General features: G+C 50.3%; 1 protein-coding gene across 1 annotated transcript; it reads left to right on the forward strand.

Moving 5' to 3' along the window:
- The first annotated feature begins 30117 nt into the window (after nucleotides 1-30117).
- On the forward strand, nucleotides 30118-213419 carry GRM4 (glutamate metabotropic receptor 4). Its single transcript, XM_065403414.1, has 9 exons — nucleotides 30118-30645; nucleotides 79727-79943; nucleotides 141478-141613; nucleotides 147475-147629; nucleotides 153947-154087; nucleotides 182485-182685; nucleotides 187936-188072; nucleotides 195788-196723; nucleotides 213063-213419. The coding sequence occupies exons 1-9, from the start codon at nucleotides 30118-30120 to the stop codon at nucleotides 213417-213419; spliced, it is 2808 nt and encodes a 935-aa protein (XP_065259486.1).
- Nucleotides 213420-286807: the final 73388 nt, after the last annotated feature.

Consider the following 286807-nt stretch of genomic DNA (forward strand, 5'->3'; position numbering starts at 1 on the left):
AGGGGAATGAGGTTTTCTGATGGAATCCCTGCCTTCACTTTCGGGTGTGTGGGTTTGCAGAGATGCCGAGGGTGTGCTGGGTGTGAGATGTGTCAAGGTTTGTGAGTGTAGGGCGTGTGCGTCGGCCTTTATGGATGGGTGTAGGATGGATGTGAAGTGTATTTGCACACACGATCCTCTGATTCTCCCCCCCCACACACCCCACGCACACACACGCCGCCAAGGTGTACTAGTGCTTTAAAAGGCTGGCCAAAATCCGAGCCTGGGGCTTCACCGCAGCTCCCAATGCAAAACTTCCAAGGCTGGCTCGCTGTCGCTGGCTGCTGTGCATGCTGGTGAGCAGATGTTATCCGACTGAATTTAGTTTAGCGTGACTGCAGCTCCCTTCCTCTGGCTCATCTCCTACATCTCTCTCTCTCTTTTTGCAGTGCTTGGGGGGGGGGGGGGGGGGGAGGTGCATGGACCGTTCCCTCGCAGCTGATCTCTCTCGTTCTTTCTGGAGGACCTTTGAGGTTTTCAATCAAGCACTGACGGACAGCAAGGATTCTCCCTTTCCCCCGACGCCAGCCAGCAGCTCCCTTTTCTCTCCCCTCCCCGGCGGCAGTTCCGCCGCCTTATGCGTCAAATTTAAAGGGTTTCTTTTAAATTAATAAAGCAATTGGATGATGCGCGCTGGCGGAAGCGGGTTCAGCCTCATTGCCCCTGGAATACAGCTTTCTTTCAGCAAGATCTGGGGTGGATAACAGAGCCCCCTTCCCGCCTGGCTTTGGAATCTCTTTCAGCACCATGCAAGTGGGCAGCTCCTCCGGGTGAGCCGTGTGTATCTAAACCGGCTTGTCCAAGGGGGTCTGTGTGTGTGTGTGGGGGGGGGGGGAGGATTGGTACCCCCCACAAAACAGGACCGAGTCTGCATTATTCCTTGCTATCAAGGCGTGGAGTGGAGGAAGCCGGATCTCCGCTGCAGCCCCGGGGAAGGGCTCGGAGATTACTATTGCAGGAGAGGGGGAACTGGCCGTGCCCAGGTAAAACAAGCCAAAGAAATTAGCCACCGCTTTCCAGGCTGCCCTGGGTGCTGGGGGAAGGAGACGAGTGAAAACTGCCATCGATTGAGCTGCAGGGCAAAAGGCAAGCGGAGGGTGGGAAGGCAGCCAGAGGCTTCAGCACCACAGGATCCGTGGACAGCTCCTTGCGAGGCTGCTCCGGGCAGCCAGGGGCTTGGAAAGCGCCGGGAGGATTCGGATTTCGCCCAACTTGGGTGCGGAGGGGTAAGTTCAGTTTCTCTCCTCTCCCCCCCCCCCCCCCCCGACCCCCGTCGGTGCGTTTCTCGTGGGGCGGGGTTTTCAGTCAGGTCCGGACGGGGCTCCTCACCGTGAGCCAAAAGTGGCTTTTAAGGAGCAATCCCGAGGACCGATCACCTTCTCTTCAAGACCAAAAATGCCCCCTCTGGAAACCGTCTGACCTGCAGGGCTGTAATGAACAAGGTGTGTGTAGGGGGCGCGGGGGGGAGCCTAGGTCCCATCCAGCTATCCTATCCTTACTACTCTTCCGATGGAACGAGGGGAGAGGAGTGGGAAGACGGTTTACCTTTGAATTGGGGGCTTTGCTTGTTGGAGGACATGCTAATGAAGCCATCAGCACAGCCAGAGTCCTGCTAATGGGTTGCAGCGCATCATTGGGATTGCAGGAAACGGGTTGAACAGGAAGGGGACGAGGGTGGGGTGGGGGGAACCTTCCTTCTCCTGCCATAAATATAACAGCACCCAAATACCACAGGGGCAGAGAGTTGCAGCAGAGGGTCAGGCACGTAAGACCTTAAGTCAACATGTATCTTCCGCAGCAGGCTGGGTTCTGTTCCCTCTCCCCCTTGTTCTTTTAATGTGGCATCTGCATAAATACTGAGGGATTGTTTGAACCCCGCTAACATTTTTAAAGGGGGGGGGGAGGCAGACTGCGCCGATCTAAGCTGCCGCAGAAAGACTTTAAACAAGGATTAAATCAAGCCCAGCGTGAAGAAAGATGCTTGCCGGGGGAGCAAATGAAAGGAACCAAGGAGGAAGCGGTTGAACCTGATCCGGACACTGGCGGGGTGAGCCGCTGCTAAGTGAGCCGGATTCAATGTGCTTTCCGAGGCTGCTTGGTTGTTTCAATTTCACTCTTTCCTCAACTAATTTGCATCGTTAGTAGTTTGCATCCGCAGCGCCCCCAGTAGTGCTGGGGACTGTCTTCCCCCTCCCTGCGGGTCTTGTTGCTTGGCTAATCCTGCCTGGTAATTAGCCCCACCACCTTCCCCAGAGCGTGACTCTGGGACTGGAAATCAGTCTCTGGCTTTTGCTAACCGCTAGCACCCCCTCGCCCCCACATACACACGCTGCCCTCTGGTGCTTGCTTGCTTCTTGTCTTGTCTTGCACAGTCCGTCTAGCGGAGGCTGGACTCCTATTACAGCTGTTAGGGGAGGGGATGCATTTCCCAGTGCTCTCTGCAGGGGCGAATGCGAACGAAGGCTAGGGAAGATATTGCCAATGCCAGAGCAGCGGAGTGTGACTCACAGCGTGGACCAGTCCAATAGATCCAGGCACCTGTAGTTACTGGTCAGGCTGTCTCTCCCCTGGCATCCTCTTTCCATTGCTGCCCTGCTCTCGAGCCCTCCCGGCTTCCCGGGAGAGATGGAAGAGACTGGAAGGACTAGCTGCTCGGGCTTCCACCCACAGCAGAAGGGCAAAGGTGCGTGTGGCCATCGCAGAGGAAATAGCAGCTACCCTTGTTAGGCCCGTGGAGTTGTTGTAAATGGAGTGTGAGTAGGTGAGGAGGCCGTGTGTTATCTCGGTTGTCTGTAAAGATCAGGGGCATGAGGCTAGCTTCCCAACAGCCTTTACATTTCCAATAAGCCAGAGGTGTTGGTGCTCTGTAGAGGAACCCCTTCAGAAGGTTGGATCCACGCCTTGCCTGTATCCTGGGTACAAACACATCCATGTGTAAAAAGAACAGGAGTACTTGTGGCACCTTAGAGACTAGCTAATTTATTAGAGCATAAGCTTTCGTGGGCTACAACCCACTTCTTCGGATGCATAATAAATTTGTTAGTCTCTAAGGTGCCACAAGTACTCCTGTTCTTTTTGCGGATACAGACTAACACGGCTGCTACTCCTGAAACATCCATGTGTGTTTCTTTTGGGGGCTGTGGCCCTCTAGTCAGAGTTGTTGTAACAGCAGAGCTGGGGTTTCTTTTTAAGAGAAAATCTGATTGGTATCTGACAGCCCAATGCCCAAGAGTAACATGTTGGATGCCCCCCCGTCCCCCACCTTTCTATTATGATGTATTTTAAATGTCATAAGTTTGTTGTGCTCAACTCATCCCTAGCAGGGTGCTTTTGCCTCAGAAAACCACCACCATCATATTGCTTGTGTCTGCACTTAGGAGGCTCAGGGATGAGTCATCCTTGTTGCTGGCTGACCTTTGGCTCTGGGTTTGAAGAGGGAACAATACAAGGCTGGGTTGGAGGAGAGAAGTGGAGTGGTGGAGAAGGTCCCATGCACTGGCTGGTTGCCCTAGGCACAGCCTGTGGGTGAAGAGAGACCATCAGATCGGTTGAATGCCTCCAGGAGCTCAGGGAAATACCAGTAGTTAAATCAAGAGCTCATCTCACTTCTCCGTTCCCCAAACAGCATCTTGTTTCCTTCAACTACCAGGGACAGCCTGAGTTCAGGTCTCCTTCCTTGCAGAAGTTCCTGCTGCTCAGGGGGAGAGAAGGCATTGGACTGGGAAAAGGCTCACCCCTGCCTTGCAGTGCAGCTCAGGACTGAAGGTGTCAGGGTGAGGAGAGAGCCCCCCTCCTCTCTCAATCCCCGCTGCAGTTTCAAAACAACATGGTCCCAGATGCAGTGCTGTCTGTGGGGAAGTTTTTGCAATTGCTCCTTTTCTTCTGCCAGGAATACAACACACTTCTCCTTCATTCAGATATCGAAGCCAGTGAGTATGGCCCTGGGGTGGGAGCTCTCTGAAGGGAGTGAGGGGTAAATCACAGGAACATAGGTCAGACCACGGGTCCTTTCCTGTCTCCCACAGTGGCCAGCACCAGTTGCTTCTGAAGAAGGTGCCCGATGCCCCTGCAGTTATAATAAAACCTCCTCTGAAGGCAGGTTCTCCCTGACCCATCAGTTTGGGCAGCCTTCCTGCTTCTAAGAGAAAAAGGGTGGCCCCATGGTTAGTGTGCTAGCCCTGGATTTTGTAGATCCAGCTTCAATTTCCTGCTCCATGTGCCCTTGGGCAAGTCTCTCTGTGCCTCAGTTCCCCATCTGTACAATAGGGATAATAGCCTTCCCTACCTCACCGGATAAATGATTGTGAGAGGCCCAGATACTCTGGTGTTGGATCTAGAGATACAAAAAGCAGAGAGAGAAGTGAAATAGAAGTTTACACTCAGAACAAAATCCCCCTTCCCCGCACCCTGATGATGTTCCTGGCAGTCCCAATTCCCCAACTTCCCTGACAGCTTTCCATGGCCTCAGTGCTTAATTTGTAATGAACGAGATGCTGGGGCTCAAGCAATTTTTTTACTTTGATAACTGACGCAGCAAGCCCAGAGGTGCCGGGGCTCTGAACTACCAAGCCCAGAGGTCCCTGGGCTCTGAACTACCAAGCCCAGAGGTGCCGGGGCTCAGCTCTGGCAAGCCCTGGCATAAATTAAGCCCTGCATTGCTTCTTGTCGATATCAGACTGGCAAGTGCATGGGGCTATTGGGTGACAGTTCCTCTGTCAGCCGAGGCTCAGAAATATTGTCACAAAATATCAGGCGGAAAACTGTGCTTTTCAACTTTTACATTGCTTGCCTGATTGTCTTTCGCTCTCCTGAATATTTGAAGGTGGTGGAAGAAAATCAGCATGCTGAAAACAGCTTCACCTAATCATAAGCCACCATAAAATAAGAACATAAGAATGGCTATACTGGGTCAGACCAAAGGTCCATCCAGCCCAGTATCCTGTCTACCGACAGTGGCCAGTGTCAGGTGTCCCAGAGGGAGTGAACCAAACAGGTAACGATCAAGTGATCTCTCTCCTCTCCTCTTCTCCCAACCTGAGTAGTCTTCTGCTAATTTTGTGCTGGCCCCTTAATCTTGCTGTTGCTGCTTGGCTCGCTCAGGCTCTTTCCCCGTAGTCTTGTAGCAATAAGGGTGCCCCCTCTCTGAAATGTAACTACTTTACATGCACATGCATTACACATCACGGCCCAGCAAGAAGCCCTTCTGGGGACATCAGGATATGCTCCACTGAAACTGCCTTGCCTATCTGCCAGCACTGAAGACTTCCAGTGATGGCTGGTTGGAAAAGGGGTGTGTGGATGGCGGGTTGTCAGTTATTAGTAGAGTGATATCCTGGGACTTGCACATGAGGTGGGGGCGATGAGCCCGTGCATGTGGCAAGATCCTGGGCCCCTGTTTGCAGCTGATGATTTCTGATGAGATGAAAACTGGGCAGTTCTGTCATTCTACGCCTGAGCTGCCCCAGTTAGTGAGTGGTTATCAAAAATTAATGTAAAGGTTTCATTGCATTTGTACAAGCAGAAATGAAGACCAACTTCTTCCAACCCCAATGCTTCAGTTGGGATTGTTTATTAGTACAATCAATGCTGGTTCAAATCAGAAACCCTGCTTTGTTTCTCTGCCTGTCACTCTGTCAAATCCTCTGATCTCTGGCTGATACGTTCTCCCAGTCCTCCTTGCTGTTCCTTTTTGGTGCGATACAATCCTTGAAAGCGAGGGATTAAGACTGGCTCTGTTTTACAAAGAACAGGAGAGGGAGAACTTGCCTGCAGTTACATATATTCAGATGGCCTGATCCAATGCCCATTGGGAATCTCTTTCTATTGACTTCAACGGCCTTTGGGTCAGGTCCCACGTGAGGGGGAGAATAGTTTTATAATGACCTAAATGAAGGCTGATACTTCCCTTTGGAATGTTGTGTTATTATTTATGAACTTTATTTATTATGAACAGTATGTTTCAGAGATTTCTACTTAGTAGCGCTCCGCTTTCCTTTAAAAAATGAGCATGCAGAAGATGTTGCCATTAGCTGGACCACATCCAATGGAGGTAGATATTAGCTCTCTTTTAATTGGGTCATGATTATGTAAGAGCTCATGGTATTGGCCTTGCTAGTTAATCCAGACATCATTGAATTGGGGCCTTATTTTAATTAAATGTTTTTTTGTTTAAGTACAGGGCCTGTGTTTTTCTACTAAGAACTCGCTCATAGCCCTGGGGCTACTTTTCTTGCTTAGGCAAACAAATACTGGGCAACTTAACCTGAATTCTTTAGGCTTCCACTTTGTTTAAGCCATTTCTTGACTACTTCTCCCTCCCCTCGCCCCCATTCTGCTGTACTTAACACAGGCTTGGCAGCAAAATCTACAGCCAAAGCAAAGTCCCCCATAATAGCCTCTCAAGTGGGGAAAAACTAGTGCAAGCTAATTGGACTATTATGCTGTGATAAGACTGTCCTCGCTCTCCAAAGGATTAGCAGGTGGAGAAAAGGGTCTTGCTGTTGGTTTAAACTCACAACAGCTGAGCAGCAAAACCAAGAGAGGATCTCTCCTTGTTGAGCTTTTGCACTGGGGAGTCCATGCTAGTTAGGATTAGTGGATTTTAATCACTTCATTGGCAGTGCCTCTTTCCAGTAGGGAGGAGGAAATGTGGTTTAGGGGTTCGAGCGGGGGACTGGGAGCAGGGGCGTAATTTGCTATGGGTCAAGGGGGGCAGTTGCCTCCCCAGACCTTTAGTCTGGCACTTCCTCAGACTTCTGACAGGTCTATATGCTCCACTTTTTGCCTCCCCCGATGTCGCAGGAAATAACATATTCACATATAATTTTCTATACGCTGACACATCTTTTTGCCCCCTGCTGCCCCAATTTTTTTCTGAAATGGTGCCCCTGCCTGGGAGGTAGGACTGGTGGGTTCTCCTCCCCAGCTCTGTAAAGGTGTGGATTAGTGGTTAGAGCAGGGGACTAAGAGGCAGGACTCCTGGGTTCTATTTTCAGCTCAACAGGTGACTTTGGTGGGTGAAGTCACTTAAGAACGGCCAGACTGGGTCAGACCAAAGGTCCATCTAGCCCAGTGTCCTGTCTTCCGACAGTGGCCAGTGCCAGGTGCCCCAGAGGGAATGAACAGAACAGGGAATCATCAAGTGATCCATTCCCTGTGGCTCATTCCCAGCTTCTGGCAAACAGAGGCTAGGGACACCATCCCTGCCCATCCTGCCTAACAGCCATTGAGTTGAGCAAATCATTTCAATCGCTCCATGCCTCAGTTTACCCATATGTAATTTGGGTGCGATCTTTTCCTTCCTACCTTGCACGGGTGCTGGCGAAGCTGAATGAATGCCTTTACAGCCCTCTGAAATCATGGGGCGGTGGGCTCATCCGTGCAGTGTGACCGTGTTACAATACAGCTCCAATAAACTCAACTTTTGTATCACAGAGCTGTTACGGTGACCTAAATCATAACCGTTTGGGAACCCCAGGCCAAATTCTGCTCCCAGGTACATGGATGTAGCTGCATAGAAATCAATGCAGTTGCACCATTCAGAGTAAGAGTTCGTCCCCTCTTAGAGCTGGTATGTAGCATGCAAAGAACTGCCCCGATGTTGTGAAATCCTGTGATCTCTGCATGCTACAATTGCCCTTGCTTTCCCTTTGGGTATGATCTAATCCTTGAAAGCACTAGGAGGACCATTTGGCTTATGGTGTTGTGGAAGAATTTCACTTAACTGTTCTGTAATGAGGACCTCTAACCACTTCTGGTCCCTCGCTGAATTTCTACCCCCCTAATTCGAAGGCTCTGCTTGTGCCCATTTCACTTGTCAGGCAAACAATGTGGCTTCAGTATGGGTGTTTGTATTTACACCTTAAGGGCCAGATCCTCAGCTGCTGAACATTGACATGCCTCTAGTGAAGTCAACAGAGCCCCATTCCTTTCCATCAGCTGAGGAACTGGCCCAAGATTTTCAAAGGGGCTCAATCCTGCTTCCATTCACTGCTGAACTTCCACTGACTTAAATGAGACTAGGATCTGGCCCCATAATTCTCGCTCCCGTTACTGGGAGCTCTGTGGTTGGAATCCCAGAGTCTCTTTGGCAGCTCGGCAGTTGCAGTGTGGCTTCTGCTCCAGGAAGTCTGATGTTGTGGGGGTGCGATATTTGTTGTCTATGCCAACATACCTGTGCCAGTACAGTCTCCGTAGCATAGACATACCCTCAACGATTGCCAGACCAAATTGGCTCTCTTTACAAGTCAAAAGTGGATGGCCTCTTGCTGCTGAAACTGCCAATTCCAGCTGAGGTCTGAATAACCCTGCCAGGTGTCTTCTGCTTGGTACAGCAGGGCCGGCAATAAAGACTCTGGAATTGGAGTTTAACTGTTAGTGGTGGCTCGGGGGGATGAGCAGTACAATCTGCTTGAAATCGCATGGAAAAACCTTTGTTGGGAGCAGACTGGTCCCTTTAAGAATAGTTTGACTGAAACCTCTGCAGACAAGGCACCACAGGCTTCAAGTGTTTCACCTTCGTGCCACATTTGCTGAGTTGATGGCTAAAAAGACTCCCCCCCCCCCCCCCCCCCGCAACTGGCAGCCCTGAAAATTCATCCTAAAATCTGGGATTCAAGCTGGGAGTGGGGGTGGGGATAGAGGTGGTATCTTTATTACTCATGCAGAATTATCATTGGTAACAGAGTCTGTAGTCAAGTGGTCATGATAGGGTTAACTGGGATACCCAGAGTATTTTAGGGTGGAGCTATGTTCCACCTTTCCCTTACTTCCTGATTTAGTCCCCCCGCCCCCTTGTTGTGATGCAGTTTAAATAAAGCAGCAAGCTCCCAGCCTGCAGTCTTGAGTAGACTTAATTTTGCTACCCTGAGCGGTCCCTTTACAAATGATTCCATGGGCCTGTCTGCACAGCTCCAACGCAGGGCAGAACTTGGCTCGGCAACGAGAACTCTGCCAACGATTTTGGTGCCGCTGCATGAGCCGGAGTGGAATCCGCTTCCCTCTCCCAGAGCTGCGTTGGCTCAGCTGGCTTAACAGGAGGAAAAAAGAAAGTAACTGCTGACGTTTGTAGGTCCTACAGGGAGGACGGCATTTGTAACGTGGCTGCTTTTCAGAGCAGAACCCCACTTTAATGGAGACCCCTATAGCCAGCTCAGAAGGTGTTCGGCATGAATTCAGCCTCTGTTGCAGAAGTTGGAATATTTTCCAGCAGCAACATGGGAGCGGGAATGTGCCCTGAGTCTGTCTGTAGGATACAGTGATACAAGCCAAAATCTGCTCAAACTGCACGTCTGCACCCTTGTTGACTTCAAAGTGCCTTTGGGCTTTGAGAGCTTGGATGAAAGTGCCCTTGAAGTTGCCCTGTAAGGAGTGTACTCAATTTAAATTGAAGGTGGAATTTGGCCTGGCAAGTTGATGTCTCGCTCCGTGGCTTAAGCACGAGGATACTGTGACCTAACCATTTCCCCTGGCTCTGAAGTGCTTGTGCTGCACTGGGAGTGGAGGATGCCTCTTCTTGTGATGATATCTTTGAATCTGAGGTAGCCGGGACAAGCCACAGCTACCGTCTAAGTGCAAAGCATCAGCCACTCACTTGCATTGGAAGCCTCGCTGCCCAAGATCTGCCATGATTCCCACCACCAGCTTCTGACTTATTGATACCTTGGTGGGTTTGCCTAGCACATCGCGACTTCGGAAAGCTGAGCAAATGGAAGGTGCGGATCTGTTAACAATTGTTCCCTCTTTGTCCCACTCACCGTATAAAGCTGTCCATGAGGGAAGCAACCATACTGCAGCCAGGACAGAGCCACTCACCCAGGCCACGTCTCACTGCCCTTTATTGAAAAGATTACGCAGGTGGAGCGAGGTTTTCAAAAGAGCCCAGCACCAACATAAGTGGTCAGATTTTTCACAAGAGCTCAGGATGCTGGGTGCTGAGCTCTTGTGAAAATCCGGCGGTTGGTGTGACGACGCCAGCTGCTGGGAGGGCCAAGCTCTCTTAGAAATCTGGTCTTTCTTTAGGTGCCTAAATGGGAGGAGAGCTCTTGGGGGAATCCAGTCCTATTTATGGATGTTGAATCCTTAAAAGTGTGGCCCCGAGGACCCTGGAAATCAATCCCTGTTGGCCAGAGATGCTGAGTGGCCACACCATCAACTGATTTCAGTGGGGCATGGAGCATCGTAGGGCCAGATTAACTTGGTTGCATAACACCATGTCTCTGAGTGGGTCTCACTGGCAGAGGGAATTGAACCCACGAGCTCTGGTCCGAAAAGCAGGAGGCTTCTATTGCCTAAGCGAAAAGACCCGACTCTGCTAGCTAAGGCTGTAGCAGGGTCTGTATCTGCAGCCCTGGCCTCCGCTAGAGGGTGACAGAGCGCCACAGTGGGCTACAATTGCACCATTTGTCAGTGATGTAGGAGCCCCCTAGAATCCAATAGGGACAACGTAATAATGCTTTGTACCGAGATGGCAGCTTTCAGCTGGAGATCTCCAAGCACTTCATGAGAGGTAGTGGTGTGTTAGGAGGGATGGGTATTCTGTTTTACAGATGACTAAAGAGAGATCGCCTATCATTCTCGGGAGGTAGGTGAGTAACCAGTCCATTATAGCAATGTACATAAGCACCATTGCCCTGTATTGGATGCAACTGTGTGACATAGGTCCTGTATGGTGAACAGCTAATGGAGATTCTCCGTCACAGAGGAGCAGGGCTTTTGGAGCAGGAAGGTCTGGGTTCTACTCTCACTGTCGTGAAGTTCCCAGTGGCCACAGGCACAGGGGGTGGCATGGTGACAGCTGTGAACTACTGGGTGGCCATGGGTTTAGTATGATATTCCTATGTAACAGGGGTGTGTGTGGAGGGGTGGGGAACACAGAGGCTGTTGTCATGTCTATGCTGCATTCAGATGTGTGATTGCAACATGTGGAGACATGCCCAAGCTAGCTTTGATCTAGCCAGCTCCAGCAACAAGAGCAGTTGAGGCAGCATGAGCTAGCCTAGAGTACATACCCCGGGTGGGTTGTACAGCCCGGGCTGCCATGGCTTCATGCTATTGTTACTCAAGCTAGCCTGGATATGTCTAGGCTGCAGCCACACCTCTGCTTCTGGTGCAGACAGACTTTAAGTGATGGGCCTGAGTGAGTCACCGGCAAAGCCAGGCGGAGAACGCAGGAGTCCCAGCTCCTGATCCTCCAGCTATCAGACAACACTCTTGCTATGGAAACCATTGATTGTAGGCAGCTGGCAGAGACAGCTCTAGAGGAGCTGGGCAGTCAGATGCAAGCAGGGAAGTCAGTCATGTAAGGGGCCTACAAATCAGGCTGGGAAGTACGAACCCTCTAGAGCGACAGCTGTAAACCACCAGCACTTAATGCACCACAGTGTTTTATTTAAAGCATCCTGTGTTCAAGGCCATTGCAATCAAGCTGAGTGAGAAATGATGCCACGTAAAAATGGGTCTGAATACATCGGGATGACGCCAGTGAGAGCCAAGGTGCGCTATAGAGGACGAGTTGCAGGCAGGATGCCAGGGCTATATAGACTAATGGACAGTTAGGGCCAGGTCCTCAGCGGGTGGAAATGACCAGAGACCGACTGGAGTCAAGGCGGATCTGACCCAGTGTAAAGATGGACTCAGACCCTCAGCTTGAGGGTGCTCAGATCCTTAATGGGTTGGGCCCATAAACCCTAGCTACATTGCTATGAGGTGGGTTAGTATTTTTCTCTTCATTTGGGGAAACTGAGGCAGAGAAGGGCTGGGAGTTGTCTTAAGTTTCTGCAGTGAGTCACTGGCAAAGCTAAAATCAGGGCGAGAGTGTTCCTAGCTGTGTGCTCTGACCACTAGATACCGCTGATTCTGCCCTGCTCCCCCGCCTCTTGCTGTCTTATGGCCAAGACACAAGTTCCAGGTATAATTCAGTCTGCAGCACAAGGCAGCTTGCAGACGAGCTACCACCCTCGGCAGCTTCCCTGTGTAACGGAGCGAATGACGCAGCGGTAATATGGATGCGCTGCCCTCTCCATCCAAAGACAGGCCTGAGCTATTCATTTAACACCTTTAACACTGCCCAGGCACTTTTCCAACTCATCATTTTATGGCAGTGTCGGCAGGAAGTGCCACCCAACTGTGTGCTGGGGGCACTAAAGCGGGCCGTTAAAAACTCCATAATCCCGTGCTTCCATCTCCCTTCGTGGGATAATGCCATCTCCCAGCCAAGTGCCATTCGCCCACTGCTGGGCCCAAGAACTGCAGCGTGGTGCTCTCAAGGAACAGGCACAACCAATGCAACTACTGCTGAGAAGCACTATAGAAGCGGGGTATTTTTGCAGTTGGACATGTCAGGTCTCAAAGACCACACCTGTGGTGGTAGCCGTTATGGAGGCTGTGGGGCTGGCAGGACTCAGGTGGGCTCAGGTTAGATGACCACGTGTTAAAATCCTAAATCCTGTCTACACTCCAGCCTGTGCCAGTGGAACTGCACCCATTGGGAATGAAGGGTCCAACCCTCCCTAGCCTAAGGTACCATTCCCCCACATCACCTTTCCTCCGCTTCCCAGGCGAGCAGATGACACTAACAAATGCTAATTAACGGCTCAATAACATTAAGCTGAGCCGCTCTCCGAATGCTTCCATTGATAATCGAGTTACAGAAAGCCAGCCCAGGAGCGGGGTGCTCTGAGCGGGGTAAGTGGACTTGGCAGTTCTTTCCGAGCAGGATAGATGGAGCAGGCAAACCAGAACTGGCCAGCAGCATTAATATCCACTTGTGAAAGTCCTGATGTTCGTTAAGTGGGTTTGACTCGGGCAGAGCGATAACCAGAGCTGGGGATTTACGGCCCAGGAACCTGGAAATGCGCACATCATCCGATTAGTTACCGTGCCTTTTGCCAGATTTCAGATCCAGCCTTTGGAGTGTGTGTGTGTGTGTGTGTGTGTGTGTGTGGGGGGGGGGGACGAATCTCTCATTTGAAATAGAATGAGCCATCAAGACGGGCTCATTATGTGCTGATAAAGCGCTCGTCTGGCGTGGAGAGGCTGGGGTTGTGCTTTGCTTTCCTCTTGCTTCCGTGAATAAATCCCAGGCTCTCTCGCTGTCCAAATAGCTCAGCTGCAGCTGAGCTCAGTGGAAACGGCGAAGGGGAAATGCACCATCGCACACTTTCCGTGTGTTTGCAGCTCTGTGGTTTTTTGGTAACTGAAAACCTGGGATTGGAGGAGGGGGAGATGGGGGACACAATATTCTAGATCTGTGGATGTAACACTTACATGGCCATTGTTCCTAGAGGCTTCAAACAGATCAGGGCTCTGTTGTGCCAGGTGCTGTACAAACACGGATGCTGTATTTTGAAATGGTAAACAGGAAGGTGGGGGGGGGGCTCTATCTTTTGATTTAGCCACTCAGTCCCATGTAGTGACTCATGGGCTGTCACATACAGCTGCCTGTGTGGATCCTCTGGTGGAATGAGCAGAATTACCCTTGAACAGCTGCTCCTGTATCGTTTTGGCAAGCGCTGGGATAGGTGCAGAGCATGAAGATGGGTGGATCTGTTTATTTAACTTGGATTTTCTTTCCTTTTGCTTCTGAGTGGGGTGGGTGCCCCGGGGCTAGAGCCGCTGCGCTGCAGCATCCCAATGCCTTTGAACCAGGATTCCCCCCATCTTAATTCTGCAGCTCAGACTCCCCTCCGAGTCCAGCTATTTAGGCCTTGCTGTGTGCAGGGGATAGCTGAGTGCTTTTCAGCCGGAGTGAAATACCTACAGAGCTAGGCTGACTTGCACCAGCTGAGGATCTGGCCCCTGGCTCAGTGGAATTGCCGGCTTGGGTATCTAGATGACTGTGTGCCAGCTTTCGGAGGCGAGGTTCTGTCTGCATGGGGATTTGGGCATTTGCCTCTTTGCCATGTGTCTGCATCCAGAGGCACTTTTTGTGAGAGCGGGGATTTGCCTCTGTATCCCGATCCAAAATACCTCCTCTCCCACACCCCCATTAGCATGCTATGTGCTGTGCAACTGCCACCACCCCCCACCCCAGAGGTGGGTGCATTTCAGTGGGGGTGTGATTCTTGTTTAAGTGCTTTGGGATGCAAGTTGCCAGCTAGATGTAAGATACAGTTATGTAAAAGGGTAACCTAGCTCCAGGGGAAGAGTCCCCAGGCCTGGAGGATGCACCAGTAAAGCTGTTAGCAGCTGAATTATTCATCCACTGAGTATGTTAGGCTTCCCGAGTCCTCTCTCCCCATCCTCCCCACCCAGTGCTGCTTTTGTCCTCGTTCAGCTTTCCGGGACTGCAGGAACCCGTGGGAATGGATGGGGAGAGCGATGGGTAACAGCCAGGTAATCGGGACCCTTTGCAGAGCCTGAAGAGAGGAAATCAGCTAGGGCTCTGAAGCACATTGGTCATTTTAGAGCTGGGGGTAGGGGGCAGAAAGTCACTTTCTAATTTTGCCTGTTTGGACTCAAGATTGTATCAGCTTTTTGGAGCAAGAGGAGAGAGGGGTGTGTGTGTGTGTGTGTGTGTGTTGGGCGGAGGGGTGGGAATCACTCCTCTCCTGCCCCATTTCCAACACACTCCTTGGACCCTCTCTGGCTCCTTGTAGCATCTCACTTGAGACCGGGAGGGGGATTCAGGGGAGTTCTTGTCCTCTCATTATTTGCACCTCTTCGTTACCTGCTGTGATATTTTTACCTTCAGCTCATTCAGATCATATGATCAAAAGATACATGAGAGGGGGAGAGAGAGAGAACAGGAGGGAAATAATTTTATTTTAAAAGAGAAGCCGCTCCCAGGCTCTCTGGGTGCTCCAGGCTCTGCTGAGCTTTACTGCTGGGCCTCATTCCAGGGCTGTGATATTTCCCTTGTGGTTCCGTGGCTGATGTTGCAGAAGCTGGGACCAGCTGAGCAGGGTGTCTCCCCTCCCCCGCCCAGCCCTGCCCAGCCCTCTTTGCACTCTGCAGAAATGTTCTGGCTCGTTGCATTTGCAGTCTGAGCCGGTGAGATGGGCTTTGGGTCACTCAGTCCTCAAAAGGAAACCCACAGAATGGTTGGCTGCTGAGTGGGTCTTTACTCAAAGGGCGAGCTGCACGGGGATGCTTTAGAGAGCGCTAGATAAGGGATTTCAGGACCCTTCCAACCCCTGCATTGTGGCCCTGTCCATGCTTAGCAAGGGGTTACAAGATGGTTGGTGGGAGGCTGGGGGAATCTCTTCTTCCTAGATCACCACCCCTGCTCTTCTGAGTGTCTGGGTTTCACCGGAGGAGGAGGAAGACTCTGCACTTGCTTCTCCAAGCAGAAAGCACTTCTGCTTTCTGGAGCAGAGAACGCTGCACATGTGGGTCCCTCGCTGCTCAGTGTCAAGGCCCTTTAGCACCTGCCTATTGGATCTAAGCCTTAATCCAGCCCTGTGCTTAAACCAGGACGTGGCCTCAGCATAGGGTCCGTTCTTTATATTGCAGTGTTCTAGGCATGTCCCGGTTTGATGGGCTTCAGTATCTGCCATGGTGCCAGCTCTGCTCTGGCCTGATTCTCAGCTCCGTGCAAGTCAGCTGGGGGAGGCTGGGAACAGGCTGTGTATTGAGAAGGCTGCCTTTGCCAGCAATGGGAGCTGGAGACGTTCAGCATCTCTCCTGGCGGGTTCCCTTCTACAGGATGGCAGTGCTCTGTAGATCGCACCAACTCCCTGGGGGGCAGTTCAGGGTGCCCCCACTGATCTTTGATACCCTATATGGTTTGGGTCCTCGTTGCTGGAGCCCCTCACCCCTGTCATGCAACTGGACGTCGGCTGATGAGCTCTTGCTAAGAGTCCTGAGATGTAAACATCTGGGGCCTGGATGGGTGTGGGGACATGGGGCATATCTGGTCCTGCAGCAGCCAGCTTCATTGGCCATCAGTAAAAAGTGCACAGCTCTCCTGGGTTTTGCCTGTGGCCTTGGGCTAGGGGCTACATGTATTGGTTTTCTTGTTACAGGTCGAGGCTGTTTTACTCGATTAGCACCTATTCCTGTCGTTTTGCCTTGTTGCCCAGAGAGGCAGTTCAACACGCTGGAAATCAACACTTGTCCTCAGGGCTTGGGGACCTCGTCTCGGGCTCCACCCTGACTGGATTTGAACCTGGCTGTAAAAATCCGCTGGCGTGTCTAATGCAGCAGCAGCAGCAGAGGGCGAGCGGAGTGAGCAGCACAAAGCCTCTCATTAAGGACCGAATCCTGAGTTCCTTTCCCAGCTTCTGCCCTCGTACGCAGGCTGACGGAGCTCCATTTGAGGTCAGTGGGCCAAATCAGGAGTGATCTGATTCCTATGCAAGTCCATGCCACTGGGATGAGGCCCTGGGTCTTCACTCAGGGCACGTCTATGCCAGAGGTGTGATTTCCAGCTCGGGTAGACGTACCCAAGTTAGCTCTGATCGAGTGAGCGCACTAAAAATAGCAGGGTAGCTGTGGGCAGCGGGATGGGCTAGCCGCCGAGAATGTCCCTAGGGTCTCGGATGAGATGGTGTTTGGGGCAGCTAGCCGTTCCCGTTGGCCGTGCCTTTGCGACTATGCTGCTATTTTTAGCACTCTAGCTTGATCGAAGCTAGCATGGGTAAGTCGAACCAAAAAGGAAATGACACCTCCAGCTCCAGGTGTATGCATACCCTTCGTTTTGGCCTTAATAAGGGCTGAGTTCGGAGCTCAGGATTTAGCCCAGGGACTTAAGCGGGTTCTAGCTTGTGCATTCCTAGTGTTAAAACCAAACCCACACTTGCTAGTGTTATTAACTAATAGAACAAAAAGTTGTTACGTTTGGTTCAATGCCAAGCTCAAGCTCCTTATCCGCTCCAGAAGTGGCTGCATTTTGGTGGGGGAAGAAGTGGTTCCTGTATATTCACAGAACGTATAAGGAAGCCCCCCCCTGCTTAAGTACAGGTCCCTAAACAGGCCTGAAAAGTTCTGATGAGCCTGCAACTGCTGCATTTGTGCACCAAAATGTGGGTTTGAACGTGAGAACCAGGTGTTTGTGCATATGTGTGCAGAGATAGTTACCTGTGTAATTACCCAATCTGTGTGCCCACACCAGTGGGTTTGGGCAAGGTGCTTAAATGTACAGAGCAAAGATAGCTTAGTGGTTAAGGTAATGGGCTGGGACTCAGGATATCTGGATTCTGATCACTTGATATATTTAGCTCCTGTTCTGGGTTGAGGTTTCTAGGCACTACCAGAATATAAATAGTCAATAAGTGTTGTATGCTTAGCTTAGGCATGTGCATAGAAACGCTTTGTTCTGTAGCGTTCCAGGAGTTATGTACCCGTGCAATATTTATTATTCAGATCGAGCAATGAATATTTATCTAGCTCAGCATTGCAAGAGTGCAAGGACAACATACCGGTCCAGGCACGGAATCTCAACTGCCCTTTTACAAGGACGCTTCAGCGATGAAGAAAAAACTAATTTTGTTCACCTGTCTCAAAAATATTATGGACCCAGGGTGAACTGCGTTCTACAAGGGTGTATTACCTAGACGTGGATCCCAAGCCCAGTCAGCGTGGCCAAGTAGCCACTGGTTGTACAGTCCTTTGTGGCAGGGGAGATAGAACTTGGCAATAAGAGCAATTCTTTGAGGCTGCTGGACACAGACAGACCCCCGAGGTGCTCCCTGGAGCCCTAATTGTGTTGTCTAGTCTCACTGTCTATGGTTTCCTGCAGTCATGGAACAGACCGCTAGCCACTCTCCTTTAGCTCAGGAGTGAGGAGAAATGGGTCTGCTCCCCAGTGATTGGCTCTGAACGCTAAGCTTCCCTAAAGGTTGGGAATGTCTAGGTCTGGGGCTTGGGCCTATGGCCATTTCTACTGGTGATTAGTTTTTTGGGCCTGATTCTCCATTTTCCTGGACCCTGCCTAGTTACTTGCATTGCCGCAGAGGGAGTGTAAACTGCTACCAGAACAGAATGGTAGCGTTTATACTCCTTGGGCACTGGTGCAAACTGTCCCGAGCTGATGTAAAGAGCTGCACAAAGGAATCCACTTGCAGCGTGCAACGAGAAGTTTTATGGGTCCTGCAAAACCCAGTAACTACGCTACATGTTCTGGAGCACCATCTGCTGGCAACTTACTAGTGACATCTATACACATCCAGAGCACTCTTGTAACATCAAGGACAGCCCATGAGTCCTGGTAGAGAACTGGACACTCTGCCTAATGCAGCAATAGGGTGGATCCCTCAGTGGGAGAAACACCACTTCAGACTTCATCCCTGTGAGAAGTGCCACTATCGCTGCTTAATTAAATCCTGTCCTATTGACAAGGCTGCTCTGAAGTGCAGGCCTGGCCGGGGTAGCTCTGTCAATCGAAACAATTGATTGTTGTAAATTAATCTTTGGCTTGGGTTTCTTTTGTGACCAAGATTTAGGTGTCAATCCTCATTATACAAGGACAACATTCCTCTTTGGCCAGTCAGTGTGGTGATGCGTGTATAGGACAGTAATGAGAGTATATGGCTCGTTCCATTCATGGGTCTGAAAGCCAGGTCAAGTATCACTAGCCACGTTTAAAGGTGGGGAGACTGAAACAGTGAGAGGCTAATGGCCTGATTTTTTTTTTTAGTCTAGTGAGCACTGGTGTCCATTTACCCTTGCAATGAGCCCAAGAGCTTGTGTGTGGCTAAAGCATACCTCCCAGAAAGGCAACCGGCCTGGATTTGAAGACCTCTGGAGAGAATCAACCACTTCCTGTGCTAATTGTCCTGGTCACCTTTCACTATGTACCTTCTTTCTTAATTTGAATGTGTATGGCTTTAACTTTCCAGCCACTCTTTCTTGTTATGCTTTACTGTAAGAGCCCTTTAGTACCTGGTATTTTCTCCCCAGGAAGGTACTTACATTTAAGTGCTCAGCACTTGTGAAAATCAGGCCCTAAGGGATTTTCCCAGAGTTCAGCACCAAGTCAGTGGAAGACTGGAAAAAGAACCCAGGAGTCCTGACTCCGATGACCCCACTGGCCTGTGCTGTCTGGTCCCAGCGTTGCAGAACTTTGTTGAGGGTTGAAACTCACAAACCCCTTGTCCTGGGTGTCCAGGAGTTCTGGATGTCCATGGTTTTGGATCACTGGATTCTCCATACGGTGCTGGCTGACCTTTGAGCTAAGCCTCCCTTGCCTAGGACCATGAGGCACTGTTATGATGTGCTAAGCACGTCTTCCCAGCACGTGAGATCCAGGGCTTTCTGGCTGGGAATTTACTTTGAAAATACAGCAGGGGCAGCCTGGGAATCAGAAGCTTTCATGCTGCAAAGCTCAGATGCTCCTTCACTTCTGAAGCAAACAGCTTGACTCTGGGTAATTCTGATTGCTTAAAAGCCCCGGCTGTCAGAAATGCTTTGGAAATTGGCCTTCAGAGCAGTGTTGACAGGCGGAGACGTACATAATTTATTGGGGTTAGTTCAGGCAGGGCCCCTCCCATCTGGGAAAGCCACAGATCAGCTGTATCCTCAGCTGGTGTAAATGGGAGGCGCTTGGGTGACTTCAGCGGAGCAGTGCCCATTTACATCAGCTGGGGATCTGGCCCGACATAGCTAGCTCAGATACCAAGTTCTGTGTTTAAAACAAGATTCAGTTAAACTATTTCCTTGTGCTAAATAGTCAAGAGCTTCCCGCTCAGGGAATGCATTTGCCTGCTCCGCCTTTCTGTTTTTCTGTGGTTTGCATTAATAATGCACTGTCCTTAGAATAGCCAGCAGCTCTCATCCCCGTATCTCAGAGGCTTTGTAAAGATGGGTGAGAATCATTGGCCCCATTATCCAGATGAGGAAACTGAGGCACAAAGATGGAGCGTCTCAAAGGCAGCTAGGGCATTGAGCTACACAGCTCCCAATGAAATAAATAAGAATTGGATGGCTAAATGCCTTAGATAGCTAGAGGATTTGAAAATCTATCTTTCTGCTTCAGTTTAGCCCCTTTCTCCAAGGGGGCTGATGATATTGCCTAGCAATTAGATTGTGATCTTCATCAGTAGATTTCAATGTGCTTTGCAAAAGAGGTCAGCGTCCTTATCCCCATTTTATAGAAGGGGAAACTGAGGCACAGAGGCAAAATGACTTGCCCAAAGTCACCCAGTAGCCAAGGGAGAACTAGGACTCAGGTCTCCTGAGTTCCAGTCCAGTGCTGTAGCCACTAGGCCGGAAGGGCTGTGGAGACACATTGATGTTTGAGGTCCATGGATGCATGAATATCAACGAGATAAGGAGGGCAATAAACCCCCTAGTGGGTTTTGAGACTCACAACTGAAGAGGTCATGTGACTTGTCCTAGGCTACACAGTAAGTCAGTGGGCAGAATCAAAACCAAACTTAGCGCTCCTGACTCCCAGACCGTTGTGTTAGCCACAAGACCCTCCTCCTCCTCCCGTTATAATATGCTAAGTATATGATGGGCTCTTTGGCCCACAGCTTTGGGGCCCTTGCTGTGGCTACCCAGGACAAACCTCAGCTAGGTCAAGTACTATCTCCACCACACAAGTGGGGAAACTGAGGCACAGAGGTGAAGCAAGTTGTCCAAGGTCACATGTTGAGTCAGTGTCAGAGCTGGGGGTGAGTTCTGTCTCCCAGCCCCCTGCGTTAAGTCCTAGACCCCATTGCCTTCTCTAGATGGGGCTCGCATACAGTGCAGTTTGAGTGGGCTGGACTTAAACAAGGGCATAAATGAACCTAATGGGGGAAAGAGGGCAGCCTCTGGTTGAGGATGGAGGAGTGCTTAAAAAGAAAGCAGGAAATAGCTTTATAATGGGAGGAGTTTCGTGCAGCCAGGGATCCTTTTGAGAGCCTCCAGATCACCCCAGGTGAAACCTAGCTGCTACCGTTGAGGCTGCCTCAGCCGTCAGCCCCTAGGGTGATCCATTTGTGTGTCAGGCTTTGTGAACCCCGGGGGCTTTGAGAACCAATGGGGAGAGTCAGAACATGCAATTATGCCGCAGCCTTCCCTCCCCCGCCCCCCCCCGTGTGCCAATACCAGCTGGGGAGGTGGGGGGAAGGTGGGACTGAGCCGGGGCTTCTGTAGCTGCACAGCTGTCAATGCAGGTAATGGGGAAAGAGGGACTGGCTCGGGGGAGATCTCTCAAGGGGGATACCATTTGCATGTGTAGACTGCTGGAGCGCTCTTGCGAGGCACCGCAACCCAGCTGGCAGGGCGAGGAACAGTGGAATGTGAATGCCAGAGAAGGCTTTGGCAGTAAGGATGCATCTTCCCTACGTTCTAGCAATGGTTTAAACGCTAACCGTTGGGTGCACTGTATCTTCCCTCAGAGTCAATGCCCCAGCATGGTGGGGAAGCGCACTGCTCTGCACCGGAGGGCTCCTCTTTCGCAGGAGATGTGAGGTGGATCTCCTGATCATTTGTGGCCATTAAAGAGCCCGTGGCCCTTAAGAGTATGGGCCTTTGGGGCTAGTGCTTTGATCCGATTCTGGTAACTCCCCATTCTGCCTCCCTAAAATGAATCCTTGTCATTTCAATGTAATAAAACCTCGTTCATCGCTTCCTGTCCTAAGTTGCTTGGTATGCCCGAGAGGTGGCTACCTGCTATGCTGGGGCGTGTAGACAGATAATAGGCTTGTAAAGTGCTTTGGGATGCAAGGTGCTGGGGCAGGGGGTTCTCGAACTTGTTTTCCGAGGGCGGGCTAATTCTTCCCAGAGAGCCGGTCTTGTGGACACCTTCCTCCCGCTCCCCTGTTTTGCCTCTTTCTCTGCTACCTGGTCCCCTGCTCCCCCTTCCCACTGCAAGTGCTACCTAGACACCCTATCATCTCCCTTTGCTCCCCGGGATCATCCTCTCCCTCTGGCAGCTTCAGTCCCCCTAGTGACTCGTGTGGTGGTCTTTACATTCCAAGCTATGAATGCTTTTGAACAATTACATTATTCTTTTATTCAAACATTATATAGTCCAGTAGCCATAGCCTGCTGTTCTGATGGTCCCCACAGTCCCTCCGCCTACCAAAATGGAGGCCCCGCCCACCTGTGGTCTCTGCAGCCGTATTCTTACCCGCAAAAGACCCCCTGCTCCACACAGGCCCTGCAGGGGAGCTCCCGTTTCCTCCCCTTCCCCGTGAAATGGTGTTCCCAAATACGGACAGCTCGGGTAGCTTCTCCTTATTTCCTGCTCCTCCATTGAGGAACTTGGAGACCTGCAATGGCAGCCCCATGTGGTAACTAGCTGGCTCTCCCTGCACCATCAGCCCATGTGGATCACTGTACTGTCACACTGCAAGATATTGTTGTGAAAGCATAAGTGCTAGTGACTGCTGCTGGAGTATTGTGGGTTGGTTTGCTTGCCCAGGGATACGAACAGCTCTCTGTGTACGAGTGGTGTAAGCAGGGCAGCGCCTACATTTTCTCACAGAAAACGGCAATGGAGCAGAAAGCACCGAGATCTGGGCTCCCGTTAGAGCGGTGCATGTGAGAAATGATGAACGGCCATGGGACTTGGGGAGGCAGCGTGTAATCGGAAGTTGGTGCAATATTTTGATGTGTGTGGTTCAGGCATGAAGGAATGAGTCTAGCCCGTGGGAAATCGAAGCTATGGTAAGGGATGTATGTGTGTGCAGGGAGTCTCGGTGAATTGTGCTTTCATGAAAAAGACACCGAGAGAGACCAGCATCCTAGATAATTTCACACTCCACATCTCATGCCCATTTGCCAGCCCAGTGTCACTTTACAGGGGAAATTTGAGAGCACAGATACAAATTTCCCTCTACATGCAGTTAGCATAGAAATGAATTGGAGAAACATTGACGTAGCTGGATGGAGACAGAGGAAGTGGGGTTTGCATGACCCAGAAAGACAACTCCCCTGGGGTTGCAGGCGAAGCCGATTGTGGTAGCGTAGCACTGTCTCTGTTTGTATTCCGATAGCTTCTCGAGGTCTCATTGTGCTGGGGGCTGCATGTACACAGAGTGCGAGACAGTCCCTGTCCCAAAGGCTAAATAGAGCAGACAGAGAGCGGGAGGAAAACTGTGTTATTAGCCCTGCTTTACAGAGGGGGAGCTGAGGCACAGAGAGATGAAGTGACTTGCCCCAGGTCACAGAGAGAATCTGTGGCAGAGATCGGAACTGAACCCAGGTCTTTTTGCATGCCAGTCCACAAGACCAGCCGTCCTCTCTCACCGCTTTTGACAGGCTGAGCTGGTGGTCTCATGGCAGTCCTTATGTGGAATCTCTTGCTCCTTGGGGGTTCAATCCTACAAGGTGCTTGATTTCAATGATAGTTGGGGGTACTCAGCAGCACCAGGCGTTGCTCAGCTCCTTGGGGAAGTGAGCCCTGGGTCAGCAGGGTCTGGGTGTGCTGTGGAGACAGGCATGGGAATGCTTTGTATGGCTTTCAAGAGGCCTCCTTTAGCCATGCTCTGGGAGGAACTGAAGAGCTCTAGCAGGACCAGGGTCCAGCCCTATTGAGGTCACGCCGGGCACTGGCAGAGCTGGCCTTTCTGCTATGAGGCAGTGTGGGAATTAGCCAGGGAGGGTCAGGATGAGGCGGCCATTTTGTCTCGCAGCTGCTGATGAGCAATTGGTCGGACAGGAGCATGGGGTGCAAGGAGCCATGTGAGTCCGCAGCAGCTGGAAGGAGGGTGGGGTGCAACCGGGTCCCTCTGGGAGGGAGACTGATTTGGGAAACAGTGGAGAAAATGGGGGATCCATTCTCCTCCTCCCCTGCGATCTCCCACACATTGATGCCACCCTCAGCCAAGTGTTAAAGAAGACCCAATCCGGGAGAAAGAGAGGAGCTGGAGCCTGGATTGTGACTGATGGAGGAAGGAGCGGTTCCTGGCATGCTCACGCAGCAGTGCAGGGTGGGGAGGGAATGCTGTATTGCTTCGGCATCACTTAATAGCAGCTAAGTGCAGCCCAGGTCACAGTCACTTGAAGATCTGAGCAGGGACCAGACAGAGGCAATGGAAGCAAGGTATGTGGTGAGGTGTGAAACCGTCAGGTCCATACAAACCGACACTGCTAAGGGAAGTGGCAGCAACAGCATGGCCCCTTAGATCAATGGGCCGAGCACGGGCCCCTTAGATCAATGGGCCAGATTCTGCTTTATTCTCAAGCACCTCAATGTAAACGTGGAGTGACCCCTCCAGCTTTGCTCGAGTGAGCTGGATTGTTTACCTCACTGTACAACTTGCATTGTACTGGTTAGTGCAGTGTTCAGGAATTGGGGAGTATCCCTTTAAATAGCTTGTGAACCCTCTACCGGTGCTCACTGCCTTCTATGCGTTGCTCTTCTGGGAGCTTCCCATGTGTATATGGGGCAAGGCCTGATGTGTTGTATATAGTCAGTAAACATGGGGATTTGGATGCTGCTGTGCCCATGTGTCGAGAGCAAAAGACGCAACAGCTCGTTTCCTGCTAAGTCACTGAATCGGGAAGAGAGACGGTAGCCGCGGACACATGTAACCAATAACCAGCCTGGTGCGGATGTGGAAATGGGGATTGTCCCGCTCCTGTTCGCCCTGCAGAGCCAGCACGGCTGGGAGGAGAGGGAGTTGGGTTCTAGCCTGGCTCGTGCATCTTCAGTGCAGGTGTTAGTAGTGTCCTAACTAGCAGAAGCTGTCCAGCACTGGCAGTGGATGGAGATGGGGCGGTGGGGGAATCTCGGGCCACACCTGGCAAGAGGGTGGGGGGTGGAGCTGTGTGGAAGCCCTGCCTTACCCAAGCCAGGGATTGGGGGGGGGTGGCTCCCCTGTTTATAGCACGGGAGGGGTGGCTGTGCTTCCCTTCCCCATTCCCTCTACTTAAAATGCCTGGCCATTGTATCCCCTCATGAGGTAAAGACCTATGGGGGTGGGAGCCCATGGGAGAAGTAGACTCTGAGGCTCTCCTATGTGGGCATGGAGAGGGGGGAGGGCACATTTTCACACACACCCTCCCCATAGTGGAAAAGGCCATGAAGCCAAACGTGGGGGATCCCAAGGGATCTGTGGAAGGCCAGTGCCCTCTATCTGGAGGCCTTGTGCCTCCACACTAGGCTTTGATCCACAAGCATCCTCATCACCATTCCCTAGCCACACGGCTCCCCTTGGGGGTTGGGGTTGGCTCTATGGGACAGATAAAACAGCCCTAGGCTTGGGGACGGTGTGTCCCCTGCCACCCCGTCCACCCTTCCCCCCCCCCGACTCATCATCTCTGTCCTCCTCTCTCTGTGCAGACCTCCAAGCTGTGCAGGGCCTCAGGGGTCTGCAGTGCATGAGGGGTAGGGATGGGGGCAGTGCTATGCAGACAGCTGAGCCCTCCCTTCCCCACTGGAGGGCCAACGTCGGCGTCCCCTCTGGGCCTTGTTCCGAGGGGACAATCCAGGGGAGGGACTCTGCACCCCTGGCGACGGTGCAGGTACCACAACGCGCCGTTTGACTCCTGCAGCCCAGGTAGAGTTTGTGGGGCTGGCCATTAGTAAAACCATTCCTCCCCCCCACCCCCGGTGTAAACTGAACAAATCTAATCTGGAGTTGCTGAGACAATAAACCTGGAACCCCAGAGTGCTATTTTCAATGGGCCGCTCTCCAGAACTGAGCTGCTCTTTAATTACGTCTCTTCAGGGGGACCAACTGTTAATGCTAAAATGGTTCCAGTTTGATGTTTCTTTTGCAGACTTGTTTGTTTTGGTGCTGGAATGGTAATATTTCATTTTCTCCTATCTCCTCCCTCCTCTTGATGTTGACTCTGGGCCTATAGATCTGTGAGCAGATGATATAATGGGAGTCAAATTCTGCAGTCCTCCCTTGAGCAAAGCTTGCAGCAACTCCATCTCCAAAGTCCAGGCCTCCAGCCCTAAAGAACTGCTCGTGCCCTTTTGGGTTCTCGCTGGAAGTTTCTTGCAATCCAGATGCTCTGCTCAGTTGCAGGCAGATTCTGTCCTGGCAGCTTTACATTTCAAGCAGCCCTCCAAAGCCTCACAAAGGAGTTTAAGGCCAAAGTGAAATTAGCTCGTAGCTAAGGCCAGTCCTTTTTTCTCTGTCAATACTTGGCTCTAGACACTGCCAATACCTGATGCTTTCAAGGAAGGTGAATGCTCTTTAGAATACACCTGGCCAATTGTACCAGGAGATACGTGGAGACGTTTGAAGCAGTGTTGCACATTGGCCATTTTTTGGTGTGTCCCCCCCCCCCCCGAAACTTTAGCTCCTGGAATCATGTTATTACATGACCATCTTAGTTCACATTTAAAAAAAAAAGTTTCTAGCCCTTGTGGGTTGTGGAGAAAAGCTCAAGAACATGAAGTCTAAAGGCTCAAAAGGCCAATAAAAGCCTCAGACATATTCTATTTTAAAATCCCATAGGGCTTGTAAGCCTGATGAATGATTTTTGAATGCTGGGGAGAGGCAATGCTATAGGATAGAATAGGCAATGCTCCTCCACAAGCCCTACAGTTCCAGTTGGTTCCCTGAAGCCTGAGATTGGATCACCCCATCCTCAGTTCTTGAATAGCTACAGCTGTTGCTGTGGCAGATGGACAGTTGCTCTGTAATAAATTTTTATGAATCCTGTGTGTGAGGGAATCATGGAGCTGGACTGTCTAGCTAGATTGCGTTTATGCAAGTTACCCGCCATCCATGACCCCTTGTTCTTGTAGGGTGGAGCCGTGTAGAAGGGAGGCCATGATGAGTTACATAGAGCCAGAATTTCTGAAACACTCAGGCCTGCCTCAGGTACCAGGGTGCTAGGTGCAATGAAAAGAACTAGACTAGGTAGATCAGATCGAGGTGTGAGTCTCAGGGCTGGGGTACGTGAGCATTGCCCGACTGAAATCAGAGCTACGTGGATTCATAGCAGCTGAGGACCCAACTGTGTGCATCCATCGTGGATATACTGAGTGCCCCTTGCCTCCCCTCTTCGGATTTGTGCCAGATGTGGTGGTGGAATGCATCTAGAGCATAAAAGGGTGAATTTTTCTGGGCTGGAGGAAGAGTGCTTTCTGGAACAGAGGCGCAGCAGCCTTCGCTAGAAGAAATTTCAGAGGCTGCGTCCCTTTGCAAGACATGTCCAAGTCTGTATATGTATTGTCGCTGCTTTAGGAACCCTTATCCCCTCGGATGGGTTGGGTGCGTGGGATCTGATTAGGATCTGGTCCAACAGTTGTAAAGATAAGAATGACACTCCCAGCAATGACACCTCTTCAATGGCACCAGCCAAAAAGAAAGAAATGAATAAAATCGTTAATTAAAAAAAAATTCTAACCCTCAAACCCTGCCCCAAGCCAAGCTTTTACCCTGCAAATGGAGAAGAGCCAGAGACTCCATGGAGTCTGCTAGGGACTTCGCTATTGCTATGGATTTTACAGGGAAGTCGCTCAGCTACTATAGCGATAGGCAGCAGGATAAAACTCTCCGACAGACCAATAAAGCAGCCCTATGGCTGGTGCAGTCGCCCCCAGGAGACCGCCTTCTGTAGAGCATTACATAGCTGCCTCTTTTGGGATTAGTAGCAATAGAAATCAAAATCAAATATAGCAGGAGGAATATTTCCATTGGGTGGAATTCACCCCTCTACACAAGGGCTGGTCCCAGAATTGATTTTCACCTCCCAGTGAGCAAATGTTTCCTCTGATGCTCTCGCTTTCTGCGGAAGTCTCGAGACTCGACCCTGGCTTTCCCCGGCGTTGGCGCACTGGCAAACACAAGGGAGGGCGTGAATCCCTGAGGATAGGGGTGATCCGATTCTTTTGCTCTATTCGCCCAGTTCTGTTTGAGGCCTAGAGTGACCAGATGTCCCGATTTTATAGGGACAGACCCGATATTTGGGGCTTTTTCCTTTACAGGCTTCTATTACCCCCGCACCCGCGGTCCCGGTTTTTCACACTTGCTATCTGGTCACCCTATTGAGGCCGGTCACCCCGAGGTGCTTTGGCAGAGCTGTGCGTTTGCCGCTCAGGACTGGGAGGGCAGAAGGGGCGGTGGGCCAGAATGTGAGGTGCTTGGGCAGCACGTGTGCGTGGGAGCTCAGGATGGTACAGCCAGGAACGCTGCAAAGCAGGCCGAATATAAACCAATAATTCAGGCCGTGCCATTTTGGGTGACTTTATTTAAAAAAAAAAAAGTACTTGGAGGATTTCTCTCTCCCTTGTTGTTGTTTACCCGGCTGTGATTAGAAAGAAGGAGCTTGGGTAGATCTGCTGTGGAACGGGGAAGTGTTGCAGGATTGGAACTGCAGACCCAGCTGCAGGTCAGGGGCATGTGTGCGTGAGTGCCGATTGGATCCTGGCTGCACTCTGCTTGGCTCTTATCCGCCTCTCAGCTCCATGATTGAGGAACGTCACCATTTGTTCCCTGTACGCAGCTCTGCCCCCTCCCTCCAGTCCCCAGGACCCTGGATCTCTGCTGAGGCTGGGGGAGATGGGTGACACAGTGGAGGGAGCTGTTCGCACACTTGCGTGGAGTTGCTCTAGGAAGGAGGGAACAGAAGGTTGTGCCCTAGGATTTGTGTTCAGCTGTGACTAACAACTCCTGGAGGGGCTTTCTTTGCGGACAGATGTGTGTGACTCTCTCTCTGAGGTCAGGGTTGTACCATACACCAATCCTGTTCCTTCTGCTTCCCTGCTCTTCTTTACATCCAAGTGGATTTACTATGAGGCGTCTGTGGCCCCAGAAGCCCAGTCCGCAAGGACTACCGCTCCCAGCATACATTGCTTCCTCTTGATCTGAGTAGCCTTGAGCAGGGGAGAAAATAGACTAGAGGAAAAGAGCTGGCTCTGGAGAGCTGGTGGGTGCCCAATAGAACAGACCGAGGGCAAATGCCATCCCGATGGGTGGAGGGAGGGATGCATTGTCCCAGCTCAGCAGGTTAACTCCTGTAGCTGACATGGTGCCTCTTAGGCCTGGTCTACACTACCCGCCTGAATCGGCGGGTAGAAATCGACCTCTCGGGGATCGATTTATCGCGTCCCATCAGGACGCGACAATCGATCCCCGAATCGACGCTCTTACTCCACCAGCGAAGGTGGGAGTAAGAGCCGTCGACGGGAAGCCGCGGAGGTCGATTTTGCCGCGGTCCTCACAGCGGGGTAAGTCGGCTGCGATACGTCGAATTCAGCTACGCTATTCGCGTAGCTGAATTTGCGTATCTTAAATCGACCCCCCCCTGTAGTGTAGATGTAGCCTTAGTAAATGGGGCCTGACCCTGTAATTCCCCAGCCCAGCGAACTCCAGTTAACATTGATGTAATGCATGCACCCTCCGGCCTGACAGCCGTGAGGATGCATTTCCTAGTGGTTAAAGCATGAGGCTGGGGTGTGAGACATGGCTTGCACCCATCTGTCGCCAGCTCTGCGTAACTGTCGTCCAGTTGCCGCCCTTCTCCGTGCCTCAGTTTCCCCATGTGTAAAAGGAGGAGAATGTTTTCCTAACAGAGTCAGGCGTGAGGCTTAATTAACGCTTTGAGATCCTTGGCTGTAGAAAAGCCCCTCCCAGAGCAGTCAGCATCTCTTCCGTGGCTGCTGAGCCGGGGTCAGAATTTAGGGAGAGACCCAGCGCGGTGCCACTGGGCAGCACAGGCTGGGAGCTAGAGAGAACCACAGGGTCTAGCATGTTCATTTCTGTTGAGCTCCCTGATGAAAGATCTGAATAGCTGATGTCCTCTTTATGCCTCTATTTAATTCTCTCTCTCTCTCTCTCTCTCTCTTTTTATCCCTTTCAAGGATTGTGGAGACAGGAACAGAGGGTTTTGGTTGGTTTGTTTCTTCACCCTCTTCTCCTTCAAGCCCAGCACCTTCCTCTGGCTGCTCAGCTGGGATCCTCCAAAGGGCTGGGCAAAGGACCTCGTAAAAACCAGCCCACCTTAGGAATCTCCTGTATTTGGCCGCCTGCCGTGAGATGGATTCTGGAGCAGACCAGAGCTGCTGATGGGAAAGTGACCGAGAGGGGAGAAGGAAACCATGCTGCGTCCCCTCGGAAAGGCTGCAGCCGGACTTGACGCTGCCTTTTCCTTGGCTCTCTGAGACGCTACCCCCACGCTCCCTCCTTGGTAAGTCTTCAAGGTGGAGCCGGGCTGCGGAGCCAGGGAGGCGAAGGGGGCTCGGTGCCGCATGGCTCTCTAGGCTGCGTGTCGGGGCAGGGTTTGGGCGTGTCATTGGCGATGCCTGGGAAGAGCCGGGGATATTTTTGCATGGAGCAGCTCTCCTTCTGCCTACTCCTGAGTGCTTGCAGCTGCTGGTGGAACCCGGCCAGCTCGGCTAAACCAAAGGGCCAGGGGCATCCACACATGAACTCCATCCGCCTCGACGGGGATATCACCCTGGGAGGGCTCTTCCCCGTGCACGGCCGGGGCGCCGAGGGCAAGGCCTGTGGTGAGCTGAAGAAAGAGAAGGGCATTCACCGGCTGGAGGCCATGCTCTTCGCCCTGGATCGCATCAACAACGACCCCGACCTGCTCCCGAACATCACCCTGGGCGCTCGCATCCTGGACACCTGCTCTCGGGACACCCACGCTTTGGAGCAGTCGCTGACCTTTGTCCAGGCCTTGATCGAGAAGGACAGCACCGAGGTGCGGTGCATTAACGGCGGGCCCCCCATCATCACCAAGCCGGAGCGCGTGGTGGGGGTGATCGGTGCCTCGGGTAGCTCCGTCTCCATCATGGTGGCCAACATTCTGCGCCTGTTCAAGGTAATGTCCCATGCTTGCCATCCCCTGCCCTGCCCCTGAGGGGAACCCCTCCCGCCTTCCCTCCACCCCTTTTGTGGCCGGGGAAAGGAACACGTGGGGTGACTGATGGTTCAATCTCTGCTGTACCGGCTAAAATAACCCACCAGCAACTGTTAAGAACAAAGTATTGCAGGCGTTTTAACAATAACGAAATGCACTAACTGCTCCCTCCCAGGCAGGGGAAGCTAAGAGGGTGGGCGGGAGGGGAGAGCAAACTCTTTGCGGGTGTCCAAAGAATCCCCCGTCTCTCCAGGGGATTCTGGTTCTGCCCTTCCCCACCCCACACTCTGCAACGATGATGCCTTTAGTTAAAGGGCTCCCCCCACCCCTTCGTTCTTTCCTTCACGTGCCCCTGATTTTAATGCGATTGGATGCTCTGCGGAGGGCACGGGGAGGGATTATTGTAGGGCTCTCTTTACAGATGAGAGAGATATGCATGCTGCTGGGGTGGGTGGGTGGGGGGAAGGGAACGGGAGGTTTGCTGTGTGAAAGGCATTCCTCACCCACAGGAGGAGGGAGATCCCTGCTCCATGCGTGGGGTAATTTCCTTCGCCTTGTGAGGGCAGCTTACCTGGTTCACTTTTCGTCGTCCATTTTAGAGGCAGAAGGGAGGACCTTGTGATGGAGATGTGAGGGCCACTGATTGGCTGTGTGAGCTTGGGCAAGTCCTGTCACTTCTGAGTCACAAATTCCTTTGTAATGACACTCGAAGGCTGGCCTACTGGTTGGGGCGCTAGCCTGGGCCTTGGGAGACCAACGTTCAATGCCCAGCTCTCCCAGACTTCCTATGGGACCTTGGGCAAATTACTTAGTGTCTCTCTGTACCATGGGGTTAATAACACTGCTGGGCATCGCAGGTGAGGATCAATACAGTAAAGATTCTGAGATACTGATTAGATGTGGGGCAATATAAATTACAAACATTTGCCTCTTCTACCATCTGGGGCAGTGGTGCTGGAACAGTTTGTATAGTGCAGGTGCTGGGAACCATGGAAGCAAACTGTAAACCCTGTATATGATGGAAACCACGTCAAGCCAGGGGGTGCTGGTGCACCCCTAGTTCCAGCACCCCTGGTTGGAGGTAGAGCTCTGAGCCTCTCCTTTCCAAAGCTCCCAGTGCTTGAGCTACAGGCGAATCACAGGTGGTGGTACTGGGCCTGTGACACACAGATGATCAGTTCTAATTTCCTCCACTAGAGGGCAGTGACCACACACACCAGGTTGGTAATAACCTCCAGGCAGCAAAATTAACTCACTGTTTGCAGAGCACAGTTCCTGCTCCCTGATAGAAGGCGCTATATCAGGGCAAAATATTGTTACCGTGTGGTCCCATGCTGATCTGGTCCTGTGGTCCCTCCCTCTCCACCCAGAATGAGTATCTGAATCCCACCCCTCCTGCCTGCTTGAACACGCTTGCAGCATCTCCTTTCTCTCAGGACAATTGACTGAGCAAAGCCCTGTTGGGTTATGGGTGGAATGTACTAAGCGTGTTTGGTGTCCCTCTGGAAGAATACTCCCATGTTCCTCGTGGCCTTGCGGCTTCATTATTGAGACAACTGGTCTTGGGACACTTCGGGAGCCTAATCAGAGCTGGGTGTCTGGGGGGACATGCTGCCGGTGGATGTGAGAGAGAAGGAGACTGATGATGAAAGGGATTTGGAAGGCCAGTTTCAAAATAGAAACACTGCTCTGCTGCCCTGGGGGGTGATCTCCCAAGCTGAACAGGTGCGGGATGAGGGACCCTAGGGAAAGCCTGGGCGCACCATAGGAAATGGAATTGGGGGCTCAGCGGATGGCACTGATTAGTTCCCCACATTCCAGCAGGATTCCATGCAGTGTCAGCTCCCGGAGCAGGTGTGAAATGAGGTCCTGACCTCTCAGGTCATTAAAGTTCCCGTGGCAAGTTTTGAAAGAGTTATGGCCAAATTCCTAATGATTTATAAATGGGGGATGATAGCACTTCCCCACCTCCCAGGGTGCTGTGAGGATGGTGAAGCACGGTGTTGCTAATGGAGATTCTCCTTTAGCTCCAATTGCAGGGGTGTGTGCTTTTAAGAGTGGGAGGTCAGGGGGGAGATCAGAGACCTACTGCTAAGTGACCACAGGGTGCAACCTAGTAACAGCTGTGAATTTCCTAGGGGATGGGGGGAGTTTTGTTGCACTGCACAGTGCAGTGAGAAAAGTCGGTACCTCGTGTTGAAACCCCCTATCTGGCGATACCGCTACGCTGTCAGGGGACAACATGCAAATTCCTCCCCTGACTCCTTTCTAATCTCCTTGCCATGCTGCTGCTTGGTTGCATTTCTACTGCCTGGGGCCATGAACTTGGCAGCTCTCCTGAACTAGCAGGCTTGTGTGTGTGTGTGGGGTGGGGTGGGGTGGGGGGACACAGGACACCTCCAAGGGAAACCCAGGGTGCTGCAAGGGGGCTTGATTTAGCAGGGTGTGCTTTTCCTCTCACGGTCGGTAATGAGCTAGTGCCCCACGCTGCCAGAGATGCCTTCTTAGGGGCGACACATAAAATTGAGGTCCTGACCACGAGTTCTTCTAAAACAAAACAACAGAAGCCAACAAACCCGGGGCGCTTTTCATAAAAGCAGGTCTGTTAGCCCCAGTGGCTAAATTCCAACCCAGGTAACCTTTTCAGGAGCTCAGATCTCATCTGGTGGAGACTGGTTTGCTAATATGAACAAATTGCACAACAGAAATCAACCTAGGAGTCACTTGCAGGAGTCCTTTTTGCAGAATGTTGTCAGAGCGTTCTAATGGCCAGTTGGAGCTGTTCATCACTCAGCTCTTAGTCATGCATGGATTCCAGGGAGGTCATTGGCAGGGTTTTTAATAAAATACTGTTCCACTGAGTTCTTATGGTGACTGCTTGGCAGATGGAGGGACTTGGTAAAGTCTATACCTCGTCCTAGGAGAGAACAAGCATGTCGGAAATGCTTCCAAACGGCAAGACGTGTTCTACTGTGCCTATGATGGCATTATGGGATTGGGTCCCACTGTGATAGTTGTACAAGTAAAGGACAGGCCCAGCCCAGCAGACCATGCAGGGTAAATAAAGGTGGACTGTAAAAGGTGGGCGTGGCGGAGAGAGAAAGAGAACCCATGGCTAAACAGACTGGCTGTATAGACTATATTGTAATGCATGTGCGGAAAGGGACAGACTGAAGATTGCAAGGCCAGCCTAAATGCTGGCATTTCTAGCTTGGGAGTGTTTGACTTTACAGCCTATGTAATTATTTGTATGACAGAAGCCCTTCGGGGTACGTCCATGCTGCAGTTGGGGGTGTAATTGCAACATGGGTCAACATACATAGGCTAATGCTACCCACGCTAGCCTGGCTAAAAATAGTAGTGCGGCCACAGTGGCGTTGGTTGTACAAACCTTGCAGGGACCCTGCGGGCATACTCGCATCGCTAGCCTGCACCGAAGCCCTTGCTGCTTTGTCTAGGCGGCTACTTTTAGCCCTGCGACTTGGGGTACGTCTACCTGTGGTGCAGTAGTGCCTCAGATTGCAATATAGACCTACCCGTAGAGGCCCCGAATATACACATAGTCCCTTCCCCAAAGAGCTCACCATCTGAATAGACAAGATGAGCCAAGGGTGAGAGAAAGGAAGGATTATCATCCCCATTTTACAGATGGGGAACTGAGGCCCAGAGAGATGACGTGACTTGACCAAAGTCACCTCGGCCGTCTGTGGCAGAAGTAGGATTTGAATCCAGATCTCCCAAGTTTGAATGCAGAGCCCTAACCCTAAGATGATCCTTTCTCTCTAGCTAACTGTGGGGATTACAAGTGCTGTGAAACAATTCTGCTTGGGCTCTGTTTGCTCTCGCATTCTGTGGGCTGATAAGCCCTTCCCATCTTTCATGGTTGTGATGGCATCAGTCAGATGAGTTCGAGACTCCCTCCACGCAGTTGTCATCTATAGACTGATGCTCTCAACTCATCTGCCTGCAAACAGATAGCACACTGAGGCATTTTAATGTATATCATCATGACACCAGTTATTGCAGATGATTGGATAATGGGCTATGGATTATATACCCAAAGCTTGAGATCATATCTTCCCTTAATTCCTGAGGAGCAGAATGATTGCTATAGCTTGACGTGTTTATCATTGGGAGATGAAGGCAGCTATCTGTTACAGAGTCATGGTAAGGACACCATTATGAAGACTGCAACTGTACTCCAGGGGATTCACGGTATCCTGTAGCTCTTAGGATTTGTAGCGTATGAGGGTGTTGTGGGAAATGTACCCAAGGCTTGAATAGTCACATAATGGACTGATGCTTCTTGGCACCCCTGTGTTGCTGTTGTGGGCTAAAAGCTTGTGGCTCCACCCGCAGGTGCAGCATGCCTGCTGGGAGTTGGCTGAGTAAGGTCAAAAATGGCATTTTGGTTCTACTTCGGTCTAGCTTTGTCCCTCTGAAAGGCCAGGTATGAACTAGCTCGGTTCCTATGGCTCAATACCTCCTGTTGAAAATTATTATTTACTTTAGGTCTCTAAGTATCCTACCCTTCCTAGTTCAACCTCGTAGAGGATTTTTAGCAGCTGATCTGACTGCCTTCTCTCTCACCTGGTGTGTTATCTTATTGCCAGGCTTAGTATTTTACTCCTGGGGGAATTCTGCACCAAAAAAATAAACAATTCTGCGCACAGTATTTTAAAATTCTGCATGTTTTATTTGTCAAAATAACACAATATAATCATGCCAGTTTTCAATAATTTTGGTCATTTGCAGACCAAAAAAAAAAAAAAAAATCAGGAAATGTTTTTTGACAAATAGTTTCCTTATTAGGTATATTAATACATAACTTTGAGTAATTCATTTAAATTACAATACAGAAATGTATTTCCTGCACCCTTCAGAAGCAGTTCAAAGGCTTGAGGGAGTTGGGGCAATGGAGGAGCTGAGGGAGAGGTATGGAGCCTGGGAGTGAACCTGGAGGGTTGTTGTGTGTGGGTGGGAGAAGTATGGAACAGGATTTTTTTTTGGGGGGGGAGATCATAAGGGAGTTGGGGAGCCTCCCCCATGCAGATGTTGGCTGACCCCAAGCCTCTCCCATTGAGTCAGGCATGTCTGCCCCATCCCCATGTGGCCCTGCAGTCCCCCCTCCCATTCAGCCCCTGGCTCAATGCTGTCACCCTACTAGCTCCTGGGTCTGCACCCCAGTCTGTCCCCTCACTACCCTTTCTGAATCCCAGTCTGTGACCCCCAGGTGCCCCACTCTGTCTGTCGTAACCTGGCTCCACGGGGTCAGGGTGCTGTGATGAATGCAGCTGGCGCTGGGCTGTTCTGGCACCAGAACGGCTTCTGGCGGGTGAAAGGCAGGACTGCAGCACTTCTTGGCTCAGTGTATTTTCTGAGGGGGTGGGGAAAAACTCTGTGCCTGACATGAATTCTGTGCACGTGCAGTGGCACAGAATTCCCCCAGGGAGTAGTATTTGTTAGCCATTTGGTCTAGCCATTTGTGTGGCTGGCCTGTTGGTTGATGTATAGGATGTGGCATTACCATAGGAACCTCTGGGTTCTATGCCTGGTTCTCCTGTGAAGCCTTTGTGTGACACTGAGCAGCCAGGTGGCTTTTCTGTGCCTCACTTTCCTCATATGTAAAATCAGGATCATGACGTGGCCTAGTGGATAGAGCACTGGGCTGGGACCCAGGAGACTTGGGTTCTATTGCTAGTTCTGCCCCTGGCCTTCTATGTGACTTTGGGCAAATCATGTCATTTCCTCATGCCTCAGTTTCCCCATCTGTAAAATGGGTTAAGGATACTAGCCTCCTTTATAAAGCACTTTGAGATCTATGGATGAAAAGTGCTAGATAAGAACTAAGCCTTATTAGTATTACTTGTCTTGTCCCATTTAGATTGTAAAGCATTTCAGGGAAGGGTCTGTCTCTTACAAAAGTGGGGTGGACGGTCATGGTGTTCTGGAATCCTAGATGCCACCATAAGACAAATAACAATGAAGAGTCTTGAAACTCTGATCCTTCTGGGTGATCAGGGCTGTCTCTAATGCACAAAGTTCTGTTCTGATTTTTGTCCCCACCTCCATGTAATCCCAGTAGAATTCCAAGGACTCTTTAATTACTTTCTTTTTTGCTGAGCACTTATTTATACGCGGTAATGTCCCTGGGCTAGAAAGTGTGTTTGAACAAGAGCCCCCTTAGCAGCAACTGGCAGAGATACAGGGAAGCGCGTAGATAAATGTAAATATAATGCAAATGCAGAAGCAGCTGCAGTGGAATATCTACAAGCAGAAAACGTGGACCAAGAGCAAACTCTTCACCTGGAGTGCAGGTTCCCAGCTCTGGTTCACGGCATCTATTTCCTTCCCCAACATCTTGGAACCCACTGTCTTCTCTCCAAAATTTTTTTTTTGTCCCCCTCCTCTCGGTCCCTTTGCCCCGCAATCTGCAATGAGTTTTGTGCTCTCCTGGGAGAGCTGGAGGCTGTTAGCTGAGACAGAAAAACAGATCGCTGATAGAGTTTGATTTTTTCCTGGGTCCCTTTTTAAAACGCGTTAATGTTCCAGGCGATGAGCGAGAGGGCTCTTCAATAATTAAAATAATATAAGTTAGAGGGAACGGGAGAAAACTTAAAAGCCATTTGCTGAGACAAAAAAGATTGAATGCATTTGCTTCAGAGAGGAATGGGGAGGGAGGGGGAGAGGAGGCAAGAATGAGAGACAGGTGGAGAAGAGAGGAAAAATGTTCTTTAATTTTTATTATTTTAACCTCAGTCCATTTTTATTTTTATGCAAAGAGCCATGTAAAAGTGGCAAGAAGGAGGCTGCACAACCCTATCTAGGTTCAGTCTGTTTTAGGTGCTTATCCAGCCTCTGTCACCATAGTGTAATCTGAGCACCTCACAATCTTTTAGGTATTTATCCTCACCACTGCCCTAGGCAGGGCAGGGCTATTACCCCATTATACAAATGGGGAACTGAGGCACAGAGGCGCTAAGTGACTTACCCAGGGTCACATGGGGAGTCTGTGGCAGAGCAGGGAATTGCACCTAGGTCAGTGTGTGCCTTGGCTACACTGGAAAGTTTTAATGGTTCTACTGATGTTGTGATACCAGTGTAAACCCCTGTGTGGATGCTTATTTTGATCTCAATGGATTTTTTTCTATTTAGCATAACCCCTTTTCCAAGCTGCATCTGCTACACTAAAGACAAGCACTTTGATGCTGGAATAAGAGTGTCCAAATGGGGGGTTATACTGGTATAATGATATACGTTTAAAATTACATCCCAGACTGCAACATTTTTTCTCATGTAGGCAAGGCCTAAGATATGGCTTTGACAGACCTTGCAGGAATGAATCTATTGCTTTACCTATGCTAGAGGAACACAGGAACTGTCACACTGGACCAGACCACCTAGTCTAGTATCCTGTCTCCAACAGTAGCCAGCAAAAAGCTGCCTCAGAGAAAGGAGCAAGAGCCCCCTGGAGGAGCCAGAGGTGGGATAACCTGCTCCCAGGGGAAGTTTCTTCCTGACCCCCAGTAGTTGGAGCCTACCCTGTTAAGCTGGGTAACCTGCTAAGGTCTAACTGGTAGGTTTCGATTGCTCCCCAAACTCTTGGTGGTTTTTCATCTGTCACTGTTAGAACTCTGGATATTCTCATGATCCATATACACATCCAGTCTTTGTATGCTGGTAAGTTTTTAACCCCCCGTGTTCTCTTGTGGCAATGAGTCCCACAGGTTGATCATGCATCATGTGGGGAAAATCTCTCTCAACTTTTCATCTGGTTTAAATTGGGTGCTTAAGTAGCCTTAGTTCCCTCTAGCATGATTGTGGAATAGCCCTTTCTCCCTGTCCCTGTACATAATTTCCCCAATTGGTTAGCAACCGTGCTACATGCACTGGGGTATTCTTAGGACTCAATATCAACTCGAACTCAGTCTCAGTATCCACCTGTGTCCTTTTAGCGACAAAAGAGAAAGTGGTCCTGGGTGCAGTAGCACAACTAGTGTAAATGGTTTTCCTGCTGCTGTCCCACATTGCCCTGGTTCACGGCTGAGGGGGCTTGTGTGGTTTCCTTTCTGATCTTCATTGCACTGGAAAGAACTGGGCACTTTCCAGTACAGTGTTGCATGCGCCTGGTCCCTCTGTGGTGACCAGCTTCTATTGGCATTGGCCTGTGATCTGACCTAGAAAATAACCATTGTTAGTAGCCACTCTTCCTCTGGGACCAGGGTTGCGTCAAAGAAATCTGGTCCCTTGCAAAGTCATGGGCTCCAGTCCATGGAGAGACCCAGATTCCACTTGTGTGAAGTCTTCTCCTTCTGCCTGCCCCAAACTCCTACATCATGCAGTGTGTGTGTGTGTGTGGGGGGGGGGGGTATTGGGCCTTGCAGTGCATGAATGTATCCCAGTGTGCCTGTTATGGCTGTCTAAAACGGGGCTGTAGTCTTGGCATATGAGGAGGAACAGGCATGTGACCTACAGGAAGCCAGATGTAAGGCTTCCTGCTTCTTAGGCAGGGGCAGCAGCCACAAGAGGCCCAAGAATAAGGGAAACCCTGGGTGTTTCATGTATTCATGGGAAATAACATGGAAGGACTCCATGCTTGTCAAATGAAACTGTCTCTTCGTTAAGAGAACTGTTTACAGAGATGCTGCAGCTGCAGCAAGCATTCTAGCCATGTGCACACAGACTGACTTCCCCTGGTACCTTCTGCAAACGCATCCCCCCTGCAACCTGTATTTCCCTCTCCAAATTCTGTGCAGAATTGATACACCGGGGGTAGGGGTTGGGGGAATCTCTCCATAATAGCCAGCAATGGCTATAATAGAGGGAGGGTGTGTCCTCCCAGCTGGGAAACCCTTGGGTGGTTAGTCTCCGGTATCTGAGTTTATTTGGCATCTTGTTAGCTGATGATAAAGTGAGTCCGAAGCCAGGGCTGGTGCAAGGATATTTTGCGCCCTAGGCGAAACTTCCACCTTGCGCTCCCCCCCCTCTTCCCCTCCCCCCGGAGCATCGCTTATTATAAACTTTCAAAAATGAATACTGCATAATGTAAAAAGCAACAGAGGGTCCTGTGGCACCTTTAAGACTAACAGAAGTATTGGGAGCATAAGCTTTCGTGGGTAAGAACCTCACTTCTTCAGATGCAAGATGACTTGCATCTGAAGAAGTGAGGTTCTTACCCACGAAAGCTTATGCTCCCAATACTTCTGTTAGTCTTAAAGGTGCCACAGGACCCTCTGTTGCTTTTTACAGATTCAGACTAACACGGCTACCCCTCTGATACTGCATAATGTGGCATTGTTCATTAGAATTAATACAAGGGGGTCAGAGGAGATGATCACAATTGTCCCTTCTGGCCGGGGGAACCTATGAGCAAGGAGGAGGCTGAGAATGCCCCCAGCTCACAGCGTCTCTAAACGTTCCCAGGCTCTGAGTACTTCGCCCTCCGGGGGGGACCCAAGGGCAAGGAGGGCAGAGCCAGGCTCTTCCAGGGAGCAAGTGAGGATCTCCCTGGGGATTAGGGCCGGCTCCCCACATTGGCACAGTGCCATGGGGGGAAGGGGGGAGTCGGTGTTTTGAAGCGGCACCTGCACCAACCCTTTCCCCTCTGTTGTGCTGTGGGGTTTAGTTTCACTTTCCCTCACCCCAGGAGGTGGCTGCGCCAGGCCCCAGACGCGGCGTGTTGGAGGGCAAAGCTCAGCTGAGCTCAGGACCGCGTCCTGCCTTCCCCAACGGCTCCATCCCTCGGCCGCGCTGGTCGCTGCGCCTGGTCGGCTGTCTCCTCCTTGCTCCGCCGCAGGCTCCCACTGACCGTCCTGCATGGCGCCCCTCACTGTGGGGGTGGGTTTGTTATGGAGGCCTTGCTCCCCGCCCTGCCCCACTCAGCTGACTCCTGTGACGCCGGACACCACTTTTTGGCGCCCCCAAAGCTTGGCGCCCTAGGCGGCCGCCTAGTTCTCCTAGTGGTTACACCGGCCCTGCCCCAAGCACGGGGACTTGATGTGCCTTGAAGTTGGCTCTTTATCTTTGCTCCCGGCTGTTTTGAAGTTGCATACCAGCATACACTTAAAATGTAGGGGTTTACAGGGGGGGGAGAGAATATAGGGGGCAGGCAAGCCCCCTGTATCTAGAATCAATGGGACAGAACCAGAGTCCTCCCGCGAGGATCAGATTGCGTGACTGAGTCCTGAGCAGAAAACTAACATTTCCGGGCGGTGAAATGACACTGAATTTTGCAGGTCTCACCTTAGAATTTCCGTGTGACTCTAACCACCCTCCCGTCCCCCATGATCTTGGAGCCTAGGGGATTTTTAACGGTGAGACCACGCAAAGGTCGGACAAGTGTCCCTTGTGCTGGAGAGCATCCTGCAGAGAGAGTTGCTGATAGAGGAGCCCTGTGGTCTGGTGCTAAAGTCTGCTCAATCAGTTGGGATGTGTGGGCAGCTTGTGGTGGTAAAGGGGTTGTTTATGCAGATGCAAGAATTTTGTCTAAGAAGACATTGACTGAAAATAAAACGGAAAAGGAAACGTGAGGGAGGGAAAGAGAGAGAGAGAAAAGCAAAGCTTCTAAATGGAGCCGTAAAACCAATAAACAAAGCCTAATTATTGTACAGCTAAAAGCGAGATCTTAAGGAGGCAACTTCCTCCTTTTGTTCCAGGGAGAGTCTTTTGTGGTGGCTTAATTAAAAACAAGTGCTTGGTTTTGTTTGCAGTGGAATCTGAAGGCTCCGATTTGTGCTGGCACGTTGGTTCCTAGCCGACCTGGCAGTCCTTGGGAAAAGTTGGCTATGGAGGAGCTGGGTGGATTACGTTTGGTGGAATGGGCGTGTGGGAAGAGGAGAGGACAGGATGGAAGCTAGCGCTGGAGAGACTGGATAATTAAGAAAATGATGATGAGGGCAGAGAGAAGAGGAGAGGTGGAGTAGAAGGAAGGGTGGCGGAGAATGACTAGGCGAGGGGTGGTGGTGGACTGAAATGATGGGGTGGTGGGAGACCCTGTTGTATAGACTGCAGAGAAAAGCTTTGCTAGCAGAGCAAGGCTCCTGTCCCGCAAACTGCTCCATGTGTGCTAAGAGCGGGTGTGAAGCCATTCTGTAGTGCACCACGGGTTTTATCAGGCTTGCAAAATCCAGCATCTACAAGACCCATTCTTAAGCACCACCTTCTCCATTAACCAACTACTTATCTGTGTACAGACACTGAGCACTCTGGTAACACCATGGGGAAGGGATCCTATGACCAAGGGCTTTGGTGGGGCTCGGTGTAGGTGCAGTCCCAGTGCCTGGAAGCCTATCCCATTAGCCAGTTCTTCTCTTCTGGAATGCAGCGGGACTACTTGCTAATCTTTTAATCATGCACTTTGCTGGCTCGGGGTCCCCAAGAGAACGTGAGCAGGATGTCAGCTGTTCCTTCCATGCTCTGCCATCTCATGGAGGCTTCTCTTCCTCCCGGTATCCACCTTGATCATAGCCAGCAAGGGCGGGATGAGGAACAGAGCTCCCCACCTGAACTAATTTCAAACCCTTGCTGAATTCTCCCCTTCTCTGACAGCCAGTACCCCCACCCCCCGTGGCTGACAGACAGACAGGTGTGGTAGCTTAGCTTGGATACGCTCGCTAAGCAAGCAGGCCTCTTGTTTTGTATGCACGGTACCTAAGGAATGTTTATTGATCTCAGAAATTTGGCTGCAGCATGAGGTTTCCTCGAGGCCTGGGCGGCAATCCCTGGGTGACCCATTAAGTGAGGTTTGCATTCCGGGAAAGGAGGAGTGCATGTGAGTGACAGGTGGGGCTTAGCATTGAGTCTAGGCATTGTTTGTTTGGCTCCAGGGCATATGCCGCACCAAATGCTGCAGCTGTATTTCCTCAGAATTAAACTGTTCGTGAATTACACTTGCTGCTGCTTTCGGGGCCGAGCCAAAGCTGTTGGAGATAATTGCGGCGAGGCCCAAGATGGGCTTTCTCCATAAGGGCCCCCTCTGAGCAGGGCCGGTGCAACCTATTAGGCGACCTAGGTGGTCGCCTAGGGCACTAGCATTTGGGGGGGTGGCATTTTCTTCGGTGGTGACCGCAGCGGCCGGATCTTTGGCCGCCCCGGTCGTCATTGGCATTTAGGCAGAGGGAGCGGGGGCAGGGGGGCGCAGGGAGGGCCGCCTGCAGCAAGTAAGGGGGGGCGGGGGGCGGCACGCAGGGGAACTCCCTGCCCCAGCTCACCTCTGCTCCGCCTCCTCCCCTGAGCACACCGCCCGGCTCTGCTTCTCTCCCTCCCAGGCTTGCGGCACCAAATAGCTGATTGGTGCTGCAAGCCTGGGAGGCGGGAGAAGTGGAGCAGCGACGGTGTGCTCGGGGAGGGGGTGGAGCAGAGGTGAGCTGGGGTGGGGAGCTGCCGCACGGCTCCCCGGGCGGGGGGGGGGGAGCTGCCACAGGGGTGAGGGCGCCTCAGGGTGGGGGGGGGTGCCTCAGGGTGGAGGGGGAGGTGGGGAGCTGCCGCAGGGCTCGAGGAGGGGGCGGAGCAGAGGTGAGCTCGGGTGGGGAGCTGCTGCACGGCTCCCCGGGCGGGGGGGGAGCTGCCATGGGGGAAGCGCCTCAGGGCGGAGGGGGGGAGCTGCTGCGGGGGAGGTGCCTCAGGGCGGGGGGGGGGAGGGAGCTGCCGCAGGGCTTAGGGAGGGGGCGGAGCAGAGGTGAGCTGGGGTGGGGAGCTGCCGCACGGCTCCCTGGGCCGGGGGTGGGGGTGGGGTGGGGAGCTGCCGCAGGGGGTGCGCCTCAGGGCGGGGTGGGGGGCAGGGAGCTGCCGCAGGGCTCGGGGAGGGGGGAGGGCGCAAGGTGGAAGTTTCGCCTAGGGCACGAAACATCCTTGCACCGGCCCTGCCTCTGAGGCAGGCTGAGGAGGGTAAATGCCCCCCCCCACAAGGTGCAACAGGAGCAGGTTCTTTGCACTCAGAGTATGTCCATGGCATGGCTGTGGCTGGCCCAGGTCAGCTGACCTTGGTTCGGGCTGCAGGGCTATAAAATTACTGTGTAGATGTTCAGGCTCGGGCTGGAACCCAGGCTCTGGGACCCCGTGAGGGGGGTTGGTTTGAGGGCTGGAGCCTGAGCCCAAATGTCTACATCGCAATTTTTAGCCCCGCAGCCTGAGCTCTGGGCGCTCGAGTCAGCTGACCCACGATCTGAGATTCGGTGCCATGGGGGTTTTATTGCAGTGTAGATGTACCCTGAAAGGATGGGCTCTGAGCTCAGCTGTCTGTCTCTCTCTCGAACGCTGACTTTCTATCCAAGCCATTGCAAACACGAATGAGTCAAACCTCCCAGCCCCCTTCCTCGAGGGGCAGGTTAGTGTCAATATCCCCATTGCGCAGATGGGGACCCAGGATAGACCCTCCGTCAAAGGGCCTGCAGCCCTTAATTGCTGACTTCACTGGGACTCCTCCCATGAGCACGGCGCTGTCGGCGACCTGCACCAAATCACGCAGAGAGGCTGTGGCGGAGAGGAACAGAACACAGGAGTCCTGTTCCCCAGACCTGTGCTTGTAAGGTCATAATTTCTCTCTGCCCCTGACAATCTCTGACGCAGAGAAGTCAGGAAGGCATCTCTCTCCGGTAGGCCAGGAGTGGATACATACACTCAGTCAGGTGCATTGTGGCAGCGGATCCCAGGTTTGATGGAACTTATATCCCTGATGCTCCCTCTGTTATAGCTGGGGAGTAAAATAATGGGTCTGGCTGCGAGAGTTTAATTCCCTTCCCCATCACTTCCTGCTCTGCACTGCCTGGACTAACCTAACTCGTAGCAAGAAAGCACCAGTAAGAGCCTCTGATTGGATCCAGCAGACAGTTTGGATCCAACTTAGGGGTGCTTCTGTTGAGAGCATTATACCTCGCCCATCACAGCATCGCTGAGGGTAATGTCTATGCAGCAATTGGAGGTGTGTGCTTGCAGACCGTGTACGCATAACCCAGCTAGCTTGAATTGACCTAGCTCGGGTACCAGAACAGCGATGCTTCAGCACAGACTCGCCGCCCAAGGAACTACCCAGTGGCCCAGGACTAGGAGAGCTCACACTGAAGCCTGCCGTGGCGTCACTGCTCGCGATACTTTAGCTAGCTAGACAATGCTGAGCTAGCTCTCATGTGAGCTGCAATCACTGCAGGGGAGACATACCCTGAGTGCTGCCCGGTACTGTTCCCATTGTACGTGGATCCAATCACTCGCTGTAGTAGCGCGCGCTGTTAGAACGCTCCCTCTGTTATCACTTTGTCTCAAAAGGCCACTCTTGTACCTTGGACCCTGTTCCAGTCTGTCCGTGTAGAACTTACTCGACTTAGACATGTCTGCCAAACTCATCACCATGGTGTCTGTGGGCCCTTATGAGAGGCCGTCTTTAGACAGTGCTCAGCCCACTTGGCTGGCATTTTATGCGGGTTGGCACCAAGGAGAAGGGGCCAGTCCTTCTCCCAAATGAGGTTTTCCCCAAACCATACCTGTTCTTGACCTGTTGTGGGATATTTGACACACTCTCTCATGTGTCCAGATGTCATCTTCTAAGCGTACTGCCCTGGAAACCAAATGGAAGAGCCTACGGATTCCAGGCAGAATTGCCCCCTTGATTCAGGGCTGGGTGAGTGTGCGCACACCCGCTACAGCCCTTTTGATTTGAAGAAAAGCACCTGTCCCCTGCAGCCAGCAGAGCTTGCTTTCCTTGGCATCAGACGCGGCTGCATTCACTTCTGAGGAGCTGGATGACATTGGCATTTTAATGCATGGCCTCGTTGTCTTTCATCTCCTCCTTCCTTATTTCATTTAGAGGCACTGCTGCAAGCTCCTTTGATGGCAGAGCGAACACCCTCTGGAGGTTACTCCAGTCACGTTTTTCCTTTAGGCCCATCTGTCCTGCTGTATGTTGTTCCACTCTATGGAAATACAACTCCCAGCCCACCCCTGCTCTTGCATCAAAACTGTGAGAGTTTGCTCCTTCCCTGCAATCAGGACCAAAGAACAGAGATGGCCCTACGTGGCAATGTCCCTGTTCCAAAATCAATCACTGCTCTGTTCTTCTTTCCTTGGGTCAGATCCCAACTCAGCTGTTACTCAAGATTTACTATATTGTAGCGCAAGCAAAATTCCCACTGTAGCCAATAGGAGCTTGAATGAGTAAGGCTGGAGTAGAATCTCCTTGAAGGATGTCAGGATTTTGGCCCTTTGTCTGTATAATTCCCTACTTCAAAAGGGTTTCCCTATTTCTGCTCAGTGGGGCAGGGTGGATAGCTGGAGTTCCAAATCTGCTCCGAAACCATGTACAATAAAAATGAGCCTTTGGGGGCCTGATTCAGATTTCACTCCATTGACTTCACCTACCCCTGATTTACATCAATGGTTATGCTGGTCAATGTTTCACTGGAAAAAATTTTAATGGAAAAATCGCTTGTTCATCAAAATGGAAAATCCCCCTGGAAATGGCCGATTTCAGCTCATATTTTTGGGTGGTTTTAGTTGAAAAAACAAACCCTGAAACACTTTAGGTTTTGGGCAGTTGAAAATTTGTGGCAGAAAACCACTTGCATTTGGAACTGGATTCCATTCGGAATCCTGGCTAGTTCTAGGCACATGGCTGCCTTTCACGGCCGCAGCCTGAAACATGACCCTTGCGTTTTGTTCTTGCTGGAGGAAGGAACCCCTCCACGCCTACAGTGAACACACATGGGGTAGTTCTATTGGGTGCGCCGTACAATCGACAGTGCAAAAGTGGCTGTTAAAATGTACAGCACTTGCCATCAGCAGCTTCTCCCTTCTTCCCATACCCAAACCCCCTATGAACCTTCATTAAAACACACCACTGACGCAAGTTCTGTCTGAACTATACGGCTGGAATCCTGTAGTCCTCACACAGGCAAAACTCCCATTGACATCCATGTATGTGTATATTCGAGATGGGGCCCCAGACAACTGCCTGCATCCAAACCACACCCTGTGTGGAGTCCGGAGCTGAGAAGGAGCACAGAGAAATGCACCAGACACTGGACCTGGAAGCAGAATTGTCTCTAAATGGGGAATGTGATGCCATGTGCACTGCAAAGGCCCAATCTTGCGATGCACCGAGTGCCTCCCGATGCCTGTATCAATGACAGCTGTGACTGAAGGTGCTCCACATGTTGCTGGATCGGGGCCCTACTTGGCCCAGTAAGGAAGGGCAATGAGAATGGGAAGCTGAAAAGGAAGAGGCCTCTCTGTCCTTGGGGCCAGATCCTTTGCTGGTGTTAATTGGCCTTGCTGCATTAAATGGAACAGAGGCTAATGCTGATTTATACCTGCTGGGGATGTGACCCCTGTATTTTATAGGAAAGCCCACAGGATTAAACCTCCACTGTTCTGGTTACATTTTGTTATCCCCCTGCCCTCTCCTGCTCCTTGTGCCAATGGAGGGCATCCGGGCTATCTCCTGTATCAGATCCATGCACTGCCTAATCAGCTTCACCAAAGCAATTAAAAGGGGAAAGAAAAAAAACCCCACCCTAAAATGCACCTGCCAACAGCTCAACTTTCCTGAGAGTGACTGATTCTCTGACACAAGCAGCAGGAAACACAGGAGACCCTGAGAGCTTTTAGGAGACATTTGGGCTGCTAATGATGCTGAGCAGCAGCCTGATGTATTAGGCAGTGGAATGGTCTCCTAAGGGAGGGCCTTTTATAGTCAGCCTGGAGAACAGACTGCAGGGAATGATCCTGCACTCACAAGGAGAGAGCTCTTTCCCACTGCTAATGTCTGCAGCTAATTCGGCTGCCTTCACTCATGTTGAACAGTGCTTACTTGCCCTGAGCTCAATGGCTCTCCTTGCATGAGTAGTGATGGGGTTGGGGCTGGTTCTGTACTGGTCCCAGGGTCCATTAGTGCAGCCTTGAGGCTGCTCTAAAGTACTCTAGCTGGTAATGGCTTAAGGGGTTGTGAACGGGCTGGGGAATGCTGGAGCACAGTCGTCTCTGGCCATGCCCCTTTGCGCTCCTCCTCTGTGCCTGCTATGCACCTTGGGGGAAGAGAATGGGGTCTGGCTCCTGTGCAAGCTGGTGTGCCCCCCCACTCTTTCATTGTAGAAAATCCTTGTCTGTGAAGATGTGTCCAAGTTATGGCCCATGTTTTGCCACTGAAGCAGTGCAAAGGGGCTGTATCGAGGTAGAGGATCCAGCCCACAGTGAAAAAGGGATGGAGAGTTGGGTAGGATTTGTGAAGATGGGGGAACAGCAGCCGGTAATTACCGAGTGTAAGATGTATCCAGGGGGCTTGAATGGGATGCTGTGAGGGCAATGGAAACATTAAAATGCTCAAAGTATCAGAGGGGTAGCCATGTTAGTCTGGATCTGTAAAAAGCAACAGAGGGTCCTGTGGCACCTTTAAGACTAACAGTTAGTCTTAAAGGTGCCACAGGACCCTCTGTTGTTAAAATGCTCCTTTGTCGTAACACCTACAGAAAGCTTGACTTTGGTTAGGCTGCTAGTGTGTAGAGACCACTGCCTCGCATGTTGCCCACTACTGTCTCCTTGTACTTCCTTGCCTCCCTGTATCCATCTGTGGTCTGTTGTCTCAGATTGGTAGCTTTTTGTAGCAAGAGCTGTGAGTTTGTACTGCACCTAGCACAGAGGGGCCCTGGTGCATGACTGGAGCTCCTAGACTCTTCTGCAATACAAATAATGTGACAAAGTTCCTCCTCTATCTTGGTGGGTCCTGCGCTTATTGGCGGATTTTCTTGCCTCAGAGATTCACCATGTGGGTTGGGGAACAGCCCAGAGACCTTCCCCTCTGGAAGAACCCACAGTCCAGGTCAACTGGGAGGTTTGGGGAGAACCCGGGCCCGCCCTCTACTCCGGGTTCCAGCCCAGGGCCCTGTGGACTGCAGCTGTCTATAGTGCCTCCTGTAACAGCTGCATGACAGCTACAACTCCCTGGGCTACTTCCCCATGGCCTCCTCCAAACACCTTCCTTATTCTCACCACAGGACCTTCCTCCTGGTGTCTGATAACGCTTGTGCTCCTCAGTCCTCCAGCAGCACACCCTCTCACTCTCAGCGCCTTGCGCCTCTTGCTCCCAGCTCCTCACACTCGCCCCACAAACTGAAGTGAGCTCCTTTTAAAACCCAGGTGCCCTGATTAGCCTGCCTTAATTGATTCTAGCAGCTTCTTCTTAATTGGCTCCAGGTGTCCTAATTAGCCTGCCTGCCTTAACTGGTTCTAGCAGGTTCCTGATTACTCTAGTGCAGCCCCTTCTCTGGTCACCCAGGGAACAGAAAACTACTCATCCAGTGACCAGTATATTTGCCCTCTACCAGACTCCTGTACCCCACTGGTCTGGGTCTGTCACAATAATAAATAATAAGAAGAGAGCCACAGCCTGAAGAACAGAGGAATTCAAGTGGAAACAGGGACATGAAAAATGAAATAACCCTCTCCTCTAACAAATATTACCTGTCAAAGGATAAGGCCTGTGAGTCCATTCGACCCCTTTCTTTTCAGCGTGTTTCCTGGTTACGGCCGGGTGTTGAAGCTTAGCAGCTGGACGGGGGATTTTATAGGAAGTGTGAAGTGCTGGGAAATGTTAAGTGGCTTATAAGTACTTTGATTATTTTAAATGGCTTAAGTGCCTTTCTGAGATGGTCGCCAGGCAGCCCGGTAAGCGACACAGACACAAAATCAATTACAAAGTACAACAAACTCATTTCAAGAAAACCGGATTCCTTCCCTTCTCCCACCCTCCAATGTTCTGTGATTTGAGAATTCTCAGCCAGACGGGAGAGGTTCCCGGAGCCAGCTTTTATCAGCCGATTCTTGAGCTGTGTTGGGAATTTGCCCCCTTCCCATCAGTGCCAGGAACGGGGATAAATTTCATAGGTGCAAATGGCAGCTTTGTCTGTCTGCGTGTGGGGTTTGCATTGGTGCAGCTATGAAAACCCAGAAGGAAGAGAGATGCCATAGCAAGCTAATCTAGTAACAGCACCAAAGAATTTCCCTTACAGACATTTGATCCAGATCCTCATCTGAGCCATCTTTGCACTCCCTGGATCAGCTATGAGCCAAGCTACTTTCCTGATACAACTTCCCCTAGTGGTGATTCAGACAACTGGGGATTGTTGCTGTACAAGGAAACCTGAAACACACCCTGTTTCCTATAGCCAGGCCTCTTGAATAGCCCACAAGGAGAGGGTAGGGAGGTAGGAACCACTACACCAGCTCTAGACCACAGGGAGGTCTCTCTAGCATTGCAAGCTGGTTGTGTTGGCTTTGCAGCTGCTTTTCCCCAGTGGCGCTGCAAGAAGCAGCCCAAATGCACAGGAGGATCCGGGTCCTTGGTTTCCAATTGCTGTTTTTAAATATTTGGGGGTGCATTTTAGATCTTATCAGAATGGGAGATTCAGCCAAGTTCGGTGCAGGCTGTTTTCACACAGCTCTGTCAGTGCACCTCCTTTATGAGCTACAGTTCCACCCGTGTTCCAGTTCTGAGCCCTCTCCCCTGCCTGTCACCTTCACTATTCCAGTCCCAGGTCCCCTCACGCTTGGCTAATGCACCTGGCTCATGAAAGACAAACCTCTCTGCTGTCCCAGAGGCCCAAGAGCTCTTCTGATGCATTTCATTCCTGATCGGCAGCCCTCCCAGTTCTGCTAGTCCGGGGGCCCATAGCTCTGCCATGGGTGTTTGTATTACCATAGTGGGTAGGAACCTGAGTCGTGGACCTGGATCCTGCTGTGCTAGGTGCTATACCAACCCAGATGAGAGAGACTTTCCCTGCCATTGTTCATCATTCATAAACCATAAGCTCAGGGCTCTCCTAGCACTCTGCTAATTCAGAGCTGCCTCACTTGTAAGTCAGTCTTGCCTTTTACTTAAATGCCTCCCACCTGTCCTCTGCGTTGTCACTAGCTCTAGCTTGCAGGAGCAAACACCATTTCTACGCTTCCCGCCAGCACTTTAAATATTTGATGAGCGGTTTTTAGCTGCTGTTCAGAGTGTGTTTTGTCATTTTGTTTCTATATGAATAAATAAAGTGCCCTTTATTAGATGCCATGGACTAATTAAAGCTGTACATCAGCAGAACAACTTACAGATGTGGAGCCTCTTCTGCATGCTGGTTTGATCAGCCCTGGTGGTTTGATATGCAAGAAAACCTCATAGGATGAGAGAGCTCGCAGTCTCCTGTCTCAGCTGTTGCTTGCTCACTGTCACTCCCCCAATGCACGCTCCCCCTCCAGCCAGCATCAAAAACACCTCCTTCCCCCAAGTCTTCTTGCTTGACACCCTCAAATGCCCCCATCTCACCACACTCTCCTAATCCCAACAGTGACGCTGTCAAACAAGGAAATTCCCATGCCGAAAACCTCCTTAGCGGAGGGTTCAGGTTGCATGCGTGCCCTTCCGCCACACAGGGGAACAATGTAGGAATTCATGCGCTAAGGCAATTTTAACACTGACCATCCTGCTCGAACGCCCCCTGCAGCGCCGCTTCTCACTAATGGATAGCAGCTGAGCGGGATGGGGAGAAGAGCACTTTCAGAAACAGCTGCGGTGAGATTGTATCCCTTGTGTCAGGAGCAGTGCTGTGGTCTCTGGCTGGTGCTGTTGGTACGTGCAAATGGGGCAGGGATACGGGGGGAGAGGCAGTGGTGGGAGTGCTGCTGTTTGCAAGCAGGGCTGACATGGTCCATAGCAGCACTGGGCTAAAAAGGCCAGATGGGGAGAGGGGCCACTGATCCTGCTTTAATGAGAGCACTGTTGCCTATATGCCAGGCCTCTGTGTCCAGCAGGGGTGAGGCCTCAGATGGGAACACACTAAGCTCCTTGTTGGTACGATGAGCCACGCTCAGCCTGGGTCTCCTCAGCCAGAGATCTTGTGGGTCAGGCACTAGACTCGTACTAAGATGACCTAGGTTCTGCTCCCAGCTGTTCTACTGATTTGCGATGTGACCGTGCCTAAGTCACTAAGCAGATCTCTACGCTGCAATAAGAGACCTGCAGCATGGCCACGCCTGGTTAGGTGGATTTTCAAGTGGGGCACCTAGCTCCTATTGAAGTCAATGGGAGTTAGGCACCTAACCTGCTTTGGGACTTTGGTAAAATCCCACTAGATGCCTATCTGTGTCTTTAGGCACCTAAATCCGACGAAGTGGGCATTCACCCACGAAAGCTTATGCTCCAATACATCTGTTAGTCTTAAAGGTGCCACAGGACTCTCTGTTGCTTTTTACAGATCCAGACTAACACAGCTACCCCTCTGATACTAAATATCTTTGTCTCTCCGGCCATTAGTCTCTGTGCTTCAGTCGTCTATCTGCAAAAAGGAGATAATGATTCCATTTTGTGTATTGCAACTGTAAGTGGTTCGGAAAAAAGAATGTCTTATTGTGGATATGGACAGCACCTGGCACAACGGGACCCTGATCTCAGTTCGGGCCTCTCGGTGCTACTGTAATAGACATAACACAGTCCCTTCCTACTTGTGCTTTTATGGGAGCAGATGTGCATGGGGTTTGGGACTGTCGGGGGGGGCATGATGCCCCGTGCTTGCCCTTGTGTACCTGTGCCCAGGTGTAACCTTCCCGGATACTATCCTTTTGCTGCATGACGTGGATCAAGGCCAAGTGATGGCCTCGCTCTCTCGTGTAGGTTTGTAGCTTTCCTCCTCTAATTTTTACCATTTGAGCTGTAATTTGCTGCTGTCTGCAAAAGGCAGGAAGGCAAGACCGATTTCCGTTTTCCGCTGGTGTCCACCACTGTGAATGTCACCCAGCCCTGAACTGCAACAGTGCCTGTGGTTTCGAAGAACCCCCCGCTTAGGAGGTGCTGTCCGCTGTTCTGAAATAGCTCACATTCCTGCTGTTGCCATTGCCATGAGGCGCAGAGACAAACAGGCAGGCTGTCAGCCGGACTGGAAATGGGCACAGATCCCTTGATGTCCAGAACGCTCTTGCGGGGGGAGAACGTGTGTCTTAGGAAAACATGTTAGACAAATAGACGCTCTTGATGTTTTAATTGAAGCCTAGAGGGAACTGCTATCTTTAGCATTGCTAACAATGTATGGAATAAATAATTCAGCTAATGGAGGATTTGCCGGCTGTCTGCATTCATGGAGGTACACACTTTTGCTGGAAGATTTTGTTCAGGGATAGAAGGCTAGTCTGAGATGCAACATGGCCCGGTGGCTAGGACGCTGGCCACAGATCCAGGAGCCCTGCCTTCTATCTCTGATTCGGTATTTGCCTGCTGGTGACCTTGGGCCAAGCCACTTCCCCTCTCTGTGCCTCAGTTTCCCCTCCCAACCTTTGTCTATTTGGAGTGCAAACTCTCGAAGGGCTGTGTCTCACTATGTGCACTTACGGCGCCTAGCGTGAAGGGGCCCTGACCTCCGCTGGTGCTGCTGTAACACAAATAAGTAATAGTCAGGGCCAGAGGCCGAGCTTTGGGTAGGATGTAGACACGCTCTGGTTCATCATACATGGAGGGGTTAGGAGTGGAGTGACAGAAGGTTCCTTGTAACCAGCACCCTCCACTTCACTACCGGGAAAAACTGCATGAGACAAAAGCAGCTTCGTTCTCCATGGTGGCCAGCAGCTGTCCTGTATGGATTCATACTTGGGCTGTTCGTGGTGCACCCCGTTGAGGGAGTAGCTGTGAATGCCTTCCTCTGCCTTTATAGGGACTCCTGCTGGCAAAGGCTGGGATTGGCATAGCCGGGAGCTCACCAGCACCTGTGCCCCCACACTGTGCCCTGCAGTGTCCTTCTGGGCGAGGCTGGGAGGGGAGTAGCTGGAAGCTCTCCAAGCCAGTGTCCCTAGTCTAGTTGCTGTGGGTGCTCTAGCAGGGAGGGGCTCTGACTGGCAGCGCTTCCAGGCTAGATGGTCTTGCCCTGCATGTACGCAGGAAGGTGGTGCTTCTAGGTACGATCCCTGTTCCTGTGCTGCCAGCTTGCAAGGAGTGGGTGTGTGGAAGTGGGGCAGTCTAATGGTGTAAGTGGTGCTAGGAATCCCATGGAGGAGCCTGAGGGACCCTGGGGTATGATGGGGGTGGGAGAAGGAGTGCACCCCAATGCATAGATTCCAAGGCCCAAAGGGACCATTGTGACCATCTAGTCTGACCTCCTGCATAGCCCAGGCCAGAGACCTGCCCCACAATAATCCCTAGAGCAGCGCTAATAAAAGGGTGTAGCAGGGTCCACTCCTGTACATAGTCCCTCCTCCACCTGATTGCCGGCCTCTGGATGTGGCCACGTGCCTGCAGCCCCTCGCCCCCCCTCACCCTTTCTCTCTCCAGGCTTGCAATCTCGCTCTGCTGCAGGGGCCTGGAGGAGCCCGCAAAGGAGCGTCTGTGCTGTTTTCGGCGGGTCTCGCGCAGCGAGCGCAAACCGCGGGAGCAAACTGCCTGCCCGCCCCCTCCATTGAACATGTTCAGGGGCAGCATTTGAATAAACCCCCCACCCTGCCTCCCCTCAGATTCTGTATAGAGAGAATCCAGCCAGACGTTTAGCCTCACTGGGAACAAGGGAGGGAGGAGAAATAACGTAATTCAAGTCCATGTGGTCTCACTTAGCGGATAAATAACCTTCATTAAGACGGGAAGGTGGAAATCGGACAGGGAAAACTGATTAATCTCCAGCTCTCTTCGCACTTGTTAATTTCCTTGCGCTTCACTGGGATTATTAAAACAAATTGCAGCTGCCTTCCTCCCCCCCAGGCTGCTCCAGCGAGCCGGCCTCCGCACGCAGCCCCCCCAAACCTGTTCCCTTGCAACTTTCGTCTTGCTTTTGTTTTCCCCTTCTTCCTCCCAACCAGTTGGTGACAAACAAAATCAGCCTGCATGGCTCCGGAAAGCCCCCATTCCCTTTGTGGGAAGCCTTCCATTCTCTCCCCCCCCCCCCGCCACTTGAGATCCTGGGGCGCATAATCAGACAAAGAAGAATAAGGGCCTGATTAGCAGGGAAACAAAGCAGATGGCAGCCCGCGCGACGCACCGCTCCAGAACATGGGCCACGTGTCTACCGCCTCCATCGCTGCTGGGTGACCAGGTGTCCTGCTTCTGTGGAACAGAGCCGTCCAGCTACACTGGTTCCATTTCTGCTGTGTCATCCCCTTGTGCCACTCTGCCAGTGCAATGGGGCTGACAGCTTCTGCGTTCTCTCCCTAGCAGCCCCTCATATGGGGCTCGGGAGTGGCCATGGCTGGTGAAATGGCCACAGGGGCCGTAGCCAGCGGGTGTAGTTTAAAGCAGCCCTGAGACTGCTCTAATCTATGCTGGAGCCAGCACAGCATCTGCTCCAGAATCAGGAAGAAGCCACAGCCCGTTCCTTTGTGGCTACTCCTTTCAGCAGATACGAGGCGGCACTGAGAATCTGGCCTGTAGGATTTGCCCAGCCATCTGATACCAGGCGCGATAGCTGATGTGTCAGCAGAAGACCGTCCCTTGCTCCAGAACGTGCCTTGCCGATTATTATGGGGGTGCCCAGAAATGGCTGCCTGCCCCCTGCAGGTACATCCTGAATCATGAGACGTGATGGCCCTTAGCTTAGCTCGAATAGCTGCGTATGTTAGAACTGGCCATAAAACAATCCTAGCCAGTAGAGCCAGGAAGGTTAATAGATCTGCCATCCCTTCTCATAGGGATTCCTTTCAGCGCACTCATGAAATATGGATTGGTTTGACACATGGGAAATTCATCCCTTTGTTCGAAGCTGTTCCTTTTACCTGGCTGGCTTTTCTAATACAGCTTCCCCCCCTGGTGTGGTGGGAGGGTATTTTTATGACTGGCTTGTCCATTTCTCAGTTAGTCATTTAAATGGGCCCTCACTTGCATAGCGGGACTTAGCACTTCCATGGTGCATTTCATCTTCGAAGCACTTTGCAGCGCCAGGCCCGTGTCAGCACAAGCACCAGGGTCCCAGCAGCAGAAAGGCCGAGCTTGCAGTGGCAGAAGACTCTGCCGGCGGGAGACCAAAGCAATCTGAAATCTGGGGAGGAGTGGGCAGGGAGGAGTCAGTGGCTGCCCTGGGCCCTATGGTTGGAATTAAAGATCCTTTTCATAGTAGAGAGATCTTCCTTCACCCCCCTTCTTGAAACTCCCCTTTGCCCCACCACTTACAAAAATCTTGGCATTGATTGGGGGTGCTGAGACCCTGGCCCATCCTGCCGGCCAATCCTGTCTCATTGTTTCGTTGTGCTCCCCCTGTCTGTCTGTCCCCACTTGTTGTCTCTTGGGGGCAAGGGCCATTTTTCTGCGGTGTTTGTACAGCGCCTGGCACAATGGGGTTCTGGGCCAGGACTGGGGCTCCTTCAGGGCCACAACCAGTATGTTCCTAAGGCAGGGGCGCAGAATACTCCCACACTGACCTCTTGCCCTGCTGTTCCCCCATGCCTAACAAAACTTTCTCACACTGTCTCTCCACCCAGACCCACGTTCTTCCCCCTGCATCTAGCTCCACACCTGCTCCCCTCCTGGTGCCCCACACCTGTCTCTGCTCTTCCTCCCTCTTCCCCCCCCAGCTCCGTGGTCTCCTTGCCCCACGCCCGGCCCTGAGCTCTTACCCAAAGAGGCTGTCAGGCTGCAGAGCAAACCCCCAGCAGATGCCAGGCAGTTCTGGGAACTACGTCTCTGCTTCCCCAGGAAGCACTAAAAGCCCAGATCCAATCATCCCATTCTCCTGGGACCTGGGGGTTCCTGGCCTGCTGCTCCCCAGGGCCTAGGAGTGCCCTGCACCCATGGGCACTGGAAGGATTGCAAAGGTTGGGGAGGGCAACCAGGGGTTTCAGCACTACTCAAATTTGGTCCAGTTGCCCCTCTGTCCTGTCAGCAGGGAAGGGGGTCTGCCATTATGCCCCTTCCCTCCCACCCCTGTTATGTCCCTGGGCTCCAAGGCACTATGGCAATACAAATACATAATAGAGAACTTGGGGCAGGGAGATGCTGGGAGCATCCACCGCCCCTGCCCAGGGATAACCCTCCCTCTGGCTCACCTCCCTGCGCTAGGTTCCGTGAATCATCCTATTGATTGTGTTCTGTTCACGTTCTCCTCCCGCCTTCATCACCGCCTAGCCCTCTCCAGTCGTGCATTAAGTGCAGTGACTAATATCTGTCATGTGTGTCTCTCTCTCCCGTTGCTCCTCAATGGGAAAATCATGGGAGGGGAGTTTTGGTTTTAAATATTATTCGTGTGTGTGTGTTGTATGGCTTCTGTGCTCTGTGTTGTTGAAGAAGGGTTCTATGCACTCAGAACTTCCTCCTCCTGGGGGGGAGATTATGGGTCTCCGAGGCAGGGGGAATTACTATTATTTGTACAATGGAAGCATCTAGGGTCCTCTGTTATGGCCCAGAACCCATTGTACTAGGTACTGTGTGGACAGAGAACAAGTCATAGTGGTCCACAAGCTAAATATGAGTGAACACTGTAACCCTGCAAAAAAAAAAAAAAAAAAAAAGAGGTGAACATCGTTCTGGGATGTATTAGCAGGAGTGTTGTAAGCAAGACACGAGAAGTAATTCTTCTGCTCGACTCTCTGCTGATTAGGCCTCAACTGGAATATTGTGTCCAGTTCTGGGCACCACATTTCAGGAAGGATGTGGACAAATTGGAGAAAGTCCAGAGAACAGAAACAAAAATGATGAAAGGTCTAGAAAACATGACCTAGGAGGGAAGATTGAAACAATGGGGTTTGTTTAGTCTGGAGAAGAGAAGACGGAGAGGGGACATAACCATTTTCAAGTACATAAAAGGTTGTTACAAAGAAGAGGGAGAGAAATTATTCTCCTTAACCTCTGAGGACAGGGCAAGAAGCAATGGGCATAAATTGCAGCAAGGATGGTTTAGATTGGACATCAGGAAACACTTCCTGACTGTCAGAGTAATTAAGCACTGGAATAAATTGCCTAGGAAGGTTGTGGAATCTCGGTCACTGGAGGTTTTTAAGAGCAGGTTGGACAAACACCTGTCATGAGGGATGGTCTAAATAATACTTAGCCCTGCCATGAGTGCAGGAGACTGGACTAGATGACCTATCGAGGTGCCTTCCAGTCCTACAATTCTGTGATTTGATTAACAAAAAGATGGCCCCTACCCCAAAGAGCCGACAACCTAAATGACACGAAGCAACCCTCCCAAGGCAGCAGCAGCAGGATTTGTTGTTGGAGCTGGGATGACATCTTGGGAGCTCCTGGCTGCCAGTCCTATGCTCAGGACGCTGGGTTGTGCCACCTCCCTTCATGCTTGACTGGAAAATGTGTGCTCTAGATACCTGGGTGATTCTTATAGCCCTCACACCTCAGCTGGGCTCCCATCTTTTAGCTTCACTGACTCCATATCGTACTCCTGGTTTAATGTACTTTGCTTTGCATTCAAGTGGCATCGCTCAGGAAACACTACACAAAGTTGCTTTGCGTCTTGGGTCTGTCAAGCTCAGCTTCTCCTCTCAGGTTGGGCTCCCAGGCCGGTTTGGGTTCGATTGCACCCCCTTCCCCTCCCAACGTCTGCACCCAGAGAGAAACAAAAAATCCATTTCCCGAGTGCTGTAACCAGAGCCCATTCCAGGTGGGCACCTCCAGTCCACGTCTTGCTTCTAAAGAGCGAGCTGAGGAATTCTTCACCTCTATAGCTCTGGCTCTGGATTTCTGCATATAGCCCCATGGAAAGGGGGAAGGAAGGGAACTGGATTTCTGTGGCCACCTGGAATGGACAGCAGCACCAGTTCCCCAGAGCTCGTTTAGCTCTCTGCTCTTTCAAGGGTGGGGTGGGAGCGGGCAGAGAGCAGCTGTCTAATCTCCCATATTTATATAGCTCCAATAGCCGCTGTGTTGAAATGCTGGAATATGAGCCAGAAAGAAAATGGAGGCATTTTGAAAATGGGAAAAGGGTGTGAGGGTGAACACAAAGCAGAGGCGAAGTCGGAGTCTTTTCCAAGGAAGGGAGAGCGCCAGAGTCTGTACAGCATTATCGACCAAATAATAGGCCGGCTGCAATATCCAATTACCTTAGATCTTAATGATCGATTGCACCATAGCAAAAGCCGGTCTCCATACATTAAAACACAGGCTAAGCACTGGTGCATGGTGACTGATGGGGAAATGGACAGTCCTCATTGGAAGGGAAAGCAATCTGCACGTGTGCGGAGAGCCCCCAAGAGACTGGAGGCTTGAAGGGTGTGGGTGGGTGGAGTTTTGGTCCTGTTTTCCCTGCATCTTTCTTGATCTATACCCCGCTTGGAGCTTGGTGGATCCGCCACGTTCCTGCCAGTCGATCACCTCACTTCATTTGCCTTTTGCACCAAGAGATGACATGTAGTCCTGGCCATGAGCATAATCCATCCTCTCCGGCTCTCTCTGCCCCAGCTGTGCAGCGAGCGAGCACCAACAAATGCCCAGGGGCTGGAGATAATTGCTCCGGGCTTCTCATTAATTAACAACCTCCCCCTGCCCCTGGCTTTTATTTCCCCTTCCCTCCTGGAGGGCCGAACAGAGGAATGATGAGCTGCTGGGCCAGGTCAGCCTATTGTTGCATGAAGCCGGCCTTCAAGAGGGGCTAGTAGCGGATGCTTTGCAGGAAGATGTAAATACTCCATAGACAGATGATGGACACTTCTGCTGTTCCTCCTTCTAGTCTACAGGTGTTGGGAAAGTCATGTTCTCCGAGCAGGCTGAGGCAGCAGCTACCTCCAGCTGTAAAGGAAAGTTGGCACCGTTTTTATGTCCGCATCAGATACCTACTGATGTGCAATTTCACGGTCGACACCGTGAGCGTAAGCCAGGGCTAGCAGATGGCCCCATGCCCTGCAGCAGGTGTGCTGGTGGCTTTAGAGAGCTTCTCGCAGCGGCTACAATGGTTTGTGCTTTCTTTCTTTAGTAGGTCCCCTATAATTCAGTGAGGCAATGCAGGTGCTCGGGGCCAGAGCCCCAGCTGGTGCAGAGCGGCATTGGAAATGCGCCAATTTTACACGGGCTGCGGATCTGGCCCTCACGTCTTCACTGGACTGGAGGAAGATGATAAAAGTAGCAGTCTCTGGGGCATATTTAAAAGAATTGGATCAATCAACTGTGCGGAAAAGATGATTTTTGTTGTTGTTGCTTGCACATCTATTTGCCCACCCTCTCAGCAAGGAGCTCCAGGGTTGGATTTACCCATAACTGGTTAAAAACCCCTGTATTTGGTAATGAATTAGCCCAAAGGCACAACTGATTACAGTGGGATAGAGTCATGGGATACAGGACACTTCGGTGCTTCCTCCCCATACTGTGTATGTCTTACACAGCTGCCGTGGTCCATTCCACAGGTGGCTGCTTTTCACTGCTGGGTAGAGCTGGGTGAATTAATTATCTGTGATACTTGTATGACTTCCCCATTACCACAGTATCTGGGCATCTCATTATCTTTAACCTACTTCTCCTCACAAGCCCCCTGTGAGGCAGGGCAGAGCTGTCCCCATTGTGCAGCTGGGGAACTGAGGCACGGAGAGACGGAGTGACTTGTCCAAGGTCACACAGGCAGTCGGTGGCAGAGCTGGGAATTGCTCTCGTGCTGCCCTAACTGCACTCCACAGTCCCTAATTGCCTTCAAAACTACCACAATAGCTTCGGGTGTCTGATTCTTTCAGAGGCACTGAGGGCTGAAGTCTGTGGAGCTGCAGAGGGTTCACCTTTATTGCAGATCAGGCCCCGGGTATCTCCCTTTGCACAGGGTGGCCGATGTGATGCATGGGGGTTCTCTCCCCACCGCCTCCCTGGATCTTGGTGGGGTGCCAGGCCTAGAGGTTAGCAATTTCCCTTTGCTCACCTCTGAGGAGTCCGATAAGGAGGAGGACCAGACGTATTAGAAGAGCCAGAGGGGGAGATAAAAAAGCAAAAGGGGCCTGGAGAGAGCTGCAGGGTAAGAGAGGAGAGAGCGAGCGAGCGAGAAAACGGATTAAGCTGCCTGACTCTCCCCTGGAGAATGGGAAGGGTGGAAGGAGGTGACAGCTGCCTTCCTACCTTGCCTTACGCCCTGCCCATGTGTTTCTTCTCTGGCTCGGCTCCCTTTCCTGGCTTGGCATCCCCCTTTCCTTGGCTGATGTATCACGCTTGACAAGGTTATGGAGTCAGCATGTTAAACCTCGAAAAGTGAGTGTAATTTATTGATCTACATTTCGCTTATGAAATAGGACAAGTGCTGATTTGAGAATCTTGTTTCCTCTCTTTCTCTCTCTCCCGTGCGCGCTCGCTCTCTCTGTTTCTCTTATCTTCAGTAATTCCTCTGAGCTTGCATCAAAACTCCCTGATCCTTTTGTTAGCCTTTTCGATTCAGCGGCAGAGTCTGAGCTGTCTATTCTTCCCCAGCCGCCTCACCTTATCTCCCTTCCCCTCTGCCACCCCATCTCTTTTACTTCTAAGAAAACACATAGGGGGGCCAGAATCATCCCTGCTGTAACTTCGTTGATTTCGCTGGCATTTGCGCCAGGGATAAATCTGGTTCCTAATGCTTGAGCGAAGGGACTGAATAAAGTGGTTTCGTGTGGAATTAAGGCCCAATCCTGCAAGCACTGACTCTTGTGCGCAGCCCTTGCTCGTGAGAGCAGCCTTATTAAAGTCAACAGGACTAACCTGGGTGAGTAAAGGCTACTCAGTCGAGTAAGGGATGGCAGGATCAGGCCTATATTCATTCAATAGCCTATCCTTGAAAACATCTGGGCTCCCTGGCAGAAAACATAATTTCGCCTTTACTCAGGGCCAGGTTTGGCTGTCAATTACGCTAGTGTCAATCGGGAGTAACTCAGCAGCAGCTGGTCTGTGGGCATTAATGTATGCGTCCGGCTTTTCTCGTGCAGGGGGGTGGATCGAGGGCCTGTCAAGGTTTAGGAGACCAGATTCTGACCTCTTCCCCCCCTCCCCCCACACACAGCTGGAATGACTCTACTGAATCCAATGGAGTTGCTCTGGATTTACACCGGTGTCGCTGGGTTCTTATGGCCTACCCTGTCCTCAGGTCATGGGCGATCCTGCCTTTCCCCAGAGGGTAAGGACATCTAACTAACTGCTCCTCCCCCTCCTCAGGCTAGACACCAGGACCTGCACCTCTTTCTGAGAGGAGATTGAAAGCTCCGCTCCCTGCTTTGGGGATGCTCCTGATCTGGCAGGTGAAGTATCAGAAGTAATCGAGGAGGGTGGGTTGGGAAGGGAGCGTTTGTGAAGGGTGGCACCAGCAAACAGGCTGCTTTGTGACTAGGGAGGCGTGGCCGTGGCGGGTCCCGTAAGTCCAGTCAGGTGTGGAGTGGGGCGGGTGCAGGAAGGCTGTACCCACTGCGTAGCCTGCTCTCTGGTTGAGACTCTGGTGGGGATACCCAGGTCCAGCGTGCTGGAGGGAGATGGGGCTGTTTCATGAAAGTGGTCCCTAGGCCCGGCATGTGGCCCAGCAGCTGCAGTTCACCATGCTGCCATGGCCCCTTGGCTCAGTGGCCTAGCTAATCCCAAAAGGGGCTACTGAGAATCCTACCCTACCTGGAGCACTGTGGGTGTGGACAGTGGCTCTGGGGTATGTCTACATGGCAGTGAGGGCTCAGGGGAGTGACTCAGTGGATAAACATCCCTTGCCTGTCTCTGCAGGGCACTCTCCCTGGCCACCCATAATAGTTTCCTGAGGTGGGCTGGGCCCTGGGAGGTTCCCCTGGGGGGAGGCACAAAGGGGTGTGGAGGTCACTCTGGTCTTGCGGCTCAACTGGTGGGCCAGGGCCTGTAGGGTGGAGACACCCAGTGCTGGGGATCGTGGACCCATCAGCAGTGACTACAGGAACAGGTGCATTAGAAATGATGCTGGCGGGGAGAGCAACATGAGGCTCCCATGCATAGTCATAGAGCTTCTATCCCTGCAAGGAGGGGTTCCCGGAGGACATCTGTCTTGAGCAGATGCTGGCCACCACGTGGGGTCAGGAACAACCTTCCTCCACCAGCCCTTCCTCCAGCACTGAGCAATGAGGTCCCTTCTCTCATGCCTTTCTCGGAAGCACCTGGCACTGGCCAGTGGCCACCTGGGGCAAAATATTCACTGCACGCTGAATTTTTTTTTTGGGTGCCTTTAGATTTTTGGAAGTTCAACTGGAGACAGCTGGGGGGGGGGGGGGCTGATTTTCAGAAAGATCTGGGCACCCACACCTCCCTATGAAGCCACAGGTGCTCAGCACCTATGAAAAATGGCCCCCTAAGGTGTCCCAAGCTGGGCCCCCAAAGATCAGCGGTCATATGGAAAAACGTTGACTGGGCTGGACTGACCTGCTCTTCAACAGCATTGCCCAGGTCACAGGACCTGAAGGTGGCCCCATCTGAAGGTGCTCAGATGTTGGGTGGTGATGTCCCTAGACAGAAAGCTCGTATGTGCTTGCAGCCTGTGGTCAGACTGGCTCTGCCTGGGCTGCTGATACCTTTATTCAAAGGGTTCTGCTGGCCACTGGAACAGCCATTGCGAAACATCTACTGGTGAGACGTGCGCATGGGGATTCCCTGAAGGTGGCCTGAAAGAGTGGGGTGTGCAGTCTGGCCTGTCGCGCTTCACAAGGCCAGATTTACCACCCCATATCTCCGGCATATCCTGCGGGGAGTTGGTAGGGGTAGTGGGTTGTGCGAGGAGACTGCCTTACCTCCCAGCACTGATTAAAAAGGCCAGCAGGCATCTATTAGAAACCCTTGTTCCAACAGCCCCTGCGGTTTATTACGCTACCCTAATTAAAAGCTCCGATCCAAATGGCTTGATGATGGAAATTCTAATTAAATCAATCCCATCTTCTCTGTGAACCAGAGGTTAGTATAAGATAAGCATGAAATTAATAATTATGTTTAGGAATTAGCTGCTCCTAAAACCATATCTGGTACACATCCTCCTCCCGCCTCCCCCTTCGCTTCTGAGGGGGGGAAGATAATTGTAGTCTGACGTGTTGTAACCAAGGAGGGGCGGAGAGAGTTAATTGAACAGAAGGGAAGAGTCCTCTCGGAGGAAGGGGGAGGAGATAGAGAAGGGGTCTTATTTTTCCCTGCACCGGTGCAGAGCCCTGTGCAAGGAGTGACTTCCTGGGCCGTTTGACACCCCAGCTCCTAAGAGCTGTCCTCACTTGGACTCAGCTGCCTAAGGTCTCTACAGACCTTGTAGCATCCAGGGAATAGCCAGGGCACAGAACCCTCAAGCCACATCGTTGCATACACCATGGAGGTCTCCCTGGCTAAGATTCCTAGATTCTAAGACCAGAAGGAACCATTATGGTCATGTCTGACCTCCTGTATTACACAGGCCATAGAACTTCACCCAATGATTCCTGCATTGATCCCATGAGATCTAGGACTCTAGATTAATGCAGAGGCATTTGTTGTCACTGCTGGAAGACTCTTTCTGGACTGGGTGGTTGGAACAAGCAGGGCAGTAGAGTTGCTGTTAGTTAGTTCATTGGCCTTTTGGGGCTATTGGCAGCTTCCTGATCCTCAGAAGCTACTGGGAAACTGCAGCTAAATGGCATAGATATTGTAATACTTGCTTACAGAATCATGTGGATTTACTGGGATGCTGCCACTTCCTGTTAACACTCCAGGCCAGATCCACATCATCATAAAATCATAGAAATGTAGGGCTGGAAGGGACCACGAGAAGTCAAGTTCAACTCCCTGCACGGTTGCAGGACCAGGTAAACCTAGACCACCCCTGACAGGTATTTGTCCAGCCTGTTCTTAAAACCCTCTAATGATGGAGATTCCACAACTTCCCTTGGAAGCCTATTCCAGAGCTTAGCTACACCTACAGTTAGGAAGATTTTCCTAATATTAACCTAAATCTCCCTTGCTGCAGATTAAGCCAATTACATCTTGTCCTACGTTCAGTGGACTTAGATTGATCACCATCCTCTTTATAACAGCCCTTAATATATTTGCAGACTGTTGTCAGATCCCCACTCAGTCTTTTCTAAAGACTAAACATGCCCATCTCCCCCCCCCCTTTCCAGTAGGTCAGGTTTTCTAAACCTTTTACCATTTTTTAATGCTCTCCTCTAGATTCTCTCCAATTTGTCCACAGCCTTCCTAAAGCGTGGCATGCAGAACTGGACACTGTACTCCATCTGAGGCCTCTCCAGTGCCGAGTAGAGTGGGACAGTTACCTCCTGTGTCTTACATACAACACTTGTGTTAGTACACCCCAGAATATTAGCCTTTTTCACAGCTGCATCACATTGTTGACTCTCGTTCATTTGTGATCCACTATCACCCCAGATCCTTTCCAGCAGGACTGCCATGTAGCCAGTTATTCTCCATTTTGGAATTGTGCATTTGATTTTTCCTTCCTAAGTGAAGTACTTTGTGTGTGTGTTTATTGAATTTCATCTTGTTGAATTCAGACCAATTCTCTAATTTGTCAAGGTTGTTTTGAATTCTACTCCTGTCCTCCAAAGTGCCTGAAACTCCTCCCAGCATGGTGTCGTCAGCAGATTTTTATAAGCATACGCTCTACTCCATTATCCAAGTCATTAATGAAAATGTTGACTAGTGCTGGACCCAGGATTGACCCCTGTGGGACCCTACTAGATAAATCCTCCCAGTTGGACAAGCCATTGAGAACTGCTCTTTTTGAGTATGATCTTTCAACCAGTTGTGTACCTACCTGTGACGGTGTTGGGACTCACCACCTGGCACCTCCTGCTGGTGACTTCCGGGAATTAGCTCAGTCCAGTGGAGTGCCCTCTTCTGGTGGTGTCCCGCCCGTTGTCTCGCCCTTGGTTGGCATCTGAGCCCACGTCGCTCACCAGCTCATGGCGTCCTCTTCCGGACTACTGCCCTCCGGCAGTGCCCCTCAGTCCATCCACACCCCCTTCTGGGGGGGGGGTTGACCAGCAGTCTCTCTGCGCCCCAGCCACCATGTACAACCACACACCCCAAAGTCTAATCCCTCTTGTCAGGGATCTGGCGTAGTCTATAATGGCCGCTCCCTACGGCCGATGGCTGGGTGTACTGCAATGGGGGGGAAGGGGGGACCCAGGCCTGCCCTCTACTCTGGATCCCAGCCCAGGGACCCTCTGGCAGCAGCCTCACTGTCCTCCTTCTCTCCCCTCATCTGTCCGCTTCCCTGGGCCACTTCCCCTACGGCCCCTTGCACCCGCTAGGCCCTTCCCCTCAGCGCCTGCAGCCTGGCAGACACTGGGCTGGAGTTCCCTTCTGCACCCTGAGCCTGGCCAGCACTGCTCTGTCCGCGGTGCTAGTCTCCCTGCTCTGGAGACAAACCTTCCCCTGTCGAAGGCCTGGGACAGACTGCCTGCTCCCTCACTGAGCAGCCTTTTTATAGGGCTGAGCCGGGCCCTGATTGGCTGTCTCCAATCTGGGCCCCGATTGGCTCCCAATAAGCCCTTTTCTAATTCACTGTCCGTCTGCGCAGGCCCACTGGCCTGCTGCAGCCCACACTCTCAGGGAGTGGGGCAGTCTGCCCCACTACACTACCTTTATTGTAAATTAATCTAGACCACATTTCCCTAGTTTGCTTATGAAAATGTCATGTGGGACTGTGTCAAAAGCCTCCTTAAAGTCAAGATGTATCAAATCTACTGCTCCCGCGTCCACTAGGCCAGGAACTCTGTCAAAGAAGGAAATAGGTTGATTTGGCATGATTTGTTCTTGACAAATCCATGCTAGCTATTCCTTTTAACCCTATTATCATCTGGGTGCTTACAAATTGATCTTTAAAATAATTTGTTCCAGTATCTTTCCAGGATAGAAGTTAGGCTGACGGGTCCATAATTCCTTTGGTCCACTTTGTTTCCCTTTTTAAAGATTGGTTCTATGTTTGCCCTTCTCCCATCTTCTGGGATCTCACCCATCCTCCAGGAGTTCTCAAAGATAATTTCTAACAGTTCTGAGATTGGTTCAGCTAGTTCCTTAAGTACCCTAGGATGAATTTCATCAGGCCCCGTGGACTTGAATATGTCTAACTCAGCCACATATTCTTTAACCCGTTCTTCTCTATTTTGGCTTGCGTTCCTTCCCCCTTGTTAATATTAATTGTGTTGAATATCTGGTCACCATTTACCTTTTTAGTGAAGGCTGAATCAAAATAGGCATTAAACACCTCAGCTTTCTTCATGTCATGAGTTATTATCTCTCATTCCCTGCTAAGAGGACCTACGCTTTCCTTTGACTTTCTTTTGCTCCTAATGTATTTAAATAACTTCTTACAGCCTTTTATGTCCATTGCTAGCTGTAACTCATTTTGTGCCTTAGCCTTTCTGATTTTGTTCCTACATGTTTACGCTATTCGTTTGTACCCTTCCTTAGCAATCTGTCCATATTTCCACTATTTGTAGATTCCTTTTTGAGTTTCGGGTAATTAAAAAGCTCCTGATGGAGACATATTGGCCTCTTACTATTGTTCTTGTCTTTCCTTTGCGTTGGGATAGTTTGCAGTTGTGTCGTCTCTTTGAGAAACAGCCAGCTCTTCTGAACTCCTTTCTTCTTCCCACAGGACCTGACTTACCAGTTCTCCGCATTTGTTAAAGTCGGCTTTTTTGAAGTCCATTGTCCTTGTTCTGTTGCTCTCACTACTTCCTTGCCTTAGAATTCCTTTGCATTTAATGATCAGTTTCACCCAAGTTGCCTGCCAACTTCAGTTACACTACCAATCCAACCCTGTTGGTCAGAATCAAATCTTGGCTTCTTCCTCCACTTTCTGGAACGAAACATTGTTCCCAGGACATTCCAAGAACTTACTGGACATTTTGAGTTTTGCATACAAGACAACAGCTTAAGATAATGTTTTCACCCCTCAGCTCATAGAGGTATAGCACCATCTACCAGTGGAGGTGCTGTCTACACTAATCATTACAATATTTTGGGATTCTATTAAGGAAACAAGACATCCTTGGGATTCTCTTAGCATGACCAGGTGTCCCAATTTTATAGGGACAGTCCTGATATTTGGGGCTTTTTCCTATATAGGCTCCTATTACCCACCCCCCCACCCCCATCCCAAGTTTTCACACTTGCTATCTGGTCACCCTAGATTCTCTGGCTAGGTTTTTTAGGAGTTGCTATCACAGTATTGATCAGACGAGATCAGGACTCCACAAAATCCTCCAAATGAGTCACGGAAATAAGACGGGTCGCTTGACCACTGTTCATAATGAGGATGACAGCCCTCAGGGTCTCCATGACTCCAGATCCTGTTCTACAGGGAGACTTTCCCTCTAGCTGCTGTGGCATCTGGTCCATTTCCCTTTAGAACTTTTGTGTGTGTGTGTGTGTGTGTGTGTGTGTGTGTGTGCGCAGCTATTACAGCTCTGGCTAATTGTGCTGGGGCTCAAATTGATGGTTTAAGTTCAAGAATTCCATCCCTGCAAACCTCAGCTGGTGGGATAACAGAAAATTGCTGTCTTTGTCTAATTTTCTTCAATCTGAAATTGATTCAGTTAAATTGGTGCCTTCCACTGTTATTAAATAAAAACGGTCTATTAGCTCATAAACTGGCAGGAATGAAATACATAAGAAATCAAGGCACCTTTGCATTTTGACTGTCAGGAGGGAGAGGCAGCTTTTAAGGTAGATCACAATGATCCTTTGATAGGAAATGTTACCCATCACTTCACGCCAAAGACGACTTGCAGTCCCCGGGCCTCCCTACATGCTATCTAACTCTGCAGCTGAATCTGATGGGATTCCCAAGGCAAAGGGCCTTCTGTAATAATCTTCGGTCTGTTCTGATTAAGATAAGGAGGGTCCAATTCTCCGTTCAGTTGTTCCCAGAGTAACTCAGTTGACTTCAGTGTATACTGACCACACGGGGGGGGAGGGGCTGGTGTAACTCTGTGAGGCCTGATTCTCAGCAGCTCCACTCGTGTGCTTGGGACAGGGGCGGAGGGGAGGGCTGCAAAAGGGGTCTTTGTACACTGGCCATCCCCAAAAGATGGAGAGCACAGCCTTAGGGTCACTCTGCTTTGCACAGCTCCGCATGGCAAGTGAAGAATAGTGCTCTCCTGCCAGGCCCTCTTCCCACCCTGACATGCTGTCTATGCTAGGAGCTGGAATCAGGGCCACTGTCGATCTCTTATGCCAGCAATATATCAGCCAGGGAGGTCCCCAGCTACCAGCATAAAGGGGCCTTGGTGTTACTGAACATTTGTGCCGTTGACTTTAGTGGAATTCCTCACACCCCACCTGGGTATCTGGCCCTGGGAGTGGATGGCATCTGGTCAGTTGCTGATTACCCGACACCTCTGTCCCTCAGGAGTGCGGAACGGGGAGGGGAGGTGATCGGGAATTCTCCTCATGGAACCCGCTCATCAATATCTCTGTTTAATAAAGATAAGCGGAGGATGGGGGCGGCAACAGCTGCAAGGCCTCCTTTATGCATCCTCTGCTCTTAATGGGAACTGAATGGGGTTTTCCCCACATCTCTCTTCTGGCTTCCGGGGGAATAGGGAATCGTGTGGCTGCTGAGAAACCGGGAGAGGAAAAGAGTGTCAGCCCTTTCTGACGCTGGGACAGCCGTTCAGGAGGATCAGCGTTCGGTCGTGTTGTGAGACAGGCTGGATTTCAGACGCTGGTGTGTTTCAGGTTTTTTGGGGTCTCAGGAGGTGCTGCTTCTATTTGCAGTAGAATTGTCTTTCCCCCTTCGTTCTTTTTCTTTTAAAAACTTTGAATTCCCTGCCTGCAGTTGCTTTTATGTATCTAAAAGCACTTTTGTCTTTCATCTGAGAAAATAGCTGATGTCGGGAGTTAGGCTATTGTAGAACAAGAGATCAAAAAGGAAAAAAAAAAATACCCGGGCAGAAGAATTGTTATGAAACTGTCATTTGGGAACTGGAAGCTTATTTCCCTCTCCCCCCCCCCCCCCCCCGCACATCCAAAGCAGGCTATAGAGGAAAAGTCCCTCTGTTGGTTTGCTCAGTAATTTAAACTAGAGCTTACAGTTTGTAGCTTGCAGATCAACAGGCATTTCCTAGGCTCGGTTTAGTAACAGGCTAAAACAAAATCTGCAGACCAAATTCTCCAAAAGAGGGACTTGACTCATGGCATTTTAGCTAAAGGGAGGCATAGCTCTGCAAACTCCTCTGCAGTCCTGCCATGCACTTCAATCCTAGCTCTGAGTACTCTCTGCTACACCAGTACTGAGGACTCCTGCCCCCCAACTTTCCCAGTGCACCTTAATCTTGACCTGCAGCACCCTCTGCTATTGCAGTCCTGGGCCACTCGTATAGAGAACACCAGCTGTACGTAGCAAATCCTGCTCAGTTTGAGGTGTGAACAAGGGACTCCTAGGAGCTAGGTTGAGGTCACTGAAGTTTGTGATCAAAGTCAGGTTTAAATCCAGCTGTGTTGAGGTCAAAGGTTATCTTGGCGTATACCCATTGATCTTCCCTCTGACCATCCATATTCCATATGGGAACCGTGTGAGGATTTGGGTTTCCACCTTGTGTATGTACCGTGTGTGCATGTGGCATGTCTGTAGATGTCCGCGGGTGTAATACACTTGTACAGTTTGTGTTGTCGTGCCTGGCCCCTCTGGCTATAACAACCTGCTATGTACTCACAGCTAGGGAAGGTACTCTTTTGACTCCAGTGGTAGGGACTTGCCCGCAGGGCCGGCTCCAGGCACCAGCTGAGCAAGCAGGTGCTTGGGACGGCCAAGGGGAAGGGGTGGCACGTCGGGCTCTTCGGCGGCAATTCGGCGGAGGGTCCCTGTCCCTCTCGGAGGGAAGGACCTGCCGCCGAATTGCTGCCGAAGAAGAAAGCGGCGTGTTGGAGCTGCCGCCGATTGCGATCGCGGCTTGTTTTTTTTTTTTTTTCCCCGCTGCTTGGGGCGGCAAAAACCCTGGAGCCGGCCCTGCTTGCCCGTGAAGAACCAGGGTTCAATCCCCAGCGATGCCGTGGTGTCTCTGTACATAGCTGTGATTCCCTTGTCATGCAGGCACCCATATCGCACATGGGAACTGCGTGTGTGGGCAGGTGTACGTGCCCTGTTTGTATATGCATCTATGACACGACTTGCAGCTGAGAAGACACAGGTCTCCCCGCTAATGAATATAAAGGGGATTGTTTATTGAGGCTACAGGACACAGACAGACTCAGGCTCTATCTAGCTCCTAGCCTGGGCCTCACTACACAGGAGCTCCTTAAGTCCTGGCCTGGATGAGGCAATCCTCATCCAGGGGGGGAGGGATAGCTCAGTGGTTTGAGCATTGGCCTGCTAAACCCAGGGTTGTGAGTTCAATCCTTGAGGGGGCCACTTAGGGATCTGGGGCAGTACTTGGTCCTGCTAGTGAAGGCAGGGGGCTGGACTCGATGACCTTTCAAGGTCCCTTCCAGTTCTAGGAGATAGGATATCTCCACTAAAAAAAAATAAAAAAAAAAAATCCTGGAGTGGACTGGTGTGAATTCTGCTAGTGCTGTTTCCCAAACCCACTTTGGGAAGCTAGACCAGCCCGGTGTTAGTGGGTGAATCTCAAAGTCTGAGGCTGAACCCTGGAAGCAGCAGGCAGGTTCAACCAGGGCATTTTCTTTCTTTTCCTCGCCCCTGCTCCCGCAGCCTCCCCCTTGGGAAGAGGGATGCTCTTGTTTCCGTCTGGCTGGGTTTTGATCTGAAGAGACACAAGCAGAGCCGAGCGGCTCTCTGAGTGCCAGGGTTTTGTGCTGGCTCCTGCTCATGGGATCAGGATCGAGGCACAATGCACAATGAGCTCCAAGTTGATGGATGGAAGATGAGGCTGCCGCTGGGAGGCAGATGCTGGAGGGTGGGGGGAAAGGCTGGGAGCCCAGACTCCACTGCTCAGAAACTCATCTGGATTCTGAGACCCTGGGGATGCGTGAGATAGGATGGGCCCACTGTGAACGTACTGAGTCTGAGCAGCCCATGGCCACTAAGCGCCCAGGGCATACTGAAGTCTATGGGTGAGATGACACCTTCAGGGGAAGGATGGTTGAGTGGTTAGAGTGCTAGCCTAGGATGGAAAGACCTGGATTCAGTTTCTTGCTTCCCCATGGGCTCCCTGCGTAACCTTGAGCAAAAGTCCCCTAGCCTCTCTCTCCAATGGGGGATAATAGCATTGCTCTATCTCACAGAGGCAGTGCGAGATAAATGCATTGAAGGTTGGGAGATGCTCTGATGTGACAGTGATGAGGGCCAGGTAGATATCTTACAGGTTGGGGACGCTGACACTCATGATGTTGGGTCTTGGTGGAGCAGGATGAAACTTTTTCATCTAAAACTTTTTTTGTCAAAAAAAATGTAGATTTGGCGACACTGAAGCATTTTGCCACCTGGTCCCGTTTTCGCTGAATTGCTCCTTTAGGGAGAAACCAGCAAAAATTCCGAGGAGTTGAAATGTTCCATTTTGACATTATCAAAATGGGAACATTTGGATTTTTCAGCCTCAGCATGACTCTTGGTCTTGATTTTTCCTTCCGTTTGATTAAAAACCAGAAAAAAAAGTTCGGTTTGGCCCCAAACCATTTCCCCCCCCCCAACTATACGATTTGCTGAAATTTAAAAAAAAATTTGGTTTTGGGGCAACCCAAAATGACACACACGCCCCCTCCCACACACACAAAGTTTTTGGAATCGCCTGCCAACCACTAATCTGTTTGCGCAGCTGTAGTCCTGGGTACCAGCACAAGGCTCCTTCTTTGTTTTGTGCCCGCCTCCCTAACTGTAAATCTCTCTAGTGTCCGGGGATGTTAAAAAGAGGCCCTTTTACAAAGGCAGAGTTCAACATGGGTCTCAGGGGAGCTGGGAAGCCTATGAGCAGCTTCAGAAGGTGGGAGCTGCACTCCATTAAGCAGCTGTGGGCCTGGTGAATTGGTGCTTGGAAGAAAGATGGGCAGCGGATTGGATTTTGCAGTGTCTTTCCATGATTCCCCTGCTCTAGGGGGTGACCTGACAGCAGGGACTTTGACGTTACCAACCCCACCTCTGCACTGGAACAGCCCTACCGCTCTCACGCACTCTGACACACTCATCCGTGGCACATTCTAATCCAGATGCACACACCTGCACACACTCATCCGTGGCACATTCTAATCCAGACGCACACACCTGCACACACTCATCCGTGGCACATTCTAATCCAGACGCACACACCTGCACACACTCATCTGTGGCACATTCTAATCCAGATGCACACACTCACCCAAACTCACACAGGCAGGTGTTCTCACAAACACACATAGGCATGCTAACCCATGTGTAAACTCACACTCACAAGCACTCACCACTGCACACACTCCAATGCCCACGTGCCCTAAATCAGCTTCACAGCCATTCCTTCCTTGTTCACTGCGGCACACATGCAAAGTCACACCCATGCGGAGGCATTCACACATGTACGCCTGGACACAAATACACAGGCCTACTCCAGCACTGCTTCTCTGTCTCTCTCTCTCTCTCTCTCTCACCCCTTCCCCCCCCCCCCCCACGTTCTTGCAAATCATGCAATGCCTCTTGTGTATGTGTGTCATTTTTGACTGCCCAACTTCCACCCTCTCTGTCTCCACGAGAAAGGAAGGAAGAAGAAATGGAGACGGGCAACAACCCCCCCTGCACACACACACCAAAAACCAGTTACAAGATGAGCGCTTCATTGGCTGAGCAGAATTTTAATGACGCGTCTCACACAGACACACACTCTCTCTCCTGGTCACAGATATCCAATAAGCAGATCACAGCCTCTTGGAATGGAGCACAAAGCAGATTGTCACACAGAATAATCCTATTTGTGCCCTGATAAAGATTCTGTCCCTCTCCTCTCTGCAATCTCTCTCTCTCTGTCTTTTTGCAGGTAGTTAAAAGAGAAGCCACCACTTTACAAGGGCCTTTTAACATTCTGGTGGAGTCGTGGGTTTACAACACTGGCATTACATTTAATAGAGAGAGAGGGACTAGAGTGAAAGAGAAAAGCAAATAAATAAAGAGAATCTGAGAGATGCAGCGAGGGGAAAAGAGCCAACCAGAGCAAGAAAGAGAGGAGGAGGAAGAGGAGAAAAGAGGGCTCTGTCCACAGGGAATGCTGTGTGTCAGGGGAGCACCCACTATGGGATTTGGTAGAAATGGGGATTTGCCATCTGGGGTTCTTTACGTGAGAGCTTTCTTTGTGTGCTGCCCCCTTCAGGTCAAAGGCAAGAATGCAGGATGCCGGGGTGTTCCTTTGCAGGATAGCGTCTGACGGCCATTCCCCTCTGTTCACTGGAGTGAGACCCTCAGCTGGGCTTTTAACCCCTTAGCGCTGGGATGCAGACACCCTACTGTGTCAGTCCTGGGGGTGCATTGCCGGAGGACTTCAGTGGGAAGCCTGCAGTCCTTGCTGTGTTCTTCTAACAGATCACAGCCCGTGTCTGCTGTTCCCCTCTAATGGCTCTGTGAATGCCTTGGGTCTTTGTTTTCATTTGCTGGTGACTCAGCCAACAAATAATTTCTATTCGTCTATCAAGGACAACATAAACACAAGAAAATATGAGGCTTGTGTGCGTTGATTTTTGGGAGGGAAGAGTGCCTGCTTCTGTGCAAGTCCATGCTGCCCTTGAGCTCCAGGCCATGTACCAATAGGCTTCTCGGTGCCAGGGTGTTTGGGTGCCCCACTTAGCACAAGTCTTCCTGACAGCTCTGCCAGGCTACCTCCTAGTAATTGCCTCATCAGGAAGGTGGCCTATAGATTCCTGGTTTTGAAACACATGGGCAAGGGCGGCTTGTGGGTGATCCCCCTAAAGAGCACTGGGTTACACCACTAGTTATGCAGGAGCAAACAGATTCATGTGTACCAATAATTAGAGGGAGGGGTATAATCAAGCTTAGGGCCAACACTACAATTGCTTGATCTTATAGCTTTCATTATGAACAGCCTAGCGTGCAGCTTCTGGGCATCAAATCTGCTCCCCAGGCTCAGGTCAGACTGACCTATCCCTCCCTCTGCCTCTGCTTTTAGGCTGTGGGCTACCGGATTGCTTGATACAGGTGTTATGCCTCCTTCAGATTGAGCACAGCCTGTGCCAATTTGCCTGCATTCAGCATATATCCAAGAAGCCTGGGCTGATTGCAGCATTGCTATAACCTCTAGCAGTATTATGGGGCTATTCCCTGTTTTTGAACTATATGGAGTGGGGGACAAAATTGGACAAAAGTTTAGGTTGTAGCTCCTAAACTGATGGTTTTGGTAACCCAAGTCAGATTTGACTCCTGGTTTCCAGAAGGGAAAGATGGGTTTAGGTAATATTCCCTTGCTACCCCTGCTCTCAATCCGTTCTGAACCATTGCTCTAGCATGGTGTTAGAGGGCACTGTACTGCCAGACCATCTTTCAGATGAGATGCAAAACCCAGCTCCTGATCCTTTTCACTAAAGAGTCCCGAGCAATTCAATTTTTTTTGGCTACAATAGGAGTGATACCCTCGTATCCTGGCAACACTCCAATTCAGGTAACTACATTCCCCCTGGTCTTTTAAAATAAAATAAAATAAAATAAAATAAAAAATCCCCTGAAGTTTTAATTGGGCTCCACTGTTGTTCTTCACTTCCTGCCCTCAAGTGCTGCACTGTATTATTGTGTGCTGTTAGACAGCTGTTGAATTCCACCCCAGAGGTGGCTGCATTTAAGTGGTGGAGGGATTGATTCCTGTACGCATTGTTTGCAAAGCGCTTTAGGAAACCAGGTGTGGTAGCAACATAAGCCTGAAGCGAACAAAACTGTAGCTGAGAAAGCGCACTACCAATTTAACATTGGATACATCTTCTATACGGGAACAGCGGGTTGGTGAGGGGAGAATGGACTTGATTTAATAGGCCTTTTCTATCTCTAAGATTAATTAATGTCTGCAGAGCGTTTTGAAGTGCTATATAAGTGCTAAGCAGCTCAAGATCATAAATCATTCTAATGCACCATTCAATGCAAGGCAGCTCTGATTAATTTAAAAGGCATATTTATTGCTTTGTTTGGGGAGAATTTCAGAACCCACACCCAGCAGAGGGTGAAGTCAGGGCCCTTTCGCTCTCCCAGGCTCGCTTGGATGGTGGACTGTGCCAAAACTAAATCCTGGAGAGGCTCTCTAAGGCTATGGGGCCTTGCTGTCATGGTTGGCAGGCGGAGTTCCTCTTGGCATTGTCTGGGATTCTCTGTTTGGCCGCTCCTCCTGGTTGCCTTATTTGGTATCTCTGATCTTCACCCCATCCCTGTCTTTTCCATTGGTTATCCCAAGTAATCAATTGATTTCTGCGCTCTGTGGCTCCTCCTTTGACTGAGGGGGGCGGGCCTTTTGTTCTGGTGGACTCCGCCCATCTTCCCCAGAATTCAAATAGGCTGCCTCCACTCCGGTCCCCTGGCCCTTTTCTTGGTTATTCCCCCTCATATTTAGTTAATCTTTGTGGTTCCTGATAGGGAGCTGCTGCTGTTCTTGTGGTGGAGTTCTTTCCCAGAGGCCAAATGGAGGAACCTTCTCCCATCCGTGTCCCCCTTGAGTTGCACCAAGTTATCAGTCCACCCCAGTCCCTTTTGGGCTCCTCCCCTTCTCTGAGTGTGGGCAAGGTCATCTCGGCAAGAGGAGCCTTTTGGGGGCTTTTCCTGCCACCGCGGGCTGGTGGTGGTGATATAGACTGTACTAAGGCCGGGCCTCTGCTCTCTGGGGTTGTACTTTTGCTTCCAAGCCTTGTCAGTTGAGAAACGGTCCTAAGCTTGACTGGCGAAGAATGCTTACCCTGTCAAGCATGCAGAGAGCACACAGAGGAGATCAAAGTGGCCTGACAGGCCAATGCAGAGCATACTATACACAGAAAGCGGTAGGGTGGGGGGGTGCGGGAGGTGTTAACCTCTCTCTGCCGGCCAGCCAGCCAGGCACATGCTACTCCAAAGGCAATCAAAGAGACTTGTTGATAGCTCAGTTGCTCTGTGGTCTCCCCCCCTCTTCCGGGAATTTAGGGCTGTCCCCTTTGAAGATTGACATAATTAGGCTCAAAGCGTGGGCGGAGGAGAGGCTGGTGGGGGGAAAAGAGGAGATAAAAAGAGGGAGAAATTAAAGCATCACAGAACCGTTTTGCCAGCTGTTTAGGCAGCATCGAACCCAGTTGACACAAGCCCTTTAGTTCCTCTCTTTTGCGGCAGGGCCTGGGAGAAGGGTTTAGAATTGATCTAGATTTGTTGTGTTCTCTTCTTTCCTCTTGTATTTTTCAGGAGAAGAGGGTTGGCTTCTTTTCTTCTAGGGGAGACTCCAGAGCCTCCCCTATCTGCTTGGCTCTATTGCAAAGCCAAGAACTTTTGTGGGAGAAAATACAAAGCAGCAACAGTTTCCCCACCTGTAAAACAGGGGCAATGATACAGGCCTGCCTTTATGAAGGCCCAAAAGCAAGCTATTCCGCTGGTTAGGAAAGATAGAAAATGTGGCAAAAGACCACCTTGGCTTAACCACGAGATCTTGCATGATCTAAAAAATAAAAAGGAGTCATATAAAAAATGGAAAGTAGGACAGATTACAAAGGATGAATATAGGCAAACAACACAGGAATGCAGGGGCAAGATTAGAAAGGCAAAGGCACAAAATGAGCTCAAACTAGCTACAGGAATAAAGGGAAACAAGAAGACGTTTTATCAATACATTAGAAGCAAGAGGAAGACCAAAGACAGGGTAGGCCCCTGCTCAGTGAAGAGGGAGAAACAGTAACAGGAAACTTGGAAATGGCAGAGATGCTTAATGACTTCTTTGTTTCGGTCTTCACCGAGAAGTTTGAAGGAATGCCTAACATAGTGAATGCTTATGGGAAGGGGGTAGGTTTAGCAGATAAAATAAAAAAAGAACAAGTTAAAAATTACTTAGAAAAGTTAGATGCCTGCAAGTCACCAGGGCCTGATGAAATGCATCCTAGAATACTCAAGGAGCTAATAGAGGAGGTATCTGAGCCTCTAGCTATTATCTTTGGAAAATCATGGGAGACGGGAGAGATTCCAGAAGACTGGAAAAGGGCAAATATAGTGCCCATCTATAAAAAGGGAAATAAAAACAACCCAGGAAACTACAGACCAGTTAGTTTAACTTCTGTGCCAGGGAAGATAATGGAGCAAGTAATTAAGGAAATCATCTGCAAACACTTGGAAGGTGGTAAAGTGATAGGGAATAGCCAGCATGGATTTGTAAAGAACAAATCGTGTCAAACCAATCTGATAGCTTTCTTTGATAGGATAACGAGTCTTGTGGATAAGGGAGAAGCTGTGGATGTGGTATACCTAGACTTTAGTAAGGCATTTGATACGGTCTCGCATGATATTCTTATCGATAAACTAGGCAAATACAATTTAGATGGGGCTACTATAAGGTGGGTGCATAACTGGCTGGATAACCGTACTCAGAGAGTTGTTATTAATGGTTCCCAATCCTGCTGGAAAGGCATAACAAGTGGGGTTCCGCAGGGGTCTGTTTTGGGACCGGCTCTGTTCAATATCTTCATTAATGACTTAGATATTGGCATAGAAAGTACGCTTATTAAGTTTGCAGATGATACCAAACTGGGAGGGATTGCAACTGCTTTGGAGGACAGGGTCATAATTCAAAATGATCTGGACAAATTGGAGAAATGGTCTGAGTTAAACAGGATGAAGTTTAACAAAGACAAATGCAAAGTGCTCCACTTAGGAAGAAAAAATCAGTTTCACACATACAGAATGGGAAGAGACTGTCTAGGAAGGAGTACGGCAGAAAGGGATCTAGGGGTTATAGTGGACCACAAGCTAAATATGAGTCAACAGTGTGATGCTGTTGCAAAAAAAGCAAACATGATTCTGGGATGTATTAACAGGTGTGTTGTGAGCAAGACACGAGAAGTCATTCTTCCGCTCTACTCTGCTCTGGTTAGGCCTCAGCTGGAGTATTGTGTCCAGTTCTGGGCACCGCATTTCAAGAGGGATGTGGAGAAATTGGAGGGGGTCCAGAGAAGAGCAACAAGAATGATTAAAGGTCCTGAGAACATGACCTATGAAGGAAGGCTGAAAGAATTGGGTTTGTTTAGTTTGGAAAAGAGAAGACTGAGAGGGGACATGATAGCAGTTTTCAGGTATCTAAAAGGGTGTCATAAGGAGGAGGGAGAAAACTTGTTCACCTTAGCCTCTAAGGATAGAACAAGAAGCAATGGGCTTAAACTGCAGCAAGGGAGGTTTAGGTTGGACATTAGGAAAAAGTTCCTAACTGTCAGGGTGGTTAAACACTGGAATAAATTGCCTAGGGAGGTTGTGGAATCTCCATCTCTGGAGATATTTAAGAATAGGTTAGCTAAATGTCTATCAGGGATGGTCTAGACAGTATTTGGTCCTGCCATGCGGGCAGGGGACTGGACTCGATGACCTCTCAAGGTCCCTTCCAGTCCTAGAATCTATGAATCTATGAATAAGTGCTTTCAGATGTGGATGGAAAGTTTCTGTACAAGAACACTCTTATGATCTTATGGCACCTAGCTGCATCTACAAAACACTTGTCCACTCCCTAGCTTCACCACCCTTATTGCTCAGGTGCTGGTAGAGAGCTGGGAAAAACTTTCGGTGTTCTGCTGGCATTGAGTTGCTTGCACCGAAGAGCCCTCACGATGCTGTGACTGAGAGAAGCCCAGATCAGATTCCTGAAGAACTGCTGCTGGAGGGAACACTGGCGTATCCCCTGGTAGCATGCAAGCAAAAGCCTTAGTTTTCTTCCTTCCCAGCCCCCTTATTTGAAGGCCAAGGCTTGGTGAACATCTCTTAGTGCCCAGGAAGGTGCAGTATTGTTGGGAATCTAAGTCCTGGCTTCTATCTCTAGTGGTGACCGATGGTGCACTTATTCCAATAGCGAGAAAAATAGGTTTAAAAAAAATAGGACTCGTGGGTTTTAAAACACAAGGGTAGACAACGATTGTGAATGTGAGTCGACAATGCTCATCCCTTGGTACATCAGATATCCACAACACCCCAGTCTTGCCTTCTTCAAATGTTGCACCTGCTGTGTGATTTGTGTGCCTTCTCTCAAGCCGTCCCGTGTCATGCCAGTGAGACGGCTTGTGGTCTAAGGCTCCTGCAATTTGCTCCTCTTTATTTCAGTGACCTTTCTCTCCTTGCCCCCGCAGATACCCCAGATAAGCTACGCTTCCACTGCCCCCGACCTGAGCGACAACAGTCGGTACGACTTCTTTTCCCGCGTTGTGCCCTCCGACACTTACCAGGCCCAAGCCATGGTGGACATAGTCAAGGAGCTCAAGTGGAATTACGTCTCCACCTTAGCCTCCGAGGGAAGCTATGGCGAGAGTGGGGTGGAGGCCTTCATCCAGAAGTCCAGAGAGGATGGTGAGTGAACTTCCTGCCGAGATATGGGCCATGGGGTTGAAATGGGGTCTGGGAGCAAAATACATCTGGATCTCTTGGGGGTGAGCTGCATTATGGATCATGGTGTCGGGAACGGCAAGGAAGTGGGGGATAGAACATATCTGGATATAGCTGGGGTTGAGTTAGTGAGGCTAGTCTTTAAGCTTGGACAGCAACATCTTCAGTTTAGAAGCTGAAGGACAAGGGTTCTAGGCCCACCTCTAATATCTCTCAATCATTGATCCATCCATACGGCTGAATACATCAAGCAGGTGAGGAATGGCCCTTCTCTGGCTAGCTAGCAGAGAAAGTGGTGATGACTGGAGGGGAAAGGGCTGGTTTTTATGAAGCATCTTGTGTGTTAAGGAACATCCTAGGGGCACTTGTCCTCAAGTGCAAACTGTGTGAGGCAGCTGTGACTCGATCTGCTGTGGTAACAGCTGCCCATTGGAGGGTGCTGCATTAGCCCGCACCCAGGCCTCTGCTGTGTTACCAGCATGGCGGAATCGGGAAGCGCCTGTTAGCATCTGGGAAACAGCGACCGCTGCGGCCTGTCGGGAGAATGTTGTAGCTTCCTGAGGTCCATCTGTGGCAGTGGGGGTTAGGCTGCTTTTGAACTGGGGGGGCAGCCTGTGGGGGACTTGTGTGCTAATGTGACATCAAGCTCTGTCCACGTGGTTAGGCTAATACAATTCAGCCTCAGTCGTGATCCACCCTAGGGGGTCTTAGGGTCCGGTGCACGACCCAGGTGCAATTGAGAGATGCTAGTGTTTGGCACGGGGCATGTGAAGAGTCAGGCCGAAGGGAACAATCAGCGTGAAATGCGACTAGAACACTGTCGATGGAGAGAGGAAATGTATGTGGAATGGGATGGACTGAAATGCGACTAGAACACCTGTGATGGAGAGAGGAAATGTATGTGGAATGGGATGGATCCTGATGTCTTTGCTTGCTCAGGATTGGGCCCATTGGAGTTTCGCCTGAACAAGGGTCTCTGGATTTATCCCTGTTTCCACCTCATCCTCTTTCCCTGTGCTAAATCCCCAAATAGCCTAACGTGTGCGTTCTCCCCCTGTGAGACGAAGGGAGGCGTAGCAGTCCAGGGAGGAAGAAGCAATGCGGGATGGGGATGAAGAGGAAAGACAGCCCTCTCCTTTACTCCTCTTCTCCCCTTCCAAGGGCTTTCACCCTAATGGAGGGGTCACCCTTTCCGAGGATGGAGATAGACCCTAGCTCCAGCACCAAAAGGTCCCCTGGCTCAGAGAGAGGAACCACTCTCCTGGGAAGAGAGGGGGATTTCAGTCTCCTGTTCAGTTGTTCCTGGTCCTTGCCCCCACTACTCAGGGGCCCTGATCCTGGCTCGGGGGCTCTGCAGCCTTGTGGGGTGATGGGACAATTCAAGCTTTATTTATTTGCTTCTGCTGTGGGCATCTCTTCTCCAGGCACATATATAGGCCCCAACTCATCCCTGGGCATGTGCAGAGACCACTGGGATGGCAATGCCCCTCCCCTGGTGCAGCCCCTGGCACAGGTGAGAGTAGTATTGGGGGCAGACTTAACCTGTCTGCAGCTGCTTAGCCACTATTGGAGTGACTAGGAGTAGCCGCCCCTCCCTCTCCTGCCCTGACGCCTCTCCGGCTCCAGGGTGGTTCCTAAGGGGCATGTGCCAGTGGGGATATTCCCCATGGGGAGTGTTGCCTGGCTGCCTTGTGGCCCCCTTGCACCGTCACAGCTGACAAACAGACCCAGAGTGTGGGGCTGCATCTCCCCCCATCCGTGGAGCATTGCATCTCCTCTGTTAACTCTGAACTCTCCTTCCAGCGGGGTCTCTCCCCAGGCAGCCCCCAGTACCCGGGCACCCTTCCCTGTCGCTAGCATGGAACAGGTAGCCAGCCAATCACAGCAGCGCCCGTCTGCTAAATGAGGTTTGATGTTTCCAACGTCTTTAGCTGCAGTGCAAGAAAAGAAGGGAGAGAGGCGCCGATCTTCAAATTGAAATCTGAACGGAACGGCTGTGGGCTGCTACTGACGTCCCCCTCTGCAGCCTAATCCTTCTGCGAGATTAAAGATGTCTTTGGCCACATATTGTATTGATTCATTCCCTGAAGTATAAATCATCCCTTTGCAGGCTGGCAACCAGTGACTACAGCTGGGGGATTTAAAAAAAAAAATGATTCTGGACCAACGATGAACCAGGCACGACATAAATTTCAAAGCCTTGATTAAGACTCTGTTTGTGTGAGCTGTGCTGCCTGTTGCTCCTGGAGGCCAGTGAGATGGGGGGATAGGATGCTGAGGAGGAACATTAGGGGCTCAGGGAGAAATTGTCTGCAAGAGCAATGCAGTCCTTTGTAGTTTATCCCCATCGGGTACTGTGTGATCCAGGCCAGGACTCAGAGGAGACCTGGTGTTGGAGTCTGAAGTAGCAGAGGCTGCTTTAGTCTGGGAGTTGGCGAGCCAGAGAGAACCACAGGGATTGTCAGTGTCCAGCAGCCTCATTGGATCACGCCTTCATATTCACTACGGCGGAGCCCTCTCTCCCTGTGTGTCCACGGGGCTGCAGACTTGTGACAGCGTCCTGAGACATACAGCCACGACAATGCAGGGATGCAAGGTCATCGCCCCAGCTGTTGCAGTGGGGAAACCTTCCCCCACCCCTTCCCTTTTGTGCTGAAACAAGCTCCCTGTGACCCAGGCTGGTCAGGATGCTAGGCCCCATCTTGAACTTGCCATGACAACACAAGTGCTTTCCCCTCTCTCCCTCCTCGTGGCATTGGCAGAATGATGCCACCTCTGCTGTGGTATTACTAGCTCCCCCTTTCAAGAGAGGAGCCCCCATGGCTGAAATTGAAAGAAAACAAGGGTGGAGAGCGTGACTCTCTCAGTTAAAGATGTATGTCTTGTTTCCAGTCTGATTGCTGGTGCTCAGTTGCCAACAGAGATGCCCCAGCTGTTTTCAAGTTGGCGATGGCATGCACACAACACAACACGTTTTATCTCAAGACACAGGGCCAAATTATTTGCTGACTTTTCCCATGCTAGTTGGGTTATACAAGGGGTAAATCAAGCCAGAATATGCCCTACAGAGTCAGTGACTCCTGTTGTTGTTATGGTTTGTACTGGGGTAGCACCTACGAGCCCCAGTCATGGAGCAGAACCCTATTGTGCTAGACACGGTACAATCACAGAATGAAAAGACAGTCCTTGCCCCAAAGAGCTTACATCGCTACCGGGGGGAGCATGGTCCATCCTTTGGGCTCCAGCAAGAGATCTAGATCTTGTTCTCCATCACTGGCAACTTTAGAATCAAGACTGGATGTTTTTCTAAAAGATCTGGTGTCTGAACTTTTTGGGGGGCAGCTCTATGGCCTTTGCTATGTAGGAGTTCCAGGGAAGGATGGTCCCTTCTGGTCTTGGAATCCATGAGTCAGTCCACAGCAGTTTCTGGACCGTAGTGTCTGCTGGCTGCAGTTCTTTCTGTGTAAGTGGCTAGGAAACGCATTCGCTGTGTGTAAGGAGACTTGGAATAAGTTGGGGCTTTGCTGTGGCCCAGCCAGTGAGCCTATTCCAACTCTCCCGGCCTTTCCAGATCAGTCACTGTGCGGGGCACTTTCCAGGAGAGAAGACTTTTTCCAAACACTACTAGGTTTTAACGGAAAATAAAGTTGGCACCGTTGCTTGGTTCTCCCAGTTCAGTGGAATTATCCCTGGGGGCAGGTGCTTTAACTTGTCTATAGACTTTGGACAGCCTGAAAGTCTGTGCTCAGCAAAACTCTTTGCAAGGATTTGTCAGGAATCGGAAAGCATTCTGCTGACGGGTGCCGCCGGATGCTTAGAAAGGATTATCGCCAGTGGGAGTAGGGGGAGAGCGCCGGCTGCATTCTGGGAGCTTGCAGCTGCTGCGGCTCCAGCCTCCCCCAAGAGGGGCTGCTGTGGAGAATAAAGCGGGAGTCCTGGATTTGGAGGGGGAGCTCTGAGCCACACCAGTGCTAGCCTCCCCCACCAGGAGACTCTGAAAGGAGTGGGACAGGAGCCCTAGCTGTGGGGGTGAAAATTAGGTCTTCGCCTCTCCCAGAACAAGCTCTATAGGGAAACCTGCAGGAGCAATGAGAGGGGGTGGGCAAGGGGAGAACAGAGAGCTACTCCAGTCCCAGCCTCTGTCAGTAGGAGGCGCTGTTGTTAAGAGCTGATATGGCACCTTATCCACTAACTAACTATTGACATACATGTGAATACCGAGCACTCCTGTAACAGGCGTGCAAGTTCACTAGCTGGGGGCCATCTCACAGCTACTCTGCACCCAGCCTCTCCCGACAGAAGGCGCCATAGGAAACGGTGGAAAGAGCTGCCCAGGCGTGGGAAGTCCCAGCATCTCCCAGCAGGAGGCGCTGTGGGCAGCGGTGCTGCAATACTGTCTGTGGGGTGCTCGCTCGGTGCTAACCTCTCTTAGCAGGAGTATGCTACAGGAAATGATGTAGGACTGGCAGTGGGGAGAGCTCGGCTTGGCCTATCCCTGTTCTGCGTTTCTTTGACTATCTGCTGCATAATAATCCATGGAGAGATGAGAACTAAAGAGTGTTTTTGGAGGCAGTTAGAGTCCTGCCGTGCACCGACTGCTGCCTATTACTAATTTAACTGTATCTGAATGGCACATTAAATTCTGGCAAGATCTGTGGGACACCAGTCCATCTAGCGCAAGTCAAACTGTGTTACGGCCTTATAAATGGATAACGGGAATAAAAACTTCTAGGTGACGAGCTTCTAATCAAAGCCCTATAAATAGGAACTGCGTTAATCCAATGTCTCTGTAATGCTGTGGCTCTGAGAACCGGCTGTGCTTTTAGTATGCAGAAGAGTCCGTCTAGGGATTCAACCGGGAATCGCTGCTCTTTAGGATTTTAACTTGAAAAGCAGAATGTTTTGGCAGGTCTGCAGTCTTACGTGAGTGCGTGTGTGCTTCAGAGCAGGCAGGTGTGGCTGTTCCTGGATGCACTTGTACTTGTGATCATGTGGGTGTACTTTGTGTGTATACACCTGCATCTGTGCATGCGTGAGCGGGTCTACGGGTGTTACTCAGGGCAAAGGTGGCCACACCTAGCACTGTGTGTACGTGTTGATTGTCTGCATATACCTGGGGGTGTATGACCTGTGGGTGTGCGCATAGGGGTGTGTGTGTGTGTGTGTGTGTGTATGTCTGGGTGCATCTCTGTAGACCTTGAACGTGCATATGAATGTTCAGAGATATGTGGCACATAGCAGTCAGAACATGTGACTAGACATACCTGTGACTCCATAGCTGGGGGAGTGACAGTGCTTGTGTGTGTATCTGTGCCTGTCTGGATGCAGGCTGTGTGTGCATGAGAAAGGGGGAGGGAGGCAGGGAGTGTGCTGTTAGCGTAGAAAAAGGGTTTTTCTTGCTCTCCATTAACAGCTTAGCTGCTAACCCGAGTGGGGTTTGTCAGTGCTAAGCAGCAGCCCCATCTGAACCCTAATGATAACACGACTCATCTGACAACCAGCAGAATAAAGGGGAAAGTAACTGGTTTTTGTTGTCGCTTTGCATTCTCTCTCACACCGATTTGCCATCCAAGAGAAGAGCTCTTTTCTGCCCGGCTTGCACAGGTTGGGGGGGCTCCTATTCCCCTGGTGCTGTGTGAGTGCCCGCCCTGGAGCTAGACAGTCTGTCATGCTGGTGGTAGGGGCAGTGGTAGAGGAGGTGTTAAGAATACTGGATTTGCAGTACTGCGTCAGAGCGCTGATCCGTCAAGTCCAGCATCCGGCCTCTGCTAGTGGCCACTGACTGATGCTTCCGTTCCTGATGGATGTGCCTGGAGCAAAGACTTTATTTTAAAGGCAAATGGCACCTGGATTCTATCCCAGCAGGGTGGCTTTGCTGTCCTGTGGCTCAGGCCTGTTCCCCCAGTGCGGTAGCCCTTTCTTAGAGATCTGCCTCCAATACGGAGTCTGAGGGTGTGTCTACACTGCAATTAGACATGCCTGGCTGGCCTGTGCCAGCTTGGGCTCATGGGGCTACGGCCAAGGGGCTGTTTAACTGCAGTTTAGACAGTGCAGCCTGAGCTCTGGGACCCTCCCACCTCGCGGGGTCCTAGAGCCTGGGCTCCAGCCCGAGCCTGAATGTCTACACAACAATTAACCAGCTCCTTAGCCTGAGCCCCGCAAGTCTGAGTCAGTCGGCATAGGCCACTTGCGGGTTTTTAATTGCAGTGTAGACATACCTGAGCGAGTGGCATTTGTTATTGATAGATTTTAAGGCCAGATAGAAGGAACCATTAGATCATCCAGTCTGATCTCCTGCATAGTGCAGAGCAGAGAATTTCATCCAGTTACTCCTGTACTGAGCCAGGATGGATGTTTGACTAACGCATATCTCCCGGACAAGACTCCAGGCTTGATCTGAAGACTTCAAGAGATGGCAGATCCACCACTGCCCTTGGTAATTAGTTCCAATGATTAATCATCGTCAGTGTTAAAAATTAGTGCTTTATTTCTAATTTGAATTTGTCTGGCATTAACTTATAAAATCATAGAACATCAGGGTTGGAAGGGACCTCAGGAGGTCATCTAGTCCAACCCCCTGCTCAAAGCAGGACCAATCCCCAACTAAATCAGCTTCTAGCCATCGGTTCTTGTGCCTTTCTCTGCTAGTACCTGTTATTTTCTCCCCAGGAACGTACTTGTACACGGTAACCAAGTCGTCGCTCAGTCTCCTTTTTGACAAAGTGAACCGATTGAGCTCGTTAAGTCTCACTGTAAAGCATATTTTTGTTTCTAGCCCTCCAGTTGTTTTTGTGGCTTTTGTCTGCACACTCTCTCCAGTTTGTCAATAACCTGTTAAAAATGTGCACACCAGGACTGTATGCAGCATTCCAGTATTGGCCTCACTAGTGCCATATCCAGAGCTAAAATCGCCTCCTCGCTACCGCTCAACATGCCCCTGTTTACACGTCCGAGGCTCACATTAGACCCGGGGTTCTCAAACTGGGGGTCGGGACCCCTCAGGAGTTGCGAGGTTATTACATGGGGGGTCGCAAGCTATCAGCCTCCACCCTAACCCTGCTTCACCTCCAGCATTTATAATGGTGTTAAATATATTTAAAAGTATTTTTAATTTATAAGGGGGGGTCGCACTCAGAGGCTTGCTATGTGAAAGGGGTCACCTGTACAAAACTTTGAGGACCACTGCATTAGACCTTTTAGCCACCGCATTCCCTGGGCACGCATGTTGAGTTGCTTGCCCACTTTGACCCCTGCTTTCCAGGATATACCCCCACCCCCATGCTGGAAGTGTGGCCTGCATTCCTTGTTCCTAGATGTATGACCTTGCGTTTGGCTGTGTTAAAATGTAGTTTGTTTTCTACCTGATGACCCGAGTTGTGGGAGCTACAGTTTCCTCTTGGTGGTTCCCTCCTTTCTCTGGGGCTGGGTTCTGACAGGGTTCTCAAGGTCTATAAAAATGTTCTTAAGGGGTGAACTTCAATGGGAGTTGCAGGTGCTCAGCACCTTGGAAAGGTGGGTCAGAGGGGTTTCTCGACTCAGGGCAGACCCTGGCAGGATCAGTTGGCATATTCGAAGGGCTTTGTTCGGAGAGACTTCACAAGGTGGTGCTGGGTAATTGCTCTTTTGCCCTTAAGGAGACACTATTGCAAGAATCTGCAGAGTTCCAGAAGCTGAACCTGGTTTTGTCTGTTAGGGTTGAGAGATGACTGGTGTGTCACTGGGGCAAGCTGCAGCTCTACTTAGGGTGGACTGAAGCTAAATGTAGCTCCAACAGATTGACTTGCAAGGACCCTGTGTTGTTCTTGGTGGGAGCTGGGGCTGCTGGAGGAGGGCAGGGAGAGGGAAATTCTGCTGGATAAGAACGTTGTTGGATGTTCCTCCTTGAGGGTTATGGCATCAGACCATGAGGCCTGGATTTGGTCCTCCCTAAGGACTTGATCTGAAGTCAGCAGAAAGACTCCCGTAGATTTCAACAGCTTTTAGATAAGGCTTCAAATCTGGCATTTTTCTAGTTGAGGCACTAAATTGCCTATGGATTCCCAATCAACCTAAAGCCAGGAGGAACCCAAGGTTACAGTTCTGCTTCACCTTGGAGGTTGTGTGTTCAGCCCCTCACCTGCCTCCTCCATCCATCAGCTTCATCCTCTGCCACAGAGAGGTCTATAAATCTTTTCAGCACCACCTGTCCTTGCTGCATCACGCTGCCACGGCCAGAAGAGCTGTCTGCTCCAACGCAAATTCAGCACAGCAAGGGGATGGCTCTGAGGAAAGGCGTGCCCGATTTCAAGGGGCTTCTGAGGCTGGGATAGGGGCTGAGGGAACCCAGGTCTGCATCCAGGTCATAACTGCCTATGAAAGGTTTCTTTTACCTTCTTCTGAAGCAGTTATTACTAGCCACCATTGGAGACCAGATACTGGACACGCCAAGGGCTAGACGGACCGTGGGTCCGATACAATATGGCAAGTCGTCTGTTTTCATTGCTGTCCCCATGGAAGGGCTCTGGAATGAGGGGGATATTTAAGGGGCCAAATTATTTGCCTCCCCTGGGTTCTTTGCTTTGTTCCAGAGATCAAGCAGGTCACATGACCCCACAATGACTTTGCTCCCACTAAGCAACAAGTTTGACCTGATGTGAGTGCCCACGTGATAAGCTGAAATAGGATAGTGATTAGACCTGGTGAGCCAGCTGCATGAGGGGTGAAGTTCACTCCTGTGCAGAGGGACTGTTTCGCTGAGCCCTGGGATGTAAGTAATGCCTAGGCCTCATGCCTGCCTCCCCGGCGTCGGGGGAGTTTCACCTTAGTTGCAGATGCCACTCCACTGAATGTTCCGCCCAATCACTCAACGGGGAATCCAGCCAGATGTTGAGGGTTGGTGTGGGGTAGACTTGAGGCTGTTTTAAGAGATGATGTGATGGGAACCACAGAAGTGAGAGTCTCTTTCCTGAGCAACCCAGCTGCAAAGCTGTTTCTATTAGTCTCATTTCCCCATTGGGGGAATGAGAGACAGAGCGGGAAAGTGACTGGCTTAAAGTCACAAAGTGAGCCAATGGCACAGTCAGGATAAGAACCCAGGAATCCTGACTCCCCCTTTGGCTTCCCAATACAATGATTATAATGACTTAGAGTCATCCTCCAAATCTAGCGTGGCTGTGGTTTAAGACAAATGAATTTGTGATAATTGCAGGTAACTGGACAGTTAACTATCTGACTTAGCAATTACAGTGTAAATTAATGTACTTGGAGTCTAGACACATATGTATTAACCGAAGACCGAGCGCCATAATTCGTTTATACAGTTAACCTTATGGTTATGTGAATTAGTGTTAATTTGGTTATCAGAGAGCCTAATTACACTGTAATTACAGTATAACTGCAGTGTAATTAGTCACTGTATTATCAGAAGTAACCCTGCTCCCCTGCAGTAACTACTGGAACACATTTATTTACGGAGCAATAGAACGCTACCCTACATTACAGGCCAGGCTGTGTCACTCACCACAGTGAGCAGTTACTCAGTGAGCAGTGCTGCTGCAGTATTTACAATCTGGCCTACAGCTACTGGTGGAGTAATATGGCTGTATACAAGATACATATGCATCAAAGGGCGTCAGTGGAGGGAGGGATAGCTCAGTGGTTTGAGCATTGGCCTGCTAAACCTAGGGTTGTGAGTTCAATTGTTGAGGGGGTAATTTAGGGAACGGGGGTAAAAATCTGTCTGGGGATTGGTCCTGCTTTGAGCAGGGGGTTGGACTCGATGACCTCCTGAGGTCTCTTCCAACCCTTTTATTAAAAAAAAATATATGGGGGTGGAGAGAGAGCTCAGTGGTTTGAGCATTGGCCTGCTAAACCCAGGGTTGTGAGTTCAATCCTTGAGGGGGCCACTTAGGGATCTGGGGCAAAATCAGTACTTGGTCCCGCTAGTGAAGGCAGGGGGCTGGACTCGATGACCCTTCGGGGTCCCTTCCAGTTTTATGAGATGGGTATATCTCCATATAACAGTGCTTGGGTCATCAAGGAATGTGTGATCAGCCCCAAGATGCATGTCTGTTTCGTCTTATTTGAGTACACGTTTTCAGAAGGACTCAACACCCACAGCTGGGTTGAGATATTCAGGAGAGCGCCACATGTTGGGTGTATGTGCAGCTCTGCCCAGAAGTGTCCCTTGAAAATCTGGCCCTTATTTAGGGGCGTAAATGGGAGCTGAGCTCTTCTGAAAAACCCGGCCCTTGGACCTTCTAGGTAGGATTGGGATTTTCAAAAGGATTCAGTGTTGGTCCAGCTCTGGAAGCCAATGATTCAGAAACTCCCATTGACTTCAATGGGGGCAGAGTCAGGCAGATTTTCAAGAGCGCAACGTGCGCCCAACGTGCTGAGCGTCTACACAAAGAAAATAGGTTGGGCCTGATTCTTCTTTCTCTTATACTGGTGTAAATATGGAGTGGCCCCATTGAAGCCAGTGGAGTTACAGTGGTGTCAAACCAGATTCAGTGAATGAAGAATATATAAAAATATACATAGGGGCCAGGTTTTTCTTTACTCTAAGGCCCCTTTGCACCGCTCTGCTAGTATAAAGGGGCATGTAATGTATTCCGATGTCAAAGCCCCTTTACGCTGCCGGAGCGGTGTGAATGAGACTCTGGCAGTTTGTCAAGCCACAAAGTTTACCTGAAATCAGCTTGCATCAGTATATTACGCCTCAGTCAACAGCCGGCTTGCTTTCCTTGGAATAATCAAAGCGAGGCAATGCTGCCTTTTCCTGGCATCTTTCTCAGTGAAATATTTAAAATTAAAGTCCCAAATTTCTTGGTGTGCCTTTATACTTCCTCTGCATGTGTGCAGGCCTGCCATCTCCTCCATAACACAGCTGTGCTTCAATTCTTTATGCCCGTCCTGAGTCTTTGGAGTACATTCGTATTTTCATAATGTGATAATGTTCATTATTGTAGTTGCCAGTAAGCATTCAAGCTGTTTTCTTTCTGGTGCATTATCAACTTGACCTGCCATTACAGTATTTACCAAAGTCTCGGATTAATGCTGTTGCATGTACATTGCTGCCTCAGGGCATAAACCTACTAACGAGCTGAGAAGAAGCTTCCCCTGGGGGCAGACTGTCCCATCACTGAAGGGTTTTTTGCACCCACCTCTGATGCAGATGGTACTAGCCACTGTCAGAGACAGGGCATTGGACCAGATGGACCATGGGTGCAAGACAAGGATAAGATAAACTTTGACCCAGGGCTGGCTATTAAAAAGTCAATATTTACCAGTAGTTACCAGCAGTAGTACAGTTGATTTCCTATATTGAGAAAGCAGCATTGGTATATGTGTAGATAGATGAGTATTGAGAGAGCACCATCTATTGCCATGTAAGTATAGGGTAATTTGTGGTGTTCGTAAGTCTGTAGGTTCAATAAAGTTGTTGTGCATTTACGACTGTCTTGTGTGCAGCTTTTAACAGCTGCCACTTTATCCTAGTGCATCTCGAGTGCTTTACAAAGGCAGCTGCTATTTCTCATTTTGCAGGCTGGTACTAAGATACAGGGGTGTGTAAAGGTATCCACCTAAGGCTCCATGGGAAATTAATGGCAGAGCCATGGACAGTGGGTGAAGTTTCCCCTGAGGGAGGCTAGTTCCCCATTCCGCCTCTTCTGCCCACGGCCCTGCCCACACTCCACCTCTGCTCCGCCCCATGCCCCGCCTCCTTGGTCCCCTCCCCCACTCCCCATGTCCTTCCTTTCCTCCCCCCCTCTCCTGCAAGGCTCCCTCTGCCCGCAGGGACACAGCGGGTGGGAGGGGGTGTCTCGCGGGGAGGTGGGGTGGAGGAGGATTGATGCGGGGAGTGGTGGGGAGCTATAGAGGAGGGAGGTGGAGTGGAGGACAGGAGGGACTCACCAGGCAGTGGTGGGGGGCCTCGGGGAAGGGACAGAGCAGGGACGGGAAGAGGCAGAGCGCAGGCAGGGCCACCACAGCGCAGGCATCCAGCATCCTCCCCGGTCTATTATAGGCAGTGTGTATGGGCAGACCCAGAAGTTGGGATGCCTTCCCAGCCCCCTCTTCTAGTCATATCCAAGTCTGTCTCTGATCCCAGAATAGTTGACGCTGCTTCAAACACTCTGGGCTGGGAAAGGACGAAGCCTGCTTGCAATACCATAGGATATGCAAACATGCACACTCTTTGGCCTCTTCTCGCTCCATCACCAAACACATTGAGATGAAATATTAGCTTTATATTTATGTAATTTAACCGGTGTGCAACACATGTTATGCAATGCTTCATAACGTGCAGCTCTCTATTTTGTGAAGAGGGTAATATTTCGAGCCAAATGCAAGATTCCTTAGTCATCTGTCTGAATCAATTTCATATTGTCATTTTTCTCTCTCTGTCCTGTTTTATCCTTCACTGGGTTTTCTATATTTTTCCTCAAGAGGCCAATATATATTTATGATGCATTTGTTCATTACTATGTGATATTCATGTCTGTCTATTTCCAGTTGAGCTGGGTTCATTACTTGTGCTCGGTGCCTCGGCATGTCACATAAAAGAAGTGACTCAGCTAGCAAGAATGTAAAGAAGGTTTGGATAATATTAAATGGCGATTTCAGCTGCTCTAACGTTTTAGGGTATAAATGAGATAGGAGAGTGTTTGCAGGTCAGACTTGTGCATGCAAATTGGGAGATTGCTAATCCGTCACTTCCACAAACAACCAGTGTGACGATGCATGCAAAGGTGTGGCAGGATCATTTGTTTCACTTTTCAACATGTGGTTGCCCACCTGATGTAAAGATTGAGCACTTAAATTGTCATTGCTGGAAAAGGTGACGATATAAAAATGACTTCTCCTTATTATTGGTATTATGGTAGCTCAACCAAGATCAGGGCACCATTGTGCTAGACACCCTACATACACTTAGTAAGAGACAGCGCCTGCCCCAAACAGCTTACAGTCTAAATAGACAAAGGGTGTGAGGGAAAAAAGACATGAAGAGGAAGGGAAGTGACTATAAGGTGGATAGAAAGCTGGCTAGATTGTCGGGCTCAACGGGTAGTGATCAACGGCTCGATGTCTAGTTGGCAGCCGGTATCAAGCAGAGTGCCCCAGGGGTCGGTCCTGTGGCCAGTTTTGTTCAACATCTTTATTAATGATCTGGATGATGGGATGGATTGCACCCTCAGCAAGTTCGCAGATGACACTAAGCTGGGGGGAGAGGTAGATATGCTGGAGCGTGGGGATAGGGTCCAGAGTGACCAGACAAATTGGAGGATTGGGCCAAAAGAAATCTGATGAGGTTCAGCAAGGACAAGTGCAGAGTCCTGCACTTAGGACAGAAGAATCCCATGCACAGCTGGGGACTGACTGGCTATGCAGCAGTTCTGCAGAAAAGGACCCGGGGATTATAGTGGAGGAGAAGCTGGATATGAGTCAGCAGTGTGCCCTTGTTGCCAAGAAGGCCAACGGCATATTGGGCTGTATTAGTAGGAGCATTGCCAGCAGATTGAGGGAAGTGATTCCCCATTCCTCTATTCAGCACTGGTGAGGCCATGCCTGGTGTATTGTGTCCAGTTTTAGTCCCCCCACTACAGAAGGGATGTGGACAAATTGGAGAGAATCCAGAGGAGGACAATGAAAATGATTAGGGGACTGGGGCACATGACTTACGAGGAGAAGCTGAGGGAACTGGGCTTATTTAGTCTGCAGAGGAGAAGAGTGAGGGGGGATTTGATAGCAGCCTTCAACTGCTTGAAGGGGGGGTCCAAAGAGGATGACTTGAGCTAGGCTGTTCTCAGTGGTGGCAGATGACAGAACAAGGAGCAATGGTCTCAAGTTGCAGTTGGGGAGGTCTAGGTTAGATATTAGGAAACACTATTTCACTAGGAGGGTGGTGAAGCACTGGAATGGGTTACCTTGGGAGGTGGTGGAATCTCCTTCCTTAGAGGTTTTTAAGGCCCGACTTGACAAAGCCCTGGCTGGGATGATTTAGTTGGTTTTGGTCCTGCTTTGAGCAGGGGATTGGACTAGATGACCTCCTGAGGTCTCTTCCAATCCTAATATTCTATGATTTGCACAAGGATGCTCAGCTGATCAGGAGCTGGGATGAGAAACCTGGTCTCAGAAGTGCCAGTCTAGTGCCCTACCCACTAGATCATGCGGCCTTGCCTTGATCTTTATCACAGCAACAATCAGTGCAATCTGAACGGGAGGTTTCTCTGTTTTTCCACATGAAGACTCTTCAATCCACAATTCCTAGTTCTGTAACTTGCGCCTAGATGTTCTAATGAGAAGTTCATTGGAAATGCGTCTGTAGATAATCAAGAATGGCATCTAAGACAAAAAGAACACAGGGATTTTCAGATCGCAGGCTGAATTTGTGGCACTGGCAGTTAGCAATATAATCTTCAGACTTGTAAACTAAGTGAATTAGGTCTGGTAATCATTGGATGGGTCTAAATCCATTCCCTTTCAATGGCTCTCTTTTTCAGTGTCTCTTTTCAGAGTGTAATTACCAAAGTGAGCAAATACTGGAAACATATTTCCCATGCATATTCATTTAGATTTTCAAATGAACCCCATATTCACAGCCCTGTGGCATTTGTTCCCTAAAAATGCTTGTGCAATCTGGCTCTTAACAGCATGAATGCTTGGTGGAAAGGGAATGTGCGGGAATGATCATTTAACTGATGGGGAAACTGAGGCACACAGCAGCGAGTGACTTTGCTCAAGGTCAAGTAACCAGTTCATGTGGCTCCCAACCCAGTGTCTTATCCATTAGACCACACTGCTGCCTCTACTTTTATTAAAACCAACCTATTTTCCTTGCATAAGACAATTTGTTGCAACATTGTTCAGCGAATGCACTTAAGGAGGGCTGCTCAGGTACCATGGTGATGGGTGGCAGTACAAAACCAGAAGGTGGGTAGGAGCAAAACAAAACACCCCCCAACTTTCCTTTGTGTTCTAATTACACTCCGTTGGATTTCAGAGCGGCTTGGAGTAGTTCATTGCATTGATGGCAACTCAGGAATTCATTATTAAGTTGGCTTTTAAAGGTGCTTTTGTTTTGCAGTGCACAGCTGTGAAATCTCCATCTATCTAATCACAAATGTACGGAGGTTTGCTTCGGCAGATAAATCTTGTTGAGATTAAAATAAAACAAAACTTCCATGCACTTGACCTTGGTAAACAGCCTTGTGCCAGGGTTACAGGAGGCAAATACAAATAGCTGCAATTATAGATCAGGCAGATAGGACAGCTGGGATGAATGGAGAAGAGGAGCAATCACCTGGAGCAATGCACATGGTGCTCTCCTTTTGTCAGCCCAACTTTTTCTGGCCCACCAGCAAAGAAGGTAGGAATTGGAGTGCACAACCCACAGCCTGATGGCGAAAGAAGGGTGTCGTTAGCAGTATTGCATGGTGGGGGGGAGCAGCTGGCTCCCTTTCCTCTCCAAGGATTGCTGTTCTTGTGCTGCCAGCGCTCAATTACTGAGTCTCGCTGGAAGACGGTTTGCTGCAGGAGCTGCTGCTGTCCAGCTGAATTCAGCACCCTGAGGCTAGGTCTACACTGCAGCGGGGTTCCGACCTAAGATACGCAACTTCAGCTACGTGAATACCGTAGCTGAAGTTGCGTATTTTAGGTCGGCTTACCTAGCGGTGAGGACGCGGGAAAGTAGACCGCTGCCGCGCTGCCGCCGACTCCGCTGCCGCCTCCTGCCGAGGTAGATTTCCGGAGTCGACGGCAGAGCGATCAGGGATCGATTTTACCGCGTCTTGACTAGACGCGGTAAGTCGATCCCCGAAAAACCGATTGCTACCCGCCGGATCGGCGGGTAGTGAAGACAAAGCCTGAACAGAGCTGTAATTACGCTGTTGCCGGTGCCTGATCCACACCCTGGTGGAAAGGCGCCTGCTGATTTCATTGGGCTTTGGAGCAGACTCCCAGGTGAGCTGAGGGTGCTCCAGGATTGGGCCCATAAATCTGTCCGTTGGAGGCTAGGCAACCTACGCGCTGTACAGTGGGGGCCATCTCAGCCACTTGTGGGACTTGAACCGGGTTGGGAGCTGACCAGGTCAATTAGAGACTTTAATATCCCACTTTCAGGGCCTGGAAGAACACCGTCTGGGGTTGGTATCGTGCTCCCTCGCTCATTGCCAGCTTGGCCTGGGGTTTGCTGCTCCCTCCTTCTCTCCCTCTCCCAACACTGCCACGGCCGAGCGCCCTGATGGGTGACATGCTTAGCGAGATATACGAGGACTGTGGAGCATCTTAACCTCTCCGGTGTTTGTTCCGTGGCCTCTGTCCTGCTGCCGCCTCACCCATAAATTAGCGCCAGCTCTTGCTGGAATGCGGCTCCTGCTTGTTCCTGTTAATGGCTCTGTGTGAAAAGGCGACTTCCCCTTGGCTTGTATAACAGGCTGATAGGAAATTACCGTAATATGCCCACGTGGGAGCTTCTGGAGAGAGGGAGGATGCTGCATATTGATCACCCTCAGCCTGTTAATACGGTAGAGTCAGTGGGCAAAAATTCTTATTCACTTAGGTCCTGATCCAAAGCCCACTGATGTCCAGGGAAAGACTCCCATGGACTTCAGTGGACTTGGAATCAGTCCCTTTGCAACCAAGGAGCTTTGAGCAGCTGTTCCTCCTGTCACTGTCTTTGCTCCCATTGACTTTAATGAGACCTTGCCCGAGCATGAGCCTTGGGATTTGGCTCTAGTATTAACACAAAGGCCTAACTGCTTTATCCAGTGGATCTGCGCTGGCGGGGGATGACCCTGTATTACTTACATGGTTCCAGTGGGCTAGCCCAGGGTGGATTGGGCCTTGGATAGACCCTTCATGGGGTGGGTGCTACTCCAGTGGTTCCAAAGTCCTAGTGAGGAAGCCAGAGTGGGGTCTTTGCAGGGTGTTATGTGGCCTTCCAGAAATCACATTCATTCGGGGAGAATATTACCTCCACTTCTAGTGCCGTTTGTCCGAGGACCCTGACGCTTGGCAGTATATCTGAATGGTGCCCCTGCCAACAACCTGCTCCAAGCAGCCCTGATGGGAGGGAGCATTGTCCAGTGTGAATAGACGGGCAATCAGACATCAGGACTCCTGGGTTCCATTAACCGTTTCCTTGCTGTGTTGGGAGCTACCGATGCTGCACACTCCTGAAAATCTGGCCCTTATTTAGGTTCCTACATGGGAGCTGAGCTGTATTGAAAATCTGGGCCCAGTTGTGGGGGGACCGAGCCCTTGAAAAACTGGCCCCATGTGTTTCTTGGGCTCACTGTCCCTACCTGTAAAACAAGGTAATACTTTTCTAATGCAAGGAGTTGGGGTTTATGAAGCTCAATGAATGACGGTGATAACATGCTTGGAGAGGTGTGGATGGAAGATACTGGTGAAGGGCTTGAATCCCTTGATCTTCCACAGCAGAGAAATCTCTCATTAATTACCCCACTGGTAATTAATGAGAATTCAGAGGAGAGTTCAGAGGCAACTATCCTCCTGTCTTGGTTCTGGAGGGGCTGGGAGCCTTCAGCTCACCATCTCAGGGAGCAACTGTCCTCTTCCCTTGCCCCCTGGTCTCATCTATCCCTCTCGCAATGTGTACGCTGCACACGTAGGCATACCTGCGATAGCTTTGACCTAACCAGGACTTTTCCTGCCTCTTTGCTCTGAGGCTCAGAGGCCCCATTTGCAGAGTAAACTTCAGTCAGGGCAGAAGTTCCTCTGGCAGCACCTGTCTCACCCCCACCCCATTCCTGGAGCCGGCAAGCAGGGCAGTGCCTCTTGCTCAGGCTCCGTGACCGTGCTGTCCAACGGAGAGGATGGCAGGACATGCCAAGCCGTCAGCCCCTTTCTTTCTGGCTGCGAAAGGGGCGTGCTGCTTCTCTTTGTGCTCTCTCAAAAGCCAGGCCAGAGCGCGCTGGTAGATAAAGGTTATGCGGCAAGGCAGTGGAGCCAATGTGCTCACTCGGAGAAGGGCGCTCAGCAAAGGTCGCTCGGCTGAAAGAGGAAGATTATGTTTGCCGAGCGTGGCTGGCGGAACGGAGCCTCCGCTGAGCATCCTTTGCACAAGACGCTTTATCTTACAGGTGCCAGCTGGGTGATTTATGGCCCGGCGGGCGGGGAAGCTGCCTCTGCCTCGATGCAGCTCATTTGGCCCTGGTTTTGGGTGGTGCTTAGAAAAGTCACATTCAAGGACACCAGGTGCGGGGCTGTCCATCAGCATGAGCGGAGTAGGGCAGGGACATGGCTGGCTTGCAAGCTGGCCCCATCTCAGTCAGTAGACTAGAGAGTGAGGCAGCCTGGCGCCCCATCTTCCTCTCCATCAGTAGGACCAGAGCAAGAAGCAATAGGGAGAAAATGAGCAAAGTCACCAAAACGGGCAGGTCAGGTGGCTAAACCGGCGGGGGGGTGGGGATGGGGGAAGAGGGGAGGATTAGGGATAAGACAGAAGCTGTGGAGCCAGAAAGCTAAGAGACCAAGTAGAGAACAGGAAGAGACTCAGGGGAGTCCAGGAGGGGCTGATGGGTGAGAGCAAAGCCCGGGGGATGGGGGTTGAAGAGTGTTGGAGCTTGAGGAGGGAGACAGACAGCCACCCTCAGGCAGGAGGGGCTGTGCGCAGCTGGAGGCTGGGGTGGAAGATGGTTTTTGTGTTTGTTTTGGACTTGGCAACCCCAGAAGGGGTGGACTTGAACAACCTAGTCACAGGGCTGAGCCACATCAGCAACCAAACCAGGCTGGAAGGTCTGGAGAGCCAACCGGAGTGAGGGGAAACTGAGGCACCAGCTAGCCCGAAGCCACGTCGGCTCGGTGGTGTCACACCAGCTCTCCACATCACCAGTCAGTTTAGCAAATCTTGGCCATGTGTGTAGACCCAGTATAATGGTATCCAGTCATTACCCTAGGAAGGTGTATATGTGCAGGTACAGTATACAGACTTCTTTGCTATTCTGATTGTTATTACTGTATTTAAAGCGTGGTAGGACCCATGGTGTGTGGCTTTTCAGGATGCTGGTATTTCTCATTAATAGATATTACAGCAGCTCCTGCCTCTCTCCAACACTTTTCTGTGCCTGACTCAGTCATTCATTTCTATTATAAATGACCTTGCTCTACTCTCGGGAGCTGTTTGGTCTCTTTTCTCTTGTCAAGCTTCGGGGGGTGGGGGGAGAGAAAGGGAGTGGGAGGACATAAGTGGCCTTGAGATGGGGACCTGTGTGAAATACACTGCTTTACTCAGGCTATCACAGCCAAGGTTTCACTGTGTCACCTGGTTATAGCAACTGGGGGACATGCAACTGCCTAGTTAGACCAGCGCTGGTGACTAATATTGCAAAATATTGTTATTACAGGAGCACAAATGGTCGGAGCCCCATTGTGCTTGGTACAACAGACACCCAGTGAGAGGCAAGACTGCCTCAAAGAGCTTAAAACAAAGTTAAGATAGAAGAAAGGGAAGGTTTTTAATCCCCATTTTACAGAAGGGAAACTGAGGCACAGAGTGATGCCGAGGTGTCACAGGGAGTCTGAGCCGCACACTGGTGTCATAGCTACCAGGCCATCCTTCCTCTTGGGTGGGTATCTGGAGGCCAGCCGTAGGGTTGGCGTGGTACTCTTTCCTTCATACTTCATTTCCCCCCTTTGGCTGCTTGTGAAAATAGCTCTGCCAGGCAAGGGAGGCTGTTGCTGTGTGAGCTTCCTCTGCACTCCTCAGCCAGTGCACCTGAATCGGGACCTGCAGCCCCGCCCCCCTATTCATGCAATTCCAGGCCCCTGCATGCAGTCCTGCCAATGCACTTCGATCGCGGACTGAAATTCCTTCTGCATACTGTCCAGCCCTGGGCCTCACTTGAGAGAATGCCGCTTGTCCTGTGGCCTGTCAAGAGAGGGGAATCGCCACTGGGTGGAATAGGTGGACACTTGTCACTCACTAAAGCCATTTCCAAGTTCCATCCTAAGCCAGCCTTGCTGAAAGATCTCCTAGGTTAGTTTGCGAACGTCCCTTGTCTTGCTAAGTTCTCCCTAATGCCCCTCTCTCCTGCAGGACACTTGCTTTGAACCAGCATGTAATCAGCTTTTAAAAGACTATTTTAAACGCCATTCAGACAGAAATAGGCCCTAAGATGTAGGGCAGCCCGTTCAGGAAAATGAAGCGTACGGAACAGTTATAAAACCAGGGCAGTGTTAGTAAAATGCTGACTTTGGCGCCTGTCACAGAGACACGTGAGAAGCACTGGAGTTGGATAGTTGTAGTCAGATTGGGGAAGGGAATGGTCAGGACAGTACCACTGGCTCTCTGTGGGTCATTGGGCAATTCACTTATCCCTCCATGCCTCAGTTTCCCCATCTGTAGCATGGGGTGGAGCTGACCTGAGGATGGCAGTTCTGTTCTGCAACAACTCCCGAGGGTTTGAAAGCTCTTTCCATTCCACATGGGAATGAAACTGAACATTTCAGATATGCTGTTGGGAAGACGGAATTGCGTTGAAGTGTCTATTTTGGTAAGAGGTGGCATAGTGTTAGAGACCGTGTCCCCGGCTGGCGGGTAGAGGGGTAATTTGGCATAGGCCAAGGATGTGGGAGACCTAGCTTCAAGGCCATGCTCGGCCTGATTCCAAGCAGAGTTTTCCTTCCTAGATCACTCTGATTCAGTCAGAGCAGGGACTTGAACCTGGGTTTTCCACATCCCAGGGCAGGATCCCAACTACCCAGCTAACAGGGTGCGTGAGAGAGGGGACTCTCTCCCCTTCCCCAGACCCAAAATATCATTTGGATAAAGTCTGAATTGAAGCCAAAATGTTCTGGTTTCAGCGAAATTTCATTGTCAAAAACATTCCACTCAACTCTAGCCCAAGGACCTTCCCTCCGAGGAGTTGTGAGGTTTAATGTATTAATATGTGTGAAGTGCTTTGAGATCCTCTGATGGACGGGACTAGGTGGTGGGGGTGGCACAGTGGTTTCAGTACTGCTCCGTGCTCCTTCATCATCCTCATTCTCAGGTCGTCGTATGTCTCTGATAAGGGAAGTTATCAGCATCACTGGCAGAGATCTGCAAATCGCCTCCACTGTGCAGGTCTGGTGCTTTAAATGGCATAGATCTTTCCCGTTAACTCAGCTGCTTAGTATCATGCCTTAAAATAATTCTTTCTTGTGTTAGAGGTAGAAAAAGATGAGGGTCAAGGAGGTACCACTAGAGCTGGCTGAGGCTGGTGCATTGGACTTAGTTTGGAGGAATCCAGGGGAGTGTTTGGCTTCAAATCCAGATGCATTAAAATCCCACAGTTTATGAAATACGGTAGTAGCTAGGAGCCCACCAAGAGTGGGGCCCCTTTTGTTAGGTGGTGTACGATCAGAGAGTAATAGTCCGGGCTCTGAAGAATTAGCAATCCAAATCTAAGCTGTTTTGTAGAGTGTTCAGACACATTAGAGCCAGGAAACAGATCCCCTTCAGGTTTTGGTTCTGACCCCGATCCAAAAAAAAAAAAAGATTGAAGAAGGATCTGGGGGCTTTGAATCGGAATGTTTTATGATTTCAGCTGGGGATTGAATTTAATTTTTTGACCCATCTTTAGATATAAAATATACAACTTGCATAAATACCCCTGAATAAATGGATCATGCAAGAGTGATGGTCACACTAGCTCATGCGTCCCTAAACAGACACGGGAAGAAAGAAATAGAACCTTAGCGTAGGCTGGCTTTTGGGTGTTTTAGGTGACATGGGTTGGCAGGTCTCAGCCTGGTTACTAATAAACTGGTGCCCCCCATCACAGAACCCCCCACCCCAGTTGGCACTAATTGGCTCTGTGTTGCTAATACCAGAGCACAGAGAATGAATGTCCTTGTTGTCCAGGTAGTCAGTCCCTTGAGAATAAGCTTGAGGTACACTGGAAGAGCAGCGTGTGGAAAGATGTGACTGCTACCACCTGTGACCCATCTCATTGGTCTCCGACCCTTCTCAGCAGCTTTTGGAAATTCAGATGTATTACTTCCATTTTACACGATTGTGTTACGGTAGCATATAGAAGCTCCGACCAAGAGCAGGACCCACTGGGCCATGCTTCGCATAAAACACCCCACAAAAGACAGCTCCTGCCACAGAGAGCTTACAACTGAAACAAACATGGCAGACAAAAGCAGAGGAAGAAAGCAGCATTATCCCCATTTTACAGTCAGGGATCAGAGCCACAGAGAGGTGGTTGTTATACTGGTGCTTCCTAGGGAACAACTGAGAATGGCCCTGTTCTGCTAGGTGCTGTACAAACACAGGGTAGCGCGCGGTCCCTGCCCTGAGGAGCTGACACTCTGAGTAGACAAGACATGCAGGGATTGGATAGATAGGTTGAGTGAAGGATTTGGAGGCAGCAAGTGACTTGCTAGTGGAACGTGAGGCTAAGTGGAAAGTGGAAAGACAAGGGCGGTTTTACCAGCTCTCACGATCTTTATCGTGAGGGTTGAAGGTTAACGTTGTCAGATCACCCCCGGGAGGTGAGAGTGGGCTCCTCATTCTCTGGGCAGCTGCAACCCTGTGGTCTGGTTCTGGGGGATGGGGTTCAGTCCTCCAGCTGTGCCTTCTAGAGAGGCTGACCCCTTTCAAGTGATATACAGCAGCCCGCACCAAAGGAAAATACTCCTTTGTGCAAGGGAGAAGGAAGCGAGGTCTCAGGCCTGGCAGGCAGTCTCAGTCCCTACTCCTCAGTGCAAGTCAAAGACAGGGATTGATCCTTGGGGTCCTTCAACAAAGCAAACCAGCCCAGCTCGTTTTCTGCCTGAGAGGGCTTGGGCCGGTGGCATTGTAAGGCAGGGGTCAGTTAGTGCCACAAGGACCCCAGCCTGGAAGCTCTGAACCTGGGCTCTGTTTGCCACATCTGCTGCCCTGAGTTCCTCCTTTGAAGGGCAAATCTCTCAGATGCAGCAGGCTGGGGCTGATTGCAGCCACAGGATGTTCCTTAACCATGCCAGGCTGCTGCTGGTGATGGTGGGGTCATCTGCCGCACCATGGTGATTCTCGCAATATTTGCTGTTTTCCTTAAAGCCTCAGCTCCTGGAGTCATGTGATTAGGGGAGAATTTCAGCTTTCATCGGGGGGGGGGAGTTTAAAAGGTTGGAAATGTGAACCACTTGTGCTCTAAAGACTCAGACGCCGGATGGCAAAGAGAGAGAGAACCCAATATTTTAGTAACTTTTTAAAAGAAAAATCTCATCGTTATTTGCGGCCTGACCTGTGATTTTTTTGAACTCATGGGGTTGGCGAGACTGGAGTGGAGCAGGGTGAGGGGGACATATCAGAGGAGGGTCCGTGGATCTGGTGAAGTTGCCTTGGAGGGTCTAAGACAGAAGCAGGGATTGAATTCAGGGCTCCTGGGTAGAGCTTAGTCACAAGACCATCCTTCCTCTCCAGTCAAAATCTGTGTGAAATTTGAATGTCGCACGCGAGTCCCATCTCGCCGGGCTGGCGTGTTAAACTCAGGTTAGCCTTTGAGCCACATGCCACCTGCCATCCCCAGGCTTTCCGCTGAGGGGTTTTACGTTTCAGTCGCCTCCTTTTTATTTTTTGCAAATTCATTCATTACTGATTTAGTCGAGCGACGCAGGCAGTTGAAAAGCAGGCGAAATTGCCCAGATTCAGAACGTCTGATGAGATTTCAAGACACGAAAAGAGCAGCAATTGAACAGGTTCCAGAGAGAGGGAGGCATAAGATGCCAGCGATCTGTCTGTAACCAGTGATGAGAGGGAGGGCAGGCAGGAGGGAGAGGCACGTGGGTAGCTCAGCATGGCTGTAGTGCACCTCATAGTTAGCCTTATTTCCCCAGTTCTGTCACTCTTTCCCTCCTTCCTACTGAACCTGTGTTGCTGCATTTTCCCATGCAAAAAGGCACTAATGGAAGGTCACTCTGGGTATGTCTACGCTGCGTTGCAAACCTGGGTCTGTGGGACCCGGGCTTGTGGACTTATTGTTTCCAAGCATCCACACTGCATTGTATACCTGGGTTTACAATTGCTGGATCCGGGTTTCACAGCCGCACTACGGTGTCCATCCTGCACTAGGCAGACCTTCTGACTCACGTCTGCAGCTTCACCTGCAAAATGACGGGGATGGGCCCTGAGTCTCAGCAGGACTTGGGCTCTGACCCACCCCCCAGCAGGGTGTCAGGACCCGCGTCCTGACTGCCGGCTCACCCACGTCCAACTGATTTATGTGTGGACGGAAGCGGGTCTTCGGCTCAAACCTGAGTTAGAGACGGGGTTTAGTGTACAATGTAGACATACCCTCTGGAGCTAGATTGGGAGAGACATTTAAGGCCTGATTCTGTCCCCCTTAGGGTGTGTCCACATTAGGAAGAAAGGTGGTATCTTACCACGTGTTAGCTGGTGAAGACAAGGCAGTTTGTAGTTTCCTCACGTTAGCAGGTCAAAGTAAAGCCTGGGGGGGGGGGAATAGGGTTTACCTGGGCCTACTAACACATGTTAACACTACAACTCCCTTGTCCTCACTGAGCTGTCACTGCCTGTTAGCCAACACATGGTGAGAACACACTTTCTTTCCTAGGGATGCTGACTACCCCACTCATCCCATGGGACTCGCTGGGCTGACTTGTACATTAGTGCTACTCCCTCCTGGCGGTATGGGGTGCGTAGCTGTACAGCTTTAAAGACCACCTTTTTGCAGAATATGAGCAATGAGCAGGAGGTTGGGTTGCTGGTAGCCCTGGTGGCATGGAGCCGGAGATCTGCCAGGCAGCCAGACCCACCCTCAAAAGTCCAGGCTTGCAGATGTTTGCAGCTCCCGTTTCCTGGATCATCTGTGCTGACCTGCTAAGTGGGCAGCCTCTTGGAAAACCCCTGCAAGCGACCCCCACACATGCAGTGCTGACCACCGGAAAGGGTCTTGTCGGGGGGCCGAAGGAGCTGGGATTTCAGGACTTCTCCATTTGTTTCAATTTGGAGAATGAGTGGGATGCACAAGCTCTGGTGTGTCACGAGACCCTGATCTCCAAGAATTGGACCCTGAGCAGCTGTTGAGAACCAGCAGTGGGGTCAATGGGATCAACTCCAAAATCCTTACTGGGGTTTTTCCACACAGGCCCGACTCCCAGTGAAAGCCTGATCTTTCCCCACTGGAATCAACCCCAACCAGGAAACGGCCGAAACAGTCAAAGTTAGGGCTACCCTGCCATTTCCAGCATGGCTGGCACCCCTGATATAACTCCCTCCGGTTCTGATCATCCAGGAGTCCCACTCACTTGAGATGCTGAGATGGGAAGTGAGTTGGAACTGGGGGAGCCATTTGGCAAATTCCCAATGTTGAATGTAAATCCATGGAAATCTACTCCCAATGCAGGTCATGGGGTAGTTCCTTGTACTCCTCTTGGTCTGTATCCATCTTCTCGGATACTTGGATTGTCCGTTCTTTGGGGCAGGGACTGTCTTTGTTCTGTGTTTGTCCAGTGCCTAGCTCAGTGGGGTCCGGGTCCGTGACTGGGGCTCGGAGAGGCTAGTGCAATACACATGATAAATAACCGTAATAAGAAAGCAGTGGCTGAAAGTCATTCCCATCCAGTGGCTGTTTGGGGGCCTATGCTTGTCCGAATCCTTGTGGAGGTATGCCTGCATCACCCAAACCAATGCCACTTTAGTCCCCTTGCTGGGGGTCTCGGTTTTGAATGGGCCATGGAGACTGACTCACAGCTAGAGATGGTTCCCCAGGAACCATTTGTAGACAAGCATATATGGACACCACCTGTATTGTGCCTGTAGCTCTGATCCTATGATGCTTTTGGTTTTCTATGCCCTGTGCATTTCTAAGGATGATCCCTGGGTGCAGAGTCCAGCAGCCATTGTGTTCTCGGAGTGGGTTGCAGTATGTTCGGGTGTGTCTTCACTGCATTAGCTCCAGTTATAACTCGAGTTTTGCCCCTAACCCCGTCCGCACACAAAAGTCTCTAGCTTGAGGTAAGCAGTGGTTTAGGCTTAAGCTAGCTAAGGTAATTGGTCATGGACCTCAAATGCTGCCGAGCCAGTAATGCAGTTGGGATACAGCAGCTCAAGTTTACCACAACTCATGAGCTGCTAATCCAGTCATAGAATCATAGAAGATCAGGGTTGGAAGGGACCTCAGGAGGTCATCTAGTCCAACCCCCTGCTCAAAGCAGGGCCAATCCCCAACAGGACCAATCTGATCACCCTCTGCTAATGAAATCACTAGCCACAGGGCTGGCTTTAGGCCGATTCCCTGGAATCGGGCCCCGCGCCTTAGGCGCCTTTTAAATTTTTTTTACTCACCCCGGCGGCGGTCCGCTCCGGGGTCTTCGGTGGCCCTGCTCCCCTGGCCAGAGTGTCGTCCAAAGCACGGCAAGCCCCACGGCCCCGCTCTCCCGGCTGGAGCTCTGGCCGGAGTGCAACAGCCCCCCGGCCCCGTGACCCCGGCTGGAGTGCCGTGGCCCCCGCGGCCCCCCTCCCCCGGCCGGCAATCCGAAGTGCCGCCGAAGACTGGGAGCGCCGCCCGGTGAGTACAAGTCCCAGGAATCGGGCCCCGCACTTGCTATCGCCGGCCTTGACTAGCCAGATCACTCCAGCTTGTTTCACAGGCTGGTTACTCTCTCTCCACTCTCAGGGTATGTCTATACTTTAGATGCTACAGTGGCCCAGCTGCAGCTCTTGAATGTGGACGCTCACTACAGCGGCAGGAGAACCACCTCCCCGAGGGGCGGTAGCTGGGTCGACATGGCTGCTGAGAGACAGTGGAGGGATGCTGATGTCAGTGTTCAGGGTAGCGCAGCCCTCGCTCTAGCTAGGCTGACATGAGTGGAATAACTTGAGTGTGGTAAGCCGAGTGAAAGCGCTGTCTCCCCAGCAAACGCAATGGGCTAGCCTGCGGCCTGCCTATACTACAGGGCCAGGGCAGGCTCCAGGCACCAGCCGAGCAAGCTGGTGCTTGGGATGGCAGCTTGTAGGAGACAGCATTCCGCCCAATCCTAGGGCGGCACGGCCACTTTTTGTTGTTGTTGTTGTTCCGCTCTGGCCGCCCTGTAGGGGGCAGCGGCGTGGAGGACGGGAGCGCCCTGCAGCAAGCCCGGCAGGGCAGCCAGCGTCCTTCCCTCCCCGCCAACCGGAGCGGTGTGGAGCCCTCCCGGCAGGGGGCACGGCGGGAGGGGCCGCGTGGCAGCGCCCCGCTGAAGCCCTGGCCGCCCCCCTTCTCTCTCTTCCCCCTGCTCCCTCCCCCTGCCCCCGCTAGCCGGGGCACATCTGCAGGGCAGGGAGTCCCCCTGCACCCTGGCTCCGGCCGCGCCGCAGGTTTTTTTTTTGTGCTTGGGGTGGCCAGAAAGCCAGAGCCGGCCCTGTACAGTGCTGAGTCGACTTGAGCTGCCTTGCGTCGACCTAACTGTGGAAGCGTCTTCACTTAAATTTGGCGTCCGCTGATGTAAGTGCCTCTCTATAGCACCCTACTCCCCCCACTCCCCGAGCAGCGTAGAGTCACGGTGAACATAATTAGGTCGCCGCAGTATCAGGGGAGACGCTGTGTTGCTTACGTTGACCATTGCTGGCTTTCGGGAGCCGTCCCACGATGCCCCACGCTGACAATACAGTCGATATCAGAGCTTCTGGTGAGAACACGCCCCACCCACACAAGGAGCCAAGTGGGCACGCACAGGCTATTTGATAACTGCGGTGGCTGTGTGCTGACGTAAGTAGGTTGATGTAATTTTGTAGCCTAGGCGTGGCCTGTCTGCGCTTGGTGGAAGACAGTGCAGCCTGCCCATTGCACCACCAGCTCCGATTTTGCCATCTCTCGGGTGCTCGTCCGTCTGGCTTTGCAGGGAAGTGAGTTGGCCGGTGGGGCGCCTCTGCAGCAGCAGGCGTTCAATCTGGGTATCGCTCTCATTGGGGCTTGGAGGGAAGAAAGGAGGGATCAGAGCAGCGCTTAACGTAGGGCTTGAGCAGCTCGTTGATTGTCCATTTGGTTTGTCTCCCGCTCTGCTCTGAGCGGGACAGAGGAAGCACGTTTGCCAGGCAGTGGCAGAAGCTGCCACCTCTGGGTTCTCCCTTCATGTCCATCACTGGGTCCGTAGCCTGATCTGTTGCAGAACTGTTCCCAGCCGCCTGCGGCTGTGTCCAGCTGTCCTCCAGCAGGAGAAAACAGGGCCCTGTCCTGAATTCCTTACCTGGAGCTGGATTGCGTAGTTGACACACAGCCCTGCGGGGGGTGTTGTGGAGTTCCTCTGCCCCTTGGGGAGCACTGGGAGAGATTGCATCCAGGAGACGCTGCACACAGGGGCAATGCACATGGGCTGTGCCATCCATTCAGCAGCGAGCTGGTGCTACTTTGCAGGTCGGAGTGGTGAAGCGGGGTAGGGCGATAGCCTCCTCTGCTCCTCCCCCCCCAATTCCCTTGTCCTTTGGGGCGATTTGTTCCCTGGATGGTGCAGTCCTTGCTCATGGGGACGGCTATCGTGATCAGCTCTTGCATGAGCCGTGCAAGGAGTGGGAGGCTGTGTGGGCACCGGGGCTATTCACAGTCTGGCCCTCGTCTTCACTCCTGCAAAACTCAATAACGCGGAAAGATGAAGGGCTTGATTCTGCGAGCCCTGTTTGTGTCTGACTCACCGGGGTGAGTAACCCCACTGCATTCAGTGGGACTGCATCCCTCCGTAAGGCTGGCAGTGAGATTCAGCACTCAGCTCTCTTCTCCCCCCTCCCCCCCAGCTAATTCTGTAGGAATAACGTGGGAGAAGGTAAGTGGTCAGCAAAGGGCATTGCTGATTTGTCTACAGGAGGAACGTGGGTAGGGAAGAAGCGTAGCTCCCAGAAGACTAAGTTGAGGGCTAATGATTAGCTTAGTTGGTGTCTAGCCCCCAGGTTCCCTCTGTGGTCTGGACAGGCTCTGGATATCCGGGATGGTGTAGGTGGGGAGTGTGAGTCAGGAGACAAGCCCTTGTGATGTTGTTTCTGGTCTGGAAGCAAGGAAGCCGTGTGAACCTCAAGCTCGGTTTGCCGGACATCTCCAGCTGAGCAGTGCCGGCCCCACGAGGTCCGGTTTGTTCAGCAAGGACACCTGAGCTTCTGGTGTCTTTTCTGAACATCCCAGCCTCCCCCAGGCTGTCACCCTGTTTCAACTTCCCATGGCTGCTGTGAGAGCCGGTCCTGCCTGGGCGAGGTTAGGGAGGAGGAGACTCCAATACAGGCTTTGTCTAGGCCAGGATTTCTGCCACAGGCCCTGCTGCACTGGTGCAAAGCCCTAGCCTCATCGTGGTTTATGTTGGTGCCCCGTGACTTGCAGCTGGAATCCCAGTGTGAATAACACTGGAGTGTCTCCCTTCCCGGGCCCTACGTTCTTTGTGCATTTGCAATTCCAGAACTGCCCCCGTCCTGCAGTTCTTGCTGTCAGGCAAACTCCTGCTGACTCCAGCGGGAACCTGGCTGGTGTAAGGGCAGCAGGATTTGTCGCCGGTGCCGTCTTCTCTAATGAGTTGGTTCCTGGAGGCTTTGAGGTGACATGAGTGATGAATCCCGGGGCAGGGAAGCGTGAGCCTCGACTTGCCAATTAAAAGACTCTGGGCTTCAAAATCTAATTTAAATGGACCCATTTAGGAAGCGAGGGAAGGAGGTGCAGGGAGTGGAGGGGGAGGGAGCCCGAGACAGGGCAGGGAGCACAGGTGCTGGGGAAAGGAGATTAAATCCACAGTATTAGCTCCCGGTTGCTTTGCGCTACCTGATTAATGTGATGTGATGGTGCCAAGGGAGAAGCCGGATGTTCCCATTGGCAGCTCCGGCCTGCGGGTCCACTGCTGGGCCCCAGCACTCAGTGACGCAACAGACCACTGGCCAGGACTGTAAATAACCTGTAAATAACACACCTAGCTACACCCCCCCTCCCCGTATCACTTCCTGGCTGAATTTCTTCCCATGCATATTTGGGGACCTGTCTCTGGAGAATCTCCCCCCCCCCCGTTTGTTCCCATCTGTTTGCGCTCCCAGCGTGCAGTGCTACCTTCCCTGGCCAAGGAGGGCTGGGGACAGCCACCTCGACTGCCTCCCCTAGCTCTGCCAGCCGGGGCACCAGAGCAATAGGAGATGCACCCCCTTCTCCCAGGGGCGTTCACAGGAATAAATATCCCGGCCACCGGTTTAGCCAGCACACTGGGGTTGAGCTGGGGATCTCCAGAGAGATAAGCATGGGCCTGCATAGCTGGCGCTAAAGAGCCAGCTGCTGCTGTTAGGGGCTGTAACACATTTGCATCCACTGTGGATCAGGCATTGAGGGAGACCCGTGGGTTTACGCAGTCACAGTTTGCAGGCACTCCGGCTGCTTACAGTGGGGTTGAATTTGGTCCCCACTTGACTGTCCTGAGGATTGCTGAGGTGCATCCGTCCTATTGGTCTGGGTTGCTTCTGTTCCTATTTATTCCCTAACTCCGTCTCCCAGGTTCAGCTGTCTGCAATTGGGCCCACACATGTACCGTCTGCAGCTCGGAGATGATGCAAGCATTCCGGGCACTGGCTGTCCCGCCCTGACTGAAAGAAATCTGCTTTTGATCCCGGGGGTGTTTTCCCAGAGCAGGGGGCGATTAACCTCCTTACCTTGCTCCGCGCTCAAAGAGCAAATGAAATCTTCCATCTGCCTAACTTTCCTTCTAGCCTGAAAAACAGTGAATCAAGAAAGAACAAAAGCAAAGTCCTCACAAGAGAGCGCATGCTGTTCTGAGACAGTCTGCATGGTGGTCAGTGTACAATGCTCTCCTGCCTCTGCAGATGGCAGAGGACTTAGTGTCTTTAAAGGTGCAGCACACAGAAAAACAAGAGCATAACCGTTCTATGCTGATGTCCTGGGCAAAAAAATCCAGGCTGGTTCCTGGTTACATGCCCTAAGCTGTGCAGTGGGTTTGCTGTGCGCAGTTATGTTCCAACCCAGATGTGCCAGCAGTGCAGGGTTAGATGGGCTCACCTGCCAAGCCACTCCAGTGCCCCCTCCCAAAATTGCTTGCGTACACACATGCACATGTGTATCCATGCCCACAAAATGGCTTATCGGTCGCCGCTCTGAGGATCGGGAAGCCTCTTACAAAGCGCTGCCACAACCTGGCTATGTGCAGCCAGTCGGAAAAGCTAAATTGCCCCCTGCTAGGCACAGCTATGTGGGACAAAAACAAATGGCTGGTCCCCCTGGGTCCTTTCCTGCAGTGACAGCTTAGTGCAGGCTTCTCTGCCAGCCCCCTGGTACCAATCCAATTGAATTTCTGCCCCCTCCCTCCCATGTCCCCCTGACACGGTGGCCTCCCCAGGCTGTTTGATTGCACTGCCTTCTGCGGGGTTCCTCACGGCAGGGAGCCTGGACAAACCCGTCCCTGATTGATGGTGTCTGTTAGAGACAGCAAAAGCTTATTATCTACCTGCAATCAAGAGGGCACTTCAGTGGTGAACTTCTCCAAGCAGCGGCGGCTCCCACAGAGCCCATAATGCTGAAGATTAAACCCTGACCTGTGTTTGACAACACACATTAACCCCACTTTAATGAGGAGAATCCCTGGAGCCCTGGCTCGCAGAGTCTTTAGTGGCACAGCAGAGAGCCCCATCTTAATGGCTGGGGGAGAAAATTACAGGAGCCACCTTCTCAAGCACAGACAAGCCTCAGAGATTTCTATACCTCTGCATGCTGAGCTGGGAGACTCTCAGTGCTGGGGAGGGTTGACAGCCCCAGCCCCCAGGTGCAGGGAAGTGTCACACTCCAGTGTGCTCGTGCAAGGGATGACAGCCCCAGCCCCAGCCCCCAGGTGCAGGGAAGTGTCACACTCTGGTGTGCTCGTGTGAGGGTTGACAGCCCCAGCCGCTAAGCACGGTAGAATTCACTTGCCAGCACACTCATGCCTGGGATCATTCCCCGGCGTCTTGAACCTGCACACCATTGCACGACTGTCAGGATCCACATTCCCAGCTTCTGCCGGATTCACGAGCGGGTGCATTAGTGCCAGGCTCCTAGAGTTCATCTTCTCCAGCTCCTAAACACAAGCGGGATCCTTGGAGCGCTAGCATTGGCATTTGGACACCCATGTGATTTTTAGCCCTTCTGAGTGTACAGCCCTCATTGATCTCAGGACTCTCACTCCCTCCTATTGAAAATTCCATGCTCTATAGGTTCTTATGCTGTGCTCGTCACCATAGTATCTGAGTGCGATCCAGTCGTGCACTAAGCCAGGCGAATGTAAGGTCTATGGAAGCCAGTGGAGGGTGGGTCTCACTGTTGCGGAGGAGACACTGCAGCAGCGTTCTGTACTACCTGGAGTTTCCTAAGCCCTGAAGGCTCCGTGCCCAGGTATATTGCATTGCTTGCAGTTCTTAGCTGGCGCCATCCACATCCCAGGGCACCAGTACCTGGATTTGCACAGAGCACAAGAGCTGTGAAATTAAAAATCATTGTATGTGAGTTGGATCGTTTCTGAGATCATCATTTTATTGCAGTTTTTTTAAAAGTGTATTGCTCTACCCCACCCAGCTATGCCATTCATTTTCTCCAGGCTCGAGGCCTGGGGCAGGCTGGGAATAGTAGTAGTAATTTGTATAACAGTAGCAGTTCTGGTCCATGACTGGGGCTCCTCTATCTTGTACCATGTGCTGGGTAGTCACATGAGAGGACTCCATGCTTGTGAAACCAAATTCTCTTTTTATTAAGAGAGCTATTTACAGCGTGCATTCCAGCCATGTGCACACAGACGGACTTCCTCGTACGTCCGTCAAACTCTTCCCTCCTGCAACCTGTGTTCCTCCGTCCAAGTTCCATGCGGGTGGCTACTGACCAGGGCTCCATGGTGCTAGGTGCTGTGCAAACACAACAAAAAGATGGGCTCTTCCCCAAAGAGCTGACAATCTAATCTAATATATCTAACCTGTTTTGAACGAATGGATATTTTGATCAAAAGCAGCCTGGAGCAAGCAGGTGTGGCTCCCATGGAAGCCTCCGCTAGCACCAGCGGCTTCTCTGTCTACACAGTCTGCGCCTTCTCCTCCAGCTCCAGTTCAGTGGAGCTATTCCATAAATGATGGTGTAAACTGGCCAGAAAGTGGGAGTTAATGGGCATAGGTGGCTAATGAGTGTAGCTATCCCGACTCCAAGCGATTGCGGTTTACAGGCCAAAGGGTGGAGTGTGACAGGAGCAATGACTAACAGGGGGGTGCCAGCTAAAGCAAAACCTCACATATAGCCACCGCTGGAGCCTAATCGGGACCCTGGTGTTAATAGGCACAACTGCCTTTGACTTCAATTGGAGTGGCTGCTGCCTATATGGGCTGAATTGGATGTCTGTCTCGGCGCCAGCTGTGCCGATTTTGCATGACCGCCTGCACCACTGGTGCCAGCTGCACTGCCTTTGCCACTTGCACCTATTTTCTGCCCAACTGATGCCCATGGGCTCGATTTCTGCAGCTGATGCTATATACAAACAATTCCAGTCACCTGGAGCCGCTTGCATGCAACAGCTGCAAGAATCTGTGACGTGCTACTTGCATCTCTGCCGAATATGGCTCCTCGTACTGAAGCTCTTTCTCATCTAGCTCTTGGTGCAGGTGAGCTCTCAGAGGGACAGATGCCCACCTGGGTCTGTGTGTGTGGACAGGCGTGGGGATCTGGCTTCCTTTTCACCCGATGGCAGTTTGCTTTTAGACCAGGGGGCAAAGGGGGAAGGGAAATAACTTTATTAGCTGATGTCCACTTGTTAAGCAAGTCATTTCATGAGCTAGATAAAGAGCTTGCCTGCGGCCGGCTGGCTGGGAGACATGCTTGGCCTCCTCTGGTAATTACATTTCCAACATTTCATTTTGCTTGTCAGTTTCCACTTCTCGGGATGTGAGCTCCTGAATATTTCATCCACCGCTAGCACCAGCAACTTCTCTCTCTACAAAGCCTGCACCTTTTCCTCCAGCTCCACGGCAATGTGGATCCCTCTAGCCAGTCCCCCGCCCTCCTTCCAGAGGCATGCAGACAAGAGAGGGGTCAGAACCTGAACCCCACATTCAAATGCCTCCAAACTTGGGAAAATTGTGGCTCTGGAGCCGAACTTCATGGTTGGCCCACTGTGAGCTCAACGTTGACCCCCAGCGGGGTCCTGAGCCTTGCTCTTGCGGTGAATGCTCCAAACCTGCTCGGGAAGCAAAATACTGCTATAGGGGGGCTTAGTGATAGCATACCAGCTCAGGGAGCTAGAGGTCCCTGGTTCAAATCCCCTTCTGGGTTCTAGCCTCAGGCATGAGCCTTGATCCCAGAACCCCCCCAAACATTGGGAAACCCTGGATCTAAACTTGGGGTCTCAGTCCTGTCTCCAGCATGACTAGCTTTGAGTGCTTCACTGAACAAAATCCCTCACCCTTTGACGTTCTCCTCTTAGTAGTAGTGTCTACTCCTCTCCCTGGAATTGTGGGAGCGGGGGATGAGGACACAGTCCTTGAGAGGGAAAAGTTTTCTGGGAATCGTCATCTCCTGGAGAATGAGATGTGGCAGTTTAGAGGTGGGGCTAGAAAGCAGGACCCTGGAGTTGGGAGTTTTGAAGTTTGAGCTGAAAGGTCTCGTGCTAGTTCCACTGAGGGAATCTCTCTCACCCCTGAACCACGACCTTGTGCGTCCCACCTCTACGGCAGGAAGAGCAGTGGGATGCTCTGTATAGAAAGCAGTTTAGCTCCTGTGTATGTGAACCGGGGGGGAAGGAGCACTCAGCCCCCAGTCACTATTATTCATGTTCTTCAACAGCTTCTACATGGATTGGTGTCGTAACAGGTCAGTTTCAGCCTGGCCGTGTGCACTTCTGTGTAGGGAAGCCTGTGTGGAATACCCTTCAAATCCCTGAGGAAGCTGGGGGAGTGTTGCTGCCAGTTCAAATCCAGCCCAGGGCTAAAATGTTCAGAGGTGACTAATGATTTTTGATGCCCAGTTGGAGATGCGTTGAAGGGCCCTGATTTCCAGAGGGGCTGGTGAAAATCAGGCCCCTTTGAGGTGTGCCAAGCTGTGTGCCTAGGTCACTGTGGAATTTTTGGCCCTCTATGGAGCGGGCTCTATTAATTGAGCTTTCTGGGCCTGTTCTGTCCTGAACAGGGGTTGGCCACCACTTCAGTTAGCCCCGGTGCCAGCAGAGAAGCCCAAGTTTGGCTGGCCATGGGGCCTGAGCTCCCCTCTCAGCCCTAGCTGGGGATCGCTCCAGGGCAGAGTGCTCTGTGGCTGGGCATGCTCCGGGGTAACCAGAGCACCGTCAGGGCTGCCAGCCTGGCACCTCTCCCCAACAAGATGCTGACCCCCTCTCCCAGCCCCCTGCAAGTCCCCGAAGCAGCGAAGGGAGAGGAAGAGCTAGGGCAGGTCTTTGCCTTGTGAAGAAAGGAGGATTTGAATCCCACTCGCCTGTTTGGTTTTTCAATAAGGGGAAGAGAGAGAAAAGGGGGTGTGTGAAATGGGTCCCTCCTCCTCCTTTATTTCTCTCTCTCGAAAGAAGTGTTTTGACTAAATGGGTTTTGTGCTAAGTTATTAGGAACATCGCTCAGGAAATTCCCCTTCCTGGTGTGGCGCCGAGAGGCCATGAATAATGCAGGCGTTAGAAACCTCGGCTGCTCTAGGTAAACGGGCTTGCAAAGATGAAATATTCTGCGCTTTTGTTCTGCTTTGAGGACGGCCCCACCTGCCCAACTACCCGCCCTCCCCTGCCGCTGACCCCACCAGCTCCATCCATCCGTCCCTCCCTCGGCACCTGTCACCTTGGTATCTCCTGCCCTTGCCTCTGCATGACACCCCCACTCTGCTATTCTCTCTGTGCACCCTGCCTGCCCCAGTTCTACCTCCATAGCCTCTGACCGTGTCTGCGCAACACCCCCCATGGCCTGAACCCGTAACCTTCTCCTCTGCTCCTTCCATGACACCCCCATCTGCCACTTCACCCACCTGTGCGCCCCCCATCTCCAGTCCTGTCTGCACAGCATGCTCCCCCCCCATGCTGCCCCACTTGTCCACTCCCCCCTCGGCTCTGTCTGTGCCACACTCCCTACCAGTGTTCCCCAGCCCATCTGGGCACGGAAGCTGGGAGCGCTTAGCTGCAGGTGCCTGGGTGTCTGGCAGCAGCTTGCTGTGTATGTGATGGGGGGAGGGAGGAGCAGGTTAAGACACCCAGTGCACTCTGGGACACAGGTGGAGTTGGACACTGCTGGATACCAGCTCTCTAGACCGGCTTCCCTTCCTGAGACCTTCCCCTTTCCCCAAAGCAGCAGTCCTGCTCCCTCCCGAATAGGGAGGCTGCATGATTTATCCATTTATTTTGATTCCTTTTTCTTGCAAGTGTGGAGGTGTGGCATACTGATTCCCATGGACAGCTGGAGAGTGTGTAATTTCCATTGAGAAAACGTGACCATTCTTCACCCAATGAAATCCTACGGGGCGGTAATGTTTGATGTTAGTGCTACCTTTTTCCACCGTGGCATTTATCAAAGTGACGTGAGTGACTTCCATTCTGGGGCTGCTCCCTTGATCTTTGCACTGACAGCTCCCCTCCCTGTGCACCCCAGTGCTTGCTGGCCAATGGAAATCCAGAGTACAGAGCCACAGTATCCAGTGTGTATACTGATTTCCCCTGCTGCAGGCTTTGCCCTTTCAACAAGCTTCCCCCATGTTGTTAGCTGTGTGGAATTGGAGTCCCTGAATCAGCAGAATCCAGTACGCAGTGCCCTCATTCCACAGCCGATGTTTGGGTTAGGAAGAACTTTCCCTAAGGGTGGGTTAGTTTTTTGACTAACCTGGTCCGAATTTGGCGTTTACGATGTGTCTCCGTCTTTATAGCATCTATGGCTGGAAGTGACCGTTGTGATCATCTACTCTGACCTCCTGCCTAACATGGGCCATAGGACTTCCCTGAATTAATTCCTGTTTGCTTGGTTTCAGAGTAGCAGCCGTGTTAGTCTGTATCCGCAAAAAGAACAGGAGTACTTGTGGCACCTTAGAGACTAACACATTTATTAGAGCATAAGCTTTCGTGGGCTACAACCCACTTCTTCGGATGCATATAGAGTGAAACATATATTGAGGAGATATATATACACACACATACAGAGAGCATGAACAGGTGGGAGTTTTCTTACCACCTGTTGGTAAGGTGCCTTCCCACCTGTTGGTAAGACAACTCCCACCTGTTCATGCTCTCTGTATGTGTGTGTATATATATCTCCTCAATATATGTTTCACTCTATATGCATCCAAAGAAGTGGGTTGTAGCCCACGAAAGCTTATGCTCTAATAAATTTGTTAGTCTCTAAGGTGCCACAAGTACTCCTGTTCTTTTTTCCTGTTTGCTGTAGCTCAGAGCTCCATTTAGAGAGAGAGGGAGGGAGGGAGGTGTCCGTCCGTCCACATGGCTCTGACCAGAAGGGAATGTTTGCCCAATCCCCTGCGAAGTGAAGCCGCTGAGTTCTGTGCTGTTCTGACAACAATCTGGATATTTTTACACCTCAGAAGTTTTGGGCTTGTGGTTCAGATCCATTTTAATTTGCTAGCCCTTAACAATGGATGGGCTTGGGGATAAGCTTCTAGGCTGGGACTTACAGGAAGCCAGTGGCAGAGCCTGTGACCTTGGGTGAGTCACTTACTCTCTCTGCCTTAGTTCCCCATCTGTATAATGAGGTAATAGCCCTGCCCTGCCTCACAGGGTTATGTGATGACTTTGAAGTGCTCAAATACACTGAGGATGGGGCCGGATGAGGACCTAGATAGGTACTCAAGATGCTCACCTCGTCTACCTACGCAATTTATCCAGGGTAGCCAAGAACAGGAGCAGAACATGAGTTACTCTGAAGCCGGTACTTCTGTAAACCAGTGCCAGCAAGAGAAAGAGAAAAGCTTCTGCAATTGAGAGAATGTTCCCGCAGATGCTGATCGAGTGATCCTTGAGAGAGGGATAGGGAAAAATTCCCCTGCTGCCTTTACCACTTACCCACCCAAAAAAGCTGCTCTCAGTTGAAAGAGTCCTTTTTATTCTGTGAAACTTTCCCGGTGTCTTTAGAAGATCAGCTGCATCTATTCTGGAGAGGAATGACTCACTCTGGAACAATACGAGCCGGAAGCCTCGGCACTCCCGCATTGAGAGTTTTGGGGGCAGCTGATGGGCACAGATGATCTCGGATAAAATTACAGACTGGTTAGAGCTGCAAAGCTGGGGTGTGGAGTTGGGCTGGTCTGAAGGTCAGGATGAAGTGGGGGTTGATGTTCAGAACTCGTGTGTGTGTGTGTGTCTCTTTATAAAGAGAGACACTGTTTTCAGAACCTGGCGTCTGATTTGCAGACTCCAAAATTTGGAGCTGGAGTTGGAATGCTCCATATTTCGGGGAAGGGGAGGCAATGGTGAGGGGTGCTGGGGTGCAGAACTTGGGGGAGGAGGGATGGGTTATGAAACAGGCATCGTTTTCTAAATCTGGGGCCTGATTTTTGCATGCTCCAAAATGTGATGTCGGGAGGGGTGTTGGTTTGGACCATTACAAAGATAGGCTCCATTTGCCAAATTTGGATCAGGTGGGTGAGATTTCAAACACACCCCAATATTGGGAGGGTGGGGACTTACATCTGGGGGTTTGGTTTGGGCTCATTTCTAAATGAAACAAGAACGGACTCAAACTCCAAACCTAAACGAAACCCAGCCCTTGCTGAGGGCCCAATAACACATGACGACTCCCTCTGCCTGGCCGTATCCCCCAATTTAAGCTTCCCTCTTGTTTTTCATCTTTGCCGCATGCCTCGGTGCTTCCTGGATCCAGACAGAGCCAGACACATAGAAATGCCCCCAGAAAGGCAGTCCCTGTGATAGATCCAGCGGGAATGACTGGGGATCTTGTTGTCAGCCTGCTTCAGTGTGATTTCTATGCCCCTGTTTTGCAGACTCAAAAGATTTAGATAAAGCCCAGGTTCAAGACCATCTTCAAGATCTGGGAATACAAATCCAGGTGCTGCAAATGGCCCCTGACCTTCCAGCGAACTGAGTCAAAGCCGCACCTGCATGCCCCCCCAATTCCGCATATGAATGTCATGTCTTGGGCTTCTTTCTGCTTCTGAGCCTTGCCCATCTCCGCATGACCACTATGCCCCGACTTTCCCCCGAGCAGGTGCAGCCTGGCTGCCCAGCCCTGGTTTGTTGAGCATATCTAGGGTGTGAAGTGCTACTTCATGAAAATCCCTCCTCTGCAGCTAAGGGGGAGACTCAGAGATTTCTCTAATACTAATTCTCTGTTCCACCAGTGAGCTGGTCAATAGCTTCTAGCCCTTCTGGAACATTTCCTGGCTCTGGGAAGCTAGAAGGAAATGTGTCCCTTTAACCCTTTCAGATCACAATGCCAGACCCACTAGCTAGTCACTAGTTTTTGCACAGACAGCATTGCCTTGCTTGGATGTTCTGTGGTGCTCGGACATAGGGCGCTGTCTATGTGGCATGTGCCCGCCGATTGCCATGCACTGGAATCAGCAATGCTCTCCCCACACAGTCCCTGCCAATGGTTGGTTAGACAGGCTGTGTGTTTATTTCACCGCAGCTGGGAGGCTGAAGGGGAGTTTGGGGACTCTAAGGCAGCTGTTTTGTAAGCGGAGTGTAAACTGGTGGGCAGATGTGCCAGCGCGGGCTCCCCCACGCTCAAGTATAGGTACATGGCACTTGCCTCGGAGCGGGTTTATTAAGCGTCAGAAGAGAAAAAGGCTCAAAAAATAAGAAAAGGCCCCTAGGAACAGACCTTTCCTGCTTTCTGCAGCTACAAAGCGGGAGGCCTGTCCTTCCCCTTTGGGTAGCCCTTCCTGGCTACTGGGGAGAGCCTGACCCCCAGCTTAAGAGGCAGGAGGCCTTCGATGGGGCTTCTTGTAGGGCACATGACTAGAGGCAAGCTTGTGACCTGCAGCCACGGCTCCCAGTTTGAAAGGGTCGTGACAGCCACTCTGGGATGCATGAGCCCCAAGGCCTTGCGCCCTGCACAGTGAGGCTAAAGGGAGCTGCCTTCAGATGGCAAAGGTCAGTGGGGTCATTTGCAGCAGAGGCCAGCTGACATGAGCAAAAATGTCCTACCCCTCCATCCTGCTGAATGTCATGACGGGACGCTAGTCCCTGGAATATCTGCTCTCCTCCTCCAAATGGGGTTCTGGGCTCCAAGTCCATCCACAATGTGCCCGGAATCTTTCTTTATAGCCCTCTGGGCCCAGTGCTGTTCTTGCATGCCTGGGTTCCTTTGCCCCCTGCTCCCAGGGCAGACTCCAATGGTGGGTTTGACTTGTGGATCTTTTAATGCAAACTTCTCCTTCTCCCAGTAACTGGGCAGGTTCTGCGCTCCCCTCCCACCAGCCCAGGGAGTGAAAGGAGTAGAAATGGGGCCCCTCCAGTGCCACCCAAGATTTCATGGCTGTCACTAGACTGTAACAACAGGGGACGGAACGGATTAGATTGGCAGTGACCAGGGTGGGATGGGGGAGGGGGGGTTGCCTTCCTCTGCAGTATGGGGCATGGGTCAATTGCTAGAATTGCTGGGCATATCTCATTGAATCACTTCCCTGCACCTCGCTCGCTCCTGTTCTCTGCCTGTGGCATGTAATAGTTTAGCTCCTGAGGGCTGTAACGCTTTGGTCTAATTCCAGTTGCTGGATTTTAGTGGATGCTGTTCGTGGCCTGTGAGATGCAGGAGGTCAGGCGAGATGATCTGGTGGCCCCTTCTGGCCTTAAACTCTGACTCTAGGAGGGTGTGAGCTCACGCTTTGAAAACGCAATCCCCCGATGCATATGCCAAAGGAGAATCTTTGCTGGGTGTTAGCACTGCAGGGCCTATGGGATGCAGTTGAGCAGATCCGGTTCCTCCCAGCAGAGGGCAGTGGCACACACATTCCGGCTAGTTTATTGCACAGTAATGAAGCTGGGAGGAGGGAGTGGGTGGTGCTTGGCCCTCGTGGAGAAGAATTTCAGTCCTTTCCCTGGTAACAGCAGCATCTCTTTAACAGGAAGAGTCTCTCCTCTCTGGGAGGGGATCGCAGCAGCAGACAGATGCCTGACAGCAGGAGTCAGTTTCCCACTCCTGGCCCCATTACAGCCTCTGTGTTAATTTTGAGACTCGGGAGCTGATCCAGCAGCAGCAGCTATATTTAGAAGGTGCTGCAGCCTCCTTCTCTTCCTGATGCCCTGCGGCGGTTCAGCTTTAGGGCAGTTGCTGCTTTTCTCAAGTTCCCAGGAGGGGAGGGGGAATCCAAATGGGCAGATCATCCGAGTGGAAAATTGTGGCTGGTTTTATTTGATGACCTCCTGCCTCAAACAGCAGTGCTGAGATGTGGGAGCGAGCAGACCCCTTCTCTCCACCTGCTTCCCGCCCGGCTGGAGGAAGTGTGTTGTTTCTCTTAAAATGCAGGGCCTGTGTCTCAGTTATTGTGCTCCAGCACTTGGGGCAAGGGCAGAGGGGAACGGCTTGATGCCACCTTTGTCCTGCTCATATTTTAGGGTGGTGCCGGGGCCTGCTCATCTCCCAGGATAAGTTAGAGCAGCCTCAGGGCTGCTTCACCTCTTGCGGCCCTATATGGGCAGCAGAAAACAGCCATCATGCGCTACACTCTGGCTATGCCTCTTTGCTGGTGAGGCTGGGAGCAGAGCCACCTGTTAGAGCCCTTATCCCAAACAGGGAAGCCCCCAGTGCAGGGATTCTTCTCAGGGGGCCATCACCACTCTTTTTGTGCTCTCACAGCACAGCAGTGTAAAAGGGCCTTAGCATGACCGTGGATCAGGCCCATAGTTTTGGTGGCAGGGAGTCCCGAGTGTCTGAATGGGAGCGGGCCAGGTCCTGCCCTGTCCACCCCTGATAACACTCCTCCTCTGGGGGAGCGGGTATAAAGTAGTGTGGAGCTGGCTTTGTGCCAGCTGGGATTCTCCCCGTGCTAGTATAGCTGTGCATTGCTAACTGTGTTGAGGGGGAAACTGCTTAAGGAGCAGAACTGAATGTCGGGAGACCTGGGTTCGAATCCAACCAGTGCTGTGGATGAGTCATTTCATTTCTCTCTGCCTCAGGTTCCACACCTAACTTACATGTGGGGTTGTGAAATTGAATTACTTAAGGCTCTGTTTTCATTACAGGCTCATGGTGGAGAGTGTGTGTGTGTGTGTGTGTGTGTGTGTGCATGCTTATGGCAAATGGCATCCAAAAAGCAGATATACATTACGTGCTTCTGAATAACCATCTTTGTTTCAAAGTCCAGAGGGGATGGCCTTGGGCTACAGTCATACTCAGAGATAACATGCTGAAGAGAGCTAGTAACCACTAATCAGCACCTTCCCACACTAGGAAGCTCCCTGGGGATTGTTGTGATGTGAGGACTCACAGCCCTCCTTACGGAAGAAGTGTTTTGTTAAAGAAAACAGCTGTAATTGCAGAGCCAGAAACAGGCTTGCATGTAGCTCGAGTGCCAGCTTTGTCTTGTGTTTACCAGGGGCCCCTCAGTGCCTGGAACTCTCTGCAGCACACAGGGACATCTGGTGGCCGAATGAGATAATGGCAAGTAAACATAGTACAGGGATGGTGTCTACGAGCAAGTTTTCTGGGCAACTCTGGAAATGAGTGGGGGAAACAGGAGAGAACATGCTGATTGCAGTGGCTGCTCTGAGACACACCTACATTGGTTCCATCTACACAGGCAATAGATGGGGGACTGCCTCTGCCATCCTTTCAGCTGGACACTGGCTGCTCGCCTTGCTTTTCTGTTCTGAGTGAGTTCTGCTGCAGGCAATGGATGTGGTGCTGACTTTAGTAATCTAGAGGATGCCAACAGAGATGCTTTCCAAACAGTCTCTGAAAACAACCGACCTTGCTTGTCGCCCTCCTATATTCCACCTCCCCCCCACTGTCACTTTACAATTTGTGGCCAAATGACACACGTGGTCACGTTTCGTGGTCTAAGGCACCGCTCCTGCATGCTGGCTGCTGTGCAGTGGGGAGGCGCACCACTGACCCCTGGGAGTTGGGCAGCTTGGAGGGGCATGTGTCTCGCTGTAATTCTTCATGCAGATTTAGGATTGGGTTTGCTAGAGCAGGAGGGCTGCAAAGCTTCATGGAGGCAATCATGGGGAGAAAAGAGAGAGATGAGCTCCCTTCTCTGTTCTCACTTGCCCTTTGCCATTGTACAGTAGGCACTGGTACAGCCAGCAGATACCCAGGTCAGCTGAGTGCTGCCAGTTTTGGGGTCAGACAGAGTCCTGGGTATCTCTTTCTCTCTCTCTCATATCTGTGTTGCAGCTGCCAGCAGGTATATCCCAGGGCACTTCCCTAGTTCTGCCTGATCCAGTGCCCAGGGTAAGCTAGAGCAGCCTCATGGGCTGCTCTAACTTATGGCTGCCTCTGGGCTGGACCAGAGCATGGATTGATACACCTTCTGTCCCTGCTCTGCCCCCCTTGGCCAAGTCCTGGTATGGTCCTACCCCAGAGGCTGTGGGGAGAAGTAGGGTAGGGCCAGATATGTGACCCCACCCCGTTCCTGCACTGGGGGAATTCCCCAGGCATTCTCTCTGGCCCCTTTGTGCCACAGGAGCTGTGTAAAGGAGTTATTGCAGGGACCAGAATCTGCCTCCATGTAATTATAGGTATGGATGGGGACAGATTCTGGCCCTTAGAGTAGCCTCTTTACACTGCTCCCCTGGAAAGGGGAGCCTGGGAAAAGGGATCCATTCTTGCCCCTTATTTATAGGGGGTGTGCTGGTTGAAGGGCTGGGTGGGCACAGTGCCCTCTACTGTTCTAACCCATGCCAGGTGTATAGAATGAACGGCAATGCTGCGGGCGGAGGATCAAGTCTCTTCCAAATGGGTCCTCTAGCCCCACCCCATTTACCCATCGCTTTCTAGTTGGTTCCTTCACTATTGAGTGGCACCTCCCCAGGATCAGGGTTTGCATGAGCATCCCAAAGACCGGGATGTGATTTTTCGCCCCTTGGGTGTTTCCCAGCTGTACAGCATTACAAATTCCCATCCAGTTTGCTGACCGCTCTCATCCCTAGGTCACCGGGGGTGTTACAGCTGTCTGAGCCTCTCCTTCCGATTTGAAATGGCTACAGGAGTGAAACTCGCTGGCTGGAGGTCAGACAAGTTGATCTAATGGTCCCTTCTGGCCATAAAAATCTGTGAATCCCTGGATTATTTTTCTATTTGTTCACATTTCTCCAAGACTGAGAAGCTTGCATTTGATTTCCGGTTGTGTCCTGCCAATACAGCTAACTCCCTAGGTCCCTTTGCTCATCTGTCCTCACCGGGCCTTGCAACACCTCAGTTTAATCTCATCTGCAAACTTGATTAGCCCGCTGCTTGCCTCTTTTTCCAGGTCATTAATAAAGAAGTTAAATAAAACCAGTCATAGCACCTGTCTCTTGCATTTGCCCCACGGGGCATCTCTCTCAGCTCGCCACAGTGCTGCCTAGCATTAAAGAGTTTACATTCCTTCTGCTAATTTCCAGCCTGTGCGATGGTACTTATACCCCAGTCAATTTCGAATTAAATTTCCAAGTAAAATTATGTGAAGATCTATAATTAAACTTTATTAAAAATCTGGAAACATTATGTCTTTTACCCATTAAGGCGTAGATCCTGCAGCCACTTAGCATGTGCGTATCTTCCCTCATGTGGATAGTGCCATATGGAGGCAGACTGATAAGATAGGGACAGTTGAGCTTAGAGGAGACATGATGAAGACATACTAAATAACCAGTGGGAGAAATGTTAAATCAGGAACTTATATTCATCCTTTTTCATGATAAAACAAGGGGACATGTACAGCATTGCCAGCTCTTGCATTTGTATTGCAAGCTTTGCAATATCTGGTGTTTTTGTTAAAACACCATCTCCTGGAGTCATGCAATTATGAGAGAATCTCAGCTGTCATGTTAATATATTAAAAAAAAAAGTTTCTAACTCTTGTAGTTGCAGAGAAAAACTTTAAAATGTTGTCTCAAAACCCAGCAGACCAAACAAACAGAAGCCCACATTTGTTATTTTAAGAGCTCACGATTTTTAAACCAGTCTCATGATTTTGGGGGGCCTGACTCATGATTTTGGCATGCTGAGGGTTGGCGATGCTGCCTTCAGTGAAACTGAAATGAAGCTCATTTTAAGGGGAGCAAAGGTAATCTTTCCCACAATGCGAAGTTGGCCCGTGGAACTCCTTGCTGCAAGGCATCATATGGGCCAAGAACTTAACAATTTTTTTTTAAAGGATGGGACATTTATATGCATAACAAGGACATCCTGAGTCACCATAGTAGATAAATGAAGAGCTCCGGAAGGGCTATAAACCCTACTGTTTCAGGGCACAAACAAACCCCTAATTAATAGGGGACAGGAAGAATTTTTTTCCCTGGGGGCAGGTTATCCCATAGCTGTCCATGCAGGGTTTCTTACAGCTTCCTGCAAAGCAACTGGTAGTGGCCACTGTACGGGACTGGATACCAGATTATACAGACCGCTGGTCTGACCCAACCCGGCAATCCCTATGAATTCAATGGGGCTTCTCTATTGAGTAAAGTTACTCAACTGCTTAAATGCTTGGAGGATCAGGCCCTAATTCTGTTGTTCAGCCTGTGTTGCAAAAGCTTATCGACTCTCTGGTATGAGCTGCTTTTTACGAGCCCTTCCTGTGTATTTTGCATTGGATACCGTCTCCTCTTTATCCTGATCAGTTACTTTCTCTCTGAATATTTAACGGCTCCCTTTTGCTAAGGGTTGGCATTAGATTAACCAGGCAGTAACCGCCAGGCTCAGGCCTTCCCCTGTTTATTAAAGATTGGTACTACTCTAGTTTTCCCACCCTCTCCTCTGCTGCCTCCCTCTGAGATGCAGCCAATGGCACAGTAGCTAATTTTCCTAAGGCCTTGCAAGGTGCATCACCCAGAGCTGCTGCTGTGTAGATATTCAGTTTCCCCTGTATTCCCTCACCTGTTTCCTATCAACTGCCCCATTGACAAGGTCTTCCTTACCCCCTAATTGTCCATATCCCGTTGTGTTGTGTTAGGCTGATTTTAATTGAGCTCCTCAGCAGCTCAACCATTTCAGAATCACTATTGATTTAGTCTCCCTTCTTATTTACTAATGGGTCTACGGCCGCCGAAATATTTGAAGAAACACTTCACCCCCACAGGTAACCTGGCCTCGCACAGCCTCTCTTGGGGCCCTTCTCTCTCTGGCAAACCTGACTTGGTGACAGCCTTGTTTGGGTCTTTGCTCCCTGTAAAACCACAATGCCATCACATGGTCCTGCTGACAAGTCTCTCGGGCTGCGCTGTCTACGAAACGCTTGACAACAGCGAGGCAGCTGGTCTGCTCTCATTGCTGCTTATTACGTCATTCAGGCTCCTCGCCTGTGGCCTTGTTACTCCTAAATCCTTGCTTCCTCTGTTGATGTCTTCTCCTTTCATGTGAACCTGCCTAGGTGTGTAGGCTGTCTCCTGTAGCTTTCAGCTTTGGGCTCTCTCGGGCATCGCCCCTCAGCTTGCTCTCTTCTCACCACGGCTCACTGGAATTGCCGGGCCTTGGCTGTTGTACTTGGCTGAGCACCCCCATGTCGGTATCCTTCATGGTCCAGACTGGACTTGGCTGTAGTGAATATAAAGGGGATTCTTTACTGTGGCTGCTGGATACAGACAGACCCTGTGGTTCTCTCTAGCTCCCAGTTTGTTCTGCCTATGTCACTGCACAGGGTCCCCTGTGTCTAGCTTGGACTGGGGAGGCATTATTATTTATTATTTAGTTGTGTTGTGGTAACACCTAGGAGCCCCAGTCATGGACCAGCACCCCACGGTGCTAGGTGCTGTACAAACACAGAAGGATATATCTTCAATGCAGAGTCAACCTAGGCCCTTTACCTAGCTTTTAGCCTTAATCCCCCTACTGTCCACACACAAAGCTCCCTGGCTGGGGTGTGGAGGTGTTTTAAGCCTGGGCTATCTGAGCCAGCTGGGGAGGCAGGTGAGAACCTGAGTTGCACTTTAAATGATGCTGGAACCTGCCCACTTTGCAGTGAGGATGCAGGGAAATCACTCCAGGGCTGAAAGTCCTCCAGTGCCTTCCCACAATTCCCCTGCAGGTCAGACAATTGATACAATTGACTGGGAAGGAATCCTAGAGCATCTCAGCATAGAGAACCATCGGACGTGCCCCCGGATACACATGGAGGAGTGCTGCACCAGTGAGGACAGAATAACACGGGTAGGGCTTGGCAGTGTGGACGCTCATACTGGGGCTAGGCTCACCTGGCTGTTCAGAGCCCAGTGCCAATGAGCCAGGCTAACTGTGCAGTGGAGCCAGACCCAGAAAGACAGTCCCTGCTCCAGAGTGCTTCCAATCACGTGAAGAAGGCATGGGATGGATCACTGATTCTGTTAAACCACTCGCCGCCACCCCTGCACAGGGCTTCCAAATACACACCCGTCATTAAACAGCTCGGCCAGCTCCAAAATCCCTCCCCTCCCCCGCTTTAATTGGCTCTGCATGAAACTGCCCTCCCCCTCAAGGCCGCCGGCGTCATTGGCCTGATTCCCTTTGGTCACTGCTGCTTCCCTGATTATTTTGCTGCGTTGTTTTCAGCGCTCAGCCGTGTTAGTCACTCTGCTCCTTTCGCCCACTCAGCCACACCCACCTCTCGCACTGTGTCTGTCTCATGTGGCTTTCTCTCCCTCCGCTCTCAAGGCCTCAGTAAACCATTCGGTCCCTCCCCACACGGCCTGCTATGCCAGTCACGGCAGCTCCCATTCCCACTCCACCCCTTCAGCAGGCTCGACTTGCACGTGATAACAGGTCCCCCCCGATTCACCCTGTTGGTGCAGTTGCCGTCCGCCGCATCGCCGTTCTCTGATGTAACGTGGGACATACGGCGGCCGGCCACTCTTTTCCAAAGGAGCTCCCCCTCAGACCATCAGGGCTCACTCGACTGATGCTCACTCCCGCTCTCCTCGCAGCGCTCGGGTGACGACTGACAGTGGATGGGTGAAACTGACACACACAGGGTGTTTGGAGCAGGTAAAGATCATGCCTGATCTGATGCAAAGGCTGTTATTTTGGACACTTGCCTTGCCTGCCCTTGGGAGCCTGCACTACAGAATCGAGAGCAAAACACATGCTGCGTTCTCTAGTCTTGTTGGGTTTTTTTAAACCCGCCAGTTTAATTACTTTTTTTCTTTCCTAATTTAGTAGCAGTGGGACTTGAACCCATAGAGGGAGGAGCGTAATGGGAGGGGGAAATCCCACCCTGTTCCTTGGATCTCTGCCAACCGCTGCTGTAAACAGTGTGATCAGGGCAGCACTAGCCATGGTGGAATCAGAGTTTGAGCTGGTTAGTGTGTGTGACAGCTGGGGACGACAGCAAGGAGTTAGAAGTCAACGGAGTAACATGCCGCTGAAGATTAGAAGAAGTCCCTTAGGTCGCCGATGTCGTGCAGAAGGAGAGAGAGGCTGGTCTCTTGCCAGGCTTCGACCCACATGGCTTGTGGGATGGTGCTGATGCTGCTTGTGTGGGGTTAGCATACACTGCCCTGTCCTATATCCTCATCCGGCAGGTGCTCAGGTTTTTGCATTGGGTGATCAGATATAAGGCGACAGCGTTTCCCCACCGACGTGCCCTGATATGTGGACTCAGCCTCTCAACCCCTTGTGGGGACGGAGATAGGGTGATGCTCAATCCCTGGGTGTCGGGATAGGGCAGGTTCTCATCACTCAGGAATGCAGCTCCCCAACACAACCACAGCCCCGCCCAGACCCAATGAAGGTGGGAGACCTAAAATGTCTGGGCTGCCTATGGACACTCTCTGTATTGGGGGAAGGGTATGGGTCTCCAGGGGCATCCCGTGGCAACCTGCATTTCAGAGCCCTGGACTCGCCTCTCTGCCCCGATGTGCAGGTTGCGTTGTGTGTATATGGCAGCGCTTGTGTGGGTAGACAAGTGACTTTGGGAACGCGGACTTATGAACGTGTGAATGTGTGTGTGGGAGCGTGTAAATACAAATGTGTGTACATCCAAGTGTGATTGTGTGTGTTGGTGTAAGTGTGTAAATACAAGTATGTGTACATCCAAGTGTGATTGCATGCATGCGCCAGGACTTTATGAAAGACTCTTATGTTTGCAAACTGCTCCCTATGTTGGATTTTCTCTCTTGATTGCCATGGAAACAGTAATTAAGCTGCGGCGGCTCCTTAAAGAGCTGGTGTCTCTGATGCCTAAGCAGGTGTTAGCCCCAGCCTGTCCCGGCGGGTCAGCAGCCATGCCTGGCGGGCTAGCCAGTCCCCGATAACTCATCATGGGGCGGATCATCCAGTATCTGTTGACACTGCCGGGTGCTGTGTCTGTGGTTTTGCTGGTCTGCCTGCCTGTCCTGGAGTCTGTTTATCCAACTTCCTCCTCTCCATCCATCTGCCTCCCCATATGGGAAACAAACATAAAATTGGCCCAGTTTCCTCCCATAAAAATAGCCTGTACTTGGCAATATTTGAAGAGTATCAACTCTGCTGATTAGACAGGAAGGAGAGGCTTGTGGTTCAGACGCTGGCCTTAGGGTTACTGCAGCTGGAGGTATAATTTCCAGCTCTTGCAGACATACTCATACTAGCTTTGATTGACCCAGCGTGCTAGAAATAGGAGTGTACCTGCAATGGCACAGGGGGTGGCTTGGGCTAGCTGCCCAAATACGATCCCGACGGAGATCCTTGCTATGTACATGGTTGCTGTGGCCACACTGCTATTTGTAACACGCTCGCTCATTTAAAGCTAGCGTGTGTATGCCTATCTGAGTTGGAAATGACTCCTGTGTCTCCAGTGTAGACGTACTGTACCCTTAGAGTCTAGAGACCTGGCTTCAGCTCCTGGCTCTGCCAGCAACGCCCTATGGGACCTTGGACAAGTCACTTAATTTCTCTGGGCCTCGGTGCACCCATTTGTAAAATGAAGCTAATAATACACTTTGTCTTGTCCAGCTAGATTGTAAGCACTTAGGGGCAGGAACTGTCTTTCACTATGTGTTTGTACCGTGCCTAGCACAATGTGGCCCTGATGGCTACTGGTGCTTCTAGGTGCTATGAAGACTAATTTATATTAGACAGGTCTTTTGGGCTGTGATTCTGGTCCAGTTGAATGCATCTCTCCTGTATTCCACAGGTGTCTAATATACTGGATGGGCTATATGGGGGAGGGGGATACAGAGACAGCTCGCATTATCTGGGGATCTGTGTGTCTGCTGGTAAAACCCTTGTAGATTTGTCCCTGCAAACGTGTTCCCTTTCTGAGCATGCAAATCCCGTTATTTGTGAATGGAGATAATATATCTCGCCTCTTTCCATCACCCCCCCACAGCTGCAGGTGGAATCCTCCTGTTTCTGCCCAAGTGCCGGCTATGGGGTGCAATCTCTGTTGGAATTTGGGGCTGGGAAGGGTGTACGATTTGACGGTCGGGCAGAGTCCGTGTCCTGTGAAAAGCCACGTGTGGGGTGGTTTTGGGTTTTTTTTGGTCTGTTGTCATGGCAGTGTAAATCCACAATAACCCAGTTGAAAACCATGGAATTACAGCAGTAAAACACCAGTATAAACTGTGCTTACACTGCTCTACAGCCAAAATGCTTCTGAAATAAATGTAGTCAAACTGTACTAATTCTGGGTCACTGAGAACGAAAATGATGCTTAAAATTGTTGATTGGCTCTAGTTTTCAAGATATGCTATTGGATCAGTATATACGACCCTTGACTTGGGAATGGCGAGGGTAAGTGAGTTATAAAGGGAAGGGATCTCAATTTAAACCAGAAATGACTAAAATACATCTTTGACTGGATCTATGAATAAATCTATGACTGGGTTTGGACAGTACTTGCTTTTTAGGCAAAACAATGAATGATGCAATCTGAAGCTGGTATTGCGTCATACGTGATATGAATTGCATCATGTTATTCCTAGAAATCATGGATGATGCAATCATAACGAAGCTTACATCACTCTGCTGAACAAATTGCCCTATATCAGCTCTAGAAATCATACAGTGTCGTGCTCTCTTATTTGTCAGTGTTTGATTTTGCAAAGGGACACATTTCTGTTTAGCCAAAGTGAGCAGAGATGCCTCGTACTTGTGTAAACAGTGCAGATAACTTCTGCTATGTTTGTGGTGAAGTGGCTTTTGCATCACAAAAGCGCAGTATAACCACTATGGTTGAGAGAGCCTATCACCTTTATTTTGGCTGCAAAATTGGAGATCAGGACAAGAGGTGGGCCCCACACATATGCTGCAACACTTGTGCAACAAATCTTCGCCAGTGGTTGAACAGGAAAAGGAAATCTATGCCTTTTGCAGTGCCAATGATTTGGAGAGAGCCAACAGATCATACCAGCAATTGTTACTTCTGCATGGTGCCTCCAGTTGGGAAAGGTGTGTCAAAGAAGAAAAAGTGGACTGTGCATTATCCAAACATTCCATCAGCTATACGCCCAGTACCCCACGGAGAAGGACTGCTGGTTCCTGATGCACCAGAATCATTCTCACTTGAGTCAGACGAGGAAGAGGAAGAGGATGAAACTTCTGGTCCTGAACCATCAATGTCACAGGACCCACATTTTCTCCCATCCTCCTCCTCTGAACCACACCTCATAACACAAGGTGAACTGAATGACCTTGTCAGGGATTTGGAACTACCCAAGAGTAAGGCAGAGCTGTTGGGCTCCAGACTACACCAGTGGAATCTCCTGGCAGGTGAGGTTAGGGTTTCCATGTTCCGTGACCGTCAAAAGGATCTTGTCCCATTCTTCTTCATGGAAGGTGATCTTGTAGCCTGCAACATCGATGGTGCGATGGCAGCCCTCAACATCGTTCACGATCCAGATGAGTGGAGACTGTTCATTGATTCATCGAAGACGAGTCTTAAAGCTGTTTTACTGCATAATGGCAATGTTTTGCCATCAATTCCAGTTGGTCATGCAGTCCATATGAAGGAAACCTATGACAACATGAAACAACTTTTGAGGTGCATAAACTATGACCAACATCAGTGGCAGCTTTGTGGCGATTTGAAGGTTGTTGCTCTCTTGCTTGGTCTGCAGACTGGATACACAAAGTACTGCTGTTTTCTCTGCGAATGGGATAGTCGTGCAAGAGATTCCCACTACATCAAGAAAGCTTGGCCACTCCGACAGTCATTGGAGCCTGGGAGGAAAAGTGTTCAGCATCCACCACTTGTTGAATCAAGGAAGATTTTGTTACCACCCTTACACATCAAGCTGGGTCTGATGAAGAACTTTGTCAAGGCCATTGACAAAACACAAGCAGCTTTCAAGTACCTCCGTGGAAAATTTCCAAGGTTAAGTGAAGCTAAGATAAAGGAAGGTGTCTTTGTTGGTCCTCAGATTCGTGAACTTCTTCGAGATGATGCATTTGACCATGCACTGTGTGGCAAGGAAAAGACGGCATGGAAAGCCTTCCAGTTAGTGGCAATAAATTTTCTCGGAAACAACAAGACAGACAACTACAGGTTGTTGGTGGAAAACCTCCTCAAGGCATACAAAAGCCTTGGTTGCAACATGTCACTAAAGATACATTTTTTGCACTCTCATCTAGATTTTTTTCCACCGAACTGCGGAGCAGTGAGCGACGAGCACGGCGAGCGATTTCACCAGGACATTGCAACAATGGAGAAACGCTATCAGGGCAAATGGAGCCCATCAATGCTTGCAGACTATTGCTGGACAGTGACAAGAGATGCTCCATTTAATGAATACAAGAGACAAGCCAAGAAGCGCCAAGTCGACACTGAATAGGACTAAAGTATGTACAGAATAGTTTTTTGCCTTTTGTTTCATAATAAATTTTATTTATATAACTCTTTTGCTGATTTTTAAAGTGTTACATAAACAGGACAGGTGAAATATTATCATGTAAAGCAACCATAAACACATGAAAAGACCTAGGTTTACAATTTATGATTAAAACTCTACTATCTACACAATATACATAGACATAAAATGTAAAAACTTAAATATCTTAGAAACAGTAGCCAATCAGTTGTTTTAATTGTCATATTTGAATTCAGCACATCAAAATACATAATAAATAGCACATTTTATCTCTGAAGCAGACGACTTCTCAAAAATTGTAGACCAGTGTTATTTATTATGTGTATTGCAGCAGCTGCTACTGGCCCCAGTCCTGGAGCTGGAGCCCATTGTGCTAGGGGCTGTACAAACAGAGACCCAAAGAGATGGTCCTTGTTCCAAAGAGTTTACAATCCAAGTAAATGAGATCAGACTTCAGCGGGGGGATGGGTGTGTGTGTGTGTGTGTGGTGGTGTCCGGTTTGAATTCCATGCCAAAAATTCCCCTCCAATATCTTTCCTGAAGGGGTGTATGTGCGTGTGTACATGGAATGCTATTTCACCAACTCGCTTTCCAAAAATATTCGGGAGGACAGCATGTGCAATACATGTGCCTTTTTTTTTTTTTTTTTTTTTGGCATGGGCATGTGCAGATGTGTCTGTGGATGGCTGTGTCTATGTGAGTGTGGTTGTGTTGGTCGGGAGCTTTTCATATTCAGCAAATTCCACAGTTTCCCAGTAGAATATTTGCAAAGATCTATTTTTTGTCACTGTTCAACCAGAGTTTTGAGTGGGTTTGTACACCTGCATATGTGTGTGCACGCACACAATGGTATGTTAGCTGTTGTATACCTGTGTGCGTGTGCAAGTATGTGTGTTTGCATGCAACAGGGCTGGCCACCTGCTGCACACCCCCTCATGGCCAGGGGTGGCTCTGTGGCACCCTGCCTCAATTTCCCTTTTCTCTCAGGGCTCCCCAGTAGGGGAGTTGCTGGAGGATCCCAGGCTGGGTTTGGAGTGGATGACTCACTGCTCTCTGTAGCATCTGCTGGCCTGTGATCCTGTAGCAAACAGGAATTCCCATTAGGAGAGGAAAGCCAGATGAAGCTCTGCATACACTGGAGTGTCCCTAGCTTGTTTGCTCCCTAGCTTTGTGTAGGCAGCTGACAGGAGGAGAGAATCATAGATACTGTGTAGTTGAAAGCTTCCCTGCCTGTCAGCCTGAATCAAACCGAACGTAAGAGGATGTGGCATGACTTGCCATGCGCTATGTGTTGTTAAAAGGGGTGCTCAGAAGTTCCAGGCTTAGAGCCTGGTGACAGACAGCAGGTGTTGGGACTCGAACGGCTCCTAAACCAACCTCCTGCTCTCTGACGTCTCCTGGCTGGGGCTGGGTGAGCCAGGCTGGAGAAGATACAAGGAGCTGAGTCGCGTTCCTGAGCTCCAGCTGGGGATCATTCCCGAGAGCTGGAAAATATCTCAGACCTCTGAATGGCAGAGGGTGTCTCTGAATGTGAACCTTACAAACCTTTGAGGGGTCACCCGGGACTAGCAGTCACTCACCTTGTTGCCACGCAGCGATTAGCTTTCTGAGGGAGCAGCAGCCAAGCTAACACGTTCAGACCTTCCTGGGCCTGATTGTCAGCGAAGCTCTTCCTGCAAGACACCTAGGCAGCTTTCTGGATTCTGGGCGCTGGTGGTAACCTGGGGTGGCATCGGAATTTCTCAGACCATGCCCGCCACAGGCCATTCATGAGGTGATGGGGCAAAGCCCAGTCCAACATCTACTGCAGCGGTTCTCAAACTTCATTGCACCGCAACCCCCTTCTGGCAACAAAAATTACTACAGGACCCCAGGAAGAAGGACCGAAGCCTGAGCCCACCCAAGATCTGCCATCCCAGGGGGGCAAAGCCAAAGACCAAGGGCTTCCGCCCATAACCTTAGCCCCACCGCCCAGGGCTGAAGCCCTCGGGCTTGGGCTTTGGCCCTGGGCCCCAGAAAATCTAAGCCAGCCCAGGCAACCTCCTTAAAATGGGGTCGCGACCTACTTTGGGATCCCAACCCACAGTTTGAGAATGGCTGATCTACTGGATTCCCAGGGGAGAGGGAGATGGCTTTATATTAGGCAGCACCATGCCCTTGAGCTGAGTAATGGAAGGAATGGAATGAAGGCGGGATTTGTCCTTCTCTGCTGCCCCCATGAGACTGACGCTAGCAGCCAAGTCCTCTCCTGGCCCTCGGATCCGTGTCTCTTTTCCAGGGGGGAGTGAGAACACAGGGATGACAGAAGCAGCTGGTGGATTCCTGCCGCTCACGCTGCCAGACACAGTCAACGTGGTCCCTGGCAAAGCTGGGCGGGAAACTGTTTTCACATCCCACAAAACCATTTTGGGATTTCAAATTTAATAAATAAAATCCTGATTCAGGAAGAAAAGTCAAAATCTGGAAAATTTCCGCAAACCGAAAATCGTGAAACACAAAAATTGGGTTTGGGTCAATTAGAAATGTTTCATTTAGATGATTCTGGAACATTTTGTATCACTGTCAAATTGTTGTAAACTTTTTTTTAATATAAATTAACTTAAATTTTGAACTGGAAACTCAAACATTTATGTTTTAACCCCTTTTGACAATTCCAAAACACGTTTTCCCCCTAGTCCGTCTGAACTGATCCTTTCTCACAAAAAGTTCTGGGTTTGATGAATTGGCATTTTTTGACAGAAAACCATTCTGTGGAAAGATGCCCGACCAGCTCTGGTCCCTGGAAGCAACCTGCTATGAAGGGAAGGGAGAAATCTCTCTCTGTGGAGTAGTGAGTTATGGAAAAGTGCAGAGATCAATAATTAATTATGACTCCTTGTTGGGGAGCCTTCTGGTTACCATGGCTCCGTGGCCAATAACACGTGCAGGGGGTCGGGATCTAACAGTTACTTAGGGGCCTCTGAGGCATTCCTGGTTGAGCCAGGCTACCCATTCCTGCCTACGCTGGGGACTCACTGACACAACCAGATCTCATCCCACTACACATGTCAGTGCCACCTGCTCTAATGGGGCTTATTCCTCTCCCATCAGTGCGCACACATGCACAGAGCATGCTGTGCACTAGGGGACAGACTGAGACAAATACAGAGACCCAGCTGCGGGGACACACACACAAAGAGACCAACCTGTGCACAGTCAGGTCACATACTCAGACAGGTCCACAGGGGCCTGTTGTCAGTCTGTCTTTCATAGGTACAACTCAGCCTTGTCTCAGTCACATTGTGTGTGTGTGTGTATGTGTGTGTGTCACACACACACACACACTCTGTCTCTCTGTCATGCTCTTTCCAAGGCTCAGGGTGTAACCCGGTGGAGATGAGGCTGCATGAACTTTATGGAGCCGTTCCTCCAGCTGCTGCTTCCACACTGACATCTGTCACCCTCCCGTCTCCAGCATGCTCGCCCTTTGGGGTACTACGTACGGGCTGGACCCCGGGGGCGTTTGCAGTGCTGCACACAGTGTGAAGACCTAGGGGTGGATCTTGTGCTGTGCTAGGAAGAGCCAGGATGTGGTTTCAGTAGCAGGACGTGGTGCTTAGAAACCCAAGGGAGAGGCACCTTAGGAATACCTGAGCTAGCTCCGTGGCATAAGGTGGGGGCAGCCATGAATCCACCACAGGAAAGATAGCTGCATTCAGTGCCTATGGGGTGTTACCTGTTGAACCTTATGAAAGGCCTGTGCATGGCTTTGTGCTCATGGTTATTCATGAGCTGCTCTCCATTAACCTTTCACCTCCAGGGGCTTCTCTTGTCAGGGAAATGCCATTTCTCTCCTTTGCTCTGGCAATTACAGCCAGCAAGCAAATGAGCACATTGCAAAGGGCTTTATCTCTGAATAGGGGGATGCTTAGCCAGGGGTGGGGTGAGAAGGGAGCGGGGGAAAGAGATACAGAGAGAGAGACAGACACACACCAAGGATAGAAGAGACAGAATTAAGGAGCGGTGAGGTGACCCCATCTCCATGGGCTAGCCAAAGGGTGTGATACAGCACCCATAGGAGGCAATGGAAAGGCTCCCTATGGCAGATCATTGGATCTGGATCAGCCCAAGGTGGCACCAGATGGAGAAAAGGGAGGGAGGAGAGGGAAGAGCTGGTGAAGAGGAGTGGAGGAGTCTCCTACCACTCCTGTACAGCGCCTAGCACAACAGGGCATGTTACGGGTGATGGCATGTTGGATCCATGTGACGATATTGACTGGTCTGATTGTTCTCCTTGTGCTGTCCATGAGGTCAGAGCCACTTCTGTCCCCAGGGGGGAAAACTCCATCTGGTAAGTTTAATAAAACAGCTCTGGAGTCATCTGCCTTTCCTCCCTGTGTCCCCTGCCTTCCCTTGCTCTGTCTTTGGAGGGATCTCCAATCCAATGCAAGGCCTGGGCTTATTCCTGCCTTGCCCATGGTTCAGTGTGGGACCATGGGGCTGTTCACATCTCCTTCCTGTGACTCTGTTTCCCCATCAGTAAAATGGAGACCATAAGCCTTGCCTACCTTGTGGGAGTGGGGTTAATGTGGAATCTGCCCCTCTGCAGAGGACCAGCACAAGGTGTCAGCACTGCTTAAAGGCCACTTAATCCCTCCAGTGGGACCAAAGTGGTGCATAAGCCAGCTGCACTGGCGTGAATGTCACCCGACTGTAAAGCGCTTTGGGATTCTCGGATGAAAGGTGCTATAGGAGTGTATAGTGGCATAGGAGGTAGTGTGCCTAGTTGACAGACACTGGACTGGGTCTCAGGAGACCTGGGTTCCATTCCTGGCTTGGCCTGCTGGGCAACTTTGGGCGAGTCACTTCCCTGCTCCGTGCCTCAGTTTCCCCATCTGTAAAACAGGGATCATGAGACTGGCCTCCTTTAAAATGAGCTATGAGATTTACTGATGAAAAGTGCTAGATAAGAGCTGAGTTTTATTATTCTCTCTGATACTGACAGAATAGCCATGGTCCCTAAGACCCCCACTCACCCTGGTCCCTACTTGGAGCTCCTAGGCTCTAAAAATAACACTTATAACCCAATCTCATGCTTAAGGCTGCAGGTTTGAGCCAAGGGGCAAGCTGCTCCGCTGGTGCTCATCCGTGGAGCTGCGCTGACTTCCGCCTGCTGAGGATCTGGCCCTGGGAGCTCCCCAGCCAGCTGGATGAATGCTCCGGTTTAAGAATTCCTTTGAATCCCAGTGCCTTCTGCTGTTCCTTTGCTGTCATTCCCCAGCTGCACGGCTGCCAGATTCTCATCTGGAGGAGGGGGTTGTCCTCTCTGGATGGCAGGAGTTCTGGGAAATCTCTCTGCAATGGCAGTTGTGTGCTAATTACTCTGACCTTTGCTTAAGTGGGGATCCTTTAGCGGCAGGCAGGCATCAGCCGTGTCATTTACTATGCAAATTGAGACCATCAATTATATCTGGAAGGTCCTGGAATGTTTAATTTTCTCTCCCATCTCTTTTCCATTCTTTTTTTTTTTTTTTACTGGTGCCTGCCAAAAAGTTGCAGCGAGGAGCCGTTGGCTTTTGGCGGGGCCAGGGCTGGCAGGCGTTCAGGGTTAAAGCCCAGCAGACAGAAGCGTGGTTACTCATCCAATTTTCTTCTCATTCTCTCTCTCTTTTTTTAAAGTTTTAATTAGCTGCTATTTCAAATGCTCAGCAGTTGGCTTGGTGAGTAGGTTACAGAGCTCCCATCTCTGTGATCAAGAGGTCACTCTCGTCCAGGGAGGAGTGGAAGAACTGCTATCGCAGAATAGGTCAGAGAACCATCTGGTCCTGTCACCTGCCTATTACAGCAAATGTGGCCAGATGCTTCAAGGGAATACGTGAAACCCTTGCAAGGTGTGAAATGCACCCCTGGATGGAGGCGCCAGCCTGAGGCCTTGCACCATTTAAAGTCCTAGGACTTGGTACATGGGCCTCATGCTGGGGTGAATTTCACCCAGTGTTCCTAAGGGCTTGCTATTCTGCACCCACAATCAGGGCCATCTTTTTCAAAGCAGCCCATGAGCGGAGCCCTGCTGGAAATCTGCCACCACTTATTTTGGTGCATTAAACGGGTGCTGAGCTCTTTCATTGAATTTCTTCCTGACCCAAACAGGGGCCTGGAGCATGAGGATGGAAAGCCATTATTAGCCTACCTGACATAACTGCAGATTATAAACCAAGCCCATCTCTCATGAAATTTAACGGGGTGGCACCTCAGATTAATTTGGCCCTGTTATTTAGCTTGTAAGCTTTTCCTTCTGTGTTTGTACAGCACCTAGCACAGTGGGGTCCTGATCGATGACTGGGGCAGCTAGGTGCTACCGTAATACAAATAGATCATAATTGTACGTACATTATATGTATTTCTAATGGCCCCATTGCCACAGTATTCCAGAGCCATTCTGTAACTAGAACAGTACATCTGTGGTCCATCGCTAACCAGAATAGGGACTAAACTGGTGATGCCTATTTCTGGGAGGGCAGGGAGCTCGAGCCCTAAGGGGCCAAGCCTCGGGCAATAGGTCTGAAATCCAGAAGGCGATAAGCCAGCGTTTACACACACAGTTACAAGAAGCCGGGCTGGGACTCAAAAAGGAGAATCCGAAATGATGAGCTCAGCTGAAAGCTGTTTGAGAAGCAGGAATGAAGAGTGGCAAAGCGAGGAGGGTGATCTGAGATTATGGAAAGAGTGAATGCAAAGGAAGGCTTGGAGGAGATGCCAGAGACAGGGGAACCGCCGAAGAATTGAGATTAGGAAGGGAGAGTGCGGTTATGGCTTGAAATGACAGATAATAAAAGGAGTAGGTGGATGGTAGAGATTAGTTCTCGAGACGGCTGATCAGAGGGAGCAACACGACAAAGGGATGATGTTACAAATCAAAGTGATGTGTGAAAAAACAATCTGCGGCAGTGGAAATAATGGGAAGATTTTTGTCTCTTCCCGGGCATGCACCGTAGGCAGCAAGAACGCACTGAGCAAATATATTCGGAGCACTAGGGGCCCACTCCGAAGCCCATTGGTGTCAACAGGTGTCAGCCCTTGGTGCAGAAGGAGGGGAGAGAAGGAGAAAAAGAGCCCCGTGGCAGTCACTGGTACTTCTGGCCGAGTAAGGGCTCAAACGCTCACAATGGCACTGTGATTGTTGTTGTTCATCCCAGTAACATCCAGAGGCCCCATGTGAGATCATGGCCCGGTTGTGCGAGGTGCTGTGTGCACACACCCACAGAGTAAAGGATGGCCCCTGCCCCAGTGAGCTTATGGTCTATAGACCAAACAGACACCGAGGAGGAGAAGAGATCTGAGCTCAGTTCTTGGTGCTGCCACTGACTTGCTGGGACAAGTCACTTCATCTCTCCACGTCATAAGAACATAAGAACGGCCGTACTGGGTCAGACCAAAGGTCCATCCAGCCCAGTTTCCTGTCTACCGACAGTGGCCAATGCCAGGTGCCCCAGAGGGAGTGAACCTAACAGGTAATGATCAAGTGATCTCTCTCCTGCCATCCATCTCCACCCTCTGACAAACAGAGTCTAGGGACACCATTCCTTACCCATCGTGGCTAATAGCCATTAACGTCTTCAGTTCCTGGTCCACAACACGGGGGTGGCCGTACTGCCCTTCTCCCATTGCCATCTGCCTGGTCTACTTAGGCGGTGAGCTTTTTGGGGCAGTGTTGGAAATAATTATCCTAAGGAGTTTATGAAGCTTTACTGTGACTCCGTTTCCACACACGCATTCCTTTATTAGCCTCAAAGGCCACTTGGTGCTGGTTACATCCAAAATATCAATACAAGCATATACAGTCTTCTATTCTATGCCTGAGCAACAATACTCCTATAAGTGTTGGCCAACATAATTACAATGGGGTCAGGCCCAGGAGACACCTTGCATCATGGCGTGACTCCAAAGGGTGCGGCAAAGCTCTGATAAAGAGCCCCTAAAGAACCTTGCTTTGTATACGCTATAATAAACAAGTGATGTTACTGCTGGTTATTGGCCCTTAGCCAAAGCTAGATGAGGGAGTTTTAGGGAGCAGGTTCCCAGTTAACCACGCTCTTTGTTTCTGTTACTTCCGCCCCAGCCTGAAAGACGATAACGCTGGTATTCCCCGGGTCACTACAAAATTAACTCAACAATTCTTCTTTCTCAGGATTTTATTCTCTTTGGTCTCACGCTGGGAGCCTGTTTCTCATGCTACCATCCAAACTTACCTTACAACCATAATTTGTGTAGGTCCCATGTAGGCCTAGATTCCTACAGGCCGGGCCAGTCTCTCGTTATGTGTCTATGCAACGCACAGCAAAATGGGGCCCTGATCCTGACCTGAAGCCTCTACGTGCTGCTGTAATACAGAGCATGTTGGCATTTGCTGCCCCTACCCATGTTAAATGGCCTCACGCTGGTCTTTTGCTGGTTTCCTTGGTTATAAATAACCGGCATTCCACACTGTGTACCGGCCGCATGTGTTGCCATCAGCAGCAGGGGGCGCAGAGGTTTGCTCACTTCCGGGGTCGAGCCGCTTCCAGAGACATGTAGATCTCAAGCATGTGGGACCCAAGAGTGAACCCTTCTTTCCCCCCCCCCCCCCGCAGCAGTTAGGTATCCCCCAAAGGGAGCTTGAGTAGGGCCAGCTGGTTCGAAGGCCTCTCTAAACGTGCTGTGTCTTGTCCGCCCACAGGGGGAGTGTGCGTGGCCCAGTCGGTCAAGATCCCTCGGGAGCCCAAGGCGGGAGAGTTCGATAAGATCATTCGCCGTCTCCTGGAGACCTCCCACGCTCGGGCCGTCATCATCTTTGCCAACGAGGATGATATCAGGTGAGGGGAGAATGGGCTGGCCTATGGAGGGGTGGGGGGCAAATCGGAGGAAGCGAGGAGGGGGAAAAAACAAGGTTTTCTGTGTTGGTACCTCCCAACGCTGTCCACCCCCACAGTGTCTCCTACAGATCCTTAGCATTCCTTGGACCCGGTAGCCTGTTTTATGGACCACATCACAGCGCTGGTGTTGTTTGGTGCACAGGGTACATAATTATAATGAGGAGAGTGGGGGCTAATGGTTAGAGAAGCAAGCTGGATTTGGGGCTCTAGGATTCTATTCCTGACTTTGCCACTGACTTTGTGTGACCTCGGGCAAGTCATTTAGACCCATGTTTCCAGAAGGAGCTACTAGTTTTGGGGTCCTCAGTTTCTGGGAGCCCCACTTGCGTCCCTTAAGAAGATACTCCATCCCTGCAGTGCAGTGGGGAGCTGCAGGATTACAGGCAGCAGACAAATCAAGGTGACATAGTGTGGCTTACATTGTTTACGGAGCCTAATGATTCACATTGATTTACACCTGATTTTTGTAAGTGTCTAATTTATTAATCAGCAAACATTATGTAAATATGGGTAAACCGAGATTTTAAAGCAGTTTACATCAGATATGCAAACGAACAAAGTTTCTTTTCCCTCCTTAATAGAAATGTCTGAAAACCTGACATTTATGCTCGCTCGCTTATGCGCTGAGGAATCCTGGATTTACCTTGCTGTGTAAATGGCAAGCACCATTAAACAGGGGTTTGTAAACATTTACCCAGGCGAGGGGGGTGTGTAAACGGGGGAATTACATCCCATTAGCACTCATTGACACACACCTGGAAAATATGGGGTTTTTTTCTGTGCGGCAGCAGCCTGATGCCCGCTGCTGGCCAGGTTCAGCTCTGTTACACCAGAGAAATGACACTGATATCAATAAAAAGCGACAAAGAGTCTCTGTGGCACCTTATAGACTAACAGACGTATTAGGGCATAAGCTTTCATGGGTATTCACCCATGAAAGCTTATGCTCCAATACGTCCGTTAGTCTATAAGGTGCCACAGGACTCTTTGTTGCTTTTTACAGATCCAGACTAACATGGCTACCCCTCTGATACTGACATCAATGGGATTGCTCCAGATTTACAGCAGTGTAAATGGGATCGGGGACTGGCCCCTTGCCTACCGTTCAGTAGAGATGCAGGCAGCACCAGCTCGCTTATTCTTTATGGGCCACCTGCCCTGCTGATGTAAATCAGCGTAGCTCCATTGACATTAATGGAGCTGCGCCCACGTACACCAGCTGAGGCATTGGCCCAGGCATGGGTGTTTAACCCTTTTGTAATGCGCCTGTCACAAAGCTGGGCAGTGCCTAGCACAAGGCAGTCTTGGTTCTTCACTAGGGCTCATAGGTACTGGGCTAATTCAAAGAGAGACTAAATGAATCATCTTTCATTACGATTGTGGTCGCCTGCCAAGACCTCAATCGGGAGTGGAGCCCCGTTGTGGGAGGTGCTAGACACAGGAAAATACAGTCCCTGCACCGAAGAGCTTAAAGTTTAATTTAGTGACCTGGAATAAAAACCGTGGTGGAAACTATTTAAGGGCCAGGTGTCATTTGGCATAGCTCCATTCATTGGTTTCAACAGAACAACACCAATTTACACCCGCTTAGGAGCTGGTCCTATACCCCAACTGGAAAGAACCAACAGAAGTAAATCCACAGCCAGACCAGTGTGCGTCAGCTGCTCCCAAATCCCTCCTAAAGCCACTTGGTCTGAGTCCCGTGGTCGGGCTGGGATCGTGCCGCTTGCTGACCCTCCCATCTGGCTTGGGCGATCCTCGTGCTTGTCACCGGGCCGGGGGGAGCTGGCTCTGGGAGCTAGGGAAGTGGCAACACAGCCAGGAGTGTTGATTGGCCAGTGCCATGTCACAGATGTTCGGCATCCCTGCGGCTCGGTGGAGTGTGGCTTTTAAAAAAAACATAATAATGCCATCTGGACTCGGGTAGCAAGTAATTAAATCCCTGACATAGGATGTGTGAGTCATAAATCTGCCTTTATGCTTAATGAGAAACAACTGGGGGTGGGGGATGCGTAAATTCTCTTCCCAACTGTGCACCTAGGGCTCACTCCAAAAGGCGGTGAAGTCAGTCTCCTCAGTGAGCTCTGGATTAGGTCCCCCCCTAGTTACCTGTGCAATGCTGCAAATAGAGGCTGATGGGGGAAGGGTGGCGGGGGAAAATGGAGAAGGAGACAGACGATGAGACAAGTCAGGGGGATAGGAGAAGGACAGAGGTGCTGCTGAGGTTGATGGGCCCTGGTATGAGAGCTTAGATAGACAGACGGCTGGATGCTGAGCGGTGCAGAGTGCTCCTGACATCGCAGGTGTTTAGCGCCTATCAGGATCATGCCCTGACGGGAGTTGGAGAGAATAAGGAGGTCACGTTTCAGGGCCTGGGAGGCTGAAATCAGTGAGACCAGGCCAGAGATTCAGGGGCTGTACCAACACACGGAGGAATGCAGGCCCTGCCCCAAACAGCTTACAATGTACCTGAGGGCCATGCAATAAAAATCATGGTGTAGAACATTTCAAAGAAATACCCCCAGCGGGTGTAAGTCGGCACAGCTCTGTTGATCAGCAGATCAGATCCTTAGCTGGCGTACGTTGATTTCAGTGGAAAGATGCCAGTTTGCACTAGTTGAGAATCGAGGTTGGGGAGAGGGGTGGTGCTGGGTGTGGCAAGGATCGCCAGCAGTTTGGCAGTGGCTGTCTGTCTGAGTGGCACTCGATCACCCAGCAGTGCCCAGTTCAGTGGTTGCGCTGGCACCGGTAGGAACATTTGTCTCACTCCAGCGGCTCACAAGGCTGCTCCGAGTTGCCTCACTGCACGCATGAAACCCCCTCCTCAGCGCTGGAGCCTTTCCAGCCTGCTGCTGTGTAACCTGATTTTCCCTAATGTTCAGTAATTAAAGGGGGAATTCAATTACCTGTCAGCAAGTATGCAAATGGGGCTGGAGAGCCAGTCTCTCCGCGCAGCTCCCTCGGGAAGCTGCAGCCGTGCGGTGGAGTCGGGGACTTGGCTGGCTGCATGCTCTGTTGCTCAGCTGGGGCCTTTGTACATTTCACGCCACTGCTCCAGCTGGGGGCGGGGGGGGAGAGGCACAGACGCTGGCTGCAACATGCACCTCAGTGTCCCAGTTCACCTGTTCGCTTTACCCATTGCTATGGCCTCCTGCCATCTCTCTTCACTAGAGATGGGCATGAACCTCAGCCCCATGCTCTGTGGGTCAGGGCCGTCTCCCTCTGGCATCCTCCCCACTTTCTCGCTCAGCATCGTCTCTCCTCCTTTCTCCCTCTCCCTCCTCCTCCTCCTGGCTCTCCCCTTTTCTTGCCCCTCACTTGCTCTATCCACCCTCCCTCTTCCTTTCTTTCACTCTCGTCCCATCCCTCATGCCTTCCTGCCCACCGGGCCATGAACATGCCTGCGCTGCAGGCTGGGTTAGAATCACAGGGCAGACACCAATGGAAGTACAGGGCAGGGTAAATTATTCAGTGAATTTTCCACTGATTGCCTAACGCTCTGCAATATTTAATAATTCTCTTGCCTGCAGCGCTTCCCTGCGTAAATACCAGGGGTGTCATTCTCCCCTGGCCTGCTGCTGGCACAGTCCTTTCCATCCTGGGCAGGGTGGGGACCGTTCTAACTGGGTAGCATGACATTGCTCCCATTGTGCCTGTGCAAAGGGACAACACGCGGCAGGGCAGGACTGGGTCTAGTCAGAAGAGGGAGTGGAGTTTTCACCTCTCTTTCCCTGGGCAGCACTTAAGCCCAGCAGCTGCGATGGCAGGCAGGAAAGGGCTGGAGACAGGGAGGGGTAAATGGCAGGAAGGGGGGTAGACAGTGTGTGTGATAGGAGAGGGGATGGAGACAGCAAGGAAGAGGGTGGAAGAACAGAGCCCATTTAAAAGAATCGAGGCGACGCATCTGAATCAAACACTTTACTCCAGCCCAGCTGCATCGCATCTGCTGTACGCCCTCTATTCACTTTTCTTGTTATGCCATTGACACAGGTGCATCCAGCTTGTCTGGTATGAAAGGCAGAAAGTCAGACCCTCTGTTGGTGTAAATCTGGGTGTGCCTTCCTGCAGCGCTGCGCTGGTTTGACTAGAGGTTTGAACTGGTCTCGTTAAACCAGAGCCGAAGGCTGTGTGGACGCTCTAATTTTGGTTTAAACAGGTTTGTTATGATGTAGCATAAGGCACAGTTCGCCCGTGTCACTGAAGGAGTGATGTTAAACTGATTAGGAATAGGTTTCAGCTAAACTAAAATCAGTCACTCCTAACACAAAATTAGACCGTCCACCCAGAGGTCTGCACCGGCTTAACAAATCAGTGCATGCTTGTGCCTAGACAAATCCTTGGCACAGCTCCGGTGATGTCAATGGGACTGCTCTGATTGACAGCAGCTCAGGATCTGGCCCATAGCATCAAATTCTGCTCTTAGATGGGGGTGCAGAGTGAGAGCAGAATTTTCTTAACCTATTGATCACGGCTCTCACCTCCTCTTCCTGCTTACATTTTTAAATAAATATTTGTCCCATCATTTTCCTAGGAGATGAAGTTAGACTCACACCACAATAATTGCCAGGATTTCTGTTTTTTCCCTTCAAAGACTGGTACCGCAATGTCAGCCGACCAGGATGAGGGCGGTCTAGCCTTGTGGCTGGAGTGGGCAGCCGGCCTCGTGGCCAGGTCAGAGCTGTAGTCAGTTGTCAGGAGCCAAAGCCACTGGGAAAACCTGGAGGTAGAAACTGGGTACCAGAGCCAGGGGGTCGAGCCAGAGGCCGTAGTCAGGAGCCAGAGCCAAGGGTCAGACTGGAGGACAGGAACTGGAGCGAGCAGGGTAGCAGGCAATGAGGGATTCAAGGCAGGGATAGGACAGAGGCAAGGCTGGAGGAGCAGGAACCAGGTAACATGGGACCAGGCGCAGTGGTAAGCAGCACGAGTGTTGAGAAGCCAGCAAGCTGCTGCTGCTGCTGGCTTATAAGCCAGCTTGCTGGCCTCTGCAGACAGTCAGGTTTTTGGCTAGTCAGGCAGCCTGCTGCAGGCCAGCTGTATTAATGAGGCTGTCTGGAGACTATCTCTGCTGCAGGCCCTGATTCCTGACATACAACCGCCCATCTCCGCTGCTTCCTGCATTTCCTGGGACTTTCCAGAAGTAACGCCCTCAGGGCCCTGGGATGCACATCTTCCCAACCTGCTGATTTATACAGGGATGTTTATTTTGCCAAGTACCTGTGTTCCCTTAATCACTTTTTAATCAACAGCTGTATTGACAGGGTCTTTTTTGCTTCCTCATAAAGAGGACAGGTCATTGAGTCAGAGCGATCTGGGCCTCTTGGGGCAAGCAGACAATGTGTGTTTTAATACAGCTAACTATAAATGTATCCATCTAGGAACAAAGCATGTCGACCATACTTACAGGAGGGGGGAACTCTATCCTGGGACGCGGTGACGCTGCAAAGATTTGGGGGTTGCGGTGGATATGCAGCTGAACATGAGCTCCCAGTGTGACGCTGTGGCCAAGAGAGCGAATGCGATCCCGGGATGCATAAACAGGGGAATCTCAGATAGAAATAGAGGTTATTTTACTTCTATATTTGGTGCGACCGCTGCTAGAACACTATGACCGGTTCTGGTGCCCACAATTCAAGAAGGGTGTGGATAAATTGGAGAGAGTTCAGAGAAGAGCCACGAGAATGATTATAGGCTTAGAAAACATTCCTTAGAGTGATTTGGGCTCTCCATTCTGCCCCTGCTTTCTCTCTCCCACACTGACCAGGGCGCAAAGACTACAAGCTCACAACCTTTTCTCTGCACAGGAGGGTGCTGGAGGCAGCAAAGAGGGCCAACCAGACCGGGCACTTCATCTGGATGGGCTCAGACAGCTGGGGCTCCAAAATCTCCCCTGTGCTCCACCTAGAGGAGGTGGCCGAGGGATCTGTCACCATCCTGCCCAAGCGTGTGTCTGTCAAAGGTACGTGGGGCCGGAGTCTACAGCTCCCCTGGGGCTGGAACTGGGGTAGGCGTGTGGGCGGAGCTAAGAGAGTGGGCGGGACTTGAATGAGTACCATCACTTATTTTTTTTTTCCATTTTGAGCCCTACTGCTTCTCTGACATAGGGTCATCCACTACCTTCCCTGTCCACTCTACTGTGCTGTGCCAACGCATTCCCTCCGTCCAGCTGCCTGTCCCCTCTGCCTTTTGCCTTGCGACACACCTGGTTATACCATTGCATCTCTCCTTTCCCCTTTGCAATTGCACCAAGCAGAGGCAAGTCCAGAATCCATTCCACATGGACGCACAAACCTTGGTGCATCTGCAGGAGTGCCCAAAGACAGAAGACTCCCTTGATCATGCAATGACCTTTGAATAGCGAGGAGAATAAGGCTAGTGCCCACTTGGAAAGAGATCTAGGTGTAGCCCTGGGCAGCGAGAGGAAGCACCCCAGAACTGGATTTCCGTGCCCGGCTGGCAGGGGTGCTAGGCATAGTTCCTAGGGGAGGAGGAAGACCTGGAAATGGATTTCTGTGCGTCTCCAGAATGCAGAGAGTCCCCGCTTCCCTCTCTCACGTGCTCGGCTTAGAGAATTCCTCTCAAAGAGCCCAGTAATTATTCTGAAGCTTTACGGTGAGTGATGGATCCCAAGCGAAGTGGATGAAAGGCTGGCAAATGAAGGCATTATCAGGGCTATTGCAGTGAATTATTCAATAAAGTATCATCATTCCTTTGCTCTGGGTGGGTGGCCGCTGAACATTTGCTGAGTGCATCTCCGCACAGGGTGAGAACTGCACAATTAGCAGGTCCGTTACCCTAACGCCAGGCTCCCCATCCAGGAAAGCATCCGCGCTTGGGAAGCTTGAAGCACCCCCATCTTCCATGCCCAGCCAGCTCAGCCTTAAAGGGGTCACCCCCTCTTGTTAGCTCCCTAGAGATGGGGGATACGGCTCCACTCTGGCTCTGCCCTGCTCCGTGCTGAGGCCCTTTCCCCCCCTTCCTGGTGCAGTCCCAATTCCTTTGCCAAGGTGTTCACTCAGCCGCTGTCAGAGGTGGTAACATAGACCAGGACCCTGCCAAGGCACTGATTGCAAAGCCAGCAGCTTTCCCGGGGTCTGTACATCCTCTGCCATCGTGGGGATAGATAGGGCCACCTGGGGAGAATGGCAATGAGAAGCTCCTGCGTTAGTCTGGGCACCATCACACAGCACTGTGATAGCAACAAGAACCCCAGTGGCCAAAAGGCCCCTATGAGCTTTGCAGATTGTGGGCCAGATCCTCAGCTGGGGTGGATCAGCATGGTCCCATTGCCAGAAGCACTGTGGATCTGGCCTCTAGAATGGCAGTATGGTCCAGTGGTTAGAGCACAGGAGGGCCTCCTGGGTTCTATTCGTGGCTCTCCCACTGACTGGCTCTATGACCTTGGGTAAATCAGTTCACTTCCCTTTCCTTCAGTTCCTTGCCCCTTGGTAAAACAGAGATGTTCATGCCTGCCTCTTTGGGTGGGTCGGAGGACTGGTTAAGGCATGTTTGGAAAGTGCTGTGAGATACGTGGATAGAAGGAGCTGTGGAAGGACAACATAATCTCACCGGAGTGACCGCCCGCCACTGAAATGCAGCCACCTCTGCGGTGGAAGGGGGCCGCTGTTTAACAGCACTCTGCAACATTACCGAGTAACTTAGAGCATGAAGTGAAGGGGGATATCCTACTCACCTGATCCATCAGTGATACTTGATGTCAGTCACGCGTGGCTGGAGCCTGCCGTGCCACGCTCAGGGCTCTGGGAGCTGAGCCATGCTCCGCTCGTTATGCTCAAGACTTGAGCAGAGCACTGGTTGTTGGGGAGCGCAGAGGATGTTGTGCAAACTTGTTAGCACTGTGGGAGGGAATTGCTGGGAGCCACACTCCCTGCGTCTGCTGTGTGGGGTCAGGGTGGAATGGCTGGAATTTCCCCTTCCCGGAGCAGCCACAAGAGGGACAGAGATGGGCGGGGTGGAAGATGCAGCAGCCGGGGTGTGTGTGAGTGTGAAGAGCCCCTGACTTGCCCAGTGCGTATCCTGCTGCCATCACAGAGTAACTGTTTTAAAGCATAATTATTCTGTGGCTCTTCAGCTCTTGAATCAAAGATCCCGATGCTCCCAGTCCCAGCCAGATCAGGCTGGGTGCCTTGTGGCTGGCTCCACCTTTATAATGATCTGAACCAAAGCCCTGGCTCCCAACACTCCCCTGAACTTTGGGAAACCCTGGGTCTGGATCTGAGCTTGGGATCTGTTGAGTACCCCTAACCCAGGGGATCGATATTACATGAAGCCATGTGGTCACTAAGGCCGCTTTGCCTCTCCCATGGGCAGCGGCTCCCCATTACAGTGAAGACCCCAATTTCCTTTCCCTTGTTTGTTCCCTGCTCAGCGCAATGACTGCGAGACGCAGAGCTTGTCAGGGCACATTACGCTCCCTGCCGTCAATCACTAACGCGTCTAGAGACCGAACCGCCAAGCGCATTGATCTGCTGAAAGCTTCTGACAGCTGCTCCCTGAGACTTGGGGGCAGGACACTGATGCTCTCTGCCCTTTGTGGCAGAAGCTGCAGAGCAATGGGGTGAAAGGGCCAGGGGCGCTGCGGGAGGTGGGGGCCCCTCAGTGTCCATACCTGCGTACGCTTTGTTGCATCTTTGAATCGGAACATGGGGGCAGATGCTACCCCAGGGACCTGCATTTTGACGTGTGGTCCAAGGATCAGGTCCTATCTCGCTGCACGAATGAAACGACTCCCATTGACATCGGGGGAGTCACATGGGCACGGTGGTGACAAGACAGCGCCTTTCCCCAGACCTGGTGTTTCAAAGGAAGGTGAAACACAAAAGGGAGGCAGAGAGCCAGGACCCGTCTCGTATCACTGGGCTTGTGCTCAGGTGGATAGCTTGAGCCACCGCCTGTGCTGCCGTGGCCACATCGCTATTTGCAGCTCACTGGCGCGAGCAGAGCTAGTGTGTGTCTGTCTACACCGGGAAGTGCCCTCCCAGCAGCTGCGGAGACGTTCTCCGTTGTGACAAATGGGAGGCCGCCGGGGTGGTGGCTAAGGTTGAGGGCCGGGAATTGGAAGACCTGGGTTCTATTGCTGCTGCCGACTCGCTGTGGTGCCTCATTTACCCCGTCTGTAAAATGACAATACTGACACTGCTCTGCCTTTGTGAGATCTGGGCATGCAAAACGCTGCACAGCAGGGCCAGCAAACTTCAACATGTGCAGAACCCACCATCCGGGCCAGCTTTTCCAAAGAGCAGAGTGTGTGCTGAGCTCTGTTCAACATCTGCCCCTGCTGCCGATGCCCAGCACTTGAAACATCTGTCACGGGGCTCTTGGGAAAATCAGCCTGATTAGCCTTCTCTGTGCGTTATTTTCAGCCCCTCCATTGTGCTTGTTGTCATATTTTCCCTCTTTTCTGCTTCAGTTGCCCTTTGCGCTCTCCCACTCGGATGCCTTTAATCATCCTTGCCCTCTCTTTTGAGAGAAAGTCAGCACAACTAAATACGTGACCAAACGGATCCTCGGCCGGTGTAAATCGGCATGGCTCCGCTGACGGCGAGAGCTGTGCCAGTTTGCACCCACGGGGGGAGTTGCCCCATGGCATTTAGCGGGAGAATGGTGCTGTCAGTTTCTATAATGCCCTCATCTTTCCCGTGTTGTTCGCGGTGCCTTGAATGCTTCTTGCTGGCTTTTCAAAGCAGAGAGCAGGCCCCTCCACTGCCTGGTGTCCACAATGGCACCTGGATTTTTTTCTCTGAGAGGTTACAGGTAATTCAGACCCCATCACTGTGTAGCGGCAGTTCACATTGTTCCTTCCAGCATGCCGTGCCTTGTACCTCGTTGCACTGAATTTTGTTCTGCCACAGCCTTGCCTCATTACCCGCTGTTCCCAGCCTCTTCCGGGCTTCCTCTCAACCTTCCTTTATCTTGGCTCTTGCCTCTTGCAAGGGACTGTAACAAAAGCCGACTTAGAGTCTACCTACACTCTGTCCCCTGCATCCCGTGCATTGGGGGAAACTGTCTACTCAATGCACAGCCTAAGCCACCAGGTTATGGGGCTGGGAGGGAGGGGAGAAGAAACCCTCCCTCCTAAACAGTAGAGCAGCCCTCTAGCTGTTCCATGGAGGGGTTGACTTCTGCCCCAGGTCCTCCCTTACTTCTCTCCTGCCTCCCACGTCCCCTTGGGATCTGCAGCGGAGGTAGCCCTCCCGCCATGGGTTCTGTGGGGCATGGTAGGAGGTTGCATTCCCTTTGCAGGCTTCTGGAATGCTGCCCCCATAAGCAGTGGGACCTCAACACTTCTCTCCGGGCCTGCATAAGGGGACATCAGGATCTGACCCTATGCATAAAGACCAATGGCACTCATTGGCAGATGGGGCCTTGGTAGATGCTATTCTCAAAGCCCATTCCAGGAGAGGGCAGAGGGTCTAGTTCAGATTTTTCTCCCAGGTGGTTGTACCCAGAATCCATTCCAAGAGCTGCAGTTGCATAAAGGGGCCAGGTTTGGGGTTGGAGTGTGGGGGGAAATAAAACATAATTGTGAGAGAATAAGCTGCAGAGTTATTGCAGCTGTTCAAGGAGATACAATTGCATGCACTGAGCCAGTACACTCCTGGGTTTTTTTTTGTTTTTTTGGAAGGCTTCGTGTCAAGCTGCTTGCAATACCTTATCTTGCCCACGGGGATGTATGAAGTGTTGTGGGTTATTTATGTTGTTGCATTTATAAGCAAAGGAGGGAAATATGATCTAGACGAAATTACCATCTGGTGGGTGCACAACTGGTTGAAAGACCATATTCAAAGAGTAGTTATCAATGGTTCGCTGTCAAACTGGGAGGATCTATCTAGTGGGGTCCCACAGGGGTCTGTCTTGGGTCAAATACTATTCAGTTTCCTTAACGACTTGGATGATGGAATGGAGAGTCCGCTTATTAAATTTGCGGATGACACAAACTGGGAGGGGTTGCAAGCACTGTAGAGGACAGGGATTAGACTTCAGAATGATCTTGGTAAATTGGAGGATGGGTCTGAAATCAACGAGATGAAATTCAATACAGACAAGTGCAAAGTACTACAATTGAGAAGGGGAAAAAATCAAATCCCCAAATACAAAAGGGGGAATCAATGGCTTGGCAGCAGTACTGCCGAAAAGCGTCTGTGGGCTGTAGTGAATAGCTAAATCACTGAGTCAGCCGTGTGATGCTGCACCAAATGTCCTTCTGGGTCTGTTAACAAGAGTGGCACAGGTAAGACATGCGAGGGAATCATTTTGCTCTACTTGGCACTGGTGAGGTCTCAGCAAGAGTACAGTGTCCAGTTTTGGGCACCACACTTGAAGCAGCTGTGGTCAAATTGGAGAGAGTCCAGAGGAGAGCAACAAAAATAAGAGATTTAGAAAACATGACGTAGGAGGAAAGACGGGGGCAAGTTTAGTCTAGAGAAGAGAAAGATGAGGAGGGGCCTGATAACAGGTCATCTATGTAAAAGGTCGTTGTAAAGAGGAAGGTGAGCAACTGTTGTCCTATCCTGGGCGGACATGGAGAAGAAGCAATGGGCTCAGTTTGCAGCAAGGGAGATTTAGGGTAGATATTGGGAAAACCTTTTGAAGTCTAAGGATAGTTCAACACTGGAACAGGTGACTTAGGGAGGTTGTGGAATCCCCGTCATTGGGGGGTTTTAAGAACAGGTTGGACAAACACCTGTCAGGGGTGGTTTAGGTTTACTTGGCCCAGCCTCAGCTCAGGAGGATGGGCTAGATGACCTCCTGAGGTCCCTTCCAGACTAGATTTCTATGATTCTGTGAAATATCCAAGTTCAGGTCTTCTCCCAGTGATAATACTCAAGAGGGACACATCCTTGGCTGGTAGAAAACATGGTGGCGCCACCATTTCACATCAATTAGCCCAGAATCCTCCCCTCCCAGAGCCCGTCTCAGCTGGTCCCAGGTCCCTTCCCTCATTCTAAGCTACAAGTTGACCAAATGGCCTAAATATCACCCCAGTGCATGCAGCCCTTGGGTCCAGGCTTGCAGAATGCAGAGATGGGAGGTGCTGCTGAGGGCTTTCATCTCCCATTGCAGTCCGTGATGACGCCTCTCCCTAGCTGCTCTGTCACTTTCTGCCCAGGACAGTTGCCCACTGGATCTTTGTGGTTCCCTGGAATGGTCCCTTCATCCACTTGCCTCTTCCCTCTCCAGCTTGTTTCAAACCCAGCTGCGCCTGTTCCAACTGACTCTGGGATTTCACGCTTCCCTCTACTGTTTCCTTGGCAGGTTTCGACCGATACTTCTCCAGCCGGACGCTGGACAATAACCGGCGGAACATCTGGTTTGCTGAGTTCTGGGAGGACAACTTCCACTGCAAGCTGAGTCGGCACGCGCTGAAGAAGGGCAGCAACATCAAGAAATGCACGAGTAAGAGGCGGGGTGGGACCGGGAGGGGTTTGGAGCAGGGCCCCATTGGGCCAGCGCTGGAAGGAGTGGGAGAAGGGGCCCTTTGTGACGCTGTTACAAGGGGAACTCTGGTGTCCCAGGAGGGAGGGAAGGTGAGGGACTCCCTGTGAAAATAGATGGGAGCAGCCTGCTAAGATAACAGTAGCAGCAGGAAGAAGCCCGGTGGGGTTTGTCATTGGTGTTCATGGGTCACTCTGCTGGGTAAGGGGAGATGACACACGGACAGACCTCTCAGCTTTGGGGTCAAATGGGGCTCATGCAACAGGGCCTAGATTGCCATCCTATGACTCATACAGCTCTGTGGGCATTTGTGCATATCATGAACTGCACCCTTACCAATGCTGTTGGACTCCGCCTCTCACAATCTCTACCCTACAGAGACGATCAGAAGGATAGGGCTGGAAAGAGGTAATGTGGCAGAGGGGTGTGTGTGTGTGTGTGTGTGTGTGGTGGGGTTAGTGTTGCAATATCCGGGGGTGCTATAGGTGGGGACTGAGGTGCATTGGCAGAGCTGTGTGGGGAGCCCAGGGCTGGAATAGCAGGGGTGTTGTAGATCAAGATTAGGGTGCACTAGCAGAGCTGGGCAGGAACCAAGGATGTCACTAGCGAGGGGGTACTGCCGGTCAGGATTAGGGTACATGGGGAGGACTGCCTGGGAGCTAAGGACTGGAGAAGCAGGCATATATTATATGGGTTGTAACCCATGTGCATTGGCAGAGGAGGGTGGAAGGTGTGAGGCTGGAATAGCAGGGAGGGCTGGTGGTCAGGACTGAGGTATGTTGGCAGGACAGAAGTAGCAGGGCTTGTGGCTGGGCAGGACTGGGACATGTTGTCTGCTGGGTGGGGAAGCTGTGCAATCCCTCATCTCCCATGAGCAGTAAAATAGCATCGATTGCACTTACCTAACCACCTCCCTAGAGCTCCTTTTCCAGATCCCCTCTCCTCCCTGGGGGGCCTTTCTGCTCTCTCCTCAGGGTCTCCTTCCCTCCAAACAGCCCTTCCCATAGGCATTAATTTCCCTTTGCAATAATTCTTCCTCGTCTGCTCGTAAGTTTCTGTTACACCACCAGATTCATCTGCACGGTTCCTCGCCGAGTTGTCAGCGTCTTCTTTTTTATTCCCTTGAGAAAACTCGCTGAAAATGGTTTATTAAAAAATGCATTCAGACAGGTTAGAGAGTTGCGCTGGGTAGGGAGGCAGGGCCGTGGAAATGTCCCTCCAGCCCGCTAGATGATGAGAGAAAATATTCAAGACATTCATACTACTTGGAGCGGCTTTAAAAATGTTTCCTTTTGGTTTCCTCTTCCAGCCTCTCAGATCTGCCCAGTTCTGCTCCTCATTGGTTTGGAGCTGCCTTTGATTCTCCTCTGAAACGGGAGCTGACAGCCAGGAATCTCTCTAAGCCCCCTCTGCTCCTGTTCAGTGTTTAATGCTTTACCCGCGGCTGGGAATGCCACAGAGTGAGTTGCATCATGTCTTTCAACTAGGCCATGCATCGAAAACTGCCCAGGCGAGCACCCAGATCAGACAGACTTGGGGCTCTTTCAGAAACTGTCAATGTGGGGGGGAGGGATAGCTCAGTGGTTTGAGCATTGGCCTGCTAAACCCAGGGTTGTGAGTTCAATCCTTGAGGGGGCCATTTAGGGAACAGGGGTAAAAATCTGTCTGGGGATTGGCCCCCCCTTTGAGCAGGGGATCGGACTAGATGATCTCTTGAGGTCCCTTCCAACCCTGACATTCTATGAATTTGTCAGTGCACTGGGCATGACTGTGAGCATAATCTCATGCTCATATGCACCTACACATGGCACTCACGGACTCCTCCATGCACACAGATATCCTGTAACATACATGTGCAACACACAGATCTGCTGTAACCCCTGAACAAATCACACTCCTCTGCATGTATGCAAGTGCACACCCAGCCATGCTTTAACAGATGTTTGCATTTGCACACATCCTCACACCCACTGAAATGTGCGTGCCACCTTTTTCACTCCATCTCTGTTTTTCTCTTCACCCATGTCCCCTCTGCCTCCTCCACCTAGAGCCAATGAAGTGCTTGGCGCTGTTTTCTGAGAGCACAAACCCACCACGATTCAGTGTGTGTCCGCCCTGCAAACAAAAGGCACGTTCTTAACCCACGTTGACCAACACTGCAGTTAAAACAGCAGGGAAGGCGCAGCAACTCGGCATTTAACTTGGGTTAGCATCTCAAGTTCAACCCCAGACTCAGCTAGGGGATGTCTACACTGTGTCTTGACAGCGAGGTAGACAAGGTCTTGGCAGTGGGGCTGGCGCTAGCGTGCTAACGTTAGCGGTATGGATGTTGCCGCTCGGGCTCTGAAACCCATCCAAGCCCCTAGGCTTGAGAGCCCAAGCTGCAATGGGTGACTGGGTGACCCCTGCTTCTGCCTGTGAATGGCTGTGCTTGCCTGTAAGTCCTTTGGTGTAAGCAGCTAATTTCCTGTATGACTCGCCCAATGCGGTGGTGCCTTGAGCGATAGCACCGCGTCGACCATTCACAGTCTGGCAGCATGTTAATCTGTAAGCACGTTGCAAAGGGGACTGGAGATGGGGCAGGGAACATTTCACCCCCCGCGCTGGAATTTGGTTTAGTGATGCTTCCTCGAGCTGTTTGGTGGAACGAGCTGGGAGCTCTCCGCACGGACGCTGCTGGACAAAGGGCAGTACCGTGATTTATTTAAGTACATGCATTTATGACGTGCCCATCGCTGCAGGGCCAGAGCTAAAAGTTGCCCTCGCAACTGGCACTGTCTGTCTAGCTCGACAGCTGCCTCGGTAGAGAGAACAAGGGCTGAATGGAGCACGGAGCCTGTACTTCTGCCTAGAGATGGGTCTGGGCTGAGGCATATGGCTGCAGCAGGTGAGCAAGTGTCCTCTGTAGGGCTGGGGTAAGGGCACTTTATCAGCCCTCACCTCTCCTGAGAGCTGGCTGGCCGCCTTCTCTGCTGGTGTCAACCGGTGCAGCACCACAGGGTTCATCCCTTCACAACAGCCGAGTATGAGCCCACTCGCTGTACGTCTGCTGGCCCTGCCTTTCCCCATCCCTCTCTCTCACACACTCACAGTGCTGCATGGGTCTGATTCCCATTTACACCCAGCCCAGGCCCCTTTATGCCACTCCGGCAGCACAAAGGGGCCTTAAATCTGGCGTAAATTACATTTACGCTCCCCCCAAGTGCCCTTCATGCTGCCAGCGGGTGTGTGAAGGAGCCCTGGGGGCCCCTGAGAATCACAGCCACCTCGTCCGCCTACGCTCTGTGGCCCCAAGCAATGATCTCGCCCTCTCTCCAATGTACCTCCAAACTGGCTTCCAGCCACACGCCTGCCCTTGCTCTCGAGCCCTAAGATCGCCCTGCAGTGGGTTTTCATTAATGCTTCCTCTCGGGCCAGATCCACGGCTGGTGTAAACCGGCCATGGTGAGGGAACTGCACTGATTCACACCCGCTGAGGATCTGGCCCCATGCCGGGGGCCGCTTTGCTTGCTGCGGATTCTGGCATTCGGGTAGCACACCCAGTCTAGCTCCCTGCCCTGTGGCAAGCGCTCTGAACCGCGGCTGCAATGGGGTGTCTGGCAAGGAACATGAGCCGGTGTGACAGCCTTGAGATAAAGGGCTCCAGTCACTTTCTGTGCCTCTGGCTCCAGGACTCGGTATCATTTACATGGCAGCCAGTGTCTCCGGGGTTTCTTTTTTTCCCCTCTAACAACAACTTTTCACTGCATTTCCCTGTGAGGCTAAGTAGTTTTATGGAGTGAAATATTTTAATTGGTGCTGGAGGCAAAAGGTGGCGAGCACCAGGGAATCCATCATTTTGCATCCATGTTTGTGCGTGGGCATGTCTCAGGAAAGTCACAGAGAGAGGAATGTCTTCCCCGCCTGGGCTTCGCCACTTCCCCTGCTTGCTGGCTAGAGGCAACGCACCCTCTTGGAAGTCTGGCCCTAGCCTACAGCCCATGGGTTTGGGAAGGAGGACTCAAGTGCCCCCTGCCCAATTGATCATGTTTGGCTGTTGGGGGTTAAAGGAGGGGTAGATTTCTAAGATACTTATCTGACTCTGTCATCTTCATATCTGAGCATTTCACAGTCTTTAATGTGTTTATCCTCCCGACACCCCTGTGAGGCAGGGCAGGGCTGCTATCCCCAGGGCACAGATGGGAAACTGAGGCACAGAGAGGCTAAGTGATTGGCCCAAGGTCACGCTTGGAAGGAGTCTGTGGCAGAGAAGGGAGCTGAACTTGGGACCATTCAGTACCAGGCTAGCGCCTGATTGCTTGGAGCCCAGCATGCAATGAGATTGATGTTCCTAAGTCACTTAGGCACTTTAGAAAATGTTACTTTCCATGCTTCAGTTTCCTCTGCTGCAGACAGAGTCAGGATAACGTGTCTTCCCTGGCTGGCAGGAGGGCTGTGTCAGCGCAGTACAGAATAGAGGCAGACATGGCCCCTGCCCATGGGTAGTCTGAAGCCTAGTCTAGATATCGGTATCTGATTGTGTGCTACCCTGGTATGGACTGCAGGCCCATAGGCGTTACAGGGGAGTCCAAATGCATCTGGTGCTTGTTCGGTATGAGCCTGCTGTCCCCTCTGTGCTGTGAGGACGGGACTCTCGAAGGGCCCAGGAAGCCCCAGCAGAATGGAAGCCAAGGGAGCTCCTTGCAACTCTAGAAGGCAAGGTGTGCGTTTGCATGGCTTCTCCTCTCCCTTGCGCTGGCGTAAAGCAGGAGTGACTCCAGCGTGAAAGTGACACAGGCACAAGGGGAGAATTGGGCCTCGTCATCTTTTGGAGCTGGGCTGTTCCAACCAGTGACGTGCGTCCCAACCTGGGTCCCTACCTGTCCCTGACCACAAAGGACCCTGGCACTCAGCCACCACCCTGACCTCCCCTTCTTACCTGACCACCTGCATTTTGGCCAGCTAGGGATGAAAGCAGTAAACAAGGCAAATAGGGAATCTGTCTTGGTGACAGCCCTGCCGTTGAGGTGACGGTTGGAGGCTCAAGGAGGTGACATGTTTACTGAAGGATTGAAGAGATTTACTGCTTGCCTGGTGCTGGGGGAAGACAGATAACAGCTGGGCTCTCAGACTGAGAGAAGGAGAGATTTCAGGACATATGCTAGCTCACCTATAAGCCCCAAAGAGAAACCATCTTAACCCTTGGAGTGCCATGCCGCATGGGAACCCAGCAGGGCAGGGACGCGGGTCTGTCTCTACCAGTCTGTGCTGGGTGATGCTGAAAATGTGGGAGTGAGAGAAATTTTGGAAAATTCATGGTTTCGCCCATAGCCGTTTTATGATCCAGGGACGTTGCTTTTTGGGGGGGTTTGGCAAGGTGGCTGGTGTTGCACCAAAGTGCACCAAGGTTAGAATTTCTGCCTGTTTCAAGGTGCAAATGGATCTTCATCTCACTGAAATCCTGACAGTTTTTTACTGGGCCCATTTCCCTTGAAGAGGCTCCTGTTTTGAAGTGGAAACCCAGGAAATCTCACTGGTATTTTGCCCCTCTCCATTCATGTGATCAGATCAACTTGCACAGATTCACAGTTGAGAGGGGTTTCCGGTTTGGTTGTATATCACCCCGTCGTAGCCCGGGATGATACGGGTGCACACTGAACGGCTCACACGAGGGGATGGAACATGCTTACGAGAAGAAGGATGGTCTCAAGGCTAAGGCACAGGACGGGGACTCAGGAGATCTGTGTTCCAATCCTGGCTCGGCCGCAGACTTCTTGGATGACCCTGGGGCTGGATTTTTCAGGAGAGTCGGGGGCTTTAGAAAATCTGCCCCTTAATCTCTCTCTGCCTCAGTTCCCTGTCTGTAAAGTGCAGGTAACAATGTGCCTTTTCTTCCAACCTGTGTCTTGGCTGCTTGCGTTGTCAGGCTTTTGATGCAGGGTCTGTACAATGCTCAGCACAGGGGGCCCAGATCTCAGTGGAGGCATGCAGGAGCTACCATAATACCTAGAGTAGTAATAATTACTGAAGAACCCTGAGTTACCAGTAGCTTTTCTTTATTTTGCTGGGGTGGGAGTGTCTTTATAGGCCTCTCGGAGACTCCCCGTAATACCACTTATTCCTTCCATTCCCATCCTATCTCAGGACAGTTGCCCTGTCCCCTTTTGAACTCATTTGCGCTTTGGCTGAGCAAGCTGCAGGGGGCGCTACAGAACAACCTGCATTGCCCCTGCTCGGCCCGCTCCCAACCTCCGTTCTGCCTCCTATCCAAAGGGTCTGGTTCAGTAAATTCCTGGATGATAGGCCAGACTGGACCACTGTGATCACCTGGTTTGACCTTCTGCATAGCATAGGTAGTGTAGATCTTTTAGAAAAACATCCAATCTTGATTTTAAAATCTCCAGTGTTGATGGATCCACCACAACCATTGGTACGTTGCTCCAGTGGTTAATTACCCTCCCTGTTAAAAATGTGTACCTTATCTCCAGGCTGAATTCGTCTCGCTTCAGTTTCCACCGGTTGGATCAGCTTAGATCTTTCTCTGCTAGATCTGAAGAGCCCATTATCAAATATTTGTTCCCCACATAGGTACTCTGAGAATGCGATGAAGTCACCCTTAACCTCTTTGTTAAAATAAACAGATCGTGCTCCTTGAGTCTAGCACCATAAGGCAGGTTTGCTAATACTTTAATCAATCTTGTGGCTCTTCTCTGAGCCATCTCCAGTTTTTCAACATCCTTCTTGAACTGTCGCTATCCCAGCAGTGGTCACACCAGTGCCAAATGCAGAGGTAAAATAACCTCTGTACTTCTCTGAAGATGCCCCTGTTCATGATTCCCAGGGTCACATTAACCTGTTTGGACACAGCATCACACGGGTTGCTCGTGTTCAGCTGATTATGCACCATAACCCCCAAATCTTTTTCAGAGTCACCACTTCCCAGGAGAGAGTCCCCCATCTTGTGAGAATGGCCTACAGTTTTTGTTCCTATACCCGTGACCGGACAATTGTCTGTATTGAAAAACATGTTTGTTTGTTTGCACCCAGTTTACCGAAATAACCTTTGTTTTGCTCTGTCTGCATCCAGAAGGGTGATGCCCGCCCCCTCAGCCTGGCTGCAGCTGGTGACTCTGAAATCTCTTTCCCCTCCTAGGAGGAAGGAACCGGGGGAGGCCCAGGACTTTGACGTCTCTGCAAAGGCAGCAGGGGCATGTAAAAGACACCAAGTGTGAAATGAGATGAGATGAAACTGAGCTAACCCCACCTGGCTCACGGGGTCCACTCTCTGGAACAGCTACTGAGTTGTTTTTCATCGGCTCATTTTTGCCTGCACCACAGAATGTGCTTTCAGCTCTCTGGGTCTGTACAGGATGCATGCGTCGTCTGCGTCTGTGCATTCTGAGTGTATCAAGGTGATTTGCAAGGATCATCTCAAACACCAGAAGTGCTCTCCTCCAGGGATTGTTTGTTTGGGCTTGTTCTAAATAAAGCAGGAGTATTGCACAGCACCTTCATCTGGCGAGAGTTGCAATGTAAGAGGCACTGGTTAGGGTGTCGGACTGGACATCAGGACACCTGGTGTATATTCCTGGCACGGGGAGGAAGTGGTGAGAGTAGGCAGCAGGGACCCACGTGTCCTAGGGTCCATTCCAGGCTTTGGCAGGGAGTGTTGTCTAGGAATGAGCAGGCTGGGACTCAGGATTCCTGGGTTCTATCCCAGGCTCTGCATGTCCCACTGATAGCAATGTGCACTATTGACATCTCCTGGTGGATACAACGCCAGTGCGGCTTCACTTGGACAGTGCCCCAGGTGTGAGATGTCCCCATGCTAGCGAGATGGAGGTGTGATGTAATGCGGGCAAGTCCTGAGATGTGCACTGCTGGCTTTTATGCCCTGAGGGTCGCATAAAAGCCAGGTGTTCACCTTTTGTCCTGCGCCCTGTGGGGCCGGGTCTTCAGAAGAGCTCGGAGCCAGTACCCACCGGGCCCAGTGCTCTGCTCCTTAATGCATCTGGGAGATAAACAAATAGCAGGTTTTGGGGCTGTGTCATCCAGCGGGAAAGGGGTTCTGGGCCCTGACACTGTAAATCGGCTTTTCTGAGTAGGTTTCCAAAGAGTGAAACCCAATCAGGGCCGGCTCCAGCATTTCTGCCGCCCCAAGCAAAAAAAAAAAAAAGCCGCGATCAGCGGCGGCAGTTCAGCAGCAGGTCCTTCGCTCCTAGAGGGAGTGAGGGACCTGCCGCCCCCGAATTGCCGCAGGTGCCGCCCCTCTCCCTTGGCCGCCCCAAGCACCTGCTTGTTAAGCTGGTGCCTGGAGCCGGCCCTGAACCCAATGAAGGGAAAGGGAAGGGGGGGAGATCCCCTGATGTGGCCACAAACAATGGATCTGAGCTGTGCTAAGCCCCTTGCACCTCCTTTTGACTTCAGTGAGAACAGAGGGTACTTAGTATCCCCTAGGATCAAGCCCTTTGTGGACATGTCCAAGGCGATGAATCTCCATGGCTCTGCATAGCTGCTCTCCCAGTGCCCAGTACTTGCATCATGCCTCCTGGGGAGGAAAGCCACGGCTACCCCCCACCCCCCGGTAGTAAATTCCCCTTGCCACCCCCCTCCCCGTGACCTGACAAGGGTGTGATGTCTCTTTCCCCAGGTACCATGAACAATGACGTGTTTGTGGAGTTAAATTAGACGTGCAGCCCCACGTCAAACTTGGGAATATGGCACGTCCATGACAAGGGCTGCAGAAGGAACCGTGTGTCCTTATTTCCTGTTGAAGAGGCTTGGCTGGGCTGCATCAGAGCCACTAGAGTAGATGCTGGATTTGACTCCTTGCCTCGTGCCACGTGTTGCCATTGACACCCGTGGAAACCAGAACGATAGAAATGACCACACGTGGGGCAAGGCGTTGGGAAACCAGGCCCCTGGAAAAGCTTGGTTGAGGTAGCGGGAAGTCGGTCTGTGTGCACATGGCTGGGAATGTTAAGCTGCAGGTGGTGTAGCTCCGGATATAGAAATACAGATCTGGTTTGGTTTAATAGACATGGAATCCTCACCTGTTCTCACCCAGCATGCCGTACATGAAGCACAGTGGTAGAGGGGCATCAAGCTTTAAGAAGACAAACCTTGCCCTGAAGAGTTTATAGGCTGTGTTAATGACAAAACACAAAAGGTAAAGGAAACACATTGCAGTGGAGGGCTGTCTCTTTCCCCTATACCCTGCGTCCTTTCTATCGCCCGTCTTTCCTTCCTCCATCTCGCCGTCTCTCCTTCCCGTTGTCTCTTCCCCTTAGCAGTGCTTGTGTTGTCTGCATACACTGATATTTGCATAGTGTCTGTGCCTTCATGAAATTCAAAACCTGGGCATGACCTTAAGGAACACATCAGCACTATTGGCTCCAGGAACTCTCCAGCACCAGGAAGCGACCCACTGGTTGCATTGTCAGTTGCCACAAGCTGCTGATCTCTTCATCTTAATAATAATGTGATATTTTAAGGGCACAGTATCAACGGAGGCAGTTGAAATCCTGAGCCATGACAGATATCCTAGGGACCGTCTTTAAATTATCTGAATCTCTCCGCAAATAAATTGTCTCCAGGATGATTGTTTACCAGATAAACAGAGAGGGGAAATAATAGCGCTTACAGCTGGCAATAAATAATCTGGATGCCTGAAGCTGGTTGGTCTCACTTCCCAGGGTTGTGCAAATGTTTCCTTTGGAGGAGTTCTGTGTGGGGTTCATGCCCCTGGGTTTTCCCTTAGGGTTGAGCAAACCCTCAATCTCCCAGTGAAACTCTCTCCAGACTGCTGTTTCAATTGCTCTTGCATCAAAATCCTACAGCTCTAGGGCCAGGTTCTCAGATAGTGGAAATCAGGTAGCTCTGTTGACTTCAGTAGATTGATGCTGATTTACATCAGCTGGGGATCTGGCCCAATCTACCCCAACTTCATTGCTCTTGCTTGGGGAATAAGGCCCTAATGCAGGAAAGCACGTACTTTGGGTATAAGCATGTTCCCAAACAGAAGTGTTTTCCTGAATTGGGATCTAAGTCATGGCAGATCCTTGGCTGTACTAAATAACATTTTGCTCCTTCTCTAACCCCTTCTTTCTGAGGAAATGAAGCCTCACAACATCCCTGTTAAGCAGGTATTCTACCCATTTTATGAATAGGGAAACTGAGGCACAGAGACTGCAAGCTCTTTGGGGCTGGGGCTGTCTTTTTGTTCTTTGTTTGTACAGCACCTAGTACAGTTGGGTCCTGGGGCTTCTATGCACTATGATAATAGAAACAAATTATAATAGTAAAAGTGACTTGGCCAAGGTTTTGCAATGAGTGGCAAAACTGGGAATAGAACCCAGGAGTTCTGATTCTCAGCCTTGCACTCAGACCATTAGAATGAATTTCCACCTGCTATTAAAATAATTGGATTTTGGCCCCACTGGTTCACATGAGCAGGAGCTTTCACAGTCTGTCTCAGCAGACAAGCCTCCGAAAATGACATTTCTGTCATCATCTGGCTCGGGGCAGGGGTTAGCCGGGGAAACGGGCTGATGATCAAAAGATAATGACAAGCCACAACAGTCAGAATGTCAGCAAGCTGCTTCAACCATAGTCACCATGACCAGAAAAGACTCCATCCACAGCAATATGCTTTCCCTTGCAAAAAATAAAAATAAAAAAATCCCCTCCTGATCTGAACCAATAGAGTGAGAATCTTATGGCTCCAAGGAAACCAAGTCCCCCAAAGTTCATTACACTTCGGGCCAGATTTTCAAGAGAGCTCAGCTCCCAGTTAGGCACCAAAATAAGTGTGCAGATTTCCAGGTAGGGTGACCGGATGACCCGATTTTATAGGGACAGTCCCGATTTTGTGGTCTTTTTCTTATATAGGTTCCTATTACCCCCCACCCCGTCCTGATTTTTCACACTTGCTGTCTGGTCATCCTATTTCCAGGAGAGCCTTGCATCATGTTGTCCGGAGTGTCTCATGAGCGAGAATACCAGCTTCAAGGCAGACTGTTAGGAAGCAGGGCACAAACCCCACACTGGTTGTGAGTTCTATACTTAAATGTCACCAACCAAGTAACACGTGTAAACTCCTCAGGCACTATAGCAGTCTTAACATGGGGTCACAGACAGTGCCCTTGGGTACTCCAATCTATCTGGCCACCCAACCAAGCTCGACTCTGGGATATATGGTCACTTTACACCAAAGATCACAAAATATTCAGGTTGCTCCCAGTCCCAAAGGGCTAGTCATTTACCCCAGGTCGATTTGTGCCTTAGATCTCTTATCAAAGGCAATGTTTGTAGCCAATCCTATAGTAAACTAAGGATTTAGTAACTAAGAAGACACCATCAGATCAGGATTAAACAAAGACCGTGAATGGCTAGCCAACTACAAAAGCAGTTTCTCCTCCCTTGGGCCTGGTCTACACTAGGCTTTTATGTCGAATTTAGCGCCGTTACATCGAATTAACCCTGCACCCGTCCACACCACGAAGCTATTTAGTTCGACATAGAGCTCTCTTAAATTCGACTTCTGTACTCCTCCCCAACGAGAGGAGTAGCGCTAAATTCGAAATGGCCATATCGAATTAGGCTAGGTGTGGATGGAAATCGACGCTAATAGCTCTGGGAGCTATCCCACAGTGCACCAGTCTGTTGACGCTCTGGACAGCAGTCCGAGCTCGGATGCTCTGACCAGCCACACAGGAAAAGCCCCGGGAAAATTTGAATTCTTTTTCCTGTCTGGGCAGTTTGAATCTCATTTCCTGTTTGGACATCGTGGCGAGCTCAGCAGCACTGGCAACGATGCAGAGCTCTCCAGCAGAGATGGCCGTGCAATCCCAGAATAGAAAGAGGGCCCCAGCATGGACTGATCGGGAAGTCTTGGATCTCATCGCTGTGTGGGGCGATGAGTCCTTGCTTTCAGAGCTGCGCTCCAAAAGAAGGAATGCAAAGATCTACGAGAAGATCTCTAAAGCCATGGCAGAGAGAGGATACAGCCGGGATGCAACGCAGTGCCGCGTGAAAATCAAGGAGCTGAGACAAGGCTACCAAAAAACCAAAGAGGCAAACGGACGCTCCGGATCCCAGCCCCACACATCCCGTTTCTACGAGGCACTGCATTCCATCCTAGGTGCGGCCGCCACCACTACCCCACCACTGACCGTGGACTCTGAGGATGGGATATTGTCCGCGGCCGGTTCCTCGTCGGACATGTTAGCGGACGGGGAAGATGAGGAAGGAGATGAGGAGGACGAGGCAGTCGACAGCGCTTGCACCGCTGATTTCCCCGACAGCCAGGAGCTCTTCATCACCCTTACCGAGATCCCCTACCAATCGTCCCCATCCGTTACCCCGGACACAGAATCAGGGGAAGGATCAAGCAGTAAGTGCTTTAAACATCTAAACATTTATTTTTAACAGAACTGGAATATTTATAATATTAACAATGGGTTTTTCATGATTTCTTTGCCTTAGGCGCTTAACTATTTAGTCCCAACTATTTAAAAAAAATCTAACAATGTCCGGTTTTTCATGATTCTGCTGCCCAAGACGCTCCACTCTTTAGTCCCTGCCAGTGCAGCTACAACAAAATCCGGTCGATATGTCCGGGGATAGAGACGAAATCCTCATGGGAGATCTCAACGTAGCTCTCCTGTAGGTAATGTTCAAGCCTGTTCATCAGGTTCCTAGGGAGAGCGATCTTATTGGGTCCTCCATGGTACGAGACGTTTCCGCGCCAGGAGACAATCAAGTACTCAGGGATCATTGCACGGCAGAGCATGGCGGCATACGGCCCTGGTTTTTGCATGCTTTCCCTAAGCATCCGTTTCTTCTCGCTGTCCGAGATCCTCATCAGGGTGATGTCGCTCGTGATGCCCTGCTTTGAATTAGGGAGGAGAATGTTAGTATTGGGACTGCTTTACAGCCACGCGGTGGAGGCGGGAGAGGGGCAGCATACAGGGATCTTTCCCTGGGACAGCCGCGAGGGGGTGGGACAGGGGCAGAGTTCATGCTTGCCGGATTGCTGGCGGCAGAGACTGGCATTGCTTTCAATGTGAAAGGAGGCCAGTGCTACTATTAAAGTTTTAAGCAGCCACAAGTCTACGGCTTACCATGTTTGCCTGCTACACAAGTTCAGGTGTCCTGCCCCGCTTCTCAGATCGCCACTGCAAGACCCCAGGCACTGAAGGCGAGGGCCGAAAATTCGACCTTGTCCTGAGTGCGCATGTGAGAGGTGCAGTGCATGGTTTTGTTCACAGAGAAAGACTATGTTCTTTGTTCACAACTTCAGTTATCTGTCTCAGGAATTCACTCCCTTTTTCCCATTCCCACAGACACATCTGCGACTGTCTCCCAACCCAGCCTGGCATCACACTCCCAGAGGCTAGCGCAGATTAGGCGGAGGAAGAAGAAGACGCGTGAGGACATGTTCTCAGAACTAATGGGCTGCTCCCGAGCCCAGGCAGCCCAGCAGACACAGTGGAGGGAGAACTTGTCCCAAATGCACCGAGCAATCATGGAACGGGAGGAGAGGTGGAGTCAGGAAGACCAGCAGGCGACTCAAACGCTGCTTGGACTAATGAGGGAGCAAACGGACACGCTCCGGCGCCTTGTGGATGTTCTGCAAGACCGGAGGCAAGAGGACAGAGCCCCGCTGCAGTCTATCTCTAACCGCCCTCCCCCGCCACCAAGTCCCACACCCCCCTCGCCCAAAGTCCAAAGAAGGAGGGGCGGCAAGGGCCGTTAAAACTTTCAGTCAACCCCTGCAGACTGCTCTAGCACTAGAAGGCTCTCATTCCCCAAAATTTGAAAAGTCCTTTCCTACCCACCTCACACAAGCCCCCGTCCAAGTTTCACACCCCCCCCCCGTTTCATGTGTGGTTCATAATAAAATATTCGTTTCTGTTAATTACTGTTTCCATGATTTTCTTTTGTAGGAGACTCTGTCTGAAGGGGGGGAAGGGGCTTGGTAATTGGACAGGACAGTCACCTTTATCAGGGTACAGAGGCGGGGGCAGGTCCAGCAGCAGGACACATACACAGTGCAGTCACTAGTTACCCTGGTCAGTCTGGGAGGTGGTTTTCATGTTCTGTGGGGGGTGGGGGGGGTTGATCTGTGACTTTGTGGCGGGGGAGGGCAGTTACAGATTTTATGCCGCGGTCCTTATCCTGGATCACAGAGCCACGCAGCAGGGGATCTGTAACCCTCCTCCCCCTGCTAGAAAGTCACATAGCCGACACATACATGCAGTCCCGCCCAGGAGTGCTGGCAGGCTCCGTTGAAACAACCAGTCCACCACTGCGGAGCCTGTCATTCCTGGAGTTTAGAAGCATCATTTGCATCAGAACAGTAAACCCGCCCCCCGCCACAGTCTGCGTCCCCGGTTTAAAACATTCCCGCGAAAACAGTAATAAAGACAACGGTGTTCATTAACAAAACAGAACAGATTTTATTTTTTGGGAAGGTGGTGAAGGGGGTATGTAACTTGGAAGGATAGTCAACATTAACTGGGTAAAGAAACGGGGGCAGGTTCAGCTTCTGTGTCCACAAACTTAACAGTCACTGGTTACCCTGCTCAGTCTGGAACCTAGCTTTCAAAGCCTCCCGGATGCACAGCGCGTCCCGCTGGGATCTTCTAATCGCCCGGCTGTCTGGCTGGGCGTAATCAGCAGCCAGGCTATTTGCCTCAACCTCCCACCCCGCCATAAAGATATCCCCCTTGCTCTCACAGAGATTGTGGAGCACACAGCAAGCTGCTATAACAATGGGTATATTGGTTTCACTGAGATCACAGCGAGTCAGTAAGCTTCTCCATCTCCCCTTGAGACGGCCAAAAGCACACTCCACCACCATTCTGCACTTGCTCAGACGGTAGTTGAACAGTTCTTTTTCTGTGTCCAGGGCGCCAGTATAGGGCTTCATGAGCCAGGGCATTAGCGGGTATGCTGGGTCCCCGAGGATCACTGTAGGCATCTCCACATCCCCAAGAGTTATTTTGTGGTCCGGGAAGTAAAGACCTTCCTGCAGCCGTCTAAACAGACCAGAGTTCCTGAACACGCGAGCGTCATGAACCTTGCCCGGCCATCCGACGTTGATGTTGGTAAAACGTCCCCTGTGGTCCACCAATGCTTGCAGCACCATTGAAAAGTAGCCCTTTCTGTTAATGTACTGGCTGGCCTGGTGGTCCGGTCCCAGGATAGGGATGTGAGTCCCATCTATAGCCCCACCGCAGTTTGGGAATCCCATCGCGGCGAAGCCATCTATGATGACCTGCGCGTTTCCCAGGGTCACTACCTTTGAGAGCAGTACCTTAACGATTGCGTTGGCTACTTGCATCACAACAACCCCCACGGTAGATTTGCCCACACCAAAGTGGTTCGCGACTGACCAGTAGCTGTCCGGCGTTGCAAGCTTCCAGAGGGCTATGGCCACTCGCTTCTGGACAGTCAGGGCTGCTCGCATCCGGGTGTCCTTGCGCTTCAGGGCAGGGGACAGTAACTCACAAAGTTCAAGGAAAGTCCCCTTCCGCATGCGAAAGTTTCGCAGCCACTGGGATTCATCCCAGACCTGCAGCACTATGCGGTCCCACCAGTCCGTGCTTGTTTCCAGGGCCCAAAATCGCCGTTCCACAATATCCACAAGACCCATTGCCACCGTGATGTCCTGGGCGCTGGGTCTCGTGGTTTCTGACAGCTCTGTGCTACTCTCCGACTTCAGGCCCTCACGGCGGTGCCGTAGCCTCCTCTCCTGATTTCTCTGCATCTGCCTCAGGGAAAGGTATATGATAAGCTGAGAGGCGTTGAGAACGGCCACAACTGCAGCGATGGTCGCAGCGGGATCCATGCTCGCAGTGCTGTGGCGTCCGCGCTGTCACTGATCAGAAAAGTGCGCGAACTGATTTCCCGCCGGCGCTTTCAGGGAGGGAGGGAGGGCGGTAGTGACGGACGGATGACGACAGTTACCCAAAAGCACCCTCGACACATTTTTTTACCCAGAAGGCATTGCCGGCTCGACCCAGAATTCCAATGGGCAGCGGGGACTGCGGGAACTGTGGGATAGCTGCCCACAGTGCACCGCTTCCAATGTCGACGCTTGCCCCGTTAGTGTGGACTCACAAAGTCGAATTACTGTCCTTAGTGTGGACACACACGTTCGACTTTGTAATATCGATTCCACATAGTCGATTTAAGTGAAATCGAACTACTCTCGTAGTGTAGACATACCCTTGGTGTTCACACCTCAACTGCTAGAAGAGGGCCTCATCCTCCCTGATTGAACTAACCTTGTTATCTCTAAACTGATTCTTGCCTGCATATTTATACCTGCCTCTGGAAATTTCCACTACATGCATCCGACAAAGTGGGTATTCACCCACGAAAGCTAATGCTCCAATTCTTCTGTTAGGCCTTGGCTACACTTGGGGATTCACAGCACTGTCGCGGCAGCGCTGTGAAGCGCGAGTGTAGTCGCGCCGCCAGCGCTGCGAGAGCTCTCTCGCAGCGCTGCAAGTACTCCACCTCTCCGAGGGGAATAGCTTGCAGCGCTGCGAGCGAGCGTGCAGCGCTGCAGGCGCTGATTACAGTGGCGCTTTACAGCGCTGCACTCGCTGCGCTCGGGGGGGTGCATTTTCACACCCCTGAGCGCAGCAAGTTGCAGCACTGTACAGCGCCAGTGTAGCCAAGGCCATAGTCTAGAAGGTGCGACAGGACTCTCTGTCGCTTTTAACTAAGAAGTGTTAGTTACAAGGTTAAAACAGGTAACCATACACACACAAATGCGTTGCAATCTTAGGTTTCAGATAGTGATAGAGCCGCTGAAATATGCCAGGGCTATAAATCTTCTAGGGCTAACCCAGGTTAATCTCTTGCTTGGGTTTAGGAATCTTTGCCCCTTAGAATTCAAACGGCATAAAAAGACCCTAATTCCTTCTGGTCAGGGACTTCTAGAGTCCAAGCTGATGGGACAAGCGTTTTGGCTCGTCCCCCTCTTCATGGGTGTGCTGGGAGCAATCAATGAAGTCCTTGGCTTACAATGGATTCAATAGGCCTTTCTGATGGGCTGGAGAAAACCCCACCTCATAGGTGCAAACCAGTATTTTTCACTTGGTGATGTTTCCTTCTGGACTGGATTTACAGTTACAGAATGAACACTTAAGTATTACCTTGCAGCATGGGTTTCAGATATTATAAGTAAATTAATGCATGCAGCAACTTACAAGCAAAAGTCTAAAGACTAAACATTGTTACCATTGTAATATCTATTTTAGCAATGCTCCCACACAGGTGAGTCAGACTAGTTTCCAGCTATGCACTTGAGAGTGTTCACTTGAGGCCTAAGGACCTTGGCATAAGCTGGCACCTGGTCTACCAGCCTCAGATCTTGCCCATTGGGTGCTGAGCTCTGTAGAACATCTGCCCATCAGTGTCCCAATGGGAGCTGCGGAGCTGTTTGGAAAAGTTGGCCCTGGTTGTGAGGGCCGAACCCTTGAAAAAACTGCCCGGTAGAGAATTCGGCCCCTAGTGTGTTGTCAGGCATCCTTGGGAAGTGTTAAATAGGGTATGTGCAATGGGAGATGGGCCTTCTGCTATCAGAGCATCGTATGGACTGGAAATGTATGTTCAGCTGAGACAGACAGAGAGGAGTTGGGGAGAGGTTTCCTAATTCCATAAATGAAGAGAAAATGTTGCTGTGTTAAAATACACTTAAGCATGCTCCCCCCACTCCCCGGGGTACGGCAACCCCCGCTGTTTGTCGTTTTCTTTGTCCATTGGAACGGCTTTTTGAAACGAAATTCTTTTCCTCTTGTCTTTCCCTTTCTCTTTTCTTTTTCCCCCCTTTTCCTTTCCTTTCCTTTTTTTGGGGGGGGGAGGGGAGGCTTCTGATTATCTCAACCTTGAAAATTCGTTTCAATTACAGTTTACAACCTGCAGACAAAGGCTGCGGTCTCCGTAGTAACGGTAGCTGCTGCGCTTTGACGGGTGCGAATCCTCTGCGATTTGGTTCCCCCAACTGTCACTCCTGCCTCTTCTTGTCTGGCTCATTGTGCCCCAGGACACAATTAGGATGTCTTCAAATGGTGTGTGTGGTGTTATCACTGTGATGTGTTGGTGAATTTACCTCCTCTAATAGCAACGGGAGATGAGTGCCCTTATTGCTTCACATAACCACCGATTCCTGCGGTCGCCTCCCGCCTCTCACCACTCTCATTCCAGCAATGCCCCCGCTTCCCTAAAGGGCAAGAGAAATCCTGCATCTGTCATATAGTCCTCCTCTTGTCCCTCTGTGACCCATCCTACAGCCTACATTCACTTGGAACGCCTAAGGCAGTGGTTCTCAGCCGTTCACAAACTGGGACTCCTCTCCAGTCTGGCTAGGATCTAGTGGGGGCCATCTCCTCTCTAGCTGGTGGTAGCCAAGACACCTCTAGGCAGGACCTGTCTCCCACAGCCCCACATTCCCCATGGAAGCAGGAGCTTCAGGTGCTCTGTCTTTGAACTGGCTGTGGCTCCTGGCGCTCCTCTCTTACTCTGCCATGCGGTGTGGCCCACGCAAACGGGCCAAAGAGGCTCCTTGCCTGCTGCTGCCTCTTGAAGAATTCACAGGCTCATCAGTACAGGAAAGAGGTGGTGTGGGGGGCGCTGTTGTAACGAGACCTACAGAGGAACTGGCAATGGGGTCTGAGGACCAGAAGAAGGGCAGTCATGGGGATCTTGAGGTGGGACAGGAGGGCATGTGGCTGGGGGTGTTTTCAAAACCCCAAACCAAGCAGACAGCTCCAGGCCAGAAGGGTTTTCCCAGTGGCCACTGGCTATTTTTTTTTTTTTTACTAGATAGCTAATTAATGACTTTACTTTTGCAAGGTTGAATGTTAATGCTGCCTTGAAATTGGGCTGGGGATCCTCCACGCAGCTGTGAAGCGGCTCAGATCAGGCTACTGATGGATGCTGAATATTAATGTGGATAGAGGGGTTTTTTGGTGGGGGCTGATCTTCTTCGTGTTCTTTTGCCTTTATGTTTTCGTTCCTCCCTGGTCTCCTGCTGATAACGTGGTGGTGATGTTTTTTTCCTCCGCAGCATGTATCAGTCAGGCGAACATATGTGAGGATTTGTCCTGGGCGCCTGTTGCTTAAGTGGCTAAGTCGGATGAGGCTGGCTTGGAGGGAGTGGAGAGATCCCTGGCTGGGGATCTGGGCTTCTGCACTAGCTCTGTCACTGCGGGCAAGTTGCTTTCTAAAGGGGCTGCTTGTGCCTCCATTGTTTTAGGTGCGGGACATGATGTACCTGGAGTCTGGGTTGCAGAGGTGCTGAGCACCCGCGACTCTGCCTGAAGTCTGGGGGTGGCAGGGGCTGAGCAGCTCTGGAAATTCAGGCTCAAGCTGGGCTCCCGCTAGGAAATTGTCTCACTGCTGCCAGCTACTGTGGCCCCCTGCTGAATTGCTAGTGCACATAGGAAGCCATGAAAGGAAGGGGAAACTGAGTCCCAATTCTGCTTCCTGTACCAGTGCTGAAAGCTAGGGCAGGACTCTCTGCTCCACTAAGGCTACTTTGCGCTACCTGGCCCAGTCAGTGAAGAGCTGTCCCTGTGCAGGGAAACTCTCTGCCAGGAGAAAGATGCCTCTGGCTGGGAGAGGCCAGGACTGGAGTAGCTTTGAGCTCCTGATGGCCAGTGTGCCTGACCCGCTCTATACAGCACCTCCTGCTGGGAGAGGCCAGGACAGGAATAGATGTCAGCTCCCCACAACTGGTGCTCCTGCCCAATTTTCTATAGGATCATCTGAAGGAGAAGCAGAGACTGGAGTATGTGGATGCTTCCCCCTTGACTGGTGACCATTCATTATTCTCCGTGGCGACTCTCACGCCAGGGGAGGTTGTGGTACAGAAGCTGCCGGTGATCTGGAGCACCATCACTTTAGCTCTCAAGAGAAGAATGGGGAGTGATTTTGATTAACTCCAGCGGAAAGCCAGTGCCGGGGATGTGATCGGAATTGCTGCTAATCCTTTCTCATGCATCGCTTGAGAAGATAGCTACGGCCGCTCTCGGAGGGGTGCCCAGCTAGACGCGTCGCGTACTTGAAAATTAATTATCAGACCGGTGGAACGATGCACGACCCGGCTATTATAATCAGCAGGGTCACATTGGCTTCGCCGTCCTAATCTACTGAGAGCTTCAGAGTGAATTATTGTACTCTTGTCTGGAACATGCCATTGCAAAACTCTGTTCGCTGATCTGCATTTTTCTCTCCCCGCGCAACCTCATTTCCTTTTGGAAAACATTTTAGTCCTGATGAAAGGTGCTGGGTTGACAGTCCCGGAGACTTCCACTTATCTACAACACAAGCTGCAATGGAAGCAGCAGGAGAGCACCCCGGCTAATGTAGCTCAACCTTGACTGGAGGGAGCCCTGCGAGTAATGAGAAGGGAATTCAGTCCTTGTGCTCTGTGCTCAGGCTGCCAACGAGCGGGCCAGTTAGTGCCGGGAGAGTGAACAACATGGGTGATTTGTAATGGGATCCATAGCCTTTCACGAGTGCACAAGGCCCCTGTTCAGATCAGGACCTCGTTGTCCTAGGCACCGTACTCACATAGTCATTGCACACAAGAGTTTGTCATCTAAAAAGCCGGAGGCTGAATTCTTATCCCCATTATACAGATGGGGAAAGAGATTAAGTGACTTGCCCAAAGTCAACAGGATGTCTGGCAGCTGGGGTCTTGAACCTGTATGTCCTGAGTTCTAAGCCAGTGCCTTAACTGCAAGATTATATTAGTGACTGAAAAGTGGGAAATGGACAGATCGTGCACATTCCACAGGCTCAGAATCATCTGATAACATACGCATGCTCAGTCTTTCTTGAGAGCGTAGTGACAACGCATGTATCTCGTTCGCCATGTCACATGGTATTATTTGCATACACTGCCCCACATGATCATGTACAAGGACAATGCACATAGCACGTGCTCATCATCATGTGAGAGCATATGGGACAATGCACATATGATGTGCTCAGTTTTATCTGATGGTGTAGTGCACATATCACGTGTTCAACATCACCTGATGATGGGACAGTGTGCATATGACATGCTTAGTGTCCTGTGGTGGCATAACATGCGTTAGCTGGAAGATAGCAGCCCCACATAACCAGGCGCTGGGGGAGCAACCCCTGAGGCTTAGCTTTGGAGTAAAGTCTATTACACCCTTTTTTTAATGGGTAATTATCTTGGCAAGATAGAGTGGCTTGTCTGCCTGGTGAGAGATGAATGCATGGAAGGACCCTATGCTGAGGGAGAAGATTAATAGCCCTTGTCAATAAAGTGGAAGAAAGGATAACTTGATGAGTTTCACGTGAGTAATCTCCATGTACTCCACAAGCATATGGATAACTTCGAAGAATGGGCTATAAGTTTACCTCCTTGATGCAATCTTTTCTTGTTGGTCAGTTCGCTATCCATTTGTTTCAGCGCTTCGTTCGCGCGGCACGCGTCCACGCTCTCATTCCGAGGTGAAGGTGGAGAGAGAGGCGCGGAAAGGGGGACGCCGGCTCACATCACTCTTACGACTCTCTCTTCCCTTCTGCTTGCCTGGGCAGGCAGCTGCCATTCTAGGTGGTGGAAGCGATGCCACATGTTACCTCCAGGGACGCGCACACCATGCTTTCTCTCACTTCTGCTCTTCCTGGCTTCTGGCCCTTTAATCTCAATGGAGCATCGCAGACACTGGAGGTATTATGGTGGCTATTTGTGTACAGAGAAAAGCAGAATACAAAACTCTGCCCTGGCTCCAGAGGAGTGGGAAACTTAGAGAGCGTAGATGGTTCAGGAGCAATGATGTGTTAGGGGTATCGCAGGGTGGGAGAGATGAGGGAGGAAGGGTATGAATAAAGGGAGGCAATCCCTAGGACCACCCATTGGTGGGACCTAAACAGGATGCATTGAGGCCTCAGCCCTCAACGAGACCTCCCAAGGGAACCATGAATTATGCTGTGTGCCAAAGGTCTAGCTACTCAGAAAGCATGTAGTCTTACATTTCTGTGATTCTATGTGGGTTGGCCTGCAGGTACAGTACCCTGGTGTCCTCCATTGTCTGCACTGTCTGAAGTGGTGCGAGGAGTCCCGTAGGTGGCTACAAATAACCGAATGTTGCTCCCCTACTGTTGGCTTTTCTCCCAATTGTCATGCGTGGAGGGCTTCGTGAGCAGTCAGAAGACACTGAATGGCAGAGAATGGTACTGGCTGGCCGGCCACCACGGGCAGTGGGGCAGCTGGCATCCAGTGCTGTGGATGATGTCCTAGAAAGAGATGTCCTTCTGGGGAAGGGGCTAGGGCAGAGCGACAGGAGGTTCTGGGTTCAGGCTCGCTGGGAAGGTGGCTGAGGACTGGCCCCTTTTTGTTCCATTTGTGATCAGAACTTTGGTAGCCGAACGGTTAAAGCCCAGCTGATTTGGGCTTTGTCGCAAAGATGGCATTGGCTCAGCTGCACAGAGGGGATTCTGGTTCCAAGCAAGAGGAGCATGCTTGCACACTGTGCCTTTCCCTGTGCTGGCTGGTCACACAGAGGACAACAGCCTATTACTGTTACCAACTTACAAAGCTACTCCTCTAGCTCAGGTGACCCAGGCCTTCTCCTTTGGTGATGAATGTACCAGGTTCAAATCCAGCTGATGAACTGGCCTCTGGGCTATTGTGCAAGCCTGAGATTGAGTCTCTATCTTCTCCTCTCTTCGCCAGCCATCTCCTTCTTATTGCTCTCTCCTGTTCCTCCAGCTCGAGTCCCCACCCAGCTTGGGCAGGGGGGATGCCCAGCACAAACACGCTCTGCCTGGGGAGTGTACACGGTGCTCCTGCTGGAAGGGGCTGGGAGAGCGCTTGCAGGATACGCATATCAGCACCGTTCCCAGGTGCAAGACAGAATCTCACTGCAGCACTCCCTTATCTCTCTCTCTACTACCTTTATCTCACCCTCCTCAGACAACCAAACCCAGCCATCCCCTTATGTCCTTGGCCGAGGCTCAGGCATGGCTCGGCCATCAGACATGCTGTGCTGTCTCCACTCGTCTCAGACATGCCACGAGGCAGGGAGAACAGACAGGAGGTGAGAGCATCATGGCCTGAAGCATGGCGAAGACCAGGGCCAGCCGGTCTCTGCATGGGACAGGTGCCTTTTAATCACATGCTGTGCCGGCTTCCAGCTCTGCAGAGGGATGCGTCGCGTTCTGGGCTCCAAGGCTCACATTTCATAGAATCATAGAAGATTAGGGTTGGAAGAGACTTCAGGAGATCATCTAATCTAACCCCCTGCTCAAAGCAGGACCAACACCAACTAAATCATCCCAGCCAGGGCTTTGTCAAGCCTGACCTTAAAAACTTCTAAGGATGGAGATTCCACCACCTCCCTAGGTAACCCATTCCAGTGCCTCACCACCCTCCTAGTGAAATAGTGTTTCCTAATATCCAACCTAGACCTCCCCCACTGCAACTTGAGACCATTGCTCCTTGTTCTGTCATCTGCCACCACTGAGAACAGCCGAGCTCCATCCTCTTTGGAACCCCCCTTCAGGTAGTTGAAGGCTGCTATCAAGCCTCCCCTCACCCTTCTCTTCTGCAGACTGACTAAACAAGCAGTGTTCCTTTCTCAGTGTTCCTTTTCTCCTCGGCCCCTCCAGGGCTCGCTGCCTAGAGGGGACTGCTTCAAACCCACCCGGAGAAGCCTTTGTGCTGCTTACGCTCTTCATGTTCCCTTCCTCGCAGGGCTTTGATGTGCGCGAAGCCTGGCGGCAAGGTGGCGGCTCCCAGAACCAGCTGGATGGACTGGCTTTGAACCCAGTTGCTCGTTGGTTTCGCTTTGCAGGGGCAGAGGGGACGTTTCACTTCAGTTCCCGTCCCCCGGGGCCTGCCCTGAATTTTCTTTGCGTTCATGGTTCAGAAGAGCCGATAACTTCCAATTTTACGTGCGTTTTTCCCGTAGGGGCTCCGTACGAGCCATGTGAATGCGGCGGAATCTTGATTCCAAACCAGCCCTGCTAGAAAAGAGATACAGGCCTGACCTGTAACCATAGATTCCCCCACCTGATCAGATCAGGAGCTTCGCTTGGCTGCTCTGGCCCACGCCTACCCAAAAAGGTCATGACTTCCCATGAAGCCTCTCTAGGCTTGGGGTTGTGTAACCAAACCTGGAGGCTTTTAGCCATTGCCTCTCTAGGGGACTCCCTTCCAGGCCAGCCTCTGGGGAGATCAAACCTGGCATTGCCCCATTGCTTAGCTGTGGCTAGAGTCACTGGGGCTCCTGCCTGGCACATCTTGGGGTCTTTTGGCCAGGTTCCTAGCACAACGGGGTGGGGTAGGGAAGACAGAGTGGCGTGGTGCAGCTTCTCCCTCGCCCCTTTTGCTGGGTGCTGTGGGGAGCTGGGAACTTGCTGCCAGTGCTGCTTGGAAATGGGGAGGAGCAGAGACCCTTCATCACCCACGGCTACACCATGGCGTGGGGGGTGACGGAAGCACATCTCAAGGCACTGGAAGCTTCTGAACCTTTGGCTGCGAATTCTAATCTACCCTTGCAATCTCCTGAGGCCTGCACCTCGCTGGGTTGGGTACTGAGTGGCCTGGGGACATTTTACCCTTGTGCAGGGACTGCCACAAGTAGCCTGATTCCTAGAGCTCCCCAGTGGTAGAGAAGAGACGTAGTGAATATAAAGGGGATTCTTGACTCAGGCGGCTGGAGTTGGACAGACCCTGTGGTTCTCTCTGGCTCTCTAACTCCCAGCCTGTGCTGCCTGGAGTTATCACACAGGGTCTCCCTAAGGCCCGGCCTGGAATCAGAAACCCTGGAAGGACCTGTACAATCCAGTGCACAACACCCCCCAAAATCACCCCCATGCTGTCCCCACACAGTGTCTCCCTAGTACCGTTCCTACCACTCCTGGTAGCTGAATGCCCCCTCGGATGGTTCCTCACAGGCCCTCACTTCACAAAGCCCACTCCTTGCCCTGGGTTAAAGCCCCCATCTGCATTGCCGAGCTCCCATGATGTTAGCCCCCTGTGCTTGGTGTCACTCAGCTGGGCATCTGGAGGGTTCTGTTATTGGATGTGATGCTGGAGTAGCGGGAAAGCCCCTATCGGCCACACACTACTGCAGCGCCACACCACGGGGGACTCTTTCTTAGCTCTAATTAACAGCCTGTTACGTTAATCGGTGTCTTTCGCTAAATGATTAACATGTTTCAAGTCCCATTAGGAGCGGTTATGACAGGGAAAGGCAGGCAGCTGTCGCTGGTAATTACTGCACACTTGAATGATTCCACCATCTAGGGCTGGCGGGCGAGGTGGGGAATCAATCTATGGGTCAGTGCCTGGGGGAGCGGAGAGGGCGGGTGGGGGAGTAGGATGGGAGGAGAGTTCAACGGGGGTGGGGAGGGAGGTGGGGAGAGCATGGTAGAGGATGCGTGGCTAGTGATGGATGTTGCACAGACAGTCCCTTGACACTGCGGATAGCTCCCGAGAGACTGATACTGTCACAGCTGATGGTGAGATTGATGAGCCCAGCATGCTGGAGGATGAATAATATTTGCATAAGCTGTAGCTCAGGCTGTGACTGGAGTATGTGAACTTGGGGATGCCAGAGAATATGTGCCGTGTGGCCCAGTGCCAACTGCAGACAGCTCTAGTGGGGTGTAAATAAAACAATCCACAGGCCAGGCTCAGGGGTGAAGTGGAGGAGAAGCTCAGGACGGGGTCTGAATTTAGGGGCTAGCCACAGTCCTGAGCTCCCCAGGGAGAGGCGTACAGGGAGCATCTTCCCATCGTAAAGTGAGAGTGTTGTGACTCCCTATGTGCAATCAGGAATCAAGTCTTCTGCTCAGGGCTGGCCAAAAATAGTCTATCGAAACTGTTTTTTGACAGAAAATTGGGATTTCGACAAAATGGAATTTTACATGAACAGCATATGCCTTCTGTGGGATATTTCAATTTTTTGTCTAAAAACAGAACATCTGAAAATGGAAGTGGTTTTGGCTGAAAATGAAAATAATCTGATTTTGAAATACCACCACGGTGCCTCCTGGAAGTTGTAGTTCAGTTGCATCATACGCCAGGTTCTTCAGTTGGACTTCATCTCCCAGGATGCACTGTGGCATGCAACTGCCATGATACATCACCTCCATTCATGGGGGTGGTGGTAATGTCATTATGAATCATGGGAGATGTAGTCCAACCAGGGAGCCCAGCCTATAGAGGCATATGAGGCACCTGACCTACAACCCCCATTAGGCACCATGGTGGCATTTCAGAATTGAAATATTTTGATTTTGAACTGAAGTATTTCAGTTTTTGATTTTTCATTGAAAACTTGAAATTTTCCAACCATGTCTAGTTATACCAAATAAGCTCTAGGCAACACATTGCCTGCCTCCCAGTTAAGTATTTCAGGGGTCCTGTATAATGGTGATCACACTGACCAGGAAGGAACTGTGACAAGCTCTGCACTTTTAATGGCTTGCAGAGGATCTGCCAGGTTATTCTAATGCTCCTGGATGTCCTGCCTCCAGAAGGTGGGACTTCCTGGAAATGTTTATCGCAGTACTGGGAAGTTTGGCAGAGCTGGAGGAGGTATCTCCCTAAGGCAGTGCTTGCAGTGCAGTGAGATGACATCTTTCCACTCCAGCCATGGGTACCGGGCTTTGGATATTGGCTATAGTTTGCTGCAGCTTCAGAACTGTCCACTGCAGCCTCATTCAAGTTCCATGAAGAGTCTAGAGAAGAGCAACAAGAAAGGGTCCAGAGAAGAGCAACAAGAATGATTAAAGGTCTTGAGAACATGACCTATGAAGGAAGGCTGAAAGAATTGGGTTTGTTTAGTTTGGAAAAGAGAAGACTGAGAGGGGACATGATAGCAGTTTTCAGGTATCTAAAAGGGTGTCATAAGGAGGAGGGAGAAAACTTGTTCACCTTAGCCTCTGAGGATAGAACAAGAAGCAATGGGCTTAAACTGCAGCAAGGGAGGTCTAGGTTGGACATTAGGAAAAAGTTCCTAACTGTCAGGGTGGTTAAACACTGGAATAAATTGCCTAGGGAGGTTGTGGAATCTCCATCTCTGGAGATATTTAAGAGTAGGTTAGATAAATGTCTATCAGGGATGGTCTAGACAGTATTTGGTCCTGCCATGCGGGCAGGGGACTGGACTCGATGACCTCTCTAGGTCCCTTCCAGTCCTAGAATCTATGAATCTATGAATAAGAGTTTGGGGCTTGCTTGGAATATATTTTCACCCTGATGCTGTTTACTGTGTAAAGTTTATGTACCATAAACTTCCCTGCTGGGAAAGATGAGTTCTAACTAGCTGAAGAATTTTATGGGCTTTAGAGTAGAGATCAGTGTTAAGATGGAAGTGCGAAACAACTATAAGTGATTAAATGATGCTGCTATGCATCTCAGGGGGACTTCTGCACAATAGATGTCTAGCAGCTCACAGCTACGCCCATAGAAATATACGTGTCAGAGATGTGCTCAGAGTATAAAATTCAGATCAGGATTACATATACCTCAGTATTTGGGAGTATTCGAATCAGAGTAATGGCTCTATCTAGGAATTTAGATAGGACTTATCTATTATTATCTGTAACATATCTGCCTGGTATGATGAGGCTCCTTTGAGTTTATGATTGAAATAAACAAGGCAGACAAAGAAACGACTGTTTTGCAGTTGTGGAATTAGGGTGCAGAGAAAGATTAAAGGGGCAGATTCTCAGAGATGTGGGGAACCCACAGCTCCAACTGCAGTCGCCGTCACGGGATTTGCAAGCCATCATCTGTTCTGAAAAAAGCAGGCCCCTGATGACTGGTCTAAGGTGTCACAGCAGGTGAGAGGCAGAGCTGGGAGTAGATTGTGAGTCCCCAGCTTTAAACCGCAAGGCTGTCCTTCCTGCCCATTTATTATTCGGCCTGGTTTTCCGAACAACTGAGCATCTGCGCCTCTGACTGAACTTAATGGGAGTCACTCTTAAAATCAGAGCCTTTCTACATTACTAGATCCCACAAGCATGGCTGTATCGGGAATGGTGTAAGGCAGAAGTGCCAGCTTCTTCTAGCAGCAATAAATGGCTGTAGTGAGCTCCCAGATACTGTAGTACCATCCTCATCCCAGATACTGGTACCGTAGGGACAAGAGAACGTATGCTGGCTCTGGGGAAACTCCCTCAGACCTGAGTTCAGTCTTTCCTTGCAGTAATCACTCTAGGAAATGGGGGAGGCCATCAGCAGCTCCCAGCTCTGCCAATCCCAGCGGGAGGAACTGTGGGAAGTGTGGTGGCTGCGGTGGGATTGGCTGAAGGGAGCGACCAGCGAGCTGATGCTGCCATGGCCCCATGTTGTGTGTTTGCAGACCGCGAGCGGATTGGCCAGGACTCCTCGTACGAGCAAGAGGGGAAGGTGCAGTTCGTCATTGACGCTGTGTATGCCATGGGCCATGCCCTGCACAACATGCACAAGAGCCTGTGTCCCGGCAAGGTCGGCCTTTGCCCCAGGATGGACCCGGTGGACGGCGTGGAGCTGCTCAAGTACATCCGCAACGTCAACTTCTCAGGTCTGTCTGTCTGCAGGGCGTCACGCTGTCTGGCCTTCAACATGGCGGAGGGGTGGGGGCGGGGGGGGGGGCGCGGTAAGAGAGGAACAAGGACCAATTATGCTCTGAGTAACTGGAGAATGACTCTGGTAAAGTCACTGGAGTTACTCCAGATCTACAGGGCTGTGAATGAAAGTGGAACCAGGTCTCTTCTGCTTCCGGCCTGGACTTTCTATTTATTATGTGTATTATGGTAGCAACTAGAAGCCCCAGCTGAGATACACATACACAGTGAGAGACAGTCCTTGCCCTAGAGAGCCTACAATCTAAATAGATGCCGTGGTTTTATTATTGTCCCCACGTTCTAGAGAAGGAGCTGAGGCACAGAGTGATTAAGAAGCAGATTTTCAAAAGAGCTCAGCACCCAAGCTGCTGGGCGCTTCTGAAAATTAAGGCTAGGAATTTTAAAGAACACCAGAGTGACGTAGGAGGATGCTGGAAGTCAATGAGACTTGTGCTCCTGAGTCACATAGGAGCTTTCAAAAAATCCCAGTACTGACCACTTGTCTAAGGAGCTAACCCCTCCTGAAAACTCTGGTGACTTTTTCCCACAGTCACACAGGGAGTCAGCAGCGGGAATCGAACCTAGAGCCTTTACATTGCTAGCCCCAAGCCTTAACACAGCACCACCTTTCCTTATTTAGCTTCTGTTTCTTGTTCTACTTCCATTCCTTCTCTCTTTCCTCTCCCCCTTTGTTGAAATGAGCTCCTCGTCTGATTCATTCTGTTACAGCTTTGTCTTCCTTCAGATCTCCTCTGGAAACTCATCTCTTCCCTGTACTATATCTCTTTAATAAACATTTTCTGTCCCTTCCTTCTTATTACTTCTATTTATCTCTCCCCTGCAATCTCCTCTGCAATCTGTCTTCCTTATTTATTTTTCCTTCTTCCCCTCTTGCTTGATTTTCTGTTCTCTTCTTGTGTTCGTATTTATTTGCACAGTTCATTTGATTTTACTTTAAAGTAAAAAATTTTTTTTAAATGTGGCAAAGCTGCAGGCGGCGAAACTCCCCCTTCCAGTAGCTATCCCTTGTGCGCTGCGGGAAATGTTTCTGTGCAGCGAGCAGCTGGTGTGGAGCTGAGGTTGAGCATTGGCCGCCACTGTTTTGAAGTATTTGTATTGCATCCCGGCTCACACCCACTCTCCCTCCCCGGGCTACATCCCCGAGTGCCAAGTTAGGGCAATCCCCACTGCACATGAGTGGCAGGAGATGTCAAAGCCAATCACTCTGTCAAGCGTAATGAGCTGTGGGGAGGGGAGGGACTGGCGGCGGAGCTGCCATTTGCAAACGGAGGATGTTCACTCTGACCAGCATGCCCAGTGGGAAGCGCGCTGGCACCATGACAGCCAGTAAGGGCAAGCCATCCTATTCCTTCCCCCCCCCGCCTCGCTCTGTGGGCCACTGACACCAACGGAGATCCCCTTGCTCAGTCCAAGTCTGAATCAAACCCTGCTTCTTTATCTGAAGGGCTCAGTAGTGCAGTGGGTTAGTGCAGCCCCAGGGGCCTGGATTCAAAGGCTGCCTCGAGTTAAACGAGCCTAATGAATAATCTCTGCTCCTTGTCGGCCAGCATCACAAAGCTCAGTGCCTGCCTGGCAGCCTGTGGGCTGATCCCCAGCCTGAGGACTCTGATAGCATGGGGTGTTCAGGGAGCAGGGGTAGGGATGTGTCGGTCAGTTGTCTGCACTGTCTGTGTCTCTTGCAAATATAGTTGGCAGAACTGTGTGAGGTCCAGGACTGGAGTAGCACGAGAATGGCAGGTCAGGATTAAGTGCTTTCAGGGGGAAGCCTATGGCTGGAATAGCAAGGGAGGCTGTGGGTCAAGATTGAGGTGTACCAGCAGAACTGTGCAGAGAAATTATGCACAGCATCTGTCTGGGCTAAGCCTGCTTGTAGCCACTGCTTCCAGCCTCTCCATTTCATGAAGTCCGCGTTCGCCCAGCCTGTATATAAATGCGAGAGATGCTGTGTGGTTGTTTTCCTCGGCAAGCTCCATAGCTGACTGCTGAGAGGAGATCACCACTCCTGCTGAATGAATGATGTAGCGTCACGATGCCCTGACACTGTATGTGGATTTATTATTCAGTGCTTTAAGAAAGAGACTCCCAGACATCCGAAGATGGTGTGAGACCGTGCAGGCCACTAGCGGGTGGGGAGGGAGCCCTGCAGAGTGCCCTTTGCAATCTGCTTTACACGGGTAATGCGATTGATCGGATAAATGACACAGGTGAGGAAAAGCAGGCTGATTTCCACATGGGAGTGAATTAGTTCTTCTGGCATCTACTCTACATAGTCCTTCTCTCTCGGGCTATGTCTACACCAGAAATGCTACAGCAGGACAGCTGCAGCACTGGAGTGTAGATACGTGCTGCAGTGACGGAAGGGGTTTTTCCATCGTTGTAGTAAATCCACCTCTCTGAGAGGTGGTAGGTAGGTGGAGAGAACAATTCTTCTGTTGACCCAGCGGTGTCTACACTGGACCTTAGGTTGGCTTAGTTAGATTGCACAGGGCATGACATTTTGCACAGCCCCAAGCGATGTAGTTAAGCCAACATAACTTTGTAGTGTCATTTCTCTCTTTTTCTCTCTCAATAATGTGCCCCCCCGTCTTCCCCCTCCCCCCTCTCTGTCATAACGTCTCAGCTTGCCTCCCCGCTTGACACCTTTTGGAACCGTTTGCACTTGTGCAAAGGGGGTGTGAACTGCTACCACCGGCGTGAGTGGAGAATTCTGATCTGGAGGTGTTCTGTGCTGGCCTAAGGCTGCAATTCAACAGGCCGGCCCGACTGGGCAAAGCATCTATGCTCATGCGTCCGTTCCACTGGCCATGAAACTGCAGCACTTCCTAATAGTGAAGCGCCAGGCTTCGCTGAAGAGGGATGGACTTACGCATGTTGTTTAAATGCTTTGCTGAGTTAGGGCCTAAGAGTGACCGCACAAGGTGCGAGGCTGGGGGATACCAGCCCCAGAGTCTCTCCAAACAGTTCTGCCATTGCCAGGCCAACAGCCTTCCATATCAGGCCCAAGGAATTTCTAACGACCCCCTCCCTGCAGTATCTAGGCACTGATGATGTGATATTTATTAATTAATTTCAGCCTTGCCAAATTCTAATCACCCCCTGGCCAAGGGCAATTAAGTAGTTGTTGCCAGGTGAGGAGGCCAGGTGCTGAAGGGAGCTGCACTGACATTCACCAGCTGAGGATCTGACTCCATGCGTTTTTGTTTTTTCGTTATCTTCATCTGCATGGGCAAGCGGATTTGTTTTTTTATCTGTTTGTTTATTTTGGATGTTTTAACAAGTTTACAAATCCTTGCGGGTAAATATCAGAGACGAAAGGATCAGTGTCAGAAGTAAGACACGGGGGGGGGGGGGGTCATTGTTCCCCTCTACTCGGCATGGATGAGGCCACCGCTGGAGTGCTGTGTCCAGGTCCAGGCGCCGTGCTTTAGGAGAGATGTGGAGAAATGGGAGAGAGTCCAGAGGAGAACAACAAAAATGCTACAAGGTTTAGAAAACCTGACCTGTGAGGAAAGGTTAAAAAAAAACCTGGGCATGGTTAGTCTTGAAAAAGAAGACGGAGGGGACAGGACCTGACTACAGTCTTCAAATATGCTAATGACTGTTAAAAAGAGGATGGTGATCAATTCTTATCCACAGCCACTGAAGGTAGGACAAGAAGTAATGGGCTTAATCTGCAGCAAGGGAGACTTAGGTTAGATATTAGGAAAAACTTACTATCAGGGTAGTTAAGCTCTGGAACAGGCTTCCAAGGGAGGTTGTGGAATCCCCATCATTGGAAGTTTTTAAAAACAGGTTGGATAAACCTCTGTCAGGGAGGCTTTAGGTTTACTTGGTCCAGCCGCAGTGCAGGGGGCTGGACTCGATGACTTCTCGAGGTCCCTTCCAGCCCTGCGTTTCTACAATTCTATGATCATCAGTACAACAGTGAGCTTTTGTTTAGAGAAACCTTCTGTAGTAATATAATCATCAAATCTCTCTGTTTAAAAGGATGTTGGCATATTGCAGAGGGAGCCCCTTTATACACCCCAGGATGTGTTGTTTCTGTGATTTTATTAAATGGAGTGAAACTTCTGTTTACGCATTATTTATCAAACCAGGCATTTCTAGCCAAATGTTGTTAATAAAAATTGGGACAGGTGTGCTCTTTGTTTAGAAGGCAAATGTAGTTTTGTCTGACTATTGAATTAATGGTAACCAAATAGCTAAGTATCCATTTGTCCTCTGTCTCTACAGGCTGGTAAATTGTCCTGGCAGGTTTGCAAGGCTGGTTTATTTTTTTAATAGTATTTATCAAATGTCACCAGAATGCATGACACTGGGAAGAGACTATGGAAGAAGAGAATAATCTAAGGCAAACTTTTTTTTCCGCGTACCACTTGAAAATTGCTGAGGGTGTTGGCGAATCACTTAATGATCTTTCCAAATGTTGTGTGTATCGTTAGCTAACTATTGTAAAGTGCTTTGGATAAAAGCATTATATAAAAAAACCTCTAATAATAATTAACTTCTTTTGTTCTACAAATAAAAGCACACAACTCATATTTTAATATCAGTAGTCTTACCTTTCTAATGCGATGGATGTGCCCTCTCTTCCCCGCCACGGCCGCCCCCGAGCTGGGGCTGGGAAGGAGGGGGGGTCTTTCCCCCGCCGTGGCAGCCCCCGAGCTGAGGCGGGAAGGGGGGCCGTGTCTCTCCGGCAGCCCTAGAGCTGGGGAAAGTCGCCTCTTTCTCTGGCCACCACAGTCCTACATGTCCCAAATCCCCCCCACCCCCTCTTCTCACCTCACTGCCCCCTCCCAGTTACCCTCTATTCCCCCCAAGGCCACCACCTGACCTTACATGTGTGTCTTCTCCAGGGTTCAGGCACCTAATTAGTGGTGCCACGCCTGCGGGGCTCCACTAATTAGGTGGGTGGCCCTTCATTCCCTCGTGTGCGACCACCTAGGTATGCACCTTAGAGGGAACTATCCGCAGACCACCTGAATGGAGCTCGTGGACCACTGATGGTCCGCAGACCACAGTTTGAGAACCTCTGATCTAAGGACTCCACTGAAGTTAATAGCAAAGATCCCATTGACTTTAGCAGGAGTTGAATTGTACACTGCGCTAGATGGATCAGACACACTGCACATCATTGGAGCAGATGTTGCTTTGCTCTCTGATGTTAAAACTTTCCTGTCTTGCAGGCATTGCTGGGATGCCGGTGACGTTTAACGAGAATGGAGATGCACCTGGCCGTTATGACATCTACCAATACCAGATCAAAAACTCTACCGCTGAGTACAAAGTCATTGGGCACTGGACCGATCACCTGCACTTAAAAGTAAGACCTTGGACTGGTTTGCATTTGGCTGTGGAGTCAGTGGAGATGGTCCCAGCAAAGAGACAGGGCCAACAGCTTTATCCCTTCATCCCTAGTGCTTCCATTAGGGAGCATTGCATTAGTCGAAGAGAGGTGACGTGGGATTGGGAATTCCGAAACTAGACACACCAACCAATTCCACTAATTGTACCGAACCATTCCCAGCCTGTGCTCAATGCACCGTTAAGATATATCATACCTCCCAAGAAACAAACAAACCCTACCTAAAAAGAACGTTATTAAGTTTGTAAAATCAAGCCGTCAAAAGTTAGGAAATGCCAGAGTTGAAGTTGTTTATGCTACATTAATTCAACCCCCCTTATGTGTCTGCATCGTGATATTGTGTTTAATTACATGGTCCCATGCTACTTTTTCCACTCTTATTCCCCCCCCCCCCCCCAAGGTTTTATAATTTGGCCCAAATCAGGCTGATTTTCACCCTGGGTGGCAAAAGGCACATCCCTGACACACAGACCATCCCCCCCCGTCTAATTGCAAATCCCTCCTTGACAGCACGGGGATGCTAGAGCTTTTCAAAGAAAACATTGCCACAATTTTGTAACGTTTGGGCCAAACAATTTATTTTTTCCCTTGTCTTGTTCTGGGCCTTGGGGGTCGTTATTCTCTCCCTGTGGCTCACAGCTTGGTCTGTGTTAGGTCTTTGAATGGGGACTAATGAAACCAATGATTCTCTGCCTGTAGCCTTTGCCTCCTTTCACCCCAGAGGTGGCTGCAATTCAGTGCCTGTTGAAATGGTCCCTGTATAGTCCGTGAAGTTATTTGTGTACTTTGGCATCATGGAGTGAATGGCGGTATAGTCATAGAAGCCATTATCCTATCATCGCAGCCAAGAATAGGTTTTCAGGCAACAATTTAATCTTTTCCCCTGTTTTTCAAATGCTAGTCGCTCCGGCAACATTATGGGTAGATCTGGACAGGAGAACGTTTTCCTGCCCCATGAGAATGTTTTTGGAATTCCAAAAACAATTTCTCATTTGCACATTTGGACAAAAAAGTCAAAATCTTGAAAATGTTCATGAACTGAAAATTAAAAAAAAAAAATTGGATTAGGTCAGTGGAAACATTTTGATTTGATTTTGCCTTTTTATTTTTTTCTTTAAAGTAACTTAAAATTTCAAAGGAGAAGTCATTTCAAATGGAAAAATGGAACTTTTTTGGGTTTCAAGAATGTCTAAACAGACATTTCCACAATTTCAAATCTACTTTTTTTCCCAACTCTTTTCGAAACAGGAAATTAGTTGAAACTGACTCTTCCCCACAAAGAGTTTCAGCCTTGATGAATCAGTATTTTCTGATGGAAAAATGTTTTGCCAAAAAATTCCTGACTGGCTTTGCTGAGGGGCCATTTTGCTCATGTGTGTAGTCTTGCCTCCTGAACTGCAGGGCTCTTTCTTCTTATCCATGCCACAAGAGGTGTCTTAGGGCTAGGGTGACCAGATAGCAACTGTGAAAAAACGGGACAAGGGATGGGGGGGCCTATATAAGAAAAAGTCCCCAAAAACGGGACTGTCCCTTTAAAAACGGGACATCTGGTCACCCTACTTAAGGCATTGCCTGTACTTTGATCTGGGGTGTGATTCCCAGCTCAAGGAGACATACCTGTGCAAGTTCTGATTGAGCTAGCATGCTAAAAATAGACTGTAGCCACAGCAGGAGGGGCTAGCCGCACTGAGTACATCCCTACAGTTGCAGATGGGATCGTACGTGGGGAGGCTAGAACCGCCCGCTGCTTGTGCTGCTGCAGCTACGCTTTATTTTTAGCATGTTGTCTCAATCAGAGCTAGCGCGGGTATGTCTCCTTGAGCTGGGGATCACACATCCAGCTTGAAGTGTAGGCGTAAGCTAAGTGGGTAACATGGATAGTCCATGGGTGTAGTTTGGGGTGAGGGGCAGGTGGGCATTGTCCTCAAACTGCAAGCCTCCAGCAGGCATGGAATTTGCCCACCCCCTCCATTGGTCTGACTGGAGCTGTCCCTCCAAATACAGAAGTCAAACCACGCCTGTGAGGTAGTCAGTCCTTCTACTGACTGTAAGTGAAGGGTAGGAAGTATTGGGTTCTGACCCTCTCAAGCTGCCCGCTCAGAATAGAAGATGCTTGACCTGTCTTGAGGGAATAATTGCCTGCCTAGAGCCTGCGTTTTCAGTGGTTATGCCCATGTGAGCCCATTAGCCCTCTGTGACGGCTGAGATCATTTGGACCTCAGATCTCCACCCTCTCACACAGTTTTCTGTCATGGTGAGCAGACAGGTGTGTGCTAGGAGACGAATGCACTAGCATTGCCATTCTAGGGATCTGGAGTCTTACCTATTTTAGGGCTTGTCTACTTGGGGGATTTAATCTGCAGCTTTTTGATGTGCGTCAGTTCACGTGCAATACGCAAGCCGCAGTAGCAGCGTACACACAGGATGGTGTGCCCTCTATCAATGCATGTCATTGTGTATCTGTGGTGGCAGTTTGCTGCAGACTCAGGACGTGGTATCCCATGGTGCTTTGCTTCACTGCTGAGCAGTGTGCATTCTGGGATTTTTCTCGCTGTGAACAGTGGGATGCAGAGCAGCAGCCAGGTGAATTCACATTAAAAAAAAATCCCATGATTCATCTGTCTCCACCCCGTACTTTCTTTCTGGGGGGGGGGGGGGGGGGGCTAGTGCCATTTTTGAAGTTCTGCTGGCCAGCATGGACCTAACAATGCTCCATGCCACTATGTAGGCAACCTTGACTATGCAGTGGCCACTTGCGGGGTATTTCAGCATTCAAATTTGGCTTTGGACTTCGCCTACTGAACCAGCGACCAGTTGATGTCACAGTAGCAGCTCCTTCAGCAGCAGGAGAGTTTTCCGTGATGGTGGATCCAGGGTGAGACTGAAGAAACAGAGGAAGACACCACAGGACTGATTCCTGGAGCAGCGTCACAGCATGCAGCGACGCGTTGGGACTTGGGATTGGTGGGGGAAGTTTGTTCTGAGCTAACAGGAAGTTGTGAGAGAATTTCAGGATGGAGAACTTGGCAACCATTTTCGAGATATGTGCTGAACTAACCCCGGGAGCTGCAGTAGCAGCATACCCACATGCGGGGCCCCGTACCCATGGAGAAGCGGGTCACCACTGGCATCTGGAAGCTGGCTGTCCCCAAATGCAACCGGTCCATAGTGCACCAGTATGGTGTGGGGAGATTGACTATTGGGGTTATTGTCATGCAGGTGTGTGAAAGCCGTGGAAGAGAGATTGTAGCACCGGGTTTTGAAGCTTGGTAATGGTCAGGAGTTTATTGATGGCTTTGCACACACGGGTTCCCAAACTGTACTGGGGCAACTGATGGGACACAGGTGCCTATTGTTTGCTCTACCCCCACTCAGGGTTCAGAATTCATAAACACAAAGGGATATTTCTCCAGGGTGCTCCCCAGGCTGGTTGCCCACCAGGAAGATTTGGTGGTAGATTTGCGGATATAAACGCAGGATGTTCTGCAAGGGATCCCAATGCTAGGAGATTTTGGAACTCAGCTTAATTTATCTTAACGGAGAAAGGGCTGGTTGCCCCCAAGAACATGACGGACATTAATGGCGTGGATATTTCCTCCGGTTCATCCTCTGCTTCCCTGGCTAATGAAGCCATTTGCAGGCTGCTTGGACAGAAGGAAGGAGCTATTTAACGACTGCCTCAGTAACAGCAGAATGGCAACAGAGTGTGCGTTTGGCTCTTTGAAAGGGAGATGGTGCTCTTGGTGGACTAGTTTGGAAGCAGAATTAAAAACAAACATTTCAAAGGTTATAGCAACACATTGTATTCCGCAGCAGCCAGTAGGTGTACAATACAAAATAGAAGCAGCCGGGGCAATGTTGTCAGGTTGCTCTTATTCTGAGTCTCAGGCCTGAAATTGTGTAGCTGCACATCCAGCTGTTAACCTGGGGCGAGGGAGAGTTGGGAGTTTTTTGATCAGTTCAGAGTTTATGAGCCCTGGGAGTGCAATGTTGTGGCAGTCCCTATTGTATCTTGTGTCTTTGCCCGCGTGGTGTAAAACCGTATGAATTAGTGCAAACTTAAGGGCTTTCTGTGGAAAAGGAACAGTCAGCTCCTTACCAAAAATGTTTTCCAGGTTTTCATTATTAAACAATCTATTATGTAACAAAGAGAAATGAACCTTGAACTGAAACGATGATAAAACAATGGCTTTTAATTATTAAATGACACATTAAAAAGCAGTCTATTCTCTAGCGACAAGGAACCATTTCATTAAACCAGCCGCAAAACGGAGCAGCAAGGTGCAACAGCACACAACAGGGCACAATGCAAGGGGTGGCGTTGGGGCTTAAAGCCATAGGTGAGTATACCCCTTCGCTCTGCCTCTTCTGGTTCATGGACCTTCTGGAGCGGAGTGCCAAGGCTTGATGTTACCAGGGGCGATAGAGGGCTCAGAAGAGCTGTGGTTCCAGTTGCCGCGGTTCTTAGTGCCCTGGGCTAGGGTCTGTGAAGGGAATGGCCTCTCTGGGAGCATGATTTGGTGGCATGGTGGGATGAGTTGTTGTTGTTGTTGCCAGAGGCCCGTATTGCCCAGGGGCTGCATAATGTGGCTGGGGTGCTGGTTTGCAGTACTGCAGTGCCTGCTGCCTAAATAGTAACCCATGCGGCAGCCGGGCATTTTAGCTTTGTATCATTTCCAGCAGTTGCTTCTCCATTTCCCTCTGTCTTTCTAGACTGTCTTTGGCCATGACGATGCTTTCCCTGGCAACTGCCACGCTCTCCTTGGCCACTGCAGTGACCTCCCTGGAGACGTCCTTGTCTGCTTCCCTCTCCATCCTCAGATACTGCCTTCACCTCTCTGCTGTGTACAGGAGTTTGGGGGCTCTGCAGTGATGTCCGTGAACTTTTCATCAGGAGTTTCCCCTCCCCTGATATTGGCCAGACACTCAGCCATTGATGGCCCCTGTCCTTGGAGGCTTGGCCAGGGCAGGTGCCGGGGATGTGGGAGTAGTAAACATATCATAAATGGTTATTGTTTGTATTCTAGAGAGGCTGTGACAGTATGTGTGTGTGTGTGGGGGGGGGGGGGTTGTATCTATTTCTGGCTTTACCTCCCTGCGATTCTTCTCAGGCTTGGGGAACCTCGGAGATGGTAAATGGTGTGTGCATTGGGATTTTTGTCTGTTTGGCTTTGTATCTTGGTGGCTGGGGGAGGAGGATTTAATGGGGTTGTGGTCAGGAATTATGTTCCCGGGTTGGTTTTGCCTCGGAGGTGCTTATGTGGCATCAGAGGGATTAGCGGGTGAACATGGGGGCCAGCTGGATACCTCCCTTTTAGGCTGTGCTGACTCTGGATGATATCCTGAGGCAGATGACTAGTGCTGCGTCTACACGACCTCTCTGTCGACCCATCAACATTGAATTAAGTGCTATATCTCTTGCGGATGTGGAGTACAGAAGACAATGTTACAGGCAACTTAGGTCGGCAGAAGGGAGCTGGTAGTGTAGATGCATACATTATTAGGTCAACTTAAGGCTGCTTCCGCCGACCTAAGTTTGTAGTGTAGACCAGGCCTAAAAGGCAGAGAATGGCTTTATTTAAGAAGATGAAGGTCCAACCAACGAGATATGCTGGGAAGTTATTCCCTGAGAAGGTCCCCTGGAAGTGCTACAGGAGTTGGGAGTTATCCTGAGGGAATGGCTGTGCTGCCAATCCTCATAATGTCTAGACAAAAATTGAGCTTGCCACTGAGGTAAAAATGCCCTGTAACGTGCATTCTTACAGTGAAACGGCTTTGCTGTGGGCTTTTTTGCTCTTTGTGGCTTTTCACAGGCTTACGTACAGGAAGACCGGGAACAGTGAATGCTTCAGGCAGTCATTGCAAAAGCCTATCTATTTTCCTCTGCACTTTCACCCAGTCTGCAGGGGCAATAAAGCAAAATCTAAGGTTGGAAAAATTCTCAATTTTTGTCTAGACATTATGAGCATTGCATGCTCATGTCTATCTCACGTAAAGTGAGAACACTAGCTTCTTTTGCTGTAACCACAGTCTCCTGTCACACAAAGGGGTGTTTCCATTATAGAATCATAGGACTGGAAGGGACCTCGAGAGGTCATCTCTGGCAGGACTAAGTATTATCTTGACCACCCCTGACAGGCGTTTGTCTAACCTGCTCTTAAAAATCTCCAGTGATGGAGATTCTACAACCTCCCTAGGCATAGGCATTAAGCAAATCTGCCACAGGTGGTGATGGGGTAGAGGCCACATCTGCACCATGTTGCCGGCCACCATTTTGAACTGGCAGACAGGGTGTGAGGGGGAGGGCAGGCGTTTGCCATGCAGGACAACTGAGGGAAGGGGAAAAGAAAATAGGTATGGGCATGTGCCCTCTAAAATGTGGGTCTGAGAACAGGCAATAGTTGGGGCTTTAGCATGAGATGGAGGTTGATAGCCCAGCCAGCAGAGCCGCCATTTTGGAAAGGGGAGCCAGGGGCCTGAACAGAAAATGTGGATCAACGGAGGGAGGCGTGGACCTCCGCTTCAGAAAGGCTTCTCCCTCACACCTGCCTACAATGGCGGTGGCCATGGGGCGCCTGGAACGGAAGCTAGCACGGTAGGATGGCATCCTCATAATACATTAAAATTTAAATATTTCATTATTTAAAAAATAATAATAATTAAAATGTACATGCTGAGGTTCCTGCCGTAGGATCAGCCTCCTCAGTTCCGGTCTGGGCTGTGCTGCCTAGGAATTGGGGTTGATTGCTGCAGGGCAGAAATGGGGCTTGTCTTCTACATGGCTGGCATCAGGGTACTTGGTCCCGAAGAGATCCTGGCTTTCCAGGGAGATCTCTTCATTGGCCTCTTTGAGCTCATCCTCCGATGAGTCTTGCTGGTTATCCTTGGAGGGGAAAGGGGGTGTTAGTGAGCAGGAGGCTCCACTATCTGCCTGGGTTGAGTGGTCACGTAATTATGCAAAGTCCTGTCCAGCTCCTCAAAAAATGGACCAGTTGCATGTTTCCCACCGGACCTTTTCCTGTCATCTCTTGTTTTAACGTATATTCTCCTGAGCTGTTTGCTCTTCATCTAGCGCTGTTCGGCATCCCTGTCATAGCCCCTCGCAGTCATCTGCCCAGCAATGTCCACAAAAAGGTCTTTATTGCAGTGGCTGACATGAGAGCTTCCAGCATCACGCTTCTCCCCAGCTCCTGATGGGATCCAGCATCTCGGCATGGCTCCACGCGGCCGCTCGAGGCATGCTATAGGGCTTCTTCGGTATTATCACAACTGTTGTCGTTTATTTGAATCCAGGAGCTAATGGACAAAATGTAGCATCATCCCATCATACATATTGGGGAGGGGACATCCAGTCAACTTGACCCCCGAGCAGGGGAGATCAGTAAAGGTCGCCCACAAAGCAGTGTGGGGTAGCCGTTGGGAGACTGCCAAAGTAGTTTTCAGTGGCATTGCAGGCACACAAATGATAAAGTGGACTAACTCAATTTTAACTTGCCTTAATCCTGTTTAAACTCCCCAAGTAGACAAGCCCTTAGGCTACCAGTGACTGAGGCAAGCTCACCCAACACTTGCCCACACTGTGCTTAGAGCAAGTCAGTGTTACCAGCCCCTTGTACACTCAAAGGGCTGAGTTCCTTGTTGATCAGCGAGGCCTCTCCTCTCTCTTCCCGCAGATAGAGCGCATGCACTGGCCTGGGGGGGCCCACCAGCTCCCCAGCTCCATCTGCAGCCAGCCGTGCAAGCCGGGCGAGAGGAAGAAGCTGGTGAAGGGCATCCCGTGCTGCTGGCACTGCGAGCGCTGCGACGGCTACCAGTACCAGCTGGACGAGTTCCACTGCAAGATGTGCCGCTTTAACGAGCACCCTGATGAGAACCACACCAGCTGCGTCCCCATCCCCATCGTGAAGCTGGAATGGAGCTCGCCCTGGGCCGTGGTGCCCGTCTTCATCGCCCTCATGGGCATCATCGCCACCCTCTTTGTGGTGGTGACGTTCGTGCGCTACAATGACACGCCCATCGTCAAGGCCTCGGGGCGGGAGCTCAGCTACGTGCTGCTGACGGGCATCTTCCTCTGCTACGCCACCACCTTCCTGATGATCGCCGAACCCGGCATGGGCACCTGCTCGCTGCGGCGTATCTTCCTGGGGCTGGGCATGAGCATCAGCTACGCGGCCCTGCTCACCAAGACCAACCGCATCTACCGCATCTTCGAGCAGGGCAAGAAGTCGGTGAGCGCCCCGCGCTTCATCAGCCCCGCCTCCCAGCTGGTCATCACCTTCAGCCTCATCTCTCTGCAGCTGATGGGCGTCTGCATCTGGTTCATTGTGGATCCCTCTCACTCCATCATTGACTATGAGGACCAGCGGACTACGGACCCCCTCTTTGCCCGGGGTATCCTCAAATGTGACATTTCCGACCTGTCCCTCATCTGTTTGCTCGGGTACAGCATGCTCCTCATGGTGACGTGCACTGTGTACGCCATTAAGACCCGCGGGGTTCCGGAGACCTTTAATGAAGCCAAACCCATCGGGTTCACCATGTACACGACCTGCATCGTCTGGTTAGCTTTCATCCCCATATTTTTTGGGACGTCACAGTCAGCGGAAAAGGTAAGAGGGAGGGGGCGGGGGGGGAGCCTGTGGTTTTGGTTCATGCCCCATCTCCCCCGCTTTGCTGGAAGGTAACAGGATAAGAACGCACGGTGCGGGGAGCAACATGTCCAGAGAGAGGTGTGATGGTTTCCCCCTGTGAGCCTTTGGGATTCGGGATCTCAGTGGGTAAGGGAGCTCCCCCTCCCACTGGAGACCTGCCAGACTAGAGTGAACTCGCTGCCTTTGCTGGTTCTCCCTCTTGCTCTGTCTTCTTTTCCCCCTGGCACCTTCTGTCTTTCACTCCATCTTTCTTGTGCTCTTCTTTCACTCCCCCCTGTTTCCTTCTCCCTGTGTGTCTCTCTTTATTACTTTCTCTTCCCCAATATTCTCTCTCTCTCATCCCCCCGCCCATCTCCTCCCTGTCAGACAAGGCTGTGTTGAAAGGCAGGCAGTGTGGGTCCTACTGGGCTGGGCTGGCTAAAGTTGTCGCACACAGGACCCTGGCCCAGGATGCAGGGAGTCTGACGGAGGCAGAGCCTGGGAGAGTGAGATAGCCGGGCACGGTTCTCCCTGGCACCTGAAGATTCCTGCTCCACAATCGATGGGTATCGCAACCCTCTCCCCAGCCTGAGCATCCCAGCAAATCTGGAGTCTGGCTGCTGTTGTGTTCAGACAAAGTGGGCATGGGTGGGAGATCTCCCAGATGGTTCATGGCTGTGCCCTCACCCCTGTAGTTATTGGCAGTGCTCATAATATACCCCACTGCCCTAACACTGACCAAAGCCAGATGCAAAGGCCCCCCTACCCAACCTATACATGCCCTCCGGATGGACTGGTTCATCACTGGTGAACGTGTGTTATAGGTCCCCCTCTCCGGCCGGATGAGCCCCCACTCGTGTGACGGCCGCCATCTTGGCTGACACAGTGGGGATTGAGCTGGGGATCTCCAGAGCTAAAAGGACGAGCTGCTACAGCTTGAGCCTCTCGGGGGGTGGGGATGACTCAACATCTCCCGGACTGTTGTTAATGTCCCTGGTGCTGAGAAATGGGATGTGCCGCTGGCAGTGACTGCTGCCATTGCCAGGCTCTGAGCAGAAGCTGTAAGGGGGCCAGGTGTCCTGCTGCTACACGTGTTCTGGCTGCCCCCCATTGCCTCAGCCCTAGAGTAACCTCATTTCTGGAAACCCAGCTAATGGCTGGTGGTTCTGCTGGGAATCCTGGGGAGATTCCCAGCCTACAGTAGGTAAATACTGTCCCGTTTGGCTGGTATTAAGCTCAGCCTGGAGGTGAGCTATGTCCTCCTAACACTAAGTGTGGGGCATTGGAAATATGCCACCTCCCATGCCCAAAGGATCTCATAACCCTCCAGCACAAGTGCAAATAGTCAGGTCTCAGCCCAGCGTCAAAAGCTTTTCAGTAGCTACCCTTGTGACTGGCAGCCTCAAGAGACAGGTCAAGGAATGGATGCACCCATGGAGCCCGGTCTCCCCTCACTCTCTTCAAATGGGAGATGAGAATGAGACCCTTAGCTCCTCTTCTCTGCTCGCTAACTGGGCTGACTTGTTTGTGTTCTGCTGGTGCCTAGCCCTGTTGTGCCGGGTCCTGTATATACCCCCAGGGCAGGGACTGTCTCTCTGTGAAAGCTGAAAATCGACATGGACAAGACAGACCAAAGAAGGACCGTTCTCCTGGTTGTACAGATGGGGAACTGAGGCAGCGAGAGATTTAGGCTGCATCCGCACCGGGAGCTGGAGGTGTCCCTTCCGGCTTGAGGAGACACGCCCGCATTCGCTCTGAGTCAGCTGCTGTGCTAGAAACCGAAGGGTAGCCCTGGGAGCAGAAGGGGTGAGCTACCCCAAATACATGCCAGCCTGTTAGATGGGATCCCGCTTGGGGCGGCTAGCCCCTCCTGCTGCTCAGCCCACCGTGGCTACCCCTCTTTTTAGCAGGCTAGCTCGATCAGAGCTAGTGCGTCTCCTCAAGCTGGGATTGACGTCTCCAGCTGGAAGTGGAGCCAGACCCTAAGTGACTTGGCCGAGGTCACGCCAGGAGACAGTGGGAGCAGAACCTGGATCTACCTCCTCTCTGCCTTGTCCTCTTCTGCTTCCATTCATCCTCTCTTCTCCCCTCCCCCCCACCCCAACTTCTGTGCAATAAGCACCCCCATCTGATTCACTGGATAGTTTCAAGGCACAGGGTGCGCCCGGGAAGCTTGCCATGCCACCGCCCACGCCCTGTGTATAAACAGAGGGCTCCAGGGTTGCCAGTCGGGCACCTCTGCCCAGCAGTAAACTCACTGAAAAACAGGGAAGTTGCGTAACAGCGACACTCTCGGCATTACCAGCCCAGGAGATCTGGGGAGAGAGACAACGAGGAAAAGAAAAACAGCCCCTTGACTCTGCTGCTTCTCTCTCGATTACTGGGTTGCTGTGATTTTAATTAACACCTGCGTGTTTTGGCAACACAAGCTCCTGTGACAAATTCCTCCGCTTGGCTGTGGTGGGGGAGAGAGAGCGCATCTCGTAGCAGGGAACAGGGCGAGCGGAAAACGTAACCCTCTTGCGCCAGGCACCATCACTCCTGGCCCTTGTCTACAGTAGCAAATTACGTGGTGACAGGCCATGACTCCAAGGAGTCCTGCTGACTAACATGATGTTAAAGGCAACTGTGCAGTCAGTGTAGATAGAAGCAAGTTGGGCCAGATCCTCAGCCATAATACAGACAGACCAGTGTTAGGAATCATATTCTCAAAGAGGCGTGGTTAACGAAGAGTATTGTTCCTTACGAAAGTGTGTGTTGCTTCCGATATTCTGCTCTGTTCATCTTGGGGAAACGATCTAAGCCGGGTTGCTCATCTTTAACTCCAGTACTATGATGTACTGCAATAACCAATGGTTATTAACGTCATTGAGCAGTACTATGTGCGGTGGGAGGGATATCAAAAAGGAGGCACTGATCAGCATTCGCTATACCCTGCATGATACTAGAAACCTAGAATTCTTCTCTGTAGTGGAGTGTCACATTTTCAATAGCTGTGTCTATGACTCTGGGTGCCTATTATCCTCTAGGAGTGTCACTGTGTCAGCAGTGTGGGTGAGAAATGCTATCGAAAATGAAAAATTGAGATTGAGATTGTAATTATCTGTCTGTCTAGCTATCTAGGTGCCTGTCTGTCTGTCTGCAGCATCTATCGGTGGTATCTGTATGGTGTCTGTCAATAGCATCTGTCTGGCTAGTCTAGGTGTCTGTGTCTATCGATAGTATCTATCTATATGTCTAGGTATCTATCTACCTATAGATGGTGTGTGTACATGTAATATAGTATCTGTGTGTCTAAGGTTTCTGTCTATGATGGCGTCTGTCTATCTGGATGTCTGTCCACAGCTTCTGTGGATGGTTTCTGTATAGTATCTATCTGTCTATGGCATCTCTGTATTTCTCTATTGATGGTATCAACTTTCTCATCATAAAGTCAGCTCTAAAGAAACCTGCTTTGTAATGAAGTGAGAATGAGCATCCTGAATTTGATAAAGAAAATCTCTGTCCATGGAGCTGACCAAATTCCCTCTCCCAGCCAGAAAAGAAGTCCAGTTTCAAAGTTACCACCACTAACGCTCCCTGCCCCAGCTTTTGCGGTCTGTGACAATGAACGTTTATGCTCTCGTCCCTCTGAAATCTGTAACCGATGAGCCCTTCCCATCTTGCTTTCTTCCATCCTGGCTGCCATCTTGGATTCCCTCTTGCAGGAGTGGGAAGCTTAATCAGACTTGGTCTTTTCTCGGTGCCTCTTGTGCCCGATAGTATCTCAGGGCACTTCCCAGAGCTGGAGATAGTAGGCAGGGGTGTAATAGGTAATAGATTCAGCCCTGCTCCTCCCTTCACATTGCTGTCACCCTCACTGATTTTTACTGCAGGGTCCACCTGCTCCACTCCCCGCTCTGGCCTCTGCTCTCCCAGCTCCGTGTGCTCTTCTGAAGATGTTGCACATGCCATGACGTGCTACATCCACCCCCACATTGCAGAGGCTTCTGCAGGCACTTTCTGGGAGTTGCTGGTGGTGGTTGTTGCACCAGACTGGGCCGGTGGAGGAATTTCCCTTGATCCAGAACCTGCGCTCAGAGAAGTGCCAGAACGTGCCCTCTTGTCTGCCTTTGCGCCAGCTGTTGTGGTGGAGTAACACTTGTGTAGGGAGACACAGTGGCGCCTTGAACTCAGTAGCGGCTCCTTGAAGGCTTGGACGTTAGAACCTGTTACATCGCGGAGGAGTGCCAGCTCTGGGCACCGGGCTTGTCCCTGCAGTCCTTTTGAAACCTGCCATGAGCTCTTAAATGGAGATCCTTTTCTCTGGTGCATGTGGTTAAACATCCCTCCTGAGGACCTACCAGAGCACCAGAGCCTGCTATTTAAACCTTCCAGCGCCAGGTTCCAGAGGTGAGATTTGCTACCAAGCCCAGCTGCTCTGGTTAAAAGTAGGAAGGCGAATTAAAGAAAATAAATGGAGCCTTGAGCAGCATTTCCATTTTGATGAGCTGGCAGGGGAGATACTAACAAGAAAGCAGGTTTCTTAAGGAATTATTGCAAAACAAAAGCTCCCTTAAAGCTGCCGTAATGTGCTCGGCACACTGTGGGTAATAAAGATGGAAATGATAATGATTGTAGATTATGCGCAAGGTTGCTCACCTCCTCGCTGCCGCTTGTCATGGGATAATTTAGGGCTGCCAAAAGCTGGCTGTCAAGTAGCAATTCGACAATAAGGCTCGCCTCCCTTTCGGGGCTTGTACCGTGCCGGGCTCCTCAGCACTCAGGCTGCTAACGAGCCGATTAGAGGCTAGCACCGTGCTGTTCCCAGCTGCCTATGGAGGCAACACAGCCGCCCTTCTCGTCAAAGTGTACCCACTCCCTCTGCAGCCACTGACCTGTAAGAGAACAGTTTCCTTCATGTGTGCGCTCCCCTGCTGGGGACGGTCGGCTCTGGGACGCACCTGCTTGGTATGGATGGAGGGAGACTAACTTGATATTTCCACAGGAGATGAAGGAAGACAGAGTGCCTAACTCCCTTAGTTTCCATTCGACAATCCCAGTCGGAAGATGGTCAAAATTGGCATCTCTTTGACAGTCCCTCTGCCCCTGCTTTAATTTCACAGCTAAATCCCGGCAGGGGCCGACATTCCCTTTGCTTCCTCAGATAAAGCACTTTGAATTTCAGATGCTGCACCAGCGCTTCTCTGAGCATTTCCAAACGTCCGAGGGGCCTGAGTCTCCTCTCGCCTCCACCCCGGGATCTCTGCTTTCTCCACCGTTACACCCAGGTGGGAAACCGGGCCCTGCATCTCTTTGCTCTGCAGCTGGGGGCGGAAGACGCACGTAGACCAGTCTTCTGCACGCTCCTGGGCCCAACTGGGCAAAAAATGTTAATGAAGCTTTTTTGGCCGCCCCCCGGAGTTGTGGAGTTCTGTTCAAGTTTGGAGTGACGGCCGGCGACCTCTTCTCCACGGGAGCTTGTGTTTAAACAAAGAAGTTCTTTCCTTCTTATCTTTGCATCTGTCTAACAGCACGTGAACCTGGAGCCTGTGCCTCCCAGCTCTCTGCTCTGCCCTGCCCGGCCGTGTGACCCTTTGGGTTCCCCAGCTACACCCAGTGCTCATACATACCACCTGTGCGGAGCAGCTGCTGCTATCGCACCTTAGCCCTCTGCCCATCTGTCTGTGGATCTAGGCCTCTGCCGTTCTGCACGCTGAACCAAGGCTTATTGAGAATGCTATTTCAACCTTGGGCCCTCCGTTGCAGGTATAGATGGTGGAACTGGAGTCTACTACTATCAAAGGAGGAAGCTGAGAGAAAGGATGGCTTTGAGGTTACAGTGCCGGCCTGGGAAACAGGGGTTCAGTTCTTAGCTCTGCCATGGGTTCCCTGTGTGACCTTGGGCACATCACTTAGCATTCATGTGCCTCTGGGGATGATAATCCTTCATCTGTTCTGATTGTAAACTCACTGGGGTAGGGGACCGTCTCTTAGGGGGGGTGTACGAACAGTGCCTTGCACAGTGGAGCCCTGATCTTAGATGAGGCCTCTAGGTGCTACCACAACACAAATAATATAGCGCCCCTCAGATCTAAGGATGCCTCCTTAAAATGGCTTCATGGGGGGGGGGGGGGGTAGGGGAGGTATGCACGCACACAAAAAGTGTTTTGCTGCCGGTGGCTGAGATTAAACCCTAGATGCTTCCTCAAAGCATCTGTGCTCAAGTCCCATCGGAGTTACGCGAGCCAAGCTGGCTCATTGTTTTCTACTGAAGGAGTCAGATGAGATCTCAATTTTATTTTACCTTTTTTTTTTTTCCCTCTCACCCTGTGTCTACAACTTTGGATGGAGGCGGCATATTGTTATAACAAGTCCCCGAGCCCTTTCTCAAAGGAGCCTCTTATCCCTGCAGATCCCGGCGGATTACAGAAATAGCAATAACAGAGGATCTAAAGAATGAGACAATTTCCTGTTCCGATAAGGCAGAAGCCGAAGAGCAGAGTCATTGTAAATTTCTCTGTTTATCACATTTGCTTTCACAGACGGAGAGAAGAGGATAAAATGTGGCCACTTGTTTGTTGCACAAGGGCTCTTGGTGAAATGAATCATAGAATATCAGGGTTGGAAGGGACCTCAGGAGGTCATCTAGTCCAACCCCCTGCTCAAAGCAGCACCAATCCCCAACTAAATCATCCCAGCCAGGGCTTTGTCAAGCCGGGCCTTAAAAACCTCTAAGGATGGTGATTCCACCACCTCCCTAGGTAACCCATTCCAGTGCTTCACCACCCTCGTAGTGAAAAAGTTTTTCCTAATATCCAATCTAAACCTCCCCCACTGCAACTTGAGACCATTACTCCTTGTTCTGTCAATGAAATCATGAAAGGGACTCTCGTGTGGCTTCTCCATATCACCAGAGCCCCAAGATAGAATGTCTAAGGGATGGGTTCAGAGGGGTAATGATGCAAAGGATTTGATGGATGGGTATCCACGTAAAAGCATCCAGTGGAGATTTAACTATTTGTTCCACTTATTAGCTCCCCTGGCTCAACCTCCTACCATGCCTGTGTCCCCATTTGACCTCCCATGTGTTGCACCCATTTACACTAGATCTGAGGCCATCTGACTACTCTGCAGCTTTTAAAGTGAATTGAGTGCTGGTGACAGGCAGCGGATTAGCAGCACCAGAGATGGGCGCTGTGCAGTTGGCCAGGCGATGGGGACTATGGGAGCTGAGCTAATGGCTGGGAGCTGAAGCAAGGCAAATTCAGACTAGAGATAAGGTGGAATTTTTTTTAGCAGGGAGGGGAATTAGCCACTGGCACAACTTAGCAGGGTTTGTGGAGAATTCTCCATCGCTGGAAGTTTTAAAATCCAGATTGGATGTTTTTCCTAAAAGACTATTTTCGTTTAACCACTGCTATTGGGCCTAAAGCAGGAATTAATTCAGGGAAGTGATGTGACTTGTGTTCTGCAGGTGGTCAGACACAATGCTTCCTTCTAGCCTTAAAATCTATGACTCCGTGACCAAGAAGAGTGCAGGGGGATTATGCAGTCACTTAGGTTTGGATCTAGACTCCATTGGAGCCAATGGGAAGACTCCTATTTAAGTCAGTGGGCTTTAGCTCAAGCCCTTAGGAGGCTGGTGTTCATGGCTTGGAGGCAACATCATTTTGTTGCTGTTTGTTTCTAATGTTCTTTGTGTGTAAAGGTTTAAGAGGCTCATAGCTTCGAGCCCCCTGGAAAAGGATGGTTTGTGGAAGGCAGGAGATGGTACAGCAGATAGGGTTGCGGAGGGGAGTGCAACCTGGAGAAAGGCCCTGGGACTGGCAAGGGAGCAGGGCAGAATGGGATGGGGCGGCAGCCAGACAAGGGGCTTGGGCTGAGTGAAGAGAGCACAGGGGAGGGAGGGGAAGGAGAACAGGGCTGAGCCAGGTAAAAATAGAGGACATGGCTGTTTGAATGTTCCCAGTGGCTGGGTTGCTGTGTGGCCTCTTGGTGCCATTCCTGCTTAACTGGCTTGGCTACCCCCTTCCAAGACTCTGGCCCAAGGGAAGTGGCCAGAAGGAAGGGGCATGGCTGGGGTGCCTTTTTGATACAATGATCCCCGGCTGCATTAATGACCCTTGGCTACTCTAAACTACATCATGGTCTGGGATGGGATCAGAGATGGGATCCTTTGCTCTCCCGCCTCCTTGGGTGCAGCCAGCACTTATTGGATACATAGAGGATGATGTAGGCAGGCACATCAAAAGATCTCAGGCCCCTAGGTAAGGCGGCTCTGAACCACGCGGTCACCACACAAATATACGGGTGGTAGATATAGCTGGGGTGCCATTCCCAGCTCTCCCATAGGCTCCCTCTGTGGCCCTCCCTTTAATTAATCCAGTTTCATGCTCCCCTTGGGAGGTAGGTCAGGATTTTATTCCCATTGTACAGGTGGGGAAACTGAGGCGCAGAGCCAGGCTGCAGAGTTGGGAACAGAACCCAGGTCTCCTGCTTTAACCACTAGACACATTCCCTAGAGCAATGGTTCTCCACTTTTTCCATACAGGGGGACACACCCCTCCCCATCTAGCCAGGATCATGCTCCCATTTAACGATGTGGGAGGGGCATGGTGGTCATGACCCCCTGGCACCAGGTCAGGATGTTGGGTTGAGAACCCCTGCTCTGGAAGGGTGGGCGGCACCTGCTCTTGGTAAGTCACTCAGAGGCTTTGCAGCCTTGGTATCCTACTGGATTCAGTGCAGCTCTTGGATCCCCTTGGACTGGCCCGTAATGTGGTTTGTTTCATCTGCGATTCATCCGCAGGCTGTGACTTGGCTGACCTCATGGCAGTGTTCCAGTCCTTTAAAACCCCCAGGCTGGATCAACTCAATGCACAGTCTTCCGGGTTGCACTTGAAAAGAGCCCAGGCCAGCTTCGACTGGCTCAATGCAGCAACCGCAGCAGCTCATCTCTGTGGGCTGAGTCACTCTGAGTACAAGACACCGGCACCCCGATCTCTGCCCTGGCTGCCTATTTGCTTCAACATTCGACTCAAGGGGGCTGGTCATGATCTAGAAGGCCCTATGCCAGAGAGGGGTCTGAGTTCTTTGAGTGTATCGTCAAAACAGTGGATAAGGGAGAATTGGAAGATATAACTTTTTAAAAGCCTCGGACAAAGTTCCTGCCAAGAGGCTATTAAGGAAGCTAAGTTGTCCCGGAGTGGGAAGCAAAGTACTGTCGCGGATCAGAAACAGGCTAAGAGACAGGGAACAAAGGCTAGCAATTAGTGGTCAATTTCCAGTATGGCAGAAGGTTACCAGCAAGGTGCCTCAAGGTTCTGTGCTAGGTCCAGTGTTGTTTAATATATTTATCATTGATCTGGAAAAGGAGGCGAATAGGAAGGGGAGACAAAGTTACTGATGTTGATCAAGGCTAGAGAGGACAGTGGGGAGTTTCAGAGGGCTCTTATAAAGCTAGGTGAAAGGCCAGCAAGCTAGGAGATGAAATCCAGAGGAGACAAATGCAAGGTGATGTGTGCTAGAGGGAATAGCTTGACCTAGTCCCACACTTTGCTGAGTCTTAAATGCAACTGTAACCACTCAGGAAAAAGACCAGGGCATCGTTGTGGCCAGCACAATGACAACCTCTGCTCAAGGCACAGCGGTGCTCAAAGAAGCAAACCGAATGTTAGCAGAGGTACGGCGTGGGAGACAAAATAATACTGACAATCCCATAATTGCATGCGCTCTCCTTGAACAGCGTGCCCCGTCTTGGCCACCCCAAGTCAACAGAGAAAAAGGTCAGTGGTGCTACACTGATTTATACAAGTTGAGGATTTGGCCTAAGGATTCTGAATGCAAATGTAGTTGACCAGCACAGCTGCCCCAAATGGAGTGGATGCAAACAGTGTTCCAGAACATAAGGGATTCTTTAGTTACAGCTTTAAAATCCTTTCATCTGGGTCGACTAAGGAGTTATTAGCAATATGGGGCCAAATGAATCCCTGAGCTCAATGGGGAGTGCCACCAAGCACAAGTTTGGTCCCGGTGGGCAAACTTTGCTCTCAGTTACACTGCTATAAATCTATTGAGTCTGCTCTTGCTTTCACTGGTGTAGGTGAAACTGGAGTGGATGGAGTTACACTGGTGAGAGGAGAATCAGGCCCCTTGACTTTAAGGGAATGAATCGGGATTTGCAGTGGGGTAAGCATGAGCAGAAAGTGGCCTGTATAGTCAGACCAGCAGCTAACATACATTGATTGATACCAGCTGGGGTTCAGGGCCCTAGGCAACAATGGAATTCAATCCATTTAAACCAGCTGGGGGAATCAATCTGACCCTTTCCGTGCAATGGAGCTACATCCATTTACAGCAGGTGGGGATGTGGCCCATGATGTCTGTCTTGACAGCGTCCCTTTAAGGCTGCCAGCCTAGTCCAACCGCCCAGCTCCTGGCTGGCAGTGAAATCATTAAGCTGTTGTTTCCCCTGGAGTCCTTCATGGCTAGCGAATCCAAATAACTTTTTGTTCTCCCCTTCCCCTGCCTGTTGTATTAATTGCTGCTAACAGCCCAACATGGGCCTGGCATGCAGAGATAATGCTCCAGTCATCTCGACATGGGTCCCCTTTTGTACATGACACACGTAGCAATTTGTACTGACCCCTTTTGTTGTTGTTGTTTGCGGTGTGTGTGTGTGTGTGGACATTCAGAGAGTATTGGATTATATGCATCACCAGAGCTCATGGGGATTCATCAGTCACTGGGAAAGTCTTTCAGAGCGTCTGGAAATCAGTCACACTCCTCGTTACTTTGAGTGCAGGGCTTAGGTCTTGTATAGTGTCTCACTTCCCCCTCCAGCCTGTGTGTTGATCTTGATCTGTTCTTTCTTCCTTAGCCAACATACTTTGCTGTCTTAGCAGGCCTGTCCTTTATTGCAATGATCTGATCCCAAGCCAGTTGAAATTAATTGGAGTCTTCCCATTTGCCTCACTGGACTTGGGATCCGGCACGTACTGCTGAGTTAGATATGTGGAACATCTTTCCAGATGCTATCGGTTTCCAACCTGCCTGCCTTTCTGGGTGCTTGATTTGAAGCCAGGTTCGTACCTCACTTAAACTGATGTACATCCAGAGCGACTTGATGGCCTCTGGATCCACACCTGTGTAACTCAGAGCAGAAAGTTTGGTCCATGAACTGTGTTTTGGGTCACAAACAGAATGGGTTTGCTGGGTCTCTGTCTAATCCCCAGTAGACATTAGTCTGCAAAAACCAGCATATTGTTCAAAGACATGGCAGGCAGGCTCTGCTCAGGATTAGGGGGGTAAGGGGAGTTGTTTGTCAACAGTGAGGTGCATTGGCAGAACTGTATGTGTTAAATGAGGGCCAGGATAGCAGGGGATAGTGCTGGTCAGGATTGAGGGGCATTGGTAGAGCTGTGTGGGAGCCCAGGATTGTGGTAAGGGGGTGCTATAGACCAAGAAAGAGGTGCATCAAAAGAACTGGTTGTGGGAAGCTTGCACTGAGGCTGCCTGAGTGATTCTAACCTCCAGTGCCATCCATCTGCACTTAACACCCAAGAGTCTAAAATTCAGGTGGGAGTTGATATATAGGCCTAGGCAGGAAACATGGTAATTGCTGCATTTCTGCCTCCACCACGATGCTTGTGCTGGGTCTGAGTCTGGAGAGAAAATGAGGGGGAACAAAAACCAGTCACCGCTGCAGCTGTCCGTTTGCAGCAACAATATGGAGTGTCAGGTTTGCTGAACTCTGGCCCAGGAGGCCTGGGGTCTTAGGACTTGGAAGCAAAAATGAATCTCTGCTGATCTGAATCCCTTTGAAAGGCATCCATCAAGCACGAAGGGAGAATTATGGATGAGAGAGCCGAGAGGAGCATTAATGAAAGCTGATGATCTCCACCGCTCCACGTCTGTCCAGACCTCAGCAAACCTTGTCAGGTACCTGGAGCCTGCTGCGGGTGTGCCTCCCTTCTGCTGACCCCCACAGTGAGGTAACGTTGCTCAGCAGGTGAGGCTCACGCAGGCTACATTGCTAGAATGGCAGGGCTTTTGTTTGCAATCAGCTGAACTGCTCTGGTCCACAGGGATTGGGGTCTGACAGAGCAGGCGTCTGGCAGTCAGGACACCAGGATTCTAGGGGAGGTTCTACAAGGAGTGTCAGTGACTGTCTGGCCAGCAAGATCTAGGACGTGAGCTGAGCGGGCCTAAAGCAGGAACCTTAGGAAAAGTGCAGCCAGGGAAGAATGTTTGGATCCAGTTGGCACTGGGAGTCTCAGCACTTCCAAAAATCACACCCGAGGTGTCTCAGTTTGGGCTGTTGAGATAGCCACAATTGCTGTCCACTTGTGAAAATTTTGACCCAAATGACTATCTGATGCTTTCACTCCCCCTCCTCCCCAAGTTCTGCATTATTCCATTCCTGTCACCAGTCCCACTCTGGATCTGGTCACCAGTTCAATGTTAGCCTAGGACAGTAGTGAGCAGAAATGGAGCGAGCCGGTGGCTGTCTGATGGCCCCTATTTGAGATGAGTTGACTCATATCCATCCTGTTCCTAAAGATTGTAGGCACCAGTGTAAACTGGTATTCAGGCAACACACAGGGTTAACGCCTGTACTGCTGTGAAAAGTACCATGGGATCTGTAATCACCATGAGTGGTCAGGACCTTGGTTTTAAATCACACTGGAAAATGGCAGCCCCCAACCTGTATGGCAGCCCCCAGGGCATGCTGGGGCATTGGTTTTCTACGTACCAGGGGCGAGAGTCAGTCTTGGCCTATACAGTCTGCTAAACTGCTTTGGGACCAGATAAATGGAAGATGCTTTTTCATGCAAAATTGTCCTTGGTAGCCAAAAGAGGGGAAGAGAGGCAGGGAAAATACAAGAGAGAAGCAGAATTTTTCCTAACCGGGTGGTTTTTCCAAAGCGGCCTGCCAGACAGGGCTCTAACAGCCTGGGGAATTTTGGAATTCTTGGCCCTTTTGTATGGAAATTGCATGTCCTAGCAGCCAGGCTCACTCGCAACCCCCCCCAGCACCCTGGCTGTCTCAGAAGAGAAGCTGAGGAGTGCATGACCCATGGACACCAAACTCCTTTCTGTCCCATATATGGGGCTCCCTCCAGCTCAGTTTGAAACACAGTGTCAAAGATCAGTGCAGGTGAGCTAGTGCCACTGCTAATCTCTCTCTCTCTCAGGTGCTTATAAAGTCCCTTTACCGTCGTATTTGTGCACCTCACAATTTTTAGTGTAGTTCTCCTCTCCACACCCCTGTGAGATAGGGAAGTGCTATAAACCCGTTTTTACAGATGGAGAAACTGAGGCACAGAGCGACTGGGGAAATGACTTGCCCATAATCACTCAGCCTGTCAGTGGCAGAAATGGGAATAGAACCCAGGAGTCCTGACTCCTAGAGCCCTACAACAGTCCCAGCCAGGCTAAAGGTGGGATGCGCAAAGGTATTTAGGCACCTAACTCCCATTAATTGTTAGGTGCCTAAATACCTTCGCGATTCACACCCTGAGTTGCCATAGGTTTCCCAGGAAATCTGTGGCAAAGCAGAGAACTGCAGCTGGGTCTCCTGAGTCCAGGCTAGTGCCCTAATCCGTGGGCCATCAACCAGGACTGCACTGTCTAAGTGCTGTCAACCTTCACGCCTATTGCCAGGGCTAAAATCCACCCGAGAAATTATTATAAAGCAGACACCATGCCGCAGCTGAGCCAGAGGATGAAGTTGGAAAGCCGCCTTGAGCCTCGTCTGAATCCTTGTTAGCAACTGGAGTTCACAGCCGGGAACAAATCTGGAGCCGGCCTGAAATCCAGAACTTGTGGTCGGGGTGGGGAGATGAAAGTGGAAGATGATGCCAAAAAGGGGGCTGAGCAGGGAGGAGGGACATGTAACCGGGGTGCCATGGGGTTGCCCGGCCCTGCCCCCTTGTTGCGATAGGGCCAGATGTGGGTGCTCCCCCTCTTGATGCCGACTGATTGACACATCTCCAGCTCGCGAGGCGCCTGCCAAGCCCTTTCCATAGAAAAATGGATTATTCTACAGTCAGATTAATGGGCTTTCATTTTGCAAAACATCTGTCACCGTTAGTCCTGGACAGTGAGCGTGAAATTAGTTTTGACTGCAGAAAGGCTACGTCGGTGTGTAATATGTGACTAACATTCCAACGGCTCAGGGAGCAAGCTGGTGAATGAGAATTACCTGTTGAAAGAAGACAGGGCCGCATCTATATGCACAGGGAGAAGGGAGCATGTGGGTGCTGGAGGGGCATGTATGTGTTTCTGTAGTCAGGTTTCCATACCATGCCCTTCGCAGGGGTATCTGAGCCCCTATCTGTTGCCAATGGTATGTGCAGACGTGGGTTTAAGAGTCTTGTTCCGAGAGGGGATGTGTGTAGTGGAGGTGTGTGGGCGGGAGGACTCTGCGTCTCTCTCTTGAGTGATTCTAGGGCTTTCTAAACTGTGTTTGCCACTGATGCCTTGACAAGTCGGCTTGCTATGTCTGTACTGATGCTGTATGGGGAGGGCTGTCGCTGGTTTCTGCCCAGCGATGCGTTGCACTACTAGAGTGTATCTGACAACCACAAAGTGGCTTAGAGGAGTGGGGAAGTTCCAGGATCAGAAGCCTCATTTTTCAGATGGGGGAAACGGAGGTATAGCGAGTGGAAAGCAGCTTGCCTCCAATCACACAGCCTGTCAGTGTCGGAAATGGGAATAGAACCCTGGAGTCCTGATGCCCAGAGCCCTGCAGTAGCTACCCGACCATGCCTTCATCAGTAGCGTGCAAAATGATACGTTGTTTTCCTACACGCTGGCCCCTGAGATGAGGCCAGATAGAGTCACAGAGTTTAAGGGCAGAAGGGGCCACCAGATCATCCAGTCTGACCTCCTGTACATCACAGGCCAGCAAGATCCCCCAGCGCCTGCACCTTAAACCCAGCAACGGAAACTAGACCAACCAATGACAGCCCTCAGGAGCCTAGACTGTTCTGTGCCACAGACAGAGAAGAGAAGGGACTGAGGTGCACCTGTGCCCGAGGCCCCCGCAATGGCAGGCAGATGATGTTTTCTGTGTTTCGATGCACACATTAAATATCTGTACCTCTGTCTTCTCCCACCCAAAGTATCCCATAATGATTTCAGTCCTGACTCCCATTCGATGCTCAAGTATCCCCCCTCCCCTCTCGGTTTCCTTCTCATAGCTGAACTATTTCGATCTGACTTCCCCACCCCTATCCCCACTCCTCTGAAATGATGAACCAAGCCCTGGGGATGCTAACCTGTTGGTGCAATCACGTTCCCAGGGCAATGAAACCATTCGCACGCCAGCAGCACCCCCCTCTCAGCCTCCCCCAGAGTCCACATTGCTGACTCCCGTGGTGAAGTGACGGAGGTACTGATCCCACCCCAGCACTGCTAATACTCTGATAAACTGGGCACAACATAACACACCCTCATTCCAGCAAAGCACTGGAGATGCCCATTTTGATTGGATGGATTGATCCCATCTCTAGGTTAAACCCAACAACTCTTCCCCCGCCCCACCCCCTTCCAGCAGCTCCAATGAATAACACAACACAGGCATGCGGAGTGGAAGCTGAAATGTCTTGCGTCCTGCTCTGGAGAAGAGCTGGAGGGCTCAGTTTGATAAGGAGCCTTTCACCTCTGGTTGCCACTTCTGTGCAAGCTCACCTGCAGTTCTGCCAGAGCATTAAGGCACGTTGGGGTGATCATATGGGTGGGTGTCGGGGGAAGCTTACATGGCTGCTTCCTGTATTTTCTATGTTTGTGCTGAGGTCACTTAAGTTACTCCAGGTTTATACTGGAGCACTTGAGACCTGTTCCTGGCCTTAGCCTGAAGACTAATCTCTGCCGTGTAAGAGGTGGTTATGGAAAACAGATCCACCAAAATGCAAGATCCTTACTTTAGACAGCAGAAACCCTTCTCCGTCTCATCCTTTCCCTTTATTCCCCCCTGTCTGTACACCCCACATCCTCTGTAGCCCTACTTTCCATCCACCCACCCACCCATCAAAACAGCCATCTTTAATGTTTGTATCCATCCCATTGTTCATTTGCTCGTTTGACCTTCCATCCCTCCAATTTCCTTCCATTTAGCCTTATTCCAGATCTCCATCTGCTCCATCCATCCTCGATTCCAACCCCAATTGATTGCTCCATCATCTTTTTATCCACATTCCCCCTCTCCTCTCGGTTGTCTTTGTCCCTAGTTGGATGCTTCTCGACGTAGAGACAGTTGCAGAGGGGAGGGGGGATGAACATGTCTGGGAAGGGGTTCGCAGGCCTGAGCGCATTACCTTGTGTCTTCCAGATGTACATCCAGACCATGACGCTGACCATCTCGGTGAGCCTCAGCGCCTCCGTCTCGCTGGGCATGCTCTACATGCCCAAGGTGTACATCATCCTCTTCCACCCGGAGCAGAACGTCCCCAAGCGCAAACGCAGCCTCAAGGCGGTGGTGACGGCCGCCACCATGTCCAACAAATTCACTCAGAAGGGAGGTTTCCGACCCAACGGAGAAGCCAAATCAGAACTGTGTGAAAATCTTGAAACACAAGGTAACGTCCCCTCAGCTGCATGGCCAACCTTCCCTGTTGCCAAGGAAATGGGGCCAAGGCTCCTCGATGTGCGTGGGCTGCCGGTGGGTGACTATGGCTGCTCCATTTGACTCAGTGAGAAGGATGAGCTTGTTCCTTTGTAAAGCACATTGCAGGTGACATTCAGCCCTGAGCAGAGGGGTCAGCACAGTGACTAGGCGTCCCTCCAATCCTCAGAATGAGAGAAAGTGCTGCGTAGGGTTCGTGTGACTCTTCGGCACAAGGGGTGAACTTCACCCTGCATGATACTGCGTATTAGCCCAGTCCTGCTTCCGCGGAGGTCGAGGGGCATTGTGCCATTGGCTTTAACAAGAGGAGATGGGGGGCCCTGTACCAGGCAGCTGTGAAATCCAGGTGTAAGGACACTGCGTTCTGATGTCTGGAATTATGGGCCTAATGCAGCTCCCATTGAAAATCAGTGGAAAGACACCCACCGACTTTGGGGGGTGTGGGGGGAGCGAGAGATAAAAGAGCCATGCTTAGTGGATTCCATCATCCCCCAAGGCAACGGCCTCAGTAGCTAGAGATGGGGTGCAAGTTTCAGATCCAGGTCTAAGCCTCCCCAGAATCCAGGTGCAGGGAGTTGGTTTGGGCTGCTTTCTAATTATAGCCCCATAACTGAAAAATGCCTTGGCTGGTTTTAATTTGTGAGGGCATATGGATAGGTTTTAATTTTCAGATGTCTTCTCTCGCCCCTCCTCCCTCTCCTGTCCTTGGAGCCTGGAGAAGCAGTCAATCAGAGCCCCTGCCTGACGCTCTGGTAGAAGAGCCGTCCAGCTGACCTGTCCTGAAGGGCTCTGCCTGGGTTTTCGAAGCTGCGTTTGTATTTCCCATGTTTGCGTACTGGGGCTTCACAGCTTTCACTGACTTTTCTGAATGCCTCAGGGAGCCCTTTTGGAGCCTGCCTTCACCTAAGATCCCCACAGAGACACAAGTAACCTGTGGTGAGCTCCTGAGGTTTGGGAGGGTGGATGGTTACATGGTGCCCGCCAGGGCTGGCTCCAGGCACCAGCGCAGGAAGCAGGTGCCTGGGGCGGCCAATGGAAAGGGGCGGCACGTCCGGCTCTTCGGCGGCAATTCGGCAGCGGGTCCCTCAGTCCCTCCCGGAGGGTAGAGTGCCGATCGCGGCTTTTTTTTTTTTTTTTTTTTTTGCCGCTTGGGGCGGCAAAAATGCTGGAGCCAGCCCTGGTGCCCACACCATGAACTGCAGACCCAGTGTGTTTTAACTCGCCGAGCCACAGAATCGTGGACACTCGAGGTGGATAAGATGTGTTAGATCATCCAGATTATGTCCTTGGTTCCCAGGTGGGATTGTTGTCCCCATGCATCACAAAAGCCACAACCATAAAAAGAGACTAGCTGGCTCCTTTTGTTGCCAGTCTCCAAGGACTAGATGATCACAATAGTCCCTTCTGGCCTTAAAGTCTCTGAGTCTGAGACTGATCAGGCCATGGGATGAGCTCCCCTTTGGAGGGGGTCCCTGCGGGTCAGGGGTGAAGCACTTTGGTGGTACAGTGAAGTGGAAGCTATGCTGTGGACAGAGGACTCCAATCTCCAGGGCTGTGAATCCAGCACTAAATTCACTGCATTTCCGGTTTTAAATATCTCCCGGTGGGCTTTGTGCCGGAGCCCTGCAGGGCAGGTAGTACAAATCAGTGGTTCTCAACCAGGGGTACGTGTACCCCTGGGGGTACGCAGAGGTCTTCCAGGGGGTACATCAACTCATCTAGATATTTGCCTAGTTTTACAACAGGCTACATAAAAAGCACTTGTGAAATCAGTACAAACTACAATATCATACAGACAATGAGTTGTTTATACTGCTCTTATGCTATACACTGAAATGTAACTACAATATTTACATTCCAACTGATTTATTTTATATGGTAAAAATGAGAGTCAGCAATTTTTCAGTAATATTGTGCTGTGATTCTTGTATTTTTATGTCTGGTTTTGTAAGCAAGTAGTTTTTAAGTGAGGTGAAACTTGGGGGTACTCAAGACAAGTCAGATGCCTGCTAGGGGTACAGTAGTCTGGAAAGATTGCGAGCCCCTGGTAAAAATTGACTTAAAAAGGCAGAGAGGGGAGGGTGACATTGTAGCAGATGAAACACCAAGACTGGATCTGGTTCCTCGTTGTTCCCTCACTTCCTGATTGATTTTGAGTGCAATGTACTTGAGTAAAAAAGCGATCTCTAATGCCCTAATCCCACAAAGACGTACACATGCGCTTAACTTTAACAATGTGGTTAGCCCCACCGAAGTCAGTGACTTAAAATTAAGCACATGCCTAAGTCTCTGCAGGATCAGGATGTAAGGTGTCACACTGGGAACTGGTCAGTGTTCCTTAACCTCTCTGAAATCTCAAGCTTGGGACCTGTCACTGGCCCTTTGCGAAATTGACAATTCATCCAAGCTAAGAATGGTGTTTGGTTTGTGTTACCTGTGTGAACCCCCCAGGCAAATCATAGATTCTATATTTCAGATAGGTTTGTATTATTCGTATTGGTGTTATTTAACCTGTGTATCACGATACCACCCAAAAATCCCAACCAAGCTGAGTTCCATTGTGCAAGGTGCTGTACAAACACACAATGAATAGCCTTCCTTTCTATTGTCCATCTCTGTTCTCTCTCTCTCTCTCTCTTCTTTCTCTAAAATACAATAGTCAGCAGAGAGAGAGGTTGGCCAGTGGTTAGAGGTCTAGCGTAGGACACCTGGACTCAATTCCCTTCTCTGCCACAGATTTCTTTTGTGACTTTGGGTTAGTCATTTAGTGTTTCTGGGCCTCATTTCCCTGCCTGTAAAATAGCTCGTCTTTACCTCACCGGGGTGTTGTGTTAAAGATCATGAGATATGGCCCCCATCATAAGACGCACAGCACATGAGGCTTCTGTCCTAATCAGGGCTTCTGGCTGCTGCTGTAATAATCTGGTCATTTTTATTAGTCATTTATTAATAGTAGTGAATGGGTCCAGGCTGCAAAGATGATCTGGATTTTACACTTCCCAGATTTCAGGGGAGTTTGGATCCGGGGATTTAGTTCTGACCCACCTCTAATATAGAGTAGTTTAAATGATTGGCCAGTTGTCTTCCTCTATTGGTATGATTGGACAGTTGTCTTCCTCTATTGGTATGATTGTAAACACAGTTAGGCAACCGTGGGACCACTGCTCGTTATGATGATCGGTACTGTCTCGTTGTTTCCGTAGACGCCCCTGTCTGTGTGTATTCACCAGTTCTCTTGTCATAGATTGTCCATCTCTGGGGCACGGACTGTCTTTTTGCTCTGTGTTTGTACAGCACCAAGCACAGTGGGGTTCTGGTCCATGGCTGGGGCACCTAGGGGGACTGCAATACAAGTAATAAACAATAAAGTTTCTATGTTCCCATCTAGGCCACCTGTAGGTTCAACATGCATGCAGCATGTGTTACCAAACCCAATAAATACATGGGAAGTAGGCAAAATAAAAAAATCGGTATGAGTTTGTTTCCATAGCAACCCTCCCTCTGTTCTCCCCTGGGATGGGATCCCAAGAGCGCTCTGAAGAATAACAAACCGAGGCTAATCCCAGTGCAGGGGCTGATTGTCAGCAGGACTTCAGTGGGAGCTTGGGGTGGGTTGTGTGTGTGCTTGATGCTACTGAAAGCCAGAGCTTCCTGCGGGAAGACTCCTGGACCTGGTCCTTCCCTGTGCTGCACCTGAGGTCACCATTTACATGAGTGCAAAGTGTGTAAAATGCTACCCCAGCTGCAAGGCATAGCGGCTTTCTGATTCCATAGAGATTTTACACTCGGCAGAGGTGTGAACGGTGCAAGAGAGGGCAGAGTCAGGCCCCCTCTCTTACTGTTGTGTTGTGCATGCCCCTGCGGGCTAGCTGCTCATAACCATGCTCATACAGTAGAGGTGAAGTCTGAGCACAGGCCTGGGAGCTCGGAAAGCCAGAGTTGTAATCCCAGTTTTGGCACTGATTCCCTCTGTGACCCTGCACAAACCACATAACTTCTCCCTGCTTCTGTTTGCATGCCTGCCATAATACTCGGGTTTTGTGGTTAATGTTGGACGGCGCAGTGTGGAGGACAACAGCTGTGTCCTTATTGCCAGTGTCGCTTCCTTGGAGTGATCCATGGCCTCATATACTCACACCCTGCTATTGTCCACCGAGCCGCATACAGTATAGTATGGAGACTAGAATTCACCACCTTTGCCTCTGAAATTAGCTCTCTAATTTATAAGGCAAAGAAGAACTCACGTTAGCCCTTGTAGCTCCTTTATACCCCGGCCAACAGAGGCCGAGACAACCGCCAATTCATACACAATTCAAGGAGGACTGCCAAAATCCATCCAGTCATGGGCGGCATAATACTAACCCTCGAGTCGGCTTGGTTGTGTCCTGTCAGACCTCAGAGCTGCTTGTGTCTCCCTTATTATAAATAACGAATGCTCTCATTGTAATGCCAGGAGCAGGCCTGGAGCATTCCTGGGGATTCCCTGTCGTTTCTGGCAGGAGATAGAGCAGATTGCCGCAGGTGCCTGTCACCTTGCCTCAGACTTGCAGGCAACGCCATCAAGTGGCATATGGGCATGCAGGGAGCCCGGGTCGGTTGTGCCCCCCAAAGGCCCCACGCTTGCACCGTAACAACCATGCTCAGAAAGACAGGGGGTCCCCCACTTCTGATCTCACATGGTCTACTCTGCTCCTGGCGCTTCCCAGCCCTCCAGTGGGCCCCTCTTGTGTCTTTATGCCATAAAGATCATTGTCAGCCAAAAATAAGCTAGAAACCTACTAATGTTCTTGCTTTGTAAGAGGCATTATACATCTGTTCTGATACTGCAGATACACGGGGAAAGCCGGTAATGACCGCCCACCAAAGGAGCCGTTATAAACATTATGACCGTTATGAACGTTATAATGTAGGGTACTTCGCATAGAGGCACTCCAAGAGGGCTGAGATTTTGTTGACTGATAGCATGGCTGATCACTAGCACTGACTTTGCTGTCTGTCTGCGTGGGCTATTCACAGTGGGCCAGGTTGGGATGAAGGGTTTTGCATTGACTTCAGTGGGACTGCTTGGGTGAGGAATGGCTCTCCAGTGGGAGGAAAAGGTTCACAGCCTGGCCCAGGAGGATTGGGTAATGCAGCCAAGCCAGATCTGCGCCTTTTTGGTTGAATTTGCAAAAACAGGAGCTTTTGTGAGCGAGAAAGAGTCAATACCTGTGAAATGGGTAGAATTTCAAAATGTGACATTCCACTGGGCAAAATTTTCACAGCAAAACATCCAGGGAATGGAATCTTCCCGTGTTTGGCTGAGAAACCTGTCAATTCGCTAACATTTCATGAGAGGTGAAATTTGTGGGTTGCAACATAACCAGGATGGAAACCGTAAATATGTTTCCAGGCAATTTCATGGTTTGTTTTTCATTTCACCCTCCCTCTCTCCCTATTTGTCATTACATCTATCTATCTATCTATCTCTGATTTAATGTGTCTGTCTGTCATACCTGCAATATCTATCTACCTCCCTCCCCTCTCTCTATGTGCTTTAAATAGATATATCAACAATCTTTGCCCCCCTTTGGGTTCCGTTTATCTGTACCTTCTTTTCTCCATGGCTTCTGCCCATTCCCCTTCCAGGTTAGAGTCTCAGAGGAGGCTTGGCCAGGATGCCTTAATTAGTGCTAACTGATGGCAGAGTTGTCCATGTGACTTCCCCATGAGTGGTTTTGGATTGGTCCCAAGTTCCCCTTGTGCTCAGACCCCTCTGATCTTTTCTTTATGCTGCCGCGTCTGCAGCCACCGAAGTCCCACAAACAAGATTTGTTTTGTTACAGTAAGGGCCGTTCTGTTCTGTTCTATTCTGTATGTGGTTTTGTACCCTTCTCATCACTAAGGTATCAGAGCTCCTTTCAATGGACTTCTTCTTTGATCTTTCCCCTGTCCACCTTTGACTCCCTCCACAGTCCATTTAACTGGTTTGTGACTCATCACCCACGGCAGAGTTCCTTTGGCTTTTGTGCCTCTCTCTGCATTCTTGCCTGTACAAAGCACTAGGAGATCCGGGGATTGCAGGAGCTATGCATTATCACAATACCTGACTCCAGAAGCTGCCTGTCCTTTAGTTCTTAGCCTGCATCAGCAACAGGAGGATGCGCAAAGTGTGTGCGATCATGTCCCCCTCTAGTGGCTCCTCTGTGTATTACACTAATATCTCGGATCACCCCAATCTGGATCCTCTGAACTATATCAATTTGGGGCCCAAAGTCCCTGGACTACGTCCCACTATTCAGCATTTGCTCCTAAAATGTTGCTTTTCCATTGGGTTGGCCTGACTTACCCCTTTCAGAGATGCTATTGCCAGAGCAATAACAATACTTAGCACTGATATAGCATCTTTAACCCAAGGTTCTCAAGGCCCCATACAATCACTTCGTAAATAACCCTCCTACCACCCTACTGTGTTAGGTGGTCAGGTACCCGTTTAACAGAGGCACGGGGAGGTTGACTCTCCCCCAGGCTATACAATGCATCAGTAGCAGAAATAGAATCCAAAAGTCCAGACCCCCAGTGCCTGCTCTCACTCTATCCCTGCTCCCTCTCAGCTCTTCCACCCCCAAAACATGATGCTCTATTTTATGCGGGGGTTGTATTATGGAAACCAACCAAAAGCTGGGCCCCGTTGTACCCTCCGCAGACCCATAGTAAGAGACAGTCCCTACCCCAAAGAGCTGACAGTCTAAATAGACCAGACAGCATTATTACCCCATTTTACAGAGGGGGAACTGAGGCACAGAGCGATGAAGTGACAGGATGACACAGGAGCCAGGAACTGATCCCAGTTCACTTTCCTCCCTATGCTTTGAGGTGGTGGGCAATGGGAGCCCCTGCCAGCTGTATCTATCAGCCGGCCGGTGGAAGCACACAGCAGCGAGAGGCAAGGCTCCGTTCTGCAGTATCTCTGGCTCCAATGCGTCTTGCATTTGGAATGTGGGTGCTCAGCCTGACTAGAAAGCTGGCACCGCGGCGTGTCGGGGACAGTCTCAGGAAGCCGATTGCATTATTAATTTGAGGGACTGGAGCGACTGTAGAGTTGTCAACCGCGGGAAGGGAAGGGCTGTTTTTCATTCTGTCACTGGCAGGTCACGTATCTTTAAATAAACAACAGAATAAATAATTTACAGGGCTTGATTGCAAGCAGATTGGCTATGAAAACATTGCAGCTAACAAATAGCGCTGTCAGCTCTAATTTCTTATGGCCCATCTAATTGTTATCTGAGGATAACAGTGTCTGAAATCTTCAATAAGGTTCATTTGTCAAGGCGACACCGGCACCGGGTGGAGGGGTGGGGGAGAAATAAATAAATAAGTCTCTGACTGCCACAATCTGCCGGAGCTGCTGGAGGGAAAGGGCGAGGGAATCCTGGGAAGGCTGAGAGGGAGCGAGGGCCGGATGGATGCCCCTCAGGGATTAATTGCCATCATGCATCTCAGACACCGTAAAGCCGCCAACCAGTGGGCAGTGATATCAGCACAGCCTTAACCATGCACAGGGTGGGGGAGGTCATGGGAAATCACTATGGATAAATAAGGAAGATTTAAGGCTGGGTTTTTAAAAACAATCTTTTTTTTTTTAATGCATTTACAATATGTGGGCACAGAGCATAATCTGCTCTGTTCATGCAATTGGGATGACTACGAGCCTATCTAGACCTGGAAAGGAGGTGCTTCTGTCTGTCTATAGTACCTAGGTGTCTTTGGGTATCTAGGTGTCTGCCTGTCTGTCTTTAGTATTCTAGGAATTTCTCCCTCTCTCTGGTCTTGTCTAATCTATGCATCTAAATGACCTAAACTGCACCTACAAAATGTCAGGAACCAAAATGGAGGGGGGGCTGTTTAAGATGGGTCTGAAAATGGAGCCCGTCGTCTGTGACCATCCTCTCCTGACCCTGTGCCTGCCGTCACAAGCTTTGCCTTCCAGAGGGGCTGGGGGCGGGTAGTGAGGGGGATTTGCTCCTCTCCAGTGTTTTATGGGCTGGAGCGCTCATGAATTTTCCCATGGTGTCTCTGTCTTCTCCCCTCTTTGTTTATGAATGGTTGCACCCATTCACTGAGGATTATGGTGGCAACATTCAAGGAGCCGGAGGGTTGCACCAGATTTGCATAGACATTTACATATATACATTTTTAATCAGTTGTAAATGTGCAGGCCCTAATATTTACTTGTGTTTGTGGCAAGCGAGTGGGAACCAGCAGCAGCGGCTTGTGCTTTGAACCACCCCCAGAGTTTAGCTGGAGAGGGCAGTTGTGGGTCACACTGTAGGCCTCTTGAGGGCTGCATATGTTTACTGAGCCATAGGTTGGCCGCTCGTGGTTTAGGTTGCTGGGCAGCACAGGGAGATCTAACGCACTGGCCAAGCGTGTCTTTGTTCCCAACTAGTGGCCAGACCACGTAAAAGGTTTCTGAATGTGCTAAGACCGCCATGCTAATAGACCTGGCCCTTTAGCTCAGGCAGCAGCCAGATGGTTGGGGTTTTTTGTTTGTTTGCTTTTATGTAAAGGTCCCAGGTTCAGTCCCTGTAGACGAGCCATCAGGGGAAATGAGGCCATGTGCTGGCACCCACTCACATGCTAGGTGCAGCCTGAAATTGAGGTGATCCTGGTTACTGAGCGAGTGGGGATCTGCACCCCGACTTCACCCTACTTTAGGTTGGTTGTCCTGGGACAGGGGAGCCAAGCACTGAATCAGAGCTGCGTGGGGTGATACAAGTCCCCTGCTATCCGTCTGCGCTTGTACCCTCCCCTCCTTCCATCTGACCAATTCCAGCACTGGCATGCTCCCCCCACTGCTCGAACTCCCCTCAGCGTTAAAGCTCTGGGTTTAGGCTCCCTATCTTGGCTCTGTCCATTACTGCACAAGCCCCACCTCTGCCAGAGCTTTGAAACAGATCAGAGGGATGGTGGGAGGCTGATGCTCAGGCTTTTGAAACTGACAAGGGAGAGGGAGGCTGGTCTGCTATCTCTGATCTTCTTCAAAGGAAGGGTCAGCTCCAGCTTCCTCCAGCTGGAGATATTTCCCCTTAAAGCCATAATTGAGGGCTCGTACCGGGGCATATTCATATGAAAGTAATCTCACTGGAGAGGAGAACTTTTCCACAGTCCCTCTTCTAATTAGAATCCCTCTTGAAATACAGAGCAGGTCACACACTCCATCCTCTCTCTTTCATATCATTTACAGGACAAATAAATAGCCTCCAGTTTGTTCCATAAAGGGATCTGTTTACAGTGCCACCTACATCCCTAGCTTTTAAAGGAAGGGGTTTGAGAAAGGACTAGATCCCTGGCTGGGGTAAATAAATCAATGTCACTCTGTCCAAGTCAATGCAACTCTGTTGGTTTACACCTGCTGAGGATCTGGCCCAGAGTTGCAGTAGTCAGAGCCAAACTCGTTCCAAGTTTGGAAGTCCAGGTTTTGGTGCCATCCCCCGTGCACTGGAAATGGATCAGAACCAAAACCATGGGTCCGAGCTATGGAGCTTGACCATGTTCGTGGGCCTGGTGCTGCTTTCACTTACACCAGTTTAACAACAGGGCAACATCATTGACTGAAGTGGCATTATTCCTGATTTACACCAGTGTCAGTCAGAGGAAAACCAGGCCCTCCATCTCCAGAATTGTCCCAATCAAAACCCTGGATCCAAACACTGCCGAACTACCAGAGATTGTTAGCACTGTGGGTCAGGGACCATCTCATTGTCACGTGTTTGTACGGGGCCTAACACAAAGGGGACTTGGCCTCTAAGCGCTGCCATGATACAACTAACAGCAGCAACTTGGGAGTCCAGAATCCAGATCTAAATCCAAATGGTCCCAGTTTTTGTGGCTTTTAGTTTTGATCCCATGAGCAGGCGCCATTCCTGCCCTGCTCCAGATAAGGTTTGCACCTGCTGTCTAAGACCAAACTCACCCCGTTTGGCTTTATTGGGAGCTCAGCTTGCAATAGCAGAACCTCTCCCCGAGCCTGGCAGTTCCTAGGGCTCCCTGCAAGATCTCTCTCTCTTTGTCTCCGGTTCCTTCTGACCCGAGGGCTGCTTGCCCCATCTCTTGCCTGTGCTGATGGAGTTACAGGCTTCATCTGCCACCACGAGGCAGCAAAACTGACTCACCAGCTGTAGGCAGGGCTCTTACTCTGCTAGAAGGGCAGCTCAACAAGCGAGTCGCGCATCCCTCAGCTGGGTCACACACCCTGCCACCCAGTCAGAGGCCTGCTTTCCAGACAGGTTTGAGCGGGGAGCTTGGACCTGGGCCTATTTGCAATACAGGTCTGGGTGCTGTCTGCAAAATTTGGATCCAGACGCACCTGGGAACTTCCCCAAAGTTCAGCTCTAAAGCTTTGATCCAGCCCTTCTCTAGTCGCGATGTTCCAGACCTGGAGAGAACCCCCTAAGCCCCACACCCGGATACCTGAAGGGGGTTCAGTGAAGATGGACCCCGGGGTCAAAGCACGTGGAGTTTGGTTCTTTCAAGACCAAATCCCAATTTTCAGGGTATTGCAGAAACCAAAACCGCCCCCCGAGCTTTGCCCAGCCCCGGAGATGATCCCATAGAGTTATAGGGCTTGCTTCTCAGCTACCCCCTTCCTGCTTTTGAAGTGGAGAGAGGGGAGAGCAAAAGTGGTTTTAAGCCACCTTTGTGCTCCCCGTATTCTGGGGCCATGTGGAGCCATGCCCAGCTCCTGGTGTAAATTACAGCAGCCTCTGGGCCCTGAGAAGCGGAGAACAGCCATACTGCCGGGGATTCTGGCCATGCCCCTGATCCATCCCCAATTCTGGGAGCTGGGAGCAGGGCTGGGGTAGCGTCCTTACACCCTCTCTAACCAGCCAGAGCTGAGCCCAAGGGTGGGGGGGGCGGTTTCTCAGGGATCCAATTTTACCTATTCAAGCAATCAGAGCAGCATTAAAGCTCCTTAGAGTAACTGAGAATCTGGCCCATGTGTTCACACTGGAACTTCAAAGGGGCCAATACAGGAGGGATGGGGAGTCGGGGCGGCAGAGGGGGGGCTTTCTCTGTCCCCATGAGGTTAATCTGTTACCATAAAAGAGGCAGGTTCCCACTGGGGAAATGTCTATTTAATTCCGAGCGACTCATGCAAACTCTGGCGCCCTGAGACCAACCTGGGAAATCGTTTGCCTTTTCTTTGGAAATCACTCACAGTTCAATGCATGTTACCCCCGGGGGGTGGGGTGGGGTGGGGGAGAGGCGGGGAGAGAGATGAATTGCTCAGGACGAGCCTGATTGGCCAAGCGTAGCTGCTCGCTGACCTCTGACTCCGGGGTCCAGTTTTGCTGTGCTTGCTGGTGTGTTTGGGGAGGGGAGGGATATGATGGAGCCAAGGATTTGCCCACTCCCCACTGCTGTCCACTCACTCCCCGCGCACCTGCACAGGAGTGGGAGGAGCCGCTGTTTTCATGCCCCACCTCCGTGTGATCTTTGGTTATGCCAGTGGCCCACACAGGAGAGGTAGGAGCTGGGTATAGCCCCCTCCCCCCTTGCTCTGCCCAGCAGGCCTCACAACGAGCCGTATATTGGCTCATCTAGTGGCTCTGCTCCAGCTTCAGTTCTCATAAGAGCCTAAATATGAGATGAGCTTTTCTGCTCTGGCTGATAATATTAATAATCTGATGTAGCACTTCACAGGGCTTTCGATGATATTCATACATAGGCGGTGCTTCTGTTTGTCCAGCCCCTAGCACAATGGGGTCCTGGGCAGTGAGTGGGGCTCCTAGGCATTAGGGTAATATAAATAAGAAATAATAATATCCATTTTTCAAAGCACTGCACTCACTTTAGCTTGTTAATCACAGGGCCCTATGGGTTAAAAGGTATTTGGGTGCGTGGCTTCTTTAAATGGTTGGCTAAAGCTGCCAGCCTGGACTCCTTTTAAAACGCCCTTGTGTTGGGGGCTTGGCCTAAAACTTAAGAGACTGATGTTCACTGAAGGAGTTTAAGATTCCTGGACTTTTGTCATGGATCAGCACTTGGAGACCAAGCGCTCATTGTCAGAGGTGCTGATCCTATTGGGCCTGATTCTCTGCCGCCCTTCCACCCATGCCTAGGGGGGGTGGGAACGCCTCCAGGCCAGCAGGGTAGAGTTCGCTCGCATGTTGCGTTGCTGTACCTGACTACGCAAGGAGCAGGGGGGCTGAGAAGCAGGCCCGTTGACTTCAGTCGCCGTTCAAGCTCCACTCTCCTGCAACGCAGGCCGTTCGCCTAAGGCACTCGCTTTCCTGAGTTTGTTGTTTTCTACACCCACACGGATGAGCTGCCCCGGTGTAAGGCGGAACCGCTGCTGGTGCCACTTACAACTTGATGTGAGGGGGTGGCAAGTTGTGCGCGGTGCAAGCCCTGTGTTGCCTGGGTGCACTGTGCCTGCGTTAGGGGTTTGCACAGGTGTAACCTCATTGCCACAACTGCAGCCAGTGCACGTTTCCCTAGTCTAGCCAGACCCGAACACCCAGAGATGGCCCGATTATCTGTAGTCAGGGTTCGTTCAGGCGAGGCTTCCAAACCACCGGCTGCAGGAAGTCTGTCTCCGGTTCTGTGGGCTCCACCAGGGCTAGCGTGATGTTTGCTGCTCACAATCTAGTGCCACAAGGATTAAATACCAGCTGCCTCCTGCTGGCTGGGAGTTCTGTGGCTTGAGATCCCCAAGGAGTCAGGACATCTCCCTCTTTATCAGTGGCTAGAGTATATCACGGGATCCCCCTTTGTCCTGTTTCCCATGAAACCTCCCTCCACTCTTCCCTTAACTCCCTCCACAAACACAGGCACCTGTTCTGGATGCTCGACTTATTCTTTCCCCATCTTCAGCACCCCTGAGACTCCACCCTCTGCATCCTGTGAGGGGCAGGTGGAGGGAGGAGGTCTCCCCTCTGCATCTTGGGCCTTGTAGAACTGGGGCCTAATAACCTGCTTTGCGGAGGTGCTGAACGTCTGAGACTCTTCTTGGGTCCAGTGGGAGCTGAGCACTTCTGCAATCTAGGCCGTGGCTCACTGCCTTTGCATGGAGCTGCAGAATTGACCCTGGATGCAGCTGGTTGTATCTCTGCCTGGCAGTCTTCAGAGACTCATAGGTGCTGGAACTAGGGGTGCTGCCGCACCCCCTGGCTTGAAGTAGCAATTACAACCCAAATACATGGTTTCCGCCTTCAGCACCCCTACTATAAAAATTGTTCCAGCACCACTGCAGAGACTGAGCCTTATCTCATATTCCCACCCAAGCTCTAGTGGCGTGAAGGTTGGTTCAAGGTCGCGGTACGGGAAGTCTTCATTAATGATACATATGTGGTTTCTCTCTCCTTCCAGCTCTGGCTACCAAACAGACTTACGTCAGCTATAGCAACCATGCAATTTAACTCCAGTTGATCATAACCACCCCGGGATGAGTTGCTGGGGAGGAGGAGGAGAAGCCGGAGAGTTGAGTCGAATTGCTCATCGCAGGAAGTTGGGGGGTGGGGAAGTTGGATCCGATTGGAAGAGGGCATTGCAGGTGCCTAATTCTACTGGCTGGGCTGGTGGAGGATACTGCTTGGGAAGATGGCCATTAACGTCGGCAAAAAAACCAACCAACCAACCAACCGTCAAAACACACGCCTCTCGTGAGGAGGAAGAGAAACAACCGACCAGGGTGCACGTACAGTGGGGCAGAGGTGACAGACTTTAATAAATCTTTGGGGGATTTTTTTCTGTATCTTGGGGGGAAAAAATAAATTGCAGATACCTTTTCCCTTTTCCACAATTTGTGAGATCGTTTGTGGTTGTGAAGAATCTTTCACACTCTCTCTCTCTCTCTCTCTCTCTCTTTATTTTGTTCATTTTCCATTTTTCTTTTGTTCTCTTCTTCCTCTGCCTCTCTTCACTTTCTCTCTCTCTCTCTGTCTTTTTCTCCTACCAAGTTCTATGTGTTGCAAAAAAAATTAAAGATTTTTTTTAAAAAAATAAACAACAAAAAATTAAAATAAAATCTAGACTGTGTTCAAAGTGCTGATTTCTATAGGTGGTACAATTGATGTATGTGATGACCATATGGATTGAATTATGTCTGCTTTATGTACTGACCAATCAAAAAAAAAACCCAACAAAAAAAACCCCTAAGTTCAGTGCCTGGATGTTTATGAATTATTCGATGAAAAGTGTAGAGCATGATCATTTTTATACGAGGAACTTTCTAATAAAAGACCATGGTTTTGCACTCAGCTTTTGTCTTTTATTGGTGCATATTGGTGGCTGGCTCAAGGGAGACTCTTTGGCTTATCAAAAAAAAGGTGAAGAGGTGACTTGATCGCAGTCAATAAGTACCTGTGTGGGGAAAAGGTTTCTGCTATCAAAGGGCTCTTTAATCTACCAGACAAAAGGAGAACAAGATCCAGTGGCTGGAAGCTGAAATGAGATACATTCAGGCTAGAAATAAGGTGCACATTTTTAAGGGAGGTTTATTAATAGGGCTTTTGTTCTTCAGGGTTTGTTAATTTCATTGGGGGGGTGGGTGTTGATAACTTTGAGATTTATGAAGATGTCCAAAAATCTGTGAGGATGCAAGACTTTTTCCTTGTATATTATATACATTGCTCATTACAGCAGTATATACTGTAATGAGTGGTCGCTTTGTAATGTTCCCTTGTGTACTTTAACATTATCCAGTAATAAGATAATGAATGTCATAGGGAACCTTTAGTGCCCACCACCAATAGGGGGACACATGGATCAATTAATGCACCACGTGTTTGTGAGCTCTAGAAATCACATCCCTGTAGTCTGTGTTACAAGCCCTTAGCTACAAATAACCAGTTCTAGTGTTTATCCAATAAACATCATTTTGTTTGTTCGTTTTTGTACTGGGGTGTTTTATTGGTGTTTCTCCATTAAAACCGAAAAGTCGTACAGTGTACCTAGGATGCGGTGGATTCTCCAGCATGCGAAGGCGTGAAATTCAAGATCATAGGTGGGATTTTCAAACGTAGCCAAGTGATTTAGAAGCGTAAATTTTAATGGCTTTTGAGGGCACCTCTACACTTTGGTCCCCAGATCACTGAGACATACCCACACTAGCTCTGAGCAAGCTAGCATGCTAAAAATAGAATGTAGCCATGGTGGTGTGGGAGGGGCTAGCTCCCCTGAAGACATACCTGTCTGTGACACTTGGGGTGGACCCAAGCGGCTGCTTGCGTTGCCACACAGTTCAGAGCTAGCGTGGGTATGGCTCCTCGAGCTGGAATTTACACCTCCAGACGTACCCTGAGATGCTGGGGCGGTTGCAACTCCCACCCTGGCTCGCTTTCTGAAAGATGTGCTCCAGTTCAACCAGCCAGTATCGCTCCAGAAATTTCGGGGGGAAGGTCCCTGGCCTGTGTTTTGCAGGAAGTCAGACTAGATGCTCATGAGGGTCCCTTTTGGCCTGGAAATGAGTGAGGCATGGGCCTTGACTGTACTAGTGGATTGAACGGGTTGCAGTTGAAGAGGTTCCATTGAAGTACAAAGTGCCTGATTCCTCTCTCATCCCAATGGATGCTGAGAGGCCAAGGATAGGTTGGGCCATGGAGACAGAGCCAGCCTCTCACAGGGCCAGCTCTAGGGGCGGGTGAGCAGTGTGGTCACCTGGGGTACCAACTTCCAGCAGGTGTCACATCCTAGGGCTTTTTTATTTTTTGGCTTTGCTCTGATTGGCCGTTTGTGGGTTTCCTGGCTCGGCCGCTGCAGCAAAATGACTAGAGCCGCTCCTGTCCTCACCCGGCGTGGGATTCCCTCAGAGCAGGGATAAGGCATTGTCAGGGTTCCTTCCCCACTCTGAACTCTAGGGTACAGATGTGGGGACCCGCATAAAAGCCCCCTACGCTTATTTTTACCAGCTTAGGTTAAAACCTGGTATACTGCCACCACCAAGTGATTTAACAAGAAACAGGGAAAGGACCACTTGGAGTTCCTCTTCCCCCAAAATATCTCCCCAAACCCTTACACCCCCTTTCCTGGGGAGGCTTGAGAATAATATCCTAACCAATTGGTTACAAAGTGATCAAAGACCCAAACCCCTGGGTCTTTGGACAATGGAAAAATCAGTCAGGTTCTTAAAAGAAGGATTTTATTAAAAAGAAAAGGTAAAAATAATCTCTGTAAAATCAGGATGGAAAATAATTTTACAGGGTAATCAGATTCAAAGAGCCCAGAGGAACCCCCTCTAGCCTTAGTTTCAAAGTTACAGCAAAACAGGAATAAACCTTCCTCTAGCAAAGGGAACATTCACAAGTTGAGAAAACAAAGATAAACGAATATGCCTTGCCTGGCTGTTACTTACAAGTTTGAAATATGAGAGACTTGTTCAGAAAGATTTGGAGAACATGGATTGAGGTCCGGTCCCTCTTAGTCCCAAGAGCGCGCACACCCAAAACAACAGAGCACAAACAAAAGCATCCCCCACACACACCAAGATTTGAAAGTATCTTGTCCCCTTATTGGTCCTTTGGGTCAGGTGTCAGCCAGGTTACCTGAGCTTCTTAACCCTTTACAGGTAAAAGGATTTTGGTGCCTCTGGCCAGGAGAGATTTTATAGTATTGTACACAGGAGGGCTGTTGCCCTTCCCTTTATAGTTATGACAGGCGTGCTGGCAGAGCAGAGCAGGAGCAGCTTGCCCTGACGCTGCCTGCTCTGTAGCCAGACAAGGCCTCCGGCCTGCAAGGCTGTCAACCGGCCCCAGCACTGGGATTAAAACGGCTCCTAATGGCCTTTTTTGCTGGATCCCCGCGGGCAGGAGGTGCACAGGGAAACGGTGCCAGGAGTGATGAAGGAAGTGCTTGATGCGTCTGACATGGCTCAGTCAGCTAATCAGTGATGGCTGGTTAGCAATGAAAGGCAAGATTCTAAACACCAGGTTTAGAAAAAAATCACTCTGAACTTGTCAAGCTGCCTGCAGTGACTCAAGAGCGTGAGGCCCAACCTCAGGACAGACTGTGAGGAAGCCAAGGCACAACCCCCAAATTGGCTCTGAGTTCTAGACTTAGATTTCACCAACCAGTTATCAAGTGTAAACTTCTTGGGCACTGTAACAGCCTTAACATGGAGTGTCACAATCCCCATGGAGTACTCTGATCTCGCTCACCACCAGGTGAGTCACTTATCCCAGGTCAGTTGCTCCTTAGATCTCACACCAAAGACAACACCTGTAGTCAATTTAATAAACTATCTAAAGATTTGTTAAGTAGGAAAAGGAAACGAGAGTTACTTACAAGGTTACAGCAGGAAAACATAGCCACACAAATGAGTTACACTCTTAAGTTTAAAAATAAAAATAAAGCTTGCTTCTTATAGAAGCTTCTAACAGGGCTTTAGGGCTAACCCAGGCTGAGCACTGGGGATCTCTTGCTTATGCCTAGTAAACCTGCCCCTCCCCAGAGTCCAAGCAGCATAGAGACCCAGTTCCTTCTTGCTAGGGGTTTTAATCCTCCTCCTCCCTTGTGCTCTGAACAGCAAACTCAACTGATGGAAGGAATCCACTTGCATGACTCCTCTTCACTGGGGGAAGGGGGGAACCACAAAGGTCTTTTGTCCTCTTTAACATCCCATGATAATCCGTCTGGTGTCAATGAACCTTTCCCATTGGGCAGGATGTAACACCTTCTGTTGGAGACCAGCACGTCACACTAGCTAATGGCTCCCTCCTGTCTGGTGATTTACCCAGTCACAGAGGCTCATAAGACACCTGCTCAAATATTACCTTACAATGTGAGACACAACTATTATAAATGAGCTTAATGCATGCAGCAGTTTATAAGCATTCAATAAAGTGTAAAGACTAAACACATTCTTATAATTGTAACACCTATGTTAACAATACACACAGATGAGCCAGACCAACTACAGCTATGTTTTGATCAGCGTTCAATTGAAACATGAGGACATTGGCATGAGCTGGCACCTGGTCTTTTAGGGTCACAGAGCTCATGAAACCTGAGAGCCTGGTAGCACTGACTGCGGGCAGGAGCAGCCTGGGCCGCTTCAGATGGACTTTGTCCCAGTCCTGAAGCACGTCCTACTTGTCCAGCCCTGAGTCCCTGCACTGATGAATCTGCTCCCCCCACCCCAGCCTGCCCTGCTGCTATCCAGCACCGCCACTATTCCAGCCTGGGTCACGCCACTCGTGCTGCTGTTATGCTGACATCTTCATGGGTATAAGTTGCGACCAAACAAATTCTTTATGCTTTTGGGGCCAGTGCTCTACCTGGGTAAGGTTTGTGAGGTAATCAACAGGCTGCACCAGGCAGTCTGTGAGGGGCCCCTCTTCACCTGGAATATACCCCAAGAGTCCTGATTGCTGAGTATTGATGAAGACACCCACAGGTGTGTGTGTGGGGGGGTTAACCTTACAGGGTTTTGGGTGTTGGCTAGCCTTGGTATGACTATCCCCATCCATGAGTATTTATTATTTATCGGTGTGGTGCACACAGGAGTCCCAGTCATGGCCCAGGACCCCACTGTGCCTGGTACTGTACAAATACAGAACCAAAAGATGGGTCCCCACCCCAAAGAGCATGCCAACTCAATAATCCTCTACAACACATGCGCTTCACGGCTGTTACATACTGTTAAAGGGCCATTTGTCATTTATTGACCCTTTCTAAACTATTGACAAAGACAACACTATAAAGCGAGACCCAATTGGCTAAGAGGGACTTGTTGACATGAACAGGTCACAGGCAGCAAATTGTTTGTGCCACTTGTTCAGTGGGTCCAGAGCCCTTCAGGGGCTGTCTGCACTGCAAAGAAAAACCCATGGCTCTGAGGCCCAGAGCCAGGGTCAAGTGACTCGTGTAGGGCTAAAACTAGCAGTGTAGATGTTTAGACTTAGGCTTGAACCCCTTGCTAAGTTTCAGAGCCCAGGCTCCAGCCCGAGGCCAGGCTCCAGCCCTAGCCCAAACCCAAACCCAAACAGCTACACTGCAATTTTTTGCCTTGCCACCCTAGTCCCATGCGCCTGAGTCGATTGACACCCCCCGGTAGCAAGACTTGGCACCACAGGGTTTGCTTTACAGCCTAGACAGATTCTTGGAGAGTGGTGTGATCTAGTGGCTAAGGCCTTAGTCCCTGTCTTAGAAGTTATGGGTTCTAGGCTCTGCAATGTCATGGATTAGCTGGGTCTTCAGCAAGTGGTTTAATTTCTGTAGGCCTCTGTTTTCGCTCCCATCGGTTGTCTATTTAGACTATAAGCTCTTAGGGGCAGAGAGTGTCTCTCACTATGTGTACATACAGTAGCTAGCGCAAAGGGATGCTAATTTGGAAAGATGAGGATGGTTCGCAAACAATTCAGGAGTGGAGCAAAGGGCTCCTTTTGGTGGCTAGTTTTAGTCACACGTAATCAATCAATCAGCTGTCAAATGAATTAGTTTGGACCTGCAACTGAACCTGCTCACAACCTCACCCACCCTGCGAACCAACACTGGCCTCTCAAGGGAACGGCTGTGCCGGCGTAGAGGACAGCACGAGGAAGTGTAGGTCCACGTGGCCCTTAAAGAAGTTCAGAAGTTGCTGCCATTGATTTCTCGGGATCCCTTCTCCCTTGGGTTGTCAGCGCCAGGTGGCAATTAATTGAAGCCTAAACATTGCGAAGAGCTCAGGGGCGACTCTGCTCCTCGTGGCTTGCATTGCTCGTCAGGCACGCTAGCTGAAAGCAGTAGATCAGCAGAGGTGAAAGGGGACAGTGAGGTGGAGAAACAGATGCGTGGAGGGAGAAAACTAGGAAGGGAGAGGGCTTTGCTCATATGACCACCACAGTTATGCCTAGAACCTATCAAGAGTCCATCACTTTATGCTAGCATAGATTCTCCTGGGCTGGGCCTGCAGCCTCTCTTTGCCGCTGCTTTATGACCTGGGCCTGTTTTCCCTTCCTTCGCCAACATTCAAATTGTCCTCAGTCCCAGGCTGGCCAGGGAACCTATGGAATATCTGACCTGCAATCAGGCAGTGAGATTGGAGCATATGTAGCAATACCCAAGCTAGCTTTGATTCCATGAGATTAAAGCTAGCATGAATGGCAACAGCAGTATAGCTGTGCGGGCCAGTCAGCTGAGTACATCTCCAGGGACGTGGCAGGGTTGTATAACCCCCTGCTGCCACAGTTTCACTGCTATTGTTATTGGCCCTAGCGAAGTCAAAGCTAGCGCGGGGATGTCTACACGTGCTGCTGTCACACCCGACTGCAATGCAGACATACCCTAAATCCCAGTGGTTGGAGACGGCTAGCGCTGTAAGCCATGCATGGGGTATTAGGGACTGAGCGTCCCAGCCAGAGAGGCTCAGTTGTGTTGGTTGTGCACAGCCAGACACAGACTAAAGCAGAGCTGTCGCAAAGGTATCAAGCACGGAGCACTCACTGAACACCAGGCTGCTATGGTGCAGTTGGTTCATGCATCGCTGCTCCTGGCCCCCAGCAGTTTCACCGGTCGGCCTTTTCTCAGCTACTGCGGCCCACGGCTCTTTCTTTGTGCTCCACAGCCTGGCCCAGCCTGGGAGCATCTTGGGCATAAGCTTTCAAAAGCATTGACATCCAGCTTCACTTTCGGGAGGTGCAATCGGCGCGTTTGCACCCCTGGCCATTTGTACCTGCGAGTGGGGCCAGCCTACAGCTCTGCAGCCATAAATACAATTCATACTTCAATTGCAGGCATTAAAATGTGTGGGCAAGTGACCTGTGCCCTTTTACTACATGTGCTGCCCCCAAGGCCTTATCTGAGATGAGGGGCCCTTGTATGTTAGATTCCTACACCTAGCAGCACTCCCTGCCCCAAAGTGCTCATGGTCTAAACAAAGATGACAGGAGAAGGCTGGGAGACTGAAAGGCTCATTATGCCTTTACATATGGGGGATTGAGATGCAATGATGTGCCCAAGGCCATAGAGGGAGTCAGTGGCAGAGGCAGGATCGCCTGAGTCCCAGTCCATTCCCTTAACCACAGACTCATGCCTCTGTAAAGCAGGCTCCACTGGCTTGCTGCCTGGCCTTGGTCATCTCTCTCTCTTGCTTTACCCAGCTGCATCTCCTTTGTCCGTGGGGCGTCAGAAATCTCATTAGCGTGTGGAGACGGAACGTCACGGCTTGATACATGGCAGCATTTCCACTGCTGCACACGCTCTCAACGGGCCCATCCTGGGCACAGGAGCCTTTTGAAAGGGGCCTTTGGTCCCTGTTTACAGTCAACACCTTTTGTTACCATTTCAAAAAGGTACATGCAGTGCGAACATCCTTTCTGCGAGTCAGGTTTATTAGCATTTTAATTATGTTCTCGCCCCGGGAGGGCTGCCTGCCTCTTGCATGACTGCAGCTTGTACACAAAGGTGCAATACAACAGTTTTCCATTTGCAAAGAATCCGTAGGCGGAGCAGTGCCACTCGTCCTGCCCGGGCCTTGCGCTGTTCTTTCATCACAAGTGCTAAGAGCTACAGCCTCCCACCCCGCGCCTCCTGCTGGGTGAAGCTGAGAATATGGTATCTGCGGCCATATTACTGCAGTAAACACTTGAGACTCCTTTCCTTCATCTGGGGCTCCCAGCCTATTAGGGCACCTCTACCAATCACCTAGGCTCTGCCACTGCCCATTCACCAGCATGGGAGCTTGGAACACTCCACCCACAGGGTCACAATGGTTAAACGCCACTGGTGGTGAAACTGGAGGCAGAGGTAGCCAGCCCCCCGGGGGCGTAGAGACGCCTCATTAAGGTAAGGGGAGGAGAGACTGGGGAAAGAGGCTGTGTGAGAGTGTGCTGGCATCTGGGAACAATTGTACCACAGGGATTGCAGCTTGGCATGATACACTGGGGCTAATCATTAGCCTTCCAGATGGGCTTACAGCAGCTACGCCAGAGCTGAATGCCTCTGGGCAAGTTTGACTCTGGTGTATGTGTTGGCCGTTTGGAGAGGGATGGATCTGGATCTGGTGCGTGTCTGCACTTAGAGGTGTGTGTGTTTGTTGGGGGGGGGGGGGGGGTTTGCGGAGGCGTGGAATCCAGATTTAGTACGTGGCTGCACTGTGGAGAGGGATGGAGCGGGACCAGGTGTGTGGCTGCATTGTGTGGAGTGGTGAATCCAGATCCGGACCCAGGTGCATGGCTGCACTGTGGGGAGGGGGTGGGTCCAGCCCTGGTGCCGGTTATTCTATGGAGAGGGGTGAATCTGCTTCAGGACCCAGGTTGTGTCTGCACTTGGTGGCGCAGACCCAGCTCTGCTCATGTGGCAGGTGTCATTAGAGCAGCTAGTCGACGTTCTGTGTGACCCAGCCCTTTAGTATTCCACCCCGGTCCACCGGGTCCTGTTCATGTGACTCCACTGACGCCTGCAGCAGTGACGCTGACCCTCTTCCTAGGGTCACCAGGCCCCCTGGTCCCACCACTCCCGGCTGCACGGCACGGCACTGAGGCTCAGCCTGTTTTCCTACCAGCAGGCTGCTCAGACGCTCATCCGCATGTGGCTCTTGGCATCTCCGAGCTCGCTCCAGTGCGTTGCTTATTAAACCCAGCACCAAAAAATCCCTCCCCTGAAATGCTCTCAGTGGTCAGGTGGCAGCCAGAGAAATGGAGGATACAGCGTGCAAGAGTGCGCGCTTAGACCAGCATTTCTCAAATGCGGCCACTGGGGCTTTTCTTGCGGTCACAGCCTCCTGGGCAGTGATTTGAGGGGGGAGCAGCAGCCCTTCCCGAGGGGCCACCAGCAGTGGTTAGGCCCTGCCCCCCCCCCCCCCGGAGATGCACAAGCTGGAGGAGTAGGCAGCCAGTGAGTTCCCCACCTTCTTGGGGGCAGTGGGGTCGGGCTTCAGCCCTGGGGTGGCGGGTGGCAGGATCTAGCCATGGAGCTTCGGGCTCCATCCCCAGGCCCTGTCCCCTAGCGTGGGGCTTTGGGCTCCATTCCCTGGCTGTGCAGTGGCGGGCTCTGGCCCTGAGCTCACCCTCCCCCATCAACCCTGGTCCCTGCTGCCTCTCCCAGTGCCCCATTGCCCGTGGGCCCCACTGCCTCTGTACTCCCCTCCCTATCCAGGGCTTAATTTGCCCACGGGCTTGCTGGGGCTGAGTAAGTCTGCTGTGAAAAGTGATATTTGTTTGTTTGTTAATATCACTTTTCACAGCACACTTAGTAGCTAGCAAGTCTAAAAAAAAGCAACAACAACAAAAAAACAAGAAAAAAGAAAGAACGTTCAAAGCACCTTATTTGTGTTTCTATTCTGTTTAAGTGCAGTAAAGAATAAAGACAACTGTACATTATTTTTATTATTGAGTGTGCAAAAAAACCAAAACCCTACATAGATTAAACTACAATGATTTGGACAAAAACAACAAGGAGTCTGGTGGAACCTTAAAGACTAACAGATGTATTTGGGCATACGCTTTCGTGGATAAAAACCTCATTTCTTCGGTTGCATCCGAAGAAGTGAGGTTTTTTACCCACGAAAGCTTATGCCCAAATAAATCTGTTAGTCTTTAAGGTGCCACCAGACTCCTTGTTGTTTTTGTAGATACAGACTAACACGGCTACCCCCTGATACTTGACACAATGATTTGGACGTGTATCTGTGCATGTTTATTTGTTTTTCCTAAAGTTAATTAAGTATTTTAGGCAAAACTGTCAGAGCAGCCACCAGCAAGAGTTGGTAGCCGCACTCTGAGGCCACCAAACATTTTGTTGTGAGAACCCGTGTCTTGGACTGCCAGAGTAAAGGCTGCGGCTGCAGGAGAGAGATGGAAACTAGAGATTGGACCCAAAGCCCAGAGCCAAGGTGGGATGGAAGGTCTTTGTATCTCAGACAACGGGGAGTCAAGTCCTATCTCTGCCACAGAGTCTCTGTACGGCCTTGGGTAAGTCACTTAATCTCTCTGTGCCTCAGTTCCCCATCTGTCAAAGAGGGATATTACTCCATCCATGGTCTACTTGTAGTGGAAACTCACCAGGGATGAGGACTGTGTCTTACTGTGTGTCTGTACAGCACTGAGCACAATTGGGCCCTGAGTGTGGCTCGGGCTTCATTATGCTAGTGTAACATGAAGCATAAATAATCCAAACAAGCCCAGACACAAACTCTCCCATTTCCAGGGGAGGAGTTTGAGGTTCAGGTCTGGATGGAAAGTCTGTAGCTTGGGGGCCCCTGTGTAGCTAAAGCAAGTGGAGAGTGAACCTCGACCAGTTCAGAGCTCTGGGTGCTTCTCTGGACTAGTTGGTGTTCTTGCATTTGCAGATCTGGGCGGCAGATCCTGCAGTTTGCATGTGGAAATGTGACAGCAATGACAGTGCTGAGCCTGCACCCTGCTGCTGGGGAGCCGGAAAAACAAATGGGAGCATTTGGATCTGGGCACAGACAGACACACAGTAAGATGCAGTCCCTGCCCCTAACTGTAGGGGCTTTCAGCTGGCCGGGGGTGGGGCCTCATTCAATTCCTACTCTGGCTGGCTAAGATGGCAGCTGTCACACTAGGGGAACCTAACTCTGCATCTTGCCAGCTAGGGCTGAGAGCAGCTCCTTTTGGGGCCAGACAATGCTGCTCCAAGCACTGACTGCTCCAGGTGGGTCAGTGCTCCAGAACAGTGCCAGAAGCTGAGTGCCTGGGGGGCTGGGGAAACAAACCCCGAATTAATCGCTAAGGGCTGGAGCACCACAATTGTAAATTCCTTTGCTGGGGAAGTCAACAGCTAGTGGGGCCTCATTCAATTCCTACTCTGGCTGGCTAAGATGGCAGCTGTCACACTAGGGGAACCTAACTCTGCATCTTGCCAGCTAGGGCTGAGAGCAGCTCCTTTTGGGGCCAGACAATGCTGCTCCAAGCACTGACTGCTCCAGGTGGGTCAGTGCTCCAGAACAGTGCCAGAAGCTGAGTGCCTGGGGGGCTGGGGAAACAAACCCCGAATTAATCGCTAAGGGCTGGAGCACCACAATTGTAAATTCCTTTGCTGGGGAAGTCAACAGCTAGGACTCCGAATACACAGGAGCTGGGAGGAGGTGGATCTGTGAGGCAAGAAGGTGGAATTTTACTTGGTTGATCTTCAGAGCAGAACTGCCCACTGAGCGCTCTGGGGAGGCTAGTGTGTGGGACAGTGCGTACAGGAAAGGGTTAACAGAAGGACCTGCGCCGGAGCTCACAGCTGCAGAAACCACCCCAATCATGGAGGACAGGTGCCCCAGCTGGGGCTAATTAGCAACAGGCCATAAAGCAGGAAGCTGGGAGGGTTTCTGGTTTCCTCTAGGGGGGGAAAGGCAGGACCTGTTCTCAGGACCAACAAGCTGCTGTGTATCACCTTGGACTGCTGAGTCTGGTGTGTGCCTGGGAAGGTAGGAAACAAGTAGCATAGTCCTTGCATACCTAATTATCCATCTCCAAGGGTTTTTCTGTATGCTACTCCCAGCTGTGAAGGGCTGTTTATTTTTACTTCCATGATGCCAGAAGTCTGTGCTGGACTTGTATGCCAAGGATGCTGCTTGTTCTCCAGGCTGGGCATGGCTGTACATTGCAGACACGGTGAGAAACTGTCTCCTTGGCCTTAAACCACTGTTAGCCCAGGATGGGGTTGGGAGGACTGAAAGTTGCCTTCCATTTGAAGGCTGATGGGTGGTGCATGTGTCCGTGGAGTTTGGTGGGCCTCTGCCATGTTCCTAGTGGAGAAGTGGCCCCAGCACCAAAAATGAGTTATTAATTGTAGTCTATGCTCCTGTTGGCAGCTGCAGGAGGCAGGCTGAGGGCTGAATGGGCTGTGGAGACTTATTGCTAGCTGCTGGCTCCCTGTACCATGGGATTGGATCTTGCTGCAGTCTTGGCAGCCCTGGCTGTTAGGCTGTCTCCACTGGTGCCAGTGACCGGTTTGCTTATTAGACTTGGCTTTTCCATTAATACCCCTCTGACCCCGTCCCCGTCGCTCTCCTTCCCCTGCTGCTTGCTCCCTCATCTCGGAGCGGCCAGTGTTCTTGTGCTGTCGGAGACATCTCTGGCCCATCCAGCAAGCTGGCTGCTGTAGGGCTGGGGGAGAACTCAGGTGAGACCAGGGCAGCCCAACATCCCCTGGCAGCCGGACAGGCTGTGAGCACAGCACAGGGCTGGAGGTTAGGAAGGGAACAGCACTGCCTCGAATGGCTGCTGGCGGAGTAGGGAGGTAGCTGGTATGATGGGAGGTGGTAGGGGAAGGGGTGTTTGTATCTTGGGGGCTCCATGGGTTAATTTGCTGCCTCCTCTGGGGCTGATTGCATCTCTGCCCCTCAGGGATTTCACTCACAAAGGCCAATTTGCCTTGATCTTAATCCTACATGCCACTCCTGGCTGTTAATTTAACAGCCCTCACTGCAAGATGTAGGCGCTGTGGTGGGCGGGTCTGCTCCTGCATCCCAGCAGGGAGCTCCAATGCAGCAATGGGTCCTCGGAGCGCTGCCTTTGCTGAGCAGCTCCAGCAGGGGCGAGGGGGGCTGGGAGCGCTTTCCAAAGTGCTGTTTAACGAGTCCAGTGCAGCCCATACCAGTCCCCAGTGACCATGCCCCCAACACCGTTCATTAGCACCCCTCTGCCACTGGTACAGCTACTGAATGCAGCTCAGAACGACAGTACCAGGACAGACAGGGCAGGACTGGGGGGCATCAGCACTGCTATGTGGGGGTCCAGGACAGTAATGGCATGGGGGGGGGGGGGTCAGGGCAGGATTGAGGGGCCCTGGTAGAGCTGTGTGGGGGAGCCCAGGAATAGCAGGGGGCTGCAGGTTGGCCTCAAACTCAGGTGTGCATTTCACTTCTCCTCCCCCACTCCAGCAGTGCCCTGACTTGCTTGTTTGAACTTTGCTTTACTCCTCACAAGAACCCATGCAAGAGCTTTGCTAGGACTGCATAGAAAGTGCCTGTTTTTGCACGAGAGTCTGAGTGTCACAGCTCTCGTGCGCCGCAGCCAGCCAAGTGCGCCCCTCATGGAGGGCTGGCTGGGAAAGGTGTCCTGCTTAAATGGCTTTCCAGCCTGCATGAAACTGTTGGTGGCTGGCTGGAGCCAAGGCCCCTGCTGGGTGGGGATGTCTGGAGTCCCATGGCAGCCTTTTGTTGTTTCTGGGAAGGGATCAGGCCGGAGATCGATCTGAGCTCTAGGCCCTGAGCATGGTGTCTGGTGCAAGGTTATAGCTGGTCGCCTGCTTGCTGTGCAGAGCTGCCTTATGCATCAGGAAGCATGGCTGGTGCTGCATGCATTCTATGTGCTCAGGGGCTAAGGCTGGGATGGATGGAAAGTCTTTCCGCTGCAGGCCTGCTCCCCCCATGACATGGGTGAGAACTGTGCTGCTGACAGGGCTAACTGGGGGCAGTGAGAGTGCCACAGGCTGCTGCGGTAGGGGAGGGCGCATAGCATGCGAATGCCATGGGATGCTGGCTGAACTGGGCCTGTCTGGTTTCTGCCTTGCTGTGTGCTCATGTTGTGTTGCCAGCCTTTCCAGACTCCTGTACCCCTTTCAGGAGGCTGATTTGTCTTGTGTACCCCAAGTTTCACCTCACTTTAAAACTACTTGCTTACAAAATCAGACCTAAAAATACAGAAGTGTCTCAGCCACTAGTACTGGAAAAAGTGCTGACTTGCTCATTTTTACCATACAATTCTAAAATAAATCAATTGGAATATAAATATTGTACTGACATTTCAGTGTGTAGTGTATATAGAGGGGTATAAACAAGTCATAAGTTTATACTGACTTTGCTAGTGCTTTTTATGTAGTCTGCTGTCCAACTGAGCAAATACCTAGATGAGTTGATGTACCCCCTGGAAGACCTCTGCATACCCCCGGGGGCACACGTATCCCTGGCTGAGAACTACTGCTCTAACCTGTGTTCAGTTGTTGGTGGCTGCAGGTTTGTCTTTGCCTCAGTGGTCCCCTCTGCTGCTCCTGACCTGCCACCACCCTCAGCTGTCAGTCTGTTTTCTGTGCACAATCAGCCTATATGCACAGCCCCCTCCCCCACAACTGTGCCCACTCCTGTCTCCATGTGCACACATCAGGCACCTTATGTGCACATGGCCTGTAGTTACCCGCCCCTTCTCCCAAGGGGATGGGATTTGGAGGCGATAGAGGGAGCCGTATTTAAGAACAAGCTTCTTTCCCTTTGTTGTCCTGAGCTAGGCATCGCAGAGGCTTCTTTGGCTGCAGTTAGGAAGTGGGGTGGCTGGGAGCAGACATGCTGTTCTCCTTGGTTGTCCGGGAGTGGAGAGGAAAGGAGAGCTCTGTTCTGCTAGCTCTGCACGCAAGGGCAGGCTGGCTACGGGGAAGGCAATCAATCAATAGCAGAAAAAGCAAATGTTCTTTGCTAGTGAGGAGAGGACAGAGCGGGGCCTGAAGACAGGAGTTAAAAAAATAAAATAGAAAGCCTGAAATCTTGATAAAATCACACTTGTCGAAGGAGCTTCCTGGGAGGAAAAAAATGATTCAATCCCTCCACATTCATCATCTTCTGATGGGATGTGAAACACCAGCTAGTTCAGGAGGCTCACATAAACCATAGCCTGCTTCTGATACTGTCTGGAGCTGTTACCACTATGCTATTTTTACAGCAATTTTCCATCTTCAGTAGTGATAGGAGCTACTGAGCCCATCTGAATTACAGCAGCCACTTCTTTCCAGCCTTGTTAGTGGTGTGGGATGCCAGGCCCTTGCCAGAGAGCCCCTGACTAGGGAATTATGTGCATGGCTGCTAGTTGCGGCCAGTTGCTTTCTGATTGTTCCCTAGTCATGCTCCTGTCACTGATGGAGCAACTTTCCTTCTAAAGCATCCAAGACCATCTTTGCCAGCACTGTACTGCAGCCACCTCTGAAGTGCACTGAGCCAGCGGTGTAATGGTGTATGGCAGCATAGGGCAGCAAAACTGAAGCCTGTTAGAATATAGATATTCAGGCCTGTCTGTAAAGGCCTATACTTTAAGAATTTAGGTGTATTCTTATCACTTAGTGAGTTATAGAGATATAAAAGAATCAAAATCACTGTCTGTCTGTGTAAGGGCCTTCTCGTACTGTGACAGTCTGAGGCCTGGTCCTTAGGCTAAGGCCTTTGGCTAAGCAGCAGAGGCCAGCCATAAGCTGGGAAGTGTATGGTCACATCCTTACATTCCAAACTAGTCACATTGAAATAAGGTGCTATTGGGCTGTTAGGAATACTATCCTGTCCTGATATTCCGATCACCTCCAGAGAAAGGGAAGAGCCTAGATGATGTAAAAGGAAACTTAGTTTAATAGCATCCTGTCTGGCAAGAACTCACTTATCAATAGCTGGAATGTAAAATCCTCATTTCTGTATTGTTCGATCACTGTAGTCTCCACTTCCCTATTCTTTGTCTGTATAATCTGTCTGGTTCTGTAACTGTTTGTCTGCTGTATAATTGTGTTGGGTGTAAACCAGTTAAGGAGGTGGGATATAATTGGTTAAATAACCATGTTACATTATGTTAGAATTGGTTAGTAAAATTTCAGTAAAATGATTGGTTAAGGTATAGCTAAGTAAAACTCAAGTTTTACTATATAGTCTGCAGTCAATCGGAAAGTAAGGGGGGGAATGGGAACAGGAGGTGGGGGAATTGGGATCATGTTTTGCTAAGGGGGGGAATGGGAACCGAGACATAGGCAAGGCTCTGTGGTGTCAGAGCTGGGAAGGGGGACACTAAGAAAGAAAACTGGAATCCTGCTTGCTGGAAGTTCACCCCAATAAACATCGAATTGTTTGCACCTTCGGACTTCGGGTATTGTTGCTCTCTGTTCATGCGAAAAGGACCAGGGAAGTGAGAGGGTGAAGGAATAAGCCCCCTAACACCTGTGTCAAACTGAATCGTAGGGAATAGGAAGGAGATAGTTACCCCAACTGGAATTTGAAGCTAGTGTCCCTATGCACATTGCAAAAAAGTACCATGGGACCTTTAGTGAGCCTAAGTCTTAGGAAGACCTTGTTAGCTCATCTCAAAGGCTGTTCTCCCTAGCATCAGGCTGGGGAGTACTGACCTACAAGGAAACATGCCACCTACTGAATCATCAGTGTTACAACTTCTAGCCAATAGACTTTCTAGGTAGCTCTCCCATCCAAGGAGTGGTAGTTCCTCTGAAGCGAAGCAGAGCTGGTTTATAGTAGGACAGCTGCAGAACTCCAGCGGCTGCCTGAAGAGTTGCTCAAGAGTTGAGTTTAGCTGCATTGTCTAACTCTGTCAACTGCCTCCTGCAAAAGCCCCATCCACATCTTCCAGGTGGCAAAGATGTGGGAGAAATTAATACTGGGAAGATGAGACCAAGGAAAACCTAGGTGCTGTAGGAAGTCCTGTCAGTAGGTGGTGCTCGTTCCTCTGTCAGTATCAAGCCACTGCCCCAGCACTGCTGCAGGTACCATCTATTGGAGACAATGTGAAACTGGGGTTCTGGTTGGACATGGGGAAGAGCCCATGATGCATTTCCCAAAAGTACTGTTAGCCTCAAGGTCCTGGCCAAATGCTAAGTTGCTTGACTAACTTCCCTGTAGTCTTTCAAATCAATATTGGATTCAAGTCCTCTGTGTGTTAAGCCTTGACTAAACCCAAAAGCCACACTAATTTAACTAAATCTGTTTAAAAATCAGCAGCCTCTTGTGTGCGAAAACTTATTTTGGTTTGAGTGCCTTATATTGATTGATTCTTTGCAGGCTTAAGCTAAACTGATATGAAGGCACTCTAAACAGATGTGTACCCACAAAGGGGTTCGTGCTGATATTGTTAAATTGGTTTCTAAACAGATATAATAAAAATGGGACCAATTTAATTAAGTTTAGATAAGGTCTTAAATTTCTGCTTTGTTGCTGCGTGCTGTTAAATGGATGTAGCATTTAGGGTTGAGTGCAATTTGTCAGTTGCCTAGTAAATGTCCTGAAAAACAACTATTTGTGAATTCTTCAAAATTTTGTTCAGAAATTTAGGTAGATTTAATTTTTTTTCAAAGAAGGGTAAAACACCCACCCAGAACTTTAAATGAAACAAAACAAACAATGCTGCAGGTTAAACAATGCCTTATTCTATCAGAAATGCATTTGTTTCTTCATTTTGTGTTGTGAAGAAACTGGAAAACTTAAGTTTTGGTTTGAAATGAACCAGAAAAAGTTAATATATTTTTGGTTCTGCCACTTGCCCGCCACAAAAAAAGTGCTCATCTCTTGGTGCATTTTACTCCAAAACGGTCACCAGTGCCACTGAGAATGACTTGTTTTGTATGGCATTGTAGGATGAAGTGCTGGTAAAACGTAGACATTGGTTTGCTTTGAAATATACCTGAAAGAGGGAGGTCTGTCTACAAGCATGGTGATGGAGGCAGAATGAGAGATCTAACCGGCTCTGTAGCTCATCTCTGTAGAGAGGTTACAGCTGCTTCTGAGGGGGCTGGGATCTCAGTAACAGGTTAGCATCTGTGAGGATCTAGATTGTTCTGCCAAATGCTTTTGAGCTCCGTTGTGCTGCTGGTTAAGCAGGATGAGGGAGATGCAATGGTTCTTTGAACTGAAAAAAAACCCTCCTGGGAATTGCTAGTTTTTAATACTTAGTATAGTGTCCCACTATCTTGAGAAATCTGCAATTTTTTCCTCTCCTTTCATGCAATCGGATGGCCTTGGCTTGTTTTTCGGAAAGGGTCAGTGAATTAAAACTAAAATAAATGCTAGAGTCCCTTAAACATCTGTGTTTTTGTTTTGAAACCCAAAAGCTTAGGGAGGGGGAAGAAAGAGACTGGAAGCTTCTGGCTTTGCATAGTTCTGTTGTGATCCTGTGTTAGAGGGATGCTTAAGGGGAGCAGAGTTACTGCTGGGGGTTGTTTTAGTCTCGTCATCCCGACTGGGCTAGCTTTGCATTAGAAGCTGCAGGTTTGTGTTGTTGCCGTGCAGAAAAAGGGTAGGATGGGGAGAAAGAGCCTTGGGTTCTGTAATGAATAAAGATGCTACTTGAGACTCTTAAAGGAGATCTTAAGGCTGCCAGAAAGGGCGTCTTCGGGCGAAGTGGAAGTTAATGTAACTGGACGGACTGTGGGAAGCAGCAGAACAGGTAGAGGATAGGCAGGAAGGAGGAAATCCAGAGGGAGGTGGGAGTCCCACTGGCACTGGGGAGTGATTGGTTTGGGGGGTTTTTTGGGGGGAGAAACAATAAGGAACATGGTATTGGTGGGGGGGGGGGGACGACTCCACAAACTTGGACAGAACCTGACCCTTCCTGTTGAGTATTTTGCATTTGCCTCACTACCAAATTGTGCAAAATCAGGGTGGGGCTGAGAACTAGAACCAAACCATCCCCCCCAATACCCCAGTGAACCTGCAGTGGGCAAGTTTCACATGGTGGTGGCCATTAGCTTAAGGTCTTTAACTGTGTGTGAACAGGACTATTTTGGGGGGCAGGGGCTGCACTCAGCCCTTAAACTCCCCCGTCCAAGGGCTTACACTGGGATACTGTCCCTTCCTACCTTGCCTCCTTTCAGCTCCCCATCCTCCTCTAGGGCAATACAGTAAAATAAACCAAATCTAAGGGTGGAAAGTTCAGTGTCTCTGCTCTATTTCATCTATTCTCATTCCCGTCTCTTATCCTACCTGTTTTCTCCCCCTTGGTCTGTCCTCTTTCTCCCCCCTCATCAATTCAGATTCCTTCTCCTCACTCCCCCTCAATCTTGCTTTCCCTTTCCTGGTCCCACTGCCCATATTTCACCTTCCTGCCTCACTGCCTCCGTCTGTTATGTCTCTGCAACACACCTACCCCCCCCCCCCCATGCATTGAGCCCTCCTGCCACCTCCTTTCCCACTGCTGTTGTATTACAGAGGCCTGGGGGCTGGCCTTCCTCATCAGCCACAATCTCATTCCTCTTGCTCTAGGGCTTTTCTGCAAGTGCCGCAAGTCCCTGCACTCTTAGGGCTCCACCTAGAGTGAAAGCAGAGGGCTGTAAGCCTGGGGTGAGCAGAGCTGCTGCTTTAGGGATGCTGTTGCTGGTCCAGCGATGCCTGGGATCCCCAAGGGCTAGAGATCCTGGAATGGTAGGGAGAGGGAGTGTGTGTACGCACACACTCATCTATCAAAACCTGTGTGGAGAGGCAGCAATGCAGGGCCTATCATTAACTCTGCTCCGTGAGAGGCAAATTACAGACTTAGCGACACAATTAAGCCAATGCTATAGGAAATGGAAAAACCAAAATCATTTCTCTGAATTCCTTACCTCCCCCTTCTCCCTCTGCTTTAATACTACAGACTTGTGCAAAATTAGCTCCTGCTCCTCTCTGACAGGGGCTGATAGAAGCCGCTGGTGAGGGGCGGTGATGGAACAGTTGGTGACAGCGACAGCAAAATCATTATTCCATTAGTTGGCAAATCTGGGGAGAAGGAATGAAAGGAGCTGGTCGGGCAGCTGTGGCAGGCGCAGGCTGTGTCCTAGCACTGCTGCCCGTTGCTCCAGGGAGCTGCTGTTGCAGTTCTCCTGTCTGAGACTCCTCCAGGCAGGGCCAGATTTAGGGGCAGGCGACCACCGGGGGTGCTGGGCTTGGGGGGGCGCTGGACTCGGGGTGCTGTTTTTGTTAGCGACAAAAGGGGAAGGAGAAATTTGAAGTGACGTGTTTCAGGTATTCCGTATGTGGAGTCATTTGTCATTAGCCTCCTAGAATGTTTTGGACCTTTGTGGAATCTCATGGATCCTTCCAGATTTTGAGAGCTCCTTTACCTCAGAGGTCCTGGAATGTTGTCAGCCAGGCCCTTGTGGGTAGATAAGGGGCGGGGTGTCGCCGGTCAGTGAGATATAGGAAGGAACTGAAGTAAAGTGAGAGCCCAGCTGCGATATTGAGAACAGGGAGAAACCATGTGTGTGAATTGTGCATCAGCATCGTGAAATGGGCTATGAATGCAATCAAAATAAGGTATTCAAAAGTTTAACAAATGGGGGAGAGGGCACCGAAGATGCTCCTCACCGGGGTGCCATTTGGTCTAGGGCTGGACCTGCCTCCAGGCGGTGTTGCTGCTGACCCTGCTCTGGGTGGACTCCAAGGGTGAGATGGCCACCTCTCCTCTCCCACGGGTGGCCCAGAGAGAAGGAGCACGGGTTGGGGCTGTGGGAGCAGATGAAGGGGTTTAGTCATGCTGCTGCGACTGGAAAGGAATAGGAGTGATGTGGGAAATCCTCTGACTGCTCGACAGTCCTCTAGAGCAGGGGTGGGCAGACTATGGCCTGTGGGCCAGATCCGGCCCGTGAGCCGGTTTAAGCTGGCCCGTGAGCTCCTGCTGGGGAGCCGGGTCGGGGGCCACACCACACAGCTCCCGGAAGGCGCGGCATGGCCCCACTCCCAGGGTCGGGGGCTGCACCATGCATAGGAGCTGGAGAAGGGACATGCCACTGCTTCCGGGAGCCGCTTGAGGGAAGCGCAGCTTGGAGCCTGCACTCCTGAGCCATTCCCTATGCCCCAACCCCCTGCCCCAGCCCAGATCCCCCTCCCTCCTGCACCCCCAACCCCACCCCAGAGACCATACCCCCAGCCAGAGCCACACCCCCCTCAGCACCTCTGCCCCAGCCCTGATCCCCCTCCCACTCTCCAAACCCCTTGATCCCAGCATGGAGCACCCTCCTGCACCCCAAACCTCTCATCCCCAGCCCCACCCTAGAGCCTGCACCCCTAACCAGAGCCCTAACCCCCTCCCGCATTCCAAGCCCAATTTTTGGAGCATTCATGGCCTGCCATACAATTTCTATTCCCTGATGTGGCACTCAGGCCAAAAAGTTTGCCCACCTCTGCTCTAGAGCCATGCTCTTCTCTGTGCCTGTGGGGATGGAGCACAGTACAAGGGGACAGTGTAGGCATTTCCCCGTGCAAAGCACAAGTGGTGGGAAGCCCAGGAACCCAATAGCCTGCCTTATGACAGGGAGTCAATGCTCTTTATCCTCCTCTCCTGCCCTGCCTGGGGCTATAAATCAATAACCAGAGTGGCTGGAATAGAGTCAGGTCAGTCACAGGCTCCTTTGCTCCTAGCACAGCCAGAGGGCTGCTGGTTCTTGAGCTAGCATCTCTGGGAGGTTGGAAGGAGTGTTCATTCCCATTATGCTCAGGGCTGGCTGTTCCTTTCCTTGTGCATGCTGAACTGTTTGCTCCTAGAAGAACTAGCTGTCTGGGTGATGGGAGGAGAGGATAAGCACACATGGACACAGATACCTGTAGGCATTTAGGGATGGTCTCTCAGAAGTGGGGGAACTCTCTGGTTGCTTTCTGCTCCGCAAAAGTGACTAATACACAGCGCTACTCTGCAGTATAGATGGAACCAAGCCACATGTTGTCATGTCTGTCTGGGTGTTTGCAAGGCTGCAGATGTACTCCAGAGCTTATTCCGAACATCATGATGTTAGGCTGAGATTTTGCAAGGGGCCTAGGGGCATCTGAAACCCAGAGTTGGGTGCCAAAATTCCTTTCAGCTCCTCTGGGGAAAACTCCATCCCTATTATAAGCTCTTCAGGGCAGGGATTGTCTTTTCCCAGGTGTTTGTACCATGCCTAGCTCAAGGGACCCTCATTTAGAGTGGGCCCTCGGGATGCCACTGGAATATTGTAACTCTCTCCTGGTCCTAAATGGCGATGGTCCTTTCCTCCTGCTGCCTCAGTTGCTCAGTGACCCACCTTAGCACCAATGGGCCCTGGGTTTTCTGTGCTCAGTCCCACCAGCTAAGGGCTGGGTGCAGAGCTGGATTAGGCCCCTGTGAGTAGGCCTGGCTGGAAAACCGCATTTTTTCCCCCATTTCATGAGCATTTGAGGCTTTGAAATTCCTTTGTTCCAAAGCACAAGGAAAATGAGACCTTTGGAAACAGTTCATGGCCAACTTTGAGAGATGCCCTCAGAAGAGCGTGGTGTTTGGGTGCTCCCCTGGGATGCTAGGGACCCAGGATCAAGGCCCTGCTCTGCCTGGCTTTGGTGGATTTTTTTTATTTCAATGTCTATCTGAGAGGCAGCAAGTTAAAGAAATGCACGTTGCCCTTAGATTGGAAGATGGGGTGGTCAGGGAGGGGGGTGTCTTTAGTTCCTGTAGGAGCTCATTCCACAGTCTGGGACCAGCCCCTGAGAAAACTCCCATGCAGCAGCACTTTCCTTCATAAGAAGGAAGCTCATCTGTGCCTGAAGGGTCGAGTTCTTGACCAGAGCCTTCATCAGGGACCTCTGGGACCAGGCCAGGGAGCGCCTTGAAGATAAGGACTGAGGCCTTGAACTTGACACTCACCTGGGAAGCCAGTGCAGGGAGTAGGACAGGTCTGGTGTGCGCAGTTCACTGAGTTGCTGAGAAGATGGCTGTAGCATTCTGTACTAGTTGGAGTTTGCTAAGGGCTGAAGGCTTCCTGCCCAGGTGGGCTAAAGACCACAAACTAAGGAAAACTAACAAAAAGGCCCCGTCTCACTGTGGGGACCTGGGCAGTTAATAAATTTGGCCCCATCTGCAGTGCAGAATGCAATGTTAACCATGTTTGGGGGTTGGACACCTGGCTGTAAACTGGTCCCTGTCACTGCTGGTCTTGTAGTGTAGGCTGAGCATCAAGTTTCCTCTCTCCAAAGGGGAATGTATGATCTGCAGGTTGAGCCTGCTCTCTCGATGGAACAGTGCATGTGTGGCTTATGCACGAGGTTCTCTCCCCGTCACCTCCGTTCTTGTGTATGGCCGAACAAGTCAATGGCAGATTGTGTTAAAATCTCACTTCAGCGGCAAAAGCGGCAATTAGCATGTAATGAGGCTTCTTGCTTTTATTTTTAGGTAACCTCCGATTCCCTGACTGTAATTTAGTCCTCCATTGCTTGGGGATAATTAAAGTATGTCACTATAATTTGCTTTTTTTAAAAGCCTGTAATTATGTTTTTATTGAGAGTAAAAAAATGGGGGGGGGGGAAGAAATGAAAACAATGTTAGGGGTGGAGAAGACTTTATGGTGGCTAAAGGGGGATTTCTTTTGGCTCTGCTACTCAAGGGGCCTTTCCGAGAAGCTGATGGGGTTAGGAACTGTGATGGGGGAGAGAAACCTCCCCTGGGTTGGTTTGGCTAAACAGCCACAACTTGGAGCTTGCATCTGCAGATGTGGACCATATGGACAGAGGGATTTAGCCTTGCCAATAGCTCCCTAATGTAGATGTCACTTACCTCCATGCTCTCGAAGATACTTACTTGACACCCATCCCTGTAGCTTCTGAGGGTAACGACAGAACCACGGTAATGTTAAAACTACTTGCTGTCTCTGCCTAGAAGGGACTTTTCTGTCAAATTCCCACTCTGTGGTGGTTAAAGATGTGTCCGTCTGTATCCTGATCCAGTGGCAATGGGGTGTTAAGAATATGGAGTTGCTATATGACTGTTACAAAGATGGACGCCATTTCCAAAACTCAGTCTGGTGTCATTGCTTCAAACCCCAGGTGTCTGAGGGTGGCTGCATATAAGAGTTGGTTCAGGCCCTGTCTCGGTGGCTTCATTAAGACAAATGGGGTTCTCGATCAAAAAGCTGGATGATTTCTGTGTTGCAAAGAATGCATGTAAACTGGAAACGGACACCGATGTGATGGAGAGCTACCGTCGGTGATGCTGCTTGGGACTTGCAAATGACCAATGCAGAAGTTCCCCCTGCCTGACCCAAGTGGATAGAGCTCCAAACCCACCCTAAGTTTTAGCTAAGGATATTACTTGCCTGGGGCGGAGTACCTCAGGGTTGGTTAGTTACAGATCATTGCAGCTATCCAGTACAGTGGACCAGCTCAGTAGAGCCAGTAACCAACTTGTTCTGATGCTGGGTCTTAGCTTATAAATTCCAGGCTCTGGCACAAAACCTGCCATGTTGGTGTGAGAGTGCCAAGATGGAAGATACACTTGTTTTCTTTCCTTGTGGGTCCTGGTGCTCCCCTCAATAAGGTCTCTTCCACAAATGTCAGATGAAGGTTTGGAAAGCTGCATGAATTCTGCTCCAAGAACAACTTTGGTTTCATACATGAAATACAGGGTGTGTTGATGAAGTGGCTTGGATCAAAGGGAGAGTCAGACTGGCAGATGCAGAGCTTGGTCTTAAGGGCTGTATCTTAAACCCCCATGCAAAGCCATGTAGACAAAGGATATGTAAATGGAGGAATGGAATGCTCCCTCCTGACCCCATGTAGGCTGCAGAGCAGCTGTGGAACCTCTCCTTGTAGCTTCAGGTTCTAGTAGCATCTGCAGCTCCTGATGCAGGGTGTTTGGGAAGCAGCTCTGTCTAGTTCTGAAGCCAGGGACTAGTCGCTCACACCCTACCCTCAGTAGTGCAATGCAGAGATCTGCTGTGATGCACTGCTCCATGACGGCTCAAGGGAAGCGGACTCCCTGTGTGGAACTGTTTGTGAGATCTCAACAATCCCATTTCAATGTGCTGCTCACCTGCAATTCACAGACTGGCAATCAGCTGCTGAATAATGTTGAGTAACAAATACATTCGAGGAAATTGTAATCGGCTCACTTGCAATTTACAGCCAGAAAGAGACAAACCCCTGTTGAATCGCTTGTTACAAATTCTTCTTGCGCTAGTTGAAATGTTGCAGGGATAGTGAAAACATTTTGTTTTAATTCATGAAATTAGTTGTTCAGAGCTGCAGAATTCAGAACGGTGCCCAGATTCATTCCTTGTCAGGCTGGGGGAGCTGAGCCAGCCACAGCAGAAAAAAGGTTGGCATGTTGGAAAAGCAGCATGGTCCAGACGATGGGGCACTGCCCTGGAAGCCAGGAGACCTTGGTTCTAATTCCATCCCTGCTGCTGGCCTGCTGGGTGACTTTGGACAGAATCCTTCACCTTACTTGGCCTCCTGCTCTTTCCCTCTCTGGCATATTCCGCTTGTAAAGTCTTCAGAGACTCTCACTGTGCGTATTTTGATACTGCCTTCCAGTCCCCATTAGGCTAGGTGCTCCAGTGAGGACTGTATCAGACTGCCCACACTCTGGGTATGTAGTTGTCATGTTAGCCCATGCTGGGTCCATGCCACTGAGTTTTCGCTGCTACTTTTAGCCAGGGTAACTAGATTAAAGCTAGCACAGGTGTGCCCCTCGAGTTGCAATCACAGCTCTGATTGCAATGTAAGCGAGCCCCCTGTTTGTACAGAGCCTAGCACAATGGGGGCCTGATCTCAACTGGGGCCAACTGATGTTACTGACACACGAATAAGTTTGGACCCATCTTGTATTCAGATTTGGGTTTGTTAAAATGCAATCGCGAGAATCCCTCAAGTGAGGCTCTGAATAAGGCCAGTATCCTGGCAGGGGTCACAGTAATGCAGTGTCACTGTACAATGTGTGCTCCCTGGGGGCTGAGTGGTCTCTGCCCTTCTGAATCATGAGGTGGCAGGAGCATTGCGTACCTGAGATGACACACTGTACACCCATGTTGCGGTGGATTACTTGCTTATGAGAACTTCACCCTGGCTTTGTATCAGACTCCAAATCCCCTGCATGGAAACCTCCCACCTCTTCTGCTGGGTGCCAGTCTTCCTTGATTACAAAGCCTTCCTTATCTTCATGGGAACAAAAGAAAGGAAAAGCACTAAAAAAACCACACAGGAGCCCTTTTTTTGGTGCTAGTTGCTATGGGAACCCCCCCCCCCATAAGCTGGAAATATGGGAGTATGCAAATCAGCTCCTTAATTAGTTCTCATTCCTTCATGCCTGGTGAGGTGACTTGATCATTAGATGAACATGCCATTTAATTATCAGAGGCTTAACCAAACACAAGCCAGGGTGACCTCTGGGAGGGCAGTGTGTGATGGGAGCTTGTGGGGAAGGGAGAACTGAAGCTAATTTTTGTGTGGGTTAAAACTTTTGCTGGCAGCTTTCCAGAAGGCTGCGGTTTGAAGTGCCAGCTATGCTGCAGCTATAACAGTCGGGGGGGTTGAGGCACTGGACTGAGATATGGCTGCGGTTCCCAGATCGTCTGCAAATTCCCTGGGGAAGGCAAGTGGCGGCAGATGTTTAGCAGCTCAGCATCGGCAAGTGGGGCCAGCGGGTTTCAGACGTGGATTGCCACTCCGTGTGCTGAGCTAGTCTGAAAATCTGGCCCTTGGTGTTTAGCATTCTTAAATTCTGGGCGTCTTAGTTCACCACCTGTACAATGGGGGTAGGGTGACCAGATGTCCCGATTTTATAGGGACAGTCCCGATTTGTGGGTCTTGTTCTTATATAGGCTCCTATTACCCCCCCACCCCTGCTCCTGATTTTTTCACATTCGCTGTCTGGTCACCCTAAATGGGGGGAGGGGTATTTCCCTTCCTGATGGAAGTGCTCACATACTGTGGTGATGGAAGCACCTAGAGTCTGTACTATAGGCAGGGCTGGCTCCAGGCACCAGCCCACCAAGCTTGTGCTTGGGGCGGCACCTGGAGGGGGGCGGCGCGGCGCTCCAGCCGCTGGGAAGAGCGGGGCCCCGGCCGGGGCTCGCCGCCCTGCCCCTGGCGCTCTGGCCGCCGGGGGGAGAGCGGAGCTCCGGCCGGGGCTCGCCGCCCTGCCCCTGGCGCTCTGGCCGCTGGGGGGAGAGCCGAGCCCCGGCTGGGGCTCGCCTCCCTCCTCCCAGGGCTCCGGCCGCAGGGGGGGGGAGGGGGCGGCCGGAGGCTTTTTTGCCTGGGGTGGCAAAAAAGCCAGAGCCGGCCCTGACTATAGGGTTAACAATATTGACCTAATCTCACCGGGAGTTCGGCACTGAGTCTCGTTGTGATCTCAACCTCATGGAGATCCTTTGAGCCACCGACATGCCCGGTATTTTTATTAACCTTCATTTCCATACATGGGTGTACTTGGATGAAATCCAGCTGGGGAAACAATGCTATAATAGCTCTTAAATGATCTTCCTTCTCTCCCTGGGTGGGGCCAGAGCTTATGGACTGTGATAGCCCTCGGCGGGGCAGTGTATGAAGTTCACAAGCGCATGTCCAGCCTGTTTCAGTGGTGGGCCCTGTGCAGAAAGGAGAGGAGAGTTCTGTCGCTCGCTCATGCATCAGACTTGATGGATTATTCTGAGCGGGACCCGTCCGTCTTCCACTTGTGTCAGAGTACCCTCTAGGGAAGTATCAGAACCCATGTCCTCTCCCTAAGTAGCAGATGGTCTGTGCATCTTGAGCCATAAACCTGAGGGCTCAGGTGGAATGCCCCTAGTGCTATGAACTCTAAGCACGAAGGCAAACAATGGTCAGCCACACTGGTATGAATCTGGAGTGACTCCATTGAAATCAGTGCAGCCGCTCTGGGTTGGCAGTGCATCAGATCCTAGCGTCGGACTTGCTGCAGCTTCACCAGTATTTCTTACACACAGCCAGCCGCATGTCATATGCAACTTGCGCTCTGTAAATGCTATGAGTTTTTCACCAAACAAGCTTCATTAATCGTCTAATAACCGGATTAATTAAGGACACTGAAAGTAAACAGCAAGAGTGTAATTTGCCTCTGATTGCCATGTAATTGCTGGAGGATGGCTTCATTTGCATATGCAAAAAGCATTGATAGAAGCAATGTGATAACCATTCATAGACAAATATGGTGTTGGGGCCTTCTCACCCCCAGCTCTCCTCTTCACTGCCATAGCTGTTGGCATGTTGCTTTTCCCACTCTCCTGGCTTATTTCTAACTAGGCAACTCTACTATTATTCATGGATCTTCCCCAGCTATTGAAGAGGATGTTAGTTCCCATGACTCCCGGGTTGATCTGCTTGGGTAGAGCCCATCCTCCTAGGTCATAGGAGACTGCATCTGAGAGAGCACTGCTGGGTTGGTTTGGCTGAGGATTGCTTCTGCCACCAGCACTTTCCTGGTGGTGTCCGTTGCCCCTGTGGTACAGCAGGCTGAAGTGTGGCTCTGTCACCAGTGCCATGCTGGAAGCATAATGGAATCTAGCTCTCCCAGCTGGCCAGGGACCAAACATGGGACATTGACAAGGATGACTAGAATCTCTGGAGTTAGAATTAAATCAGACCATGGAGTCTTGACGCTGGGTCTCCTCCATCCTGGGGAGAGGGCTCGGCACCCACCCCTCCCAGTTATGTCCAGACATTCCATCCTGCACTGAACATTTTGTCCTGACCAGCTCTATCCCCAAGCCTTTGTCAGCATATTCCCACCAGACCCTGCCAGCGGCAGGATTGGCATTCACATGCAGTCTGAGCAACGTCCAGGATCTGCTCTATTTTATATGGTACATTGCGGATTTCTACCTCTTTGGGGGCCTGCTCAGTCCTAGGAGCGATTCCTCCAGGTAAGGTTCAAGGCAAACTCGTGGGGCAATACAGGGGAGCTTAGCCTACTAGAGCTCTATGGATATATAAGGGACTTCAGGGCTCTCTGGACCTTCTGGGAACACTGAATTCACAATAGATGCACCCAGTCCCCATGGACTGCAACAGGAACTCTGTATGCGATGGCCCAAATAACTGAAAACTCATATTTTGGCCTAGCTGGCCTTAATCGGGTTGTAACTGAAGCTACAGTCCCTCAGTCACAGGAGACACTTGGGTTAATCCCCACAAATAGGTGTTAAAGGGATGGATGAGAGGGCTAGGATTATATACTGTATAGGCCAGTAGAAGTCGCTTTTTCCTAAGCACGTTTATTTGTAGAGCTGGCTGAAACTTCTTTGGCCGATTTCTTTATGAAAAATAGCTGCCTTCCAAGAAAATTTTAACTTCCAAAACATCTTGTTTCTCTTGAAAACTTTCTGGATTTTTTTTTTTTTTTTTTTTTACTGGGGTGGCAGGGAGAGAGGAAATAAAGTTTGCTTTAAAAAACAAACCCCATTGTTTGGCATTTGAACAATTGTGTTTTGGGTTGAAAAACCCACAATTTCCCCAACATTTAAAAATGTTTTTCTTTAAAAAAAGTTTGGAAAATACCACTTTCCAAACAACTCCATAGTATTTGTTTTGTGGTAGCACCAACCCCTGGTCTCAGTTCAGGCTTTAGGTGCTGTACATTCACCTGGTGCAAGACAGTCCCTGCCCTAAAGAACTTCTGGTCTGAATAGGCAAGGCTGATGCAGGCTGGGAAGGGAGGCAGAAGCACAGAAAGGAAGAAGTGACTTGCCCAAAGTCACCCAACAACTCAGTGGCAGAGCTGGGAATACAATCAGTGTCTCACGACACCTATTCCAGTGTCCGTCCACTGGACTGTGCTGCCCCCTCTGTCTTGTATGCTTCTCTCTAATTTTTATCCTGTTTCTCTCTATTCTACCTCAAACACAGGTACGTAAAGTGCAACTAATGTTGCACCAGCTTCTTCCCTCCTGCCAGCTGTCAGTGAGTTTTCACCTAATGTCTGATCTTGTCAGGACTCTACTTAGCTGCTCGTGAAGTGAATGTGTGCAGGATTTTGCAGAAATAAATGTGCAACAACAAAAGCCATAGGAAAGAATTTATTGCAACACAAGCCCAAAGAGGTCCACAATAAGTTTTTTCCCCTGGCAGAAGGGATATCTCGGCTGAGACCTAGGAAGTTGGAGGGAGCTGACTTTATCGTAGCAACACACAGGAAAAAACAGTGCTGTGACAAGTCTTTGCTGTGTATTCATATTCTTAAGGCAGTTGCAGGGCAAGTGCACTCCATTGGTTTGTGCACAGTATGTTGAGTGGGTGTATCTTGAGTAAATATGTGCATTGTTCATTCCTTTAAAACACCTGCTCGTTCACATATGTTCTCACACGTGTGCGATCATGGATGAGAAACTGCAAATACAAACTTGCAATAAACACTTAAATAGTTGATGGCAAAATGCTAAGCATATTCTGCACCAAAAAAAAAAAAAAAAAAACCTTCTGAAAAATGAGAAACTTTGGGATTTCACTCCCTTTTGGTGGTAAATTTTCCAGGTTTAATATTTGGTAGTACCTAGAAGCCCTGATCATGGCCCATGACCCCATTGTGTTCAGTGCTGTACAAATCCAGAACAAAGAGGTGATACCTGCCCCAAAGAGCTTAGTTTACCTTTTTGATGGCAAACTTTCAATATTTTCAAAAGGTGAAAGACTTAGGAAGAAATAAGAATTTTCTACCCAAGAGAGATTTAGGAAAAAAGACTTTGTCACGGTTTTGAAGGATAAAATTTCAGTTAGCAGTAAAAATAAGACAAGGTCCTATTTCCAACTAGTTGTGCAGACTCATGTACACCTCATGACTTGCTTAACTTCATTGGAATGTCTAGGTAGGTGTGTTATTCCAGATACAGCTTTTTTCTGGTTCCTAAGGTCCCCTGGGTGCTTGTAGAGAGGATAAGGAAAATACCTTTAGGCTGAACAGGATATTTCTCCATCTCTCAGAAGCTCAGATTGAATAAGGTTCTATAGTGGGTGTGGTCTTCAGCCAAGTGTGTGAGGGGATTTTCAAAGCCACAAATGAGTGAGGCGCCCATGCCTTTTGACTGTTAATGGGAGTTGGGGGTCTAAGTTCCATCTATGCCTCTGAAAATCTCCCTCTTGAAAGGGAACCCTGGCTGTCTCATCCTAAACATCCTACTGAACTGGGCCCTTTATAGTGCTTTCAATAAATGACCTTTCAGCTAATTAAAATCCCACCAGAAGGGGTGGGAGTGGTCTTTCTTCACCTCTTTAGTGGCTGATCCACACACAAGGATAAGAGTCTACTATAGCTGTCAGGTATCAGAGGGGTAGCCATGTTAGTATGGATCTGTATAAAGCAACAAAGAGTCCTGTGGCACCTTAAAGACTAACAGATGTATTGGAGCATAAGCTTTCATGGGTGAATACCCACTTCATCAGACGCATCTGACGAAGTGGGTATTCACCCACGAAAGCTTATGCTCCAATACATCTGTTAGTCTTTAAGGTGCCATAGGACTTTGTTGCTTTTTATAGCTGTCAGGTAATTAAGTACTTTAGCTTAACACTAAAGACTACATCTTTTGGGGTGATGATCATAGGTTCCTATCCCACTGATGGCCATAGTTGGGTTGGTTACAAAAGCTGTGCACCCCTGAGGCCAATTCATCCATTGAAATGGAGTGGACAAAGGAAGAAAATGTGATCCTGGATGTGTGTCTAAATCACTTCCCCCCCCCCCCCCCTCCCCCGATAAGACAAGCCCAGTTGCTTCCCCTGGATTTTTAGAGCCCACTTCAACAGTCCCATTGGTATCTCTGTCCAAGGCAATGTTTCTCAGTTGGTAGGTCATGGGATTTAATAGGCCTTGAAAATTTTATTAGCATCGAAAGCAAAGAAAATCTGACTCCCACATTCTGACCTATCAAGGTCAAGTATTGTCAACTTCTCGAAATGCACATTACACAAATCATTTATCTAGGCTTAGCATTGATTTATTATTGTTACTCTTCTATAGTAAATGTGAGGGCGTTGCAAAAAGTTTAGACTTGAAATAGGGTCAATGAACTGAAATGGTTGAGAAACACTTGGCTAGACCAAACTCGCCACCCCCATCACCTCTGTCTCTGGGGTCTCTCCAATCTGAATGTTGCCGCTTGGGGGAGGGGGGGGGGAGGGGGCGGCGGCGGCGGCAGTTTCCTTCTCTCCCTCCTGTGGGTCTCGTCTAATGGGCTTAGCCCTCCCTTCCTTACGAGGCTGCTGGGAAAACTGTCTCCTGTCTGATTGGCAAAGATTCTTTTCTTTATTATATTTCAGATGCGCTTTGTAAAAGTTGTTCTGTGATTTACTACTCTGTAATTAGACGGGGTGGTGAGCGGGATATGTTGCCTTGCACTGCAGGCTTCTTTAAACAGCCATTTCACCACCAGAGAAGGATACGGTGTGCTCTTTTTAAGGGAGAAGAGAACCCAGTGTGTCCAATCTTGCTCTTAGGTTCGTGTGGCTCTCTGGGCTTTCAGTAAAGTAACTCCTGAAGTGAAAGCAGAGCTGGAAGCCAAATACCTAAGGCTGGGTTCCAGCTCTGTATACCTGGCATCAGGCAGGGGTTGTAAAAGCCCCCTGGGAAACTTGCTCTGATGCAAGAGCAGTGCAGGGCTAGTGTATGTGTGACTATCCACTCCTTGTAGCCTCCAATGTAAAGGTGTGCTTGGGGTGCAAGGGAGTAGCTACAACACCTGGCATTTTATCTAGGTGGTAGAGGAATCCATAGGCTGCCATATCCCTCCCCGTCCAGGGCTGCTTATGCTGGGGTACAGATCTATCCCCCAGACTGGAATCTGTTGGTGTGCAGAGCATAGAAAGTGTCAGAAAGAAAGGGGTTTGTTCCCAGTACCGGAATAACAGGAGATGATGAGGTGGGGCAGTGGGTGGGAAGCAGGAACCCACCCTACACATGAATTGGGATGAAGAGGTGCCAAAAAAGGCATCCCGAACCCAAGAGCTATTGGAGAACAAAATGCATAAGGTCCTGATGCACTGTGTGTGTGAAATCATTTTTGTGAGTGGGAATGCAAAGCAGAATTATTCAAGCCTTGCTCGATAAGTGAGCCATCAAAAGTGAAAATGAAGGCAATTCTGCAGTCGATATAATGTGGCTGCAGGTTAAATAAATAACATTTGAATGACAATAATTGCAAAATGATACTTTCTTCCACTATAAACATGTGCTTAAATTCTGCTCTCATTAGCTTAGACTTCAGGCTTTTAGAGGAAGAATAGAACCTTGTAAAGCCAAGCTTTTGGAAGCTTGTTAAGTTGATGCTGCTGCAGAATTCTGGGCTTGCTCTTGTATATATGCATGTGGATAACTTGACTCAAGGGAACAGCCCTCTGCAGGATCAGGCCTGTGACATGAAGATCAGAATTCTCACAAGCTCAGCAACCATAACGGAGGCCAGACTTTTTTTAAAAACTCTGCCCTTAGGATCCTGAGCACGTCTGAAAATCTGGCTCATACTTAAAGGTCTAAATGGGAGCTGAGCTCTTCTGAACATCTGATCCTAATTGTGGATGCTGGACCCTTGAAAATCGACCCTTGAGTTTTCTAGAAAAAGCTGCTCCTCCCCCTTTCCTCCAAAGATGCTTTCATGGTAGAACGAACTTTCAAATATCCCCATGTTAAACCTAAATCCTCTGAGTTCAGTTGACTTTTGAACTCAAACATGAGAGTTTTGACTCTAAGTGGGACAGTGCTGGGTTTGTGAGTCACGTGCTGGAGGGATAGGGAAGAGGCTGTATATGGAAAGGGGGAAGAGGGCAGGTAAAAGCGAGTCAAGATTGCTACAGCAGGAAGAGGAAAGTAAAGGTCCAATGGAAACCTGTGTAAATAAAACCAATATTGGCCCCAGCCTGTGCCAGCCTCGCTTCAGACTAGGTTTTTCTACCCATAATAAAAAGCACAGGGTTTGCCTTAGAAATCAAGGTTTGTTTTTTAAATCAAATCCCCCTGATTTAAATGGCAGGATCAGATCTGCAATCTCATTCTGAATAGCGTAAATAGCTAGAAATATTTGCTAACTCGTTCCAAGCTGTGCTGCAGTGACTGAAGAGCGGGATGGCCAACTTCAGGGCAGATTTAAGAAGCAGGACATTTGGCTGTGAGTTCTACACTTAAGTTTCATCAGCCAGTTATAAAGTGTAAACTTCCCAGGCACTAGAACAACCTAAACGCGGAGTCGGAAAGTCCCCTGGGATATTTGGATCTGTCTCCCCAGCCAGGTGAGCCTGCCTTTGTGATAGATGGTCCCTTACACCAAGAATCACAGCAATATTCAGGCTACTCCCAGTCCCAAATGATTAGTCACTTAGCCCAGGTCAATGGTACCTTAGATCTCACACCAAAGACAATAGCTGTAGCTAATCTTATAATAAAACTATTAACTAGGAGCGGAAATAAGGCTATGTACAAGGTTAAATCAGGTAAACATTTTATGTATATAATATATATAATTTTCCCACATCCACAAATGAGTTCCCAACTTAAGTTTGAAAAAGCAATTGATGCTTATATAAGCCAGCTCTACATGTCCTTTAGGGATAACCCAGGCAAAGCACTGGGGATCTTTTGATTGTGCCTAGTAATCCTTGTTCCCAAAGTCCAAGCAGCATAAACTTCCCCCATGTTAAGGGGTTTTATTCCCTCCCCCTGCTTCAAGATGCAAACTCAGCTGATGGGGAGGAATCCACTTGCAAGTCTCGTCTTCATGGCGGGGAGGGAGCGTGTGAACTGTCTTTGGTCCCTACTACTGTCCCACTCTAGTCCGCCTGGTGTTGATGAGCCTTCCTTGTGAGGTAGGACATAACAGCTCTGTTGGAGACTAATCTTTCACATAGTTCAGTGCGTCTCTCCTGTCTGGTGATCTACACAGTTGCAAAGGCTTACAATGCAAATGCTCATATATTATCTTGCAAGACGGGATATGGACAGTGTCATAACTAGGCATTTTCGTGCCCGGGGGGGCAAGCATATTTGAGCCCCCTACTGGTTTTTCACCATCTTTCTGCCCCTGCGCCTTTGCATCCTGGGCAGCTGCCCTGTTTGTCCCACTCTGGTTATGGCCCTGGAGACAGATGTTATCAGTGAGATTAATGCAGGCAGCAGTTCGCCACTTTCAATGAAGTCTAAACACGATTTTGATCATTCTAATAGCTAGAACCAATCTGGAACAGGTATTTGTCAGTGTTCAGTTGAGACATGGGGATCTTGGCATGAGCTGGCACCTGCTCTGCCAGTCACGGCTCTGATTCCATGAGTGTTTGCCCATCCCACAGAAAGTACTTTTCATGGACTTCTAATATCTTTTCTTACTTCAAGTAAGTCCTAGAGCTCCCTGTTTCCTATGTGGTGTTCCTCTTGCCTCCAATGTCCATTTCCATCTGATCACCAAGCGAAGTCTGTTAAGGCCAGACTCCTCCTTAGGCCTTGTCAGCACTGGGGGTTTGGCCAACAGGATTACTGCAGTGCTGTAGTGGAATTTGTGCAAAGCCCCAGCATAAATTGTGACTTGCAACAGTTTCCAGAGATTGGAAACCGCCTCCTCTCCTGCTCATCAATCAGAGGCCTGATCCAGATTAATTGGAAACTAATGTCAAACATTCCCTCCGACTTCAATAACAATACCTAGTGTTATCCCCTGTTGGTCTCAAAGCAGGCTTGTGTTTTTACCCCCATTTTTAGATGGGGAAATTAAGGCATAGAGAAGTGACTTGCTTAAGGTCACCCAGGAAGGCCTGGGATTAGAACTGATGTCTCCTGTTTCATGCCCTATCCACTAGGCCACACTGTTACCCTCTTAAGCAAAGGGTAGGTTTTAAACTCTGAGAATAGCGATGTCTCCACTGCAAATCTGCTGAGCATTACTCTTTCTTTCCCTGTGCCTTTCGTTTTCCCGCTCTCACCAATGCTAGGCTCTGATCTGGACTGTCTGGGTGACGGTAAATTGTTTTTTGATGGCTGACTCTGTATAACTGAACCCAATTTGCCTTTCAAAAGCAGCTAATAGTCGCATTAAAAAATCCATTTTCACTTGTGATTGAATTTGACTGGGGCTCAATCAATAAACGAATGGAGTGTTTCACACACTGTGCCGGGTGTTACCATGGAAACCGTGTAAGTGAGCATGGTTGGTTTAATATCTTTGTGCTAATAGCTCTGCTGGCATTGGCCACCAGTCTCAAAGCCCCTGTAGAATGCAGGTCAGGTCTGGCAGCACCGGTTGCTTTTCAAGGCGGATATGCTGAATGTCTAATGAGCAAGGAATCTCATCTGTAGGAGGGGGAATAGGGTGGCTGCCCATTAAGTGACTCTTCTGGTCTTTCTCCTGGTAATATAAACTGGACACAGTAACTTCTGTTTCCTGTCCTAAACTAGTGTGATGTTACCATGAGCTGTTCAGTGGGTCCCCTGAGGTGGCTGCATTTCAGTGGGGTGTATCTCTTGATGGTGATACTGCACCTTTAAATTAAAGAACTCTCCCTGCATGTAGAGATGGCAGCTATTTTATTTTCAGAGGCACCATCAACTCTTACAAAGGAAACACACACACACTCTGCTCTGTTCATTTGGGCTCATAATCTCACAGGTATGGATAGGTAGGGTGGCCTTGTGATTAAGGCATTGGACTGGATCTTAGGAGAGTTAGGTTCAGTAGTTAGCTCAGTGACCTTGGGCAAGTCACTTAATATGCCTGCCTCAGTTTCCTGCTGCCACCTCCCTGCAGGTATAGTAGCTAGGGTGTACTTGCTCATGCCAGCTGTCCAGTTCATGTGGAGAGAGGCACATCTCTGTGATAAGCAGAATCCCCCCCACCCCCAAATGGTGAAGGGATTTTATGGGTCTATACCGGAACGCAGAAGTGAAACCACACTGTAGCTGGAAGCCATTTCACTCTCTGGAGCACTGGTGTAATACTTCCTGGTAAGAAATGCTAAGGGAGTGAATAGCCTCTGCAGGGCACTTGCCTCAAGTGCAGGAAGCTGTGGATATTTGTAGCTGCAGGTTCCTTGTACCAGGCCACTTATAACACACTAATTCTCCACTCCCACCTTTCCTCTACCTTGTTGCTGAGGCGGGGACTGTCACTTGCTGTATGCACGTACATCTAGTGCTATAGGGCCCTGGGCAAAGCTGGGCCTCTAGCTGCACCCATAATACAACTTGGAAGCACTTCTCACAGATGTGAGTAATCTCTCCCATTTTACTGATGTGTAGGAGGAACAGGTCAGGGAGAAGTGACTTGCAAAGCCAGGAATAGAACGCAAGGCTCTAGAATCTGTCCAGTACCTTACCCTCTGGACCACATTACCTCCATGTTAACATAGCACTTATTTGCATGCTGTGGTTCTTTTGCTATGGAGAGGGGGGAGGTCGTTTGTCTCAGCCCACCTCTTCACCAGGGCTGCCGAGAGTGGGTCCGGGCCTGGTGGAAAAAAAAATTTTCAGGCCCCCAGCAAGGGTGGACCGGCTAAACTGGGCCGACGAGGGGGGGAAGCTGGACTGCCGGGCCCTGGTAATTTGTACCGGCTTCCCCCCCTCTCGTCGGGCCTGCTCTTCACTGAGGAAATTCTGCTTTTCACAAAGAAATGGAAGTTCCCATTAATTTCACAGGCTATTTCGGCCCTCTTTGGGTTTCTCACTGATGAGCCTGAGGAGGGAGATGCTTCCTTCTTGCACAGCCAAGAAGAAACCAAAAGCTATTAAAATAGGGCATGAGGAATCTGCAGAGCTTCCAAGACCGCCTGGAGGTCAGGGCTTAGTTTCCGGACAGCTCTGGGTCTTCTCCGCAGTGTAACTTCAGTGTCACTATCTGCTAAAATCCCTTCAGTTGTGCACTAGAAGAAATTCACAACAGAGCTGGTTAAAACACAGAGGGGAATGGCAGCATCTTCCATCTGAGATCACATTGAGCACTTTTTCATGTTCTGTATGTATATAGATCTCCGTACTATGTTCCATTCTATGCATCTGAAGAAGTGGGCTGTAGCCCACGAAAGCTTATGCTCAAATTTGTTAGTCTCTAAGGTGCCACAAGTACTCCTGTTCTTTTTGCGGATACAGATTAACACGGCTGCTACTCTGAAACCTGCATAGAGGCAATCCACCCACACATGGCCTAGCCTGGAGGCATGGGGCAGAGGCATCATGGCCCAATGGGTGACCTGCTATGACCTCATGAGTCCCTTGCCCCACCTGCCCCATGAGTCCTTTCCATGTTTAGATTGCAAGCTCTCTGGGGCAGGAGCTGTCTCTGCCTGCCTGTCACCCAGAGGCCCTTGATCTCAGGTAGGGTCTCTAGGTGCAAAAGAATAGGCAGGAACCAAATCAGACTGTAGGTGTAAATGATGGTGCAAGACTGGAATCTAGTAAATTGCCTGTGTGCAGGGGGGGAGGGGGTGGAATCTTATGCTGCTGCCAGGGTGGTACATCTGGGCTAGACAGACATTCCATCGATTGAGCTGTTAATCCAGCACCTGTCAGGGGCACTGCGTTCTCTCCATAAAGCTAAAATAAAACTTACAAAACTGAGCACAGGCAATAGCAAAACTCCCCATGACCTGCTCTGGGCTCTGCTGCAGCAACCTGCAGAAACAGCAAAGTGAGACAAATCAGAGCCCTGACCCAGAGCAAATGGTGTCTGAGTCTGGCTGGCCTCCTAACTTCCCAAATGGCACCAGCCCCTGCTGGAGAACTCCAAGTGAAATTGTTTGTCAATGCCCCTTTTAGAGGTACAAAGCCACCGAGCTGTAATAACCAGCGTGGAAGGACAGGCTGTTCGGCCAACAGCATGCGTGTGCAACAGCAGTGCCTCCTCGGCCTCAGCTTTCATAGGTTCTCTCTAAACCAGGGCTGGCTCTAGGCACCAGCAAAACAAACTGGTGCTTGGGGCGGCACATTTTTAGGGGCGGCATGGCCGGTGCCAGAATGCCGCCCCTGCCACCTCTAAAAATGTGCCCCGGCCGCCCTAGTTCACCTCCGCTGCTGCTTGCGCGCCATGGCTTGAGAGCCTGGGGGGAGGAGGCAGGGCTGGGGATTTGGGGAAGGGGCGGAGTTGAGGCGGGGCCGGGGGTGGGGTAAGAAAAAAACGGGGGGGGGGGGCGGCCAAAATTGTTTTTGCTTGGGGTGGCAAAAATCCTAGAGCCGGCCCTGCTCTAAACTAGGGTTATTGAGGAATAACTTGCAGCTGGTGCTGCTCCATGGGTTGGATTGCTAGTGGAGATAGAGCCATTGTGTGGTGGCACCTAGAGCCCTTCATGGAGATCAGTGACTCACTGTGCATACGCAGAACAAGAGCCCATCCCTGCCCCAAAGTTTACAGCAAGGGAAGGATTATCCCCATTTTACAGATGGGGGGGGGGGGGGAGGACTGGCACAGAGCAAATAACTTGCCCCAACTTGTCACATGGGCGATGGCAAACCTGCCAACTGAACCTAGATCTCCTGAATTCAACTGCAGGACCAACTTGACTCTGTGCTGTTGGTGTTCTGAATGCTCTGTCTAACCTTGCTCATGGCAGGTGTGCACCCCATGAAGCCAGATGCGCACCTTGGTTAAATTGACACGGCTCCATTGTTTCAGTGAAGGACCTAGCCCATGATGGCAGTGGCAGCAGGAGCCCTGCCTACACTAGGGCTCCCAGTGTTGCTTGGAAAGGGTAGACGATTCCTCCCCAAACATGTGGGCTCAAATGTGTAATGTCAACGGCTGACATCAATGGTCCTGTACCCATTTACAATAGCAAATAATTTGGCCCCAAGAGCATTGGGCGGCGGGGGGGGGGGGGGTATATTGAACCAAATGGGTGCAGAGGGGTTTGACATCTGTCAGATGACTTGATCTGGTGCTCTGTCTTCTCTGGCTATGCAGTTAAAGATCTTCCCTTCACAATGGCACTGAGCATCATCTTTTTAGGATTAACAACATTACTGTAAAATTAAATTTAACAAACAAGCTTGGAAAGAGTGGAAAGGAAGCTCAGGGCTGAGCTGGCGCTGTGATGAATTACAGCACCACTGTTGCTATAAAAGTCTTTCTGAAGAAAAGCGTAGTAGAATGTGTGTGTGTAAGAGAGACTGTCATCATTTCAAGCAAGTCTGTTTCCACTGAGATGTAAAATCCTAGTGGAGACAAGGCACAAGTTTTTTTTAACCTCAATGTAGCTAGTAGGGGTCAATCCTGGAAGAGATTTTTTTTCTCTATAGATCTTTCTATATAGGAGGCAGTGTTGCCTATTGCAGTAATTCTTAATCTTTCCAGACTAATGTATCCCTTTCAGGAGTCTGATTTGTCTTGCGCATCCCAAGTTTCACCTCATTTTAAAACTACTTGCTTACAAAATCAGACATAAAAATACAAGAATGTCACAAGCACACTATTACAGAAAAATTGCTGACTTTCTCATTTTTACCATATAATTATAAAATACATCACAACTCCCAGCTTGAGAAACACTGATGTACTATATAGAGCAGTATAAAGCCATTGTCTGTATGGAATTTCAATTTGTACTGACTTCTCTAGTGCTTTTCATGTAGCCTGTTGTAAAACTAGGCAAATATCCAGATGAGTTGATGTGCCCATGGAAGACCTCTGTGCATCCCAGGGGAACACGTACCTCTGGTTGAGAACCGCTGACCTAGTGGATAGAGCACGGAGCTTCAAGAGATCTGGTTGTATTCCTGGCCCTGCCATTGGCCTGCTGCTACCTTGGGCAAGTCACTTCCCTGCTCTGTGCCTCAGTTTCCCCATGGGATACTGATCTCATTTGTGAAGTGTTTTGAAACAGATGAATGAAAAGTACTATACAAGAACTAGGTGGTAGATTTCACTGAAAAAGTTCTTCCATATAAGGTGTGAATTGAAACAGACATAGTTATACTGGTATAATATCCTCTCTCCCCCGGTCTAGAGACTTACTCTGGTATAAGAGTACCTTTTTGCTGTTAATCTTTCTTGGCTTAGAAAGAGCTTAAGCTAAACCAAAAGAGCGACTCTTCTCCTGGAATAAGTCACCACACAGGAGGATATAATTATACCCATATAACTACATAGCTATCACTGGTGAAAATTTCCCATGTAGATGAAGTTTGTATTTGCCCCTCCTCCTTCCATTCACTCCATTTCACACATACCAGCAATAGGAGAACATAGAGATCTGGGATTGGTTCAGGCTGACCCAGGAATCTTGCAAACAAGGAGCTCAACTGGGGTGAGGTTCTGCTGTTAGTGGAACAGTAAGAACTGGGAAGAACTGCCAATGCCCTGTCAACAGTGGGGATTAGACTGCGTGTAAACAGTTGGTCTGAACTAGATGAACTCTAGAGAAACATCACAATGGGAGCAGCGTGCTTCTGAAAACCTGGCCTCTAGTTAGGTGCCTGGGAGCTGAGCTTTCCTATATCTGTCTCCAATTACTGGCACTGAACATTAAAAAAATCACTTTGGAAGGCCTGATCAATAACCCACAATGCAGTGAATGGGAGTCTATTGATTTCAGTGGGCTTTGGAGCCAGTTCCTTCACCTCTCTCAAAATCAGTGCTACAAAAAATTAATAGTAGAAACAGTCAATGTACTTAGAATAGATTGGAAACTGAGGCCGGGACTGTCTGTTCAGCTCATAGCCCGATGTATAAAAGAGAGATCATAGGAGGGGCATTTGTGTCCTGCCTAGGGGCAGCAGAAAGTCCCTTTGCTGACTGAGCAGAGTCCTTCCCACTGGGAACTCGTGTTAGGTACCTACAGACATTCATCCGGGAAGCTAGTTCTGTGTCTTGAGAGCAATAAACCTGGCTGAGCACCAGGCCCCTTGCTCCAGGCTTCTTTCTACTACATGGCACGTGCATCCCACTTGGACTCAAACAAGTGCCCCAGCAGGACATGAGGTTTTGAACATGCACGCTTCTTGTGGGGTGCTTCACTAGCCATATGCAAGAGAATTCTCTAACCCCCATCTCCCTCCTTGCATGTAGACAGATGAATCTGGGTGCCTGCTGCTCTGAGCATACTGCCTGTGCCAACCCTGAGAATCCTGCCAGGCTCCATGGCAAAGATCTGGGCTCAGGGACTCATGCCTTTTCTGCAGACAAAGCCTGGCTGCATGATGCTGCAGAGCTGTGTTGGTGCTTTAGAGTGATGTGTGCTCAGAGGGGAGATCTCCAAGGAAATGCTAGGGGGCTGCAGGAAAACAGGTTGGTGACCTGGCCTACTGGCAAACCTTCTCTAGCATGTAGCGATACCGGCAGTGCTCTTTTCCTCCGTCTTCTCTGAAAAGGACATACCTTTCTCTTCAATCCACTGCTTCGGCGGAAACAATCCCTCTCCTGCAGCTCCTCTAAACAGAGTGCTCTCCACCCTTTATATGGATCACCTCACACTTCCCAGCTAGGTTTGAATATCAAACAGGGCTAGGGGGAGCCTCCATTTCCTTTAAAGGGGCAGACCACCCCGTTAGAGGTGCACTTGGTTTTTGCGAAAGGGAGTTCCTCACCATATGCAGAAGCAGTTTTTCCCCCATAGTATTCCAGTGGTGGTGTTTCTAGTCTCTGCCAGTCTGTGAAGATGGGGCATGTGGGAGAGTTGAACTGACCTCTTTTGAGGTCCAGAAAAAGTTTGGTGCATGTTGGGCAAAGATTTGGTTGGTTCCTATTGTATGTGAACGGGTCTGCCCACCCCTAATCATAGCACGGGCACTTCCAGAGCTTGAAGTCTAAGATCCAAAGCAATTCTGACCTGAGCCTTTGTTTTCATTCCCCTCCAATGAAGATCTGAGTAGCTCTGCAGGATCTTGGCTCAGATTGGAGAACAAAAATAAATCCTATTACATAAACAGAAGAACGGCCCTACTGGGTCAGACCAAAGGTCCATCTAGCCCAGTATCCTGTCTTCCGACAGTGACTAGTGCCAGGTGCTACAGAGGGAATGAACAGAACAGATAATCAAGTGATCTAATGAAAGGGGAAATAGCAATTATCCTAGCACTAGGGAAAACCCTGCATTTTTATGGGGGGAAATCCTTCTGAAGCATTCCCTCCTTATCTGGGTCAGAAGCAGCCGTCTGCATCTCAGCTTGTCCCCATGGGCCTCAATCCACCTCATCTTCCTGCAATGCTAACTGCTAAACGATTTGCCAGCACATCTCCTGGTGACCTCGGGGCCCTCAGTGGTGTTACCAGCTGTTAATGCAGAGAGGACTGATGTTGAGATGAGAGAAATGCACCTTTCCCTTTCATAGCTGAGGAAGGGAAGGTTAAGGTCTGTCTCATTTAAATCCATTTTTAGTAATCCTTTCCTTCCGGTTTAGGGGAATCCCTTTCATGAAACACCAAGTGGAGTAATTGTGGAGAGAGGGTCTCCTCTGCTCGTTTGGTATTTGCGGTGCTATCTAATTAAATGGAGTCCAAGCAGCTCAAATCCATTGACTTTCATCAGAGGCGACCTTGATATGTTATCAGAAGTGAATAATCCCGTCTTTAAAACAGCCTTTGATAAATCAATAAAAGAAACATGCTGCATCTCCTAGCAGCTTCATCAACCTTGGAGTGAGATCTATCAAGGGCACTGGCATCTTTTTTCCAAATTTTCTCTCTCCTTTTGCTTTCCTCTTTGTTCTGACATATTGCACATGGTTTGCAGTCCTGGTTCCATACTCCCTTCTGCTTCATCTTGCATGTCAGTAAGGGGCATGGTGAGGAGTTAACTTGGCCTTTAGAAATTTAGAAATGCCTCTTATAAGCTGGAGAGATTTTTTCCGCCCCCATACAGTGTGCTGAAAGGTTGTAAAGGATAGTCAAACCTTAGTCATCTTTCTCTTCTTGGTTTATTCACTCTAGTAGTAGTAGTAGTATAAGGCCGGAAGACACCATTATGATCATGTAGTCTGCCCTCCTGCCTGACACAGGCTGTAGAATAGAGATACTTATTTGTCAATGTGTTTGGAGATCCATGGATAAAGGAGAAAAAGCTAAATATTACAAAAGTGTTTGCAGGATCATAGAATGTTTAATTTTACCATTGTGAGTAGCCAGTTTCATGTACTACATGTTGGGTAATAACATGGGAGGACTCCATGTTTCTAAAGAGAACTGTTTACAGAGATGCTGCAACTTCAGTGTTCTACCCGTGTGCACTGATGCCTTCCCCAAACTCTTCCTTCCTGCAATGTTTGCGCCTCTCTCCAAGTTCCAGGCAGGTTCCTAATGCCCCCTTAAACCAATGACACTGCTCATGGTAGTAAAGCTGAGCATGTGCATAGGACTGGGGCCTTAAAGTTGGTTTCCTTACTCATGCAGAGTGCTGATGTCCTTGAATTCTTGGGGATGGACCCAAAATCTCTTGGAACAAGAAACAAAATGGCTCCTTTCCCCATTGGTTCTGATTTGGCTTTTGAACGAGAGTGGCTGACTGAATTTGAGCTCTGGCGTCATGTGTACCTGTATTGCACAGATGCATGATGGAATTTCCTCTTACAGAAAAGGGTTCTCACTCCTTCCTTAACCCAAGGTGAAGACCTAAGAGGATCCACAATAGGGGTGGGGAAAAAAGTTTTCATTTCCTGTGACAGCAAGCCTCTCTATTTCCATGGGTTTTGTCATTAGTAATTGGTTGGGTGTTGAGGTAGGGTCTCAAGACCTTATTTGGGTCGGGCTCCTGTTAAGCACCTTCTCCCGCCCCTCTCACAATGAAAAGACAGTCCCTGCCCCAAAGAGCTTAAAATCGAAGCCTGAAATGGACAACGCATTTGACATAATTTAATTAGTGAGACTGTTGGGATTCTTCTAAGAAGCTGCAGTCACATTGCACCATTGTCAAGTGCTGGCATGGCAGCACAGGTGGCCTTCAAGGAGAGATTTGAAGGAGGAGAAAGTAATAGCTTTGTGGATTCCTACACGACACCACTGAGAGAACACGACACTTGCTGCAAATTGTCTTGATAGAAAATTGTGGTACTTGGGCCATTAACTGCATGAACAACCACTCTGTGCCCCTCAGTATAATCGCTCTGCCTCTACGTAATTTGATGCCTAACACACCACTAAAAATACTGTGATTATTCTTAAGTGATATACAGTACATATAATTTAGTGCTGGATGCATGAAATGTCAGACGTGAATTTCTAGCCTGTTAAAAGTTGAAGGCCGTGTCAATGCAACAGAAACGTTGCCTGTGATTGCAATAAAGCTTCAGTCAATGTTTCCATGCCATGAGGTTTCAGTAGTCTCTGTGCAGGTAGTGTGCAGACAAACAAAAGTACAAGGGAAGCAGGGGTTGTACACACATGAGGTGTTAGGGGTGAGATTTTCAAAGGAGCCTGTGGAAGCTATGCACCCCAATCCTATTGATATTCAGTGGGACATGGGTGCCCAGCTCCCTTGCACTCCTTTGCAAATCCCAGCTTTTTACTAGGATGAACTCACTTGGTTCCAGGAAAGAACTTGAGCTGGGGTAGAACTGCTCTGCAGATTGAGCTCCACTACTGAGTTGGTTGATGGGCAGTATTGGCCTCCCCAAGGACCTGCCCATTTCTACTTATGCTGTATGAGATAAGCTTCTATATGGCCAGCATCTAAGCTTTGGGCAGTGGGATGGTATTCTGCTGCTTGCCCATTGATCCCTTGGGCAATTACGTGTCTTTGCCAAGGTACCTTTGACAAATGGGGCTTAATTCTCCATTTGTTGTCTCTGCTGGGAGGGGGGTATACACTATGGCAAGGCAAACTCACCAGTTTAAGCCTCTCCAAGTGTGTCCTGAATGTGTCAAAGCTCCAATTTAAGGATATTTGTCACTTACCTTACAGCAACCATGTTACTGTGTAATTCAGCCAGTGCAGTGTGTCAGCACCCATCTCTGCCCCCAATTAAGTCCTTAAGTCAGTGTTTCATTTGTCCATAGGGTCAGGTGTGGGACCTCATTGAAATGTATTTCACTCAACAGGTGAGGATTCCTGTAGAATTAGGTGCTGGAGGCTGAATGTAGGAGACTGCATAGTCCAATAGACGGGCACAGGTCAAAGTCAGAAGACCTAGGGTCTGTTCCAGGCTTTGCTTCTAACCTGCTGTATGACCGTGGGCAAATCACTGCCCCTGTCTGTTTCCCCTTTCACCCTTGTGACGTTGCACTCCATATGTTTATGGAAATATGCTTATAAGTGTGAATATAATGTAACTAGAATATGCTTTATGCAAAAGGTCTCTTGTAAGGTATCCTTACAAAGCTTATAATCTACTGAGTGCGTTCATCCTATTTGTATGAATGTATCATTCTTGTATCTGAAGCTAGAAATATGAAGTATTACTCTGAGGTCCTATTGTAATTATGCAAAGTGTGGGCCATTAATGTGGTTTAGAATCTTGATAGCTTCCATTAACTAGGACAATTGATTGTAAATGGCTCTGTTTACTTGCAAGCCTTCCTGTGTCCATGTGAGTCAGGACAGAAAGAATAGAGGCTTGGTGTATCACAGGACATGTGACCATATCACATGATACTGGAATCCATCTTTAACCTGGTGCTTTCCCATTTAGAAGGAGGGGTGGAAACCCAGAGACAAAATTCCGGCCTTTTGCCAAAGATCTAAAAGGGGGTGGGACAGAACAAAGGGGACTTGTCATGAGAAATCCCCTAGTTACCACCTAAGCTGGAACTAACAAGGACTGTACCAGGGGAAAGGACTGGGCCCAGACTAGGAAGAAGTCTAGTCTGTGAAAGAAGCTTATTGGAACGTCTGAGGGTGAGATTATCTGTAATCAGTTTCTTAATGTATTAGGCTTAGACTTGAGTGTTTTGTTTTATTTTGCTGGGTAACTTACTTTGTTCTGTCTGTTATTACTTGGAACCACTTAAATCCTACTTTTTATACTTAATAAAATCACTTTTGTTTATTGATAAACCCAGAGTAAGTGATTAATACCTGGGGGAGCAAACAGCTGTGCATATCTCTATCAGTGTTATAGAGGGTGGACTATTTGAGTTTACCCTGTATAAGCTTTATACAGAGTAAAACTGATTTATTCGGGATTTGGATCCCATTGGGAACTGGGTGTCTGGGTGCTGGAGATAAGTGACCTGCTGAGTGGTTTTTGGTTAGTCTGCCGCTTTGGGGGGGTGGACCAGACCTGGGGTCTGTGTTGCAGCAGGCTGGTGTGTCTGGCTCAACAAAGCAGGGTTCTGGAGTCCCAAGCTGGCAGGGAAAACAGGCTCAAGGGTAAATTCAGCATGTCAGGTGACAGTCCTAAAGGGGTCTCTGTGACTGAACCAGTCACAACCCTGTCTGCCTAGACTACTTAGACTGGAGGGACGGGGAGAGGGAGGGAGAGAGAGAGATTTTTAAACTTAAACTTCCAGGACACTTTTAGTGTTGGACAACATGCAAGTGCTGGAGGAACCAACTAGGGGCTGTGCTCCTCTTGACCTGCTGCTCAAACAGAAGAATTGGTAGGGGAAGTAGAAATGGGTGGCAACCTGGGCAGCAGTGACCATGAGATGGTTGAGTTCAGGATCCTGACAAAAGGAAGAAAGGAAAGCAGCGCAATACAGACCCTGGACTTGAGAAAAGCAGACTCAGGGAAATGATGGGCAGGAGCCCCTGGGAGGCTAATATGAGGGGGAAAGTTGTCCAGGACAGCTGGCTGTATTTTAAAGAAGTCTTATTGAGGGCGCAGGAACAAATGCCCTGATGTGCAGAAAGAAGAGCAAATATGGCAGGCGACCAGCTTGGTTTAACAGAGAAATCTTAGTAAGCTTAAACACAAAAAGGAAGCTTACAAGAAGTGGAAACTTGGACAGAGGACTAGGGAGGAGTATAAAAATATTGCTCGAGCATGCAGGGGTGTAATCGGGAAGGTCAAAGCACAACTGGAGTTGCAGCTAGCAAGGAATGTGAAAGGTAACCGAAGGGTTTCTACAGGTATGTTAGCAACAAGAGGGTGGCCAGGGAAAGTGTGGGACCCTTACTGAATGGGGGAGGCAACCTAGTGACAGATGTGGAAAAAGCTGAAGTACTCAATGCTTTTTTTGCCCAGTCTTCAGGGACAAGGTCAGCTCCCAGACTGCTGCACTGGGCATCACTGTATAGGGAGGAGGTGAGCAGCCCTCAGTGGTGAAAGAACAGATTAAGGACTATTTAGAAAAGCTGGACATACACAAGTCCATGGGCCCCGATGCAATGCATCTGAGGATGCTGAGGGAGTTGGCCAATGGCTCTGCAATCACATCAGCCATTCTTTGAAAATTCGTGGCGATCGGGGGAGGTCCCAGACACTTGGAAAAAGTGGAAAATATAGTGCCCATCTTTAAAAAAGTAAGGAGAATCTGGGGAACTAGACTGGTCAGCCTCACCTCAGTCCCTGGAAAAATCATGGAGCAGGTCCTCAAGGAATCCATTTTGAAGCACTTGGAGGAGAGGAAGGTGATCAGGAAGAGTCAATATGGATTCGCCGAGGGCAAGTCATGCCTGACCAACCTGATTGCCTTCTAAGATGAGATAACTGGCTCTGTGGATATGGGGAAAGCGGTGGATGTGATATAGCTTGACTTTAGCAAATATTTTGATATTGTCTCTCACGGTATTCTAGTCAGGAAGTTAAAGTAGTATGGATTGGATGAATGGAATATAAGGTGGATAGAAATCTGGCTAGATTGTCGGGCTCAATGGGTAGTGATCAATGGCTCGATGTCTAGATGGCAACCGGTATCAAGCGGCGTGCCCCAGGGGTGGGTCCTGGGGCCAGTTTCATTCATCTTCATGAATGATCTGGATGACCGGATGGATTGCATCCTCAGCAAGTTCATGGATGACGCTAAGCTCGGGGGAGAGGTAGATACACTGGAGGGTAGGGATAGGGTCCAGAGTGACCTAGACAAACTGGAGGATTGGGCCAAAAAAATTGGATGAGGATCAGCAAGGACAAGTGTAGAGTCTTGCACTTAGGACGGAAGAATCCCAGGCACTTCTACAAGCTGGGGGCTGACTGGCTAAGCAGCAGTTCTGCAGAAAAGGACCTGGGGATTACAGTGGATGAGAAGCTGGATATGAGTCAACAGTGTGCCCTTCTTGTGAAGAAGGCTAACTGCATATTGGGTTGAGTTAGTAGGAGCATTTCCAGCAGATAGAGGGAAGTGATGCAAGTCAGGGTGCCCAAGGTTTTTGATGCTCAGGGGCTGCTCTGAGAGTTTGCCAGAAATCTGGAGGCTGCATGTAATTCACTTAAGAGACAACTGAATACTTGCTTATGCTTAGACCTGCCTTGATGAGGGAAGGGAGCTCACCTGGAAATGAAAACATGGCAGGTAATCGGCTTGGAGGTTACCAGGCAGAAGGTCAATCTGATCTTTCATGCTGCATTAGGAGCCAAAGCCTCAATTGTGATCCTTTCTCTTCCCTAGCCCTTCCCCTGCCTCTGTTCTCACGGCTGGATTAACAAAATGCACGCAATCCAGGGGGCAACATCTAGGAAGCATCAAAACAACCCACAATGAGCAGCACAGTCACTTCTCCTCACATCTTATCTTCTGAATGAGACATGGAGAGGAAATCCAAGTTAATGCTGCGCTCATTGTAAACTCTTCACACTAGGTCTCTGGCAGTTCTAGGGAGACGGTGGAGTTGTTTGCTGGCTAAGTAAATTTTAGCTGCTTGCCAGATGAGGCTGGGCAGTTGGTGTAGAACCCAGGAGTTAATTCCCTATAGAAGGGACTGAATGGGCTAGTGTGGATGGAGATTAGATACAGATTCTGCTCCTCTATGCTCTGGCTCTTTTAAAAGCCAGGATTGACCAAGTGTTGCCACCAGAGAGGTGGCTGAGCCAGTCTGTAGGTAGATCAAAGCTTTCTCCAGGGTTTGGGTTTGTCCTGCTACAACAGATCCTAGACGTGACCTGAAGATGTGAGGCTAGATTTTTTTATTTTTTTTCCCTGAAGTCCTCCGCACCCCACTGTACCCAACACTTCTGGACAACCTGACTGCTTACTTGGTTGCCTAAATGGGAGCTGAGCTCTGGAGAACCTGGTCGAAGTTGTGTGTGCTGAGCATAGCTAGCGGGGGGCTGGGGAAAATGGTTGTGGAAATCTTGATTTTTTTTTTTTTTTTTTTTTTTCAAGCAAAGCCCCAAGAACATGGAGCTGAAAACAAAAAATGCAGCTGCACGGCCTCACGAGAGTTGTATTTTAGGTGTCGGATGCCCTCGTTCTTCTCTGCAGGCTGGAGTCCTTAGCCAGGTCTTGCTGAACCATCATGGGACTCCCTGGCCATGTGCCTCATGGGGAAATAGTCCAGCTGGGGAGCCTGGCCCATAGAGGAGAATGGGGACAGACAGCACCATGGTGGTATTTCCAAGTGGAAACTTTTGAGGTGCTTGTCTTTTTGATGGAAAACCAAATTTTTCTTCAGAAAGATACTTTGTGAGGGGAAAAATCCATTTGAGTGGAAAATGCAATTTTTGGTCAGTGTCACCTCAGCACACCTCCTCCCACATCCTTGGATTCCTGGGTGGCACCTCACAAATACAACCAGCCCCGCTTACTGTGCTACAGGAACAAGGGTGATGGGCGTGGTGTAAGTACACACAGGGCCCAGTTTGAGGGTGGGAATGGAGAAACTAACTGCCTGCTTGTCCGTAGAGAGGGTCCTTGTGGCTCAGGACTGAAGCACATTGGCAGGGAGGGGGGCAGTTTCTGTAAATAAAGGACTTCCAGTCCCATTGTCCTCGCCAGGAATGGAGTAATCTGGTTCTCCGGCTCCTGGACGGGTCAGTCACCCTCTCATCCCTCACATATGCTTCTCTGCTACTGCATACTAAGGAATAAAAGCCCCTAGCTTGACTGTTCCCTTAATAATGCTCCACTAGTTGCCGTGAGCCCACGCGTGGCTTTCCCCCCATAGTCTACTCATGCAGCATCCCCATGTCTATCATCCTTGCTCTGTTTGTGACTCATTCCCCCGCTCCTCCCCCCTCCACTCCATCCGTTTCAGTAGCACATCACACAGGCTAATCTGTCAGAGCATCTCTCCTTGTCCATGCCTAAACACTTCACTGAGGTGGTTGCAGAGTGAGCCTGGCACACTGGGATGGGTTGGTCACCTTGGGCTATTGAGTAGGGGAAATAACAGTGAGTGGAGGAAAGCGGGGAAGCCTTGCTTGAGGGGGAAGGGGCATTTTCCCCAGTCTGGGCAGTTAAAAAAGTATTGGAATGAGCCATTGCAACCTCCCTGTGCTTTAGGCCACTCTGCTGGGGTGTCCTTCATTGTTTAAATGATCTTTAAGTCAGTCTCCTTGCAAGACCATTCCCCTCTTGTAGGAGAGGCTGTTTGGGCTGCCCCAGAGGCCCCTCATTGGGAGGAGGCTGTCTTCATACCCTTGGCTTCCAGAGGTCCCTAGGCTGGAAACAAAAATATGGCAGGTAATCGGCTCACCCTCAGACTCCTGTGTGTCGACATCTTGGACTGCTCCTTGGTAGCATCTTTCCCCCCCAATGCAGGCCCCTCTCCTCAACCCTCAAGCTGTCTGCTCAGTCTCTTCCCCACACCCTTAACCTGAGTCTTCTCCTTTGCTCTGCTGGTCAAAGCCAGGATGTGGAATTAGAAACACTGGGAGCATCCAATCAAGCTAATGTGTTATTGCCCCACACACATGTGCAAGCCTTTCTAATTGCCTGGGGGCCCAGGTGTTCTTTGCTGTGTGCATGGTCCCTTGTATGTTTTAGCATGCCACTCTTAACTTGAATTTCAGCTCCCCAACCCCATGGCCTGTCAGCTGGAAGGGGGAGGAGTAGCTTTTAAAATACTGCTCCCCCAGCATAGGGTGTGTGTGTGTGTGTGTGTATGGTGGGGAGAGAGACGAGTAATTGGAGGCCAAGAGGCAAGTCTCTGACAGAATAGGATTGATTGAAGCTTTTCACTGGAACACTTGCAAAAAATCAATGCTTATTCCCTGGACTCGGAGAGTGTGTTTACTGTATTCAGAAGCTAACATTAAAAGTGAATTCCAGCAATTGCAATTACAGCTTTCTCTCCCTCCCCACCCCCCACTCACCCTCTTTCTCTCTGGCTGGCTTTCGTCATGTTCTGGAGCCTCAGGCAAAGCTAATGAGTCAAACTGAAAGCGGCTTTATAAATTGTAAACCTCCCTCGCCCCCACCGCCTTCCTTTCCCTCGGGAGCCTTTTTTCCCTAAGCACTGTCCAACTCGATTCAGCTCAGAGGCATGGAGTTGCCTTGCTGAAGAGATTTCAGGACTGTGAGCCTGGGCTGTAGCATAGCTCAGTAGCTAGGCACTGAGCCAAACCATGTTAATTCTAATGCTCTCTGATATCACCATTTGATTTCCTTGTGCCTGATGGCAGAAATCTTTTAAATGCAGCAGAGAGAGGCTTCTGGGATGGCAATGTGGGTTATTTAGAGTCCTGTAAGGGAGGGTGGGGGGTCGTCAGTGTGGTGCAAGGGTGGAGGAAGGGGCTATGGGGTAGAGAATTGAAGGGGAATGGGACACCCCAAGGAAGAGATCCTGCATGCCTTGGGGTTCAGCGATGACGTGGCCACCATGGTAAACACAGGCCGCCTTGCAGATAGATGCAGCTGTCATGCAACCACAAAGGAACTGTCGAAGAGCGGGGAAGGCTCCATGATCCCTCATGAGGAGGTGGGTTGGAGCAAGGCAAACCATGCACTGTAGCTCATTACAATGTATTAGATGTTTCTTGTCCCAAATCTGCAGCCACCTGGGACTTGACTGTTCTCCCTAAAGGCAGCCCCTCCAGCAGAACTGTGGGAGAATTCCCCCCTCTATTAGCTGCTAGCAATATGGGGCCTAGATGTGCCTTGAGAAGCAGTGATGAATCCAGTCGAGGACAGTGGTGCATATAAGTATCCCCTCATTATAGGATAACTTCTATTATGTGTGCCCCAACACTGCACTTGGCTGTGGACAGAGCACAAAGGAAGATGACCTTAGTTGAACATAAAGCCTTAGATGACCATGTCTTTTCCACTTTCCTCGGAGTTGCTCTGAGCTTACTCGCTCACTGAGATCAGTATCTGGCTCACTGCGTGTGCATGTCGCTCGATGAGTCATACAGAGGGAGTTTAATGAGGAAAACTAGCTTTTTGCCTCTGCAACTGGAATCGGCTCCGTACCACAAACAGATGAGCGAGCCAGGCTCTCTGCTGCCCCTTGCATTAATGAAGCGGTTGCTAAGAGTTCTGACTGGAGAGTCTTCTACTGGGTGACAGTAGCGATGTATGAAGTGTAAAGAGCACAGCTTGACTTGGCGAGCACAGCCTGCGCTGGCAGGGTGAAATACATTTGCTTTTGCTTGTAAACTGAGCAGTTTTGATCTGGAAGTTGCTGTTGGGGAAAATGAAATATGGAACACGAATCTGCTTTTCTGACTGTAACTGTTCTGTGGGGGCCTCCCTGGAGTTACAGTAGGGGACTATCCGCTCTTATTTGCTCTGTCTACTTCATCTTAATTTGTGTTCTAAAATGTCAAACTTCTCAAAGCATGAAACTTCAAAAGTGCCTAAATCCTATTGACTTTGACTGCGATGTAGGGGCCTAAATTGTGTGTTTCTGAAAATGGGGCTTTGAATAACAATCTCCTTTTGGCCATAGCTCCCACTCAGACTGACAGGCTGCAGTATTTCCTGTATGTCGTATACTGCAGCAGGCGCTGTGATGTGGTAGACTCAGGGATGGGAGCCTGACAGCTTGAGTTCTAATCTCTGCTCTTCTGCTTTCTAACCAGGTAGCTTGGACAAGCCATCCCCCCTTCCTGACTCAGTTTCCCTATCAGTGAAATGGGGGAAATGCCTACTTCCAAAGAGAGTTGAATTGGTGTTACACGAGTCACTGAACATGAAGCAGTCTCTGTGCTAAGTATTGTTGGTATGAATAACTCTAGGCATCCCATCTCTTGTGGAACCTCTGAATTGTTCTTTGTAAAACTCCCATAAACATTCAGTTTAAAAGAAAATACTTAGCAGTGATAAACTATTCATGTCTTTGCTTTCAAGTGCTTTGCTTTGTAAATGATGTGATGTGTACATACACCATTGCTTCGTAGTGATTTAACTGGTTTTGATAGTCATCTTCTGGAATTTTCCTGTCCAGCTCTCACTTCCCCTTTTTTCAGTCTTTTAGTGAGGCAGCATGGTCCAATGGGTAGAGCAGTGGGCTGAGACTCAGGAGACCTGGGTTCTAATCTGAGCTCTGTCACAAACCTGTTGTGTCCTTGGACAAGTGGCTTTACTTTTCCCTCCTGCCATGCTTTGTCTTGTCTTTTTAGCTTGTAAGCTCTTTGCAGCAGGAATGGTCTGTTACTATGTGTGATCAGCATCCCACGCAGTGGGGTCCTTCCCTCATTTTGGACCTGTAGATGCTACCATAATAATAAACTGTTTAAACACACACACACACACACACACACACACACACACACACACACACACATGCCAGTGGGTTATTAAAGGAGTGAGCGGTGCTGGCCATGCCAATAATGGGTGGCAACCAACATTATAATGTCTTATAACTTTGAAAGTGGAAAGAATCTAATGGCAAAAATGCATTGTCTACAAGCAAAACACCACACCTATATATTTGTCTTAGGTACTAGGAATCATTTGTTGATAGAACACCGTGTACTAGCGATAAAACATCCGGGGATCTTGGCATTGGTTATTAAAAGTAGAACTTTCTAAAGCACCGAGCATATTGGGTGCAGTTTGGGTGTTGAGCTCTTCTGAAAATGTGGCCTCACGAGTCTGATCCAAAACCCCATGGGAACGAATGAGTATCTCTACTCTATCCCTGGATGTCAAGGGATGTGGGACTGGGCTTTAGGAAATAGATTCTAAAATGGCCTGTCATCCACTAATTCTGTGTTTGGTTTTCCTTGAACAGCTCCAGTGATGTAGAAATCATGTCATTTTCAAATGCACTCAGTGGGCTATTTCCATGCATAAAGTGAAGTGGAAACAATTGTTTCCAGGATTGAGACCTTAATTATCAGCAACTGAAGGCTATCTAAGCTGCAGGCAACATGCTTGCAAAAACGTATGGTGCCAATGGCAAGAAATTACCAGCAACCGCAATGGAAGTAGACGTGGGTTCCCAAACCATCCCCAACAAGTCGTTAATAAGTTTGGTTATAGCCTACTTCCTTCAGAGGGAACCAGCGCATGAGTTTCCATGGGCATGTAACTGTTCAGAAAGCTTGACGGCATAGTTATGAGTAGCCACTGAGCTAGAGGGAGACAATGAAACCTTAGACAAAAAATTTAAATCCCCGTCACTTTGTTAAATTACTTGCAGATCAAAAACTGGTGTGTTTTCGTCCAACTACATAAAACTTTTCTTTGTCTTGCAGTGCAAATGTAGAAATTTTTCAGCCAAACTCATTTCCCAAGACAGTTCTAGGTATAGGGGATGCAAAAACAGGGCTGCTTGTTGAAAGCTGTTTCCAATCTTGACTGTGGAGAGGCTGCTACTGCTTCGTCATGGACTGAGCCATGGTGAAGTTGTCCAGCTTCTAAGTGCACCCAGCAAGTTAACACTGAAAGACCTACTATTAATGGAAAATACCAGCCACCCTGGGCCAGTGAGTTGGAGTAATTCAGAGAAGCTGGCGCTTTCAGGAGAGCTGCACCGTGGCTCAGTAGGGTGGCCTGTTCCAAGGTTCTCCCTCTTCAGCTTCCTCCCAGCAAGCTATTCTGACACCTGGTTGCCTTTATAGTGACCGCTCAGCATCTTCAGGCTAAGTAGCTCCTGGCTGTAATTATAGAAACTAACTCGTTTACCATGATTAAGTGGTTCACCGAGAAAGGTGTTGGAAAGGTTACCGCCAAGCTCCGTGTGGCTTAGCTGTAATGAGGATAAAAAGCTTCCCTTTTCTCACAGGTTGCACCTTGTTCTACTTTCTCTCCCCCTCTCCACCCTCGGGGCACTGGACAGTAGCTGCCATTGCCTTTACTTGACTCGGAGCAGATTTTTAAACTGAATGAGTTCATTAAATGCAGCGCGAGCTTTAGGATGCAATTATGCTTTAATTACACAGCATGCCGTTCGCTCTGGCACGACAACGCCCCCTCTGCCTTCAACAGAGGTTTCTCTGCCTCTGGCGCCAGCTCCCTCACATAGTCTGCTCAAGCATGACTGAAGGAATAAAGGAGCCTAGATTTCCCCAAAGACCCATCTTATTTTGTCCCCATGCCACTGAGAGCAGAGCTGGATTAACGATGGGCAGACTATGGAGAACCTAATACCTGCTCTTTTGATGGCACGGGGGAAGGGAGAGAAGGTAGAATATTGACAGATGGGAAATAGCCCTCACCCTACAGTGCGGAGAAAGGGTGCTCCAGTGGTTGAGATGCTAGCCTGGTGCTTGGAAGGTTCTAGCCCGTTCCTTGAGACAGATCCCATAGACTCAGGCTTGTGCCATGGTGCTAAAAACAACAGTATGGACACTAGGGCTCAGGCTCTGAAACCCACTGCCTTTCCTAGTCTTCGGAGCCCAAGCTCCAGCCTGAGTGTCTACACAGCTGTTTTTAGTGCCGGAGTGCGAGCCCCAATCTGAGACTCGCTGCGTCTTTTAAAACAGTGTAGACGTACCCTCTGGGCCTCAGTTCCACCCAGTTTGTAAGGGGGATAATGTCACTTGACTACTTCACAGGGGTATGTTGTGAGGATTAATATGTTGAGGATCCAGAGGTGCTCAGATACTGTGGCAATAGAGGCCATGTAAGGACCTAGTATAGGGTAGAGGAGATGTCCGGGAGGAAGAGGGTACAGAAAGCCTCTTCTCAGGTTGTGAATCTGGGACTGATCGGTGTGGAGACAGCCCTGCTAGGGAGTGAGATGGTCAAACAGAAGGGCACGGTGTGGTAACACTCCACCAATGAAGGCACTGAAAGTTACCTAACAAAGCAAGCAAATTCAATTCTTTCTGCAAGAAACATCTGGCATCCTTGGTTCACCCTGGGATCCCCGGAGGAAACAATCCCGCCAACGAGAGCACTCAGAGAAACACATCTTCTCTTGTCAACAAATCAATCTGAGCTTCTGTGCCTGGACGGAGCATGTTGCCTTTAATCTCCCACACTTCCCATCGGGGGTCCAGTGACGCTAATTGCCTGCGAAGACTCTGAAGTGTTTTGCTCAGTGGATGTATCTACACAATCTCCAAACAGCACTTGAGAAAAGTGGCAATCCACACTGCCAATGAACTGCCCAATTCATCATAAATTGATTTCCGTTGGCTGCAGTACATGACTTAGTGAGTGTCAAAGCCTGCTGTGGGGGGGAACTGCTGTCTACTGAGCCTTGGGTAGTTAAATTGTTACAAACTGATGCCCAGTAGGGGTAGTGGAATGCATGAAGTTGCAGTGATCCTTCTGTTTGCGTTCTTTCAGTACAGCAAAACCTAGGGGTAGGCAGACTCGGGGTGGGAGAGAGACATCACCGGGTTGGGGGATCTTTCTGCAGGTAGATTTAATGCTCTTGCATGCTGCTGGACTGACCTCTATGGACAGGGAAGTCTTCTATGCGCCAAGTGGGTGTAGAACTGAATAGAGAATCATGTCTCCACTACAGAATTCTACAGGTTGGTTAAAAAATTCTATAGCAAAGTTGTTCTCTATTCTACTGGACTTTCTACAATGGTTGCTTAGATGTTTGTAAATGGTGTTCTGACAACTGTGTTGGACATGCCATTGTGCCTATACGGTCTGGTGTAAGAACACCCCTATAAATCATAGACACTTTAAATTAATCCGCAGGCGTACAATACAATCTCCTTTCTTGATTTCTGGCTGGGATTTTGAAACAACCAAAGAAAAGGCTCCTTACCTTTCTCCCTTCCCCCGCACCTCTCCTTCCCCCCCATCAAAAAATTCAGCCCAAGTGTGTTTTTGTTTGGGTGCTGGGCTCTGACCCTGAGGTTTTTAGTTACTATTGTGCATAGATATTCATGCAGTGCAGACACATTGAGTGATGCTGACTATTATGTAGCAGTGCTATGTCCCAGTGATTGGATTTTTGAGGAGCTCTGGCATCCTGGAACACTTCCACAGTCCGCTATGCGTGGGTGCACACGCAGCATGCACACTGTGTAATGGGACCATAAATATTCATACACAAGCCAAGCATGCCTAGCTAAAAGGTGGCTCGGGGCTGTATCTCCCATGTTTACACACGCTATGCCTTAGGGTATGTCTACACTACGAAATTAGGTCAAATTTATAGAAGCCGGTTTTATAGGTATCGGTTTTATACAGTCGATTGTGTATGTCCCCACATAAAATGCTCTAAGTGCATGAAGCCGGCGGACCGTGTCCACAGTACCGAGGCTAGCGTCGACTTCCGGAGCGTTGCACTGTGGGTAGCTATCCCACAGTTCCCGCAGTCTCCGCCGCCCATTGGAATTCTGGGTTGAGATCCCAATGCCTGATGATGCAAAACAGTGTCGCGGGGGGTTCTGGGTACATGCCGTTAGGCCCCTCCCCCCTCCGTCAGAGCAATGGCAGACAATCGATTCGCGCCTTTTTACCTGGGTTACCTGTGCAGACAACATACCACGGCAAGCATGGAGCCCGCTCAGCTCACCGTCACCATGTGTCATCTGGGTGCTGGCAGACGTGGGGCTGCATTGCTACACAGCAGCAGCCCCTTGCCTTTTGGCAGTAGATGGTGTATTAAGATTGATATCCGTCGTCATATTCCAGTTCAATCAGAGGCACCTGGGCAGACATGCTTTGTCTCCTGGAGACTCAGTCCTGCCGGCAGTCCGATTGAACTGTCTTGACGATGATGGCTAGCAGTCGTAGTACAGTAGCTTCTGCCAAGCACCCAGAAGATGCCGAGGGCTATCAGTCATGCTGCACCGTCTGCTGCCAGCTTAAGATGTAAAAAATAGATGTATTCATTTGCTTCCCCCTCCCTCCGTGAAATCAACGGCCTGCTAAACCCAGGGTTTTGAATTCAATCTTTGGGGGGGCCATTCTGTAGGACAGTTGTTTGTTTCTCCCTGATGCACAGCCACCTTTGTTGATTTTAATTCCCTGTACCTGTACGCCATGTCGTCAGTCGCCCCTCCCTCCCTCCGTCAGTTTCGCGCCTTTTTTCAGACAGTCGCCATAGCACTGGGATCATGGAGCCCGCTCAGATCACCGCGGCAATTATGAGCACTATGAACACCACGCGCATTGTCCTGGAGTATATGCAGAGCCAGGACATGCCAAAGCAAAACCAGGACCAGCCGATGAGGCGATTGCAGCGCGGCGACGAGAGTGATGAGGAAATTGACATGGACACAGCCCTCACACAAGGTACGGGCCCCAGCAATGTGCAAATCATGGTGTTACTGGGGCAGGTTCATGCTGTGGAATGCCAATTCTGGGCCCGGGAAACAAGCACAGACTGGTGGGACCGCATCGTGTTGCAGGTCTGGGACGATTCCCAGTGGCTGCGAAACTTTCGCATGCGTAAGGGTACTTTCATGAAACTTTGACTTGCTTTCCCCTGCCCTGAAGCGCCAGAATACCAGGATGAGAGCAGCCCTCACAGTTGAGAAGCGAGTGGCGATAGCCCTGTGGAAGCTTGCAACGCCAGACAGCTACCGGTCAGTCGGGAATCAATTTGGAGTGGGCAAATCTACTGTGGGGGCTGCTGTGATCCAAGTTGCCAGGGCAATCAAAGACCTGCTGATATCAAGGGTAGTGACTCTGGGAAACGTGCAGGCCGTAGTGGATGGCTTTTCTGCAATGGGATTCCCAAACTGTGGTGGGGCGATAGATGGAACCCATATCCCTATCTTGGCACCAGAGCACCAAGCCACCGAGTACATAAACCGCAAGGGGTACTTTTCAATGCTGCTGCAAGCCCTGGTGGATCACAAGGGACGTTTCACCAACATCAGCGTGGGATGGCCGGGAAAGGTACATGATGCTCGCGTCTTCAGGCACTCTGGTCTGTTTCAAAAGCTGGAGGAAGGGACTTTCTTCCCGGACCAGAAACTAACCGTTGGGGATGTTGAAATGCCTATCGTGATCCTTGGGGACCCAGCCTACCCCTTAATGCCATGGCTCATGAAGCCGTA

The sequence above is a fragment of the Emys orbicularis genome, chromosome 4 (genome assembly GCF_028017835.1).
Source record: "Emys orbicularis isolate rEmyOrb1 chromosome 4, rEmyOrb1.hap1, whole genome shotgun sequence".
Lineage (NCBI taxonomy): Eukaryota > Metazoa > Chordata > Testudines > Emydidae > Emys > Emys orbicularis.

Coding starts and splice junctions, on each gene's coding strand:
- GRM4 (XM_065403414.1), top strand. CDS start 30,118: ATGCCTGGGAAGAGCCGGGGATATTTTTGCATGGAGCAGCTCTCCTTC. Junction 141,614..147,474: donor GCCAACGAGGATGATATCAG/GTGAGGGGAGAA, acceptor TTCTCTGCACAG/GAGGGTGCTGGAGGCAGCAA. Junction 196,724..213,062: donor CGTCACAGTCAGCGGAAAAG/GTAAGAGGGAGG, acceptor TGTGTCTTCCAG/ATGTACATCCAGACCATGAC.